Raw genomic sequence first — 220,976 nt, 5'->3', positions numbered from 1 at the left:
CCTCCAAGCACCTCTAGGAGACATATACTTTTTTGAAATCCCCATTTCACAGAGGAGGAAACAGACACAGAGAGGCTAACTTGCACAGTCTGCAGATGTTGGTCACTAGACTAGAATTCCTTTCAATCTCGATGACAGTCAAGATAATTAGGGGACAACAGACCCCAGGAAGCCCACCATACAGCCGTTCTCTAAGATCTCAAGTCCTTGCCTTGTGCAGAGGACTTGCTGAGGCTGGGATGCAGGGGCCATATCTGCTGGCCGACCTCAGCCCTGAAGCCCCTGTTGTGTTCGCCAGCCCCAGGGGAGCCGGGAGGGCGGCCCAGGAAATCTGACTCCGTAGCCCATCCTGCTCACCACAAACCTAAATTGTCTCCAAAGGAGCAGAAACCGGTAAAGGGTTTTCAGAACCAAATGTTGAAGCAGGATGTGGGTATTCGTGGAGACTGCACTCCGAATCAGTTTCCACACCATGCTTCCAGCAATGGGTGAATACAGCTGCAAACACTTCCATGTTTTGCAGTAGAAACAAACGGCAAGAGAACCCCTGTTCCAGGAAGAAGGCCCAGCCCTCCCTGCTGGGGAGCAGCTGCGATCCTGTGATGCCAGGTGATGCCTGTGGCTCTGACAGCCCCCGGGAGCCTCTCCGCCAGGGTTTTGGACAGCACACGCTCTGAAAGTGGCCTTTCCTCTCCCCGAACATGATGTAACCCCCCGATCCTCAGCCTCAAATGGTTTGCAGATTGTCTGGGGTGACTGTTTCCTGTGTTCTGAGATCCCAGGTGGTGAGCCCGCTCTGCCTGCGACCCCCGGACGGCGTTTACTTAGAAAGCTGCTTTTATCAGTCAGGATGTGCTTGGTGGCAAGTAACACAAAACACAGTCCAAACTGGCATAAACAATAAAGCGGAGTTTATTGGCTCATGTAACTGAACAGTCTCTGGATAGATTTCAGGTGAGGATGGATATACGTAGTGACTCAACCATCTCACAAAAGGCCCCGCTTGCTTTTTATCTCTTTTCTCTGCTTTCCATGTCAAGTTCATCCTAAGGCTGCTTCCCCTCAAAGCAGCATAAGGACTTCTAGATGCCTCAGAGAGCATGCTTCCTTGTTCATTTGTAGGAAAAAAAAAAAAAAAAAAAAAAGAGTAGTTGTCTCAAATCCCATATAATAAAAGCATAATATGTTAAGTGTCCAACCGATCAGTCGACTGTTTGGTCAACGGCTCGACCAGTGGCTCTGATGTGCACTGACCAACATGGGGCAGATGCTCCGAATGGTAGGTTAGCTTGCTGCTGGGGTCCGGCCGATGGGGACTGGGTGAGAGGGCTGGACACACCCTGGAACCCTCCCTCGGTCCCTCCCCAGCCCGCTGGTCCCCATGAGCCCAGATCAGGACTGAGTGAGACTGCCTGATCGGCCTGATTGCCAGGCAGGCCGAGGGACCCCATCCATTCACGAATTTGTGCAACGGCCTCTAGTTATTAAATAAAAGTCCTGGACCTCTGACTGGATCATCTAAGGTCATATGACCATCTCTGAACCAATCACTGTGGCCCTGAGCAATAAGCCGACCATGATTGGTTGTTTTATTTAAATTGGGTTTTTTTAATGGAAGATCCCTTGCTGATTTGCTTTCCCCTGCAACCTGGGAGAAAAGGAGAGGAGGACCAGTCAGACGGGGAGGAGTCCATTCCCCAATACTCCATTCCTACATAAATCTAAACCAGTGGTTCCCAACCATTTTTTGGCCATGCCCCACCTAAGCATCTCTAAAATCCTGATGCCCTGCCCCTTGTGACATATAATTCTTATTATTCAAAAAATGAACTCCTATTCACATAGAGGAAGCCTAAAAGGCCATTAACTTGGTCTAAACAAGCTTCCAAAGAACATGGCATCCATGAAAGAGAAAAATAAAAGAACGAAAGAACAGTTGAAGTACGGAGGAAGAAATCACTATGAAATTGTTAAAAATAATAATAATAATATGAATATGAAAAAATAGCAAGTAAAGTTTCAAAACATGTAATAGAGAATTGAAATGCATGAACATGTCACAATATATATTTATATACTGTATATGAGGCCCCTAGGACCATAAGAAATGCAAAAAAAAAAAAAATCACTGTTAATAACTCATTCTCAAATTGCCCCCTGTGGGGCATGTGCCCAAGGTTGGGAACCACTGATCTAAACAGATGAGCCAGGGTCACTATAGTAGTTAGAAGTTGTCAACAGAGGGAGAGGGAGAAGAAAGTGGGGGGCTGGGGTGTCAATGAAAAAAGTCCAGACCCTCCTAACCTGCACTGCCCAGGGGGCCCTTGGTCTGCTTCAATTCAAGAGGGATCAGAAGATCAAAAGTGGCTTAGAAAGGCCTGAATCATCAGGGATGGAGGGAGGAGGAATGTCTGTGAAGTGTGGGGTCTGTTTGCCAATTGAGGGGAAGGGATCACCCTCCCCCTGCAGGAATCCCTCCAACCCCTCAGGTCTGGCAAGTCTGGGGCCACCAGATACCCCAGGCAGGGGGCTGGAGGGGTTCACAAAGGCTTGCACTACAGGGAGAAAGAACACTGCACCCCCGCTGCTCCGTCAGGGTCCAGTGGTCCTTGACCTCCTCCTAGCAGTTTGCTTGTGATTCATACTTGATCCCCTCAGCTTCTTCTTGATGGCGCCCTGGGAGCTGGCACAGATCATTCTGATGGTAAGGTGCTCAGACTCAGGGTCTCAGCACCAGATCTCCTTCATGCTCTCCTTTGTCTCCTAGGTTGTGTCATGGAGGGTATAGCAGCATCCCTGTTTGGCAGCATCTTAACAAAGGTGGCGTGGGGTCATCGCCAGCCTGGGCCTCTTCCCAGAGCATCTTACCCTCGAGTAGAAGAGCACTACCTTCTTGTGCTTATTTACTCCTCTGGCTTCCACAGCTTGCACACCCGCATGCCATTGAATACCCTGATGATGCCAACAGAGATAGTCATGACAGAGGGCATGTTTCCGGAAGTGAAAGACGGATGGAAGGAGACCAGAGAAGACACCGAGGACTACTGCACTGTGCTGGGACCCCACTCAAATCATGGCTGATCTCGGCAATCACTCCGCCTCTGTATCTGGAGAGAAGCATTATGTCCACCCCAATACATTGTTCCTTTGATTTCTGCCATGGCTTTTTCCATAGCCATTAAAAATACCAAATTCAATAAAGCAATAAAGTAAATGGCAACTACACTCTTCTGGTTGCTCAAGTCAAAAACCTTGGACACAATCTTGATCCTTCATTTCTCTCACCCACCCCCACATCCAATTTATCATTAAACCCTATTAGTTTTACAACAAAATATAGCTAGAATCTGATCCCTTCTCACTTTATTCACGGTGTCATCCTCCTCTAAAGGATCATCACCTTCCATCAAAACACTGCAATAGCCTCCTACTTGGTCTGCTCCTACTTGCTCCCCCATCCTCTCATCTTCAGAAAAGCCAGAGCAATTCATTTAAATAGTAAGCCATATTATGTCACTCCTCAGCTCAAAAGTCCCTAGTGGCTCCCATATCAATCTCCAAAGAAAAGTCAAGAGGCATAACAATGGACAAGGAGATCCTACATATTTTAGCCCTTAACATCTTCCCTTAATAGCTCCTACACCTCTCCCCTCACTCACTCTGCTTCAGCCAGACTGGCTTCTTGTTGTATCCCCAAAATATCAAGTATGCCCCTGCCTTAAGGCCTTTGTATGTGCTAGTCCTCAGCCTTCAGCACTTTTCTCCCCAATTGCCTTCTAGGCTCATCCCCTTTGCTCAAAAGTGATGTTGTCAGAAAGATGCTGTGTGATCACCCTATGTGAAAACATATCCAGTCTATCTTTAAGACACTGACCTTGCTTTATTTTTCATAGCACTTCCCATTACCTAAAATATTTAAGCATTTTCACATGCAATTTTTCTCCCCTCCTAGAATAAAAGTTCCATAATAGCAAGGTTATTTACCACTACAGCCCTAATATCTAGAACAGTGAAGGCAGTCAATAAATAGTTATTGAGAACGAATGAATGATTTTGAACAAATAATACACAAAAAAGAAACAGCTAATGACAGATGGAAAAAATGTTTAACCTTATCAATAAGCAAAGAAATTGGCCAATTTCTTGTTGGCCAAGACAATATTTTTGCCCATTAAATTGGCAAGATCAAATAATAAATCCATCACTGTTAATACAGCAATGAAATTTGTATTTTCATGTATTCTTGGCAACCATTCTCATTAATTCATTTACTAGATATTTATTAGGTATCTACTATATATCAGCCATTGTGCAATTCTCCAATATATACTTTAATTAATAATAACGTTCAAAGTCTACGTTTTAGTTGAGATAGATTAGATTAGCTGTGGTAACAAATTAATCCCAGTAGTTTACCATAATAAAGGTTCACTTCATGTCCACTCAACATGCCTACCTCAGGTTGGTAGAGAGGTAGGGTTTACATGTCACTTCCCCTCACATTGTATTGAACAGAACTAGTCACATGGTCCTACCCAATGTCAAGGAGACTAAGACATGAAAGTTTTCTGCATGCCTCAAAGGAGTAGAGAGACAGACATTGGTAAATATTAATAACTAGAGGCCCGGTGCACAATATTCATGCACTTGGGGGGGCATACCTCAGCCCAGCCTGTGCCCTCTCCCAGTCCAGGAGCCTTTTGGGAATGTCCTACTGATGGCTTAGTGCTGCTGTGGAGGTGGGAGAGGCTCCCGCCACCATGGCTGCGCTCACTAGCCATGAGCCCAGCTCAGGGCTTCTGGCTGAGCAGCACTCCCCCTGTGGGAGCGCACTGACCACCAGAGGGCAGCTCCTGCATGGAGCGTCTGCCCCCTGGTGGTCAGTGCACATCATAGCGACCAGTCGTTCTGCCATTCAGTCTATTTGCATATTACCCTTTTATTATATAGGATGTTTACCACAATCCTTGATCAAGAAATATTACCATCTTATTGGAATAACCTAAACTACATAAAAAACTACATTAAGGAAAATGTTCATTGATGTCTTATTTATTATTTTGATAAATTGAAAGAGTCTTAAATGTTAAATAATGAGGAAATAGATCATGGGATCATAGTTTATCCATATACAATACATTACTACACAGACATAAAAAATGATAGTTAATGAAAAATATATGTATAATAATTAATCCTATCTAATAAAAGAGTAATATGCAAATTAACCATCACCCTGCTACACCCACAAGCCATGCCCACCAGCCAATCAGGAGAGAGTATGAAAATTAACACAACAAAGATGGCTGTGGCCACAGAGTGAGCAGGAGGCTTGGGTTTCCCCAGCAATGGAGGAAGCCAAGCTTTCTGCACACCCTGGTGGGCCCAGGCCTCCACTCAAGGCTACAAAGTTTCAATTATAGAAGATAAATAAATCCCAACAAAAATGGTGGCAGCCACAGAGCAAGCAGTAGGCTTGAGTTGCCCCCGGTGATGGAGGAAGCCAAGCTTTCCGCAGCCCTGGCCTGCCTTGGCCTCTGCTTAAGGCTACAAAGTTTCAATCATAGAAGATAAATAAATCCCAGATACCAGAGACTCCTCTAGGGTTACCGGGGGGCATGGCTGGCCTGCAAACCACCACAGGCCCCTCGCCCAGGCCACCCCACGCCCCAAAGGAACCCCCACCCTGATCCGGGACACCCTTCAGGGCAAACCAGCTGGCCCCCACCCGTGCACCAGGCCTCTATCCTATCTAATAAAAGAGTGATATGCAAATTGACCATCACTCCAACACACAAGATGGCTGCCCCTATGTGATCAAAGATCTTGCCCCCATGTTGACACAAGATGGCCACCACAAGATGGCCAGCAGGGGAGGGCAGTTGGGAGGAACCAGGCCTGCAAGGGAGGGCAGTTGGGGGCAATCAAGCCTGCAGGGGAGGGCAGTTAGGGGTGACCAGGCCTGCAGGGGAGGGCAGTTAGAGGCAATCAGGCTGGCAGGGGAGCAGTTAGGCATCAATCAGGCTGTCAGGGGAGTGGTTAGGGGGTGATCAGGCTGGCAGGCAGAAGTAGTTAGGGGCAATCAGGAAGGCAGGCAGGCGAGCAGTTGGGAGCCAGCAGTCCTGGATTGTGAGAGGGATGTCCGACTGCCCGTTTAGGCCCAGTAGAATCGGGCCTAAACGGGCAGTCAGACATCCCTCGAGGGGTCCCATATTGGAGAGGGTGCAGGCTGAGCTAAGGGACACACACCCCCGTGCACGAATTTCATGCACCGGGCCTCTAGTATATTATAAAATAGTAAGTATAAATTAGGAAACATGAAATGGATACTGTGATTATACCACCACAAAAATATACCTAATAAAAATTCTTTTAAAATACACAAAAATATATTCATTCAACCATTATTTTCTAGATGCTAGGCTCTATGGATTCAGAGATAAAACACACTGTGTTTGGCCCTGATCGGTTTGGCTCAGTGGATAGAGCATCGGCCTGCAGACTGAAAGGTACCGAGTTCGATTCTGGTCAAGGGCATATACCTTGGTTGTGGGAACATCCCCAGTAGGGGGTGTGCAGGAGGCAGCTGATCGATGTTTCTCTCTCATTGATGTTTCTAACTCTCTATCCCTCTCCCTTCCTCTCTGTAAAAAATCAATAAAATATATTTAAAAAAAACACACACTGTGTTTGGACTGGAGATGCCATCATCTTATAAATATATTTAGAATGAACTAAAAAAAAACCCTGTCTAAAATCAGAACAGTTATTCTAGTACTTTTATTGTTGCACATAAGGGTGGACTTTTTATTCCATTTTAATTTGAATCACCAGGGAATTAGAGTGAATCATTTATTCAACAGGTATTTACCAAACATGCACTAAGTGGGTGACAAAGATGAGCCAGATGCCAGACCATGATCCCTGACCTCAGAGGGCTTACACTCTAGCTGGAATCCTACATGTCAAGCAATGGCCCCGGCTGGCCTCAGCTTCTGTGGATGTGCTTTATAGAAGGCTCAATATCAGACCTGTGCAAGTTCCTGGTGCCTAAAACAGTGCCTGGCACATAGTTGGTGTCCTCTAACTTCTGGTGTTTTCCCCAAACCTACTCTACACATAGGCTTCCCTTCTCAGTTGATAACATCTATGTCTTTCATTGCTCAGGTGAAAAATGTGAGGTCATTCTTGATTCTTCTTCTTTCTCACGCTCCACATCAAATCTGTCAGAAAATCTTACAGGTCCCAGCTTCAAAATATATTCCCAAATCAGACCCCTTCTCACTCCTTCCACTGCTGCCATACTAATCCAAGCCACCATCATCTTTTGCCCTAATTCCTGCACACTGTGATCTGAATGTTTGTGGACAAAGAGATGGAGTATTTGGTAAGGTGGAGGGGTGGGAGACAGAGTAGAGGGCAAGAAGGAGGACAAGATGCGCATTTCCAGGGAGCTGTCACAATATGATCACTACCCAGTAGTGAGACAAATCCGCAATCCAGATGTGACGCCAAAGTTGGAGAAAGCCCGAACAAGCATTAAACTCGGGGATGAAGAATGTATCCAGTGGGAAGCACCAAGCATGTGGGAGAGAAGACGTTTTGGAGAGGAGCGAGGTACAGGGGGATGGAGGCAAGTGATTCAGAAGTAACGCCATGATTGCCGAATGTACTCCTCATTCATTGTTTTCACACATTCAACAAATATTTATTAAAGATTATATTCCAGGCACCCACTTATACAATGGAGACAAGTACAGTAAAAATCTGTGGCCTCATGGAGATAAAATACCCAGTATGTCGAATGATAAGTGGCACAAAAAGAACTAAGGGAGGTGGGGTACGGGAAGTGCTATCTGTGGAGAGAGGTTGGTATTTTAAAGAGGGTGGTCAGGGATGGCCTTGCTAAGAGAGAGACATATGAGCAAAAGAGCAGAAGGAGTGAGGGGGTGGCTCCCTGAAGGAAGAGTGCAATTGCAGAGACCCTGGCAGGAAGGTGTTTGTGTGGTCCAGAAACCATAGGGAGGTCAGGAGAAGCTGGAGCAGAGTGAGTGAAGTGCGTGATGGTTGGTACTGAGGTCAGAGAGGGGAAGGCAGACAATGACCTGCAGTTCAGTGGTTTTCTATGGGGTGGCATCCTCTGATAGTGGAATTCATGGAGATGTTTTTGCCTGAATGTTTACATATTAAAATACCTATTTTATTATGTTTAAAAACAAAGGCCTTCCTTTCCTCTCAGATGTGATCAAGCACTTAGACTTCCATCAGGAAACATCCCTACCTTATAGAGACCATCGTGCTGTGAAGACACAGAGGACTCACTTGTTTGTGGCACAGGTCCATGGTGCTGTGTCCGTTCATCACTGAGGCTGTCTCGTGTTCACCAGAGCTGAGTGCCTCTTCTCACTAGACACATGGCTAGACTATAGTCCTTAGCCTCTTTTGCACGAGGTCTGGACATCACTGAGCTCTGGTCAGGGGGATGTGGATAGAACTGAGGTACGCCACTTCCAGGCCTGGCCATTAAGACCCTCCCATAGATCATCCTCTGTGGGTTTGCTAATCCACTGCCTAGATGGCATGGGCAGAACTCAAGGTGGCAGTAGCCTGAGGCCCTGAATCACCAGGTAGAAGGTGCCTACCCTGACTTGACTGAGAAGAAATAACTTTTATCGGATTAAGCAACTGAAATTTTGGAGTTTGTTACAGTATCTAGTGTTATACCAACCAATGCAAAAAATTAGTACCTAGAAGTGTAATGCTGCCATAATAAAAACCTAGACTAGTGGGGCACTGGCTTAGCAGCAGTTGAGTGGTACTTGGAGATGAAAGTGATGTAAGAAGCTAGAAAGAAGGAAATCTGTTTTATAAAGTGGCAAAACATCTGTCTTCTTCAATGGCAGTAAGCATGCCCACTGAGCCTGTAGTTCAGGGGAGGTGGTGAAGAGTCAGAGCAATAGGATACATCGCCTTTTCCCAGGGCAGGGGCTCCGTGAGGTGAGTGAGGCACCTAGGGTACACAATTAAGGAGTCAGTCACTGGCATGTTTCTGTTCTTAGTGAGGCCAAGATGAGTTTAGGAAAGATGGGCTGGTTTACAAACAGAAATGAGAGACTAGGGAGAGTCCAGACACACAGGGTCTCAAAGATTATAAAAGCCTATTCCTTCTGGGTCCCGAATAGTAAAACAGTATTATTTGAGAGACAAAGGCCCTTGACTCACAAAGTTCTGATTAAGGATGTGACCTTCTCATCCATGCCTATTATTTTAGAGTCTCGAGACAGCTGCTATTAATGAGAGGAGAGAGAGAGAGAGAGAGAGAGGTAAGTGAGGAAGCAAATAAACAAATGAATCTTGAAAAGTTATTGGAACAACCTTTGGGTATGAACTTTTGCTCCTAAATTGTTGGGAAGCAAAGATGAGAGCTTTCTAGGTTTTTGGGGAATCGTATCGCCAAATTAAAAATGATCCCAGATTTAAAGGGACTTTGACAGTGAGAACCTTGAACCTCAAGTCTCTGAACTTCACAAGTGGGAAGTGAGCCTCAAGAGCTGTGCAGTCCTCCAGGCAATGGGCTCCCCACGCCCACCTCATAGGCTCCCAGGTGGCTGTGGAGGATAACAATTAGAGGAACCTTCCAGACAGCAGAGGCGGACAGAGAGCAAAGGACAGGAAACTCCTCCCAGAGAGAAAAATTGGGGTACAATAAAAAGGGTGCAGCCTAGGAGCTTACTCCTGCTCCCAGGACAGGGTCACTGCACGATATACCTTCCCATTGGGACCTCGCCATCACCAGGGATGTTGGCTGTGTGTCTCCCACTCTTCCCTTTCCCACTGGGCATGTTTATCACTTTCTCCTATCCTTGCACCACTTTATATTGGATGTGAATGGGGCAGGAAGGCAGCTGGTCCTCTCAGTTCAGAGGTCAGCGGACAATCAAGCAAACACTCCATCCTGATGGCAAAGACCCAAAAGTCCTAGCTGGATGCAGTAACTGTAAGGGACACTGGGTTGTCTCTGTTGGGTGGGAGGGGGGGGGAGGGGGGGAAGAGAATAAGTGTGTTGTCTGGGTGGGAAGCAGGGTTAGGTGAGGGAGGTTATTTGGTAACTAAAGGGTAGACTCTGGCCGAATCCGTGTGTTCACCAAAATCATTTCCTCGTTTATCTGTAAATATAGCTAGGCTACATCTCTTAGCAACATCTGTAGTTAGATGAGGCCATGAATCTGAGTCCTGGCAAATGGCACGGGCAGAAGGTGTTCACTGCTCTCAGCCTCACTCATTAAAAACCCCCAGTGAGTAATCCTCCCTGTTGTTCTCCATTGGCTGGCTGGGCAAGAAGGACTTTGGGGCTCTAGGGTATAGGAGACCCACAGACGAAAGGAGTTTGGGACCCTGAACCTCCTACCCGACACCAGCAAAAGAGTTATACGTAATGAGAAATAACAATCTATTGGGCTAAAACAATACAATTTTATGGGTTCTTTGCTACAGTGACTATTATTACTATTATTATTATTACCCTCATACAGCCTGCCTAATAGCTCTGTTGTCATGATTCAATGAGTTAATATGAAAAATGGTGCCTGGTGCCTAATATAGGAAAAATGGTGCTATATAAACATTGACTACTCTTATTTGCTTGAGAACAGACAAAAATCTGTCATAAACTTCAGCTTGGCAGAAAGCAGTAGCAGCAATGGAAAGCAACTTACACTCAGGATAGTGTTCCTAGCTTTAATTAGAATGTCTTGGGAGTCTGTAAGAGCCAGACCTAATCCTAAAGTACACTCAGGTATTAATAAATACCTAGTCTGATCCGTCTCCTGGCCAACCCTAAATTCCATTCCTTTAGTGCCATGTATGTTTGAAAGCCAAAAAACTTATTTGCTTTAGAATCCCTCAAACAAACCCAGGACAATGTGTGGTATGCAAATATCCAGGTAACTTTAAGCGTGTAGCTTCATAGAACAAAAAGAAAGGTGGAGACTTTTGACACAATTGCCTGCTACTGGAGCAGAAAATGGAGATCCTTTTTTTCTGTGTTTTTTGTTGTTGCTGTTGTTGTTTTGTTATTGTTGTTAATCCTCACCTGAGGATATTTTTTTCCATTGATTTTTAGAGAGTGAAAGGGAGGGAGGGAGGGACAGAGAGAGAAACATCGATGTGAGAGAGACACATCAATTGATTACCTCCTGCACATGCCCCAACCAAGGCCGGGGATCAAACCTACAACTAGGTATGTGCCCTTGACCGGGAATCGAACCTGCGACCCTTCTGTGTGGGGGCTGGTGCTCTAACTACTGAGCAATACCAGCCAGGGCTGGAGACCCATTTTTAACCCAACCCAGAGCTTAGTTGCAAAATTAGCTGAGTCTGGTGTCTTATCATCCTAAGAAGAAGAAAAGAGGGAAGGAAGGGAAGGGGAGGCAGGGGAGAGAAGGGAAGGATGAAGAAAGGAAGGAGGAGGCATGCCATAATTTCTTTGACCACATTCTAAAAGGAAAGTCACTTATTGGCACATTTTACTTACATTCTGAAACAGGATTGCAAAACCAAAGCTTACTATTTTATATCAGAATTTGTAGCTTTGTGATATTCTGAGAAGTTTCATTTCATTCGGTTTGACAAATACTTATTAAGGGCCTAGTATGTGGGTGGCTGTTTTTAGCATATTTGGTTCTGCAAAATAGCATGATAATTACAGAATGTATTGTTTTTCATATGCGGCATGCTTCCTAGCATCACGAGAAATGCTGTACCATGTGAATAAGAAGAAAGGAAACAATCATAGAAGGGAGAAAACTTTATTGGCATGAAAACAAGAAACCCACCCTAGTCCAGTATGACGTCATCTTAGCTAATTACATCAGCAACTACTACATTTCCAAGTAAGGCCACACTTTGAGGTACTGGGGTTAGAATGTCAACATTTCTTTTTTGGGGAGTGGCAGGGGGACAGGCAATTTAATCCATAGCGCTGCTCTGATGGAGCTTACAGCTTAGAAAGGAGCTATCCAGTAAATACATCATCACACAATTAGATGTGAACATGTCACTTGTGAATACCCTGGAGGAAGACATTGTACCAGGACAAGCTAAGCTAAGGTTGCTGGGGGTGGTCAGGACCAGAGTCTCTGAGGAAGGGACGCTCACACTGAGGCCTGAGGGACCGTCAGGCCTGGGATATTCCTGAGCAGGGGGATGACAAACAGGGATCCCCAGGCCAAGGAGAAATTTGATAAGTGGCACATAAAAACGCCTCCACAAATGGGGGGGTGGGGCTAGAGAAAACCTGAGAGAAACCGTCTCTCGTGTGTCACCTGAATAACTGAATGGCCCCGAACAGTGTGTGTGAGCAGGAAATGCAGCTGCTCCGCCGGGTCTATGAAAGAAGGAAGGCCTGTCTTATCATCAGGTTCTCCTACTATGTAAGTGTTTGTTTTGCTTGGACTTTTCAAGGACCACGCTGCGTGAGCCAGATTTCATGTGCAGTCTCTCCCCTCTGGGAGCTGGCTGAGGCCGAAGGTGCTGTGTCTGACCAGGCAAATGTGAGAGAGTCACTTCCAGTGCGGACTGTTGGAGAGAAACACGGCGTGTTGACGAGATTTCTGGATTAGTGGAAACCAACTCGAGGGTACGGTTTCAGCCTGTGCTGCTGGAATCAGGGTGAGTTTTCGGCACGGTGCTGTTGAGTGAGCAAACCTCTGAAAGTATGCTTTTATACTTCCCACCCCCACCCCCACCCCCAAAGTCTCCAAAACCCAGCTATTCTAAAGGGAGTTAAGACTTCCTGAAGCAGTAGACAAAGAACTGAGTGTTAGCTCCTCGGCCAGGTTCGGATTACCTCTGACGGCAACTGGGCCACAGTAGGAGGCATACATTTTCAGGGCTACATGGGGAGAAGGGGAGGCCCGTGGTCCCTGGGAAGGCTGTGTGGTGGCTGGGTGTGGTGGGAAGTCACCCTCCCTCTCTGGGGACCTTGGGGACAAAGGGTCCCACCCTAGGCCGGATAGTGGCATATCGCAGCTCAACCTCCCAATTTCACCCACTGGCCTCCGTTTCCCATATCATCTGAGGTCAGAGAGACCCAAGCCAACAGAGGTGACTGCACAGCCTCACAGGAAGCTAAAGCTGTGAGAATAAGGATGTGCTGCCCGCGCACGTCCCGGAGGGGCTGTCTGTGCACGGAGCCAGGGCCGCTTTCCAGCCAGCGGCCAGGTCTGCAGCAGAGGGCCAGGTGGTGTTGTAATTGGCCCATTCCCTCTCCTCCATCACATTTTCCAGGAAGGGGTGGGTAGGGACGGGTGGTATGTGGGGACATTGTCAGCAATGAGTGTTGGTGTTTTTGAGAGGCAGCCAAAGCATTGTGCGTTTCAGGGGGTCTGGCAGACTGCCTCCACCAGGGAGACATCCACGACAAGACTGTCGCCCCAGCCCATAGCTGAGCTGTTTGAACGTTGCAGGGTAGGATGGGCATGGGGGAGTCCCACCATGAGGGTCAAGTCTTCTTCCTCTTTTTACTTCCTTCAGTCTTCAAGCAAATGAAGCAAAGGTGCTGAATGGTGGGCCTGATGAAGTGGAAGAGTGCTTTTTATTGCCAGTCTTGCCAGTCATTTCCTGGGGTTAGAGTCAACAGAGAGTTCTTTGCTCTCTATTGGTCAGTGCTTGAGTCTAGGGTTTAGGTGAGGCAAATGGGCATTAGTAATGGTTGTCCATGAGCCCCCCAAAAATAATCAAATTTAGAAATAAATTTAATCAAGGAGATAAAGACTTGAACACTGAAAGCTATGACTTTAATGAAAGACATAGAAGAAAACACAAATAAATAAGTGGAAAGATATTCTGTGCTCATGGATTGAAAGAATTAATATTGTTAAGATGCCCATATTACCCAAAGCAACCTACAGATTCAATTCAATCCCTATCAAAATTCCTACAGCAGTTTTTACAGAAATAGAACAGTCCTAAACTTTGTATGAAACCACAAAAGACCCCAAACAGCCAAAGCAATCTTGACAAAAAGAACAAAGCTGAAGGCATAATGCTCCCTGATTTCAAAATATATTACAAAGCTGCAGTAATCAAAACAGCATGGTATTTGGCATAAAAACAAACACAGATCACTGGAACAGAAAAGAGAGCCCAGAAATAAGCCCACACATATATAGTCAGTTAATTTACGACAAAGGAGCTAAGAATATTCAATGGGGTAAAAGACAGTCTCTTAGATAATTGGTGTTGAAAAAACTGGACCACTTTCTTACAACATACACAAACATTAACTCAAAGTAGATTAAAGACTTGAATATTAAGACCTAAAACCATAAAATGCCTAGAAGAGAACATAGGCAGTAAGCTTTTAGACATCTAAAAGCTTGGTGATAATTTTCTTGATTTGACACCAAAAGTAAATGCAACAGAAGAAAAAATAAGCAAGTTGGACTACATCAATCTAAAAAGGAAACCATCAACAAACTGAAAAGGCAACCTACTAAATGGGAGATGATACTTGCAAATCATATAGCTGATAAGGGATTAATAGGCCAAATAGTTTATTAAAAAACTCATAGAACTCAATAGCAAAAACAAACAATCTGATTTTTAAAATGGGCAGAGGATCTGAATAGACATTTTTCCAAAGACATAGAGATGGCCAACATGTACATGAAAAGATGTTCAACATCACTAATCATCAGAGAAATGCAAATCAAGACCACAATATGATATCATCTCACACCTGTTAGAATTGCTATTATCAAAGAGATAAGAAATAGGCAGTGCCCTCGGCGGTCCTGGATCTGTCTCTTGCTTCAACAGTGTTTAAACTGTTTGGACGGAACAGACCCAGGGACGCCCCTTCTGGCCACCCTCCTGCGTCTTATCCAATCACCACCTTCAGAACCACCTGCGGGACCAGCCAACACACACGTTTGTTTTTTTTCTACCATAACTCCTTATTGCCAAACAACCGTGAGCTCCCAAATTCATTAGAATTATTCCACCGAAGTGGAGGCTGCGGTCAACCGCCTGGCCAGCCTGCCTCTGCGGGGCTCCTACACCTACCTCTCTCTGGGCTTCCAGTTCCACCATGATGATGTAGCTCTGGGAGCGTGGGCCACTCCCTTCCTCGAGTCGGCAGAGAAGAAGCACAAGGGCGCTGAGCATCTCTTAATGATGCAAAACAAACGTGGTGGCCGCGTTCTCTTCCAGGATGTGCTGAAGCCTCCCAAGATGAGTGGGCAAAACTCAGGGCCATGGAAGCCGCCCTGGCCTTGGAGAAGAACCTGAACCAGGCTCTTTTGGAGCTGCAGGCCCTGGGTTCTACCCGCGCAGACCCTCATCTCTGTGGCTTCCGGGAGAACCACTTCCTGGATGAGGAGGTGAAACTCATCAAGGAGATGGGCGACCACCTGACTAACATCCGAGGGTGGCTGGCCCCAGGCTGGGCTGGGTGAGTATCTCTTCGAAAGGCTCACCCTCAAGCATGACCAGGAGCCATTGGAGCCCAGAGGCCATTGAGAGGCCCCTCTGCATTCCCCTGGGTCTGGCTTTTACCTGAGCCTCTTCCCAAAACTATTAGCCATTCTTTTTCTTTTTTTAACATATTTTTATTGATTTCAGAGAGGAATGGAGAGGGAGAGAGATAGAAACATCAATGATGAGAGAGAATCATTGATGGGCTGCCTCCTGAACACCCTCCCGCTGGGGATCGAGCCTACAACCCAGGCATGTGCCTTTGACTGGAATTGAACCCAGGACCCTTCAGTCCACAGGCCAACGCTCTATCCACTGAGCCAAACAAGGCCTAGCCATTCTTTTAACCACCCTGAGCCTTCTCCCATGCATTGGACCAAATGAAACAATAAAGCTTTTTGCAGGAAGAAAAAAAAAGATGAGAAATACCAAGTGTTTGTGAGGATGGGGAGAAAATCAAATCCTTGTGCACTGTTGGTGAAAATGTAAATTGGAATAGCCACTATGGAAAACAGAATGGAGGTCTCTCAAAAAATTAAAAATAGAACTACCATATGATCCAGCAATCCTACTTTTAGGTATATACCCAAAGAAAATGAAAACTCTAGCTCAAAAAGATTATATATATGTATATATATAATTATATACATATATACACCCATGTTCATTGAAGCATTATTTACAATAGCCAAGATATGGAAACAACCTAAGTGTCCATCAATGGATGAATGGATAAAGAAAATGTGGTATATATACATGAAATAGTATCCAGCTATAAAAAATAATAGAATCTTGCCATTTGTGACAACATGGATAGATTTTGAGGGCATTATGCTAAGTGAAATAAGCCAATAGAAAAAGACAAATACTGTATGATCTCACTTATATGTGGAATCTAAAAAACAAACAAACCCACAAACCAAGAAACTGATCTCATAAATACAGAAAACAGATGGTAGTTGCTGGGGTGGGGGTGGGGATACAAAATTGGTTCAAGGGGATCAAAAGGTATAAACTTTTAGTTATAAAGTAAGTCATGGGGTATAATATACATGATGACTATCTATATATATAAAAAGCCAGTGTCCGTGACAACCATGATGACCAAACGAGTGGTCCCCTCCCCCCCACACCCATGATCGGGGTGGGGCAGGACTGGGGACTGGCGAGCAGGCTGAACAGCTGACCTCTTGGTCCCTGCCCCCCGCCCCCCCGCCCGCAGGCTCTGATGGATCAGTGATGGTGAAAGGGGGAATCGGGGTAGGTGGTGGGAGGACCAAGCTGGCTGTCAGGCTGTTGGGATCACCAGCTTATCCCTGGCTGCTTGGGGGCTCAGGCCTGAGGGAAAGCAGGTGCCGGCGACTTCACCTCCATGCGTGTGTGCCGGCCTGGCCGCTGATGGAACACGCTGCCTGTTTGGGGCCGCTCACACAGGCACCACAGCCACCGCCACTGCTGCTGGGGCTTGAGGTGCTGACAGAAGCTGTGGGGCACGCCCGCAACCTACCTCCCCAGCGGCGTGAGCGGCCCGAGTGGGCAGCGTCTTCCATCAGTGGCCAGCCCAGCGCACGCACATGGAGGTGAAGTCGCAGGCGTCTGCTTTCCCATAGGCCTGAGCCCCCGAGCAGCCGGGGATGAGCTGGTGATCCCAACGGCCTGATATCCCGGCAGTGGAGGCGGTGTTCGGTTTGGGGACTGGCAAACGGGCAGAAGATGGCCCTGATCACAGGAGGTTAGGCCCTAGGGACCCTACCTGCACGGTTTCATGCACTGGGCCTCTAGTAGTTAATAATACTGTATTGCATATTTGAAAGTTGCTAAGAGAGTAAATCATAAAAGTTCTCATCAGAAGAAAACAATGATTGTAACTATGTGTGGTGATGAATGTTAACTAGCCTTATGGTGATATCATTTCACAATATATACAACTATTGAATCATTATGTTGTACACCTGAAACTAACATAATAATGTATGTCCATTGTACTTCAATTTAAAAAAAGAAATTAAAGAAAAATCATGGTTGTCCAGCCTGCAGCCAGGGGAACATAATCAGGTGTGTGAGTTAGCTATTTATAAAAGTCCTTTCCACTGTGGTTAGACTTCCTCACATAACTCTCCGTGCCCTAAAATAACCCAGTAGGACAAAAGCAGTTAGAAAAACGGCCATCTTCTAGCTACTCTCTGGGATGTGTGTTTTTTTCCTAAGAAATGGGTTCTGTGGCACAGAGCTCTCCTTAGGGCGAGGGTGGCTAAGTGGGTTGAGCTTGACCCCATTCTACTGCGTCTGATCGCCCTTGTTTCCACTTGGAAGGTACGATGCTGTTTCCCACCTGGTATAAATCATAGGGGCTACTTTTGCCACCAGGAGGGTATCAACAAACAAAACCAGGCCCAGAGCCATCTGTTACACTTTTGAGGCTTGCGATATTGGAAGCTGCACAATCGTTTGGGAGACTGAGTATTGGCAGGGACAAGGCCGATGGAGTAAAGTGTGCCCCAGAGGAGACCATCTACTTGTTATCCGACTTGCAACCTGGCTGTCGTCTGTAATCCTATTGGTCAGAATTTCAGAGATCTCTTCATAGGATTGCCAGACTTAGCAAATAAAGAGAGAGCGTGTCCATTACATTTCAAATAAACAATGAACACGTTTTAGTATAATGATGTCCCAAACATTGCATCAGATATACATATGTTTAAAAAGTACTTTTCCTTTATCTGAAATGCAAATTAAACGAGGCACCCTGCATTTTCTCTGACCCGGGTGCAAGATGCCTCTAGAAGCTTCTACAGAAGGCAGAAGTGAAAGGAAACCAACCCTCCTTGAATGCTGGCTTCTCTATTTGGTAATTAGCCTTTCAACCCCTCAAGGGCTGGTTGTCCCACTGAGCAGTGTTTGCTTATGGGATGGACAATTTAAAGCAGAGAACCTGAATGGCTAGTTGTCACCAACCCAGCCAAAGAGACTCTTCACCAAAAAAAGAAATGTGTCCTGCAATAAAAATTAAACCTTCAGGGAGCTTGAGCTCCATGGCAAGTGGTGCCTTAGTGATGAACCAGGCCTGCCCTTTTGCACCATCGGAACATGTCTGCCAGGTGTGCAGCTGGGCACATTCTCTGTGGTTCCACTGCCCTCTTGGCCCCTGAGCTGCAGGTCTGAGGAGGGCCAGCCCCACTGGCTCCCTGGCTGGCTCCCCTTTCCTACATTTTCACCATTTACCCAGACCTATTTACCTGAGAAGCTGGGCCAATATTTCATGATTTGATTGAGGTGAAATTCACGTAACACAAAGTTAACCATTTTGAAGTGTACGATTCAGTAGCATTTAGTGCATTCACAATGTTGTGCAACCGCCACCTCCATTGAATTCCAAAACGTTTTCTTTCATTACCCCCGAAGAGAACCCCTGTACCCACTAAGTGGTCAGTCAGTCCCCAGCAACTTACTTTTGTCTCTTCAAAAATGGAGGGTTTCTAACACTATGCTGTACACCTGAAACTAATACAAAATAATATTGAATGTAAACTGTAATTGAAAACCAGAAGAAAAAATGGAGCCCCTGGACAAGACTGGTTTACAAGCCTGATTGCATGGCTTTAATTGAGTTTCAGAAGAAAGGTTTCACAATTACAGGGCCCTAGGAAGACAGGTGTGGAAATGCAATGATCCTTTGGTCAACAGAACAGGTTGCATGTTAGGGCAGGGCTTACCAGGGGGAATTGGCCGAAGCTGCCAGGCTGTGAAACAATGGGGAAGGAGGTCATCGGGCATGAAGGAGTATCTTGTGAAATTACTGGGGAGGAAAGTAAGGAAGGGCACACCAAAAAGGTGCCCAATTGGGCTTGAGCTTCCGGGTTCCGGGTTCTGAGGAAGCAAAAGAATCACTGTGGGGAGGGGCTGGGCTTCCCCTGGGCCACTGAGCGCGCTGAGGTTTCCTGACTTATAGAAGGAGTTAGTTCCTTCTCAGAGGAACCCTTGCCTCTCTCCTCTCCACGGGACCAACCTCCTTATTGTACGTAAAATCTGGTGCAATTGCATTTTTGGAGACAACTGCTTCCTCCATGCAGTGAACTGTACCACTTTTATTATCCAGCTGCTTCCAGCCTCATTAATTCTTTTTGCAGCTCACCACAAAACCAGAAGCTTCCCCACTTTAAACAGAGTCACAAGGGTTGTCCCTTTTGTTCCAGATCGAGGGGTCAGGTGTTGAGCGAGTACCTCCTTTTTATAAAGAATGAACCAAGACAAAGACAAAGAACGAACCAAGAGGAAGGTCCTTCCTGAGACAGTGTGAGCTGCTGCCAAGGTGGCACAGAGTTTTAAATCTTCTTACCAGACGTGTATGGAGGGTGTGTTTGTGCAAGACACTGAAGATGCAAATGATAGCCTCTGGCCTGTAGGTATTGCATTCCACACATGAGGCGCCGGTCTAAGTGCCTCGCTTGTATTAACTCCCTGAAGTACACCAGTCCTATGATTATTTAGGTGAAAATGAGCTTGCCTCTGGGTGGAGGTTGTCCCCAGTGAGGTGTGTCCTGTGTCCAGGCCTGACCTGCCACCCCAACCATCAAGAGGAGTTCCGCCTTTCCCTTCCACTCGCCCATGTGCACGGGACTCAGAGAAGTTGTGGTGACAACAGCAGAGAAGTTGTGGTGACAATAGCAGAGAAGTGGGGGAACACAAATGTGTCTGTCCCTCCATGCACACAGCCTGACCCGCAAGTGCCTTTACCCTCCGGACATCTCTCCATTGTTCCCATGGTCCATGGAGTTGAAACAGCCGACCACTCTGTCCAGCTTATGGACACTTCACTCAGGAATCAGAGAAGTAAACCTATTCAAATGGGTGCTCTGAATAAATATGTGTGCTTTGGGCATTAGGCAAAAATGTTTAAAGGTGAAGAACCCTAGTACAAGTTACAAAGCTGATGTTTCCATGAATGGAACTGGGAGAATCTCCTTGGCCTCACCTGGAAGGTCACCGTTCATCCTGGGTTTGGGGGCACAAAGGATCCTGCCAAATGTAATTATAATCTTTCCTAAAAAGATAATGTGTGAAATGTCTAACTTAATATAATTTTATTTTACACCCTTATATGATTTCTTTCAAATCTTAACAAATTCATAAATTAGGAAAAAGTCTTTATTATGTCCTGCAATGAGGATCAGAAAATATAGTCCCTGTGTTTTCCTTCCATATTGTATTTAAATAGTGATCTCTTGCCCTGCCGGCATGGCTCAGTGGTTCAGCATCGACCTATGAACCAGGAAGTCAGGGTTTGATTCCCAGTCAGGGCACATGCCCAGGTTTTGGCCTCGATTCTCAGTGGGGGACGTGCAAGAAGCAGCTGATCAATGGTTTTCTCTCATCACTGATGTTTCTATCTCTCTCTCTCCCTCTTCCTTCCTCTCTGAAATCAATCTAAGTATATTTTTTTAAAAAAATAAATAGTCATCTCTTTAAACTACAGTCCATCTGAAACTATATCTCACTATTAAATTATTCTTGAATGCCACATATGATCACCTTGTTTCCTATCTTGGGTTAGATTGTTGATGGTGTGTGTGTGTGTGTGTATGTGTGTGACTGAAGTCTTTCAAAGAAGGGTTAAAGAGTCATGTGCAAATTAGCTTCTCTCCAACTGAGGGCACTTAGAATCACAGTGCTCAGAAGAAGTGGCATAATGAAGGGGTTGCCTGTTGTGATATTGCTTCCTGGGAAGCTTCAGGAAGGGTGAGGGGACTAATTGGCTGGTCTGGCAAATAATTCAAGAGGAGCCCAAAAGAAGGAGCCAGATGCCAGCAGGAAGTGAATGGAAATTCACCTTTACACTGGCCCCTCAGTGTGGGTGCACAGATGGTGAAAAGCAGAACCCTCCGAGGGAGAGCAAGGCCCTTTTTATATCATCTGTCACGAAGGGAACTAAGAGGATTTACCAATGCCTCCAGGGAACAGCCTTGCTCTAATTTTAAGATCATCTAAAGAGTTTGTCCACATTGAAAACCTGTTAGTAGAGCCGAGTGGCTTCAGGGAGTGTCTGGGCAGTGTAACTAGGAAAGGGGTATGAGTGAGGCTTTAGTGGCAGCAAAGTAGATGGAAATAATTGGTTTACCATACTGAACATGGTCCCCCTCTAATCTGGGTTGACCAGATTAGAGGTTATACTCTCAGGAACACTAGGGGGCACCACTGACATGTGAATGGCATTCCCTAGACCAGTGGTCTGCAAACTCATTAGTCAACAGAGCCAAATATCAACAGTACAATGATTGAAATTTCTTTTGAGAGCCGAAAACCGACTTCTGCGCATGGGCCACGAAGTGTCAATCGTACTGTACGTGCACGCCCGCACGTGGTATTTTGTGGAAGAGCCACACTCAAGGGGCCAAAGAGCCGCAGGTGGCTCGCGAGCCGCAGTTTGCCGACCACTGCCCTAGATCCCTGCAGATCACAGGCTACATAATGCGGCTGTCCTAGGACTTACTTCTTGGAAGCTAAGCCTCCCATTCAACTTCATTCTACCTGTTCCAAAGGGCTCTTCTAGTTTCTAAGCAGAAAGCATTACAGGGACCTGTAGCTGCTGCCCTGCACCCTCATTTCCACAAGTGATTGATAGCATACATTTTCCTAACGTGCTAATTTCAGGTATAGAAACCCCACAGATTCAGATGAACTTGGTGGAAGGAAGCAGGAAGTAAGAAGAAAGGCAATATAAATTAGTAGAGAAATAAAAAAAGTTTAACAAAAAAAAAAAAAAAGAGTCTGAGCATACTTATAATAATATGTAGTATCTTTATGCTTGAGTACATAAAGGAAATCCGAATAGGGCTATAATTTAAAAACACACACCTCTAAATGGCTTAAATGAAATGGAAAATTTACTAGTTGTTTTGCTTAAAAAGAAGTCCTGAAGTAGGGAGGAAGCAAAGTTAGTTACTTCAGTGGTTCAACCATGTCAGGAAAGATTTGGGTGTTTTACAACCATCCCACGCCGCTCTCACTCAGTAGGTCAACTTTGACCTTCTGGCTACCTCATCTCTTGGTTACACGGTGGCAGGCGTGGTTCCAGACATTCCACACAACCTCCACAACACCCTTTGGACAAACGGTCCTTTCCTATGTGTATGCATTTTATCGGAGAGGAAAATCTTAGCCAGAAGCACTCTATATTAGAGTACAAGTTAAGCTGCTAAAACAAAGGACTTGAAAAAATAATGGTTCAAACAAGAAATGTTGGTTTTCCTCTCCTGTACCAGTCCCAATGTAAATCTTTCTATCTTGTTTCTCTGCCATCTCCTGGAGTCCTGCTCTTGCTTCGACTTGGATCACCAATACCACCTCCCATTCTACAGAAAGAGGAAAAGAGGGAAAGTAAAGAACAGCGATCTCCTTATTAGACTCATTTCTTTTTACATCTCATTGGCCAAAACTTAGTCACATGGCCACACCTTGCAGCAAGTGAGGCTGGGAAGTGTAGTCTATAGTTGGGCATGTGCCTAGCCAACAGTGGGGGAATACTACTATATAAAAAAGATGGGGGAAATGAGTAAGCAGAAGTAATTAACATTTCCTGCCACACTCCCCTAGTAGATTTCTGCTCTAGTCTCATTGGCCAGAATTACTTCACATGACCAGGCCTGGACCACTCACTGCATGAGAAATGGGACCAGCATGATTGGCTTAAACCAGGGTTTCTCATCCTCGGCATCACTGACATTTTGGACTGGAGAATTCTTTGTTGGGGGCAGGGGATAGTCCCGTGCATTGTAGAATGTTTAGCAGCATCTCTGAGCTCTACCCACTAGATGTCAGTAGCATAACCCTCTTCCTTGTTGTGACAACCAAAAATGTCTCCAGACTTTGCCAAACTACGTTTAGTTGGGATTCCCTGGTTTAGATCAACCAAGATTTTACCCTGGAGCAGGAACAGGATGCCTGTTCCTTGAGTCATATTTGAAAAACAGGAGTGATGGAGGCAATAGCCTCACAGTGTCTTCTATGAGCAATCATGGAATAAACGTCAAACAACATGTTACCAAATGGAGGTCCTGTCAAAACATCTTTAATTAAATAATTTGTTTATCTATTCAACATGTATGTCTTCAGAGTATCCCTGATACCAAAGTGTTCCAAGTCCCAGTCTCTGGAAATACAGTAACAAAGCAAAGTGCAATGTCTCTGCCTTTACAGACCTTGCATTTTAGCACATGGCTAACAGTCAAGAGTCAGCTATGGAGGTGGTATAGGGTAGTAGTGAAGCACAGGGTCAGAATGAAACACTCCTGGACCCAAATTTTGATTCTGCCACTTATTAGGTATAAGACCCTGGACAAGTTACTTTTAACCCTCTGAGTTTAGTTTTTCTAACTATTAAATGAAGATAATAATACTATGCATTTCTTAGGTGTTGTTTTTTTTTTCCTGAGGATTAAATGATATATACTCCTTAGCTCAGCAATTGTCTCTAAAAGTGTTAGCAGTGTTGTAACAAAAGAGCACTGGACTGGGAGTCAGCAGATTTTCATTCAACAAATATTTGCTGAGCATAAGAGTCCTCCAAGTTCAATATCTAGTGGGGTGGTACCGGGGTGGGGTAAGGGTGAGAAAGTGAATGTAACCTGGGTAGGGTCTTGGTTTAAACCTAGAGTTTTCTTTTCATCATTTGAATTAGCCTTACTCATAATAGGTGCCCAATAAAACACTTGTTGAATGAAATGTCTCTATACAGTGAGAACAAAAATTCTGACACGTAAAAGTTTTTGTAAAGTACAAAATCCTATATAAATGTCAATGAAGTCAGGAACATCGATAATCACTTGTCACAATAATTGAATTATATGCAAATTAAAAATATCAAAGCTTTTTCAAATGCTCCAAAGTTATTTGACTTCTTAAATACACTGACATCTTGCTTACGTTATTTTCCTAATAAACCTTTTCCCCTATGGACTGGAAAAATAAACTTTAAACCAACTCATATCCAAATCATGGTAAATATGGGTAGGATCCAAATTAATGTGATTTCACTATGTAACTTATCTGGGTTTAATTTTTTTTAAATTAAAAAAAATTGATTGATTGATTTTAGAGAGGAAGGAAAAGAGAGAGAAAAACATCTTGTATGTGCCCTGACTGGGGATTGAACTCACAATCAACTGAACTACCTGGCCAGAGTAAGATTTTTAAAATTTTTTTAAGTTATCATGTTAAATTCATCGACTTCATCTATAAAATAGATTCAAATTTTCTTAGAACTCCTTTTGGCTGAAGGAATGGAAACAGAGTAATAACAAATGACAATCTAACAAATTCTCAAAATTATTGGTGACAAAATTGAGTTTGTCTTCTAATTTGCTTGTAATTATTTGATTCTGACTTTTATTATTTTTTCTAGTGAATCAAGCTGTTTTCACTTACATTACTTCTAAATCATCAAATGTAGCTGTATTTAATATAAATCAGGAGGCAATGGAAGAGTTTGAGAGAAAACAGAGGCCAAATGAATGTCATACTGCAGGGAAGGCTGCAGAGACTGTTATCACATGCCTCATTTCTCGAAAATGTTTAATTTAAATTGGAAAAGTAAAAAGGTAAAGTGTTTGTTGAATGCCTGAGGGCAGAGAAGGCAAAGGCAAAGGTAGGCATTACAGAGAACTACATTTGGCAGGAAATTGCAAAATGAGATTTGGCCTGAAAATATAAGTTTATTTACCAAGAGGGAAACTATGAAAAGATCAAAGTACCCATTCCCCTCCCCCGCCTTGCACATTCTCCCAACTGATTCTGGGTATGACTTGCGAGATTAAGGTAGCCACTTCTATATTAACACTAAAGGGACTTTTCAGTTTCCCCTTGCTACTTTGCCTGAAATATGGGTCACTGCCCCGCGGTGTGTGGTGGCGCTCAGCTTATAGCTGTGGCCCGTTCGATGCGCTTAACACACTTGGATGGCTGCCTCGCTTTTCATACCCTATGATCCATTTATATATGTTTTTCCATGAACGATGTCTGTTGAAATAAGCATAAGTCATAACCACCAAAAGCATTTTTACATGTCCAAAATGAAGCAAAAGCTAGGCCAAGAGTTAAAGACACACAAACAACTAGATCGAATGGAGCTGCTTCCTCGTTAAGTCAGTGTTAATAATGAGCTGGTTTAACCTCAGAAGCTGAGTAAAGAATTCATCACGAATCTTAGGACCAAAAGTCTTTCATAAAGAATCCTTCACCATCAGAGCGTATGGTACATAAGACAGCTGTAGGGAATCTGCCCCACCCACAGTCCATTCTTTATGGCCACAGCTGCTGTTGGGCGGCCTCTTCATGACTCCAGCTCACACTGGTCCCAGTGACACCATTCTTTTCTCCCGTGCCCTCAGACCTCAGGAAGATACCGGCTTCCTGCCACTGTTGTCTTTTCGGTGTTTCCTCATACTTAACCCTTACCCGTACCTCCATGAAACACAGTCTTTCTATTAAACTTTTTGTCACTTAAAGCCGATACGTGAGCCACTTGTTTCCTGCAGGGACCTTGACAACCACATTGCCTGTAGTATTTCCTGTTGTTACTCCAACAAATTATCACAGAGTTAGTGGTTTTAAGAAAAACAACCCACAAATTCATTTTCTCACAGTTCCGGAGGTCAGAAGTCCAAAATGGGTCTGATTTGCCCTAGCTGGTTTGGCTCAGTAGTTAGAGCATCGGCCTGTGGACTGAAGGGTATTGGGTTTGATTCCAGTCGAGGGCATGTACCTCAGTTGTAGACTCAAACCCCACCCCTGGTCAGGGTGTCTGTGGGAGGCAACCAATCAATGTGTCTCTCTCATATTGATGTTTCTCTCTCTGTGTCTCTCCCCCTCCCTTCCACTCTTTCTAAAAATCAATGGATGAGGATTAACAAAAATTTAAAAAAAACAAAACACCAGAAACAAAATGGGTCTGACTTGACCAAAATCAAGGTGTCAGCAGAGGTCCATTCCTCTTGGGGCTCTAGGAGAGAATCCATTTCCTTGCCTTTTCTGGCTTCTAGATACTACCCATATTCCTTGGCTCCTGGCCCCTTCCTCTGTCTTCAAAGCCAGTGGCATAGCATCTTCAAATCTGTCTTCCCCTTTCTCTCTCTGACCTCTGCTTCCCTCATCATCCTGCCTTCTCTGACTCTCACTCTCCTGCCTCCCTATAAGGGCCCCTTATGTAAGGCACCCAAATAATCCAGGACAATCACCCCATCTCCGTGGTCGGCAAACTGCACCTCGCAAGCCACATGCGGCTCTTTGGCCCCTTAAGTGTGGCTCTTCCACAAAATACCACGGCCTGGGCGAGTCTATTTTGAAGAAGTGGCGTTAGAAGAAGTTTAAGTTTAAAAAATTTGGCTCTCAAAATAAATTTCAGTTGTTGTACTGTTGATATTTGGCTGTTGACTAATGAGTTTGCCGACCACTGCCCCATCTCAAGGTCCTTAATGCACAAGTCTCTTTTGTCATGTAAAGTAATCTATTCCCAGTTCTATGAGGCTAGAGCAGGGGTCCTCAAACTTTTTAAACAGGGGGCCAGTTCACTGTCCCTCAGACCGTTGGAGGGCCGGACTATAGTTTAAAAAAAAAACACTATGAACAAATTCCTATGCGCACTGCGGGCCCGGGACAAGTCGGCTGCTAAGCAGGACAGGCGGTGGCACCCGGCAGGCCGGATAAATGTCCTCGGCGGGCCGCATGTGGCCCGCGGGCCGTAGTTTGAGGACGCCTGGGCTAGAGATTAAAAATAAAAGTGATGTTTGGACAGAATTGTGTAGTCCAACACCCAAAATTCATATGTTGATACCTTAACCCCCAATGTGACTGCATTTGAAGATAGGATCTTTAGGGAGTTAGTTAAGGTTAAATGAGGTCATGGGATGGGGGGCACTAATCTAATGACTGGTGACTTTATAAGAAGAGGATGAGATACCAAGTTCTCTCTCTCCCTATGCATACACAGAGAACACAGTGAAAACACTGCCATCTACAAGCCGAGAGGGGCTGCACTAGAATCCAATCCTGCAGGCACCTTGATCTTGAACTTCTAGCCTTTAGAACTGTGAGAAAATAGATGTCTGTTGTTTAAGCCACCCAGACTGCTGTTTTGGTAGCCTGAGCAGACAAATACAGTAGGAAAAGAGAAATGGTTCATTACAGTACAGAGAAGGCAGAAATTAGAGCAAAAGGAGGGGCAGGAGAGAGAAAATGTTCAGTTCTTTTCTTCATACTGTGCCTCTGGGACTTCAAAAGCGAGTTTCAATGAATCTGCTAGTCTGGTAGTTTAGTTCAGTCCTCATAAATGAGGAACTACTGCCACCTGGTGGCCACATACTTAACCCACAAACCTACTGAGTGCCTTCTGTATGCAAGGAAGGATACTAAGCTAGTATTAGTGAACAATTGATTACTGCCTACTATGTGCCCAGCTTTATCCTATGTGCTTTACACAGAAAAATGAGTTAAGCTTCATCACCCTCTGGGTATTATTATCTCTTTTTACAAAGGAGGAACGGAGATACTAAGAAAGTTAGTAACTTTCCCAAGAGCCTATAGCCAATAAGAGCGAGAGTCAGATCTTGAACCAGGGAGCCTGGATCCTCGACTCTTCACAGATGCTTTGCCTGCCCTTACACTTTCTTCCAAATAAGAGGTAAGTAACCATTTTAAAGGAATTGTGTAAAATATTAATAATTTGAAATGACAGCATACGAGGTGATGGATGAGGGTGTTTTGGAAGCGACTAAGCCTAGAGCAGGGGCACTGTTGGGGAGCCTAATGAACTTGGTGCATGATCTGATTAAGGGACTCAACCAGGTTGAAGAGTGAAAGGGAAGGGACAGATACAAAGAATGAACAATTAACAAGGCAGTGACAGAAGTGGGGTCAACAGCACTTAGCTTGGGTGCCATCCCATTCTGTGTGCTGGTGTCTGTGGGTTATTGTGGATTCTGCTTCTGATTTAGCACCTTTCTCTTCAGCTAAGAGGCCACTTTCACCTGACTAATGGTGCATCCACTGGATTCAGGCACTGGCCCAGTCTGGAAGGGTTTTTAAAAATAGGAAGTCCACATGTCACGGGAGCTATTTCAGCAAGAGGGAGAAGGGTGGGTGGGGAAATGAGGAAAAGGCAGAGCAAGATGAGGGGAGAGAGAGAGAGAAGAAAACTGCAGAGCTGTGCTATCCAATATGGCAGCCACTAGTCACTGTTTAAATTTTAATTTCAATTAATTAAATGAAATTAAAAATTTAGTTCCTCATTTACACTAGGCACATCTCAAGTGCTCAGGAGCCACCTGTGGCTGATGCTACCATATGGACTGCTTAAAGGTAGAACATTATCACGGAAAGTTCCATTGGACACTATCCTATAGATCTCTTATCCTGGACAATGGGGTCTTCCCCAAGTCTGATCAGGGCACTGGTCACCCAGAGACCATCTTACAGGTCAGTGACAGAGAGCAGAAGTGAAATAATCCCAGAGCAAAACAGATGGTGCCCTTCCTTCCAGGTGCCCTGGCCTGTCCCCGGGGCAGGCTCCGATGTTAAGTCGCAATCGGATTGGCTCCTTTTTGAGTGAGGTGATGAAAACAAAAGGGCGCCTTGTTCCTCCCTCCCACTGGGTCCTGCAGCTGGTTGTAAAGTGCTATCACTTATACCTTCCAAGGGTCTCCTTCTTGGTGTCCATATGGCTGGTGGTTAGAGAAGGCAAGAACCACTTCACCCACCAATCTCCATTTTTCTCGGGGCCTTTGCTCACAACCGATGCTCCATTTAATTAACCTGCCCTGGACAGTGTGGTTCAGTTGGTTGGAGCGTCGACTGGTACACCTGAAGGTGGCAGGTTTGATTCTGGGTCAGGGTACATACCCAGGCTGTGGGTTTGAACCTCAGTTGGAGTGTGTATGGGAGGCAACTGATCAATGTTTCTTTCTCACATCAATGTGTGTGTTTTTCTCTCTCTCTATCCTTCCTCCTCCCTCTCTCTAAAACTCAATAACATTTTAAAAATTGTCCAGAAGCTGCCTGTCACTGCAAACTGGTGTGTGGGGACCAGTTTGTGCTCCTGGCCTTATCTCTATGGAGATCTGAAGGTGTTGAATAAAAGTTCTATTTTTTTGTGTGGCAATTGTGCTCACTTGCTCATATGTGAGCCTCTGATTCTTTAACATTCATTTTTCCACTTGTGATAAACTGGAGATGGGTTAGACAAGCAGTAACCAGCTAGTAAAATTAAGTTTTAACTTAGTGCTGGCTGCTAAAGAGAAGCCTACTAAAACCCACAGACACAAACACACAGAACGGGGTGTACCCACGCTAAATACTGTTGACCCCACTCATATCACTGCCTTGTTGATTCTGTGTCTCTATTGCTTCCCTTTCAATCCCACTTTTCAACCTGGTTGAGTCCCTCGGTCACATCTTGCACCAAGTTCATTAGCCCCCCTAAAAGTGTCTGCTCTAGGCTTGGTCCCTTTCAAAACACTTTTCAGCTAAATTCAGTCAACAAGTATGTATTGAGCATCTACTGCCCTCAAGTAATGATGGACAAGTACGGAGACACGGTGGCATAAAGAAATAGATACAACCATGTAGACATGGAGTGGAATATATCTGTTGGTTAATGTTCTTTTGGTTGCAAATAATAGAAAACTCCAACTGGTGTAAGCTGACAACGGGAGTTTGTTAGTCATCAAGTCCAAGAGTCTCTTCTAAATTTAGGGGGAGCGTGATCCAGAAGCTCAAACAATGACATCAGCAGTGACATTCCCTACCCTCTCATTGCTTTCTGGCTTTCTTCATTTTGGCTTCATTCTCAGGTACCACATGAAAGTAAAAAGGCTGCTGGCAGCTTCAAGCTTCCAATGGAAGCGTGTATGTTTCTCTCCAGGAGTTCCTGTCATGTTCCAGAGTTCTCTGATTAGACAGACCTGGCTCACGGGATGGTCTCTGAACTGGGCTCCTTGGTGCTCTGATTGGCCAGACTTGGGCTACATGAGGTGTAGCCCATGAGATGAAAAACTAGAACTAAGTAGACAAAAGACAGCAAATGCCTCAATAGTATGAGCAAGACATGTTGAGAACATGGAGAAACAGATGCCCAATTCTGTTTGCAAGTCATGGAAGGTTCCACAGCAGAGGGTAAGCCTGAGCTGACTCTTGAAAAAAAGAGCAGGAGTTTGCTGGGCAGATGGGGAGGGGGTGAGACTGGCCTGCGCAGTCACAGGAGAGAATGAACTATGTATCCGTACTTTTGGTACCAGGCAAAAGCCTGATGCAAAGTCAGGCTCGGGGGCCATACTGCCTGATGTTGATCCCAATTCTGAAACTGACTAGCTGTATAATCTTGGCTGGTTACGTAACTTTAGGTGACTCAGCAACTTAACTAAGTTGGTTACACTAGCATCATGGCTCAGTGATGCTAGTGTAAACCAGGGTAGGGTTCGTGCCTCAGTTTTCCCATCTGCAAAATGGGAAAAGTAATAGAACCTACATCACAGGGTTGTTATCTAGATTAATTGAAAGGTATTAATATGTCTAGAGCACTTAAAATAGGGCCTGAACCAAGAAAGTGTTAAAAAATCCTATATAATAAAAGCCCAATATGCAAATCGACTGAACAGCAGAATGACTAGCCAAATGACCGGTTGCTATGATGCACAATGACCACCAGGGGAAGATGCTCAACACAGGAGCTGCCCCTAGCCTACAGGCCCCAGGCCAGCCAAGGCAGGTGCCAGCAGAGGCCCCCCGATCACCCCACCAGTTGCCCCACAGATCAGCTCTGATCACTGGCCAAGCCTAGGGACCCTACCTGTGCACAAATTTCATGCACCAAGCCTCTAGTTGTTAAATTAAGTAAAATGTCTTTATTGATTAATGTTTGCTTTAACCTAGTTTAAAATAATGGCTTACAGCCCAGACGGTGTGGCTCAGTGGTTGAGCATTGATTTATGAACCAGAAGGTCACGGTTTGATTCCTAGTCAGGGCATATGCCCGTGTTGCAGGCTTGATCCCCAGTGTGGGGTGTGTAGGAGGCAGCCAATCAATGATTCTCTCTCATCATTGATGTTTCTATCTCTCTCCCTTTCCCTTCCTCTCTGAAATCAATAAATATACATATATATATTAAATGGCTGACAATTCATGCAATGCAGTACTAATTTGATTTTTATTTTTTATTATTATTATCTTTTGTTAATCCTCACCTGAGGATATTTTTCCATTGAATTTTTAGAGAAAGTAGAAGAGAGAGGGAAAGACAGAAATATCAATGTGAGAGAAACACATCGATTGATTGCCTCCTGCACATGCCCTGATCAGGGCCCGTGTCAGGGAGGAGCTTGCAACTGAGGTACATGCCCTTGACCAAAATCGAACCTGAGACCCTTCGATCTGTGGGCTGACGCTCTATCCACTGAGCCAAACCAGCTAAGGCGCTAATTTGATTTTTTAAAAGCACAACAAAAGGACAACAGAACTTTACCTTTCATGTGATCATTTATAGAGGTGACATTATATATGTTCTTTCTCATATACAAATTGCCCTCTAGCCAGTCACATTGTCATAAGCTGTTATCCTACAGTTGCACATTTTATAGGAAATGTTGTTTCTCTTTCCGGCTTTTGTTTCCTAAGGCCTAATCTTACAGGCTCATTTTTGCAAAATGTTGCTTAATTTAGCCTGCTCAGCCAACAGCCTGACCCAACCAACCACAAAAGAAAGGGATTTGATAGAATGTATACTTTGCCTTGTGTTCATTTTGTAAAGGTCGGGCTCTGAATTGGGTCAATGGTCTTGTTATTCATAGTCTGCGAGTTACATTTTGTTAATCGATTAATTAGTTAATGTGTACACATTTGGGGGCTTTGGACAGATGTTCTCATTATATTTCATTCTTTGGAAACCCTCCAGTCTCCACCCTTAAGAAACAATGACTTTTGAAATGGTCTAAGCAAAAGGAAATATATCTTATTCGCAATGTTTTGTGCAGTAGGGGGAAGAAAGGAAGTTAACAAAAGACCTGTGGGGAGGCCAGGATAAGGGCAATGCCCCAAAAGGATGTGCTCTGGGGTCACACTGTCTGGGTCTGATCAACAGCTCTGCCTCTTCCAAACTGAGCGACTTGAGCTAATGACTTCTCAGCTAATGACTCCTCGTTGTCCTCCTCTACACAATGGGGACGACAATGATGCCTACCTCATGGAGTAACTGGTCCCCAAGAAGGCCCCCAATGATCCCCACGTCCTGGTAGTCATAGATTGGTATCATCCTTCCTACTGTCTCAGGGTTGGTGTGTTTGACCACCTGAAAAGGACAGGAGTGGTGGTGAGTCACGTTCACGGCTCAGCGATGCTAGTGTAAAGACAGCTTCCAGTGGCTGCTAGTTCCTCCACTTCTAGGGAACAGGGGACTGTGAGTCCTGCCCCAATGACCAGGCCAGGGTGCAGACAGGCCCTATGCACACCATACCTTGTATAAAACGTGATGGGGTCATTTTTTGGAAATGCATCTGAGGGTTCAAGAGTGTAAGTTATTTTTTCCAAATTTGCCTTTGGTATCTGACTTTGCTCTTAACCATCAACTTCACTGGAAGTACTTTCCTCTTCAGTTATCCATCCAAACATGACACTTTCATTTAGGAGGGGTTTCCAGAGAGGGATGGACATGTGCACACAGCAATCACTGGGGTGCAGGCAGAAAACACTGATGTGCAGTGATGGTGTCCTATAAAGTCGTTGCGAACACTGAATGAGCAAATCCGGAACTACTGCTCCCAGGAAAAATACGGTAGGGTCCCGAAAACCTGACCACAATATTTTCATCAACCAGCCAATGCATAACCTCGTTTTGTGTGTGTTTCTGTCTACAGACACATTATTCAGCATATTGTTGACTTATTAAAGTTAAAGACACAGCCCACAGCACTGTGACTCATGCCTGAATGAAACTTACCCAACACACATAATTTCTCCGCAAGGCGCGCCACAGCCTTCTTGTGCTTAGGAACACCAGACAGCACGTCAGCATTTGTTTCATTTTAAACAGCAAAATCACCAACAAAAAGCACAAAAATGTGAAAGACAAAGACACTAAATAGACCGCAAAAAAGACACATTTACGTTATAAGAAGCAGAAACAAGAGAACTGAGCAGCTGGGACTGTGAGCCTCAGGCAAGTCAAATTTGTCACAGCTCTGCCTATGTCCACAAGTGACCACCAAGGGCTGTGAGTATTGATTTGGGGGTAACAAGTAAATTTTAGCAAGTAGGAAAAGTCACGAGTATGAAATCTGTAAGTAATGAGGGTTGACTGTGTGTGTGTATATATACTAGTATATATATATGTGTGTGTGTGTGTGTGTGTGTGTGTGTGTGTGTGTGTGTGTGTGTATACACACACACACACATACATACATACTAGAGGCATGGTGCATGAAATTCATGCACTGGGGGGAGGGGGGAGAGGTGTTCCTTAGCCCAGCCCAGCCTGCACCCTCTCCAATCTGGGACCCCTCGGGGGATGTCCACAGGGATCGGGCCTAAACCAGCAGTCGGACATCCCTCTCACAATCCAGGACTGCTGGCTCCCAACTGCTCGCCTGCCTGCCAGCCTGATCACCCCCTAACCACTCCCCTGCCATCTTGATCGATGCCTAACTGCTCCCCTGCTGGCCCAATTGCCCCCATCTGCCCTCCCCTGCCAGCTGGGTTGCCCCCAACTGCCCTCCCCTAACTGCCCTCCCCTGCCAGCCCAATTGCCCCCAACTGCCCACCCCTAGCTGCCCTCCCCTGCAGGCCTGGTCACCCCCAACTGCCCTCCCCTGCAGGCCTGGTTGCCCCCAACTGCCCTCCCCTGCAGGCCTGGTCGCCCCCAACTGCCCTCCCCTGCTGGTCTGATCACCCACAATTACCCTCCCCTGCTGGCCATCTTGTGGCGGCCATCTTTGACCACATGGGGGTGGCCATCTTGTGTGAGGGCGTGGGGGTCAATTTGCATATTACCTCTTTATTATATAGGAGATATATATATATATATATATAGTGTGTGTGTGTGTGTGTATGTGTGTGTGTGTGTAAAGTTCCTATTAAGAAAAATTAAGGACCAAAGAAGGAGGAATATAGATTGGGAAACTTTATCTGGAGAATGGGTCAGTGAACAGAGGTGAGAGCAGTGAGTGGGGAGGGCCTCCCAGTGTGTCTGTGAGAGAGGAAGAAGAGGCTGGCTGGAGAAGGGGCTATGCAGGGAGCCCAGAGGAAGCAGCTTGGAGGAAGGCAGAAGCCAGGTGAGTGGGTACCTGGAAGTGTGCGACTCCGCTTGAGAAATGCTGAGATACCAACTGCAGAAGAAGGGAAGAGAGAGTCAACTCTGTGAATCTCTTACACGAGTTTGCTCACCTCCAAACACCAAGTAAGAGAGGCCTTTTATAAAAAACAACAAAATAGTAGATAGTTCCTCAAACATGGATTTGTAGATGAGAAGAACATTTAGGAGGAAAGCCTTTTAGTTTGGTCTTTGCTGAAAACATATTTTACAGGCAAGTAGCAATAACGTGCTCTGTTGGCCAAACCGGAAAAATCGGGCTCAAAACCAATCAACATGAGACAGAAATATTGCTGTTGAAAATGAAATCCTGCCGACACTTGTTAAATCCCACTCATGCTTTAGACGATCAGAACAAAAGGTGGAAGTACCTGCGCTGGCAAAATACTTACCAGGAAAAATATGAGTAGAGCTGGAATCTCTGAGTCAGAAAATAACAACCGGTATGGCTGAATCTTGCAATCAGGTGCACCTAGAAAAGAAAAAGAAGTGACTAAAAGAAAGATAAAGTATGATCTAGAGTCTAGACCAGCATTTGTGAAGAAATGTTTTCTGGTAACATGAAAACAGCTCCCCTCCCTGCTTATTCACCTTTCCCCAACTCAAGCTGGGGGTTTGCTGGGTTTATGTCCTTGACTACAGAACTTGGGTTGTTGCAATCCATGAATTTTGGCTTGTGCAACAGACCCAAAACAATGTGTTTGGCATGGCTTAAGCCAGTGGTCAGCAAACTGCGGCTCGTGAGCCGCGGTTTGCCCCTCTGTTGACTAATGAGTTTGCCAACCACTGACCTAGACTCTCGATTCCAATAATTACAGGCTGTTGTTGTTCCTTGTGATTAAGCCCCTATCCCAGTGGTCGGCAAACTCATTAGTCAAGAGAGCAGCAAACCGTGGCTCATGAGCCGCATGTGGCTCGCAAGCCGCAGTTTGCCAACCACTGGCTTAAGCTGTCCAAACTTCAAAGCAGCATGTGTTCTACGATGTGTTCACCAAAAGACATGTTCCAGAATGCCCATAGCAGTGCCATTCACAATAAGTCAGAACTAAAAGTTACCCCATGTCCACCCACAGTAGACTGGCTAAGTAAAGTGTGGTATATCCACACCTCTGACACTACTCAGCAGTGAGACTGTACAACCTAGAACTACACATAACAATATGGAGGAATCTCACAGTCAGTGAGCCAAAGAAGTTGGGCATGAGAGTGCCTACTGTGTGTTTCCATTTGTGGAAAGAATATATAAATGGCAAAATAGATAGAAGTAATATGTTATTGGAAGTCAGGCTGTGGTTACCCCTGGGGAGTGAGATATCTAGAGACTGGGAGGAAATTTGAGGGGGCCCTCATGGGGTGGTGGTAATGCTCTGTATCTAATCCGGGTGCTGGTTGTGTTACCCGTCCAAAGTCTGTGTGCCCAAATCGTCAAAACTCAAAACATCAGAGTCTGGAGTAAGGGAAGGTTGAGAGATCGAGAAGGCACCAACCAAGAAGATGGGAGGCCTAGTAAGTTCCTCAAATCCATCTTCCAAAAGGACAGAGTTCAGGCTTCTTTTAAGACAAAAAAAGGGGAAATGGGAAGAGCAGATTTTGGAAAACTGGAGCTCAGGAAGAATTCCTCTGATGATTAGCATGTCTATATGACAAACAAGGCAGGAGTTACTAGCCTCAAGGCCATGGGAACAACACGGGCTTGAACAAGATGGAGTCAGAGAGACGGAGCGTTTCACTCCGTGACAATTGCACTGTGTTTAATATTTACAGTTCAGTGAGTTATACACTTTTGATACGTGTATTTTTATGACTAGATAGAATTCTTCAATAAAAATATTTTGAGCTTGACCAGTGTGGCTCAGTGATTGAGCATCAACCCATGAACAAGGAGGTCACGGTTCAATTCAGGTCAGGACACATGCCCAGGTTACAGGCTCGATCCCCAGTAGGGGGCGTGCAGGAGGCAGCTGATCAATGATTCTCTCTCATCACTGATGTTTCTATCTCTCTCCCTCTCCCTTCCTCTCTGAAATCAATAATAACAAAACTAACATATTTAAAAATGTTTTGAAATTGTTTACCGTTATCAAGAAGGCAGTAGGGCATTCTGTCACAAGCAAGCATGTTGTCTGGTGACACTGGAGGACAAGGAAGGGCTTCGGAGGTAGCTTTCTCTTTGCCCCAAAGTCAACACAGAGTAAAGCACTGAATAAAAGGATGCCTGGAACCTCAAATAAAATCTCATTCATTCATTTACACATATGCTCATTCAAACAACATGCTCAGAGAGGGACAACAGACCTACCGTCTGGGAATTAAGAACACTCCTACTGGTAGGGAAGACTGACCAGGAAGCTGACCATTACACAGTGTGGTAGGTGCTGCCTTGGGGACGACATTGGGGCATTAAGGGAGAAGTGATCTGAAGTTCCAGAGCTGTGGACTCCGGCAGAAGTTGCCTGACATGCTTGATTAACTCTTGCCCTGTATCCCCTACAACCCCGTAAGTATTCTTTGAGCACACAGATCACCTGGGGATCTGTGTTCCAATCCAGTTTCAGGGTGGGGCATAAGATCTGCATTTCTGGTGGGGCTTTTAGGAGACACTGAAGGGGCTGGTCTCTTAACCACATTCTGTGGGTAAGAGAAGGCCATGTGACCAGCAGTGATTTCTTGGGCTGGATCCAACCCAGCACAGCTTGACAATCGATCTTGTTCAGGCTAGTCCCTCCCAAGGGTATAAACAGAGAAACAAAAGACAGGCCTGTGTGGAAGGAGATGCAGGGCCTGGCAAGGCTCTCCACCAGATCCTGCCTGCTGTCAACCATGATAGGAGGGAGAGAGACAGGAAGTGGAAGGAGTGGGGGCAGGCGAGGTGGGATGTCACTGATGCTATTTTACAACATTGGACAAACTCTGACTTGTGCTCCTTGCATTTCTGGCCTGCCCAGCTGTCCAAACCTTTTCTTGACATGAAGAATAGACTAAAAATGTAAATATAAACATACAATTCTTACACAAGCAAAAATAGACAAGAGAAAATTGGAGAAATAGGTCAGGGTTGCCTCAACCATTTTTGTGAGCTACATGAAAAAAAAAGGTGGCTAGAATCATTTCTCCTTCATTGGAAGGAAGACATGAAGGGCGTCATAGACATCGCGTTCCATTAGGGAAAGAGTCTATTAGTCTCTAGCCCAGAGTGCAGGGAAGAGAGGCAGAGTCCTCAGGAGGAAGAGAACCCTGCCAAGGAGCAAGGGTGGGGAGGGGGTGGGAGAAAGTAGAGGCTTCCAGCTTAAGGGAGAGCAGCAGGAGGTAGACAAGTTGCACTTCCTTGGGCAAATTTCGTTCACCATGGCCTGTGGAGGCGAGACTGCAGGGCTAGAAGGATGTACATGGGAAGTCACGGGAGGCTGTTTCTGTTTTTATTTGCAGATTTTGGTTCTGGTGACCTTTATTTTTAAAAACATTGATCAATCAAATTTTTTGAATAGGTAATATATTCACACACATCAAAATTCAAAAGGCTGTAACAGGTTACTCAGTTGAAATATCTATTCTCACTTCTGTCACTTCTATTTCTTAGCCACCCTACTTTTGTTACCAGAAAGGGGACCTGGCCCTGAGTGGGTCTGCCTAGGGCCAGCCGGTGGTGTGTGAGTTCTTGACTTCATGCAGGAAAGATTTCACAACAGGAGTCCAGGTGAATTTTAGAGGCTGTGTATTAAAGTTGGGGACAGTGAAACAAGAAAGGGCTGGGGAAATGAGCCTAGGTTGGTCTGCTTTGGCTCACTACGAAGGCAGAGAAAAGGGGGCCTTGAGGACAGGTTCAGGGGTTAGCCAGGTGAACTACTGCTGCCCGTTGCTGCCTTGGTTGCAAGCCTCATGGGGTCCCTTGGAGTTTAGGAAATGCTTGCCTGTGGGGGAAGATGAGGAGGAGGGGGAGGGGATGGGTGCAGGCATGCTCCTGGGAGGGAGAACAGGTGATGGGACCTTCGTTTTGAGGTGTTTTAAAGAATGGGAGTTTAGGGGAGGTCATAGGGGAGGATCTCAATAGAATATGCATCAGTTTTATGCTGATGTGCTAAAATGAGATTTACCCCCTTAACTTCATCTGTCCTTGGGTGTGGTTGGCAAATGGCATTAGTTGGATTTCTGCTATCTGTCTCCCTAAGTGGGATGATTTAAGCTATTTACTCTCTGGTTGGGAAGGAGAAGTACAAACTTTTTACTCTTAGGTGTCCTTGGTTTAGGGAAGATAAGATTTATTAGATGGCTGCAAACTGCTTGTTTAACTGTCTGCCTCAGTTTCCCTATCCCGCTTGTCAGCCTTACTAGCCTGTCTCACTTTTCCTCCCCATAGATAAACCATGCCATGATTTTCTTGAGAATCCAGAAGTACTTTACATAGATATGAACAAATTTTATATATAGTCTCCTCCCCCTTTTACACAAAAATAGAAAGTCATCCATAATCTTATTCTGTCAAACACTCTGCCCCTACTGCCCCTTATCTTTTCAGATGTGCACCCTGATTTCCATCATCTTCTGAACCCACCGGAGCTCCAATATGCTGACTCCACCTCTTCACAATTTATCTCCTTGCCCAGGTTGTACAGGTTCTTGGTTAAACCACCCCCAGGCCACCACATCCTATCTAATAAAAGAGTAATATGCAAATTGACCATACCTCCACTACACCCACAAGCCACGCCCACCCGCCAATCAGGAGCGAGTATGCAAATTAACCCAACCAAGATGGCTGTGGCCACAGAGTGAACAGGAGGCTTGGGTTTTCCTGGCAATGGAGGAAGCCAAGCTTCCTGCACACCCTGGCCAGCCGTGGACTCCACTCAAGGCTACAAAGTTTCAATTATAGAAGATAAATAAATTCCACAAAAATGGCTGTGGCCACAGAGTGAACAGGAGGCTTGGGTTTCTCTGGCAATGGAGGAAGCCAAGCTTTCTGCACACCCTGGCCAGCCCAGGCCTCCGCTCAAGGCTACAAAGTTTCAATTATAGAAGATAAATAAATCCCAGATACCAGGGCCTCTGCTTGGGTCGCCAGTGGGCATGGTCGGACCGCAAACCACCACAGGCACCTCGCCCAGGCCGCCCCATGCCCCAAGGGAACCCCCACCCTGATCCAAGACACCCTTCAGGGCAAACCAGCTGGCCCCCACCCGTGCAGCAGACCTCTATCCTATCTAATAACAGAGTAATATGCAAATTGACTGTCACTCCAACACACAAGGTGGCTGCCCCCATGTGGTCAAAGATGACTGCCCCAATGTGGACACAAGATGGCTGCCACAAGATGGCCAGCAGGGGAGGGCAGTTGGGAGGGACCAGGCCTGCAAGGGAGGGAAGTTGTGGGTGATCAGGCCAGGAGGGGAGAGCAGTTGGGGGTGACCAGGTCTCCAAGGGAGGGCAGTTAGGGGTGATCAGGCCAGGAGGGGAGAGCAGTTGGGGGGGGACCAGGCCTGCAGGGGAGAGCAGTTGGGGAGGGACCAGGCCTGCAGGGGAGGGCAGTTAGGGGCAAACAGGCTGGCAGGGGAGTGGTTAAGGGGTGATCAGGCTGGCAGGCAGAAGTGGTTAGGGGCAATCAGGAAGGCAGGCAGGTGAGCAGTTGGGAGCCAGCAGTCCTGGATTGTGAGAGGGATGTCCGACTGCCCTCGAGGGGTCCCAGATTGGAGAGGGTGCAGGCTGGGCTGAGGGACATCGCGCCCCCCACCCCCCGGTGCACAAATTTTGTGCACCAGGCCTCTAGTCTTCCAATAAAAATGGAGACTATCTGCTGGAGATATTGGTGAGATCTTGAAAGATTTTAGGCAGGGTAGAGGTCTGATTAGATTAGAAAGAATGCTGTAGCAGAAAACATAAGATACAGGGTAGAATGACCTAGCTGGTAAATAACATTTTTCAAACTTATATAATAGTCCACAGTAAAGTGGTGCCAAATCACTAGACAAGGGTAAGTCCCTGGGTCCAAACTGACAGAACCATCCAACTGAGACCAGGTGTCTTAGTAAAGACTGAGTTCTCTGTGAATGAGAAACCCCACAATAACTCTGTCTTAAAGAGGAAGTTTATTTCTGTCTGAAGGAAAAGAAACCCGGGTTAGGCAGTCCACAGGGGAGTTGCGTGATCACCAGAGCCCTGGCTACTTCCAGCTCATAGGTCCTATGTTGCTGCTCCACTAACCTCAGCACATGGTTCCAACCTCATGACACAGCATGGCAGTTAGAGCTCTAGCCATTACCTCTGCATTCCAGATAACAGAAGAGAGGAGAGGTTAAAAAAAAGTCCTGCTTGGCTCAGTGGTTGTGCATCGACCTATGAAGCAGGAGGTCACGGGTCACTCCAGGTCAGGGCACATGCCCAGGTTGCAGGCTCGTTCCCCAGTAGGGAGTGTGCAGGAGGCAGCCGATCAATGATTCTCTCATCATTGATGTTTCTATCTCTCTCTCACCCTTCCTCTTTGAAATCAATCAATATACGTTAAAAGTCCCTGTTAAGGACACTTCTTACAAGTCAAAAAGTCCCTGTTAAGAACCCTTCCTACAAGTCATAATTAATTCCTCTTACCTTGGCCAGAACTGCAAAAAGGCTGAGAAATGTAGTCTTTTGGGTGGCCATGTGTCCTGCTAAACATGGTGAGTTTTACTACTAAGGATAAAGAAATACAGATTGTTGTGGAGACAGCTAGTGGTCTTTGCCACACCAGATGTATAACCTGGAGAGGAAAGAAGAAGGCTGATTATTAAGGAGTATGTGAAGCATTGGATTAATTTATAGGGTTCTGTACCCCCAAAATTGATCTTTCCCAAACACATCTCTGCTTCTGGCCTCATGCCTGGACTCTACTATGTCTACCTGGAAAGCTGCCTACCTCACATTTCCATGTTCAATTCATAGCCCCTACCATTTTTCCTATTAAAATCCTGCTCATTCTCCAAGCCCCATTTCAAACGCTCTATTGTTATTCCTGACATTCCCTAGACTCTAGGGCCTAGAGGACAGACCTTGTCTCTCTAAACTTCATTTATAGTTCTTCTTGGGCCTTGGCCTTCATCTTAACATCATGCCGTCTTAGGTCTTTGTATAGCTGTGTGCTAGGGAGTAAATTATCCAACAGGGAGGAGAGAGCCTTCCCCAACTCTATGCTAGGTAGCTGCAGTGTCCTAGAATGCCCTTGGTATCTGCAAATTGCATTGACTACTTAAAGAAAGGCAAGGTCTGCGTGAAGTAAGGGAAAAGAAGGGAAGTGTTAATGCACCAATGGCAACTTCCTGAATTTCCTAAATGTTAATGTATTTCAAAAACATGATCATTGCTAATGTTGTAAACGCTCCTTAGAGGCCTAATTTAGCGTGATCTGCACCTCATTTCCCATGTTTGGTTGCTTCTCATTTCCCAGGTCTTCCTAAAAACTCTTGCTAATGAACAAGAAAAAATAAGTATTAAAATGATCAAAATAAACAAAATAAAAGCCAACCAAAATAATAATACTAGCTAACATGTGACAAATGCTGACTCTATGCCAAGCTTAGTGCTAAGCACTTCCCCTACATTATCTCATTTCATCTTTTCAACAACCCCATGAGGCAGAGGTATCTCATTTATCTTGAGGGGACTGAGGCCTAGAGTGATTAAGTAACTTTTCCAGCTGAGCAGTAGAACTGGAATACTTCCTGTTCACATAGCCCTCTGAATATATGTACTATTTCCTTTCATAAAACTTTATATAAATCATCCTTTTCATGCTTGATAAAGTCTCCTTTCATATATACACCCTGATATCATGCTTATTTTATAGAAGCAATGGGAAGCTTCGTTTTTTAAAACTATTCTCAATCCACCACTGCATATGAATAACACTCCTATTGTTTGTGAACTGCATATGAATAACACTCCTATTGTTTGTGTTATCGAATTTTGTACACTACATTTGGGAGTCAGTGGCATCAATTCTATTGCATCATATTTGTCACCCTATATTTGGTAATACCCAGAACACTTTTGGGCCTCAAAAAATGTTTACAACTATCAATCATACCATGATTTTAGGCCCTATGAAATGAAGGTGTATACAGATGTAAGGTATTGGATTTCACAGTTTGAAATGTTTTTGTTTTATTTCCTTTGTCTATACATTTAGGTATAAGAGTATCCTCCTTATACTCCTTATACCCAAATGTATAGCATCTTTTTCTGGTGCTGGAGCCAAATTTGATTATTAGACCACTTTGTACAGAATGGAGCTATCAGCACTCTCCAATTCTCAGTTCCTCAACTATTCCCATGCTTTATAAATCTTTCCTTTTCTCTAGAAACCCTTTCATTTCTACATTCAAACATGTTGCTTCCTCTCCCTAAAAAAAAATTAAAAAATACTTTCTCAACATTCACCTCAATTCTTCTTTTATATTTCCTTCCCACATTGGCCAAGCATCTTGACAGAGCAACCTATGTTCTATTTCCCCTCTTCTCTTTTATTGCTCAACCCACTGCTTGCTGGCATATACCTTCAACTAAACCATTTTGATTAAGTCAACAAAATCACCATTCTCCCCATCTCCAACCCTTTGACAAATCAAATGAGACTTTTTACCCTTTACTTTAATGGCTCTCCGGGCTGTATATGTCATTCTGGTTGGCCTCTCTAGTTTATTTCATGAGTTCTTCTTACTCTAGTCCCCAGCCCTTTAAAAATTTTTCAGCTTTATCGAGGTATAATTGACAAACAAAATTGAAGGTGATTTTATTGTGAAAGTATTCCCCCAAACTTCTAGCCCTGTTTTATTAAATGCTGGTGTTCTCCCAGCTTCCAACCTCTTTTCACCGCTCTTCACACACTCCCTGGGCAGAGCTTACCTCTGGTCATAGTATCAGCCATCACGTTATGTGATGTTTTCATGTCTACGCCAAACATCCCCAGAGCTATGGACTCATAGACACACCAAGTGGCTCATAAACATCTCCACTTTGATCCCTTTATATTCTCAAACTCCATATTAAACTTAGATCTTTCCTACTTAAATTTGACCTAAATTTGTCCTCCTTGTATAGACTCTGTCTATCCTTAATGATCAACCAGCCATTGGTGCCAAAAAACCTGAGAATCACTTTAGGCTCCTTCTCAATCTGAGAATCCATTTATCTAAGTATACCTTCTAACCCTTCCTTCCTCTCTATCCTTACTACCTTTCTATGGCAGGCCCCCAGCATGTTCTCCCTGGACTATTTTAACAGTTTCTTAACTCTCCTGCCTTTGATTTTTATATCCACTCTCTGAATACTACCAGTGTTCTCTTGATAACATAAATCTGACCATGTCATTCCTCTGCTTAAAATTCTTCAAGGGGCTCCCTATTCATACATTCAGGATTAAAGGGCCAGCTGCTGAAAGTCCTTTGAGACTCCTACTCTTCGAGTTTTCCAGTTTCAACTCTGAGGTCCCATCCTAAAGGCAAGCCATCCATCAATCCTTCCTCACCTTTTTCTGAAGCTGAGCTACATGTCCCAGCTCTGCATTCCCCTTGTGGCCAAAGCACACGCATATGACAGGACTCTCTCATTACAGCATATTGAACTAATCTTCCTAAATTTCTAGGATGGAAATGTTGGCTTATTTTGTTTTAGATCTCCGGGGCCTGGAAATGTACATAATAAATACTAACACACACACACACACACACACACACACACACACACACAGAACTGACAGAACTGAGCTCACTTTTTTGGCAAACCAGAAACAAAACAGATCTTAGCGGGTTATTTCCTACACACTGGCTTGTACAGCGTTCGTACAAATATTTTCATTTTCAAGCGTACATAACAGGAAAAAAAAGTATCTTGCGCCTCCCCGTCGGGGAATCGAACCCCGGTCTCCCGCGTGACAGGCGGGGATACTCACCACTATACTAACGAGGAACTGCACATGGTAGGCAGCCTTCTGGTATGCCACTTATTCTGGTACACCCCGCCCGGCTCTCACCATTAACAACCCAAAACAAACTTTACTTTTTTTTATTGCCATTTCAGCTTCCACCGAAATTAAACGGAACTAAAAAGAAAGCTGCACTTATTTCCATCTGCTCCCACTCTCCCACATCGTTCTCTTCCCTCCCACCCAGGAGCAATCTGGAACCTCCTCTGCTCTACTGGACAGACACACTCCCAGAGTGCAAAGCGCACGCCTTGTCGCGCTGCATCACCGAACTTGTAGTTTCATCCCCGCCGTCCTCCACGCTCCTCTGACGTTAAGAAACTTCCTTTCCCGGCAGGCGCCGCGAAGCCCTCCTCCAGTTCTTAGCCTCGCTCCTTTCGCCTCTCGCTCTCAGTCAAGTTGTCTAGCCATCCGAGTGTCGGGGTGCCGATTGGGGTGCTGCGGGACTCCCCAGAACCATGCCAGAGGTGGTGGATACGTGCTCCTTGGCCACTCCGGCGTCCGTCTGCCGGACCAAGCATCTGCATCTGCGCTGCAGCGTCGACTTCACTCGCCGGGCGCTGACTGGGACCGCCGCGCTCACGGTCCAGTCTCAGGAGGACAATCTGCGCAGCCTGGTACAGTGGACCGCGCGCCCGGCGCCGGGCGCCCGCCTCTCCCGGCCGCCCGCCTCTGCCCCGAACCCCGCTGCGGCCCCTTCCCAGCCCCACGCCCCCGTCTGCCCCGCGCGTCCCTCCGGGATCCTCCGCAGCCCTTGCCCCTTATTCTGCACCTCCTCCTTAGCTCCCACTCCTTTCTCAACGCCCTCTTCTTCAGCCCCCCTCATCTTATTGCGCCCCCTTCCAAAGCCACCTCCATGTCTGCATCCCTTCCCTCACCCCGTACTTGTGTCTCCTCCTCCCTCCAGCCCCCGGTCACATCCTAGCGCCATATCCACACCGCGCTCCTCACCCAGCGCTCAGGTTTCAGTTTGGCACGAATCCCCTCACCCCCATAGTCCTAGTTGCAGCGATAATGACCCCTGTAGCCTCCCCATTTCCTCGGCCTGGAGCCCAGAACTCCCTTCTCGGGCCCCAGAGTTCTTCCAGTCCCCAGTGCACCTTCCTCAATCCACACTCTGATCTTAGTGCCCGACCGCATCCTGCCGACGCCTGATCCCACTCTCCCCTCCCAGGCACCTTGATTTTTCAACCCGTGCGTCCGCAGGATCCTTCCCTCGGTCTCACTGCCAGTCGTTCTCAAACCCCTTGGGGTGCCCAGCACCAGACCCCTCTCTCCGCCCAGCTTTGATACTTACGGTCTCTGCCGACTCTAGAAGCAGCTCTTTTTCTCCAGGGTCATGGTCCTTCCTACCTTTGATTCTTGCCCCCCTTCTCTTCTAATAATTTAAGGATGGGTGGGCCATTCAAGCTTTCTAAGGATGTCTCTCCCTTTAATATATGAGTTGTGGGTTCCAAAGAGCAACTATTGACTGTGCTTTTTAGAAAAGATGTACTTCTACAAGCTCTCCAGCTACGTGAAGGATGAAAAACTTGTTTAGATTTATAGAATTTTTTCTGTACAACATAACCCGCCTTCAGTATTCTCACTCAAATTATCTGATCGTGTTCGGATTGTACCTCTCCGCCTGGAGAATTTCATAGACATTTTAGAAATAAGAGGGACCAGAAAAGGCCAGCCACAGTGTATTTTGCATTAAGTAGTGTGGTGATATCTACTATAGTTTAGGTCAGAATTTGTGGTTTTCATGCCTTTTTCCTGCTTGTGTTAATAGGCCTATATTTTGAGTTCATTGATATGAACTAATATAGCACATGACTTTACTTTTGTCCGTTGACATTTTGTTAGACTAATTCTGATTTGAAAAAATAGTTGACTCCTCTATGTATTGCTATGTAGTTACCAAAAGTACTATAAGGAAGAAAATAAAAGTATTATAAGCAAGAAAGTAACCTTTTCCTTATAGGTTGTACTTTGTTCTTCTGGAAGTACCATGTTATCTTTTATTGCAGGCAACTTTCCCCAGGCAGGATTGGCTGAACTAAAGTCCTGTTTCAATGCAATCTCTTCTTTTATTAAAAGAAACACATTTTTTAATATATTTTCATTGATTTCAGAGAGGAGGAGAGAGAGAGAAACATCAATGATGAGAGAGAATCATTGATCAGCTGTCTCCCTCCTGCAAGTCGCACCCTGGGGATTGAGACCGCAGCTGGGGCGTGTACCCTGATGGGGAATCAAATTGTGACCTCCTGGTTCATAGGTCGACGCTCAACCTCTGAGCCACACCAGCTGGGCTAAAAGAAGTGAATTTTGATAGCTTATCACTGCTTAATAAGACCTTGCACTCTATCTGTTTTGGAAAAAATAAAATTTTACCTCTACTCCATCAGTAAGCAAGAATCGGGAGGCCTACATTCTTTTAAAAGAATGTCCCAATCAAAAAATCTGCTCATTGTTTTTACACCCCCCAAATCTAGAGAAAAGATGTTTAGATTATGATTTCTCCTTGGCATTCCTATTTAGTAAATTAGAGCCTGGAATGAAATTATGTTATACAAGGAAGGCTAGTTATAGTACAGTGGCATCTGTTTATAATTTTTTTATAACAATAACTTGAGACCAAGAGTTTAGTTTTGTTTATTTGAAGTTAACTCGTTTCTTCCACTAGATTATGGACTCTTAAAAGTGGGGAAGGTGTTTCTTGTCTCTGTGTATCTCAGCTTTTAACTAGTACCTGGCATGTAAAGAACACTCAAAAGTGAGATGAATTAGTGGATGGATTCAGTTAGAAAGCAGTACCTAAGCTTAATATGGCTTCAGTGATAGTCGTGTTATGTGTATCTCAAGGTGAGGTGGCATCACATCTCACCATCACCATCACCAATAGAGGGACCCAGTGCCAGGACTGGGGGAGGACATCGTGTGTTCTTTTCATCTTCCATTCTTGGAGTCCATGCTGCTGAGGAATGCGGAAGGAGTTCTAATAGGACTAATTCCCAGCTTTTCTAAAAACCCTTTTGAAGTTTTTTGTTACTAGCACTGAAGTGTAGTACTCCTTTGTGATTACTTTCAAGCATTTGTTTCTCTTATTGAAATTTTCAATTTGTAGGTGTTCTTTCCATGCTCAAAAGAGTTTTTTAATGTCTTAGCCACCATCACATACTAGTAAGAGGCAGAAGGCAGGCATTAAACATAGCTCTTTCTGACTGCAAACCCTCCAGGCTGAGCTGGGAATCAAATCAATTTTGGTTTTAATGCATAACCCCCTAGATTTTTGTGTATGTTTTTTTAATTACAGCACCCTGCAAATGAAAAGTAGAAAATGTAAATAGAGACATAATAATGAGGCATAACACTTTTTTATTTAAGCCCTGCTTTGTTGCAGAAAGAGTTTGAGGCTGCTTCAAACAATGGATACAGTATAATAAGACTAAAAATAAAGAAGTTAGAGGAAGAGAGAATTAGGAGAAGCAAACACATGCTGTGAAGCCCAGACACAAGAACAGAAGTGGGCCCCAAGATCGACATGGAACAACTTCCCAGCAGCCTGTGCAAAGTGGGGGTCAGTTATACAGTCCTCAGCAACTGGCCAGCTGCTTAGGGTGTTATTCAAGGAAGATTCTCTGAGATATGGTAAATTATATCCTCAGTAACTTCCTACCTTTAGTACTGCTATTTCTTATAACTACCTCTGGGTATCTTGGCCTTACAGTAGTTGGTGCTCAATAAACATTTGTTGAAAAAGATACTAATTCCAACTTGTCAACTATCCAGTTTCCTTTGTGGTTTTTTTTGTTGTTGTTTTGTGGGTGTGTATTTTTTTTTTCTCAGTATTGCTATTTTTGGCCAACTGTTTAATAACATTTATCAGTGAAATTTAGAGGGGAATTTCTTAAGTAATTTGGGAATGATAGCTGAGGCTTAGGACTTGATTTATACCGCTTAAACAAAGCATTTTCTATTTTCTCTTGGTTTGGGATGTGCTTCATGTATTGACATCTACTATTTTTCAGGCACCGTACTAAACCCTGGGAATGCAAACCTAAGTAACATTCACTTTTTAAAAAAAAAAAATTTTTTATTATTCAGAGAGGAAGGGAGAGAGATAGATAGATAGAAACATCAGTGATGAGAGAGAATCACTGATCAGCTGCCTCCTGCACATCCCACACTGGGGATTGAGCTGCAATTCATACCTTGACCAGGAATCAAACCGTGACCTGGTTTATGGGTCAGTGCTCAACCACTGAGTCACACCAGCTGGGCAAGACAGCTAGCCTCTAACTCTCCGTGTTTCTTGGCCTAGCTCCCCATACTATGCCAGGCCAGATTTTAAGGAGAAGATGCCAAAGATGGTGAAATCAGACCATAGGTAATTCTAAGGCAGGGCTAGACCTAGGGTAGTGGTAGAAGGAAAGAAAAGTAAGTGTGAGCACACTGTGAAAGAATATCTTGTTAATGGGCTATGTGGGATTGGGAAGAGGGATAGATTGTAGATTATTTGAATGTTTCAAAAGTTAGGTACCTTGAGGAGCTCCATTAACAGAATAGAGAAATCAGGGAAGAAAGCTGAGTTGGGGGACATAATGGTAGCTTCATTTTTAGAATTTTTAGAAGCCTATTGAAAATGAGGCAATATTTCCCATGAAAATGTTAAGCAAATAATTAGAAACATCCAGCTGAGGTCCTGGGGAGGGGGTACAACTGTAGACACAGACTGGTGTTCATCAGCACAGTGGTATTAGTTGATGATGTGGGCATGACTGAGCGGTAGGGAGTGAAGAATATGGACCAAGGCTGGAACACTGGGACATATCCATATCTGGGAGTTAGAAGGGAGGGGGAGGGAAAAGCACTAGACAAGTAGGAGAACCATTTATGGGTAAAATCTGTGAAGCCAAGGAAAAGACTTTAAATGGATTGTGTGGTCCATAGGGCTCTGAGTAGACAGAGGTCAGTGTTACTTATTGAACAGAAAAGACTTGTGGTTCAGAAAGACTGTCCTTTCACTAGTGGAGGAGCTAGAAGCCAGACTGAAGTGGGGAAGGGTGGAGAGACTGATGAAGTGGTTATAGCAGTAATAGATGGCCCTTTGAGTTTAAGAAAGGAAAGACAAAAATGAGTAGTTATCAGAGTGAGCAGGAGGATCAAGTGAAGTTTTAAAAATATGAAATAGTCTTGTGACATAGAAAGTTTAAAGATTCTAGAAGGAGAAATAGTTGGAAGACAAAGGGTATGTATGGTGTTCAGGGCTCAGATAGGGGATTATTGGGATGGAAAAGATTCATATTTGCTGCCACTTCCTTCCTGGCCAGAGCAGTTGTCCTTCATCAGCCATGGCAAGTAGCTGTGCTCCCCTAATCCTGTAGGTCATTGGGTCAGAGTTGCCACCAAGTTGGGCTTCCAGTAGATACACAACAGCAGCAATTACAGTGTTTATTTGCCCAACTAGTGCCAAGGTTTGTTTTAATTTTTTAAGTGCATAGGAGTTGGAGTATATTAATTCTAGGAAGAAACATGGTAAGTTATATTGAGTCATGATGACAGAAACCTAAGTTGTAGATGAATTTTTTCATAGCAGAGAAGTTTTAGGAGACAGAAGCACAGACATTTGCATTTATTTGACTTTTACTAAAAGCCCCAAATTTGTGTGACTATCCCAGACTTATCACTATGTAAAAAGCTTTTAGAACCCAAAAATTTTCAGGAAGTCTGGGTCCCTAGGGATGGGGCTTATGTTAACTTTTGACTCTTTTAATTCCTAAATTTCACTCTCTGTGTCTTACGCTCCATAAGCAGTTAGTTCTACTCTGTAATCATTGCACTTGACCTATTTCTGATATTTCTAATATGCAGTTTTCTCTGGTGTATAAAGCTATCTATATATATAAAAAGCCAACCACCTGAACGCTGGAACAACTGAACGACCAGTCGCTATGACGCCCACTGCAGCTAGCTAACCAGCCAGATTGGAGGGTGGGGCCGGCTGGCCAACCTCCCTCTGCCCCTCCCCCCAGCCAGCCGGGGCGGTGGCCAACCCCCCCCCAGGGCCCTCCCCCCTGCCCTGGCCGGTCCCGCCCCTGATCGCACCCCCAACCCCATAGGGGGAGGGGCCAGCCAGCCAACCTCCTGCAGCCCCTCCTCCTGGTTGGCCCCACTCTCCATGGGCCCCCCATTACCCCAACTGGCCCACAGCCCCTGCCCCCGCCCGGCCCCATCCCCAATGGGCCCCCCCCCACCCTAATTGGCCCACGGCCCCTCCCCCCAGCCAGCTCCGCCCCCAATCAGCCCCCCCACTCTGATCAGGGGCAGGGCCATCCGGCCAACCACCCATGGCCCCTCCCACAGGTCATTGGCCCCCGATTGCCCCCCCCCAATTCTGGGGCGGAGCCAGCCAGCCCACAGCCCCTCCCCACGGCTGGCCCCACCCCCGATCAGCCCCCACCACCCCCGATCGGGCCCCAATCGGGGCTGGCTGGCTGGCCAACCTCCCACTGTCTCCTCCTCCCGACAGGCCTGGCCCCAATCTGCCCCGATTGGGGCCAGGCCGGCCGGACCCTACCCATGCACGAATTCGTGCACTGGGCCTCAAGTTTTCTTATAATTTAAAAGGAGTAATTTAATTCTAGATTTTGGATACAAAGGACCTTACAATAGAAAAAGTGGTCATCAATGGACAAGAAGTCAAATACGTTCTTGGAGAAAGACAAAGTTACAAAGGATCACCAATGGAAATCTCTCTTCCCATTGCTCTGAGCAAGTATGAATGTTACCCTCTTTCATAGCTAAATAATGGAGGAATATATTTTCTATTAATTTAAACCTTTTTTCTTTTCTATTTTTAGTTTGTGTGTATGAAGTAATTGGTACACTATGCCCACTGATCTGTTATTCAGATTGAAGCTTATATAAGTGAAAATTATATGTTCTTAAGATACTAAAGAAATTCATTGTATGAAGTACTCAAGAATAGGACTTTTGATAACTGTTACTTCTTTACTCATCATGTTACCAACATCTAGTAAAATGTGATAGTGGGAGCATGCTCTCTTAAGGAGGTATTTCAAGATCACCCGGGAAGCTTTTTCAAGCTGCACATTTTTCACCTTTACCAAGCGGCCAACCACTTTTATGAATGGAATAGTAACAATGACAAACAGAGAACCATTTCTGTATCATAATCTTGACATAAGTGCTTTAGATGCAATCTTTTACCTAATCCTTACAGTCACCCTCTGGGTATGATCTGCATTTTACAGATGAGGAAAGGAAAACTCGAAGTAAGTAACTTATTCAAGAAATAACAGCCAGAATTGTCATATTAGGAGTATATTCCACTCCTTGAATATTGGGGAAGAGAAAAGGGCAGAAAACCATTGGCCTAGGACAAGGGTGATCTTCCCTCCCTTTCAGTGGCCAAGTTTTCATGCCTTCTCTTTCCAGTTAAGAAAAAGAAAGGAAAAACCCACATATCCTTTGTGAGGTGAATGTCATTAACCCCATTTTACAGATGAAGCAACTATGGCATAGGAAGGTCAAATAATTTGCCCAACTTCACAGCACCAATAAGTGGCAGTCAGGATTCAAACACAACCATGGCTGCTGGTCCCCGCGCTGTCTTGCTGTTTCCTCATTATCTGCTGCTCAAACTATTGGGGCGAAGAATTAGTTTTTGTTATTTCCAATCCACCACACACTGATACTTTTGTCACATGCGATAAAAATGAAATACAAGGAAGAAGAGATTAATCCAAGCACAGTTTTTGTTACTAGGTTCCACAAACAATCTGAACCCACTGCTGTTCTGTCCAAGTTTCAAAATTATTTCTTCCATTTTCCCACTATCCTAAAAGATTACATTGTATCACACACACACACACACAAAGCTGGGGTATTCTAATATTAGTTCCTGTTACATCTTCATAAGCAGTTAGTTTGGTAGAATGAAAAGGATACAGGCTGGCATTCAGGTAGTAATGTGAGAGGCAGGCAAACTTACCCACTTAGGACATGACATTTCTAGAACTTACTCTTAATTAGTAACAAGACCACGTAAAATATTATTTCTGTTATTTGGTGTTGATATTATGAATTCAGGTTTTAGTTAGATTGAATTATACTGTACTAATATATTGGTTTGTTTCATTTAGAAATCAAGAAGTCGTTATAGAAATTTCTTTTGAAACATCGCCAAAATCTTCTGCCCTGCAGTGGCTCACTCCTGAACAAACTTCCGGGAAGGAGCACCCATATCTCTTTAGCCAGTGCCAGGTAAAAAGAACTCAGAATGAGTTATTATTCCCAGCTCATGAAGTTGAATGAAGCAAAGTAGACAGTGGTCTTATGGATACATGGGTTTTACCTAAGATAGCAATTTAATTAATCTTGTACTATAAAAATAACATATTCTCATTTATATCTCTCACTATTAATGGATTCACATGTTACTTTAAAAAAAGAAACATTCTTTAATTTGAAAACATGTCTACCTAGATTGGACTATCTGGGTCATATTTATACTGATAGACAGCACCTAGCCTAGAACGTGGCATACAGTTTGCACTTAATAAATGGTCATAAAATGAAAGGAAAACATTAATAAAACAAAATCTGTACTGATTACGAACATTGCTAACAATAGAGAAGTAGAAAGTGAAAGATCAGATTCCCTAATTCTCTCCAGACATCATTACCTGGAGTACCCACCATTGAGGTTGGTGCATAGTCCCTCCAGTTTCCTTATACATGCACAAAGTATATACTAAATGTACCTTTAAAACAATATGATTTAAACATCTGTTTAAAACCCGAGAGTAGAAACAATCTATCATAAAAATAATAAGTACCAAACTCTATTCTGAAAGGAAAAAAACCACCTAATTCTGTCAGTAATCAAAGAGTTGACATTAAAGGAACTCACTTCATTAACTGTTTATTATATTTCCAAGCATTGTTTTAGGTACTTTGCATATTTTGATCCTAATATTCCTGCGTGATTCAAATTTGAATGCAAGTCTATAAAAAAGGAAGCAATGTTGGCACGTGAATTAGACATGTTTACTTTCTATTGCCAATTGAAATACCTTTTTAATCTAAGAAACCCTTAGATTTAATCTGAAAGATAGAATGCTCTAGGCAAGAACGTACAAGCTGTGCACTGTCTTAGTAACACCTGATTCTAAGTAATTCTTATAGAATGTCCATAAATTAAAGTTGGCAGGAAATGCGAGATTCATGAACCATAAGAATGTAAATTTTGAATATTATTCCATTTCTTATTGGCAACGGTTTTTGAAATAGAAGAGATTTCAGTTAAATTCAGAAATTATTGCAGTTGATAGGAAGAATGTAAATATGATTTTGTTTGAGAAATTTGTTTACAATTGTCCTCTTTGCATATTTGCCTGGGTTTGGTCTTATCTAGTGAAATGCATATAAAAACCCCTTGGCACTGCTGAGTCACCTAACCAGAGACCATGAAAGAACTCTAAAAGCATGGTCTTGGAGCCTCATTTTGGGAGAGAGAACCAGGGGATTCTTCTGGTTCTACTCAATCCATCTAGCAGTCAGTTGGGAATCTCATATCTTTGGAGAATCTACTAGATTTGAAGTAAAAAGGGCAGGAGTTTGGGGTTTTAAGGAAGTTTGTGGTGGCATGAAGTCTGTCTATGAATTATAACAATCGCAGAGAGAGAACGTTAGTATCAGCATTCCTTTAGGCTCAGTAGACTCTCAATAAGGCTGGGTTGCTTTGCTCACCAGCAACAGATACAGACTTAGTTGTAAGCAGGCCAAGATCTAAAACCATAGGTGCTCTGCCATCCTTCTCCACGGAACCCATGTTGATGACAGACTGATGTGGAAGCAAAGGAACACTTCACATATTTTATGAATGAACTTGCCTGCATGGTATTGAGAGAGACTGTTCTTCCTCCTTTTCTGCCTAGTTTTTACCTTCAGGATTGGAAGATTGGAAACGTCAAGACTCGAGCAGCGTTTTCCAAGCTGTGTTTCTCAGAACACTGGCATCCCGTTAGCTGTTACTCACCAGAGAAAAATGGGTTTCATGTTAAAATAAGTGTGAGAACAGGCTTCTTTATTGTAGGTCTCTTCAGAGCCTTTGGGACACAATGTTCCTAGGGACTCTCCAAGATCCCATGTGTATTTTTTCACCAAATAGCCCTTTTTTCCTAACAGCTTCTTGCTGGGCACTACTGTTACTCAGAGCACAGAGTAGGAAACACTGCGTAGCACCGCTTCATCTTCCAGCCTGAAATGCGGTCACTGAGCATGCATTAAAATGGAAACTCAGATTTTTTAAATTGGCAAGTACATTTTTGCTACTTTAAAAGATCCCAAGAATTGTGAGATGTGTTTTTATCTTTAAAAAGAATGTGTCTAAGGACAATGCTGCAATTCTAATGATTTTTTTTTTTTTTTTTTTTGTAATGATTTGGTTTATAAGAAAGGGAAACAGCTGTTTCTTTTTCTCTCTCTCCCTCCCAGGCCATCCACTGCCGAGCAATTCTTCCTTGCCAGGACACGCCTTCTGTGAAATTAACCTACAGTGCAGAGGTAAGTACCACAAATCATTCACTGAATTAAGTGATTCATATAAGTAAATGTAATATAAATGATAAGCAGAGATAAGCATTGAATTTTTGTTTAATTAAATTCTACCTAAAATATGTACAAAAGAGGCTGTGGACCTCATTTTGAATTTCTCTTTTAAAGGCAATTTTGAACATAACTGTAAAAAAAAAAGGAAATGAGTAGCATTCTGAATTTAAAAAGAATTCAGAATTCTGCACCTAAAAGTAAGATTATGGGAACAATTTTTCTTAATTTAAAAAAATAGACATTTGCAGAATTAAAAGTTCTATGAATGTACTCTATACCCATATAAACATCTAACAGGCATATATTACAAATTTGTCTATACATTTCCAACTTATTCTTGTCGTGGGTACTGCTAATCCTTTTAGGAAAAGATCGATTATAATTAGTAAATAAATACTATCCCAGAGGCCAGACCTACTTAGACAAAGCCAATAGAATTGAGGAATAACCTGTGTGTATGGGGCCTTCTTGATTTCCAGATCATCCTACAACCAAACTACACCTAGTGGAGTGCTATAGAAAACACTTGAAGGCAAAGAATCTTAGGTTCTGGACTCTTCTCCACCACTTATAACTGTGTGACCTTGGGCATGTCTTATGACCTCACAACCTCAATTGTCTCATCTGTATAACATCTCACCGTGTAAATGAAGGGAGGAAACAGAACCACATTATTTTCTGAATGCTTTTAGTTCTAGGATCCATGGTGATTATAGCACTTGGTTCTGGAGCTTCTGATTCTGTGCCTGCCTCAGTGATAGCTTTGAGTACTAGACCATGCAAGAAAAATAGAGTGTAGCTCTTACTAGAATGGGGGCTTGCTGGATCATTGATATTCAGAGGATAGTCCTGATTCTGGCACTCATTAGAAATAAAACTTTCAGAAGCATGGAGCTGGGGTGCACATTTAAGTGACCGTACGGTTTGCGCCAGAAGGATCTTTTCCCTACAAATTCCCAGAGAAAATTATTTTATAGTTCTTGGCAATAACTTTCAGTTTCTCATATGATGTCCCTCAAAAAGTCCTTCTATTTGTTAACTCCACGTGTAAGTTTTAAATGTAAAATTGTTCAAAACTGTATTCTCTGTCCCAAAGTGAATGTAGGAGCCTTTGAACCTGTAGAGGGGATCAGGGGTGGTGGCTGTCATTGCCTGGCATGGTACCGGCTCTTCAGTATGTTATTTATCCCTTGCAGCAGTCCTATAAAGTATTAGCCTCATTTGATGGAGAAACTGAGGCTCAGGGAGGTTATTTGCCCAAGTCCAGGCAGTTAGTAAGTAGCAGAGCTGGAATTTTAATTTAGTTTCTACCAAGTGTTCTTAATATGGATGGATGAATGGATAGATAGTTCACATTTGCTTTTAAAGAAGCCAGTTTTTGTGGTACATCTACACAATGGAATACTATGCTGCTGTAAAAAAGAAGGAATTCTTACCATTTGCAACAGCATGGATGGATCTGGAGAGCATTATGCTAAGTGAAATAAGCCAGTCAGTGAAAGATAAATACCACGTGTTCTCACTCATTTGTGGATAATAAAGAACATTATAAACTGTTGAACAAAAATAGACAGAGGCAAAGAAGCATTGAACAGACTGTCAAACTACAGCAGGAAGGTAGGGGAGGGTTGGCGAGGGGAGTAAGAGATCAACCGAAGGACTTGTATGCATGCATATAAGCACAACCAACAGACGCAAGACACTGGGGGTGGGGGTTTGAGGGCAAGTGGGGGCGGGGTAGGGAAGGCTGGGGTGGGAGGAGGGAGGTCAGTAGGGGAGGAAAAAAAAGGAGACATGTACTACTATTTGTAATACCTTAAACAACAAAATTAAATTAAGCCAGTTTTACATATTGCTAATTCTATTTACAAAGCTGATACGTATGAACTTATTGGGTTCAGGGTCTATTTATTATATAAATAGTCACAAAGTGGGGGAAGAAAAGGTTATGTTACATAAGTGGTTCAAGAAACATAGAACCTTTTACTTAAAACTGGAAATGATTTTTCTTGTCCGTGAGGTGTCTGTCCCTAAAGAACTGGTAGCACTAATGAGTGCCATTCGGGATGGAGAAGCACCTGACCCAGAAGATCCGAGCAGGAAAATATACAGATTCAGCCAAAAAGTAAGTTCTTAGGGTCTAGATTTTCCTATTAGTTGGTGGTTGAACTATAAATAGCTCTTACCTATCCCAGGAGCAAAATTGCTTTTGAAATATTTCAGAATTTAGAAAGCGGCTTCTTTTTCCTTTTTTGGTCATTTCTTTTTCTTTTGTGCTTTTAAAATATTTTGTTCTACTTAGAGTGTCATGTTGAAGAAAGCGGTTGCTAGATAGGCATAGTAGAGGGCATGCCAGATCCTATTTTTTCTCATCCCAGTTAGTAGCAGGTTTCCTATTCCTTTAAGTTATTTTATTTCTCCTGCCCTGGTACCAGAGTGTGGTCCTTTAGTGTTTACAAATGGAAGAGCTGTTTTAGGTCAAAATAAAAAAAAAAAAAAAGCATTCTGTTACAGTTGTTTAAGTTAAAATTTCTATGTAGCTGGTAATTTGTCTTGTATCTTTGACCTTGAACGAATAGTGTATGTGTGTGCATGCTTTTTTAGTCACCTCCTTAACATAACACATATTTGAAACACAGTGGACAATTTTGCTCCCATCCCAGCTTCTGAGATTCCAAGCTCCCAAACCTTCAGCACCTTCTTACTGCTGGATTATTTTGTTTTTCTCTTAAATTACACCAGGAGTGGTTTAGAAAAATGAGTTGTGTTGTTTTTTTTAAATTAAATCAAGAAAAATAAAACTTAAAAGATGGGTACAGTTGTCTTAGAGGTTAATTTTTGAGAAATGCTTAAAATATACCTTGTAATACTATGTGCAATCATGTTTTTCACATTTCAGAAGCTTTCCTTCCTAATGGAATAAAAGAGAAATAGATGTTTTGAATGTTGTACATCACAATTTTGATCTCTTAAAAATAAGAACTATTTGAGAAGTACAAAGGGAAAGTAATCCATACTACTGTTTGGATATTCAAAAGGAAATTCACTTACTTTTAAATACAAATTGTCTTACTTTGTAACATTTTCAAACACTAATTCAAGCATGTGGTGTGTTTTATTTGCCCCCTTTAGGTCCCGATTCCCTGCTACTTGATTGCTTTAGTTGTTGGAGCTTTAGAAAGCAGGTGAGCTTTTAGACAAATTTTGAGGTTTATAGAAAGATTGAACCTTAGGCATCTTGAACATTTGTCTGGGATAACCTAGTAGGCCATTTGTGTGTTTTTCAAGATATCAAGCTGACAGTTCTAGAAACATTGAAATCTAATTATAAAATACTAGAGGCCCAGTGCACGGATTCCTTAGGCCTGGCCTGCGCCCTCTCGCAATCTGGGACCCCTCAGGGGATGTCGGAGAGCCGGTTTCAGTCCAGTCCCCGCAGGCCAGGCCACGGGACCCCACTGGTGCACAAATCTGTGCACTGGGCCTCTAGTATGCATAAAAATCTTTGGTTAATCTCTTCCTGCCCTCCCTCCTTCCCCCTTCCCTCTGAGATTCATCAGTCTGTTCCATGTTTCTATGCCTGTGTGTTGAGCATCTGCCCCCTGGTGGTCAGTGCATCATAGCTACCAGTTGAACGGTCGCTTAGGCTTTTATATATATCAATAACAAATTAATTTTAAATTAAAAAACCTTTACCGGTCACTGACTGCTTAGATTCTCCAAGTATGATAGACTGAGCATGCACTTACCTTTAGTTAGAGGTCTGGATTCTAATGGAAGCTTGGACCAGTCACTTCTCATAGCCTCCTTGTAGTCATTGTAATGATACCTCCCTTCCCTGCCTCATAGGGTGTTTATGTGAAACAAATGAGATAAAAGATATGAAAGCACTTGGAAGTCTATAAATATTCAAGACATATAAGATATTTTATTAAAATTTTACCAATATACAGAGTATCCTTCCTTAATTTTTTTGTTATTTCTGAATAACTAAAAAATAAGAGTATCTTTAGTAACTACATTCCCTAAATTGCCAGAAATAAGGACGTGATAGAGAAGTCAGGCAAACACAGATTCTGATCCTAGCTCCAGTAGTTACTAGCTATGTCCGTGGGTTTCATATTTTTCATCTAAAAGCTAGAAATAATATGGATTTCAAAGGCTTTTTGTGAGGATTAACAGTCCTAATCAATGGGAAGCCATTCACTAAATGATAATTATAATGGCTGTCACAGTAGTTGACAATTTAAAAGATCTTATTATGAACCATCTCCAATGCATTATCCCATTGAATCCTCCCATGTCTGTAAAGTAGATACGGTTATTTTCCCCCCATTTACCAGTGCCTGGTGAGTTTTAGTAATTGGCTTAGAGTCATATAGCAAGGAAATGGCAGAGCCAGGACCCAAACAGATACAGGTTTCTGTGAGCTCACAACACAGACCTGCACTCTGTAGTGTGGCAGCTGCTGACCACATGAGGTTTGAGATGTGCTGTAAATGTAAAACACACACTGGATTTCTAAGGGCTTAGTATGAAAAGAAATGTAAAATACTTCACTACTCATTTTTTATGTTGATCACAGGTTGAAATAATATTTTGGATATATTGGATTAAACAAAATATATTAAAATAATTTTTATCTATTTAATTTTGCTTTTTTTAAAAAATGTGGCCACTGGACAATTTGAAATTTCATATGTAGCTCACATTTGTGGTTTTCATTCAATTTACGTTGAATCACATTGGTTACCGTTGCTACTCAGTGTGGTCTACAGTCTAATAGCTTTGGCATCACCTGGGTGTTGGTTTAGAGAAGCAAATTCTTGGCCCCTATCCCAGACTTACTATATCAGAATCTGTATTTTTACAAGCTCCCAGGTTATTTGTATGCATATGAAAGTTTGAGAAGCACTGTCGTAGAGTTCACTTCCTCTCTGGACCAATACCAAGGCAAGTCTTGTTGCTTGGAGTTTTATGTTACATAACACTTTTTAGATGAAATCAATATTTTTGGGTTTAAGCTCTATATACATGATACGTAGTTCTATTTGTTTCTTCCTTCTTTATTGTGGTTTACAAAGGACATGGAATTTAACATCTTAACCATTTTTAAGTGTACAGTTCAGGAGTAATAACTACATTCACATTGTTGTTAAACAAATCTCCAGCATATTTTCGTCTTGCAAAACTGAAACTCTATACCCTTTAAACAACAATTCCTCGCGTCGCCCTCTCCCTGCCTCCTAGTAACCACCATTCTACTTTCTGTTTCTATAAATTTGACTGCTTTAAATATCTCATAAGTGGAATCATAGAGTATTTGTCCTTTTGTAACTTGTTTATTCCACTTAGCATAACATCCTCAAGATTCATCCATGTTGTAGTATGTCACAGGATTTCCTTCCTTTTCTATTTGTTTCTTTTATAGAAGAGTGTTCAGCCTTTAAGTGCATAACAAAGTTTACATCCACCCCTGTTCTGGAATAATCTCTTCGTGAGCTGCAAGTGGGTTTCTACAGTTGTGAGACTGAGGGAGGAAACTAGATCCCACATGCCTTACCAGAAGCCAGTAAACTAACCTTTGGGGGTACCTTGTCTCAGTTTTCATTTGGCCCAGACTGTCTCCTTAGAGAGCTGCATATCCATTGCTGCACACACAACAGCAGGCTTGTGTCTCTGAGAGGACATTTAACCTCAGCCCTGACCTGAGCACATGGTAAATCACACTCCTACTGTAGGATTTGTATACAGTGCTTTAAATCTCTTCTAGAGCCAGGTGCATAATTTGCCTTGCATTCCTTTTTAATAGGCTTTTTAATTTTGCAGGCAGATTGGCCCGAGAACATTGGTATGGTCTGAGAAAGAGCAGGTGGAAAAGTCAGCTTATGAATTTTCTGAGGTTAGTCACCCTTTTTAACAATTGTGATAGACAGTCATTTTAAGATTTTGAGTATGAAAGTGTTAGGTGATGTGTTAAAAGAATCAAATACATCTCATTTTATGTGAATTTGCATCTGCTACATTTTTTGTATTGTTTTAATTTAAAGTAAGTATCATTAACTTATAAGATTCATAGAATATATACTTTTAAGAACTTATTATGCTAATGAAGACATACAAATATATATGCATTAATTTTCCAGACTGAAACTATGCTTAAAATTGCAGAAGATCTGGGAGGCCCATACGTATGGGGACAGTATGACCTATTGGTCCTGCCACCATCCTTCCCTTATGGCGGCATGGAAAATCCTTGCCTCACTTTTGTAACTCCTACTCTGCTGGTAAGTGTACATATTTTTCATTTGAAATTGAGTTCTCCTCAAATATAAACCTAGGAATGGAGAAACTTAGATTCCCAATAATTTTTTGAAAATTTTTATTTATATTCTAATTTTATTTTATTTTTTTGTGTGGTTATCATCATCTCATTTTTCAAAAGAAAATAATTGGCCATTTGGGAGAAAAAAATATTTTTTGTAAGCTGTTTGGGATTTTAAGGGGTGGGTGCTGTGTAACAGCAATCCATTGATGAATTATGTATCCAAACAAGGAAACTATACCATTTACACTTGGCATATAGGTACTGGTATAAAACAAACAAAGAAAAACACCCCTCACTTTACCTTCCTGTAACCCAGTGAGTAGGATTAGCAACTAAATAAGGAAAATAAAATACATCATAGGAGACACTATAAATTTTTTAAAAACATACTGTGGATAATAGAGAGGAAGAAGGTAAATAAGAGCACATATAAAAAATGGAAGTAGGAGAAATGTCTCCCAGAAGTTAGAGACAAGAATACTGATCCTGCTGGTATTGGAAAATTGCTCTGGAATTAGGAAAGAATTATGCTGTTTTTTAGTTCTGCATTTTCTGTTTTATTTTCTAAATACATGTCTGTTTTGAACTCTTCGGCATGCCATGCAGAAATACAGTGCCAGGGAGTTAATGCCAGAATAGTGCATCTTGATATAGGCTGTGATTTGATTACTGAACTACTAAGGTCATTTTCCTCTTTTTTAGGCTGGTGACAAGTCACTCTCCAATGTAAGTTAAACATTTGTTACCATTGTCTTACCCTCATGAAGTATTAAGTCAACTGAATTTAAAACTATCCATTGCATTGTTATGTTAAAGATATAGTTATAAAAGAAAACTTGAGAATTCTTATTGTAAAACATTAACCATTATTAATAGTTAAATACATTAACCATTCTTTTTTTTTTTAATTTAATGAATCTTTATTGTTCAGATTATTACAATTGTTCCTCTTTTTTTCCCCATAGCTCCCCTCCACCCGGTTCCCACCCCACCCTCTGCCCTTACCTCCCCACGACTGTCCTCATCCATAGGTGTATGCTTTTTGTCCAGTCTCTTCCCGCACCACCCACACGCCTTTCCCCCGAGAATTGTCAGTCCACTCCCTTTCTATACCCCTGATTCTATTATATTCACCAGTTTATTCTGTTCATCAAATTTTTTATTCACTTGATTTTTAGATTCACTTGTTGATAGATATGTATTTGTTGTTCATAATTTTTATCTTTACCTTTTTCTTCTTCCTCTTCTTAAATAATACCTTTCAGCATTTCATATAATACTGGTGGTGATGAACTCCTTTAGCTTTTTCTTATCTGTGAAGCTTTTTATCTGACCTTCCATTCTGAATCATAGCTTTGCTGCGTAGAGTAATCTTGGTTGTAGGTTCTTGCTATTCATCACTTTGAATATTTCTTGCCACTCCCGTCTGGCCTGCATAGTTTCTGTTGAGAAATCAGCTGACAATCGTATAAGGTGCTCCCTTGTAGGTAATTAACTGTTTTTCTTTCTTGCTGCTTTTAATATTCTCTCTTTGTCTTTTGCTCTTGGCATTTTAATTATGATGTGTCTTGGTGTGGTCCTCTTTGGATTCATTTTGTTTGGGGTTCTGTGCGCTTCCTGGACTTGTAAGTCTATTTCTTTCACCAGGTGGGGCAAGTTTTCGGTCATTATTTCTTCAAATAGGTTTTCAGTATCTTGCTCTCTCTCTTCTTCTGGCACCCCCATAATTCGGATGTTGGTACACTTGAGGTTGTCCCAGAGGCTCCTTACACTATCTTCAGATTTTTGGATTCTTTTTTCTTTTTGCTTTTCCGGATGAGTGTTTTTTGCTTCTTTGTATTTCAAATCTTTGACTTGATTTTTGTGGTCCTCTATTCTGCTGTTAGGTCTCTGTATAATATTTTGTATTTCAGTCAGTGTATGTTTAATTTCTAGTTGGTCCTTTTTCATATCCTCAAGGTTCTCGCTAAATTTATCGGCCTTTTCTAGGAAATTCTTGAAAAACCTTATAACCGTGGTTTTGAACTCTATATCCAGTCATTTTCTTTCCTCCATTTCTTTCATTTGTGATCTGTTTCTTTGTCTCTGCATTTTCGTTGCTTCCCTGACTTGGTAGAGTAACTTTGTGTGCTAGGTGTCCTATAGGGTCCAGTGGCTCAGCCTCCCCAGTTACCTGAGGTGGACACTCCTGGTGTACCCCTTTGTGGACTGTGTGCACAGCCTTGTTGTAGTTAAGTCTTTATTGTTGTTGGTATCACTGGGAGGAATTGACCTCCAGGCCATTTGGCTGTGAGGATCAGCTGTGTCTACACTGGGAGAACTTCTGTGCTGGAGACACCCTTATGAGATAAGACTTGCAAAATTGCAAAATCCCCTGTGCTCAGTGTGGATGGGGCGGAGTCTCAGGGCGGAGCAGACAGCCTTGGTTTCCTGTCAGCCCTGCCCTATGAGGCCCCTGGGTCTCAGTGTCCCGTGGTAATCACTGCAAGCACCTCTGAGAGAAAGCTGCCCTCGAGTTTCGCCCACTGCCAGACAGTCCAGTTTCTCCCCTAATGAGTCTCGTTCCCAGAGTCTCGCCCAGAACTGGAGTTCAGTGCAGTCGGGAGCTTCCGTCTCCCTCCCACTTGAGAAAGCCAGCCACACACTCAGCAGTCCTCTCCGCGCGCGCACACCTCCAGACCTCTGTCTTCCGCAGCTCCCCTGAGTCTCAGTGTGCTTTTCTCTTTTCCTGACAATCCAGATTCCCCCTAAATGAGTCTGGGTTCTCAGAGTCTTGCCCGGAACTGGAGTTCAGCGCAGTCGGGGGCTTCCGTCTCCCTCCCGCTTGGGAAAGCCAGCTGCACACTCAGCCGCCAGTCCTCTCCGCGCTCACGTCTTCCTACCTCAGCCTTTTGCAGGTCCTCTGAGTCTCAGTGTGCTTTTCTCTTTCCTTCTAGTTGTAGAATTTCCACTCGGCTAGCTTTCCTGTGGTTCTGGATGATGTCCGTTTTGTCTTTTAGTTGTAGTTTTGAAATTGTTGTGCGAGGCAGCAGTTTAGGTGTTTATGCCGCCTCATTAAGCATTCTTAAATCCTTAACAGATTTAAGAACATTTTATGGTTTTATCTCTTCATATGTTCATTAAATATTTTTTAATGAAGTGATGTATCCATTTAATTTAGTATTTTCTAAATGAGTTTTTGTTCCTAATTTTGCTAAATTATATTTTTTATGAACTGAGTAATAATGTGAACCTCAGCTAAATCTTAAAAAAAAATGAACTTAGAATTGTAAGAACTAGAATGTTTACATTTACATAATGAGTTATTTTAGAATAAGGTAATCAATTTTACTACTAATTGCATCCATTGTTTCCTTTAGGTTATTGCACATGAAATATCTCATAGTTGGACAGGAAATCTAGTGACCAACAAAACTTGGGATCACTTTTGGTAAGATTTATTTTTTATTGGTTCTTAATTTTTTTTCCTGCCTCCCACCACTCTGAATTGTTTTGTGTGTATATCTTGTTTGTCTTTGATATCACCTCTTTGGTACACAGATTTTTTTTAAAATTCTGTAACACTTGTCACAGTGTTAGGTAGAGGTATTCAGTTTATGCTTATTATTTAGTTCCTGGGATAGTCCCAGTTTAGGACACATAAAACCAGAACCATGGCCTAATTTTCCCTGCTGCCCTCTGCTTGGCCAGGCTTCCCATTGTTCTTGATTGGATGCAGGGAAGCACCCCAGGCAGCCGCCTAGACACGAGTGGTCATGCTTTACAATTGCTTTACTTTGTAGAAAAGCCAAAAAGAAAATACCTTGTTGATTGTAATGCCTTTTCCTCTCAGATGTGTCAGTATTTTTTTCTTTAAAAAAATTTTTTTTCAGGTTAAATGAAGGACACACGGTGTACTTGGAACGCCACATTTGCGGACGGTTGTTTGGTGAAAAGTTCAGACATTTTCATGCTCTGGGAGGATGGGGAGAGCTACAGAATTCGGTAAATGAGTCATACTTTTAAAAGCAGTCATGCAAAATTGTATAGGTGTTCAAAATTTAGGTTTGAAAAACACCTTTCCTAAGTAGCAACAAAAAAATCATTTTCACAGGGTGGAAAATCTAGCGGATGCTGGTATAATATTCTGTTGGATTCTGCCCTAAAAATGTTCATGACCAGTAGAATCTCCTTGGGTCTTTGCAAGTAAAATAGTCAGTTACTGTGTTTGAATTTTATTTGGTATATTTTTCATCTTAAAGTGCTATCTGCTGAAACCTGAATTTGCTGGCCAGGCATTGAAACTTTTCTAGTCTTTTACATAGAATAAATCTTATTACGGGGCAAGAATACCATGGAACATTACATAAGTAGCCATTCCATTAATAGACTTCCAGAAATTTATGCTAACATATCCTACAGTTTCTAATCTCTGAGTTGTGTATGTTCTAGACTCCCCTAAAATGTGCCGCTGAGGGAAGTAATACTTCCTCATTAGTTTGCATGGTGGTAACTAGTCTTCATATTTGAACATTCATCCAACTTTGTGTCTTGCAGATAAAGACTTTTGGAGATACACATCCTTTCACCAAACTTGTGGTTGATCTGGCGAATGTAGACCCTGATATCGCATATTCTTCAGTTCCCTATGAGAAGGGCTTTGCTTTACTCTTTTACCTTGAGCAACTTCTTGGAGGACCAGGCAAGTCATTGGCATTTTCTGAAATTATTTTTTGGGGGGTAACATGAAGAACAAGGAAGAATTTTGAACTGTTATTCTTGCTCCATTTTATTCTTCCAGTTCCTTCAGTATGTAGTTGCTGAAGAAATCTGTATCATTTTCTAATGTTACTTCTTTATTTAAAACCTTGAATCACCAAGTTCAAAATTGTGCTGCTTGACTTAAAAAAGCACACACACCAACTCATCAGTATTTTACAAATTAGGAAAATAATACATATTCATTGAAAAAAATGTGTGTGGTATAGAAGTTTATAAGAGTAAAAAGTGAGAGTTGCTCAGTGACCCTTTCCACTCCCCAGGGATAACCACTGTTAGTGGTTTGGTGTGGATGGCTGCAGATGTTTTTCGAAGTGTAAATGAACAAATAGGCAGATAAATATATATATAATTGTTTTGATTACAGAAAAGGAATCATACTACGTACTTATTCTAATTTCTTCAATTCATTATTTCACACATATCCTCCCATGTCAGAACATACAAATCTATCTTACACTTTTTAATGCCGTCCTAGTATTACATAGTGTGGATGTGCTGAGTTTATGTAACTTCCCCATGGCTGGGCGTGTAGGTATTCTCCTTTGTTGAAGGACTTTGACAGCCCTTCCTCCTGTAGGCCCATTCTGCCCGTCCGATATTTCTCTCCTAATTGAGTCATTGCCTTTAGAACTTGTGCTGTGTATTTCACTTTTCAGTGTCTTCATTGTGTGATCCCTTTACCTATAATTAGGATTTCTCTTCTCCCTTCAGTCAAGTTACATATATTTTTCAAGTCCCAACTTAAGTCCTACCACCTTTTTTGAGCATTCATTCTTCTCTGAATGTTCTCTGTGATTAACAGTACAATGCCAAGCACCAGAAAAAAATGTTAAATAATTACCTTTCCATTAATAGACCTTTTTTTTTTTTTAACTCTTAGAGGTTTTCCTAGGATTCCTGAAGGCTTATGTTGAGAAATATTCCTACCAGAGCATAACCACTGATGACTGGAAGGACTTCCTGTATTGTCACTTTAAAGATAAGGTTAGTTTTTAAGAGCACTCTTACTTTTTATGCCCAATATGTCTTTAACAGCTGTTTGCTAGGCTGACTTGAATTACTTAATAGTAGTATTGGTCTAAGATTTAAAGCTCAATATTTTATGGTATTTTTTTCCTATTTAAAATGTGATCTGAACAGCATGAACTAATGTGAAGAATTATCCTATTTCAGAGACATCTGTGACAGTGTTTTAGAATTTTTTTGTATGTACTTTTCATATTTATATAGCAGAGCATGATTAACATGAATTTATTTTAGAAAAGAGACTTAGAAATTGTCTTGACATGTCAGTATAAATCACAGATTTCAGTACCTAAAATTCTATTTTAGATTTAGATTTAGAAAAAGTTGTTCTGTAGAAAACTGGGTGTTCTTACTGTTCACAGGTTGATATTCTCAATCAAGTGGACTGGAACACCTGGCTCTACTCTCCCGGACTGCCTCCTGTGAAACCCACGTCAGTGCTTACCCTGCTCCTGGTTCCCTTCTCATTCTCCCAAATCCTGAAGCTCCTCAAACTATCTGGAAGGGTTTCGTACCTCCCTTAAGCTGTTACTAGTTAGTGATGAGAGCAGAGCTCTTAGGTGTTTGAACCTTAACCCTGAGGTCAAAAGAACAATCTCCGTGATATTTAAATATAAATCAGTTCAATTCATTGCAAGTAATTATTTAGTGCCTCCTTTTTGCACAAGGATGATGATAGATAAAGATATTGCCCTTTCCTTAAAAACATCTGCAATAAGAAAAATGACTTAAGTATTATGTTAATCATGATAACAGTGCTATAAGTTACCATTTCCAGAGGAGGCAAATGAAGTTTTGCTAGGTAAAGTGTCTTGCCCAGGGTTACACAACAAATAAGAAATGGGAGTTGAGATTCGAACCCTGGTTGTCTCATCTCCAATACAGAGACTTTTAAACTAAGTACCTTCCTCAATCAGGGACCCGAATCCTGGTCTTCCACGAGGATGCAAACTCGCGCATGTTCTAGCCGGGAATGCTGTTCCTGTTACCTGGAATACTCCTTACCCAGTTAATTCCAATCTCAGTGCGAGGATTTCTTGTGTTGCATCTTCATAGCTGTTGCCACAGGAGTAATTCCACATTTACTTGTGTGATTATTAACATCTTTCTCCTTTACTACATTGAAGCACCGTGAGAGCAGGCTCATACATACCTGGTTTTGCTCACTACTTTTCATAGGACCTTGCCATGAATAAGGGCTGCTTCCCTCCTTGAGCTAATCCCTACCTAGTTCTTTTCATTACAATGAGAAGGAAATTTCAGGGGCACCAAGAAACAGACCAGCCAAAGGTTTTTACTGTCCTCTCTATTGGTGTGTTTTTTCTTAAATCAGTGCTAAGTAATATTCTAGTTGAAGGTGATTTACTGCCTGAGCAGTCCAGGGTCTCTGATCCCTTTTGGTCTTGAGGACAGAGCAAAGGGTTTGCCTAAAGTCCACAGCCTGATTGCTTCGTGAAGATAAACTGGCAGCTGACTCAAAGGTCACTGCCTTCACCCTAGAACACAAACTCTCCTGAAGCAGGTTCAGCGGTAACTTCTAATCAAAACTTACTTCGTGTGGGTCCTAAGGCAGGTACCCCTCTGTTCTCTAATAGAAACATTTCACAGCAAGCAAGCATGACTTACAGACGAAGAGGGCAATGTTTTGCAAGAATTTTGCACACATTACACGGTCTCTTCCATTGTTGTAAAACATATTTGTTTTCTAAGGTGAGAACACACAAATCTTAGTGGAACATGCTTGGTTTAATGGTCAGAGTTTGCTATTTCCACCTCTTTCTGAAAAGAGAGAAATGAAATTATCATCACATGATTTCAGAGTCTCCCAAGGGTCTCTTGCGACAAGCAGTATTTCCCCACTGATTAGAACAGTGTCTGTCATGTAAGTGCTTGCAGTTTTATTGGATGGTTCGGTGGTTGGAACAAGAGAATGTGAGATCCATGAGAGCAAGGACTCTGTTGTCTGCTGTCCGAGTGCCCAGAACTGCTCCTGCCGTACAGCAAACACTCAGTATGCTCAGCTGAGCCCCAGCTCCTTCAGCATTTACTTCCCAAGCTTGTGACAGTCTTGGCTGAGATGTGCTGGCACTCTCTCCAAAGAGTAATCGGGAGCTTCATTAATTTGGTGTCCACTTGGATTTCCAAGTTCCTGGATGACGCCAGTCATATTTAAGTCAGGCAGACGATTTCCTATTCCTGGCACCCTGGAGATCTTTGTCTTTATTTAAAAATAACTTTGAAATTTAAGTATTTCTATAACCTCAAAATTGCATTTATGCAAAAGCATGTGCATTTTTCTCAATTTAATCTCTAATATGTTTTTATCTTTGCAGTTATGATATGACCCTGACAAATGCTTGTATTGCCTTAAGTCAGAGATGGATTACTGTGAGTAATACTGTGTGGCTTTAGACTCCTAATTGCGTTGTACAAATATGTCTCTACACATGAAGGTGGTGGGTCAGGGGTTCTGATTTTTCTTGCTTCTTTTCAGCTCTTAAAATAAGTACGCAAAAATACCTGCATTTTCTCATTTCCTCATAAATCATTTGTAAGCTACTACTTCAAATATAGCCATTACACATACCAACGAAATCTAAAATGATCTCGGGTACTGTTTAATGCTGTTAGGGAAGAGTGGAGGCACTTATGGTCTGTTGATACCACTGTTCACATCTTCGAAACTCCATAAAGAGAAGCTTCTTCATGTATATACTGAAACTAACCCTTAGAGAAACCAGTGTGAATACAAATCTTAGATAATTCTTACAGAGGAGGAAAAATAATTTTTTCTCTTCCCTCTGAGTTCCCTGTAATAAAAGACAGATCAGCCGGGCCGGCGTGGCTCATAGGTTGAGCATCGACCTATGAACCAGGAGGTCACGTTTCGATTTCTAGTCAGGGCACATGCCCGGGTTGTGGGCTTGATCCCCAGTGGGGGGCATGCAGTAGGCAGCCAAACAATGATTCTCTCTCATTGATGTTTCTATCTATCTCTCCCTCTCCCTTCCTCTCTGAAATCAATAAAAATATATATTTTTTTAAAAAGACAGAGTAACATGAATGGTACAAAGGATGTCAAAAGTTTCCTCCACTCTTACTACTAACAGTCTAATTTTTAAAAATAATATAGACTTTAGAAGTCATAGTGATATAATCTCAGAAATATTAAAGTAGCTAAGGCTTTATTTTTTAGTTTTATATATTCTTATATTTCTGTCTTCTTCTTAATTTTACCTCTATGTCAGATAAACCAATAAATACTAAATTTTACGGAAATGGAAATAACCAAGTAACATTTATTATAGGCCAAAGAAGATGATTTAAGTTCATTCAACTCAGCAGACCTGAAAGATCTCTCTTCTCATCAGTTGAATGAATTTTTAGCACAGATGCTTCAGAAAGTAAGTACCAGCTCAAAGCATTAGGAATTAGAATGGGCATAAGGCATGTGGAAACCAATAGAAAAAAAAATTTATAAAATTCATTCACTCAAAAATATTTGTTGAATGCCTAGTATGTTTAGTATTGTGCTGAATATAAAAACATACATAAGAAATACACCATGTCCTCAAAAAGTTTATAATCTAGTAAGAAAGGTCACACATGCAAAATTTAGCAATAAAAGGTGTATATTTTATGTATCATTTGAGAAAAAGTTGATTAGGAAGAAGGAACTCCCCACTGGCATAATCAAGGAAAGATCTGGAGTAGTGGGGCTTGTTTTGAGCAGAGCAGTGTTAGCAGGGAGGGAAGAAGTCAAGTGCAAGGGAGCAGCAAGTGATAGAGCATGCCCCATGCTGCAGGAGTAAATCGTAGCTCTGGTTAAGGAGTTAATGAAGGCAACACTAGACAGGCTGGTAGGGTCTGATGGGGTAAGTCTTGAATGCTGACAATTTTAGATTTTATGCTAGTCAGTAGGAAAGGATTTAACATGTTCAAGAGGAGAGTCGTTTGATGCAATGGCGGTTATGGAAATTACTCTGCTGGTGATGGGAAGGCTGGGTTGACATGAGGAACACTGGTGGTGGCGTTAGGTGGGAGGCTCGAAGGAGGACCAGGCGTGAGGGAGGGGCAGGTGGGAAGGGAAGGAACAGGACAGATGAAAGGGGCATCACACAGGATGAAAGCATAGGGTTTTGTGACTGACCAGATTTGGAGATTATCAGGGAAGAATCCATGCAGATTTGAAGGTTTCAAACCCAAGTAATTAAAGCAATATTTCACTGAGAGGAGATGCTACATTTTGAGAGGGAGGTAATAACTGGGTTTTTACTATTACATAAAGGGAGCTCTCAGGTCTAAGGACCTTGAGAGGGATGGAGGAGACTTTGAACGGAATTTCCTATGAAATGAGCAAAATGAGCAATGGGATTTCAAGGCAACAGGGACCTTAGAGAATCAGTTTTTAGTACATCAAGCCATCATGATTTCACAAATGTCTGTAAGTACCGCTATGTGGCCTAGGACCAGGAAGAAGGAAAACGTGACGGGATGACTGGGAAATAGGAACAGCAAACGTGGGGGAGAGTAGGGAGCCTAGGGGTGATCTTCACTGGCTGACCTTCCAGAGCGGCCCAGGAATTTAGTTGAGACTAAACAATTTGGAAGGATCTAGCAGTCAGTAAGAGCAGAGATGGTTAGTGAGTGTGGAGTGAGTTTTGTAAGATGAGGTCATGGCTGGAGAAGAGAATTACCATCTACCTAGTGGCACCTCACACTCCACTTGTCCAAACTGAACTCTTCCTTTTCGTCACACAAACCCTCTCTGTTAAGATGGGTTAAGATGGGCACAGGAAGTTTATGAACCCCTGAAATTGTATATAGAAGTTTATGTTTATATGGTAAATGTGGTGGGTTTTTTTGTTTGTTTGTTTGTTTGTTTGGTGTTTTATTTTCCCACAAAGAAAGGGTCCAGTCCATATGATTCATCAGATTCTGAAAGGAGTCTGTAATATGAAAGTTTAAACACCGCTGTTTTTGTAGGGCTGTAGATAATTTAAAAGAGATTTCAGAGGAAATATGCAAAGATAAAGCTGGGGGGAATTCATGAGGAAAAAATTAAAGAAACTGTGATTTAATCTGGAGAATGGAATAAATTTAAAATATATCAGGAAGAACTTGAAAGACTCTGGAAAGAATCTGAAAGTTAATATTTATATATACTAAAAAGTCTGAGGGCCATAATCCTCATTTAATTCTCTGTGAACCTCACAAATTAAATTACCCCTTTGCTCCTGGTAGAATATCCTTATCCAGAATAAGTTTGCACAAAATTTATTTTTGTGTGCATTTGTTTCTTTTATTTTTATCTAACTTACTTTTATATTATAAAATATTTAGGATTTTAATCTGGCTAAGAATTTCTCTCCAGCTCCTTTCTTCCAAGGAATCCTGTTGAAATGATACGTTACACTTTTTCATTTTGCTCTTAGGCACCTCTTCCATTGGGGCACATAAAGCGAATGCAAGAGGTGTACAACTTCAATGCCATTAACAATTCTGAAATACGATTCAGGTACATCATTTTAACTTGTCTCTGTGGAAGAAAGTAGAAAACTAGTTTTAAATGTGGAGAAAGGGAAAGCAGAGTCTTGAGACATCCTTGTCAATTTTATTGCTTCTATATAAATAATTACAGTGTTTTTTAAGGAATAGTTGCAATCTCTATAAGATGATAGTATTAATCTTTTTATTAGGCTCTGTTCGAAGCTTTTCTTGCCTTTAAAAAAGATTAGGATTGAGGACTCAATGGTAAATAGGCGTTCTCCCACAACTAGCCAAAGTAACTCTGAAATGAGAATAGTTAGAAATCTCTGGTTCTGTTATGTGGTTAAACTTTCTTAATTTAAATTTGTAGTGTGAGGCTTAAACCAAAGTTTAATTCCTTCAGAAATTGCATATATAAAGTACATGAGCACCTACTTACTCCAGACCTGTTAAAACGTATGATCTTTTAAAAAAAAACAAATTCCTCTTCTCTTCTTCAATTATTAAATTGTATATGTAAGTATTTGAGCTTCTCAGAATAAAGACATAATATAAAGTGGTGTACAGTGTAACCATAATAGGATTATTTATCATTACAAAAGTTATTTTCATATATACCTGTCATATCCTGCCTCTTTCTCCTCCTTTCCTACCCCATATCCACTAAAATCCCACTTTCAGATGGTTGCGACTCTGCATTCAATCGAAATGGGAGGAAGCAATTCCTTTGGCTCTAAAAATGGTGACTGAACAAGGAAGAATGAAGTTTACACGACCCTTATTCAAGTAAGAACAAAATCAAATTATGTTTTGAATTTATATAAGTTTGGGGAAGAAAAAAATATTAAATCAATGTTTTTGTTGTTGCTAAAATACTTTGTAAAATGCAATCTAAAAATAATACATATTTATATTTGTTAAAGGATATAGAATTTTTGTATAGGAACTGATACTTCTAAATATTTAAAATTTGAGATAATTTCATTAACTTTTTAAGAAGCATTATATATGATTTATCTCTTATGGGCCAAATGGGGTTAGACAGTGATGAAAAGTAAGTAAATCAAAGGTAATCTTATAGACACAGAAAGATCTTTAAAAGCAAGTGGAAGATAACTAGTGAGTAGGCATGGTCAAGAAAAATGTCTGAAGATGCATTGAGCAAGTAAAGTCAAATTTTTTTTAATTCACATGTTACAGTGAGGTAAAAGAGTAGTTGGTTGACATAAAGGAATGCTTGACTACAAGATACATTGATAAATATCTCAGTAAAGTTATTTTGACTATGGATTTGGCAGGAATTCTGAAAAAAAGATACCATGACAAATATTTATGATTATTTAAAATTTGCCAAAACAACAAAATAAGTAATTAGCTATCTTTCTTCTTCTTCTCTCTTTTTTTTTTTTTTTTTTTTTTTTGCAGGGACCTGGCTGCCTTTGACAAGTCCCGTGATCAAGCCATCCGTACCTACCAAGAGCACAAAGCAAGTATGCACCCTGTGACTGCCATGCTGGTGGGCAAGGATTTAAAAGTGGATTAAGGACCTGTCTGATGCTCATGTCAAATGCTTCTCTTTTTTAAATTGAATTCATAAAGAAATATAAAACTCCAGCTCATATTGTAACTAAAAATGTTTTTATGTTTGGCTTTTTATTGTTTTGTCAGTGATTTTCATAAATAAAGCTGAGCTACCTTCCCCTCTATCCCCAAATCCCCAATGGCATGTTCTTTATAAAGTGAATTTTCTATAAGTTTAATCTTTTGATTTATAAATGTAAAAATTTCAGTTTCATATTTCTTTTCTCTTTTTTTTTTTACTATTGTTATATAATTTTTATTTGTAACATAAAAAAATACCTATTGTTCTCACAATATAAATTACAGAAAGAAAAGCTGGACAAAAGATTTCTTCAAGTAGAGAGTAGGGATGATATCAAACACTTTTAGTCTGTGAGATGCTTATGTCTATCAGAAAGAGGTCATGGGTTGGAATAGGTCATAAAATACAGGATTAGATTCCACCCAAGGTCCCTTTCCTCTTTGACCTCCCAGTATGGTCACAAAATGTGTCAACATATTTACCTGTTAAATTTTAAGTTCTGTAATTTGAATCTGCTGCATACCAAGAATTCAGCAGGATTAGGGTTTTGCCTTTTAAGTAACTATAGCGTGAACACTCTGTGGGATTAGCTCATCACCCAGCTGGTGGATATAAGATGAACTCCTTTATCAAAGTGTGTCAACTCTAGGGGACCCCTCTGCTCCTCACGCCTGGGTCCCCTGCTGATCCACTGGACTCACCCTGCTCTCCTGTCCATTAGGGTCTGGTAACCACCCGAACACCAGTATTTCCCATCAGAATCTTGATGGTCTGTTCAACTTGCCTCAACTCTTTAGCAGTCAGCAAACATTCTTCACCCACATAGAGCATAGAGCACACGTAAAGAAATATTGAAAACAGTACAACAACTTGATCCAAGTAAGAGAGTAACAAAGTATGCCTGTGTATGCCATATAGTGCCCCAGGGTGCCTCAGCACACAGTTTGGGAATCATTTCGTTAGGATTCTTTGATTGTAACTGACAGCAACCGAAATGACTACAGGTCAGAAAGGAATAGGATGATTATTTTCAGGATACAGGTAGAGGGAGGTTATCGGAACCTGTGGACAGACAGAAGGATCCTGGCACCCAGGACTGCAGAGCCATCAATACTCCGGCCTCATTTCTGTTTCTCTAGTCCACATTGTATAGTCTGGCTGCCCCAGCTTTACTGTTGTAAATCTTACCTTACCATGTGGAGAAACTGTCTTGATTCCAAATTTCCAGAAGTGAGACTGACACAGGTTGGGTCCACTCCTGGCCAAATAAACTCTAGCAAAGAGGAATGGTGTTTTTGAGTATAAATGGGGGTGGGGGTATATTATTGTTAAGTACCCCCAAAAGTGCTGATGGAGTGACACAAGTCTCAAAATAGATAGGAGCAAACACCCCAAAGGTGGGGCAGATATCAGAGAGAACTTCCTGTCCATGCCTGTAATCCTGAGTCTGCTGATTTCACTCTCCCTGGACATGGATGTACACTGCAGTGTGATTCTGTTTCTCAAACTCCGTGCCAGGAATAGCAGGGCAGAGAGTTCAGCTCAGACCCCTGTCTATAATCATGTTCTAAGTGATTAGACGTTGGTAAATCCACATGATCCTTTTGAAGGCATCGCTGACCCTCTAAGCTCACCACATATTCTAAGCTAATGTCACTTTTCAATATCACTGATGAGTGATACTAAAAGTGAATTGTGACAAGGGAACCTTGAAGGGTGGTGTGGAAGGGTGCTATGAGGAAGGTAGAGGGCGCTAAAAACAAACATACAAACATTTACCTGGGGCCAGCTCAGTGGAGTCTATATTCACCTCAGCTAATAAGCATCTATCTGCTCAGTGTCTTTGTGCCAGGATGTGTATACACATAATTTCCGGATGAACAAAGGTAAGTAATTTCTATAAAATGCTAAAGAAGAGGTATGCTAAAGCAGCCCAGAGAAAGGGGTTAGGGAATGCTTTCTGAAGAAGAGAAAGCATGAATGAGTCTTAAGGAATAAGAAAGGTCTTATTGGAGGTGTGTTCCGGGTGGAGCGAGTAACACAAGTAAGGGTATAGATTTATGGGTGTTTGGGTCATGAATTTGGACAGAACCAGTGGAAATAGCTTATCTCTGCTCTACTGTGTCTAGGGCCTGAGCCTGGGAGCCTCAGATCTCTGGGTGTGATGCAATTTGCTGATAGCTGGTATCATCTGGAGCCTTCTTCCCTCACATGTCCTGTGTATGGCCTGGGGTTACTCAAAAGCTGGGCTCAGTTTGGGTTTTCTCTCAGCACAGGGAATAGTTGGACTTACCAGCCTTCCCTATATGTCTGCATCCATCCCCAGAGAGTAAGCACCACAAAGGCAGAGAATGCATTGTACTTATTTCATCCCCAGCACCTAGCACAGTGCTTGGGACATAACAGGTGCTCAAGAAATACTTATTGGATGAGTGAATGGAAGGGAGCAGAAAGTTAAGCTACTTCATGTCAAAGGGCCTCTGTTTTCTGAGAGGTAGGAGGTAAGGTGTTCCTCTGAGAATGAGGGGAGGTGGATATTGAAAAGGTCCTTGAGGCGTTGGTGAATGTTTTGGAAAATGGGCGGGCAAGTAGGAGGGCAGTGCCACCATCTGCACCATCACAGGACTTTCTGTAGCAGAGCCTTTACCTGGGTGAACACAGTTTGTGTGGTGACCCAGAGGTTGGGTTTTACTCAGAGGGTAGGCACAGGTTTAATGTTATAAAGAAATTTCAAAGTGTTGAAGAAAGTGGTCCAGGTGGGCGACTAAGGGACTGGCTTCCTAGGAAAGTAAGTGAAGAAGCAGGTAGGAGGTGGAGGGCAGAAGGAACCAACTACAGGTCACGTCCTAAGGGTGGAGATGACCGAAGTAAATTGGGGGGGGGGGGGCTGCAAGGCTGTAAGGCTGTGGTCAGAAGGTGGGTATTGGAATGGAAGATTATGTGTATCAAATTCATGAGATGACAAATTCCAGAGTGCGGTTAGAACTTGGGTGGCTCAAGTGCAAGTTTCAATAAGGCTCAAGGCATGGTAGCTCTTTATTTGTACGCATTCCAGGAAGCTGCCAGAGAAAGAGATGCTGGTATGGTTGATTTCTGTGAGCAACTGTGTCTCTAGTCCCAGCAGAAGTCTGTTTTAATGGGAACAGACCTTTTAGGATTTTTTTTTTCTATTGTGTTAATCAAATCTCTGGCTTACCACTAAAATGCTGCTCAACTAGTGCCCACTACTAAACTAGCCCACATTTCTTTGATCTTTTTCATACTCTTCAGACTTTCTTAATACAAGTGGCAATGAATTGGGTGCAGGGAGCAGTTATCTGTGTTGAAGAAGCTTAACTGGATTAGGGATGTTCATGTACAAAGATGAAAAGAACATCTATAAAACAAAATAGGTACAGCGTGTACTGAAGTCCAAATAATAGTCACAAACACGTCGGTAGCATTTTCAGTGTACCAGGTGCAGCTCTAAGGGCTTCCCATATATGAACTCACTCAATCCTCTCATCAAACAGGCCTTTGCAATTGATCCTATCAATACCTCCATTTTATAGATGAAGAAACTGAGGCCCGGAGAGGTTAAATGACTTGCCGAAGGTCACAGATAGTAAAAGCCAGGCCCGGGGTTGGATCCCAGGCAGATATGGCAAATACTGCGGTGAGGCATTTATTCCCTTTCCCTTCTGAGGAGGAAACAGGCTAATTAAGAACTTTCTTGCTGGAGGCTAACCAGCCTCGGAGCAGGCGTTCCACCCATGTCTGGCTGAGCCCTGGCTCTTGGTCCAGACAGTGACCTTTGAAAAGTTGTGAAAATGATCTCTGGCCTTTGCAGTCTCCCTCTGTGGAGGAGCAGCTTGGGAAAACCGGAGCAGTGAGAGTCCTTGCTCAACACCTGTTTGTGGAATAAACAAATGAGTGAGGATTGCCACACTTCCTGGTGTCACACTTGGCCGGCAGGTTATTTCACAGTTAGGTAATCCCCAATAAAGACAGGAACATGGTGTTTATAAGTTGCTCTTAATGGGAGAGAATGCAGACAGGCACCCGCGAGGGAGAGACCGGGCAGCCTGAAGAAAAGGGCGCTAAGGCCCCCAGGCCTTCCTGCCGTGGGGCTGCATCGCTGGTGTGCAGGCGGCTGGTCCGCTGGTCGGACTGCATCCCCCTCTCCCGCCTCTAGCTCAGCTGCAAAATACCCAAAGGGACACTGGGGCCCCGGATAAATATTTGCCCAACACGTGAATGAGTAAAGGCGAGGGAGGTGGCATATTTTGAAAGTCCATCCTCGCCCTCACCACCCACCACACCTAGGTGGCCGCTGCTCGATAAAACTGCCCGCTCCTGGTGACTGTCCCCTGCGGAGGAGCAGGACGGCCTGGTTGCTGTAGCCTCAGTGTGCTGCAGGAGCGGCGGGAGCCATGCCCAGGTACACGGTGCACGTGCGCGGAGAATGGCTGGCCGTGCCCTGCAAGGACCCGCAGCAAACGGTGGGCTGGCTGGGTCGCGAGGCCGTGCGGAGGTATATCAAGAACAAGCCAGACAATGGTGGCTTCGCCTCGCTGGACGATGTGCACTTTCTGATGCGCCGCTGCAAGGGCCTGGGCCTGCTGGACAATGATGACCCGCTCGAGGTGGCCCTGGAGGACAATGAGTTCGTGGAAGTGGGTGAGTGGCCGGAGGGGAGAGGCGCGAATGGATGCAGCACGCGGCGTGGCTTAGTGCTCCCCTCCAGGGAGGTTGGGCAGCCATCCTCGCCGCGAAAATGCATGCTGGCTGTGCGGGTGCTGCTAGGCCTCTGGGGGCCTTCGATCCTCACCCACCCTGCTGAGAATGGGGGGGTTCTATCCACCTTTTACAACAAGGCAACGGGATCCCAGAGGAGGCCACTTACCTAGAGTCAGTCAGGCTGCTAGTAAGAAGCCAAGAGCAGATATGAACTCAGGACTGCAGGTCTGAATCCCTTCACAGTAATTGAATTACTTTGTCATATATAACTTTTTTTTTTTTGAAAAATATACTTTTATTGATTTCAGAGAAGAAGGGAGATGGAGAGAGAGATGGAAACATCAATGATGAGAGAGAATCATTGATTGGCTGCCTGCAGCACTTCCCTCCTCCCCCCACGCCCCACTGGGGATGGAGCCCCAACCCCCTGGCATATGCCCTGATAGGAAATTGCACTGTGGCCTCCTGATTCATATGCTCAACCACTGAGCCACCAGGTGGTGTATATAGCTACTTTTATAAAGTTAATGGTGAAGATCCTTTAACCCTTCAATAGACCTTCACCAGATGAGATTCTGTGGCACAGAGGAGTTCAGATTTCAAGCAAAATAAAGTCGGAATGGGACAAAGGTAGGGGTTAGATCTTGAACTTTCATTTAAAGTGGGGTCCACACCCAGCACCTACATCTCTGCCCTTTGCTCTCCTTCATGGAAAGATACTAAGAGCACTTGAAAGTATCTGAAGTCATTTTAAAACAGCCATTTCGATAGCATTCAAAGGCAATTGAAGGGCTGGCCCTTCCTTGCTTTTTCACCAAGGCCAAAAGTGGCTCTCCATTGTGATCTGGAAGGGGTCCTTCTTGTCTTCTTGTTTCAGTTATAGAAGGGGATGCCATGTCTCCTGACTTCATTCCATCGCAACCAGAGGGAGTTTACCTGTATCCTTTCCTGCAGGCTCCGGGGCCTGCTCCTGGGGGGTCCTCCCGCCAGGGACGGGGCTGGGGCTGTGCCACACTTCCCAGTATTCTCCTTTACCTGGATTCAGGTACAGCAAGTACCGAGAGCCTGAAAAGGTAAGCAGCAAACCACTCTTTTTGTTAAGAAAATGAAGCCCCCCTCATTTAAGGAAGGGGAGGGCCAGCAAGATTTATGAGCAAACACTACCAATTAGGACAGGACTTTGTCCAGTTCTGTGTCGTAGGAAAAAGCATTAGAAAAACAGTCCTTACGCAGCTTCCTCTTAAGTAAGGTGTCTTTTATCTTAGCTCATTAATTGCAGTGATAAAATCTCTGAAGTGGCCAGGTTTGGTTCTACTTGAGGCTTTCCTGTCTTTTGTTGGAGCAGCTAAGCTGTTCAGACTCACGGAGACCCCTTCCTTTGTGCAGTACATCGAATTAGATGGGGACAGCCTGACCACGGAGGACCTGGTCAACTTGGGCAAGGGGCACTACAAAATAAAGGTAAGGGGGAGGGACGGACGTCCTCTGACCCTTTTTGCCACACGCGGACATCTTCCACGTGCTCCTCTCTGACCAATGTTTTCCTAGCTCACCCCAACTGCGGAAAAGAAGGTGCAAAAATCCAGGGAAGTCATAGACAGCATCATAAAAGAAAAAACGGGTATCTTTTCCCCTTTGTGTTATACAGTTACTTTTATGGACTTAAAAAAATATGTCCTGCATCTAATTGGATGGTGTCTGTCTTTTTTTCCAGTTGTGTACGGCATTACTACAGGTTTTGGGAAATTTGCCAGAACTGTAATTCCTATCAATAAGCTAGAGTAAGTTTGGTTCCTGTTCACACACATCCACGTGCCACCTACCCCCATTTTTCCTTTCAACAAGGGAAGTGACATTTGGCCCAATTTACAGATGAGGAGGATGAGGCTCAGGTTAATTTACACATGACTTGGTATTGAAAATATAGGCTCGCTGGTTTCTTCCACTGCCTCATGCCGCCTCACTGTCCCTCCAAAGGTGTACCTGTCCCTCGCTTCACTTCCCCAGATGAGGGGCCATTTTCATGACTATGACTTTACCTCCCAGAAAACCCCATCAACACTTCGGTGAACCTTCTCCTTCTGGAACATTTTATATAACTTTTCTAAAGTCAATATTTACATGTTTCCAAACGTTCTCCAGTAGGTTTGAATGGCCACACACAACTTTTGGTCATAGGAAAATCTCTTAATTCCATATTTAGATCATTTCTAACTTTTTGTTCTTAGGAACAAGGCTATAATGAACCAGCTAGCGCCTGGTCACGACTTTAAGATACATTGCTAGACTTTTAGAAATTTCTAGGTCAGATTAGAACATGCACAGTAACAATAAGGGGATTTTTTCCCTTTCTCTTTCAGGGAGCTCCAGCTCAACCTAGTACGTTCACATTCTTCAGGTAAATCATTCAAAATGTTGGGTGCCTCCTAGATCTTATTTGGTTAGCTGAATAAAGTACGTGTGATGCATCCTGTAACACCCGTGAAGAGTCAATATATTCCAGAAACTGGGTGCTTCGGGGGAGGGAGGGAAGCAGAAAGCAGCAGACAAGACCACCTTCCAGCAGAATCTCAGAAAAAGGAATGGGCCACGTAGAGGGACAGGATTGGGACACGAGCATCTGTACAGGTACAGTGATGCCAAGAGAATGGTGCACTCAGGACACAAAATTAGGGCTGAAAGTCAGGGAATGAGTTGATCAGGATGAGGTGAGATTGCAAGGCAACTTGTGCTGAGGAGTCTGGACACTATTCTAAGGATGTTGGGTGGGGAATGGGGGCTTGCTGAAGTGTTCCAAGAAGGGAAACCGAGAAGGCAGAAGTGGGGTTCCACCTTTTTCTGGAAGATGAGACTTTAAGAAGCAAGAAAGTGAGGAGGGAGAGCAGTCCAACTCTGAGTTAAGAAGTGAAGAAAGATTTGAGAGATGGAGGCAGTCAGGAGGTGGAAGAGATTTTGTTTTCCAATTGTTTTGTAGGTGTTGGGAAACCACTAATCCCTGAGAGATGTCGGATGCTCTTGGCTTTAAGGATCAATGTCTTAGCCAAAGGATACAGTGGCATTTCCCTGGAGACCCTCAAACAAGTTATCGAAGCATTTAATGGTAATGCAATGGATCCCTGACTGACCCTCCATTACCCTCCATTGAGGCTGGGCATCTCCTATAAGGTAGATCTGATGGCACTTCTGGGGCCCCAGAGTTCTGAGAATCTCCCAGGGTAAACTCTGATCTGGAAGCTGGCCTGTGGGTGGCACTGCGTTATCTTATTGTCAGTATTTAACAATTAGCAAAAACACTGCTATTAGGTGTCTGAGTTTACTTAGAAACCTATTGGGGACTTCCTACAAAACAATATATGTCCTTTTATAAGTGGTGGTGAAATGGCAGACTCGGAATCTGGTACAAATAGAGATTATGTTGCCTATGACTTTACCTCCCAGAAAACTCCGTCAACACTTTGGTGAACTTTCTCCTTCTGGCACATTTTATATCACTTTTCTAAAGTCAATATTGACGTGTTTCCAAACATTCTCCAACAGGTTTGAATGGCCACACGCAACTTTTGGTCATAGGAAAATCTCTTAATTCCATATTTAGATCATGTCTAACTTTTTGTTCTTAGCAACAAGGCTATAATGAGCCAGCTAGTACCTGATCACGTCTTTAAGATACATTGCTAGAATTCTAGAAATTTCTAGGTCCGGTTAGAACATGCACAGTAACAATAAGTGAAGGAGCAGAGGACCACAGAGGAAGAAGTGAATCCTCATGAGGATACGGGTTCCATATCACCTTTCCCTCACGGAGCCTGATCTTGATTGTTTCTCTATGTACAGTGTTCCCCACCCACCTTCACACAGCAAATCTGACCATGTCTTGGCTAAAACCTATAATGCTGTCTGTTGTCCTTGAGTAATTGTCTTTCTCCAGGCATTTGCACTAGATCCTACTGGGGGAGGTGGGTCTCGCTGGCAAAGTGAGCTTGACCAGAAGGAAGTTCTCCTGGAGTAACTGCTGTCTGCTTCCCTCCCAGCCTCCTGCCTGCCCTATGTTCCAGAGAAAGGAACCGTTGGTGCCAGTGGAGACCTTGCTCCACTCTCTCACCTTGCTCTTGGCCTAACTGGAGAAGGGAAGATGTGGTCTCCAAAGAGTGGCTGGGCTGACGCTAAATACGTAAGACTTTCACAACGTTCATTGGAAGGATTTTCCCTGGGCTGGACACCAGATGCCCAGCATGCTTTATATCACTTAATCTTTACAGCATCTTAGTGAGGGGGACACTGTTATCCCCATTTTATAGATGAGAAAACTGCAGCTTATAAGTCAAAGTAGACAAGGCTTTAGCTTCCATACCCAGCTGTCAGCCTCTGGACTTGGTGATCACCTTGGTGAAAAGGTACAGCTGCCAGTGTTGATCCCAGGAATTTCTTCTGCACCTAAAACACTTCAGGTGCCTATCTGGAGGTCACACGTTGTCGCAGGTTTACTTAGTTGCCAGTTTCACAGGTACTAAGTTGTGCATCGTAGCACTCACTCTGTGGCCTCAGGAAAGAAGGTTCCATTTCCCTGAAAGCTCCCACCTCGTGGCTAACTAGAAAGGCTTGCTTTTGATAAAGCTTTTTTTTTCTTCATTCATCTCCAAATTCCACCAGAGCAGTGCAAATAATTACTTAAAGTGCCATCTCAGACCTACTGTTGGGAGGTCCCCTAACAGTAAGCAAAGGGTCGAGGCCCCAAGGAGGAGGGAGGAATTAAGGAAACAGATAATCCTTATGGGGATACAGGTTCCAGATCACCTTCCTTCCATGCAGACTCTTCTTGATTGTTTCTCTATGTACAGTGTTCCCCTGGCCACCTTCACACAGCAAATCTGAGCATGTCCTGGCTAACAACTACAGTGCTCCGCACTGTCCTCAGGAGAAAGTCTGAACTTAAAGTGGCTACAAGAGCCTTGTTTGTCATGTTCTCACCCTCCTCCCTCCCTGCCAGGGTTCTCCGTCACAGAAGCTGGAGGCTCCTTGCAGCTGGAATGTGCAGTGTCTTAGGCAGAGTGACCAGCATAGGTCCATGCTTTTCTTCCCCACTCACTCTGGTTCCTCCTTCGGCTAAGTCCTCTGGGAAACTTCCCTCTCTGCTCTTCCAGTTCTTTTCCCTACCCCCCAAGTCTCCTTTGTTCCTCCTCTGTGCTCTCCTAGCATCTTACCTGATTACTTCTCACTGACCGGTACCCACTTCCTACCTCCTGTAGCACTTAACATTCTATTACTATAATTGCCCTTGAGCTTGTCAGTCTCCATTTTTCCCAACTCCAGCCCCTGCCCAACACTCAGAACAATAGGCACTCTACCTGAGAAATTGACATAGCAAATGGTGTAGGCGCTCTCTTCCTTCTTTTCTAGAGGGACCTTAACTTATTGACTGTTTTTACTTCTTTTATTTCAGAGGAAGGTCATTTGGCCCATTTTCCCTCAGGATTCTGTTCCTATCTATTAGGCCAACCATCTCGCCTTCATTGGTGCCCACAAACTTGCCACACAAGTGAGAAGCCCTGCTCTGACAACCAATGTATCTGCCGGGTTTAGATATGTAGGAGGACTTTCTGGGTTAAGCTCCAGAGGCAGGGATTATGGACAGACAGTCAGAAGCCCAGCCTTAGTGCAGCACAGGTGTGCATATGTGCTCAGGAAGCCACAGGAGAAAGGTGAGTCACTAACATGGACACTTAACACAAAGGACCTAGACACTGGACCCCCTGATTTAAGTATGAATATCATTTGAAAGCAAAATCTGCTTTCAGACTAAAGAACAGAACTAGAGAATAGACCAGAGATGATAAACAGAGCTAATGCACATAGGTCTAATTCATATATATGAAAGCTCCTAAGCAACCGAATGACCAAATGACCAGTCGACCAGTTGCTATGATGTGCACTGACTACCAGGGGACAGACACTCAACGCATGGAATCGGGCTCCCTCCTGTCTGTGGGCCTGTGGAGATCAGGCCTGTGGGGATCGGGCTCCCTCCTGTCTGTGGGCCTGTGGGATCGGGCCTGCGGGGATCGGGCCGAAACCTGCTATCAGACACATACCCCCACGTGTCCCGGATTGCAAGAGGGTGCAGGCCAGGCCGAGGAACCCCACCAGTGCACAAATCCATGCACCCGGCCTCTAGTCTTTTATAAGACAGACCTTTGGGTTGAAAGATCTTTTATTCGGTTCCTCATAAAATTAGTAATTGTTAACCCATTTTAATTTCTTAAATCATTCTTTAGGTCCTGGAAGCCCATGGATTGAAACCAATAGTTTTAAAGCCAAAAGAGGTAAGGGTGTTCAAGGGAAATTTGCCCATGTCAACAAGTCTTTATTTATACACTACTTTCAGTCTTAATGCCAGTCTCACTGACTTATTAAAATAAACATGGCTCACCTGTTTGTAGAAAGTTGATCACTGAAAAAACAGCTCCTCCATCAGTATTTAAAAAATTCTTCATGGCATAAATGCTTAAGGGTTCTCTTACCTAAGAACTTAAACTTTAAATCAGGATCCCTAGGGATCCTTAAGAGACATTTTAATTCAGCATCCATTAGGATTCTCTAAGCCAGGAGTCTTAGACCAGAAATGTTTGTGTATCTTGTCTACAATGATGATAAGTTAAAGAAGAAATATAGCATAATTAAGATTTTATATGCCTTCCACACTGGAGCTACTCTGCTGCCTTGAGAATGGGGATACTTAATAGCTATTCTATTTGCCAGATTTATAGTAGTGATTTCATGTAGGATGGCACTTAGTCCTCAAGTGCTTAAATAATCATTACTGACCTGCACTTCAGAAAACATGAATAAACATCGTTTAACTGACTGACGGGCTAAGTTTCCTCTCATGAGAGCAAAAGACACTAAATTAACTTGTACATAGGCTTGTTACAGAAATACAGTAGGAAACCTCTCTCCTCTGCCCCCAAAGGGTCTGGCGCTCATCAACGGGACGCAGATGATCACCTCCCTGGGCAGTGAAGCTGTGGAGAGAGCCAGTGCTATTGCACGGCAGGCTGACATAGTGGCGGCCTTGACCCTGGAAGTGCTGAAGGGCACCACCAGAGCCTTCGATACCGGTCAGCATGGTCCCTCTGTTTGATTGTTATTCAGTCAACCAGAGCTGGTGGGGTGGGCTGGTTGAGGTCTTTAGACATGTGAGTGGTGGGGGTGAGTGGTAGGGAAGAAAGAGAAAACTCAAGAGCCTATGGTGTGCCCAATACTGCTACAGTTTCTTCTAAATTCTGCCACACTCGACACTTGAAATGACTGCCGTTTATAAATAGACGCTGACCCTGAGAGTTCAGTAACCTGCCCAAGATCACCTAGGTCTGACTCTCATCAAACTAAGTACTGTTTAGGAATCTGTTTGCAGAGTTTTAGAACTACAGTAGGATTCAGTTTGGTCCCCTTTAGAAAATTGGGGGAGGGGAAACTATAGAAGTGGTAGCTTACTTTGAAAGACTCTTTATTATTATATATAGTAGGACATAAAAACTGTTTCAAAATCACTTAGTTAAGTTAGACCACTATAGAGCTCCCTTCCATTATGAGCCTAAATCTTTTTAGGGTAGCCCAGTGTCTTGAGTTGAATTTCCAGTAGTTGAATTCTCAACACATAATCTGCACTTGGAGATTCCAAAGAATAAAGACAATAAGGAGCCCTAGCTGGTTTGGCTCAATGGATAGAGCATCAGCCTGTGGACTGAAGGGTTCCAGGTTTGATTCCAGTCAAGGGCACATGCCTGGGTTGCGGGCTCGATCCCCAGTGGGGGGGCGTGCAAGAGGCAGCTAATCAATGATTCTCTCTCATCATTGATATTTCTATCTCTCTCTCCCTCTCCCTTCCTCTCTGAAATCAATGAAAATATATTTTAAAAAAAGACAATAAGGAATATCTTGCTTTTGGAGATAAGTTTCTACTGCTTGGTGGTGGTTAGGTCCCCTGGGCCTTTTGAGGGCTGTGTCAGCACCGTGGATGGTTCTGAGCATCCATGGTAGTTCGTTCTAATGTAAGAGTTGCTCAAGCTTTTTCTCCTTCATCAATTCTAGACATTCATGCTGTTCGCCCTCATCCTGGGCAAATTGAAGTTGCTTTTCGGTTTCGGTCACTCTTGGACTCGGATCACCACCCATCAGAAATAGCAGGTCTGGGCATGTTTGTGTGAGTGAGCTTATTTGGTTTTGTGTTTTGTGGGGGAAAAAACTGATAACATGTTCCCTGCTTTTCCCTCCACCTTTCCACAGAGAGTCACAGGTTCTGTGACCGCGTGCAGGACGCGTACACCTTGCGCTGCTGTCCACAGGTAAACCAGCAAACAAAGTTTCCCTTCTCTCTCTCAATGCAGGTGGGAAGCAGAAAAAGAGGGAGGTGTTAGAAAACCATGTAATGGTCAATTAGAATCCAAATTTCTTTACAGCTTCTATTAAAAATTTTGTAGATCATGCTTCCATTTGTCCCATAATTGTCGTTTCTATTCCACGTGATAAGCTTTTGCATTGCTTTGCTCAGCCTTGAAGAGAAGTCCAACGGACATCTTGCTGTGTCGGTTTAGTGCCCTCCTTTTTCAATTTCTTAGTGACAACATTATCTGAACCAGTTAGTGGAGTTGTACTTGCTCTCTCTGTTAGACAGAACTAGGACCAGCCAGCCAGAGATGTTCACAGAGAAGCCTAATAAAAATTCAGGTGCCCATCATGGTATACCTTAGCTGCATTTAATGGGCAGACCTAAATCATGGTAAATAAATCTGGGAGGCTTAACTTTCAATAAAAAATGCAGATGACTTGGGTTAGCATGAGGCATCCTGTATCGATTTTACAACTCATTTGCATATGGCAATTAGTTCAATGAGAGATTAACTCAAGAATGCTTCTCAAGAATAAAACAATACAGGGTGGGGCCAAAGTAGGTTTATGGTTGTTCAATAACACAGGAATAGATGCCGCGTTTCTTGTAGTCACAACTATACACTTACTTTTGCCCCACCCTGTATTTCAGCTTGTGTCAAATTCCAGTCTACAGTGTAATAAAGAGTCCTCCCTAGAGAACTCACGTCCTTGTATTCAGCATGTTCTATTCTAGCTAGTAGATCAAAAACGTCTACGGGGAAGAATTGCCAAATTAGGTCTGCTATAGGAATACATCCCACTTCCAAACATCCTGCTATTCTAACAGGAATATCAGACTCTATGTGACAGGCAGTCTTCCATGTAGTAACTCATTTACTCTTCTATTTTAGGTCCATGGTGTGGCGAATGACACAATAGCGTTTGTGAAGAAACTAATTACCACAGAACTAAACAGCGCAACAGATAATCCTGTATCTTTTGACGTGTAGTGAACTATAGTCATAGAATTTCCGCTGGTAACTTTAAGATCTGAAGTGATCACTGTGCAGCAGCTCTGTCCTGTCTCCTGTCACTTCATTTCATAAACTGAGTACCTGAGGCCTGGAAGTTAAGGAACTTTGTCCAGATCAGAGCTGGGCGGTGGCAGAGGTAGTTCTCCGAACCTAATCTCAGGTTCAGAGTGGAACATACCAAAGCTTCACAATTGACCCATTAAAGATGAAACGGGGGTGGGTTTCCAGCATTGGCTGAGAGGTTTTATGAAGACATTTTCCCTAAAACCCACTGCTGGGGTTGTTGGTAGAAGGATGAAGACCTACGTGCCAGGTGTGATTGTGGAGACTGTAGTAGGTGGCCTGTATGTACACCTTCCTGGTTCCAATAATGCCATGATGCTTTAGATAGAAGCAACCTTTAACATTTACCAAAGTATCGATCAAAGAGGCATGGTTTTCCATATCGCGAGGTTTTATTTCTGACATGGACTTGACTCAAATCAGTGTTTTCTGTGTTTGTACAAAGAAGAGTAAGAACACTTCCATTTCTCAAGGACAGGGCCCAACACTCTTTCCTGGTGTGGGTATCTCAGAGCCATCTTGTTTCTGCCATGGAATGCGATCACTCAGGGGTCACACTGGCAAAGTCTCCACAGAGACAATACTGCCTGTGAAGACCACCAAACCCTGCAGAAATCTGTTTTTCCTATCCCACATCTGCCTCAAGTCTCAGCCCTGGAGAGAGTGCTGGGTCAGCATTTCTGAAAGCAGCTCGAAGCCTGGGCTAGCAGACGGGTCCACAGTAGCTGTGTGAGGTTTCTCTGGAGAGCTTATTTCAGGATGTGGGTTTTGTGTCCTTTCGGATAGTTTCACAGTTAAGTCAAACCCACACAAAATAATCCTCAACTCACTAACCCACCTGTACACCATCCCACCTCCCAAAGGGAGTAGTTTTCCTGAACTCCAGGTAGTCTTATCTCATCTATCTGTCCTGGAGAGCAGAAGTACCCATTAGACACTTACATTATGTATATTGAAAGGGTATCTTAGAGAGTAAAAGAACACAAACCATTAAATTATTGGAAATGGGAGAGGAAATAATTCTGTACTAAATTCTCCCCCCACCACTTGCCTCAGCAAAAATTTCAGCGAAAAAATCTTTTACTTAATTGAAGAGTTTTACTCCCTGATGAATTTCCAATTGCCTAATCTTTGGGAGTTCTCCTGCAATACTGGTGTTACCTGAAAGAATGTTTTCCTAAGGTTTCTATTGCAGATGAAGAGCACCTATTACCTAGTTGCTAGATATGATGGGAATTAACTTCTAATTGCTATAATCGAATAGTCAACCCACAAATTTGGAGCTAAAGAACAATAGAACATGTTTATGTTCTAAATTGGTACAGAGGTCACTCGCTATAAGGATTCAGAGAATGGAGAGAAGGCCAAGGCCTGTGGTTAGGGTGGGTTCATGGAGAAGAACAGGCATGCGGCCTAATATGCACATGGTTATAATACATGGAAAAGGACAACTCCAGACTTGAGGAAGATCATGTAACACATGCATCTCCAGCTCTTTGGAAGTCAGAACGCTTCTCACACAGAGTGAATCCCTAGTTGATATGATAGGTAGCGAATATTCTTTAGCCCAGTAGGTGAAAGTTAGCTCTTTGGAACCTGGAAGAAGGGTCTGTTACTGCCTCTGTCTGTTGGTTTAAGTAAAGTGCATGATGGAATGCAATGATCCCTGAGAATATGAATATTCGGTGAGTCCAAAGTTGCCTCAGACCTAAATGAGTTTACAATGACCTCTTGGCTGCCCTTTGCAGTGAATGCTGACACAGATCACTGAGTTAGAGAGTTTGCTTGGAAGTTTTCCCCAAATTGATTATTCCAGAGAATTTGGTGATTGGGCATCAGCAATGTCTTCCATTCAGCAGGTTCTTCTATGGAGCACAAGCTCCCCGTGCCCATTGAAGAAATAGAATTTGCTTTTACACAGGTGTCTGGTCTCTGCTCTTAGTTTCAGGTTATAAATTTTTCAAGAGCAACTACTACCCACCAGATTAGCACAGTTATGATGCTTGAGAATCTCTAACCTCAAGAGAAAACAGCATTTTATGCCTTGTGTTTCTTTGGCCCTGACTTGGGTATATAGACAATTCTTCTTCAAGATTGTGTGTGTGTGTGTGTGTGTGTGTGTGTGTGTGTGTGTCCTTATGTCAACAACTGCTTGGGGACTCTCTCTCCACCCTGCATTTTACAAGGGTGTTCAAACCTTAACCTGTTTTGAAAGATGGTCTTTGCCAGCCGGGGAGAGACTATTTCTGGAGGAAACTTCCATGGTGAATACCCAGCCAAAGTAAGCTTTTTTTTTTTAGAATTGCTGCTGCCCCTGAAAGCATATTACAATATAGGTCAACTGAATTGAGACACTCTTTCAGGCCCTGGACTATTTGGCCATTGGTGTCCATGAACTTGCTGCGATTAGCGAAAGAAGAATTGAAAGGCTCTGTAACCCCTCCCTCAGCGAGCTGCCTGCCTTCCTGGTGGCTGAAGGCGGTCTGAACTCTGGATTCATGATAGCCCACTGCACAGCCGCAGCCCTGGGTAAGGACACTGCCCTTTGCCCAAGCCTGTCCATTGAAGGGCCCCTCCCTTTTACCTGAAAATATCAAATTTTATCTTCGAACGAGATCTAACTTTCTCAACACCTCCATCTGCATCCTACCTCTCTTCATACAAACGCAGTAGGTTGCCTCTTTAATATTTTTTAGAAAAAAATAAAAACAAAACCTAAACAATATTATACTGACACAATAATACACGAGTGAGATTGTAAACAATGATGTTTCCACAACTTCTCTGCAGTAAACAGTTTGATATCACATGAACTTTATTTTTGTAACTTTCCCCCCAATCTCAATTTGAAGACCATCAGAAAGAAAAAGAAAAAGACGTTCATAGCTAATGGTGAAATGTGAATTGATCTAAATAAAATTTGGATGCATTTTATTAGGTATACCAACCACTACACATGTGATTACAACATGCAACAAGGAAGTGCTAAGGGCTTCACTTATAGTCACTCACTTAATCGTCACAACAATATCATGGGGCAGGTACTATTGTCACCTCCATTTTACAGATGAATACCTGAAAATCCGAGAAGTTAAGTGTCTTACCCCCACTTGCACAGTAAGAAGCAGAGAATTCAAACTCAGGCATTTTGGCTCTCAAATCTGTGCTCTCATTTCAATTAATGAGGTTCCCATTATAATCAATACTTAATCCTAAAATGTGGCTGCCAAATTTAACAAATAGGAATGCAGGATATCCAGTTAAATTTGAATTCTTTGGGACATACTTACATTTTTTTATCTGAAATTTGATTGAACTGAACATCCTGTATTTCTATCTGGCAAACCTGCCCAAGAGGCAGGAGAGCATGGTGGTTCATTAAGAGCATGGAGTCTGGGTTCGAATCCTAGCTCTGCCATTTACAGTGTGACATGGAACAAGGCTCAGTCTTGTTGACCTCAGTGTACTCCTGTGTAAAATGGGCATGATGAATTTACCTAGTGGGCCTGTTTTGAGGATTACATGAATTAATGCGGGTAAAACCTTAGAACTCTCTATGCCTGGTGCTAAATAAATATAGCTGCTATTCCTCCTAATCTCTTCCTCACCTAAGCCTCACACTAAAACTCAACACAAAAAAACAACAAAGGGCCATTAAATTCATCTTCTCCTCTGTCCGGTATCTTCTACTTGCTCACTTACCTATCTATTAAAATATCCTTTCAAAGGGCAACAGTTTCTCATATTAACGTGGTGGGGGGAGAGGTAGTTGATTTCTAGAGAATATTATGGACTTTTGGAAGTCCCGTATGAATGTTCAGCTTCCCAAGCTGCCTAATGATGTTGCTCAGCTTGCTTTCGTGATAATGAACCTTTTTCTCTTTTTGGCCCCTTGTACGTTATGTTTCTGAACAAGCCTCACCACAGCCTGCTGATCCATTTAGCTGGTTTAGGGGTCTTGGGGTGCAGTGTTGGGACCTGAAAGTCCTGGGCAAACCCGTTTATAGCTAGATTATCTCAGGTAGGGTCCTTATAGCATGCAGAACAGTGACACTTCACTCAGAGCCACTCTCAGCATCATAGAAATGTTATATCGTAAATCAGCGAACTTAACAGAAGACGCCTTAGTGAGCCAATTAATTTGGAGTCTTTTATTACCCTAGTGGGCTCAAAGGAATATTGCCTCTCAAATTCTGAGCAAGATCATGGAGGAAGCTTTCCCCTTTTATATTCTTCCAGTCCTTTGTCTCCCAAATATGGGATTATACTTCCGGACCTTTCCCGGACTTTGCTTGTAACCTGAGCTTGTAACTTGAGCATAGTACATTTCAGATAACTGGACTGTGGGCGTAGCCAGGGACTGCAGCAGAGTGGCTTGCAAGGTCAGACAGTTGAGCTTATTTTCCCTATTATTAGAGCAAGCGTATTTTACAGAAGCCAATAATAGCAGAATTAATTCATAGAACAAAGGACTGTCTAGTGGAAATTTCAAACAGCAGTTTTTACAAAATAGAGGTTACTATGCTTCAGAAAGGGGGGTGGGGAGGGAAAGACTCTGAATTTGACCTCTCTTGCTGAAGAGAAGGAATTCTGTAATCTAGGTCCTTGCTACTTAAAGTATCATCCTCAAACCAAAAGCAGAGCCATCCCCTGGGAGTTTGTGAGAACAATAGCATCTCAAGCCCCACCTGAAATGCAACATTTGCATTTTAATGAGATCTAGTGATTCATATGCACAATAAAGCTGGAGAGAAATCAATCTAGGTCATCTCTAGGATCCTCTTGTCTCCCTAAGATATCTCTGGCAGACATCAAGCCTCTGGTGACACAACCAGTCAAATTGTCCTCAGGTACCTGAAGTGAGCACACATCTCCCTGGCATGCTAAATGCTTCCAATGTTTTCAACTTGGCTTTATAATATTAGGGTTTCCATCTGGTGTCAGAACTCCTGATAGCTTTAGAGGCTTTCTCATGTCAGGGAAAACACAACACGTTTCCTTCCCCAAAGTAACTTCGGACCATGTGGTGCTTGGGTAACCACCAAGAGCTCCTAGAGTGGATGCCATAGAGCACTTTGGGAAAACGTGTCCTTTGGGCAGTTTTTCCCGTTCGAACATAATTAACGAGTGCTGACCTCTTGCAGTTTCTGAGAGCAAGTCTCTGTGCCACCCCTCGTCTGTGGACTCCCTCTCCACCAGCGCTGCCACGGAGGACCATGTCTCCATGGGAGGATGGGCAGCGAGGAAGGCCCTCAGGGTCATCGAGCATGTGGAGCAAGGTAATACCAGCCAAACTGGGATCCCGGGCCTCACTGATAAATGAATGACTCACCAGTGGTCCTCAAAGTGGGGTGCCCACCGGCAGCATCAGCATGACCTGGATCTTGTTAGAAAGGCAGATCCCCAAAGCCCCTCCCAGCCCTGCAGAATGAGAAACTCTAGCAGGCGTCCTCAAACTACGGCCCGCGGGCCACATGCGGCCCGCCGAGGACATTTATCCGGCCCGCCAGGTGCCGCTGCCTGTCCTGCTTAGCAGCCGACTCGTCCCGGGCCCACAGTGCGCATAGGAATTTGTTCATAGTTTTTTTTTTAAAACTATAGTCCGGCCCTCCAACGGTCTGAGGGACAGTGAACTGGCCCCCTGTTTAAAAAGTTTGAGGACCCCTGCTAGGGAGCAGGGCAGAGGAATCTGGAGGTAACCAGCCCTCCAGGTGATTCTCATGCTCGCTGGAGATTAAGAACCACTCTTACTGCCTAAACTGGTTCATCTGCTGGCTTTTCTTTTCTTTTCTTTTTTAACAAGACTTTCAAAACATATTCAAAGTGGGGAGATTAGTACCATGAACCTCATACACACCTCACTGATTCAACAGCATATTTGCTTTATTTTTTCTTTTCTCAAATTATTTTCAAACAAATCCATTATATAATTTTCTTCCTGCATACTTTAACTCTTAACTATCAGTGCTTGCTTATCCACCAGAATGCCATCATCACAGCCCGTCTTGGTATCACCATTGATTACACATTCAAATTCTCCCAGTTATCTCAGTGTCTGTACAGTGGGTTTGTTCAAATCAGGACTCAAGGGCCACATTTTAGATTTGGTGGTCAAGGTTTCAAGCTTCTTTTCATCCAGAACTGTCCCATCTCTCCCCCCACGCCCACGTCATTCCACTGACCAGCTAAAAAAAACAGGTCAGCGTTCTGATAGAGACCGGGATTCTGGACTCACCTGTTAACTTCCTTGTGGTGTTACTTTTAACTTGCTCTCTGTCCCATGCGTTTCTTGTACGTGGCAGTTGGCCCTAAAGGCTTGACAAGCCTGAGATCCCACCTTTTTGGCAAAGATACTTCACAGGATGTTAGGCCCTCTGCTCCCTGACCTCTTAATTACTGCTTGTTTTTGTTTTTTTAAAGAGAAATTGCCTTCCTTCAGGACTTATGTTCTAAGTTCCTGTTTTTGCAACTGTATTCAAAGCAGTTGGCTGATAAAAGAATATTGCTATTTTAAGATAAATGTGAGAGTTAAATATTCTTTTTTTTTTTTGGTAACAGCTGTATTGAGGTATAATTTACAAATTCTCCCAATTATCTCAGTGTCTGTACAGTGGATTTGTTCAAATCAGGCCTCAATCATATCCCCAGATGGATCTAGAATACCTAGAAGTGTGTTTGGCACAGACATGGTGCTCGGATGTTTACATGACAATAAAGTTGGCTGTAGAGGTCCAAATTACACATCTAGCTCATCTGATACAGATCTATACATTTATATCAGGTGCAGTTCAGAAAAAGAATTGGCAGTTTGTACTTTCAAGCATGTTCACTGTCAGTTAAGTTTGCTTTGATTAAGATATTGAATACCTACAAATCTTGGAACCCAGTGGTGCTGGATATAACCTTGCAAGATAAGGATCTGCTTTATCACAGCGCCTAGTGATTCCTCATTGCAGAAGGGGCACAGAAAGAGGAGGATTCTGCCTGGATTAAACCGTGAATGAGAGCTTCTTCCTCTCTGTCCGCTTGGAAATTAGGGTCTAACCAGAGAGGCGAACATTGGACAATAACTTGGCAACTCTGTGTAGCACTTAACAAAATTCTGACCAAATACTAGAGTCTGAAGGCATGAGAGAAGGCATCGCCAAAGGAGTGTTTAAGATGAGGACCTGAACAGCAACTAGGGCTGGCAAAGTGGGAGGAGAAGCGCAATGGTAGTTTTGTAAGGGAAGGGGTGTGCACAAAATAAACGGATCTGAGATGCATGGAGATGAGAGTGCAAGACATCCAAGTCCCAATTTCTAGAATTTCAGTTGTAGTGGACTTGGGAGCTTTTGAGTTTGAAAGCTCGAAAGGGACATTATATAGGGTGGGGCCAAGTAGGTTTACAGTTGGGAGTACACAAAACATGAAGTTTATTCTTGTATTATTATTGATTAATAATTGTATTAGTTTCCATACAAACAACTGTACACTCAGTCCCAGGGCAACCAAAGACTCATTTGCTCCTTCACCGGCTCCTTTAATCCTTTGATGAAGTTCTGTGTGCCAGGTATTTCAGGCCAAAGGGATCAGCAAGACTAACAACAAAAGGAAACTGACACAAAGGTGGAAATAGCACACAGATTTTCCCATCGCGATTAGAAGAGGTGAGAAGGGGAAAACTGAGAATTTACCTGGACTCGTTCCCCCTTCTCACCATTAAAGATGCATCCAAGATGGCCATCCATTTCTGTCATTCATAGCCCTCAAGCAGGAGGTCAGCCTTTCACCAGTCACCTCTCCCCCTTTATCGTTTCAGTGCTGGCCATCGAGCTGCTGGCAGCCTGCCAGGGCATCGAGTTCCTCCGCCCCCTGAGGACAACCACTCCCCTGGAGAAGGTCTATGACCTGGTGCGCTCGGTTGTCAGGTAAAGTCTGTCGTCATGGAAGTGACACGGTCTCAGAACCATGAGCCCTGGCAGTGCTCATGTTTGGCTGATGACTTGGTTTGCTTTCTCTGCAGGCCCTGGATAAAAGATCGCTTCATGGCTCCAGACATCGAGGCAGCGCACAGACTGCTTGTCGACCAAAAGGCAAGCTGACTATTTGGATTCTTTCTTGGTTTGGGGTCATTACGGCAAAGTAAAGTGGAGCGGGTCCTGGAGAAACATTGTCTTATTCATTCATTTTCTGGCTATTCTCTGGGAACGAACAAAAGGGTACTTATGCAATTTGCAAGGCCACCAGGAAGCTATTAGATAAACTCTTAGGTGTCCCATGTGGCACCCAAACATTGAGTGTCTAAGGACTGGAAGCAGAAATAAATTTTAAACGAAGCTTTGGAACAAGTCTTCATGGGGAGAAAATGAGATGAAAGGTTCATTGATCCCCTTCACCAAGAATGTACTCTTACATTCAAAAGTACTTTCTTTCTTTTTTAAAATATATTTTTATTGATTTCAGAGAGGAAGGGGGATGGGGAGAGAGAGAGAGTAAGATCGAGAGAAACATCAATGATGAGAAAGAATCATTGATCAGCTGCCTCCTGCACGCCCCCCACTGGGGACCAAGCCCGAAACCCAGGCACGTGCACTTGACCAGAATCGAACCTGGGACCCTTCAGTCCCCAGGCTGATGCTCTATCCACTGAACCAAACCAGATAGGGCATTTTCTCTTTTTATAATGTCCTCACCACCACCACCTGGTCCAATGCCTGCATGGATCTGGAGAGAAAACAAAGTCCCAGGTGTTTGCTTCAAAGGTCTGTGAGTCTGTCTGGTGCCCTAGTGTGTCCCACCCATCACCCTGGTGACATACAATTCCCTCTGGCTGCATTGACTATAGACTCAACTGATAAAGACAGTTGCCTAGCACGCTGACTCGTTTTTTTAAAATATATTTTTTTAAGTTCTTTAAACCTTTTGTAGTAATTTGTGGGTATCCTGTTTCCTAGAATTGCTTGATTTCCCTTGAAATCGTTGCTCTGCTCTGGGGGAAGGATTTTTCCCTTGATCTTCATACGTTTTCTAAGGTGATACAAAAGAAGGGGGGGGGGTGGGAGGAAAGGCCCCTTGGCTGTCAGCAGCAATCAGATAAAAAACAATAGCTATAAACCAAGAACAGGGCCTTCATTTGAGAAGGTGTTATGCTTGAAAGAGAACAGATTGCTGGGCCTGAGGCAGTGCTTCTCAAACTGCGGTGTGGATCTCCTGGAAATGTGGTGAAAATGCAGATTTGGACACAGTGTGGCGTGGGGCTGACATTCCGACTTGTCCCCAGTGATGCTGATGCTGCTGGTCCAGGGACCACTTTGAGGGTCTCAGAGACAGAGCACACGAGGCAGGGAAACAGCAGAAGAGGAAATCCACTGCTTTTTATCATTCGAGGTTTGCTTGAGAAAACACACAGTCAGACCCTGAGCAGCTTTCCTCAATTCTGTCCACACCGAATTCTCTAGGTTTTGTTTGGTTTTTGGCTTGTTTGGCTTTAAAAGGGCAAGCAGCTGAAAGCCTTCCGGGTAACTTCAGAGAAGTTTTGGACTTTGCGTTTTAAAAGCTTTGAATGCAACCAGAGACCAATCGACACGGATCGTGTGTTAAATGCCTTATAATAAAAGCAAGCAAAGCAGCTGCTGCAACTGTCTTTATCAGATAATGTCTTGTCTTCAGGTGAAGTTGACGTTTCATGGCTTATGAAAACAATGTTGTCAACATTTCGGTTTCATCCTTGTTTCTCAGGTGTGGGAAGTAGCTTCACCATACATCGAAAAATACAGAATGGAGCATATTCCTGAATCCAGACCTGTTTCTCCGACGGCCTTTTCCCTGGAGTCTCTGCGCAGGAAATCCAGCAGTATCCCAGAGTCGGGGGAGCTTTAACGGGCTTTGCCCTGGGATGGAGATCAGATGGTGCTTAGTTTGACAGCAGGCAGCACTGTGCCGAAGGAGAGGCCTGAGAACTTTGTTTAGGTGGATCAATTCCTTATATAATTCAGTTCTTCTAAAACCTGCTTTAGCTAGGCTGGTGGCAGCTATCTGGTTGCTAACTCTAGCACTGCGTTCTTGTTGGTCTGGTCTGAGGTGCAGCAGGGATTATAGGTTTTTTTCTCTAATGCTATCTCACTCTTAAGGGTGAGAAGAGCACCCACACTGCATGGGTCTTTTACTCTTAACATTAGAGCAACTCACATCTGGAAACAGATTGATGGCATTTTTCCAAAAACATTAGACTTTGGTAAATCTTGTTTGTTTGTTTGTTTGCTTTGACAAGTTCTCCACTAGTTAACTCTGGCTGATTGTACTATGTTATGACTAGTGTTTCTTAATACCTCTTCATAAACAACCCTTTTTAAATCATAATTTGTCTTTAAGTTGCTCTTTCTTCTACTAATGGAATCGTAGTAAAGAATAGTCGATAGGCCAACAAGAGGTCTGTGTAAAGGAATTAAGGGATGAATATAAAGATTGCTATTGGAGTGTCTCTTACTGAACTGCGTATTTCATATTTATCAATTATCACTACACATATCCAAAAAAGGACTCGATGCTTAAACTAGAGTTGGAGGTTAGTATGGTCACTTTTTTACTGTATGTTAGCACTTAAGTCACATTCTTTATTTTATTTTATTTTTTTGAATTTATTGGCATGACATTTATACAATTATATAGGTTTCAGGTGTACAATTCTATAACACATCATCTGTATATTGTATTGTGTGTTCACCACCCTAAGACAAGTCTCCTTCTCGATTCATGTTCTTATAATAACCCTGTGGTAAGCCTCCTCATTTCACAGACAAGGAATCTGTTGTTCAGAAGTTAACCAACCCCTCGCTGTAATGGTAACCGTTAACGTGAGGCCCCATTGACAAAAATCAGATGGGGCCCTAGGATGTATTACTCAATATGTTTCTTCCCAACAAAGGATGTTCTAAAAGGGCTTTCTGGGAAGGCAAAAATGTAATTTCCCAGATAAAGGATGGGTTGAATGACCTCTTGGCTTCTAAGATCTGTGACTTTGCACCCCTCCATGCAAATGGGTGCAAAGAACTCCTAGTGCAGGAATCTGAAGCTATAGCTCTAAAAACTGCAGCTGGTTAAGCAAGGACAGACACACTTGCCAGATTGCCAACCCGATTACAGACTAAAATGGGACCAACAACATATTTCACAATAGTTTTCACTCTAGATTGCAGCCTGTCCAGAGGGAAGGTGGAGACAGAAGTCAGAACTACTGCCTACAGCAATTCAGAGAACAGAAAAGGCTGAGGAACCTGTTCTTGATGCTGTTCTTTGCTAAAATGTGAACACACACACACACACACACACACACACATGAAGTTCATTGATTCTTACCCAGGAGCAGCAGCTGAGCCAGCTGTCTGATGGCTGTTTTTCACACCTGTTTGGGGAGTGTTAGATCCCACAGGCTCCCAGGGTCCTTAGGGGCCCTTTTTCTTAGAGTTTTTTAAAAAATATATTTAATTGATTTTTTTAGAGGGAGAAAGAAACATCCATGTGAGAGGGGAAGATCTATGGGCTGCCTCCTGCACGCCCCCTACTAGAGATCAGGCCCATAACCCAGGTATGTGCCCAGGATTCAAACTGGCAGCCTTTCTGTGTACAGGACAATGCCCAACCAACGGAGCACACGGCCAGGGCTGTCATTAAGCTCTTTACACAGCTCTTTTATTTTTTTTTTAATTGTTTGAAGTATTACAAATAGTAGTACATATGTCTCCTTTTTTTTCCCATTGACCTCCCCCCAGCCTCACCTTCCCCCCAGTACATGCCTTTACCTGCCCTCCCCCCCCCCCCGTGTCTTTTATCCATTGGTTATGCTTACACAGCTCTTTTAGTAACTGACATCACATGGCTTCCAGAGAATGTCAAGGTAAATATGGAATAAACTCATTGTCTCATGTTATCACGGCATTCTTAGATTTTTTAAATAGTTTACCACCTCTTTGGGGAAAGGCTGTTCTAACTGCGGTTAATCAAGTTTCTGAGAGATGTAGTTGATGAATGTTTGCCCATGAAAAAGTGTCTTTAGAAAATATGATTGACTCAGTCTTTCTCTTTCCCATTGAGTAGCAGCAAAATAGAGGCACTGAGATGTCCTCCCCCGCAGGCTCACCTGGCTTCTTCACCTGCTGACAGAGGGGAAACCTCAAAGTGCAAGGACCTTTCCAGCTTCTGCCGTTTCTGTTGGTCAGAGCAAGTCAAGGTCAACTTGGGAGAGAAGTACTCAAGGGCATGGGCATATGATTTGTGGGTCATTACTCTATCGAGCTACCACATACATAAAATCCTGTACATGACCTGAAATTTTGGGAAGGGGGGGGGAGGGAAAAAAAGATAATTTTCATACTACTTTAAACTTGTACCTCATTTCTGGATCTAATCATTGAATTATTATATTTTTATTAAGCCTTCTAATTACCTCATAAATCACATGATCACTGCATTTGGGGGGTTACTTCTGTTGAAGGTACTTATTAAACATAAACATTGACAACACACACACACACACACACACACACACACACACACACACACACCTGCCTGACAAGTGTTGTTCAGTGGTTGAGCATCGACCTATGAACCAGGAGGTCACAGTTTGATTTTGATTCCTGGTCAGAGCACATGCCCAGTTTGTGGGCTCGATCCCCAGTGTGGGGCATGCAGAAGGCAGCCGATCAATGATTCTCTCTTATCATTGATGTTTCTGTCTCTCCCTGAAACCAATAAAAATATATTTAAAAAACAACAACACACAAACCAACAACAAAAAAAAAGAGTTGGTGGAAATTCATTTCAGCTCAGGGCATAGGCCTGGTTTGTCTCGAGGTATTCCCATTCTCTTCGCTTAGTGATTAGTTCAAGAAAGGGCTGAGGTTGCAATTTGGGCCAATGAGACAGAGAAGAGTTTTACCGGAGGCTTTGAGAATTTGTTTCTCCCCTGAGAACCACCACAGCCATTCTTTCTCACCCTCCTGCTGGATCTGAATGAGGAGGCATAGAGCACCCATGCTGTGGGTAGCCATCCTGCCTCAAGGGAGAAGATAGCCATAGGGTGACACCAACACCAGATGCAGAGCAGAGGGAAGGAAGGAATCTGGGTCTTCAGCATGACTGAGCTTCCAGATAAAGCAGTCCTCGGCCTGTTCTTCCTGTGAAGCTTCCAAGGGTGAACCAATGAACTTTCTCATTCCTTAAGCCAGTTTGGGTCAGATTTTGGTACTTGTAGCTGTTAGCATTCCACCTCCCATGGCCACTGTTTGCGAGGTACTGTACCAGAGCCGTGGTGCATCCATATAGCATGTGGCCCAATGTGGAACACAGAGGAGAGTGTTCACATCTCACTTTCCGCCTGGACATCTAGCCCGGAAGGTCTCCTGCTCTCTCCTCTACGGGGCTTGTTCAAAGCATCTTGCCAGAGTCCACTTGCACAACAAATATTTGAGTGCCTGCTACGCACTCTGAAGCCAGATTACTCTTTCTACAACACCCTCGGCCTGGTCCTGACCTACTCAAAAACGTCCAGTGCCTTCCCCTGACTTTACAATAAAGTTCTGGCCAGTGAGCCTGACACTCAAAGCCCTGTGAAAGCTGATCTCACCTTGTAGTCTCAGCTCCCCCCTGAGCTCTCTCCTGTAGGAGGACTCACCACCTGTCTTCTGAACATTTCATGATGTTCCATCTTGGACCTTTCCCTCTCATCACAATCCTCCCAACCTCCAAAGCTTAGGATGGCAATCCCACCCCCATCCAACCTTGAAATTGTCTCTTTGCTTGGTTTTACTTTAACACTCGGCTCCCCCATGAGCATCATCCTTTGACATTATATTCAAGGAACTCATATGTTCTTTCCTATCGATAGAATAACTGCACCCCTAGGTTGGCCTGCTTAGTGTATTTTGACAAGTAATTTTTACTATGATGATCTGTATGCTTGTGCAGCCGTTCATTAGTTCATTTATTGATCACCTGCTATGAACCAGTCCCCAATACTAGCTCCTGGGGACACAACGAGGTCCCTGCCCTCTACTAACTCACAATGTAAAGAGAAAGACAGTTATTACAATGATATAAAGACTGTATTCGAGGGAAGGGAGCATGGTGGGGTGGGGGGTTACTAGTTCTGATTTCCCACCCAGAGAAGAGAGGAACAGCATTCCAGGCAGAGGGAACAGTGCTGCAAGGCAGATGGTGTTTGTGAGGAACAGGGTGGAAGTTTATTGGCTGGGGTCTTAGGCTGAAGCACTTCTCAGACTTCAATGGGCACACGAATCACCAGGGGGCTTCTGCAGGCCTGGGTTGGGGCTGATGTTCGCATTTGTAGAGAGTTCTCTTGAGTTGCAAGGCCTGGGAGGACTAAGGCAGTTCCTGGTGGGTACCCTCTTCTGCTTTCCTTCAAAAAAGACATGAATACTATTTGTTTTGAGTGAGTGTCTCCTACAGGGAAATAGGATGTGTGTCTTGGGTTCCAGGGCAGACCTAATATTTAATATTGGCCTTTACATCTCTCTCGTACATCCCAAATTCCCACCATTGACTAGGTGATCCCACACCCCCTCAAGACCCTTCTCCAAGCATAGGAGGGATAGTGCCAGAGACTGCAGGCTACTAGGTGGTGACAGTGATGTATCCTGTTACCCTCTGTTACCCTTAACATTCCAACAAGGGGTAGTTTGATTTGATTTATACTGAATACAGTAAAATCCTCACTCATTCAGCCTCTATTAACCTGAAATGGGCGGTAATTTGGATAGTCATTGTTTATTCCTCAAATCATTTCTTCATAAATAGGATGAAGTTTTATAACACAGTTATGATCATAAAGATGATTAAAACATTTTAAAAATATTTCAACTAAATTTACATAAAGCAACTACAGGGTGTCCAAAAACAATGCATACATACTTTAACAGCTCAATTTTGAAAATAAACTGTATTTTAATAAACACTGCCTTTATAATTATTCAAAGTGTTTGTGTACATTTTGGGGGGACACCCTACATTTATATATGTAAATAATCATCTACTCTTTATAAGTAATTCTGCAATTTGTTTATTTCCTAAAAAGCTCTATTAGACAATGCACTGATCTACCTCTGGGACTGTAAGGAAACAACAACAATAATCATGACAACACATATTTATTAAAGTTATGACATGTTTTTTATACAATTATAATGTGAAGAATCAAAAACTTAAAAGCAATTTTTAAAAATTACATTATTGGATTTTTGGTAAAAAAACAAAAAACATCCATTACAAGAAGGCCCCAGTACCTGTATGTAAAATGATGAGCCTTGAACTGTGCTGTGAAGTCTATTTTGAGCTAAGGTTGAAGGGAAACTAGAAATGGAAGGACACTCTCCCTCAGGGGACACTGATGCATTCATTTGATGAACATCTAGAAAGAACTAACTGGGTGGGGAAAGGAAAAACTATTTGCTATTCTAGAAGGCTGCATTTTAGCTTAATCTGGAGCATCTCACTTGGATTTCCTTCCATCCCCCAATTTTCACTAAATATTGTTGAAAAACTGAAATTTGAAAAGCGGAAACAAAATGGGAATTTCAAGCCACGTCTACCTGATTGCCAATCTGCCTTTACCCACAAATGCGTTCTTGTGATCATTCATCATATTAATCTTCAGAATATTTATGACAAATATTTGTGAAATAATGTAATGTTTTGAGATTATTATCACAAATGGTTTACCTGTTTCTATGTCCAGGTGCATATTAAATGGAAATAAGTTAATCCCTTGGGTTTTATGAGTGGATTAACAAAACAATGAAATACATTTAGGTTTAGGTGACATCATTTTGAAAACTACTAAGATATTTTAACTTCTAACATACTGTATTGATGCATTTTATACAATTAAAGTCTTCTCTTTCCTTTAAGATCTATCATTTTTTATAGATGACTTTTCCTTTAGCTATAACATACTCGATTAATTCGTTATGGCCTCCAAACTGGTAAATCAAATGCTCCCACCTAGAAAGAAATCAAACATTACTTCAATACATACAAGTCAAAATTATCAGTATCCTTAAATGCTAATTTAAAAATACATTCTCTAAAAATTTCTTTATACCTAATCGTTGATATTTGGGCTTTAAAAAAATGGCATATTACTAACTAGCCTATGATAAATCAAATAATGTTTAATAATACCATTTACATATTTGAACTTAAAATATTTGATTCAATTAAATAATGCACAAATGGTAACAACATTGGCCACGGCTGGTGTGGCTCAACTGGTTGGAGTGTCGTCCTGTACACCAAAAGGTGGCTGGTTCAATTCCTGGTCAGGACACATACCCAGTTTGCAAGTTACATCCGCATTCAGGGTATGTACAAGAGGTGGCCAATCAATGCTCCTCTCTCTGTCTCTGTCTCTTTCTTTCTCTCATTCTCTTTAAAAAATAATAATAATAATAGTAAATTTTTTTAAGAAAAGAAAATGAGGGAGAGGGTAAGGGAGGGGGAGGAAAAAAAAAGAAAAGAAAAGAAAATGAGGGTGGTTTATGACCACAGAGACTAGAATACAGAGCCACTCTCTTCTGTTGAAGGTGAGGTCCAAGAGCTGGGATAGGCTCACTAGAGTGAGGGACCGAAGATTTAGAACAAGAAGACTCAAACTGTCACATGGGAGACTCAGATGGCAGCAGACTGTGGGTGAGTAATAAGAAACCAGGACAGGAACACTGATGTGAGGGTTTGGGGATCCAGTAGGAATAAGAAGTTAGGGCAGTAACAATCAGAATCAGGGTGACAAGCTGAAGTTGGGACCTGTGTGGCCCAGCGAAAGCAGGAGGTCAGAAGTCAAACAGAAAAACAAAAACACATGCCAGCGGGCACAACAAGTCCAAAGTCCAGGTAGAAGAGGAGGAGCCTAGGGATCTATGACGGATATAAGGTGGATGAAGAGACCGGAAAATGGAGTCTACCCTGTGGTTTAGGACTTGTAGAGAGACTTGGTTGTAAAAGGATGAAGATAGACTGGACTGAGTAGCTTCTGAGCCTACACAGAGCCTGACACTAATAATTAGTGGAAAGGGGTTTTAAACCAGGTCTATATCCCACAAGAGGCTTAAAACAGTTTAGTTGGGGACTCCCTCACCTGGATGAATTGATGATAATGAGATCTCCCTGTTTGCCAACTTCCAAAGATCCATGTGTGTGAGATTTTCCCAGTGCATAAGCGGCATTGATGGTGGCTGCGGCCAAGGCCTCCGGCATGGACATTCTCATGTTTACACAGGCCAGATGCATGACCGTTGGCTGAGATGGAAGAGAAAAGTGTCAGAGGAAAGTAGCAAGATGGCAACTGCTACCTGGGACATTTCTCAGCACAGCAAAACAAAGAATGGTGATTAAATGTGTAGGTGGAAACGGCTTGATTGATATGGGAACATTTAAACTTATACATAAAAGTTCTTATGCTTTAAAAAAAATTCCTTTATTATCAAGATTACCTCCATGTGTATTTAATATTTATTTACAACTTTTCCAGACCACTTAGTGTGTAAAATAAAGCTCCCCTCCAGGCTTACTCACTAAAACTCCTTTGAGCTTATCCTATTCTCCAAGAGAAAAATGGGTTATTATAAAGCCACAATGCCCAAGGCTATCAGAAAACTATGCAAACAGGACCTTTTCTCCTTTCTCTGTGCAGAAAAATCCAATTACACTACTAACTATATCTTTTTTTTCTTGTTACACAGGAAAATATTTTTTATGTTTGATACATTTTAAAAGAAATATTTTTAAATTATTTATATGCTTGGTAGAAGTTTGATATTCTGCTCTGAAAGGCATATTAAAAATAATTACCATTGAAAAGCAATAGGCATTAGGGTTGAAGTCACTGCCCAAAGCAACTATTACTCCTTCATCTAACATCTTCCTGGCACGAGGTTGCTTCAGCCTAAGGGAGGGAGACAAAGATGTCAGTATCCAGAATGGGAGCTTTTGCAGAATAGATGTTCCAAATGGAAGGAGACTTAAGATATCCAACCTTCATTTCTTCTGGGAAAAGAAACAGAAACTCAAGGTTAAGTGATTATTGATTGCTATTTCCTGATTGTAATCTACATTAATGTATGTGTATAAGATCATAATAAGTTTCAGGAAAGCACTGAAATAGTTTTTTCTTCTCCCTTATGACAGTTACTCAAAGCCTTGTTTTTTGATCCCTAAGGCAGACATTTTCAACCTTAGTTCATTTCTTGGGCTGGATAATTCTTTGTTGTGGGGGTTGTTCTATGCATTGTAGGATGTGTAGCAGAATCGCTGGCCTCTATTCATCAGATGTCAGTAGCACCACTTAGTTGTAACAAACAAAAAATGTCTCCAGACATTGACAAATGTCCCTTGAGGGGCAAACATCACCCAGGTTGATAACCACTGTGCAAAGCCATACCTGCTGAATCACCACCTTGAAAACCAGGTATCCTAACCTCACCTGGATGTAAGAGGATAAAACGTCTCTTGAATGGCCGGCCTCCTTGACCACAAACTTGGTGGTCATTATGCAGGTGGCACAATGGAAAAGGTCAGAAGGGTCTCAGATTTGGTATAGTTAGAGCAATGGCAGTTACACAAAATGGACTAAATGTATTCAACCCATAGAGGGCATACAGCAAAATTCCTGGAGAGATTTTTACAGAACAGACATCTCCTCTTTCCTCTCACCCCCAGGATTTATGAGGATTCTGGTACACAATTGTGCACCTACACTCAACTTCTCAGAAAACAGCTCATGCAGATTCTGAATACCGTTAAATATCCCTAATATCTTAGGCATGTTTTTTGTTTGTTTTGTTAGAGGAGAGAGAGAGAGGAGAGAAAAACATCAATTAGTTGCCTCCTTGTAAGCGCCCTGACCAGGGATCGAATCTGCAACCTTTTGGTGTGTGGGAGAACACTTCAAGCAACTGAGCCACCCAGCCAAGGCTTATGCATATATTTTAAAGTATAAAGCTTACTTCATTTTTTTCTAATTATAAAGGTAATGCATACTGATTTTTCTTTAAATTAGAAACTCCAAAACTAGTTAAAAGAAAAGAAAAAGAAAGAGTCACCGTCCCCAAAAAGCCCACCACTGAAAGTCAATTTAGTTCTGAGCTCCTTCCTCAGGGTAATTCATTTCTGAACATAATTCCAGAATTGGCACCTTCCATGAGCTAAGTTTTCTTGATTGCATTATTAAGGGATTTGGAAGGGCAATGAGATAATAGGCATCTTGCAAGTCTGTGTCTTCACAACGTGTACTTGCAGCTCTTGTGTGGCCGTGAGGATGACCTCACCTGAGCATGTAGGCCGTGGTGGGCAGAAGAACCGCGGAGCACCCAGCCTTTGCCATGGCAGCAATGCCTTCATCACTCACTTCTTCCAGGTGACTGATTGCCCGTGCTCCCAGTTCAGCCCCGAGCTAAGCAGAATGAACAGAGAGAAAAAGATTTAACCAACAGCAACAACAAATTAATAAAGTGCCATAAAACTGCTTTTCCTGCCAAGATAAACAGCACTCCCTTATGAAGATTTCCTGTTAACTACCTCTCACAAGCACACGCCCCAAAATGGATAAAAGGTTTGTGATGGACATTCATTTGCAAATTAGCTAGTGTGCTGCTTTAACAACTATTTGTCTACACAAATGCTTACTGACATTCTTCAGACATTTGCTAAAAAAGAAAACGTATGGATCTTATGAATCAGAATAAAACACTGAGTAATATTGAGAACAACATCTATTATAGCATCATAAAATCACAATAAAAATGTATCTTGGAATGCCATTGCTCTCAGTGAAAACAGAAAATCAGTTAAGAAAACAAACTTTAAAAATGCGGATCGTGTGTGTAATTCGAGAATACTCCTTGAGCTTGAGTTCTCTCCAGAAAAAAAGTTTGGCTAGATTGTTAGAAAGAAAAAAAAAAAAACAAAAAAAACAAGAAGAGGCAATGCTATGAGGATCACGGAACCATTAACCTGGATTTTTTCTCATTTTTACAATTTTATACATATAAACACACACACACACACACACACACACACACACACACACACACACACACACACAATGCCCAGGATGAAAGGTGGTATGTTAAGACATATTCCAAGGAGAGGAGAGGAGACAATATTTGACATTATACTGTGGCCCAGAGCGGCTGCAGTCCCCACACACCAGGGCAGGGAAGGCCCCTCATCAGCAGCTGGTTCAGGTCTAAGAGCGTCCGGACCACAGGACAGACTATGCTCTCCCAGAAGAGTTCCTTTCTGACCTTGGAATCACCCTCACTTTCCCAAACTTGATTTGCTCATCCTGGGTATTGACCTCTATTGATTTAATTCACCTGTCATTCTCTACGGCCAAAAGTATCTTGTTGACCACCCCGTTCAGGTGTCATTTAACAAATATTCAACAACTGTTTACTTAGTAAAGGCCATGGGTATGCCAGGCACTGTGCTAAGCTCCAGGGACAGGGCTGTGTAAGACATGGGTGCAGTCCTCAGTGTTTGCAGTCCAGCAGGGATCGCAGAGGCAATTTTAACACAGTGGGGTAAGTGCAGGAGGAGCTGTAACCCACTGCTGGAGAGCTTTGGAAAGGACCCCAGAGAAGCTCTGGCTAAGATGAAACATGGAAGGAAGTTAGAATTAATGAGACAAAGGGGAGTTCGGATTAGAGAAACTGTATGTGCAAAGGCTGGTAGTTTAATGTGGCTGGTCCACGGTATTCAGGATGAAGGTGGTGAAAAGTGAGAGGAGAGAGAAAGGAAGATAGAGAGATAAACTAGGGCTGGATCCTGGTAAGCCTACATATAGGGAGTTTGGAATTCACCCTATGAGCAATGGTAAGCCTTTAGGTGGTTTTAAGCAATAGAGAGGAAGGACAGATACACTACGAGAATGGATTACAGAAACAGATTAAAGTGGAGGCAAGCTTAGAGGCAAGCGCAGTTGTTACAGGAATCCAGGTGAGAGCTGATGGCGGCTGGACCTAGGCAGTGGGGTGAAGAGAGGTGAACCTAGAGATATGCAGGAGGAAATTGGCAGGACTTGTTGGTTGGCTGAAATGTGGTAGATGAAGGGGAGGGAGGAGTCAAATGAGATTGGGTTTTTTTGATTTAGGCAATAGATAATGGTGTCATCACTGGGGCAGGAAACACAGGGCACAATTTGGAAGTGATTTTAAAAGCTCAAGCAGGACATGTGGTTAAGACACATGTGGGGTATCTACATCTGTATTTATACCCAAGGGCAGTTGTCCATTTAGCTCCTCACCCCACTCGAGAGCTGTCTTACTCACTGATGAGTTCTCTGTGCCTTCAACAGTGCCTGGCACACACTAGACACTCAAATATTTGTTGAAAGCATAAATAAATGAATCTGGGCAAGACCTATAGATTTGAAAATCATGTCCTGGCTATTAACGGTGTGCTTCATTCATGTTCATCTGAATGATGCCATGGAAAACCCTAGGAGCTGCATGTGAAATTAATAGACTCTGCTAGTATGGCTTTCTGTACCAACCAAAATAGGTTGTGGATTTAGTCAGTGAGATCACAAAGGTACTTCTTTCCTACTAACATCACCAGCAGGTGATAATAAAAGTAAATTACCAGCCTGGCCGGAGTGGCGTCGACCTGTGAACCAGGAGGTCACGGTTCAATTCCCATTCAGAGCACATGCCTGAGTTGCAGACTTGATCCCCAGTAAGGGGCATGTAGGAGGCAGCCGATCAATGGTTCTCTCCCTCCCCCTTCCCTTCCTCTCTGAAATTAAAGAACAAAAAACAAAAACAAAAAAACAGTAAAAAAGTAAATTTCTAATAGAGGTAAGGGATTCCAAGGCTCAGCCTGAGCAATCTGCGCATTGTTCAAACAGATTTCCGCACTCTCTATCTTTTCAGAAGGCCGCTTCTGTCTTTGAACAAACTAGGTAAGTTTTCCGTAACGTGAGTGTTGACAAAGGAAAAGCCAAAAGTCAACTGTACCTCTGCAGCCTTCATCGGGTGGAGTTCATCCCCATGGAAGTTAATCTGTAACCCTATGTCTTTTCCACCTTGAAGAATCCTTCTGGTAGAATCCAGATCAAAGACACCCTTCTCACAGAACACATCTATATTGTCAACGTGAATCTGCCCATTTCTGCCAAGTTCCTTCAGCTTTGGGAGGTGGTTATTGATGATGTCATCAGCAGCTTCAGTAGCAGTTTTTCCTCTGAGGGAAGAAAAGAACATTTCCATGGGCAAATATATTTTTTAACTGGAAGAAGGGTTTTTTGGTGCTTGGAGAATCTGAGAAACTATAGGTAAATGACCTCAAGCCTCAGAAAAGTACAGAAATAATCAAAGCTATTAACAATTGTGACATGCCTATGCAGCAGAGGTATTGATAAGACTTCTATATGCTCTGACCCTATTCAGAGACTCAAATGGCTCATCCATTCTGTCACACCAGTGTTGCCTTTGGGAATGCTGGCAAGATCATCTGGCTGAAAAAAAACAGAATCTACTTGTCAAGGGCACCTAGAGGGCATCCTGGACACTTCCCTGACAACCCAACCGCAGGCCTCTTACCTGGGCCCCAGCTATCACCCCTCTTTTTTTCCCTCTACACTATTTCTAGAAGCATCTGCCTAAGGCTTCCTGTCTCACCATTTGGGGACATGGGAGAAGAGGCTAGTAGAAGGCCCCAACATTCTCACTAAGATTCTGGGGTAGTTATATATTAGGAAGGGCTGGGCTTTTGAAGTCAAATTCACACAGAGCTCTACCACTTGCTGGCTACCTAGCTCTTTGGACATGTGATTTAGCTGTCCTTTGGCATATTCTGAGCCTCAGGCTTTATCACTGGGCATCGAGATGCAGACCTCAGAGGCTCATTGGCAGATGGAGAATCCTCTAAAACTTTAGTCCTATAATTGGGAATAAACTGAATAGAAGCCTCTCATTCAGTGAAAACCATTCAGGTGGATAGCTAGAGGAGACAGGCATTTACATATAATTCTCAAGATAATCGTATAAAATAGGGTGTTATGAAGCTATTTTATACATAAATAATTCATGTTCAAAAAGTTAGAAGATGCCTCAAAATCACCCAACTGGAAGTAGTTAAGCTGGATTCAGACCCAGGTCTGTTACCACTCCCAAGTTTGAGTCTTTTCTACCATGTCACACTATCCTTTTACTAAAAAAACCCAGGCCATCACCCACCTTACCCAGTATATTCCATTCGAAAAAAAAATCTGTTTCTAAAGACAGGCTCTTCCCAGAAGTCTTAGGGAAGTTTCAAGCTTTAATAATTTCAGAAGTATGAATGCTAAAGACAACCAATAAACGTAACTGGAAATACGAAGTATGTGTTTCTTTTCTACGTAATTCGTTTTCACTTTTTAATAATAAATTTCAATGTTAATTTCTTTAGTTCCTCTGAGGATGGCACACACAAAATTACCATTAAACTGTTATGTTTTAGAGTTCCCGAAACAAAATATATTTATAAAATACATAAATTCTCTTTTCAAATAATTTTTTTGCAAGCCTGTAGCATTTATATATCTAAGTTGTCAAAACCTAAACCTGCACTGAGACTGTGTGAATTTCCAAGTCCTGGATTTCTTTGGGATCATTTAGTTCTGGGACTGCCTTCCTGTCTAGAAATTCCAGGGCACAGAAAATGCAGATGCAGCAGTATACAGCCATCCTCATCTCTCTTTGTTAACCAAAAGAGTTGTGAGCATCTCCTCTTCCTTCACCATCAGGGGACTAGCAAAGTGCTGGGTCTGGTGGGGGTCACCTTCCTAGAACCATGTGTGAGATGACTGGCCATCAGAATCAGAACACCTTTCCTAGGACTTCTACAGATCTCTCTGCAAGAGCTAAAGCTGTGAGCCGCCGTTGGGGAAGGCGGCCCCCTCAATGCCCAAGCAAGTTAAACGCCGGTCCCGTCGGCTGCGGTTACTTTGGCACCGAGTGAGCCCCGCAGTATGTGGCCGAGATGCCGATGGCCATCTGCCGCCGGGCGCGCTCGATCACGCGGAGCATCTTGAGCTCAGCCTCCAGGTTGAGGCCGTAGCCGCTCTTGCACTCCACCAGCGTGGTCCCCGCCCTCATCATGCACTGCAGCCGCTGCTGGAAGGAGCCGTACAGCTCCTCCTCCGAGGCCTGGCGCGTGCGCTCCACGGTGAAGTTGATCCCGCCTCCGGCCTGGTGGATTTCCATGTACGTGGCTCCTGCCAACTGAACACAACGCTCACCGTTAGGCAGAGCAAATGCAGGGAGGTTGCAGGCAGGGCTGCAGAACCTACCTGCGGGGGGTGGTGGGGATGATATTCAAAATAATTCACAATCTATATGCCAGGGCTCTAGCCGATCAGAAAGGGGGGGGGGGGGGGGGGGCAGGGAATTCCCAGGGAAATACTGGGGTGGCAGAGATGCGAGATGTGGTGGAGACTTCTGGTCTCAGGGCAGCGGCAATTTACCACCGGATACAAAAATATTTCAGTATTTTAACAACCCAGTCTACCCCAGTGTATACCAGTTAACTCTCCGCCTATCCCTCAGCACCTTTAAAAAAACAAAGCTAAGCTATTCCAGGGAGGGCCCCACTGCAGTCATTCAAATCTCCACCAAAGAGACCTCAGTATTTTGCCACAGAGTTTGGGACCTGGCCTCTGTGGCTCAAGCAAATGAAGAGGCTCTTTGTGGGAACCCACTGGGCTCCTGTTACTCTGGCAGCAGGAGTGTGGTGCAAACACAGTATGCCTTCCCCGGGTCTCCGCCATTTTCATCTGGGTTCTGCCATGGCGAGCTTGTGAACTCAATGGACACCCTTCCCTCTGTGGACCTCACCTTCCACATCTATACAATGAGAGAAGTGGATTGCAAATCTCAAAGGTTGCATTTTAGAAACCTGGCTCTGAAAAGTTGGCTCTGAAATTCTGTGATTTAATAAAGAAGTCTTAAAAACAGCTCTAGTTTGTTGAGGAAGGTACACAAAATCTGAGAATGTTTTCTTTTCCTAAATAATGCAATTTAGCTGTTAGCATATAGACTTTCTTAGAAACAATGTGAAGAAAAGGTATGGAGAAAACTCAAGTGCCTATTACCAAAAGGAAAAAGCCAACCTGGAAAGGCTACATACTGTATGATTCCAACTATATGACATTCTGGGGAAAGCCAGAGGATGGAGACAGTATAAGGATCAGTGGTTGCCAGGGGTTGGGGGGAGAAAGGATTGAATAGGCAGAGTCCAGAGGATTTTGAGGGCCGTGTTAACTACTCTGTATGATCCTACAATGGTGGGTACATGTCCTTATACATTTGTCCAAACCCAAGATAATGAAAACTATGGACTCTGAGTGATAATGGTGTGTTAATGTAGGTTCACCCATTGTAACAAATGTGCCACTCTGCTGGAGGATGTTGAAAATGGGCAAGACTGGGGCGGTGAATGAATGGTATGTGGGAAATTTCTGTAGCTTCCGCTCAGTCTTGCTGTGAACCTAAAACTGCTCTAAAAACTAAATTCTGCTAAAAACAAACAACGTAAATCTGGCTCCAACTAGCAATTTGAGGGTCTACATCTAATTAATGACTGATATTTTATGTTTCTTAATAAATCTCATTTTTCTTCTGGAAAAAAAATGAGAACAACATAAGACTTATTTTATTTTTGTTGTGAGCAATATATTTTTCCTGGTTTGACCCTAATGAATGGTGATTTTCAAATTGTTTCCTGGAGCCTTTTCAAAGGCTTCCAGAGCTGGTGGGATGGATTGGGGGAAGAGAAAGAGAGGAGAAATTAGTGAGCAAGGCAGCTCAGCGCTGTTAGAATGAAGATTCTGCAGTTAAACATGTTTGAAAACCATTATACCTAAGCAATTGTTAGTCCTGTGCATAGTATAAAGATTTGGACAGTTATAAACTAGTTAGTTTTGTTCTAATTTATTTTCCATAGTACAGGGCAGTAAAAATATCCTTTAAAAGACATGTAAGCAAAGACACAATGTCAAATCTATATGGCAAAACCTGACAGCCCACAGACTCTTTAGAAAAAGACTAGTCTGTGTTTGTTTATGCTTCATTTTGATTTGCAATCATTCATTGCACTTACCTTCATTGCAAACTCGTGAACTCTCTCACCAGCCCATACTGGATGTGTGTGTGCATCCACCAAACCTGTAATCAAGAAATCAAATCATTTTTAAAGTTAAGAACTAGAAAGCCCTTAGACAGCAGGCCCAATACACATCCTGCTCTTTGGAAAGCATGAGGGTGGTCAGCCATCTTGCAGGGGGTGGAAGAGGAAGAATTTGTCTATTAGAGGCCAGCTGTAATAGAGGAGGGTGACTCAACATGGTGAAAATATTCCTTAAAAAAAAAAAATACAGTTCCTTTTGCCCAGTAAGCCCATGCTCACCAAGCGAGCTTTTTGAAATAGGATGTCAACTCTGAGTTGAGCAAAACCAATGATCCCTAGCGGGTTTGGCTCAGTGGATAGAGCGTTGACCTGCAGACTGAAGGGTCCCAGGTTCGATTCCGGCCAAGGGCACATGCCCAGGTTGCGGGCTCAATCCCCAGTGGGGAGCATGCAGGGGGCAGCCAATCAATGATTCTCTCTCATCATGGATGTTTCTATCTCTCTCTCCATCTTCCTTCCTCTCTGAAATGAATAAAAATATGTTTTAAAAAAACACCAATGATCATATCACCAAGGTGATAATCTGGGTGTGAAAACAGAATCATACAATCCCTACTGTTAACCTTGAGAAAGAAAAATATGAAATCAGAAAGATGAATCTTTCTTCAAGAAAGAAATATATTTTAATTAAAGGGAAACTATAAAGCAATAACTTGAAACTTTTGTTTACCATGGTAAAATTCAGAAAAGTGTGTCTTCCCAGGTTATTTAAAATACCTAATGGACCAAATGGCTGATGAGTGGGTTCTGATTTGGAGTAAAATCAAAAGTCCCTATTCAGATCACTTCCTACTGTATTCTGTGCTTTCTCTTAATAAGGTTTCACCCTGACTTTATCTTCTATCTCCCAAGAGCCAGAAGGTAGAAGCGCTGTCAGATATACACAATACACACTTTAAGTGGATAAATATTAGCCTCTATGTTTGCACAGAAATCAGAGTTTGTGAAACTTGTTTCAGATCATTACACAAAGCCATAAAACATAGATCATATAGGAGGGAATGGTAAATAAGCTGTTTCTGTTGTCAATCACCAAAGATATGTCGTCGGTGAAACCTCTAGGGATTTTTCTTCTCTTTTGCCATCTAGAGATGGGTCCTTTGTTTCATACTCTATACTTATTTAAAATATATTCTGGTAGAGGAGGTAGCAATTTCCCGTTTGCCCTCCCTACAAAATGCATTAATAAAATTCTTCTCACTGTTTTTCAATCTAAACACAACACACCTGGTCTCTCTTCATTATCAGAGTGGGAAGAAGTGGAATGAATGGATGGGTCTGAGTCCCAGCTTGCCCTTTACCTGTTTAGCAATCAAGGGTAAAACTTCAGTATTCTAATCTGTAACATCCCGATAATGATCTTACCTTACAGGGCAGTTAAAGGATTCAATGGGAAAATATGTTTGTAAAGCAGCTAGCCATTTAATAGTAGAAATTAGATAAATTGTAATTATTATATTTTAATATCATTGTAAGACCCTCTTTAAAACAAGCTACTACTCTTCCTCTTTACTAAAACTGCATTCTTGGTTTTACTGAAAAGAGGTTGATACCCGGCAAGATGCATTTCCCAGAACAATCAATTCTTTCTTCAAACGTGTCTTCAGAAAACTGTTCTCGGATAACATCAGCAGGACCGATGGCTTTTATCAACCCATCCCTGAAGAAAAATCAAGTAATAATTACTAATGTTTGGGGAAATATTGTGAGAAACCTGACTTATGATTTAAAATACGTTATTGAAGTCTCTTGGTGTCAGTCAACATTTACTGTATTTCTTTTTTGAAGTTCTGTCTTTGGAAAAGTGGCTCTAGCCACCTGTAAGGCAAAAGGTCAACTCATGTGTAGCAGAGAATGCTAGTTGTTCTCTGAGACCAGTGTTCCCTTTTCTCAAGGTGCTAGATTCCTAAAATTTAGCTGGACACATGATCATCCAGAATAAAGATACATTTCCCGTCTCCCGGCAACCTGGTGTGGCCATGTGACTAAGTTTAGCCAATAGGATTGCTTTCTCTTCCTCTTTCCTAATGGAAATAATAGACACCATGAGAGATGGAGCAGCCCTGTGGGATGATGGAGTGACTGGAGCAAAGGGGTCCTGCACAACAGAGCAAGATAGTGGGGGCCTGAATCCTCAGGACTCCAGATGGTGGCCATCAGCTAGCCCTGGATTCTTACTTTCGTGCAATTCCGTTAACTGATTTTAACAGATTTTGACAGTAACACTGGAAATGGTTGGATCCCTTTGTTAATTAAAAACACACAGTCCTTAAAAGTTGGACTCTTACACAATCCTAAGCAGCTCAGCTAAGAGTTGGGACTGATTGCTCTTGCACAAGTCCTGCCACGTAGCTCTCCAATTCAAATTGGCATCCAACCCCCATTCCCACCCCAGGCCCGCCCTCCCAAACTGGCTGTTCTGTTATTCACTTCTAGCAGGAAGTGCAGAGGGTTTAAGGAAAATAATTGAAAATGCCCTCGATTTCTGGTGGCTGAACCTTCATTTCCTATTACCCCAAACCATCACCATCTAAACGTTTGCTGAGTTCCCAAGCTTTAGTGCACAGAAGAAGGGGGTGGGAGGGGAGGTGGCGGGTCTGAAATCTCTCTCTTTTTTTTTTTAATCTCAGGCCATGTGACGCAGGTGGTCCCTTGACCACACTTCAAGAAGCACTGGAAAGAACCCCAACCCCTTCTGATTGTTGAACAATGTTTTATCAGCAGAGGCGTTCCAGTGCCATGTGCAGCTTGAGTGCGTTTTTTCCCACCGAATGACAACCCGAGACCGTCAAACATGTTAGCAACAGGCTCCTAAAAAGCAGTCCAGTCAATGTCTCCGCGGGTTCAGGAAAGCTTTTACCCGGTTTCCCTCCACAGCGCACATGTTCTAGGAAAAGCGTCCAGCTAGGACCTGTCCGACGGGTCCCTCCAACCCGCAGTCACTTACGTGCCCACCACCAGGCTGGCGCCCTCCAGCACCGCCAGGCTGCGCAGCGCGTCCCGCGCCAGGAAGCGCTCCCCGCGGGCGCACACCAGCACCACCTGCCGCGCGTTCTCCAGCAGGAGGCGGTGGTCGCCGGCCATGTCGCCGCGCGCCACGGGTCGCGAGACGGTCACCAGGCAGTGGCCGCGGGAGGGACAGCGGAGGAGGGTGCAGGCCCGCAGGCGGCGCCGCCCGCCGGGGCCGGAGGGTGGAGCAGGGGCGGGAGCTCGCAGCCCTTCCAAACCCAGGACGAATGCGCGCTTCCCCCACTTCTCCAAACCTTGGCAATGGCAATAATAGTACCAATGATCAGAATGTTGATTAATAATCAATGTTACAGCCCCAGCCGGTTTCGTTCAGTGGATAGAGGCTCGGCCTGCGGACTGAAGGATCCCATGTTCCGTTCGGGTCAATGGCACATGTCCAGGCTGCGGGCTGGATCCCCAGTAGGGGGCGTGCCACAGGCAGCCGCTGCATGATTCTCTCATTATTGATGTTTCTCTCTCTCTCTCCCTCTCCCTTCCTCTCTGAAATCAATAAAAACATATTTTTAAAAATAATCAATGTTATAATGAACCTTCTCTTTTTATGGTCGCCTTGCCATGTTCCGGGTACATGTGGTACAGATTATTTTCCCTACTTAACGATAAAGAAGCCGAAGTTCGGTCGCCTGGAGAGAGAACGGTGGGCTGCGACAATCGCGTGGCCAGGTGGAAGGGGGTCGCCGTGGGCGAGGGCACCGGAGTGGGTAAAGTGGGCATAGACCTGGCCACGCGATTGTCGCAGCCCACCGTTCTCTCTCCAGGCGACCGAAGGCAGGTGCGGGAACCTGGGACAGGGCCCCGGGATGGGATGGGATGCGGGGAACCGCTGCCCAGGGCGGTGGGGGCAGTCCGAGACGCGGAGAACCGCCCGCAGAGGAACCCGGGGGCGGAGAGGAGGGGGTGCAGTGGGGGGTCGCTCCCGCTCCTGGGTCCGCGCGGCCGCAAAGCGCGAAGCGGGGTGGCGGGTGCCAGGCACCTTTCGGTTGGCCAGCTCCAGTCCGGGATCCCTTCGTACGGTCCCCAGATGAAGGGGGACCGGGATGAGGGACGATAGAGACTAGAGAATCGATTGGCACCTCCGCCCACCTTCCCCGAAATCCTATCTAGAAGGATTGAAAAGGCTACTGGGTCCAAACCCCTTGAGGTGAGACGGGTTTCAGCTCTGTGTTCCCCGCACTCCTAACTGTATCTGGTCGGGCTACCCCTCGATTTGCACCCAAAGCTGTTGACAGAATCAAGTTTCTTTAAGGAAGATGGTCTGTAATTCTCATCTGTGTCTCAGACTTCCCGCCTGTCAGTTGCTGTGAAAAAACAGTCAGGCGGGATTTTGGTTTGGAGTTTCTTAATTACTTTACTTATGTATATTCTTTTAGTAGGAGCTTGTCTTAGGTCTGCCAGGGCACTTTCCCGGCCCAGCACAGACCACAATCAAAAGGAAGACACTTCAAGGATACAGTAACATACCCTAAAAGCAGGCAGAGAGCTGTAAAAACATAAACTATAAAAGTTAGTCAATTTAGTGTCACTTGCAGGGGTCCTCAAACTACGGCCTGCGGGCCACATGCGGCCCGCCAAGGACATTTATCCGGCCCGCCAGGTGCCGCTGCCTGTCCTGCTTAGCTGCCGACTCGTCCTGGGCCCACAGTGCGCATAGGAATTTGTTCATAGTTTTTTTTTTTAAACTATAGTCCGGCCCTCCAACCATCTGAGGGACAGTGAACTGGCCCCCTGTTTAAAAAGTTTGAGGACCCCTGCAGCCATTTATAAACAAAGTACATAGGCAAAAATTCTTTTAGATGAACACAATAAATAAGATTATACTTTAGTTTCATATTGTGTTTATAAAAGAGAGAGACCAGTCCAGTAGAAAAGAGAGAACAAAGAAAGAAAACAACAACAAAAAAGGAAAATAACTCAGTAGACAATGTAACAGAGACCCAAAAGGGAAAAAAATCCATAGATCATTCATAATAGCTCAGACACAAACAGATGTGTCTATACACATCTTTAAAAGAAAGGTAGAATATATAGAGAGAAATAGAGAAAAGTAGGAATAGTAGAAAATAGAAACACAGAGACACTAATTCATAGAAAAATATTAAAATTTTATATTATAAAATTTCTGCTAAAGACTCAAATGTAACATTTTGCAATTATAAGTAATATTTGCAGATTTATGCAATTATAAAGTATGGAATGAAATCGTAGAAGAATAGAAGACTTTGGGGTTCAATAAACTTGTCTTAATCCCATTTCTGTTTCTTATGAGCTATTTGACTTTGGAAAATTAATTTCGCTGAGCCTCAGTTTTCTCATCCATATCATGGGATCATTGTCTCTACTTTATGGACTTGTCTGAGCTTTAAATACGATGGAATGTAAGTCACTTAGCCCAGTGCCTATCTCTAAATAAGTCATAGCTATTATTATTATTACTATTAGTTTATTTTAATCCTGCCCTTTGTCTTCTGGCTAATTAAGTTAAAGATTAGATTTCAATAGTACTAGGACCTCTCCTGACTTCACAGAATGCACCGGGTACTTAAAGCTTACAAGTTCTTGGCAAGTCTAAGAACTTTTTTTTTTTTAAGGGGATTTATATCTGTGGGTGAACTGTGGGCACCCGATTACAATCAAGATAAACAGTATGGCCTGAAAAGACCTTGCAAATAAGAGGTTTGCAGAAGCAAAAAGGAAGAGAGTGCACTGTCGTTCTCCCTGGTCGCCGTTAAGTAATTATAGAGGTAGGGATAAGGGCCCTCCTTAGTAATAATCAATATCCCTATAGCACCTCTTAGTTTACAGAGTACTTTTTTTAAAAAAATATATTTTATTGATATTTTACAGAGAGGAAGGGAGAGGGATAGAGAGCTAGAAACATCGATGAGAGAGAAACATCGATCAGCTGCCTCCTGCACACCTCCCACTGGGGATGTGCCCGCAACCAAGGTACATGCCCTTGACCAGAATCGAACCCGGGACCCTCCAGTCCGCAGGCCGACGCTCTATCCACTGAGCCAAACCGGTTTCGGCCAGAGTACTTTTCACATCATCTACTCACATGGGCTGATTTCTTTTCCCCAATCTTCCTTCCACTTGACCTCCAGTTATTTTTTTTCAGTTTGCAAAAGGGGCAGTCAGAAATGTCAATAGAAAAAGTCCACACTAAATAGCTAGCTTGACGTCAGCGGGCCCTTCAAGGTCAAGCTGAAGGTAATTGCCTCATCACTGTGTCCAGCTTCTGACCTAATCACAAAGGACGGCCATCGGGCAGGCCAAGGACCTGTGGCTCCTGGCTCTCGGGTAAACAAATAAGTGCTAGGTCTGGTCTAGAGAGAGGACACAGTTCACAGCTCTTTCTCCTAGTATTTGTCCAAGTGGGTGGGAAGCAGGTGGAATAAAATGGAAAGGTCTGACAGAATCTGTCTAAATCTTTATTTGCATCTGGGAGATAAAATGCTTTAGCTCATATTGAGGGGATCTGAAAATCTTTTTTTTTTTTTTTGAGTTTGTAGAATTGTTGAGAAATTCAAACTTGGTCGAATAATATCTGGTAGATATTGTTCAATTTATGTAGCGTTGGTCTAGGACTTGGGTTCAGGCATTATAAAACCCCACTCCTCTTTCTTTACTCCCCAGACGCTTGAAATGATAAAGATCTGCACTAAGTTGTGTCAGATTCCCCAAATTGGCATCGACATTGCAATGACTCTGGTTTCAAGAACTTTAATGCAGGGTTTCTCACAAAAGCTAGTTGTCAGTTATCCCTCCTATTCTTTTCAAATGCTGTCAGTTATTCACAAGACAAGAAAGAGGACACACCCAGATACCTACCTTGAAGACAGTATGAGCAATTATTTCCCTATCAGCCTGCTGTGACTAAGCACTTTGCATACATTATCTGTGTTTGAAAATTGCAACAAGCCTGTAGGAAAGGTGGTAGAATCCATACTTGACAGAAGAACCTCAGGTGCGCTGAGTTCACTGGACAGGCCTGAAAAAACAAAGCCCTGATAAGAATCAAAGGCAGGATTCAACGCTGACCCCAAAGGTCAGGGTCTTCCACAGTGCCTTCATGCTGCTCCTGTTAGGATACCTATCAAAGGACCTGACTCAGTGACCACATATAATTGCATAATGTTAGAGGAATACAAAAGTTTTAAAAAATCAACCAGCACGAAAGAACAGTGTATTTTACATTTAGGTCCCTTAGATGTCTAATAAACATCTCAGATTTAGCAAGTTCCAAACTGAAGCTTTGATTGTGCCAACTGTTCCTTTCCCCACAGCCTTCTCTGTCTCAGCCAATTCTGTAGGTCTAATTTCCAAATTTACCTAGAATCTGACCACCTCTCACCACTTCCACTACTATCCTGAGACCCCATTATCTCTTGCCTTCCCTACTGGACTCCCATCTCCTTCTATATAGTCTTTTCTCAGCTCAGCAGTCAGAGTGGTTCATTTTACGATTCTCATTTCCCTGAGTAAATGATCCTCAGGGCCCTTGTTATCTCTCCACCTCATCTGTCACTCCCCTTCATTCACTGTGCTTACATGACACTAGTGTCCTTGCTATTTCTCAGACACACCAGGTACTCCCCTCCTTAGCATGCTTTCTCCTTGGGCTACACTGACATGGCACCTGATGCTGTCTGCGGGGCGGGACATATGTTAACTCACCTAACAGTCCCAGCAGGTCGGTGCTATTGGTACCCTCCCTTTTGAAAGATGGGGAACTGAAGTGTGAGAATGAAGGAGCAGAATGAGCGTCCATGCTCTTATCCACGAGCCTATGCCATGTCTAAAAGTGATGGTTTGCAACCACACAGCAGCACTTTAAATCCCTGATTGTTCTATCTAAGCGCTTTACCTTCTTCAGCTGACGGAAGGTGGGCTTGAATATGTATTTTAGATGTGAATTTTCAGTCATGTGCTGTGGAGTTCAACATTTTCCCTCTCTTTCAGTACTGAGCCATTGTGTAGTCACCATGCTATTTTTATTTTGCACAATAAAGACATTCACCAGCTTGGACTTTTTTTTTCCTGGTTGGTGCATCATATTGGTTTAGTTCAGAGCACTTTATAATCCCTTCCTAGGAATAGCTGATTCTCTTCTTCTCTCATATATTCTTCACCAATCAGTTCATTAATCAGTAGGGGTGTTAACACATATAGAAGTACAGAAATATAACAACTTTTAGAGACTATTCATCCTATTTACATGTTCTATGAATTACTGGAGAGGTGGAATTAGAACAGATACCTGCTATTAACAGTTGGCGAAGAGAAACGGGAATGTCCACTTTTTCTATGAGTGAAAAATTGTCAGAACCCATGATAAGGTGTTTATAGACTTAATGAATAAATGGAACGGAAGTGGGGATGGGGAGGAGAGTGAATTCAGATGGATGGAAGGATTGAAGGAGCAGAAGTAGGACAAGAAAGAGGGGAGCAGAATCTAAGTGCAAAGTGGAAATTTAAGAAAATCTCCTACAAGACTCAACCCAACAGATAATCAATCAATTTTTCACCAACTCTTTTTTCTCACATCGATATTTCCCTCTCTCTTCCACTCTCTCTAAAAATCAATGAAAAAATATCCTTGGGTGAGGGTTAAAAAGAATAAATAAATAACATTGCAACAAACATTATTGTACATACTTTTTTGCCCAGTGATCTGATTATTTTCTTGCGGTAAGTTCCTAGAAGTAGAACTGCTGGGTCAATGCACTACTTTTAAAAGCCATAAAGCCTATGCCTTGGCCAATGTTGCTCAATGGGTAGAGCATTGGCCCACACACTGAAGCGTCTCAAGTTTGATTCCTGGTCAAGGGCACATTCCTGGGTTGTAGGTTCAGTGTGTGTGCGGGAGGCAACCAATCCATGTGTCTCTCTCACAATGATGTTTCTCTTCCTCTCCCCTGCCCTCTCTTCCACTCTCTGAAAATCAATGGGAAAAAATATCCTCAGGGGAGGATTAAGCAGAAAATAAATAAATAAATAAATAAATAAATAAATAAATAAATAAATAAATAAAATGAAAGTGATAAAGCCTATTTGGGAGTTACTGGCAGCTGAATTTAGAGACTTTATGCAAAGTTTATAGAATTTTTAAAACGCATTTTCTTTTCTTGGACAGAGCCAGGAGACAAAATGTCATCATACTTTTGGCCGATATCACTGACTTCTGAAGGTGAGGAAGAAATCAGTCCATGAGTTCTTGCTTTGTGCCTAGCATGGTTAGTCTCCATAGCGGGCTGGGAGAGTAAGAAAAGGAGCATGCTACCCAGTAATCATCAGACATGGTCTCTACGCAAATAACTTATAAACTACCTGCTAAGAAAGTTCTCTTCTACTTCTCAATTCTCAAAAGAAAACTCTTTAAATCCAAGGGGCATTAAACTGTTGCAGTTAGCAAGATCGCCAGTCTTTCATGACATAAAACCATTAATTCAATTATTTGTTACTAGAGGCCCGGTGCATGAATTCGGGGTGGCCTATGGGGATTGGGCCCCAGCTCGAGCCCCCAGCCTCGCAGCCCCACAGCCCCCTAGACCCCTGGCACCCCGCCTTGGCCTGGCGCTGCCCGCTCACCTGCTCCACCATCCCACTGTGGCCCATTCTTGTTGGGGCCCATTGGGGCTGGCAGTGCCTCCACTGCTGCTAGCTGCCAGCGCCATGTCACCAATGCTGCCCATGTTCTGCACCACCCCCTGGTGGTCAGCGCATGTCATAGCGAGCGGTTGAACACCACCTGAGGAGACAATTTGCATATTAGGCTTTTATTATATAGGATCATAAATGAAACGCATAACTACGCTTTATGAAAATCTGTCCTCTTCTCTCCTTCCCCAACCTTTCCCTTCTTACTCTTCCACTTCTTTACAAGTATTCAAGGAATTAGTATTTATCAGTATATAATAATAACTTTTTTTCACTTACAAATTTGTCAAAGATTTAAAAATTGGGGAACACCAAGTTTGTTACGGGTAATGGGCCCTCTATAGAAATTCTCTTTGAAGGAAATTTGGCCTGATCTGTATTTAGAATGCAAAGATTTGGCTGCAAATGCAGAAAATATGAAAAACAACAGAGTTTAAACATGATGGAAGTTTATTTCTCTCTTAGGTAGCAAAGTCTGTACCTAAGCATCCCAGGGTCCATATGGAAGCTCGCATCAGGGCCTGGCATCTTCAAGCTGTCACTGGCCTATATCCTTGGTCCTGGGTGGCTGCTTCTGTGCCAGTGATCACACCCACCCATATTCCTGCCAGCCAGGAGGAGAAAAGGGGCGGGGAGGAGCATGTCCCTCCCTTTTAGGACACTTCCTAGAGGTTGCACTCACCACTTCTCCTGGCATCCCCTTGCCCAGAACTTGGTCTGATATGGCTATATCCAGCCCCAAGGGAGATTGAAAAATATAGTCTCTAGCCTGGGGGACCATGTGCCAAGTTAGAATTATGGGTTCTATTCCTATAGAATAGACCACCAAATTATTATTATTTTTTAAATATATTTTTATTGATTTCAGAGAAGAAGGGAGAGGAAGAGAGAGATAGAAACATTAACGATGAGAGAGAATCTGCATGCCCCCTATAGGAAAAGGAGCCCACAACCTGGGCATGTGCCCTGACTGGGAATTGAACCGTGACCTTCTGGTTCATAGGTCAACACTCAACCACTGAGCCCCGCTGGTCAGGCCCACCAAATTATTTGAAAAGAATTTCAATGGAGTGTTGGAAAATTTCCTGAGGTATATTGGTATCGATCTCCCAAGGAGGATAGGCTGAGATTAAGAAAAGAGGCTGACAACTCCAGAATTAAACAGTTTATTAAGGGAACTTATGGATAGAAAAGAGTCTTGGGCATCAGCAAAAAGATGGATCTCTGCACCAAGAAGGGGATGGGGGCTTGATGAATGCAGCCTCCAGGAACACAGGTGGTTTGTAGCTAAGTGACTTGTGCTTGTTACAAGGTGTATTTTCCAAAGCATTAAACAACTTAATGGACCTACTTAGTGGATCTTCCAGATGATGTGGGCGAACCCCTTCCAGGGGTTTCTGAGAGCAACTTGCTTCTTACTATGGCCTTGGTCATGGCAAGCACCAGAAACCACTTTGCCTAACATAGGGCCCTGTCAGCAATTTAGTCTGCAGATATGTTTGCATAAATACTTAAAGGTGTGTACAAGAATAGTCATCACAGCATCCTATCTAATAAAAGAGTAATATGCAAATTAACCATCACTCTGCTACACCCACAAGCCACGCCCACAAGCCAAGCCCACCAGCCAATCAGGAGCAAATATTCAAATAAACCCAACCAAGATGGCTACGGCCACAGAGAGCAGGAGGGAGGCTTGGGTTTCCCCGGCAATAGAGGAAGCCAAGCTTTCCGCCTGCCCTTGCCGGCCTAGGCCTCCACTCAAGGCTACAAAGTTTCAATGATAGGAGATACATAAACCCAAACAGAAATGGGGGCAGCCACGGAGCTGGAAAGAGCAGGAGGCTAGGGTTGCCTGCGGCGATGGAGGAAGCCAAGCTTTCTGCACACCCTGGCGGCCCAGGCCTCGCTTAAGGCTACAAAGTTTCAATTACAGAAGATACATAAATCCCCCAAAAAATGGCTGCCGCCATGGAGCAAGCAGGAGGCTTGGCTCTGCTCCAGGCTACAAAGTTTCAATTGTAGAAGATAAATAAACCCCAGATACCAGGGCCTCTGCTTGGGTCGCCAGGGGGCATGGCCGGCCTGCAAACCACCACAGGCCCCTCGCCCAGGCCGCCCCACGCCCCAAGGGAACCCCCACCCTGATCCGGGACACCCTTCAGAGCAAACCAGCTGGCCCCCACCCATGCACCAGGCCTCTATCCTATCTAATAAAAGAGTAATATGCAGATTGACCATCACTCTAACACACAAGATGGCTGCCCCCATGTGGTCAAAGATCCTGCCCCCATGTGGACACAAGATGGCCACCACAGATGGCCAGCAGGAGAGGGCAGTTGGGAGGGACCAGGCTTGCAAGGGAGGGCAGTTGGGGGCGATCAAGCCTGCAGAGGAGCGAAGTTGGGGGCAACCAGGCCTGCAGGGAAAGGCAGTTGGAAGGGACCCAGGCCTGCAGGGGAGAGCAGTTGGGGGGACCAGGCCTGCAGGGCAGGGCAGTTAGGGGTGACCAGGCCTGCAGCGGAGGGCAGTTGGGGGGGACCCAGGCCTGCAGGGGAGAGCAGTTGCGGGGGACAAGGCCTGCAGGGGAGGGCAGTTGGGTGACCAGGCCTGCAGGGGAGGGTAGTTAGGGGAAAACAGGCTGGCAGGGGAGCAGTTAGGCATCAATCAGGCTGGCAGGGGAGTGGTTAGGGGGTGATCAGGCTGGCAGGCAGAAGCGGTAAGGGGCAATCAGGAAGGCAGGCAGGTGAGCAGTTGGGAGCCAGCAGTCCTGGATTGTGAGAGGGATGTCCGACTGCCCTGGTCCCCCCAAATGCTCTCCCCTGCAGGCCTGGGTCCCTTCCAACTGCCTTTCCCTGCAGGCCTGGTTGCCCCCAACTTCGCTCCTCTGCAGGCTTGATCGCCCCCAACTGCCCTCCCTTGCAAGCCTGGTCCCTCCCAACTGCCCTCCCTTGCTGGCCATCTGTGGTGGCCATCTTGTGTCCACATGGGGGCAGGATCTTTGACCACATGGGGGCAGCCATCTTGTGTGTTAGAGTGATGGTCAATCTGCATATTACTCTTTTATTAGATAGGATAGAGGCCTGGTGCATGGGTGGGGGCCAGCTGGTTTGCTCTGAAGGGTGTCCCGGATCAGGGTGGGGGTTCCCTTGGGGCGTGGGGCGGCCTGGGCGAGGGGCCTGTGGTGGTTTGCAGGCCGGCCACGCCCCCTGGTGACCCAAGCAGAGGCCCTGGTATCTGGGATCGGGCCTAAACGGGCAGTCGGACATCCCTTGAGGAGTCCCAGATTGGAGAGGGTGCAGGCTGGGCTGAGGGACACACACCCCCGTGCATGAGTTTCGTGCACCGGGCCTCTAGTTGTTTATAATAGCAAAAGGCCAGGATCAACCATATTGGTATGGGATTGGTTATATAAAGTATGATACATCCAAGAAGTGGGGTACTAGATAGCTATTCTTTTTAAAATATATATATATTTTTATTGATTTCAGAAAGAAAGAGAGAGGGAGAGAGAGATAGAAACATCAAGGGAGAGAGAGATAGAAACATCAATGATGAGAGAGAATTATTGATCAGCTGCCTCCTGCAAACCCCACACTGAGGACCAAGCCCGCAACCCGGACGTGTGTCCTTGACAGGAATTGAACCTGGGACCATTCAGTCTGCAGGCCAATGCTCTATCCAGTGAGCCAAACCGACCAGGGCACTACTCCTTTTTAATGAGAAAAATATATAAATGCTGATGTAAGAAGAACTCCTAAACATATCACTAACTAAAACAAACACAAGATTCAGAACAGTAGAATAGCATGTATTGAACAATCTCTGTCTTACTAAAGAATTTATATTTCTTTGCCAAGAACTGTGAAGGATTTAGCAAAGTTAACTGTTATAAACCTTCATGTACACATTTTTGGGTAGACAAATGTTTTCACTTCTCTTGGGTCTATAGCTAGGAGGGGAATGGTTAGAGCATATGGCAGCTCTGTGTTCAACTTTTTGGGGAACTGCCAGACTGTTTTCCAAAGTGGCTGCACGATTTTGCACTCCCACCAAGAGTGTACGAGGGCCCAAGTCCTCCACATCCTCGCCAGCACTCGTTATCTCTGACTCTTTTTCAGACTCTGGTCTAGCCTGAGGATCTCCCTAAGGGTATTGGATGTGTCTGTTGTGGTGGAAATAGTGGTGTAAGGGTAATGGTGGGTGTATTTGTAGGGATGGGAAGAATCAACATGATAATATCTCAAAATATGATCCCACTATCCTGTAATAGGCCCCCTTGTCTACTTACACAACAGATATAGTCTCATGCCCCGTGAATCTCTAAGCACTGTGCTCACTGCCCTGGAAAACAGACAGATGGGCTATGGCTCCTGCTCCCCACACCCAGGCCCCACATCCAGCTGAGAGGCGACTGGCTGATTGGACCCTCCTCCCATGGATCCCACTTTCCATCCCTGGTTGGTGGGAGCCAGATGGTTAGCAGAGCAGAGGTGACAGAAATTTTTCCTTCTTTTTTTCTTAATAGATAAAATAAACAATGAGGCAGTCAAAAAGGGAAGGCCATATAAGATCTTTTTCAGAGATCTCTTTCTTTACAAAGAAAATGAAATCGAGGCAAGGAGGAAGGTAAGGTTTCATTAAAATCCCAACTGGGATTTAAAAAGGTAATGTTAGAAACATATCCTCTTATCCATCCCTTTTATGAACTTTGCTGGGGGAAGGCACTGTGTCAGATGTTGACGCATGGGCCACACAGTGCTGGGGGTTGGTGTGTGTACACACATACACGACAGAACAGCATCCAGCCCATGGTGGGGACCTAATGATCACCCCCTATGGTGGAAGACAGACATACCACACCACTACAACCCACTATGACAGGTATGGGTATACCCTTACTTCCTTGATTTTTTAAATTTATTTTTATTTTTTATAGAAAATCATTGATCTGCCAATAATAACAGTTTGGTGCAATCCTTTTCCTTTTTTTTTTTTTTTTTTTTTCTTAATCCTCACCTGAGGATACTTTTTTATTGATTTTTTAGAGAGAGTGAAAGAGAGAGAGAAAGACAGAGAGAAATATTGATGTGAGAGAAACACACTGATTAATTGCCACCAGGTGATGCTACGTGTTTTCACTGTAGTAATGGTCTGAACATCAGATTTACGCCAAAGGCATAGCCCACAATTAAGCATGTTTTTTTACTTTTTTATTTTTTAAATCTTCACCGAGGGTATTTTTAGAGAGAGTGGAAGAGAGAGGGAAAGACAGACAGAACTATCGATGTGAGAGAAAGACATCAGTTGGTTGCCTCTTGCACATGGCCTGACCAGGCCCCGGGCCAGGGAGGAGCCTGCAACGGAGTTCTGTGCCCTTGATCAGAATCAAACTCAGGACCCTTGGGCCTGTAGGCGAATGCTCTATTCCCTGAGCCAACCCGGCTGGGGCACATCCTTGATTGTAATGGCCACATTTTTTCACATTTTCTCATTCCTGAAACTGGGCTCCAGCTTACATAGATGGGATGTCATGCATGATTGGCAGTGCCTAAAAGAATAGTGCATCTTACCATAAGTGGCATCTTAGAGTTGATGAAATACAGTAATAGAGGCATACAAAGGAAATCTAAAGAAAATGGTTGTTGAAGAGAAGAGGGAGAGGTGGTGATGGTGGTGTGTGGTGGTGGTGTGTGTGTGTGTGCGCGTGCAAAGACTCCACTGAGGAGATAAACAGAAGCAGCATTGTTAAGAATAAGTCAAAATCTGCCAGGCGGATACATATAAGAGCCTGTATATGTGTGAACTGGGGAGCAGGGAAGAAAGACGAAATAAGAGTGGAGAAGAGGGTGTCACTTTGGAATTACGTGGTATGCAGCTACATCAGCGATGAGGCTCACTTTGCCGTGTGCCTTGCAGTTACTATCACTACTTACATCGCATGGTCCAGATTTCACAAGGTTTGCTTTGCTTATTCTTAGAAATAAAGGGTGAGAAAAATACCCAGGAATACTCAATAATCGATCATCTGTAGGATGATGGTTTTGTGCATGTGTCCTATAGTTTGATTGAAAGTATCCAAAATTAAAATAAAAAAGATTCAAGAAATCAGGAGGCTATTTTTTTTAATGTTTATATTATAGTAAAGGTTGAATGTTTTTACATTTGTGCTCCGCTTCATGCGAGAAGGAACTGAAAACTAAACACAGTTTTTCAGAGGTAAGAACTTGAGATGGCTTGTTCAATGTACGAGTAGTGAGAAAGGGACTTGTTGCAAATGATATTTTTATATATGATCACTATTTTAAGACAATGTTATTTTCATATGTTAGAAACCTTTTTAAATTTTCCCACTTGGGCAGGAAAAAGCCCTGAACCGTGGCAGGAAATTGCACCAAAAGTCGACGTTTTCATCTCGAATGAAGAGTCGTTCACACCTGAGCGAAATAGAATTCGCTGATGCAGCTGCTTCCTCGTTTGAAAAGTTTGGGCTGGATCCCACTCTTGTTCTCAGAATAACAGAAGGTAAGTCTAAATGATTGTTGGTTTAAAAACATTGTTCTGAATATTTCCCACTCATATCAGACTTGGTGGCTTTTCTGGAGGTGAGAAACACAAAGGGTGCTGTCTCCTAATACGGTGGTGGGGGTTGTACATGAGGGTTGAATCCGGAGAAAAAAAATCTATTTTAAATAAGAAAACATACTTTCCCAAGACATAGACTGTTACTCATTTTCATGGCTCTAAGGAAGGAAGTCACTGCCAAAATCACATAGTATTAAAGGTAATGGCTCTGGCTATTTAAATTCAGGTCTACATCTACATCTAGAACCGAATTTAGGAGAAGTCTTTCTAAAGAGAAGTTTTGATGGTCTGGGCCATACCACTCACATATCCCGAATCAGTAAGTTAATAGAATTAAACTAGAGGCCTGGTGCACGAAATTCGTGCACGGGGTGGGGGGGTGTCCCTCAGCCCAGTTTGCACCCTCTCCAATCTGAGACAACATCAAAATTTATGGTAGGCAACTAAATAAGCACAGAGAAGAAAAAAAACTCAATCATCTATGGTTCCATCTTAAGAAACTAGTAAAAGAAAATTAAACCCAAAGTAAACAGAAGAAAGTAACTAATAAAAATAAAAGCAAAAATGAAATAGAAAAACAAGAAAGCCATTGAAATCAAAAGCTGATTTTGTTTGTTTCTGTGTGTTGTTTTTTTGTTTGTTTTTTTTGAGAACATGAAGATGTCTAGGATTTCAAAAACCACTAAAGAACAATTGCACTTATGATCCTGAAGCTTCCATTTTTGGTATATTAAAAAAACTAGACCAGAAACCATAGAAAAGATCTAATATTTATATGTGTTTGGGTGCTTGCTCTTCCCTGCCTGACCTGTTTTCTTAAGAATATGAAAAATCTTGTGTGCTACCAAAGAAAAAGAATCCATAAAGCCATTTGAAATTATATCTTTTACATAGGTATTTATACATATGTGTACGTGTTCACATGCTTCTCATCAAGAGTATGGTAAAACATCTTGCTCTCTTTATTTTTCTAAACCCTATTCCATATTTGGCTTCTCCTTTTTTAAAATGCTATTTAGAGAGATAGTTCATTCATTTATTCATTCAATGTAATTATGCAATGCTACAATATGCCACAAATTGTGGGACATGCTGGGGGACACAGCTGTTAACCAGGCAAACCAGATCCCTGCCTACTGAGCAGAGTCTAATGTGAGTAGAACATAGGCCATAACAACGTGCTCTTGTAAAAGTACCATCATGGAAAGAACAGGTGCCATGGGAGTCCACAGGATGGATAATCAACTTGGACCTGAAATAGTCCTCAAGTTAGCATCTAAAGAGACGTTTCTAAAAATGTGATAAGTTTTTTGAATTATTATGATTCAACATAGGCAATAAAATTTCAGGTCTGGAATAATATGTAAGGTATGAGTTTGATACTAAACGAATTCCTTGACTATTATGTAGCTAATATTTACTCTACTTAAATCTGTTCACACTATTAATACTCTGTTGAAATTTTCATCTCATAGTATAAACAAGACATATAGAATGCTGTTTTTACTAATTTTCAGTATTATTGAGAGTTTTTGTAGGTGTACTAGAAAGGACCCATTAACATACAAGTGATTCCAATATGCTCAGAACTTTTTAAGGATCTCTTTGTTATACTAGGGCATAAGAAATGGCAGATAAGCCAAGAATCTAAATCTTTAGGCAAAGTTTGAAGGAAGTCAAGGTTTAGAGCACTGAGGCAATTCCAGAGAAATGTGAAGATTGCACAGATTAGTTAGGAAAGGACCCATGATTCCTTCAGAAGCTCAGATGTTTTAAAATTACCCATTTCCTTTAACCATTGATTTCACGTTTGGAAATGTATCTTCAAGATAAAAGCTTCCACTTTTTAGCCCCAAGATTGTCATTGGTTATACTGAGAAGTTGGAAACAGCCTAGATGCCTAACACAGCAGCCTGGCTAAATAAATTATGTCATAGCCACACAGTGGAATTCTAACCAGGTTTTTAAATAATGTAGCAGTGTTTCTCAAACTTTATTGGGCGTCAGAATCACCAGGAAGGCTTGTGGAAAACACAGGTTGCTGGGCCCTACTTCCAGAGTCTCTGCTTCAGTCAGCTTGCTATAGGGCCCAAGAATCTGCATTTCTAACAAGTTGCCAGGTTGATATTGATGCCATTGGTGGGGATGGGGAGCTGGGGGTGAAGGGCTCACTTGAGAACCACCAATATAGAGTTAGAGTTATTTTTATTGACTAGGATTGTTAAGTTGAAAGAAAGCTGTTTCTTTTTACATTTTTTTTTTTAATCCTCACCCGAGGATATATTTTCCATTGGTTTTTAGAGAGAGTGGAAGGAGAGATCAGTATTCAGGATTTGCTCTAATAACTTAAACATTTCTCTAGCTCACAAAGTCCAGGCACTTTCTCAAATTGTGAAAAAAATTTTTTTTCAGAGAACTAGAAGATCATTTAGGAAGGAACGTCGGGTTCAATAATTAGTGTAGGAAAGGAAGTATGTTAACTTATTTAGAGGCTCTCGGAGGTGCAGTTCTGCACTATTGTGTGAAATAGCAGCTAACGATAGGTGACAGGGTGAGGTCAGTGACTGCACCGCTGATGGCGCAGGTCTAGGTTCAGTCTGTGTCTCATGTCTTCAGGTCCCCTCTTGTCGCATGGTGAACCCTAAGTCATCAAGAACATTTTAAATGACACATGACATGTTTTAGAAAGAGTTCTGCACAAAATGGCTCCCTTAAAAAATCCCCGCCATTCTCACAGCTCTGAGATAGCAGCTGGGAGGTGTGACGTTGCAGATGACTCACGGAGCGACTGGTCACTTAAGGGTAAATGAGGTAGGGTAGGCTCTTAGAAAGGCAATAGTAAAATTGTTTGGTGTTATCCAAGGCAATCTGGGCTCTGTCGGCAATGGAAATCAGGTTGTCAGTTTCTGCTGATTTTACAGATAAGGTACTTGGGCATTTTCATTTAAAATATAGTCCTCCTCACCTGTGTATTCTTGGACAAGCATCTTTACATCTCTGAGCTTCAGGACCTCCCATTCAGGATGCAGATATGACCTTACTGGGGTTATTATTAGGATTAAATAAAACAATGACTTAAAGTGTCTAAGAAAATTCCTGGAATAATATGGACCCAAAATAAATGGTAGTTACTCTTATTAAATTAGTTTTTAAGTCCAGATACAGTACATAATGTATGCAATAATTTAATTACATAGTTTTTGTTTGATACATCTTTGAGGGATAATGAACTAAACCTAAGTCAATTTCAATTTTCTTTAAAGGTGCAGATGCAAAAAGGTCTCTCCATGAATTTATTGATGACCAGAGAGGCAGGTTTCTGCTCCAGGTAGTACAAGTGATTTTTCTCACCATAGTCAAATAGAAGACTTCTTGCATAACATTGTCAAATTTTCACCTCGCCCTTTTATTTTTCCATCACATGCCCAGATCTATTGCCCTTCCTCTCCCCTCCTAAGCCCACTTCAATCAGGCTTTGCCATCATCATTCCACCAAAACCTACTGCCACATTTGAATTGTGGCCCATTGGATCACTTCCTCTTTCTTGAAACACTTTCTTCAGCTGGTTTCCAGGACCCACTGTCTCTTGGTTCTTCCAGGTCACTGGCTGCTCACTCCTTCACAGTATTCTTTCCTTGTTCTTCTCCGTCTTGATCTCCAAATGTTGAGATGGTCCAGGGCTCACTTCTCACCCTAAGCTCCATCTACCCTCCTCCAGGCCCAAGTTTAAATTCCACTTCCATGTTAGCAACTTCCAATGTATTTCTCCAGCCTGACCCTCTTCCCTGAATTTCAGACTCACAAATGCAACTGTAGTTCTATTTTTTTTTTAAATATATTTTATTGATTTTTTACAGAGAGGAAGGGAGAGGGATAGATAGTCAGAAACATCGATGAGAGAGAAACATAGATCAGCTGCCTCCTGCACACCTCCCACTGGGGATGTGCCCGCAACCAAGTTACATGCCCTTGACCGGAATCGAACCTGGGACCTTTCAGTCCGCAGGCTGATGCTCTATCCACTGAGCCAAACCGGTTTTGGCCTAACTGTAGTTCTTAATGTCTCCACTTAGATGCTTGCCAGGCAGCTCAGACTTTGTTTCTAAAATGTGGCCCCTGCTATACCCTTCGCTTTCCTTGAAAATCTGCATCTCATGTGATGCTCCCTGTCTTGGTAAACAGCAATTCCACCGCCGCAGCTGCTTAGGCCCAATATAGTGGCATTATCCTCAACTCCACCTCCTTACAGCCCATACCCAAATATACTTTTAAATATTTGCTTCTGAATATATCCATGATCACACACCAATGCTGCCACTGTCGTCCATATCACCAATATCTCTTGCATGAATTCTTATAACTTCAAAACACTGGTCTCCTGCTTCCACGTTTCCCACTCTATGGTCAGTCTGTTCTCCACACAGCATTAGAAGTCTATTCTCACCCACGCCCCTCTCTGCTGAAGACCATGAATGACTTATCTGCTGTCAGCTCTCTCTCTCTCTCTCTCTCTCTCTCTCTCTCTCTCTCTCTCTCTCTCTGATCTCATTTCTCATCTCTCTTTTGCTCCCTCTGCTCCAGACACACAGGCCTCCCTGCTGTTCCTGGGACACATCAACCATGCTGTGGCCTCAGAGCCTTAGCACAGAGGCTTTCCTTCTGGGAGAACATTCCTTCCTCCGATGTCCGCGTGATTTGCTCCTCCTTCCTTCCAGTGTCGGTTTAATTTTCACCAGATCCGGGAGGCTTTCCCGAGCTACACATAATGGCAACCCCTGCCCTTACCCACTGGACTCCTTTTCCCCTTTAATAGACTCCCCCCATCTACTGCAATGTACACCCTGCAAAAGCAGTTTTGTCCATTTTGTTCATTGCTCTATTAACACCACTGAAAAAAAGTCCTGGCACACAGTAGTCACTCAATACTTGGTGAATAAAGTAATAAATGAAATAAGTTTTTTTTTATAAACATGTAGTATCTAATTATTGGTTGTGTTACTTTAAAATGATTTTATTTATATGGTTTTAGTTAATTTATATTATAATGTATGTGGCTTTGTTTATTTATAGTTTATTTTCCATGCATGGCATTAAAAGACCAACTGGATCCTTCTATTCTGTACTTAAAAATATAGGAGCGTGATGTCAAAGTTAGATCCCGGGATCTGAACGGGGCTCTTTGAGGTTGAGCACCGCCCCTCTTGCTTGGAGGAACCTGATTCTCCCTTGGTACTGCCTGTGGGAGGAGCCTTTGAGGCTGCAGACAGCCCGGTTTCCAATGCTCAGAGAGAATAGGAGGGACACTGTGGGTAACACCAGGTGGGCCTGCTCTTTGGGGCAATATGTAGCTATTTTTGATTTGTGGGGACCAGCCATTTTGGAGCAATATTGAGCCTCTTCATAAAAGTGAAAGAGAGGAATTAGTCTCCCTTCTGTGATCTCCCAAATAAAGGCCATCGCCCCACCATGTGGGCATCCCATTCTTTCTAACGCAAATGCCCACTTAGACTGCAAGTTATTTCCCCCTTTATTAAGAGACTGTTGACGTGTGCCAGAAATATGAATACTGTTCCCGATGCGCTTCTGTTTCCAATATTCCCAGTATGCTGTGTCAACCAAAAAGAATACAATCACCAGGTATGATAAGCACATACTGACGAAGGAACGGCAAATCCACAGAGCAGAAACAAAGCTCCAAGAAGACGCAATTGCCTTTGAAGAGTTCCTTCGAGAAAATGACCAGAGATCCGTAGACGCCCTTAAAATGTTCGTGTTTTCACTCTAGCCCCATCGCTTTTTGCCTCACTCTTTCTTCTTTTCCATTTCTCAGAACACAACACAAAACAAACTAACAAATGTGTCCCTTTTCAGCGCAGCACAAGAAACTATAAACAAGCTCCAAATGACGGCTGAGCTCAAGAAAGCGACCATAGAGGTGCAGGCGGTGAAAAGGTGAGACCAACTTTTTCTGATCGAGTGTGCACACCCCATTCAATCCTGTTTGTCCTTAGCAAGACCTGAGTGGGAATAACTCTTATCCGTGATGATTTCATACACTTGACCACATTTTTAAAATGAGCAATCTGTTGATTGAGGATCATCTCTGACTGTGAATCAGGAGAGTACAGTGATCTCTGGTGGAAACCTTTCTCTAACTTGTCAATAGAGAGGCCAAGAAATTCTTTGAAAAGAAGAAAACCAAAGTTAGGAGTAAACAAATTATTTTCTAAGTGTCCTTTCTCTTTCATTCTAAGGCGCATTTCTTCACACATTTTAACATCTCTACAAAGGGGATTCATTTTACAATTATCTTACAATTACAATTGGCAGTATTTTGTATATTTATCCTCACATTTAGATGAACCTAGCATTGATATTAAAAACCCAGATCATAATGACCAAAAAAACAAAAAACAAACACAAAAACACACAAAAGTAATTGAGATAAAATTATGATACCACCTGCCACACTCTCAGTATTTAGTTTTTTCAAACCTGGCTGCGTTCTTCCAAGGTCACATGGATCTCATTTTAAATATCTAAAGACGCTTCCTTCTGTATGATTTGCTCCTCCTTCCTTCCAGTGTCGGTTTAATTTTCACCAGATCAGGGAGGCTTTCCCTGGCTACACATAATGGCATCCTTGGGCAGTAATTTCAATGATGCAGGAGACTCTGTCGTCTTGGAATCTAAGTATGCTAGAAATTTTTTCTTTTGAGAATGGTTAGCACTGCTCTAAAACCAAGTCGTAGACTTAAACTTACCACATGTCCCGGCTTTTTTGGGACAAGGACAACGGCTTGTCTAAAACGCAGCAAATGACCTGGAGGACAGCTTCTTTGAAACCAGTTGTTTCTAACAAAATGTATGTTTCAAACACATTCTGGCCACAGTAGCCCCGTCTATGTTAGGAGCTAGTTGATGGCGCTCCCAAGAGGGAGAATTCCCTTCTCTCCTTCGCTCTATCTATTTATAGAACTAGAGTAGCTGCCTGTGGTTGAATGAAGTACTGTATTTATGCACAATGGCCTTTCTGAAGCGAACTTGCTGATTGTTTTCGAGTCTCATCATCTCAGCAAGGTGCAGAAGCTAGCTGGTAATAGAGCCAGGGATGCAAGTGCCTGCTGTCTATTTCATTCTCTCTCCATGGGCTACGGCCCCTCTTCCGCAGGGAGGGCTGGAAATCTGTTTACAAAGGGAAAGGGGGCTGGCTCTTAAGCTTTTGCTTGGAAGCTGGGCAATTCTAGCCAAAATTAGCTCTGTTCTTTTTTCAAAAATATATAATGTATTTTTATTGATTTCAGAGAGGAAGGGAGAAGGGAGAGCGAGGAAGAGAGAGGGAGAGAGAGTTAGAAACATGGCTGCCGCTGCACACCTCCTATTGGGATCGAGCCCGCAACCCAGACATGTGCCCCGACTGAGAATCAAACCTTGACCTCCTGGTTCATAGGTAGATGCTCAACCACTGAGCCACACCTGGGAGGCTAAGTGGTGGTCTAATGAGGGGCTCCCACCATCTTGTGACTGGTGATCCATGAGCTTCTTTAGATATTTAACATAAATCAAGTAAGATAGACTTAATTATAGAAGAAAACATCCAGGGCTTTTTTTGTTTGTTTGTTTTTAAGATTTTTTTAGAGAGAGAGGAAGGAAGAGGGAGAAAGAGAAACATCTATGTGAAAGTAAATCATCGATTGGCTGCCTCTTACATGCCCCTACTAGGACTGAGCCTGCAACCCAAGTTATGTGCCCTGACTGGGAATTGAACCAGCAACCTTTCGGTGCATGGATTGATGCTCAACCAACTGAGCTACACCGGCCAGGGTGAAAACATCCAGGTTTGACTCTTGAATATCACTCACACACCAGGGCTTTAGGATGCTTCTGACCCAAAGAAGTACTAGAGCTGAAGATACTAATATAGGAGTAATATTGATAAGGGTATTGAATATTGAAGAGTGTGTGTGTGAATAAGGAAGGCTCAGAAGGATAAGGGTGGAGCTCACTTTCCTGAGGGCCTTCATTGTTATTTTAAACACTAGAGGCCCAGTGCACAGAATTCATGCACTGGAGGAGGTCCCTCTCACAGTGCGGGACTCCTCGGGGGATGTCCACCTGTCAGCGGGGATCGGGCCTAAGCTGGCAGTTAGACATCCCTCTCGCAGTCCAGAGCTCTCGCAGTCCAGGACCCCTCACTCCTTACCGTCCGCCTGCAGCAGAGGCGGGAGAGGCTCCCGCCACTGCTGTTTTGATCACCAGCCATGAGCCCGGCTTCTGGCTGAGCAGTGCTCCCCCTGTGGGAGCTCACTGACCACAAGGGGGCAGCTCCTGTCTGCCTCCTGGTGGTCAGTGCATATTATAGCAATCAGTCGTTCCACCGTTCAGTCGATTTGCATATTAGGGTTTCATTATATAGGATTCCTTTTGTGTCCGTTTTGAAATCTGATTATGGGAAAGCCATGTGAGGCTGAGAAAAGGCTTTCAGTCCAGGTTTGAATGCTGGGCTCTACCATTTACCAGACAGATGACTTTGCAAGTCAATCATTTCTTCTTCCAAAAGATAGGAATGATAATAACTATTTTAAAGTGCTGTACTGAGGATGAAATTGTATCTGTAGCATGTCATAAGTATTGCCCAGTACATAGTAGGTGCTCATTGAGTGTCAGTGTCCTTTCTTCTCCTCACACAAGTACCATCTTTTGCTACCTTCTAATGTCTCCCTATGTCTAACATGTAATACAACATTTCCCTCAGAAAAAAAGTAAGTAGAGTCAAACGATCATCAGTCTATCCTACCTGTGCATATCCTAGGGCATGTGTTATTCAAATAAATTTCCTACTGGTTATTTCTTCTTATCTCATATTTTATTGATGCTCCTATTTTCATGGCCATACTTAGAATTTTTGTTAAGTAAATACATAATCAAGAAAATGAATTTTGTAAAACCTTTTTATAAAAAGTGAACATGCTTTCACACAGATATATCTAATTATATTTTTGTTTCCTTTGAGTAGTGAAATATCAAAAACAGAATTCCTCCTTAGAGAGTACATTAAATATGGACTTTTTCTGCTGAAATTGTCTCCAAAACATTGGCAAATCAGGCAAGCGCTGAGAAGGGTGAAGATGTCAAAAAACAAAGAAAATATAGAGGAGAGTCTTTCCAAAATATTAACAAGTGAGTCACATTCTTCGTTTCAATTTAAGTAAATGTCCCTAATTCTAAAATGTCCAGTTTCAATGTTTATTTGCTGATTATTAATAGTCAGAATTTCTATTTCAAGCACAACCTGAACAAGGATTCTCACTGTCTCTGTTATTATATATTATTAATTTGGAAACTCAGGTTAATTTCAGATATAAAGCAGTAAAAATATATACATGGAGCCATAGAAAATATATTATTTACAGATGATATGATAGCATACCTAGAACCTCCCATCCATAAAAACCTTAAAAAACTATTTGAGCCCTGGCTGGCTTAGCTCAGTGGATACAGCGTCAGCCTGCAGACTGAAGGGTCCCAGGTTCGATTCCGGCCAAGGGCACATGCCTGGGTTGCGGGCTCGATCCCCAGTAGGGGGCATGCAGGAGGCAGCCGGTCAATGATTCTCATCATTGATGTTTCTATCTCTCTTTCCTCCCTTCCTCTCTGAAATCAATAAAGAAATATATATATTTTTAAAAAACTATTTGAGTAAATGGACACAAAGTCAATTATATTTATTAACCTAACATATTAACCTAAATAAGCTAACTTTATTAATTAGAAAACATACAAGGAAATTAAAGCCAAGAAAGCAAATAACCTTAATTTGTGTGACCTGGAGATTTGACAAATAGAGAAATATGTCATGTTTCTAGAGAGAAAGATTTACATTGTAAAGCTGCCAAATTTTCTGCAATGAATGTGTAAGTTTTATGGAATTACTAGAGGCCCGGTGCACGAAATTTGTGCATGGGGGGCAGGGGGTGTCCCTCAGCCCAGCCTGCACTTTCTCCAATCTGGGACCCCTTGAGGGATGTCCAACTGCCCGTTTAAACGGGCAGTCGGGCATCCCTCTCACAATGCAGGACTGCTGGCTCCCAACTGCTCACCTGCCTGCCTTCCTGATTGCCCCTAACCGCTTCTGCCTGCCAGCCTGAGCACCTCCTAACCACTCCCCTGCCAGCCTGATTGATGCCTAACTGCTCCCCTGCCAACCTGTTTGCTCCTAACTGCCCTCCCCTGCAGACCTGGTCACCCCTAACTGCCCTCCCCTGCAGGCCTGGTCCCCCCCAACTGCTCTCCCCTGAAGGCCTGGGTCCTCCCCAACTGCCCTCCCCTGCAGGCCTGGTCCCTCCCAAATGCCCTCCCCTGCTGGCCATCTTGTGGTGGCCATCTTGTGTCCACATTGGGGCAGTCATCTTTGACCACATGGGTGCAGCCATCTTGTGTGTTGAAGTGACATCAATTTGCATATTATTCTTTTATTAGATAGGATTAGATAGGATAGAGGCCTGGTGCATGGGTGGGGGCCAGCTGGTTTGCCCTGAAGGGTGTCCCGGATCAGGGTGGGGGTTTCCTTGGGGCGTGGGGTGGCCTGGGTGAGGGGCCTGTGGTGGTTTGCAGGCCAGCCATGCCCCCCGGTGACCCAAGCCGAGGCCCTGGTATCTGGGATTTATTTATCTTCTATAATTGAAACTTTGTAGCCTTGAGTGGAGCCAAGCCTTCTGCTCACTCCGCGGCCACAGCCATTTCTGTTGGGATTTATTTATCATCTATAATTGAAACTTTGTAGCCTTAAGCGAGGCCTAGGCCAGTCAGGGTGTGCGAAAAGCTTGGCTTCCTCCATTACAGGGGAAACCCAAGCCTCCTGCTCTCTCCAGCTCTGTGTCTGCCATCATTTTTGTTGGGATTTATTTATCTCCTATCATTGAAACTTTGTGGCATTGAGAGGAGGCCTGGGCCGGCAAGGGCAGGCAGGAGCTTGGCTTCCTCCATTGCCGGGGAGACTCAAGCCTCCCTCCTGCTCTCTGTGGCTGCAGCCATCTTGGTTGGGTTTATTTGCATATTTGCTCCTGATTGGCTGGTGGGCATGGCTTGTGGGTGTAGCAGAGTGATGGTCAATTTGCATATTACTCTTTTACTAGATAGGATAATAAAACTGTGACCAAAAATTTGTCAGGGACTTGAGTGTTGGGTTGGGGAGAACTTTATACAGTGATTCTGAGGTTCATCTTGAGAAATAAATACTTTTGAAGGACGGAGGTAATGGGGGCAGGGGTGGTTACTAATCCTTTAAGATATATAATATATTATGACAGAGTCTTAGGAATTAACACAGTATGGTACTAATGTTTGGAAGTCAGCTTAATGGACCAGAAATAGGTGCTATTATGTATAAGAATTTTAAAATATATATATATGTTTTTATTGATTTTAGAGAGAGGAAGGGAAAGGGAGAGAGAAAAACATCGATTGGCTGCTTTCTGCATGCCCCTGACTGGGGATTGAGCCTGAAACCTGAGCATGTGCCCTGACTGGGAATTGAACCGGCAACTTTTTGGTGCATGGAATGATGCTCAGCCAACTGAGCCACACCAGCCATGGCTATAGATCATAATTTAATAAGTGATCAAAGTGGGGTCACAAGAAAAACTCCCATTTCTAGTAACTTTGGGGTAATAAGAACCAGACACCCTCCTGCCTGAAAAACATATGAAGCAACAGTTTTCAGACATTGGACGTCAGGAAAGCTGCAAAGGAATCCTTCAGAGAGAGGAAAAAAGTGAGATGAGCCCCGTGATGGCCTCCAGGTCCTGCTGGGCACAGGATGCAGCTCTGGAAAGGGGAGCCCAGGTAGGCCCAGCAGTCCCCATGAGATGAAAAGACAGAGCTGGGGTCCAGGGAGGGCACAGAGCAGAGCACTGGAGAGGAGGGGCTACTCAGAGAGTTCTGAAGATCTGCAGTCTTCAGCTGAGAGCTGATTCTGAGACTCTGGAGTAAGAACATTGACATCCAGAAATCGGTCAATGACCAATCAGGGAGGATTTTTCCCACAGAGCTGGTTGCTAAGCATTTACCAGCATACCACAGATGGCCTCCCTGCTCAGTTCCCCTGTGTCTTTCACTGCTAAGTTGAAGTTAGACACATGTATATGAAATATCAAGTGAGCACAGTGATAACACTTGGTTAAACTCAATACATGGTGTTTGACAAGAGGAAAAACAAATGGAAAGAAAAAGTGAGAAGCATTTGCATCTCACAGCTTAAGATTCAGTGCTCCTAGACTTGCCATCTAACTAGAGAATGCTCAGAAAGCAATGAGTCCAGAGCAGTGAATGGCTCACACTGCGATTTTAGAGGTTATAACCGACTGATGCAGGAGATAGAGACCTCCTCGTGCCCTGGAGGAGGTCTGCCTGCTCTAGAGACCAGCCCTTGCTGTCTACATCATAAGTTTATTCGTTACGATGTCCCCTTCTTATATCTCTGTCCCTGGAAGCTTTTACAATAATGCTACTTTCACTCGAAGACAAAGTTCTGATTTTCAGAAGTGGATTCTCCCTCTTTCTTTTCCATTTCTAGAATTCAGGAAAATAGACAGCAGTGAGAGCTCCAGGAGGATATCAGTTTCAGGAGAACATTCCCGGGGAAGAAGTAGCTCAGGTAACGCAAGAGATCTGAGACTTCACTCTCAAAAGTAAAACCAGAGAAGGTTCCCATCTCACAGTGGAGATCAAGGACCTGTAAGCTAACCTGGAAAAGAGAGGGCGGGAGAGTGAGGCCTGCCGTGGTTTCAAGACAGAATAGCAGAAAGAGTGGCTGGAAGTCCTAAGAGTGCTGGTGTAAGGAAAAATGATCTGGGGAGACCTGGGAGGCACTGGATAAAAAGACCTGAGACCACTTTTGCCCACTGCTCAGTTCCAAATCAGGATCAGGTGTGGACATGATGTGAGGGGACCAAGTGCATGTAGACATGGAGGGACCAAGTGCATGTAGACGTGGGGGGAAAAGTGCATGTAGACGTGGGGGGAACAAGTGCATGTAGACGTGGGGGGAAAAGTGCATGTAGACGTGGGGGGAACAAGTGCATGTAGATATGGAGGGATCAAGTGCATGTAGACGTGGGGGGAAAAGTGCATGTAGACGTGGGGGGAACAAGTGCATGTAGACGTGGGGGGGACAAGTGCATGTAGACATGGGGGGAAAAGTGCATGTAGACGTGGGGGGAACAAGTGCATGTAGATATGGAGGGATCAAGTGCATGTAGATGTGGGGGGAACAAGTGCATGTAGACGTGGGGGGGACAAGTGCATGTAGACATGGGGGGAACAAGTGCATGTAGACGTGGGGGGACAAGTGCATGTAGATGTGGGGGGGGGGAAGTGCATGTAGACGTGGGGAACAAGTGCATGGGTGACTTATATGTGTCAATGGTAGGTTTCCCCACCACATGTAACAATTGAAGTGTCCATCATTTTTTCCCTTCAATTAAAAAAAAACCCTGTGATTAGAAACATATATGATTAGGTAAAAATAGAACTGTGGCTCTTATTTCACAATTTATGTCCCTGATTTGTGACACATATTGTTTTGGGCAAATGCCCCCCCGCCCCCCACCAGTGTGCCTTTGATTTTATTCTTATGCTTGGAATACAATTTCCATAGAATAAAAGAGCTTCATTTTCTATTATTATAATTCTAATATTTTTTTTAAGTAATGGGCATATCAATGCAGAATAATGAGTATCTTGCACCAAATAACAAAAATTAATTTCTAATTACATGTTATTTCTTTTCACCTCCACCATCACCAATGACATGGACTTCATCTGGACATTTCGAGCAGGAAAACAACGCAGAAAGCGCTCTCCCACCCTAGAGAATGGCGAATCGCCCTTATCAGAGTACAGTACTTACGTGATGAACTCTCTTGGAAACAATGTTTTTCACCAAATATCTCTCTTAGCCTTTCTTTATCATACTACCACGTAGCCACACCCATCGTAACAGATATTGGAGTTAGTGGTTGCCATTTCTGTGTGCTCCTGCGGTGACTGAGCTCTTACAGGCTTCCCTGCTTTCTCTGAGAAGTGCCTGCAGCTGCTGTTTGCAGAAACTGCCTGTCCCCTGCATCTTGGGTCTTTGTCTCTCAGAGTCTACTGCCCAACTGTTTATTAAGTTACTCTGCTGGCCTATGTGTTTGCAATTCACCACGTCATTGAGAACTGAGGTAGTAGGACCATACAGCATTGTTGTTTGCTTCAACCCTGGCTACCCAAGATAGCTTTAAGAAAATATATTGATGCCCAGGTTGGGTACCCCAGCCCCAGGAAAGGATCTGGGCCAGTACCACAGAATCCATGACAGTCATACATGACAGAAGTCAACACAGGCACTGTGCTCTGAATTCCAGGGGCACTATGGCATTTAGCAGTCACTTTTGTTTTTAATTAAATGTTTATTTTGAGGCAATTGTAGATTTACATGTGGTTATAAGAAACTAGAGGTCTGGTGCACAAAATTCATGCACGGGGGCGGGGGGCGGGGGGTCCCCTCAGCCCAGCCTGCACTTTCTCCAATTTGGGACCCCTTGACAGATGTCAGACTCACAATCCAGGACTGCTGGCTCCCAACTGCTTGCCTGCCTGCCTGCCTGATTGCCCCTAACTGCTTCTGCCTGCCAGCCTGATCACCCCTTAACCACTCCCCTGCCATCTTGATTGACACCTAACTGTCCTCCCCTGCAAGCCTGGTCACCCCCAACTGCCCTCCCCTGCTGGCCCGGTCACCCCTAACTTCCCTCCCTTGCCAGCCTGGTAGCCCCCAACGGCCCTCCCCTCCTGGCCTGCTCACCCCTAACTTCCCTCCCTTGCCAGCCTGGTCACCCCCAACTGCTCTCCCCTGCTGGCCCGATTGCCCCTAACTGCCCTCCCTTGCAATCCTGGTCACCCCTAACTCCCTCCCCTGCAGGCCTGGGTCCCCCCCAACTGCCCTCCCCTGCTGGCCATCTTATGGTGGCCATCTTGTGTGTTGGAGTGATGGTCAATTTGCATATTACCTCTTTATTATATAGGATAATGTAGAAAAACCGTATGTCCCCTTTACCCACATTCCCTCAATGGTGACATCTTGCAAAAGTGTAGTACAATATCACAACCAGGATATTGCCATTAATATAGTCGAGAGACAATCAAATACAGAACATACCCAAAAAGATTCTTCATGTTGCCTCTTTATAATCGCATTCACTTCCCCCTCTCCACCTCCCCTAACCCCTGGCAACCACTAAAGTGTTCTCTATTTCTATGATTTTTATCATTTTAAGAATGTTATATAAATGGAATCACACAGTATGTAACCTTTTGGGATTGGATGTCTTACTAAGCATAATTCTCTGAGGATTGATCCAAGCTGTTGGGTATATATCAATAATTGGTTCCCTTTTTTTTTTTTTTTTTTTTTTTTTTGCTGAGTAGTATGGACACACTACAATTTAATTATTCACTCACTGGAGAACATGTAGATTGGTTCCAATTTGGGGCTATAATGAATAAAATTACTGTAAATGTATTTATACAACTTTTTGTGTAACATAGTTCATTTCTCTAGGATAAATGCCTATAATACAATTGCTGAGATGGATAGTTGATGCAAGTTTTGTTTTTAAAGAAACTGCCAAATTGTTTCCCAGAGTGGCTGTCCCATTTTACATCCCCACCAGCAATGTATGAGGGATCCAGTTTCTTTACATCTTCACCAGTATTTGGTATTTTCACTGTTTTCTTGCTTTAACTATTTTGATAGATGTGTATAACTTACCGTGCTCATCTTTTCATGAGCTTGTTTGCATCTTTATATCCTCTTAGGTGAAATGTCCGTTCATATCTTTCGCTCGTTTTCCAACTGGATTAACTGCTGGGTTTTGAGAATTCTTTACATATTTAGATACTAGTACTTTGTGACTTTGTGGTTTGCAAATATTTTCTCTCCGTCTGTAGACTGTCCTTTCATCCTTTCTATTCTTGGTTTCCATGATTTCATTCTTTCATGTATCTCCCTCCCCCACCCCATTTACTCACTTTCTCCATCATCACTGCCCTCTACTTGAAAGTTCCTACTTTTTTAATATTTCAATCATTTTCAATACATCCTTCTTAAAGAATTTTTCCAGAGCCACATAATTATTCTTTAATGATGTAAATTATCACCCGGAGCCAACATTTTCTCATTGGAAGATATTTTTAAAAATAAAATCTGCCCTTTAAAAAGCAAATATGGTATCACTCAGGGTTACAAGCTTGGTTTTGAACACTAAGGCATGTTCCATTTTTCAAGAAGACTGAGTTAAAGTGGACAAGATGGATGTAGCAATGTAGGTTGTCATGTGTTTCTCTAAGAAAATTACCTGACTCTATAGATGCACCTCAAATAATTGGTGCTGCCTGGTATAGCTCTTCCTGGTGGTCTCATTGTTTGCATACGTCACCCTTGTCTGGGTGAATCTAGTTTTCTTTGACATACTCAAGGAATCCATTGCTTCCTGAGATATGCAGTTCCCTAAAAGGCTAAGTAGGGTATTGAAAAAAATTAGGTTTCAGGTTCCAAAGAAAATTTAGAAGTGAAGGCAAACCTGTTGACAGAAAATGACTCAGAAATCAGGCATCTTTTTTTTTTTTTTTTCTTTTACAGCCAATCTGAAAGTTCAGAAGACAGTTTGGAATGCTTGATAGATGATGAAATGGAATATGAACTGGTAACCAGATTATATTTCTTGATTTAAATATTATGTTTGATAAAATATTCATTTCTTCTTTTGAAATTAAAGTTTCCTATTCCAAATATTCCATAACTTCCCAGAAGAAAAATATGATTTTGTACTGTTCCTCAGTTGTATATATACTTCATCTTTGTCATGAGACATTTTATGAAAAATAAATGCTAAAGTAGGTAATAATTTGGGAGACATATTATCTACAGTTTTCCTGTAAAAAAAATAGCCACTTCCTGGCTGCTTATCATTTCATTGGGGCTTGAAATATATTGAGGAGCTGAACTGTAAGATAAATTGACCTTCAACAAAATAACCCTTCATGGCTACAAGATTGACTCTGAGCTAACCCCACCCTAAATATGACTATAGAAACACAAAAGGAACACAAAACACTTGATTTTTAAAATATATTTTTATTGATTTCAGAGAGGAAGGGAGAGGGAGAGAAACATCAATGATGAGAGAGAATTACTGATTGGCTGCCTCCTGTGTGCCCCCCACTGGAGATCGAGCCCGCATCCCGGGCATTTGCCCTTGACTGGAATCAAACCCAGGACCCTTCAGTCCATAGGCCAACACTCTATCCACTGAGCCAAACCAGCCAGGGCCAAAAAACACTTTAAAACACCATCCATTATTATATAAAACACACCTTACCTAAGGCATCTTTTTTTTTTTTTATGGTGGTAAAAAAAATAACACAAAATTTACCATCTTAACTATTTTTAAGTGTATGGTAGTGTTAACTATATGCACACTATTGTGCAATAGATCCCTATAACTTTTCATATTACAAAACTGAAACTCTACACCCATTGAACAACTCCTCTAACCCTCTCCCTCTAGCTCCTGGCTACCACTGTTCTAAGAGTTTTATTACTTTAGATAACTCATAAAAGTGGAATCATGCAGTATTTGTCCTTTTGTGACTGGTTTCACTTAGCCTATCTTCTATGTTCATCCATGTTGTAGCATGTGACAGGATTTCCTTCTTTTTATGGTTAACATTCCATTGTATGGATATACCACATTTTCTTTATCCATTCATTCATTGATAGCCATTTAGGTTGTTTTCACCCCCTGGCTATAAAAAATATGGTTAATATGGGTGTATAAAAATTAAATTTACTTAAAATAATGCATACTTATATGTAAAATTTTGGAAAATCATGCTGGTGGGTCTTGATCTGGCATCTAGAAGGGCTCAGGAATCTGGAGAAGGGGCTGTGCATAATTTAAATAAGAGTCCAGAGATGAAACATAACTTTGAAAGGCATATTGGGGGAGGCAGAGGAGCTTGGCTGAAGAAACCAAGTTCTCCTTGTCTCAGGACCCCTTGCTTTTTATTAACACAATTTGTCCTAAGGCAAGATGGAGATATACACTTCAAAGGGTAGGGTTAGGTACAGAAGCATTGTCAGATTGGGGAATTGCCTTCAGCTGTTCAGGTGTTTGGCCAACAGGAGGCAATAACATGTAGATTAAGATACCCTGAGCTGTCTGGCAGCAATCAATTTAATGCATCCTTTTCAGGTTTGGGGAAATGCCTTTAGCCATTCCCAACAGGCGATAACATATGTGACTCAGCCCTTGTTGAGTCCCTACTTCCTTTCACATGTCAAAATATTTTCCTAACTAGCAATAATAAAAGATTCCATCAACCTTTTGATGAAACTCTTGCAATTATGACATGCTGGAATTGGCTTCTGGCAGGAAAATGTAAAATATTTCAAATTAGGGGAGAAAGTGACCTTCACGTAGCCCCCTATCTTTATCTTCCTTCTATTTCTTCTCCCTTGCCTTTCCCTAGACCCCTTTCCTTTTTTCCTGCCCTGCTTCTTCTGCTTCATCCTTGCTTCTTTCTCTTTTCCTCACCCACTTCTTCCACTTTCCCAATACCTTTCATCTCCGCTACCACCTCCAATGCCCCTTCCTGAGGCCAGCTCTCCCGTGGAAAGAGGCTCCTTTGCCATCTCCACCCATGTCTCCCTCACAGTCAGCCTGTATTCCAGAATGCATTTTTCTAGATAAGTCACGTGTACCTAAGCAGCATGGTGTTAAGTGAATTATATTCTTCATTAATGATTCATTAGGAGCCAGAGCTTTATTTCAAAGAACCAGAAGAGCTACTTCAAGTCCTCACGGAGCTGGAGGAGCAGAATCTGACCTTGGTACAGTATTCTCAAGATGTAGATGAAAATCTCGAAGAAGTGAATAAAAGAGAAAAACTTATACAGGATAAAATGTAAGTCATTGAAAACAAGTAGATGTATCCTATTACGCAAATTCTAACCAGAGATAGAGTCCAACTTACTCACGAGTGGTCCTTCCTGATGGTCTCTCTGGATTTAAGGTGAAATGTTTATGAACAATATTTACATTGTAGTGTATGAAGAGTTGAAGTTATATTTACACAGAATAGACTGGCTTTAGTTTCATTTTAGTCCCTACTTCCTTTCACATGTCAAAATATTTTCCTAACTAACAATAATAAAAGTTTCAAAAGAACGGAAGGGTCACTTACTGCCTTAATTTTTGTTCACACACATTTTCCCCTATCATCTGGCTGATCAAACCATGCTTTGGAAGATAGTGCTAATAAATGCATTTGCCTTGGCTGTGACTCTCCTTGGCAAAACAGCTTTTTTGGTGACTTAAATATTGTATCATTTTGTAATGTGCATATCAACATATCAGGGCTATGATAAAAGGGACTTCTGTCAGGGGAAGGAGGCTGATTTGATGACTCACAACACTCCTTCCTATTGTAAAATTTTATATTATTACCATTTTGGTAAACAGCTCCGAGTTGTAGAGAACAGATCTTTATATCTACCTATTACAAAACTGTGTAGAAGCTTTTTCAGAACAGCCGTCTGGGCCAGAAGGTGGCAATCTTCTTAAACATCCAACTACATTGAACTTTGGAACAGATTAACTTGTTCAGAAGTTATGAACCTAAAAATCATGCTCTCACAGCCACCTGTTACCACTAATGTATCCTTTTAATCCATGTCTCCTCTCTCTCAGTCCTCACAGCTATGGTGCCCCATCTCCAACAGTATCATTTGGGGGGACGGTGGGTATGGTTGGGCAGGAAAAGGAGATCCATATCCTAATCCATCTCGAGATCTCTATCAGAATGTCTAGGTGAGGGAGTCAGGAGTCTCTATTTTGAACCCTGGTTTGGGAACACAGACAACAAGATCTCACCACAACCTGAGTTCCCGACACCTTGGCTTTGCTGCTCTCTAACGGGGGAGTCAGGGAAGTAGTAGAGGGGAAGAAAATGCTTCCTGATGGGGGTTCAAAGCAGCCCCTGTGCATTTTTCTCATTTTAACCTGAGAAGTTGCATGTATGTTGGCAATGTCTTCAGATATAAACTCGGATTTGGCTTGCTAGACATAGGCTGCTAATACATGATCTGGAAGAGTGTCGAAGCTCCTGAGTGATGTTTTATTGCACCAAACCACACATTACAGACAAGCCTCTTTCTTTTGTCATAGAAATTCAAACATCGAGTTCCTTTTGGAGCAGAAGGAAGTGCTTCAAGAGAACTGCGTGAGAGAAGAGGAAAAGGCAGCAGAACTGGAGTTAAGGTCCAGGCTATTTAGTTTTGGTGAATTTAATTCAGATGCCCAGGTAAGCATTCTTTGCCTATAGTAATCTTATTTTGGCGCATGATAAGAATTTGCATTTACCTCAGTACTAAGCACTGGAATGGGAGAATGAAAAGTAAACCACAAGCCTCAGGTTGATGACAAAGGCAGAAAACCAGCTTGAAATAATCTTGCCAGTACGTAACAGTCCACTTACATAGTAGACACAAAGCATTCAAACTGGCATTGGTGTTGTCATAAAATGTTGCTCTAATTATGACCAAGTATGATGTTGAGATTTTCCCCCATAAAGACATTGCTTTTAGGCAGAGTGTATACTAGTACATATGAAGTAGCTCACTGCCTGTGATCATTTTGGTAGAAATTTGAGTAAATAATTGATAAAGAAAGGACTGAATCAACACAATGGAATATCTGACCAACACTGAGCTTATAATAAATTTTGCCCCCAATGGGGCTTGTGTAGATAGTCTTTATGGGAGGACCTGTAACACACGCTAATGTACTCACTTATTTACATGTTAGTCCCTCCCAGCTGGATGCAAACCCCTCGAGGGCAGGGATTTCTTACCCTTCGTCGCTAAGTTTAGTGTCCCTAAAGGAGGTGCTCAATAAATGTTTGTTGAATGAATGATTAGGTTAGTTTCTAGACCCACAACTCCAACTTGCATTGGTTTTCTTGTAAAAATCGTAAATAAGATAAAAATTCATGCTAATATGTGAGGGGAATATCACAGTTATGTTTCAAGCAGAAGGAGATTTAGGGGAACTGTATCAGTAGATGACTGTCCTTCCCTATCTATTGGTAGGCAGAGTTACCAAAAGCACCCCTTCCCCCTCCTCCCCCAACACTTCCTAGGGTGGTACAGCACCCTGAATTAGGAGGGGCTATGGTCAGGTTACACACTGTTAGAACAAGAAATGTGGTGCTAGCTACCTTTTAGTTCTTCAATGCTGGTTTTTAAACCATTTTTTAAATTGTGATAAAATATACATAACATAAAAATTTACCATTTATCCATTTTAAGTGTTATGATTCAGTGGCATTGAATATATTCACAATATTGTATAACCTTCACCACTATTGAGAGAATTTTTCATCATCCCAAATAGAAACTCTGTATCCACTAAACAATGCTAGTATTTCCCCATTCCTACCTTCCCAGTCTACTTTCTTCCTCTATAAATTCGCCTACTTTAGGTACAGCATATAAATGAAATCACACAATAGTTGTCCTTTTATGTCACTTACCATGTTTTCAAGGTTCATCCATGTTGTAGTGTGATGTATCAGAATTCCTTTGATAGCTGAAAAAGATTCTATTGTATTTATTTACCACGTTATTTATCCATTCATCTGTTGATGGATACTTGGGTTGTTTCCACCTTTCAATTTTGTTTAAATAATTCTGAAGCTGATTGACATGAAAAATGTCAGATAAATGTGATAGTTCCCCTCATCCCACCAAGCCCCTTTCATCCAAGTTTAGGGCAACTATAAAAAAAAATGTAGCATTTTCAGTACTCTTAAACTTTGAGGCAACCTTGTACAGTTTATCTGCAAATTATTTTTAAAAGACTGAGATTTTGGTCACAGGTGTAATTTTGGCATTCATGTATTACCCCCTCTGGGAAAAAGCACACTCTCCTAGGGATATAAAATACTAGGGTGAAAAGGGGGAAGAGAGCAAACAAATCGGCAGGGGAAAAGTATTATTTTCTTAGAATTTTCTTGCTTTCCTACTCCCATTCTTTCAGTCTCAACATGTGCAAAACATAATCCGTTATGAGTAAACTAGAGGCCCATTGCACGAAGAGATTCGTGCAATAGGCCTTCCTTCCCTTGACTTCCAGCACCGGTTTTCCTCCGGCACCGGGGACCCAGGCCTTCACTCCGGCCGGAGTCTGCCGTCTTCGCTGTGGCCAGAGTGCCGCTCCTCTAGATCCCTTCGCCCCCCCACCCTCCCTCTCATAACAGGTGTCCTGCCCCGCCCAGCCACTCCACTCCTGGAGCAGCTGGGCGGCTGCCATTTTTTGGCCTTCTGATTTGCATATTCCCTCCTGATTGGCTGGTGGGCGTAGCGGAGTGATGGTCAATTTGCATGTTTCTCTTTTATTAGTGTAGATAAACAGTTGCACCTAATTTTGATATTCACAAAATTATCAGTTACTTTGGCGCTATGGTCAATTATGATCTATAAAATCAATTTTATTCTTTCCAAAACTTCCACACTTCTAACTGTACTTAATCCCCTAAAAATACTTTTCATTAATTCAATATATTACTTTGATAATAAAATTTTAAATTCAGGCATAGATTTAATGTAATATTCAAACATGCACAAATCATAAGTGTACCTCTCAAAGAATTTCCTCAAAGTAAGCACAACCCTGCACCACTCCCTAGATCAGGGAAGACACCATGGTCAGCACTCTCAGAAGCTGCTTTCCATCCCTTGAAGGTGACCACTATCCTCCTTCTCCCACCATCAATTAGACTTTATGCTTTTGAACTTGAGATAGATGGAATCATGTAATATGTCTGGCTTCTTTCTTTCAACAATATGTTTGAGATTCATCCATTTTGTGTAGCAGCTGTTTGCTCACTTTCATTGGACATGAAATGGAATGTAAGCTATTCCATCGTTTAATTTGCAGAATGTAGTCACCTCTGGTTTATTTTCCTTTCAACAGGGCGCTGATCCAGTTCAATTGGGAGAGTTGTTTATATTAAGTACACAGTAGAATGGGACATGGATAAGAATTACAGAATCCTTGAGTTGGAAAGAAACTTTAAATGACATCTTGACATTTCCCCATTCCTATCCAATTTTGATAACAATGATTCCTTCTATCTATTGCTCTGGGCGGATCACTTCCCATTCCTTTGGAAGGCATCCAAAGTTCTTATCCTGGTAGTCTTCCACCACCCTGCCCCACTGAACCTCAGGAAGCAGGCACACGAGCTCTGGGGTGGGCCTGCCACCTCGTGGCAGCTCCAGGGATTGGACTGACATTTGGCTTCTCTGTCAAGAGTAGGCCTGCATCTCGAACTTCCTTTTTCTTTGCCCTGTGCTCGTTAGAGCCAGGCCCTCAATCTCTTTTTCATGAGAATTTTCTTTATCCTCATCCCCTGATTCTATTTCTCACGCTGTTCTTACCTTAAGACAACATCTCTCCTTGTCTTTTCCTTTTATTTGACAGGAGGAACTTAAAAAACAAACACACACACAAAATAAGGCTACTGCCCATCCATCTCTAAAACGCTTAAGTGTTCAACAAGACTCCTTCAGAAATTTCCGTCAATTAACCATTCTCACATTAAAGTTGATTTTTCTCAGAACTAGTGTTCAATGTATTTTTGAAATGACTCACATTGCAGCAATATTGTTTTTTCACATCCAATGTACACTTCAGTCCCTTGATGGGTTTTTACCTTTCATTTTTCTGTATTTCTAAAGTTTTCTAAAGAAATGTGCTGTTACTATAAATGGGAAATACAATTAGGTGTTATTTAGAAAGGGAGAGAAAAAAATAAGCTGAATGGCAAATAGGACTTTTGCTTTTTCCTTTCACTTTTTCCTTTCACTTTTTCGTAATTCCCTGTTTTCTTTAAAAAGCATATTTTAATATAAATAGGAAATAGAAAAAAATTGAAAAAATGGGGGCTTTATGGTAAATAGAACCATTGGAAAGGTGCTTAAAGCAGGAGGGGGAGAAACAAGCTGTTGGAAGTCACCTCCTGGTAATAGATCTTGACTTGTAATTGTTGGTGGCTCTGTAAGGAGTCCCACGACTCCAGGAGCCACATCTGTCTTGAGTGTATTTTTCCTCCTTGGCTTCATGGTGATTCTCATCTTCTTGAGCAGAAGCAGGCATTGGGGCAGAATGCTATCTGGAGACAGCTTAACCTTGCCCAGCAGTTTATTGAGACCCTCTTAGCTGCGAATGCCGAGCCCCCAGACGAGAAAGAGGATGAGAGTTATCTTTCGGTCCCGAAACACATCCCGAAACACGTTACCTACAAGCTCGAGCATATCAACTACGTGTTAAAACGGAGGAATAGCCAGGTACAGGGATCAGCAAGGTTTGGCCTAAGCCTCTGTTTAGACTAGAATACTGCAATGACTTCCCAATGGAGAGAGTGAAATTTAAAGTTCCCCAAAGGCTTTTGTAGGCCAGCCAGGGAATCTGTTTTCTTGTAACTGTTCTTTTCCTCTGAGAGAATGCATTCATTTATTCAGCAAACATTTAGTAAGTGCATAGTTATGTGTAAGGTGCTATTTTAGGTATAAGTGTCAACCTAAGAAATAGCTCCTGCCCTCCAGGTGCTTACAGTCCAGAAAAAGAGATAAGGCATGCATGCAAATAACTATTAGACAGGATGATTACAGTTTTAGCAATTAGACTAATAAATGCAAAAAAGGGGGCTCACCTGCAGTGCTGCAAGGAAATGCATTGCAGTGGCAAAATAGGATTTTAAATGTGTATGTCACCTCTACTTGAATGCCCCGAGAATCAGATACACAAAAACATTTTTAAAAAAATCACAATTATAATTACTTTTATGCCTAGAATAAAATAATTTTAAAGAAAATAATCCAAGGTGTTACTGTAGCAATGATCTGACTATAAATTGTTATAAATATCATTGCTGCATTTTCTCACTCTTCTAAGTCACACTGAAGTTTTTCTTTTAAACAAGGAAACAGTATTATATAAAAGCCTTTTCATTATACTATAGTAAAACAGAACTTTACATTTATTGAACAAGCAAATAGTGATGAGATGTTGTTTTCTACTTTCCTTTTCTTCTCAATCCCAGGAAAAACTGATAGACTCTCTTAGTAAAAAAATTAATCAAGTATACAAATTCTGCATCGGAGATGGTGAGGTTGGCAGCCTCAACCCAATCCAAAAGCTGGTAAAAGTAGAGTCTCGCCTGGTGGAACTGAGTGATCTCATTGATTCCATTCCCAAAGAAAATGTGGAGGCAATTGAGAGGATAAAACAAAAAGAACGACGGCAAAAGTACGTCTTATATAAGTGTAGTGAATGACTTAATGAGTAGTAGTTTTTGCTTGGATTCCACATTTAGCAAGTCTCTATTATATGGCAAAGATAACCACATAGAGACACAGTGGGAGGAACCAAACCTAGCCCTGCCCTCCTCATAGAGCTATTTTTTAGTGGGAAGACACATTCACCAACTATTATCCTACATAATAAAAGGGTAATATGCAAATTGACCGAATGGCAGAACGACCGGTCGCTATGGCGCACACTGACCACCAGGGGGCAGACGCTCAATGCAGGAGCTGCCCCCTGGTGGTCAGTGCGCTCCCACAGGGACGTGCTGCTCAGCCACAAGCTGGGCTGATGGCTGGTGAGTGCAGCGGCAGTGGCGGGAGCCTCTCCTGCTTCCGCGGGCCTAAGCCATCAGTCGGACATCCTGCAAGGGCTCCCGGATTGCTAAAGGGCGCAGGCCGGGCTGAGGGGACCTCCCCCCTGAGTGCACAAATGTCATGCACTGGGCCTCTAGTTATGAAATAAATGTGCCATTACCAATGGAAAATGAGCACTGAGAAGGAACCAGATGACCAGAAAGTTCATCAGATGCAACTTTCAGTTTATCTGTTAAAATAGCAGTAATGACTTGTAGGGTTGTTGTGAGGATTAAATTAAATGATCTATGTAAAAGCAATAAAGCATGTTTGGCACATAGTAAGTACTCAAAGATTAGCCATTAATATTAGGTATTTTGTTACTGCTTACTATATTACTGGTGGATGTGGGATACTGCTTCCCACATATAAAAATGAAGTCCAGAATTGTAATATTAAGAAATTTCATCAAATATAAAGCAAATGTTTAAAAAGCCTATCTAATAAAAGAGTGATATGCAAATTAACCATCACTCCACTACAACCACAAGCCATGCCCACCAGCCAATCAGGAGCAAGTATGCAAATTAATCCAACCAAGATGGCTGCGACCACAGAGCAAGCAGGAGGCTTAGGTTTCCCCAGCAATGGAGGAAGCCAAGCTTTCTGCACACCCTGGCCTGCCGTGGACTCCACTCGAGGCTACAAGTTTCAATTATAGAAGATAAATAAATCCCAACAAAAATGGCAGCAGCCACGGAGCTGGAGAGAGCAGGAGGCTTGAGTTGCCCCAGAGATGGAGAAAGCCAAGCTTCCTGGCCTGCCTTGGCCTCCGCTCAAGGCTACAAAGTTTCAATTATAGAAGATAAATAAATCCCAGATACCAGGGCCTCTGCTTGGGTCGCCAGGAGGCGTGGCCAGCCTGCAAACCACCACAGGCCCCTCACCCAGGCCACCCCATGCCCCAAGGGAACCCCCACCCTGATCCGGGACACCTTTCAGGGCAAACCAGCTGGCCCCCACCTGTGCACCAGGCCTCTATCCTATCTAATAATAGAGTAATATGCAAATTGACCATATTAACACACAAGATGGCTGCCCCCATGTGGACACAAGATGGCCGCCACAAGATGGCCAGCAGGGGAGGGACCAGGCCTGCAAGGGAGGGCAGTTAGGGGCGATCAAGCCTGCAGGTGAGGGCAGTTAGGGGTGACCAGGCTGGCAGAGGAGGGAAGTTGGGGGCAACCGGGCCTACAGGGACAGGCAGTTGGGGGGGATCCAGGCCTGCAGGGGAGAGCAGTTGGGGGGAGACCAGGCCTGCAGGGGAGGGCAGTTATGGGTGACCAGGCCTGCAGGGGAGGGCAGTTAGGGGTGACCAGGCCTGCAGGGGAGGGCAGTTAGGGGTGACCAGGTTGACAGGGGAAGGCAGTTAGGGGCAAACAGGCTGGCAGGGGAGCAGTTAGGCATCAATCAGGCTGTCAGGGGAGTGGTTAGGGGATGATCAGGCTGGGAGGCAGAAGCGGTTAGGGGCAATCAGGAAGGCAGGCAGGCAAGCAGTTGGGAACCAGCAGTCCTGGATTGTGAGAGGGATGTCAGATTGGAGAGGGTGCAGGCTGGGCTGAGGGACACCGCCCTCCCCACCCCCGTGCACGAATTTCGTGCACTGGGCCTCTAGTTATAAGATAAAGATTACTCCGTCCATTACATGACCTATAATTAATTACACTGATAACACTTGTATCTTTTTTTTAAAACATATATTTTTATTTCAGAGAGGAATGGAGAGGGAGATAGAAACATCAATCATGAGAATCATTAATTGGGTACCTCCTGCACGCCCCCTACTGGGGATCTAGCCCACAACCCGGGCATGTGCCCTTGACTAGAATCAAACCTGGAACCCTTCAGTCTGCAGGCCAATGCTCTATCCACTGAGCCAAAACAGCTAAGGCCACTTATATCTTTTCTTTTTTTCAGCAGAAAACAGTCATCCAAGGATAATTACAACTTATTTTCAGTAGTGATACATGAATCTAATTCCAATTGTTTATTGTTCTTATCAAGAGAATTTTAGTTGATTTTCCCCATGGTTTGGAGGCACCTAACATAATATCTGGTCTGGCATGAAATATTTAATAAATGTTAACTCTTAAAATTAAATGTGTCCATAAAATAGCTATCACTTACTGAGTGCCTATTCTGCATCGGGCATTGGGAGTAGAAAGATTGTCTAGGTCATCTAATTTTATCATCACAGCCCTAAAGAAAACAAGACAAATTGCATTTGTTGGTCTTAATTTGAGAATACAATTCAAAAAGATTAACTGGAAAATGCACTTTTGTGGTAATTCACTGAACTACACACTTGTGACTGGTGTACTTTTTAAAGATTTAAGGGAGGGGTGGATAACTGGAAGTTAATTTAAGTGACCATTGTATAGATTAACTGTGACGTGCTGAATTTGAGTGATGAGAAGGCTTTACTGAGGTGCTTATTTAGACCCAAGAAGGGATAGATTTTTTCTTCCAAAATGGTGGCATGAAATTTCTTCCCATTTCAACACAAATCGGATGTGTTGTTGAGATTTCACCTGAATATTCAAAAGCCATAGTTATGGGTGAAGATGAATTATTACTTTCATTTAATCTTAATGGAAATAATATTTAGATGGGTCATTTACTTTCTGAGACTTATAGTTAGAAGAACATTTTCCCCTCTTGACAGGTTTCGTGACGAGAAAATGAGAGAAAAACAAAAACACCAAGAAGAAAGGCTAAGAGCTGCTCTGGAAAGAGCAGTAGCACAACCAAAGAAAAAGGTTTGTGTTTTGCTATTAATAGGTCCAGCTACATCAAAGGGTGAGTGCTTCTGGGTATAAAAAAAAAATTATCTAATTCACCGAATTTATCCAGGTTAAACTTCAGTAGTCTTTCATGCTCAGCTTCAATTGATCTCTCTCTGGTTCCTTGTTACTTTTAGAATAATTCAAATTACTGGGTAACAGTTCTCCATTAGGCCTACTTTTTAGTAAAAGAAACTTGTCCCTTCCTCTTTTTCTTTCCTTCCAGGTTCACGAAACCAGAAAATTTTAAAAACTAATTTTTTGAAAAGGTAGTACAGGCATATGGTTCAAAGTTCAAAAGATACAAGAGTATTCAGTGAAAGTTGTCCTTCTTAGTTCCCCCTGCCCCAGAGATAATCATTGCTAACAGTTTCATCTGCATCCTTCTGGAAATATCCTATGTATTTGGGTCCATTCTTCTTAATGGTAGCTGAGAACCTTGCTTCTTCCACTTAACAATGGAAATAGTGAACCCAGAGAATTACAATAGTGAACTGGAAGGGTCTTCTAACCCTCATATTGTAAAAATAATGACAATAATAGTTGGGAGTTAAAATTATATCTCCAGTATTACTTCAGATGTAGAAGATGAATCAGGACTGGAAGCCAAGGTTCTTTATATTGCAAGATCATCTGATATGAAGTTTGGGATTGGGCAGTCAGAGAGCTTATGGTCCATGCCGTGTGGAGGGTCTTTTGTTTCCATATGCCACTCGCCTTCCTCTAGCTCTGGGTCTGAAATATATTCTAGGAACCCAGTTTCATGGCTATCTACAAAGCTAATGTGGAAATTGATTGTTAACAGTGATAGCTAACCCTAGTGAATGCTTATTGTGCACCTCACAACCAGCCTTTTCAGGTAAGGACTTGAAAAAAGTTCCAAAGTATGGTAATTACAAATATGTATATCAAAAGGTTATGATTATGTTATTTTAAATAAGCATTTCATCTTAAAAAGTCTGTACCTCTCTAGTTCAGGTGTTCTATGAACACTTGACTTGTCCTCTTCCTCCCAATAGAGAACCACTCATTATTCTCCCACATGTATACACTCCACTAAACCCACAAAATTGAAATGATTATTTAAAAATATATCCTTCCTTCTAGACCACTGGTTCTCAACCTTTCTAATGCCGGGACCCTTTAATATAGTTCCTCATGTGACCCCCAACCATAAAATTATTTTCGTTGCTACTTCATAACTGTAATTCTGTTACTGTTATGAATCGTAATGTAAATATCTGTGTGTTCCGATGGTCTTAGGCGACCCTGCTAGCGGTTCTTAACCTGTGGGTCACGACCCACAGGTTGAGAACCGCTGCTGTAGAGCCTAAGACCATCGGAACACACAGATATTTACATTACGATTCATAACAGTAACAGAATTACAGTTATGAAGTAGCAACGAAAATAATTTTATGGTTGGGGGTCACATGAGGAACTATATTAAAGGGTCCCGGCATTAGAAAGGTTGAGAACCACTGGTCTAGACCATGAATGAGTTTTATGACCTCTGTATCTCCACTGCCTAGCACACAGTGGATACTCAACAAATGTTTATTAAATAGACTAAAAATGAGAATGAAAACTAAAACTGGAAAATAGAAAATAAAAATGGTGATCTGATAAATTGACAATATATGAAAACCTGTGATAGAAGTTCTTACCCAGTTGGGATACTTCATCACTGGAAATTTTCTGATAGTATTAATAACAAAAGTAACCAAAGGAGATCACCAACAGTCTAAAAAAATCCCGACTTTAGGAAAGCAATTGTATCATAGTTTTGTCATCTATTTAATTGATACAAATTCAGCTGTCAAAGCAAAACAAAAAAGGTTACAGAGGAAAGATAAAAGATGATACAATTGAGTATATGCCCCAGAGAAAATGAATAGGAGTGAAACTAAGGATTTCCCTAAGCCTATCCTGGTGGGAACACCTCCAAGAGCCAACAGGATTACTAATGTTTAAAATCAATCCCTATGTAATTGACTATTTACTACTTTAAGCCATATTATTCCTTGGAAAACCAAGTTAATATTAGTATTTTACTTATACTTCAACAGAAAAAGATTAAAGAATATTATTTCTTTTGTTTCAGCTGGGAAGAAGACTTATCTATCGTTCAAAACCTACATCTGGTAACAAACATGAACTACGGTTAGTCAGGGATACAAGAGCAAAATCAATAGAGGAAGAATATTTTTTCACTTGAATAGAAGCAGTAAGGCCAAAATGTTTTAAGCATATTTTAAAGATTCTGGTTTACAGAAATCAAAATATTCTCCCCCATATGCTTGCCTAATCAATGTGATGAAGACATGCCCTTGTTCCCAAGGTTATAGGATTGGAAATGGGGAGTTATTTTCTTTTGTTGAAGGCTTTTTATTATCCATTGCCTACGTATTATTCTAAATATTATACACCTATACTTTGATTTGTCTGAGTTGGGGATACACATCCAAAGTTATTTTATTGATGTAACCATACAGTTAATGACCATTAAACTGCAACAGAGGCATCCTCTGATGACATGAGACTTTGAAGTTATGTCTCAGAACATAATTGTGAGACTGGTTTTTAATTCGTATTAAGTACTTTTCAGAAACTTAATCCTCTTAAATGAACAAACCTAACTGTCTTCAACCTAAATGTCAGTTCACAATTTCTGTTGTGCTGTATATCCACAATCATTTTCATTTTAGTTGATGTTTCATTTTAGTTGATGTTTCATTTTAGCTATATGTGTATACTATTTAAGTGTACACTGTAATTTGTCTATTATATATATTAATGCTAAGAAAATAGTTCACTGATACAGTAAAAAATGGCTCAAAAAAACTTTAAAAGAAGCAGTTGCTTTTAAAAGGTCTCAGTTAATATATAATTACAAGAAAAGGGCTGAAATTCACCTTCATAAACATTTATAAAGCATATAAATAATTCTCCTTTATAGAAAAAATAAGAACACTGGGCTTACGAAAGAAAACCAACTTGAATGAAACTGGATAGATTTTAAAGCCTTTCTTCTGTATATAATTTTTCAGTTTTTTCAACATTGAGTTCTGCATGTAAATGTCTGAATATGAATAGTTCACAAGTCAAGTTGAAAAAACCAATTTTTATTGTCTAGAAATATATATAAAAAAATTTTCCCACAAAAGATGCTATTCTCTCATTTCTCCATCTTCTTCCTCTTCTTCAACACCCCTGATATAGAGGACATTATTACACCTGTAAATAGAAAAACAGTACATTTTGTTGTTCCAACTGGAAACCATGTAATATCTGATTTACAATTACCAGATTTTTTTCATTACAAAAATGCTGAATGCTAAATTTATAATGTAGCCTATTTTCCTTTCTCTTTTTAAAGTTTTACCACTGATTTTTTACAAAGCACATGGCACTTATTTTCTCACCATGTGATTGTTATAAAATGGTATCTTTATGATCTTCCAAAGGGAATGACTAGAATTTGAAGGTATAAAGTTAGTTCTAGAAAATGAGTATAACTAAAAATCCTAGCAGCAGCCAGACCCAAATAAAATTAAAAAAACCAAGCTCTTTTTAATTAAAACCACTAAAAAAGGTTACAGCTAAAAATAGAAAGTTTAATATCAATACTAGAAAAATCTTAAGGATGAATAGCTCCAAAATACTTAAATTTTTGATGAGTTTAACAATTTCATACTCTTGAAGTCTAGTTATAGAATAATATGGTAAATTAATAGCGATTTTAAAAAGTAATTCTGAAACCGAGGCACTAAATTAGTTTTTTTAAACGGGTTATTTCTAATGTTCACCAGTAATTCCTTACATATACTACTACTGTTTTGTTACCTTATTAAAACTTCACCCAGGTGTCCAGACAAGGCTCCATCTATGTATTCTTCTGTGTTAGCAAGCTTAAAAAAAAGAAGATATATTAATAGTACAGAAGGAAAATAGTTAAGACACACCTAATACTGGTGAGAGAACTTGTTAACTGAGACCTTTTTATATCAACTCATATTTATCTATAATTAATATTAGTTTTCTATTACTACTGTAGTACTTATGGTTTCATATAAATATTTGGTAAAGTTAACATTAAAGTATGTAGAATATATAGTAAAAATTGTTTCAACATAGTTTTTTTAAAATCTCGCTGTTGTGCAATATTTCTTTCTAGTAGACATTAGAATAACATGTCGAGGAAGGAAATCTCCCAAATTATGAATAAGTTGACTAAAGTTTTCCAAAGCAGAAATTAACTTCTCTTGGAATAATACCTTTATAGTGTAGTATCATATTGAGGGATCCAATGTACAAAAGTTATGGCTAAAATACTTTCATATTAGTCATCAACCAAACCAGAGACTTGAAGAATTTTTTAAAATTACATGCTAATAAACAGGAAAACATGTTCTTAAAAGGAGGTTAACCAATAGAGTAACCTTACAAGCTTCCAGTTATAAAGTAAAGAAATCACTAGGATATAATCTATAGCACAGGGAATAGTCAGTAATATCACAATAACTTTGTACACTGACAGATGTTTACTAGATTCATCATGATCACTCTGTAAGGCGTATATACATACATATCCTATATAATAAAGAGGTAATATGCAAACTGACCATCACTCCAACACACAAGATGGCCGCCCCCATGTGGACACAAGATGGCTGCCACAAGATGGCCGGCAAGGGAGAGCACTTGTGGGTGATTAGGCCTGCAGGGGAGGGCAGTTAGGGGGGAACCAGGCCAGCAGGGGAGGACAGTTGGGGGGGACCAGGCCAGCAGGGGAGGGAAGTTGGGGGCAACCAGACCAGTAGGGGAGGGCAGTTAGGGGGTACCAGGCCTGCAGGGGAGGGCAGTTAGGGGTGACCAGGACTGCAGGGGAGGGCAGTTAGGAGTGACCAGGCTGGCAAGGGAGGGCAGTTAGGGGTTACCAGGCGAGCAGGGGAGGGCAGTTTGTGGCAACCAGGCCTGCAGGGGAAGGCAGTTAGGGGCAATCGGGCTGGCAGGGGAGCAGTTAGGCATTGATCAGGCTGGCAGGCAGAAGCAGTTAGGGGCATCAGGCAGGCAGGCAGGCAGGCAGGCGAGCTGTTGGGAGCCAGCAGTCCTGGATTGTGACATGGATGTCCGACTGCCTGAGAGACAGTCGGACATCCCTCGAGGGGTTCCAGATTGGAGAGGGTGCAGGCTGGGCTGAGGGACACACACACACACACACACACACACACACACACACACACACCCCCTCCCCCGGTGGGATTGGGCCTAAACGGGCACTCGGACATCCCTTGAGGGGTCCCAGATTGGAAGAGGGTGCAGGCCGGGCTGAGGGACACCCGCCTCCCCACCCCATGCACGAATTTCATGCACCGGGGCCCAGTGCATGAAATTCGTGCATGGGAGGAGGGGGGTGTCCCTCAGCCCAGCCTGCACCCTCTCCAATCTGGGACCCCTCAAGGGATGTCCCGGTGGGATCGGGCCTAAACAGGCAGTCAGACATCCCTCTCACAATCCAGGACTGCTGACTCCCAACTGCTTGCCTGCCTGCCTTCCTGATTACCCCTAACTGCTTCTGCCTGCCAGCCTGATCACCCCCTAACCCAGCCTTGGGCAAACTATGGCCCGCGGGCCGGATCCGGCTGTTCTATCCGGTTCTCTTGCTCTCCCCTCCGCTCCTTTACTGTGAATTTATATTAGTTCACACAAACACTCCATCCATGCTTTTGTCCCAGCCCTCCGGTCCAGTTTAAGAACCCATTGTGGCCCTCGAGTCAAAGTTTGCCCACCCCTGCCCTAACCACTCCCCTGCCAGCCTGTTTGCCCCCCAAATTCCCTCCTCTGCCGGCCTGGTCACCCCTAACTGCCCTCCCTTACAGGCTTGATTGGCCCAACTGCCCTCCCTTGCAGGCCTGGTCCCTCCCAACTGCCCTCCCCTGCTGGCCATCTTGTGGTGGCCATCTTGTGTGCACATGGGGGCAGCCATCTTGTGTGTTGGAGTGATGGTCAATCTGCATATTACTCTTTTGATAGATAGGATAGAGGCCTGGTGCACGGGTGGGGGCCAGCTGGTTTGCCCTAAAGGGTGTCCCGGATCAGGGTGGGGGTTCCCTTGGGGCGTGGGGCGGCCTGAGCAAGGGGCCTGTGGTGGTTTGCAGGCTGGCCACTCCCCCCGGCGACGCAAGCGGAGGCCCTGGTATCTGGGATTTATTTATCTTCTACAATTGAAACTTTGTAGCCTGGAGCGGAGCCAAGCCTTCTGCTTGCTCCGTGGCAGCAGCCATTTCTGTTGGGATTTATTTAACTTCTATAATTGAAACTTTGTAGCCTTAAGTGGAGGCCTAGGCTAGCCAGGGTGTGCGGAAAGCTTGGCTTCCTCCATCGCCGGGGAAACCCAAGCCTCCCTCCTGCTCTCTCTGTGACCGCAGCCATCTTGGTTGGGTTAATTTGCATACTCACTCCTGATTGGCTAGTGGGCGTGGCTTTGTGGGTGTAGCAGTGATGGTTAATTTGCATATTACTCTTTTATTAGATAGGATGGTGTCCTAAAAAATGTATACACACTTATAATGCGAAGGAATGGAATAGCAAACACCAAGAATCATTTTGTTGGGTATTTGTGCACCCTCAATTCGCCGACTGTTGCCAGTTTAGTATCATAAACTTTATCTTTTATGTATCCCCATAAAAAAGTCTAGTGGATAAATTTTCTTTGTTCAAAGCTTAATTTGGGCCCTAGCCGGTTTGGCTCAGTGGATAGAGCATAGGCCTGTGAACTGAAAGGTCCCAGGTTTGATTCCAGTCAAGGGCACATGCCCAGGTTGTGGGCTTGATCCCCAGTGGGGGACTTGCAGGAGGCAGCCAATCCATGATTCTCACTCATCATGGATGTTTCTATCTCTCTCTCCCTCTTCCTTTCTCTCTGAAATCAATAAAAATATATTTAAAAAAAAAAAAAAAAGCGTAATTTGGCTTCGCTCATTATTTCAAATCAGTTAAATTTGAAAAGGAGTGAAAATTAAGTGAGTTATCAGCTGTTAAAGTGTGTATACATTTTTGGGAGACACTTTGAAGAATTATAAAGGCGGTGTTTGTACTTCAACTACATTTTCAAACTTCCAGTACCATTTTAGGATGAATTTCCTTTGTTCAAAGCTTAGTCTGGTGGAAAAAAAAACACATCAATTGAGCTATCAGCTGTTAAGGTGTGTATTACATGTTTTTTGGGACACCCTAGGTAGATATATATAAAATCACTATGTTATATGCCTAAAACTAAGTATTATATCAACTATATTTTGATCCAAAACTCCTTAGGAACTGGGATTTGATATTCATAAATATTTAAATTCAACATTTTCTTTACTATTCTGGCTTGTGGATTACATACCTACTATGTGATAAAACATTTTATACAGGGATTTGTAGAGACTTGAAGTTTGATATAGCCTTCATGTTTCAACTGTTAAATGTTAAACATTTAAAAGTTTTTAAAAAGTAACCTTTATAGTTAGGGAACTATATTACTCTAATTTTAAATCAAAATGTTTAGCTTTCTTCTACATACAGGTAATAAACTTTACTTTTAATTTTTAAAAATCACAATCCATATAATGGGCACTCAATAAATATGTGCTAAGAGGACAAACTCAAAGGCTCCATCAATATAGTTACGTTACTTCAAAACTGGCAAGTTCACTAGGAAGTTATATTACTTTAAAAAAATTATTCTTTATTGTTGAAGAAAGTTACATTACTTTTAAAACCAAATATTTGGCAGGTATTCTTTATTCCTTTCTTTTATTGAGATATGGATTCATGCACCGGTGGGGTCCCTCAGCCTGGCCTGTGGGGAATGGGCCAAAACTGGCTCTCTGACATCCCCTGAGGGGTCCTGGATTGCAAGAGGGCGGAGGCCAGGCCAGGGCCAGGGAGGGATCACAGGAGGGGTGTGTGTCCGGCCCATCTTGCCCAGTCCCAGATTGGCTGGACCCCAGCAGCAAGCTAACCTACCCATCGGAGCATCTGCCCCCAGTGGTCAGTGTGTGTCATAGCGACTGGTCAAACGGTGGAACAGTTGGGACAATTAGCATATTAGGCTTTTATATATATAGGTAATTCCCATAACATCAAATTCACTCTTAAAGTATACAAGTCAGTGGTTTTACCTATATTCATAAAGTTGTATGTATAACCATCACCATTAAGTGTGGAACATTTTCAGCACAAGAGATATGCTCTTCAGATTTTTTATGGCCTTGGTAAATGATTACTGCTTAGGGAATTTTCCAGGCCAAACCATGTTCTATATAAATTATGGGGACATGTGCCAAAACCGGTTTGGCTCAGTGGATAGAGCGTCAGCCTGCGGACTGAAAGGTCCCGGGTTCGATTCCGGTCAAGGGCATGTAACTTGGTTGCGGGCACATCCCCAGTAGGAGGTGTGCAGGAGGCAGCTGATCGATGTTTCTCTCTCATCGATGTTTCTGACTATCTATCCCTCTTTCTTCCTCTCTGTAAAAAATCAATAAAATATATTAAAAACAATAAAAATAAAAATAAATAAAAAGTGACTTTCTTCTTAAATTATGGGGACATGAGCATCATCTGTTCAGGTAGAAAATAGTATGGCTGTTCCTTAAGAAATTAAACAAAGAATTACTCTATGATCCAGCAATTACATTTCTGATATATAACTAAAAACAGAGACTCGAGCAGATTATTTGTATAGCCATGTTCACTGCATTAGTCACACTAGTCATAATGGGGAAATAATCCAAATGTCCAATAGAAGAATGAATTAAAATGCAGAGTATACTTCCATAAAAAGAAATTCTGAAATATGCTACACCATGAATGAGCTTTGAAAATATTATGCTATAAGCCAAAAGGACAAATATTGTAGGATTCCATTTATATGAGGTAACTTTAATAGAGACAGAAAGAATAGTATTTACCAAGGGACTGGAGACAGCAGAAATGGGGAATTACTGTATTTTTTAATGGGTATGGAATTTCACTTTGGGATTGAGTTATACACTTGAAAATGGTGAAAGTGGCACATTTTGTTATCACAATTTTTAAAAAGTTCACAGAAATATTCACAGAAGCTAGTGTAAAAGACATGCAGTCAATTGATCAATTCATTTGGCTGATGTCTTTTCCCTCAAGAAATCCTTTTATGGAATTACTCTGATGTTGTGCTTTCAGCATTCAGAATTTGCCCTAACTGGTTTAGCTCAGTGGATAGAGCATCAGCCTGTGGACTGAAGGGTCCCAGTTCGATTAGTCAAGGGCACATGCCAGGGTTGTGGGCTTGATCCCCAGTAGGGGACATTAAGGAGACAGCCAATCAATGATTCTCTCTCATCATTGATATTTCCATCTCCCACTCCCTTCCTCTCTGAAATCAATAAAAAAAATATATTTTTAAAAAGTAAGAATTTTACTTGAAAAAGTTTTTTCAGAGTCAAGTGCTGAGAGAGGGTTTTCTTTTTCCGCAAATTTGTATTTTCCCCTTCTGGTAATAGGAATCAAATGTCCGAGCTCTTCTTACTTTTAACAACTAGGGGTCAAATCTGTGGCTGTATTTTGGTTTAACATGTCTCATACGCAGCTCATCACATCCTCCCTGATCATGGCTTTTTCCCCTGAATTTTTGCTTTATCCATTTAATTAACTGCATTCTCATAAGTCACACTAAACCTTAGAGGAGTAAGGTGAAGAAAAAGAAATGCAATTTAATGATTTTTATAATTCTTTAGCTTACCTGCATGTTCATATAGCCATCTACAGATACCAGGTAGCCTTTGTACTCCATTCCCCACTTAAGTTTCACCATTACTGGCTTTCCTGTTAATCCATTGAGGAAAGGTTTGGGATTGAGGGGCAAACTCTGCACAAAGAACAAAAAAAGAACTCAATTTATTTTCCAGAGCTCAGTGCCCACCACCTACTCTGTTACCAAATCACCAATTTTTATGGTATCACTTTTATTTGTTAAAGAGCATCAAAAATATTTAAATACCCAGGTAGCCAATTTCCTCTTCAACCATCAAAATGTATACAAATATTCATTATTTCCTTAGGAAACACTGAATAGCTATTAAACATCACTCACTGTTCCAGGTTACAGAGAAACAAAGACAGTTAAAAAAAAAATGCAGGTGACAGTCCCTGTCCTCAAGAAGCTCACAGTGGGAGGAGGAAGGGCAAAACACATACAAATAAACTATTGCAAGGTTGTAAGAGGAGATATGCTATGTACAAGGGCACCAACCCAATCCAGTGTTAAAAGGAAAGGTTGCCTGAAATAAGCAATGCTTCCATTTTAAAGGATGAGATAAATTCCCAGGGGGAAAACAGCTGTTCTAGGCAGAGGAGACTACCTATGTAACAGGAGGAAAGAATGAAGCAACAAAGAATTCAGTGCTGTCAGCCTCCCAATATGCGACTACAGAACGAAGCAGGGGCACCTGACAGTCTTTTGCTTGAATTCTAGAAACTAGGACTGGGTCTTACTTGACTTCAGTGCCTCTTACATGTGAGCTATCACTTAATGTTTGTTTATTCAGCAAAGCAGTGGTATCCCTAGTAATCACACACTTTTCTTTCATCTGCTCACCCATCAGCCCAAAGAACCAAGAAGCTTAGCTACTAAACCCCTTTTAAAAAAAGAATATTCAGTTATCTAAAGACAAGGGGACTGCTGCAAAAACTTCCCAATGAGTCTCCAGTTTTCACTCTTGTCTTTCTCCAACTTATTATCCACACAGCAACTGTTATTTTTTTTTTTATCATATATTTCTGCTTAAAATGCTTCAATGGCTGCCCATTGCAGTTGGAGTAGAATCCAGACCTTCTAATGTGGCTGAGAGGTCTTGCCTGACGCTAACTCATAACCACTATTCATGCAAGAAACTGTGGTTTCTGTTAATTCCTCCAAGTGGTCGAGCCTTATTTCGGGCCTCAAGGGCAATCAATGCTCATGTTTCCTGAGCTTGGTACACTCTCCCTCCAGCTCTTTAAGGGGCTGAATTTCCTATCATTTAGGTTTCAGGTTAAATCCCTCCCCTTCCAGGGATGCTATCCCTGGCCACTCTTCTAGGGTACCATCGCGCCCCCTCACAGCAACCCGTTTGCTTCCTTCTTATCTTTGATTATTTGTAATTATATATTTCTGTTGTTATTTGATTAATGTCTGTCTCCCACTCCCGACAGAAATTAACCCAGACCAAGGTCGGCATCAGTACTTTTCACCTCAGAGTCCTACCGCCTAGTACAGTATCTGGCAGGTAGCATGCACTCAGTAATATTTGTTAAATGAACAAATGAATGCTCCAAAGCCTGGGCTCTGTGTTCAGAGCGCTGCGGGGCTGCGAGTCCCATCATGGAATGGAAGCGGACTTTCATTTCAAAGTGGGCCGTGAGAAACCTCTTCGTCCTTACCCTGACCCTGCGGCCCCAGCCAGTAAGGATATCTCAGGCTCAGATTCAAAACTAAGCGAGAGGAAAGGAGCAGGGGCACTCCTGGGCGGCGGAGGGCGGCGGAAGGGGCGCGCGCCACGGACCCAGGAGCAGCCAAGAAAGGGCTGCCGACCGCCTGCGCAGCGCCTCACGCGGATGAATGGGAAAGGCGCGAACCAACCACCAGGCCCAGCGACGCTGAGCACCCGCGCTCTCTCTCTCTCTCTCTGGAGACTCCATCCCTTCTCTTCCTCCTTACCATCGCGACAACGAGCAAATGCTGCAGGCTACTCGCCGCCGACCCAGCTCTTGTCCGTCCCTGTGCCTGGAGCGCCTACCCCAGCTCGGACCGCGAGAAATGGCCGCCCAAAAGCAGCGTGACCTTTTACCTCCGACTACTGCTCTTCCGCTCCTATGATTGGACGCAGAGAGATATGTGCTGATTGGAGGAGATGGTGAGCAGTGTATCCTAGCAACCAGTGATGCTGCGCGCATTGGATCCTTCCGCGCCAGCCTTTGGGATGCCTCCGCCCCTCGACTCGCGAGGGCCCCATGCGAGACTGCGACGATAGTGAGGCCGGCGGGGTTTCTGGTCCGCTCACCAGCCTCGAGGCGCCGTGCACCCTAGAGGTGCGCACGAAACTTCTCGCCAACTTGGCTGACGGAGGTTTCCTTTGTCCTTTTACGCCCGAAGAACGAGTTCGGGGCTCTCGAGTTTCTTCCTCGCTTTCCCTCAGGTTCTGTGATTTGGGAGCTCCTCTGCCATCGTCCCCTTCTACCTGACTGTTCACCATTCTGTAATGCTCATTTCGACCCACTTAAAAAAATGTGGGAGAAGCAAGACCAAGGGAGGTGAAACGCACCCAGGAAAGTCAAGTACAGAATATATTTCAGATGAGGTCTTATCGAGCCTAGAATATGGTGCGGTGGGCTCCCTGTCCATCTGTTTCTTTTGCATCGCCAGCAGAGACCTGATGCGGCCTTTTTTCGTGTAGAGTATTTATAAATTAAGGACGTGGGGGATCTTTACACTATGCCTGACTATCCTTGAGAGCGTAATGGTGTTTTTGGTCAGAATTTCACTTGTTTTTCCTCAGTTCAGACTTTCATCTCGCTCAGATCTGAAATGCCTAACGCAGTTCTTGGAGAATACACACTTTTAGTAGTACTGTTTTTTGGTTTTGTTCTTGCAGCGCTCAGGAGATGAATTTGGGCTTTAGGTTTGAATGTTGTGTGCTGAGGCCTGGTGGAGGCAGCCTGAACTCAGAACCTCGGTCCATCGCGTGAGGATCGTGAGGGCAGTTTCTTAACTTCCTAAGGCTTTGTGTCCTCCGCTGTGCGTGGCTTGGTAAACTAGCCACAGCTCCTGGGGATTTAATAATTAACGAGGAGCGGTTAGGCCTGTGGTTGGCCAGTAAGGGCTCTGTAGGTGGTAACTATAATTTCAATGTCCCTGCAAATGTTGGAGAATGCTGACAAAATACAGCAATTTTTGGTATAGTTTATGCCAACGAATTGGAATTATTTACCCCAAAGTTCAGTGGGTTGTTTCCTTAGTTCCAGAATCATTTAAGTGGATATTTAGCTTTTGTACAGCCTTGGCGCCCCTCCCACGTGCCAGGCTCCTTCACAGCTGTTATAACGGGAATCCTACTACACAGACCCATTTAGTAGTTACAGCCCCGTTTCCGGAGTGAGAAACAAGCTGAGCAGGTAACTTGTGCAGGGCCAAGCTGGGTTTCAACCTGAACACTTTACTTTTTCTACTTTATGAAGCTAACTTTCAAAAGCTCAATATATACTTTAGAAGTCTTATTTAGAACTTATTTTTTTAATTTTTTCATTGAATTTATTGGGGTGACTTTGGTTAATAAAATTATATAGGTTTCAATTGTACAGTTCTATAATACATCATCTGTGTATTCACCACCCCAAGTCAAGTCTCCTTATGTCACCATTTATCCCCCCTTTACTCCCTTCTACCTCCCCCACCCCTTTTGCTCTGGTAATCACCATACTGTTGTTTGTGTCTATAAGGGGTTTTTTGGGTGATTGTTTGTTTGCTTAATCCCTTTACCTTTTATACCCAGTCCTCCAATCCCTCTCTCCAACAGCTGTCAGCTGTTCTCTGTATCTATGAGTCTGTTTCTGTTTTGTTAATTTTGTTCATTAGATTTCACATATAAGTGAAATCACATGGTACTTGTAGAAGACTTATTTTTTAGATATACTTTAGAAGACTTATTTTTTAGTTGTTATTTCAGTGAAGGGAAACAAAACATTACTGTAATCTGTGTTAAAATGGTTATGTTTGAAGTTGGTTTTTCTCCTGTTAAATATTAATCTCATGTGGATCCTAAAGCAAATTAAATCTGAAACATTACTGGAGGCAAAAAATAACAAAACTGAAGATGTCCTACTTCAGGCACATAGTGAAAGGCAGGGTTCTTCAGAAAAGACAATAATGCTGGAAAAAATAGAAGGCAGCAGGAAAAGAAGAAGACCAAATATGAGATGGGTTGACTCCATAAAAGATGCCAGAGCTGAGTGGTTGTTGAGGAGAGGACATCATGGAATGGCCAAAAGTCACAGGTTTATTCACACTAAGTTCTAGCAATTATCAGGCTATGCTAATTGTAGCTGCTGGAATTCTGAAAACAAAACATTTTAAACATTACACTTGGCACATATATTTGGTCAAGTCCCTGGACCTCTCCAGGCCTTAGTTTTGCACTAGTCAAATTAAGGGATTGAAACAGATTATTTTAAGGGCCTTTCTAGCTTCAAAATACTATTACTAGAGGCCCGATGCATGAAATTTGTGCAAGGGACTCGGCCCCCACTGCCACCACGGCTGGGGGCCTCTCCCTCCTCTGCCTTAGCCCCCGCCACTGTGGCTTCATCCGGAAGGATGTCCGGAAGGATGTCTGGTCTAATTAGCATATTATGCTTTTATTATTATAGATTCTCTGATATTTTAAATTAATAACTGGAAAAAGTTAAGATTAAAATAAAGAATATCACTTCCATTGTAATTATGCTTTCAATTATAGATTAGTTATAATTTATTATCAATTATTAATAATACATATTAATTACTTTTCAGTTTGGGCAACAGTAAGTTTCTTGTAGATTAAACCTTTCAGTTTTCCATGTATGTTGAGAATACTAGGCAGTAAAATATAATTATTTTAAAAGCATACAGTATAAAGTGAGATTTTGCAGTGATGTTAACACTTGTATCTTGATTCTCAGAGTACAGAAGAGCAATTAAAAATATGTTAAATTAAGGAAAACTAAAACTGGTTCTGTTTCTGTCTGATTATAGATAACAGGTTAGATTATATTATGACTGAAAAGATAATTTATCAGCAGAAATACTTTCATTCATACTATAATTCATTTATTAATAATTATTTGGACTCAATAAAAATTTTTCTTCTCCCTATATGTGCATATTCTGTTTGAAGAAATGTCTAGACTGTTCTTGGAACTATATAATAAAATAATAATAATAATAAGAAGAAGAAGAAGAAGAAGAAGAAGAAGAAAGCTAACAGCAGCAGTAGCACTGTAATGGCTGCCATTTATTGAGCACTTATGTGCTAGTGCTTTACATAAATTATCTCATTTAATCCTTACAGCAATGTTGTGAAGTAGGTATTATTAGCTACAGTTGCTCAGTAACTTGCTCACAGTCCCACAAGGAATATACCTTTAAGTCAGGACCATTCTTTCTCCAAACTTTGCTCCTTTAGCTCTTCCAATCCAAACTGTAAGAACCTCAGGGAAAACAAACAAAACATCTTAATTCCACACATAGTTCATAGCCTCAGTAAGATAGTGAAATTCCTATACTGCAGACTGAGTGTGAATTATTTTGAGAGATGTGACTGTCAACTTAATTACCCATACACATGAACTTCTGTATAGTATCAGATTCATCTGTCAGTCTCTGAATCAGGCTTTGGTGAGTGGGAATGTTTGCTATGCTCTATTTCAGGCGTCCTCAAACTACGGCCCGCGGGCCACATGCGGCCTGCCGACGACATTTATCCGGCCCGCCGGGTGCCGCTGCCTGTCCTGCTTAGCAGCCGACTCATCCCGAGCCCGCAGTGCACATAGGAATTTGTTTATAGTTTTTTTTTTTAAACTATAGTCCAGCCCTCCAACGGTCTGAGGGACAGTGAAGTGGCCCCCTGTTTAAAAAGTTTGAGGACCCCTGCTCTATTTCATTCTCTGTTTATAAGCAGAGGACACATAAACAGCTCCTGGGAGTTTAGAGGAAGACTTAGCTTCATACAAACCTACCACCTCTTTTATTTTTATTTAAATACTAGAGGCCTGATGCATGAAAGTTCATGCACTGTTGGTATGTGTGTGGGGGGGTCCCTCAGCCTGGCCTTACCCCTCTCAGAGTCTGGGAGCCCTCAGAGGCGGGAGGTGACCCGACGATCAGGGGAAGGCGACGCCCCCACCACACCTCTGCTGCTGCCACTGCTGGTAGCGCAAGTCGCAGCTGGCCCTGGTTACCTGAGCCTCGGGCAGTCCTGGGCAGCTGGGGGGCTGAGAGGACTGGGGGACTCTGGAGGCAGGTGCATATTAGCATATTCCCTCCTTATTGACTGGGTGCCGCCATCTTTGAGGGCGGGACAGTCAATTAGCATATTCCCTCCTTATTGGCTGTGGGCGCTTCCATCTTTGAGGGTGGGTCAGTCATTTAGCATATTCCCTCCTTATTGACTGTGGGCGCTGCCATCTTTGCGACAGCATGAGGGTCAATTAGCATATTCCCTCTTTATTAGATAGGATGTTTTTATTGAGTTTTAGAGAGAGGAAGGGAGAGTGATAAAAACACCAATGATAGAGAAACATCCTCCTGTATGACCCCCTACTGGGGATTGAGCCTGCAACCCAAGCATATGTCTTAACCTGTTGAGCTGGGTCAACTGCTGAACCACACAGGCCTGGCACTACCTCCTCTTTTGAATAGTAGTCCTTCATAGGCTTGCTTAAATAGACCTTTTCTTATGACCCTCCTCCCTGCTGATTCTGAATGAACAGGTTCTCAGCCTCCTGCTGACTGGTGAATATATTGCTTATCCTCATCTTTACTGATAGTCTTTTTTAAAAATTTCTTTATTGATTACGGTGTTACATATGTGTCCTTATTCCCCCATTACCCTTTCTATAGCCCCCCTTATGCCCTCACCCCCTGTTGTCTGTGTCCATTGGTTAGGCTTATATGCATGCATACAAGTCCTTTGCTTGATCTCTCTCCCTTACCCCCACCCTCCCCTACCTTCCCTCTGAGGTTTAATGGTCTGATCGATGTTTCTCTGTCTCTGGATCTATTTTTGTTCATCAGTTTATGTTGTTCATTATATTCCATAAATAAGCGAGATCATGTGATATTTATCTTTCTCTGCCTGGCTTATTTACTGATAGTCTTCATAATAACTTGCTTAGAAGACAAATGGCATTGCAGAATCTCTGACAACTGATTAAGGAAGAAGCAATCTTGGTAGATTCCTGCCAGATACTCCTACCATTTTATTTTTATTTTTTTTAAAATATATTTTATTGATATTTTACAGAGAGGAAGGGAGAGGGATAGAGAGCTAGAAACATCAATGAGAGAGAAACATCGATCAGCTGCCTCCTGCACACCTCCCACCAGGGATGTGCCTGCAACCAATGTACATGCCCTTGACCAGAATCGAACCCGGGACCCTTGAGTCCGCAGGCCGACGCTCTATCCACTGAGCCAAACCGGTTTTGGCTACTCCTACCATTTTAATGTTAACTATCATCAGTTTTTGTCATGATGGAAGAAGGAAAGGATGATACTAAGAACTATTGCCTTCTGTCAAAAGCGGCATACTATCTATTTGCATTGTTTTTAGAGAGTATTTAATGAAGTCAACATGTAGATCATGCATAGCATATTGCCTTTGCACATGCTGTTCCCTCTGCATGGAATGCCTTTCTCTTCCTTCTCTGCCAGTCCAAATAATACATTCAGTATGAGCCCTTCACAGACTCCCATGGCACCACTCTTTCCTCAGGTTCTCACAACACTTTTTTCCTATCTCTGGTATAGCAATTAACAAGTTACAGAACAGTCTGTATAATTATTCGTGTGTCTTGAGTCAACTGGAAGCTTCTTGAACACAGTGTGCTTTTTCATTTTTGCATCCCCTGCACACAGAACAGTGCCTAGCACAGAGTAGGTGCTGGGTTACTGATTGTTAAATAACTTCCCTTCTATAGTGTGAGATTTTTCTTGCTGGGGTCCAGACCCAATATTCATATCTTGTTTTAATTATTTTCATAAAGTAATAATAAGTATTCTCCTATTTATTGATTTCCTCTATACATCTGGTTATATCACATTCCTAATTTGTGTGTATATATATATATATATATATATATATATATATATGCTCTCCTGTCTTTCTATTTTTTTTTTCTGGAGATAAATATGTTAAAATGTTAACAATAGCTTTCTCTGGTGATAAGATTATGGGTTATTTTATTTTTTAATATATTTTATTTTTTACAGAGAGGAAGAGAGAGGGACAGAGAGTTAGAAACATCGATGAGAGAGAAACATCAATCAGCTGCTTCCTGCACGACCCCCACTGGGGATGTGCCCGCAACCAAGGTACATGCCCTTGACCGGAATCGAATCTGGGACCCCTCAGTCTGCATGCTGACGCTCTATCCACTGAGCCAAACCAGTTAGGGCTTATGGGTTATTTTTATTCTATTTTTTCCAAATATTCAGAAATAGTTTATTTTTATATTTTTCTGTTTTCTCCAAATGTCTATATATTCACAAAAAATACTTAAAGAAAAATATATTTTTTTATTTCCAAATAAGGAAACCAAGGCCAGGAACATTACATAGGTAGATCATGGCTTAGGTTGGAGCCAGGAAACCTGCACTGGCTCAGCCACTTTTTGCTGTAAGGTAAGAACCATGAAAACCACCATGATTCCTCCAGTTCTCACCTGACATGAAGAAACTGAACCACTAAACCACCGCACTTCCTCTTGTTCTTACGTAAAGATTGTTAGAGTTGGGTAAAAGATCACTAAGAATTAATCTTTGGGGCCTAACTCACCTTATGTGGTAAATGGAACTTACTTTGGTAACTTAGCATATAGTTGATAATGAAAGATACTGTACAGAATAGTGATAATGGACAACTTAGGTAATACGTATGTGAGGATAATGTATTTGGCAATGAGTGGAACATCTGAACGTGTAATTGGAAGGTGGATGGTATATACTTGATGTTTCAACATTTCCTGTGATTCTATAGTAGAATTATTAAAGGAAACTATTTTTTAAAAATGTCTGGGAAAAGGCTCCTGTGGTTTTCCAACTCACAGCAAATTAGGAAAAAGAGCTATGCAGCCCAATTTGCTTCAACAGATATTTTTGGATTACTTACTTTGAATCTTTTACTAGACCACAAATAGAAATGCTTTAATTATCTCGGAAAGGACATTAACTACTTTCACAGAAACTTTGTACAATTACATTTTAACTCTTAGGTAACTAGTTTACTACACTATAAATCACTCAAAGGCAGGCAAGGCATCTTAACTCATCTTAAACTCTAAGCCTGGTGCTGACCACATAGTAAATGTAATAATTGTGTCATTCTCTACTAGTTTATAAGCTTATGAAAGGAAAATGTTTTCCTTATTTAATTGTTCTAAGATCGTCATTACCAAACCTTAGAACACTATGACTCAATGGAGGTGTTTAATAGATTTAAAAATTGATAATGATAATAGTAGATGACATTTATCAGTGTGCCCAACTTTGTGCTATCCCTTAAATAAAATATACATTTAAGCCCTGTGGATAGAGCATCAGCCTGCAGACTGAAGAGTCCCAGGTTTGGCTCAGTGGATAGAGCGTCAGCCTGCAGACTGAAGGGTCCCAGGTTCCATTCCAGTAAAGGGCATGTACCTTGGTTGCGGGCACATCCCTAGTAGGAGGTGTGCAGGAGGCAGCTGATGTTTCTCTCTCATTGATGTTTCTAACTCTATCCTTCTCCCTTCCTCTCTGTAAAAAATCAATAAAATATATTTAAATATATATATATATATATATATATATATATATATATATATATACATTTAATCCTCACAATAATTCTATGAGATACTATTACTATCTCCATTTTACTGAAGTTGGAAAGATTATATATCTTATTCAAGGTCACATAGCTTAAATATGTTTTGGCTAAAATTTGATCTAGGTCTGTCTGATTCCAGAGTTGGATTTCCTTACTATTTTGATCACCAAACTCAATAAATGTTTGGTGGTTAAATAAATGACAGAAGTTCCATTTGCAGAAATTTTTATTTATTTCATCATTTTTCTTAAAAAAGAAAAGGTCTAGCCAGCATGGCTCAGTAGTTGAGCGTCCTCCTATGAACTAGAAAGTCACGGTTTGATTCTTGGCCAGGGCACATGTTCGGGTTGCGGGCTCGAGTCCCAATGTGAGGTGTGCAGGAGGCAGCCAATCAGTGATTCTTTCTCATCATTGATGTTTCTCTCTCTCTCTCTTTGAAACCAATAAAAATATATATTTTAAAAAAGAAAAGAAAAAATGATTTCTGCCCTGGCCAGTGTGGCTCAGAGGATAGAGTATCAGTCCGCACACCAAAAGGTCAAGGATTCAATTCCTGGTCAAGGGTAAGTACCTGTGTTGCAGGTTCAATCGCCGGCCCTGGTTGGGGTATGTGCAGGAAGCAACCAATTGATGTGTCTCTCTCACATCAATGTTTCTCTCTTTCCCCGTCCCTCCCTCTCTCCCTTCCACTCTCTCTAAAAATCAATGAAGAAGAAAAAAAGCCTCAGGTGAGGATTAACACACACAAAAAAAAGGAAAGGATTTCTGATTTTACAAACACCTTCCTATGAGAAGGAATAACTATAAGTGCCTATGAGATTTATTGTACTATGTTTCAAAGATGTACCATTGTACTAATTTTGTCAATAAGAATTACAGATGTCATTTATGTATCAGTTTATATACCAATTATAATTGTAGACCCCATTAATTCTTGGTAATATCCCAATTTTAAAGTCATTGAAATTTAGAATACGTAATATATGCAATGTGTTCATACACCCATTTTCTGTATTGCATCATGAATTTTTTCCCCTGTAAGTTCTAAGGAAATACACTTGTAGTAGTTAAATACTGCAGACTTTTATGCCAGTCAGCCTAGATTCAAATCTCAGTCTGCCTCTTATTTGCTTGTAGCCCTGGGGAAATTACCTAAATTCTCTGATTTTAGATACTTTATCTATAAAATGGGGATAATAATAATATTTTCCCTTGGATCACTCAAAAACACTTCATTAGAACTAACTAGGCATTTTTTGTTTGATTTTTAAAGCCTTTGAAAGATCGGATTCTTTGCCTAAAATATCTATCAGAAAATTTATAGGAACTGAGCCTGTATTATATTTTCAAAGACTTTTGTCTTCAGGATATCTCCAGTCCTAAAAACAGCTGTCCTATCAAGTTATTGACTCTAACAACTCATGTAAGAACATGATCTTAATGAGACCTGTTTCCATGCATTCACTACCCACTATAAGCCAGTTAATTTCACTTAAAGAAAACCTCCAATCCATAATTATAGCCTTTACTTCTCATTCCAACCTGCTTTTTCTATATCTCTTTGCAATGGAAATATATATTCATTAGTATTTTCTCAGTCTCTTGCTCTTTCCTCCTCTACCTTGTCAGTTAGTCTTTGCACAAATAAACCTGCTAGCTATATTCAGGTAGCAAATGAACAGAATTCATTTTTTCCAAATGAGACCCATGAGTCCGGTGGATCTATTTGGAATGCATTAGGCTCTTTATTTTTATTTTTTTTTAATTTTTTTATTAAGGTATTATATGTGTACATATCTTACCATTGCCCTCCCCCACCCCACTCCCATACATGCCCTCACCCCCCAATGTTTTGCATCCGTTGGTTACTCTTATATGCATGCATATAAGTCCTTCGGTTGATCTCTTATTTCCCCCACCTCTCCCTAACCTTCCCGCTGTAATTTGACAGTCTGTTTGATGCTTTACTGCCTCTGTATCTATCTTTTTGTTCATCAGTTTATAATGTTTTTTATTATCCACAAATGAGTGAGATCATGTGGTATTTTTCTTTCATTGACTGGCTTATTTCACTTAGCATAATGTTCTCTAATTCCATCCAAGTGCCTACAAATGGTAGTAATTCCTTCTTTTTTACGGCAGCATAGTATTCCATTGTGTAGATGTACCATAGTTTTCTGATCCAGTCATCTGCTGATGGGCACCTAGGCTGTTTCCAAATCTTAGCTATTGTAAATTGTGCTGCTATGAACATAGGGGTGCATATATCCTTTCTGATTGGTGTTTCTGGTTTCTTAGGATATATTCCTAGGAGTGGGATTACTGGGTCAAATGGGAGTTCCATTTTCAGTTTTTTGAGGAAACTCCATACTGTTCTCCACAGTGGCTGCACCAGTCTGCATTCCCACCAGCAGTGCACGAGGTTCCTTTTTCTCCGCATCCTCGCCAACACTTGTCGTTTGTTGATTTGTTGATGATAGCCATTCTGACAGGTGTGAGATGGTATCGCATTGTTGTTTTGATTTGCATCTCTCGGATGATTAGTGACTTTGAGCATGTTTTCATGTGTCTCTTGGCCTTCCTTCTGTCTTCTTTCGAAAAGCTTCTATTTAGGTCCGTTGCCCATTTTTTTATTGGATCATTTATCTTCCTTTTATTAAGTTGTATAAGCTGCCTGTAGATGTTGGAAATTAAACCTTTATCAGTGATACCATTTGCAAATATGTTCTCCCATACAGTGGGGTTTCTTGTTGTTTTGTTGATGGTTTCTTTTGCTGTGCAAAAGCTTTTTATTTTGATGTAGTCCCATTTGTTTATTTTCTGTTTGGCTTCCATTGCCCTAGGGGCAGTATCACTGAAAAAGTTCTTTTGGCATATGTCTGAGATTTTGCTGCCTGTGGATTCCTCTAGTATTTTTATGGTTTCCCGTCTTATATTTAAGTCCTGTACCCATTTTGAGTTTGTTTTTGTGTATGGTGTAAGTTGGTGATCTAGTTTCATTTTTTTGCATGTATCTGTCCAATTTTCCCAACACCATTTATTAAAGAGACTGTCTTGACTCCATTGTATGCTCATGCCTCCTTTGTCAAATATTAAATGCGCATATTGGTTTGGGTCGATATCTGGATTCTCTATTCTGTTCCATTGATCTATATGTCTGTTCTTGTGCCAGTACCAGGCTGTTTTGAGGACAGTGGCTTTGTAATACAGCTTGAAATCTGGTATTGAGATCCCTCCTACTTTATTCTTCTTTCTCAGGATTGCTGTGGCTATTCGGGGTCTTTTTTTATTCCAGATGAATTTTTGGAGAGTTCTTTCTAGGTCTGTGAAATACACCGTTGGTATTTTAATGGGGAGTGCATTGAATCTATAGATTGCTTTGGGTAGTATGGACATTTTAATGATGTTGATTCTACCAATCCATGAACATGGTATGTTCTTCCATCTGTTTACATCTTCCTCTATCTCTTTTTTCAGTGTCCTGTAGTTTTCCGCATATAGGTCTTTTACCTCCTTGGTTAGGTTTATTCCTAAGTATCTTAATTTTTTTGGTGCGATGGAAAATGGGATTGCTTTTTTAGTCTCTCTTTCTGTAAGTTCATTGTTGGTGTATAGAAATGCCATAGATTTCTTGGTGTTAATTTTGTATCCTGCTACATTGCCGAATTCATTTATTAAGTCTGTTAGTTTTTTGATGGAGTCTTTCGGGTTTTTTATGTACAATATCATGTCATCTGCAAATAAGGACAGCTTTACTTCTTCTTTTCCAATTTGGATGCCTTTTATTTCTTCTTCTTGTCTAATTGCAGTGGCTAATACTTCCAGTACTATGTCAAACAGGAGTGGTGAGAGTGGGCATCCCTGTCTTGTTCCTGTTCTTAGGGGAAATGGTTTTAGTTTTTGCCCATTGAGTATGATGTTAGCTGTGGGTTTATCATATATAGCTTTTATGATGTTGAGGTATGATCCTTCTATTCCCACCTTGTTGAGAGTTTTTATCAAGAAAGGGTGTTGGATTTTGTCAAATGCTTTTTCTGCATCAATTGATATGACTATGTGATTTTTATCTCTCAATTTGTTTATGTGATGTATCACATTTATTGATTTGCGGATATTGTACCATCCTTGCATTCCTGGGATAAACCCTACTTGGTCATGGTGTATGATCTTTCCGATGTAGTGCTGGATCCGATTTGCTAGAATTTTGTTGAGGATTTTGGCATCTACGTTCATGAGGGATATTGGTCTGTAATTCTCCTTCATTGTGTTGTCTTTATCTGGTTTTGGTATTAGGGTGATGCTGGCTTCATAGAAGGAGCTTGGAAGTGTTCCTTCCTCTTGAATTTTTTGGAATAGTCTGAGGAGGATAGGTTTTAATTCTTCCTTGAATGTTTGGTAAAACTCTCCTGTGAAGCCGTCTGGCCCCGGGCTTTTGTTTGCCAGAAGCTTTTTGATGACTGCTTCAATTTCTTCCATAGTTACTGGCATATTGAGCTGTTTAGATTCTTCCTGATTGAGTTTTGGAAGGTTATATTTTTCTAGGAATATGTCCATTCCCTCCAGGTTGTCCAGTTTGTTGGAATAGAGTTGTTCATAGTATTTTTTAACAATCCTTTGTATTTCGGTGGGATCTGTTGTTATTTCACCTCTTTCATTTCTGATTTTGTTTATTTGGGTCCTCTCTCTTTGCTTCTTGGTGAGCCTAGCTAGAGGTTCATCAATCTTGTTTATCCTTTCAAAGAACCAGCTCTTGGTTTTGTTGATCTTTTGTATTGTTTCTTTGGTCTCTATGTCGTTTATCTCCTCTCTGATCTTTATTATTTCCTTCCTTCTGCTTACACTGGGCTTTTCTTGTTGCTCTTTTTCTAACTCTTTGAGTTGTAGGGTTAGGTAATTTATTACCATTGTTTCTTGTTTTTTGCAGTAGGCTTGTAGAGCTATGAACTTCCCTCTCAAGACTGCTTTCGCTGTGTCCCATAGATTTTGGATTGTTGTGTTTTCATTATCATTTGTTGCCATGATGTTTTTTATTTCTTCCTTGATCTCTCTGGTAACCCATTCATTGTTTAATAGCATGCTGTTCAGTCTCCATGTGTGATTTCTTTGGGTTGTTTTTATTGTAGTTGATTTCCAGTTTTATGCCACTGTGGTCTGAGAAGATGCTTGATATGATTTCTATCTTCTTGAATTTGAAGAGACTTTGCCTATGTCCCAACATATGGTCTATCTTTGAAAAAGACCCATGTGCACTTGAGAAGAATGTATATTCTGTGGCTTTGGGGTGAAATGTTCTGAAGGTGTCAATTAATTCTATCTGGTCTAGTGAGTCATTTAGGATTGATGTTTCTTTGCTGATTTTTTGTTTAGAGGATTTGTCCAATGGTGATAGTGGGGTATTAAAGTCTCCTACTATGATTGTATTGCTGTCAATCTCTCCCTTGATATCCTCCACGAGTTTTTTTATGTATTTGGGTGCTCCTGTATTGGGTGCAAATATGTTTACCAGAGTTATTTCTTCTTGTTGAATTGCTCCCTTTAGTATTATGAAGTGGCCTTCCTTATCTCTTGTATGTCCTTCACTTTGAGATCTAATTTGTCAGATATAAGTATTGCTACCCCAGCTTTTTTTCCAGTTCCTTTCGCGTGGAAAACCTTTTTCCATCCCTTCACCCTCAGTCTGTGTGCGTCTTTTTTTTCTGAGGAGGGTTTCTTGTAGACAGCAGATATGTGGGTCTTATTTTCTTATCCAATTCATTACCCTATGTCTTTTGATTGGGGCATTTAATCCATTTACATTTAAAGTTATTATTGATAGGTACTTATTTGTCGCCATTTTTATTCTTTACCCCTGTGTTCCTTCTTTGCTACCTATTTCTTTTCTTTCTTTTTTTTTTTTTTACAGCAGACCCTTTAGCATTTCTTGCATTGCTGGTTTGGTGGTAATAAATTCCCTTAGTCCTTTTTTGTCTGTGAAGCTCCTGATTTCACCTTCAATTTTGATTGATAGCCTTGCTGGGTACAGTATTCTTGGATTCAGACCCTTCCTTTGCATGACTTTGTATATTTCATTCCATTCCCTTCTGGCCTGATGAGTTTCTGTTGAGAAATCAGTTGCTAGTCTGATGGGGGTTCCTTTGTATGTAACTTTCTGTCTCTCTCTGGCCGCTTTTAAAATTCTTGCTTTGTCGTTGGTGTTTGCCAATTTAATTATAATGTGCCTTGGCCTTGGTCTTTTGGGGTTCATTTTGCTTGGGACTCTGTGAGCTTCTTGGATTTGTGTGGGGTTTTTCTTCCCTATATCAGGGAAGTTTTCTGTCATTATTTCTTCAAACAGGTTTTCTATTCCTTGCTTAGCTTCCTTTCCTTCTGGGACCCCTATTATGCGGATGTTGTTTTGTTTTGTGTTGTCCCAAAGTTCCCTTAGGCTCTCCTCCTGCTTTTTAATTTTTTTTTTTTCTAGAAGCTGCTCTACTTGGGTATTTTTTCCCATCTTGTCTTCTAGCTCACTGATGCGGTACTCTGCTTCTTCTAGTCTACTCTTGATGCTTTCTATTGAGTTCTTTACAGCAGCGATGTCATTTTTCATTTCTTCTTGGTTCTTCTTCATTTCCTCTCGGTTCTTGCTCATATTGTCGAATTTGTCTTCCATTCTTTTCAGCCACCTTATGACCATTTCTCTGAATTCTTTCTCTGGAAGGTTGCTTGCCTCCATTTCGTTTACTTTCTTTTCTGGTGATGCCTGCTTTTCTTTCATATGTGGGCTGTTTCTTTGTCTCCCCATGGTCTCTCTTCTCTGGATGTCTGGTTATGTAGTTCTCTCTCTCCTTATCCCAGGCGAAATCTGACCTTTCCGTGGTGGAGTGTAGAGCTCCTCTGAATCCACGTGTTTGCGCCAATTGGGGACCGGTGTTCTGGGGCTCGCAGCTGTTCTGTGGGTGCCACAGTTGTGGATTCTCAGGCTTCCGATAAGCTCCACTTTCCCTTTCAAGATGGCACAGACTCCTTGTCCGAGCCCGCAGCTCTGGGAGGGGACCCAGCCACAGTGGGGGCTGCCCAGTCAGGGGAACCCCATCTAGTAGTCCCCCACCTTCTTCTGGAGTTTAGCTGTCCCTTAACTTACCAACAAACACTCCTCGTGCGACCCTCAGCTGTTCTTTCTTTCTGCTCCGGGACAAGGCTCGGAACACATCTGTCTATTCTGCCGCCATTTTTCTCTCCAAAAAAATTCTAGGCTCTTTATTAATGAAGATGAATTTTTGGAGGCAAAAAAAGATGTAAGATTTGCTCTAAGACTAGGAAATGTTTTCTGAAGTTAAGTTTAGGAACTGTAAGATTGGGGATTTGTATTTGATTTTGTTGTAGGCAATTCTGATGGCTAAAAAAGAATACAGATGTTAAATTAACAAAGGCTAATTTTGGATAGAGGATGTAAGAATGATTATTTTATTTTTGTATTCTTATACACTTAAAACATTTCCCCCTGGGAAAGAAACCCAAAAGTCTCCTCTTTGAAACTGTCAGAAACCATTTACCTAAAATATGATTTTATCACCTTAGTACAGTGGTTCTCAACCCTGGCTGCTCATTAAATCATCTGAGAACATTCTTTTTAATGCCATGACTGAAACCAAATACAGAGATTAAAATTTAATTGTTTTGAGGTGGGACTTCAGCATTGTTATTGTTTAAAAGTGTCCCACGTATTTCTAATTTGTAGCCAGGTGTGAAAATCAGTGAGCAATGTGCTGCTTATCTAAATATCTACCCAATCTCTTAGTAGGTTCCTTGGGAAAGAAACTGATTTCAATACTTCATTTTATTCCTTATGGAACATTTGATTTATATTTGTTGTTTTATTGAAGGTAAAAAGGAAGATAAGAAGGAAAGACTGGGACTTGTGATCTGAATTTTGTAATTCAATGATATAATTGTGATTAATCAGAGATGCAATTCGTTTATTTTTTAGTCTCAGTGCTACACATTTACTTTACTATCAGCCTTAAGCTAAATCTCAATGCCTGTCTCTGCGAGAGTAATTAGAAATTTTACATCCATGACCAGAAAAATAACAGAATGTGTTCCAAGACCCTTGTCAGTCTGTTTAATGAATGTCTGATTGTCCATATGCCAAGGGGATCTGCTGCCCTCTGGAGGGTATAGTGCTATTACAGATGAAAACAGCATTTCCTTATGTATATACCAGAGGCCTGGTGCACAACATTTGTGCACTGGGGGGAGGGTCCCTCAGCCTGGCCTGCACCCTCTCACAGTCTGGGAACCCCTCGGGGGATGTCCAACTGCCAGCTTAGGCCTGCTCCCCTACGCTAGCAGTCAGACATCCCCTGAGGGGTCCTTAGTGCTGCCTTCGAGGCGGGAGAGGCTCCTGCCACGACTGATGCACTCGCCAGCCATCAGCCCGGCTTCTGGCTGAGCGGCGCTCCCCCTGTGGGAGTGCACTGACCACCAGGAGGCAGCTCCTGCATTGAGCATCTGCCCCCTGGTGGTCAGTGCAAGTCATAGTGACCGCTCATTCCACCATTTGGTCGATTTGCTTATTAGGGTTTTATTATATAGGAGGATTCCAAAGCAGGTGAGAAGTTATGAAACAAAAAGATTTCATGGTCAGATTTTTTGGAAAATGCAACACTATCTCTGTGTAAAGAAGTCACAATGCAAATTAGCAAAATAAAAATTGATCCTGGCCAGCATGGCTCAGTGGTTGAGTGTTGACCTATGAATCAGGAGGTCACAGTTTGATTCCACATGCCTGGGTTGTGGGCTTAATCCCCAGTGTGGGGAGTGCAGGAGGCAACCAATCAATGATATTTCTATCTTTCCCTCCCTTCCCTTCCTCTCTGAAATCAATAAAGATATATATTAAAATATATATTTTTAAAAAACCTGAGAAGTTCTATAATAAAGAAATTTGTTTCTCAAACAAATTGCACCATTTTCTCCACCACCTAGGTCCTGTAACTATTTGGGAAATTAATATTATACAAATAATATTTTGTATTAATAATATAAAGTAACATTTTGGATTTGAAGAAAATAAAGGAGAAAAACTTAAAATGAAAAATTTCAGTAAGCTAGAAAGGAACAGTTTATAAAGTAGATGCATTAAAATGAAAAGGTCCCACATCTGTGGAGTGACATTTTGACTGGAGATGTATAATCAGATCTGGCAGGGTGATGTACCATGCAATAATATTCATGTTTATCCTTCTCCTTAGTTTTTATCCTAATGAAGCATTTGAAGTGTTTGTGCTGTTTGGGTAACAAATGGAATTGTGACTTGTGCTTTATAACATATGAAGTTGATTTCATTTACTGTCAAATGTACTAGGAAGCACATTAGACCAACAATGTATGGATAGCAAGAGGCCAGGCATAATGGGGTTCCACCAAGAAGTTCAGTTAGTGCAGGTGTGGACCCCTTGTATGCAGTTTACAGCTGTATTTTCCTCAGGCTCAGAAGATAACAAATTTATTAGGAATAAAATATTTTCAGTGAAAAGGCTTTGTGTCATCAGAGAGGGAAAAAATAGCAGCCGAATAGCTGCTGTCATGCACCTTGTTCATCCCAGGGACAGACTGGAAATACAACTAAATTGGAGAACATTCACCTGGAATTACCAACTGAGGTCCAGCTAAGGTGGAGACTTATATCAAGGAAGGACAGAAAACACCTGGAGACCGATACACACTGGGGATAACAACTTTAGTAAAATCAGTAAAATAAAATAAATAAAAAAGAGGCTTTGTATCATTCTGTTGTGTCATTTATTCTATGATCCTTGCCAATTAAATACAGTTATGTGTAAAAGAAAGACATACAGAGCTTTTCAATGAGCTACTGTATGTGAAAATGCTTCACACAGCCTATGACACATAGTAGGTGCTCAACAAATAGAAATTCAATGTAATGATGATTGCTGAGCACAGAGATAACACCAAACTAAAGAGACATGGGATCAACATGGGAAGAAGCTGACACTGAAGAACTAAAGAGACCAACCATCCCATCCCAATTTGCCAGGGACTGTCTCAGTTTTAACACTTAAGAGTCCTACACTGGGCAAACTGGGATGGTTGGTCACCCTAACTCAGAGCCCAGAATACCCCAAGAGAAAACTAGTGGTCAGAACACAAGACAGTCTGGGAACAATAGGAAGAATGGCCCTGAGATTGACCAATATTTCTCAGGCAGATGGCAAACCAGTCTCAGTGTGAGTTAGGGTAGGCCCACAGGTGGAGGTACTAGACGCACTTGACTCAACTGAGGGAAACTCAAGGTGCTATGCAAGTAGTGTTGTTACGAGAGAAACTTTACAACCAATTTCTTGAGTGACGTGGTGATAAGACTAACGTAAACAATGAGGAAGGGATAGTCTCTTCCATGAATAATGCCAGGACCATTATTAGCCATAGGAAAAAATAAAACATTCCCTATCTCATACAATATACAAAAGTTAGCAACATAGAAGCCTAAATATGGAAATCAAAATTTTAAACATTTTAGAAGAAAGTAAAGATGAAAATCTTAATGAAGAATTTCTTAAACTATAAAAAGGGCAAGATTGATGCAGTTGATTGCATTTAAGTGAAAAGACCCCATAAACAGTAAAGAGTCAAGTTATAAACTGGGGAGCAATATTCACAATGCATTGAACCTACAAGGTACTTGTATCAAGAACATGTTATAAAAAACAATTCAATAAGGAAAATGCCAGCAATCCAATAGACATTTGAGAGGAGCAGGCAAGTCACAGAAGAAACTTGGGTGGTAAAAAAAATTTGTAAAGAAGCTCAGTTTTACTACTAATTAGAGAAATGTGAATTGAATAACAAGATAACATTTGCACCAAGCAGATTGTCAGAAATCAAAAGCCTGACAATACCAATAGTGAGAATGGGAAGCAACGTAAGTGCTCTTATACTGCTGCTGAGGGTGTAAATTGATACAATCACTTTGGAGAGCAAATTCTCAATATTATAAATGTTTAAAAAGTATATACCCGAGCACTACTTTCTAGGTGTACAGCCTAGAGCAGTGGTCGGCAAACTCATTAGTCAACAGAGCCAAATATCAAGAGTACAATGACTGAAATTTCTTTTGAGAGCCAAATTTTTTAAACTTAAACTGTATAGGTAGGTACATGTTATTAACTTAATTAGGGTACTCCTAAATTGGCCTTTGCTAAAAACGTCCTCAATCTGATTGAGGTATGTTCGCTGAGGTCGACCCCTTCCAACTCTCCCATCCACACTCGTCTTGTATACTTGTTTCATCTATCTCCTTTCGTTCATCCTCTCTATATGTCCAAACCATCTCAACATACCTTTCTCAATCCTCGACACTACATCTTCTTTCACTCCACAACGTTCCCTAAAATTAACTTAATAAACTTCACTTAAAGTTTTAAGTCTTAGTTAAACTATAGGTACGTTGAATAAAACTTGATACCATACTTAATAATGATATTATTTATTGATAAAATTAAATTCCTTACAATTTACAATATCCATAAAATTAAATCATGACAATGACTGACAAACACTAATGTGAACAATGGCCTTGCATCTCCTTGGAAAGTTTGGGTAAGTCAGGTTTGTATGCTGTTTTTAATTTTAGGCACGATTCCAGGTTCTCATCACTAAGACGACTTCTCAATTTACTCTTGATAAGGTTCATGCTTGAAAATGATTGTTTGCATAAATATGTAGACCTGAATAAGGAAAGAACAGCAAATACTAGTTTTTTTAGTTGTTTATATGAGTCAGGAATACTATTCCAGGTGTTAAAAATCAACATATCTTCCTTCTCCAGGTCTTTCAAAGCAGACCACTTATGCTGTGAACTAAATTCACATTTGTTTTTCTCCAATATTTCTATATCAGCACAAAGACATTCGAATTTCGAGCTCCACAATTCTTTGTTTTTTAAATCCAGCAATTGCATTTCAAGTTGCCAATGTCAATATTAAAGGGAGAAAAATTTAATTCTCTTACAGTAGCATTAAGAGGTTTTTTAACAAAGGCTAACGTCGCTTTGCTGTTTCTGAATTCCTGAAACCTGTTGAGAAAAGCTTCCCTCATATTTAAAAGTGTTGTTTTGAAATAGCAAATGTCAATATCAGAATTATTTTCTTGGCGATGTTTCAACAGGCTTGTAAAGTGAATCAAAGTTTCTCTTTCAAGATCGTGAGCAAAAAGAGATCATTTGTTTTCGAATGAAATAACTTCTTCTAACATTGAAAAAATTGTGTTTCCTTTCCCCTGTAGTTTACCATTAAGCTGATTTGGATGAGACGTAACGTCTACCATGAAATAAAAGTTTTGGATCCACTGATCGTTCATTAGTTCTAGATAGTGAACACCCTTCTCAAGGAGAAATGCTTTAATTTCTGTTAATAAGGACGCGAAATGTTTCAAAACGTTTCCTCTTGATAACCAACGTACCTTGTTATGCAGCAGAAGATCTGCATACTCACTCTCCATTTCAACTAAAACTTTAAATTGGCGATGATTAAGAGCTTTAGCTATAATGGAGTTGATAATGTTAATCACCAATTCCATAACTTTGCAAATTTCTTCTGGAAATGTCTGCGCACAAAATGCTTCTTGATGAATGATGCAATGGTAAGTAAGTATCTCGTGATTAATTTTTTCTTTCAAAATAGCAACAAACCCGTTTCTTAGCTGGTCATACTTTTCGCCCCGTCTGTTGAAATTGAGACAATTTTATTGAGTGGAATATGATGTTTTTCAATGCACTCAATTACAGCATTTGCTATATCCTCTCCACGTGTTTGACCTTTGAGTGGCAATAATCCTAAAAGTTCTTTAGGACCTGTAGATGAAATAAATCGTACAAAAAGTGAAACTTGCGCTGTATCATTTATGTCACAAGACTCGTCAACTGCTATTGATAAAGCTGAAACCAATTTAAGATCTTCGACTTGCTGGTCGAAGACATTTTGACTGTTCTATCTTTCACTGTTTTAGCAGACAATGGTAACTCTTTAATTTTTTTTTTTTAAGAATATCTGCTTTGTTCTTAAAATCCCGAAATAGCTCTTTGGATGCATTTTTAAAACAACTTTTTATGTATTTGCCATCTGCATATGGTTTTCCTCTCTTAGCAATCTCTTGACTAACCACAAAACTTGAAATATCAACATTGTTGGAAGATTGCATCCAGTAATTAAATACAGAACTTGATTTTTTTCTTGACTCTTCTGAAGTTCAACTGCTTTCTTCCTTGCATCAGGATATTTAGTACTAAATGACACGTGTTTGGTTGTAAAGTGTCTCTCCAAATTTGATTTCTTGTTATGCGCCAATTTTTCCTGACAAATAAGACAGGTCGGAAGGCCATTTAAGTTTTGAATGAACGTGAAAGTCTCGGTCCATTCAACTTTAAATTCACGGTTTTCGTTTTCCGTTTTTCTTTGCTTCTTCTTTGTAGCCATGTCAAACAGGGCACCTAAAAATAAGTTTCATTTTATAATAATAAAGTCACCAACACAAAATAATCACAATTCTTAAATTGATGACAAAAATACCTGTAGGATTTGCAGCTGGTTGGAAAAATACAGGTAACTTTATGCTTCAAGTAGGTGCTTTTGTCACCCGCGCGCAATTTGCTGACGCGACTAGCACTAACCACTGCACAATGAGACTGCTGACTGACCGGCTCACTCAACTGGTGCATGAATCGCGCGTGCCTCCCCCGCACTGTGTATCCTGCGGCCCGCCTGCGCCACGTCTCCCATCACCCGTCGCCCTACCGACCGACACCCCCACTTCTTCTAACACCACTTCTTCAAAATAGACTCGCACAGGCCAGTGTGCGACTTCTGTGCACGGGCCACGAAGTTTCAATCGCACTGTACGTGCGCGCCCGCACATGGTATTTTGTGGAAAAGCCACACTCAAGGGGCCAAAGAGCCGCATGTGGCTCGCGAGCTGCGGTTTGCCGACCACTGGCCTAGAGAAATTCCCAAACGTGTGCACAGGGGTCATGCACAAGAGTGTTCACTACACCAGGTTTACAAGAGCAAGAGACTGGGAAAAAAAAACAAATGTCCATCAGCTGTAAAATAAATAAATTGTGGATAATTCCAGTCAATAGATTATTGTCACACCACAGTTAAAAGAAATGATGAGAGCTAATGACCAATATGAATAAATCTGACAACCATAATATTGAGTTAGAAAAAGCAATTAGCAAAGGGATTTATACAGTATGGAATCTATATATAAAAAAAAGCAATGTTTTAAATTTTATAGGTACACATATCTATATATATATAAAACCCTAATATGCAAATAGACCAAACGGCAGAACCGAAAAACCGGTCGCTATGATGTGCACTGACCACCAGGGGACGCACGCGGAACATGGCAGGCGGCAGCAGGTGGCAAAGTACAAAACATGGTGGGCATCAGCCATGGTGGGATCGTGGAGCAGGTGAGCGGGGACACCAGACCAAGGCGGGGCACCAGTTGCTGTCATCGGAGCGAGCCTCTGGTGGTTACTGAAAAGTCTTTGCTCTGCACACTGTGGTCCCACCCAGCACTCCCACCTGCTGCCAGTGCTGGCCCCGCTCCCAATCACTCGGCACTGTAAGCCCCGACAGCCCCTCAGGGCTTCTCCACCTCCCCCTACTCCTGAGGGGCGATTGGGGCAGCAGCCACAGCTCGCACCCACTGACGATGCCAGCCCTGCTCACACCCGCTGCTGCGCTGTCCCCAATCGCTCCGCACTGTCAGTGGTGCGAGTGGGGCTGGCGCCATCAGCATGTGGGAGTGGCGGTGGCGGGAATGGGGCTGCTGGCAGACAGGGGCCATGGCAGGAGAGGTTGGGTGGGGGCATGGAGGATGGGTCGAGACCCACCCCTTTGCTCACCACAGCCTTGCAGCCCACAATTCCTTTCAAGGTGCACAAATTCATGCACTGGGCCCCTAGCAGGAAATAAAAATATAAAAACAGTCACAGAAATAATAAACCAGATGGTTACTTCTGAGGAGAAAAAGATGGAAAAGAAATCAGGAAAGAGTCCACAGGGCAGCAAATGTGCCTATTAGGTTTAATTTTAAACTACCTGAAGCAAATATAGCAAAACATTAAGATTTTCCCAAACTGGGTGATAGATGCATGAGTGTCACTTTGTTCTCTATACTTCTATATTTTATTTTTTTAAAAAAGAACAAAGTTATTTACAATTAAATTCAGGTTATTTCAAAATTACTTTAAAATATTAAAAAATAACAAAGCAAAACTATGCTTCTAAGAGGAGGTCAAACCAAGTTTAACATTATATCCAAAGAAGTTAGAGCTACCCAGTATCCTGACACATGTTTCACTTCCACTTAACCAACACTAGATGTCACTTTACTACATCTAGTTGAAATTAGATGAACTTGAGTATGTTTTATACTTTTTTCCTTCAGATGATATAGAGAATGAGGAAAAAGGATAGAGCTCTCTGCTATATATCCATCCTGAAAGGTGAAGGGCATGACTGTTTTGGTTCATTGTTTTATCCACATCTACTGTACATAATAGGATTGCAAAAATATTGTTAGCTGAACAAAGAACACAAGAGACTAACTAAAGAAATGTTTAATATCACCAAAATGTGTAAAATTACATTTGGAACATTTTTTCTTTCGATGACAGCTAGGTATTTGAAGGGTTTGCCAGGGAAAGGCTGTGATTCTAATCTCAAAACTCAATTTGTGGTCAACAGGGAGGGGGCAACATTTCAGTTTCTTTAATCTAAAATTGTATCATGGGTTATTGGCACACTGGGTCTTTCATAAACAAGGACTTGAATCAATAGCACCTTTGATAATCATGAAAACCATGGACTTTTCTGGACACTTTTATTTACTAGTAAACACATAAGAATCATTTCATGCAGTTTCTGCAAATTTGTAGACCTCCTTAAAGCTCATGCATGGACTCCAGGTTGGGATCCCCGCCTGAGATAGGTGCTTTCCCCAAGCTTCTTAAACTCTGCTTTCAATCTGGCAATAACCGGGATGTGCAGCTGAGGCCTGCACATGATTCCAACCAAGCAATTTAACATGTGAATGAATGGTATGGAAACTAACCCTGAAAATTCAGGTATTAACCAAATGTGGGAAATATCTACTATATATGGCTTAGAGATACCAATCAAAGTATTTATGTATTTTTTTTCTATCAGGATATTTGAGAAAGGAAAAAGTGTAATAACCCCCCCCCTTTTTTTTTCTAAAATATTTATTTGGAAGCTTGTTTTTCCCTAGGGAGCAAACTAAACCCCAGAAATAGCTCTACAAATTAAAAATATTTTCTTCTCCCTATTTGTCTTCATTTTATACATCCTAACTGAAAAGAACTTTTTAAATTTTATTATTGGTTTTATTGTATCATAAATATTTAAAAAGTAATCTTTAGCCCAAACTAGATGATAGTGGTTGATTTTATGAATACAAGTTAATGAAATTTTACCACATAGTGTAAAGATACTTAAATAATCAAAATCAAATAAGCTTGCCCAGCTGGCATGGCTCAGTGGTTGAGCATCGACCTATGAACCAGGAGGTCACAGTTCAATACCCGGTCAAGGCACATGCCTGGGTTGCGCCCCAGTATGGGGTGTGCAGGAGGCATCCAATCAATGATTCTCTCTTATCATTGATGTTTCTCTTTCTCCCTCTCCCTTCCTCTCTGAAATCAATAAACACATATATTTTTAAAAATCAAATAAGCTTGTAACCTCTTTATCTTCTTTGTTCCAGAGTCTTTCATTACTCAAAAGACATCCTTTTTTCAGGGACTCTCAGTTCTTTATAGTCACATTATTAATCTACTGAAATCAGATGGTAAATGACAAGCAGAATTCTTATCATGACAACCCTTTTATTTAAGCTACTTAGGCCATAGTTACAATAGGTGGGTCAATTTTTAAAAATTGTGTATAGTTTTGCTCTATAGAGATTATGTTAATGCCATGAGAATGGTACCAAATGGTGCCTGAGTTTATTTTTCTCCTACTGTGCAACTGTACTATTCATAATAGGCCATGGTAAAGTAAACCAAGAGTATTTGAGAGTCCTGATCTGGTGCAGTGACCATGTATAGACCTAGCTGGTCATAGAACCGACTGTGAAATTATTTGTGAAAAAATGGAACTTGCTGTAAGAGGACAGAATCTGTCTTGGGTTCTAATTATTTGACCACCAAAAACTTCCACAATCCTTTCTAATAAATATAGAAGAACATATGGACTTTATCACAGATTTTAAGGGCTCCATGTAGCTGTTTTATTGGAGCAATTAAAGAAAAACTCAGAGTTCTGTTTCCCTAAAGCAAAGAGCCTGAGTACTGATCCTTCTTTGTAACTGACAATGTCCCTAGGATGTTTTCTTAAACAAAATGATCAGTGTAAACATTTTAACTGTATAGAGACAATTTCATATTTCACAACAAAATATGTAACCATTTATCAAACAAAATCTTTAAATTTTCAGTTATTGATTTAACTATTTCTCTTTGGCCTTGTGAGAATTCAGAAACATCTGACTTCTCTTTATAAAAAACTATTTTGTTCAGTGCTTAATTGATGACCAGATTTTTCCTTAGAGAAAAGTCATCCTATATGAGTCATGGCAGGCTTAATCAATAGACACCTATTTCCAGTTCTATAGCCAAGATCTTACAATAACATTTGATCATCAGGCCAACTTATGATTCTGTAATAAAATATTTTGTTTTTATATGTTAATATCACATGCTGAATTTAAGTGTTTATTTTACTTTAACTCTTGACACTTTAAAAATTATTAGTCTTTTTATTTCTAAGTGTAGAATTTCTCATCTTGGGGAGAAGTTTAGTGAGGACTGCTGGGAGTTAGCATTAGTCCCACGGGTTCCTGAAAGCTGGATCCACTTCCTTATGCTTCTCCTGGAAAAACAGACTTTATAGCTCAAATTATTATTATCTTCTTTTTATTAAGTTGCAAGCATATTTCAAGGTCTTGCGGTCTTTTCTCCTTCTTTGTAACAAAATAGAAGTAATTGGTTCAGATAGAAATCCAATATAGTATTTTTTGGCAAAACAGAAACTATGTTAAAATCCTTCTGATTAAATCCCACTTATACTCCTCAACCCACAAAGAATATTAAGTGTCATTAGAGCAGGAACCTGTCTATTGTTTTCTTTAAAATATATTTTTATTGATTTTAGAGAGGAATGGAGAAGGAGAGAGAAATAGAGAAACATCAATGATGAGAGAACATCATTGATTGGCTACCTCCTGCAAGGCCCCCTACTGGAGATTGAGCCCCCAACTTGGGCATGTGCCAGGAACCGAACGGTGACCTCCTGGTTCATAGGGTGACAATCACTGAGCCACACCTGTCTGTTTAATAATGCACGGAATCCTCAGTGCCTGAAACAATGCCTGGCACATAGAGGGAACTCAGTCAATGTTGACTGAATGAATGAGTGAGCAAATCCAATACTTAGCATTATGTGAATCTGGCTTTGGGATTAGAAGCCTATCTCAGTCCTTGCAGTCTCCATTCCTCAAGTAGCATTGTGATTTTTAAAGATTACCAAGAAGAATTCTTAGTTATAAACATTCTCCAAATTCACAAAGAAAATTCTACCTCTGAAGTGATCCCATGGCCTTTAGTACCTAGTGTAGTTTAATATTTTATAGTATCCTGAGTCACTAGATTGTTTAAAGACTTTTACAAGTGAATAGATCAACTACATAATTTTTACCTACAGTATCACTAAATTTGTTGAATTAGGTTCACTTTATATATTTTAAGATATTTTTTTAAAAACTCATAGACACCACTGGTTTTAATATTAAACAAGTACTAGATAACTATACTTTGTGACTTTTAACTCACTATACTCAAATCCTTAGAGTTCCACAGTGTTCTCTGCTTGAAACCTGAATCTTTATGAGGCAAATTTACACCACAAATAATGCTGAAATGTAAGAAAAATTTTAGAAGGTTTTTTGACCTCATGTCTAATCATTTGAGCTGGCCAACAGTGGAGAGGCCATCTATCCTGGGAAAGGGTGAACACCAGGTCAGAGCGTGGACGTGGCGGCCATTGTGTGAGTATCTTGGATCAGCTACTCACCAGCTCTGTGACCTGAGGCAAAGTACTTATCCTCTCCTTACCTCATTCCGTCATCTGTGAAGTGGGGATGATGAGCATACGTCTGTCATAGGGTTGTTGTGAGACCCCCCAGTTAATATATGTGAAGTCTTTTGAATGGTATCTGGAGCATAATATGTGTTTTGCTAAACAAACAAGAAACAATAGTAGATGTTAAATGCTACCATCCACAGATGTTATAAAAGAGATTTTTACATGTTCAGGAAGATGACCGCTAAGCTCCCTTCCAGTGTTAAATTCTAGTATTCTACTTACCTATGTGTATCCTGCTCCCATAAGACATGCCTGCCTGCTGTATCCAACACTCCTTATTCACTTTAAACCTTACTCAAGGCTTTGGACAGTGTCTTCCCTGCCCCTCTTTAGTATCCAAATCTTATCATCTTTAGCTTTTTCCTCCCCCACCTCCACCTCTCTCACCTTCTCCTCATCTTCCTTCTTCTTCTTGGCATCTTAGTCTCTAGTGTGTTCTATTGCTTTATATTATTCTTTCATTGCTTTATGTGCAATTATTGTATTCCCAATAAGATTGTAAGCCTCTTGAAAACAGCTTTATGCTTAAGTTTTCCAGAACGTAAGTTAATACTTATTGAATGAATAAATGGAATGGGGGGGAGAGTAAATTTGGAATGAACTCCTTAGTTATAATTAAATGCAAATAAAATGGATTATATATTCAATGTTAGACCATTGATGAGCAGTCCTTATTCCTAAAGAAGTTTTGGTTCATAACCCACTCCCTCCACCCTCACTTTCTTTTTTTGGTCTGATCCACTGTTGGTGAAATATTTGTAGATTAGCTGGTTCCCCTTCATTCCTTCTCTTCTGAAATGTGTGGTAAAGTAAAAAGGCCTAGAGCAATAATTTGTGGATAAAAAAAAAACAGCTGCACATGAAAAATAATTGATGTGGTTTTAAAATTACTTTGAGATAGAAATTAAAATGCCTTTTCAACCTATGTTCTAAAAAGAGAGCTAAAGCTAATTCCTTGTAAATCATGAAATGGAAGCAGAGGAGGAACTAATTTTTGGATAGTCAATTGATTTTAAATACGTAGAGTTTTTAAAAGTTGTATGTATTATTAAAAATATTCAGTTTGCTGAGAGGACTTAGCTGTAATTAAATAAAAGTCTTATCTATACCCTTAGTAATGTGAGTGTAATGTTTTCCATAATTATAAATAAGAAAGCTGATCCCTTTGACTTCTTTATAAGTTAATTTTTAATGACTTTGTAGTTTAGCTCTTTTTTTCTATTATGCTTCTGACATTTTCTAAGGAGTGACCCAAATGGCAAACATTGTTTATTCACATTATTTTCCGAGAAGAGATTATCACAGTTATGCTACCCTAATGCCACTTATACTTACCTGGTGTGCAGGTATGTAAATGATATCAGACATTGGGACAAGATTCAAAAACTGACAAAATAATATTATATCAACATGACACAGACAATATTTTATTGAATTTTAAAATCTAGATCTACATAGACCCATTGTTTCTAAACTTATATGTTATTCACTTGTTCTTTTATCTAAAAAAATTCTTAGCTCTAGAAGATATGTTTGTAAAAGAATTTGAATTCCCTGGTTTTCTTTATATAGACAATGTCTGAATAATGTTAAAAACCCAATATTTTCCTTTAGAAGAAAATTAACCAGGAAATTTTTTTTAAAAAAGGCTTAGTCATTGTTCTTTAAATTGCAGTATCTCTTAGCTATTCATGCAGGAAGTGGAAAAATTAAGCAGCATTTAAATGTCTGCTTGATTTGAGCTTGTTGTTAATTTCAATACTTTGTAAACAGAAGTTAAGCATAAAGATAAAAGGTATGTACATGTGTTTTATTTAATCTTTGAGCCCTATGACATTTAGCATGTCTGTATAAAAAGATAAAATATTCTAAGTATTTATTACATTTACTATTTTCAAACAGTTTGCTTTGTCAAGGAATTTGCTATAAAATTATATAAACACTAGTGTCCTGGTTCACGGATTCATGTACATTGAAAGAAAATGAATTAGAAGTAATATTTTAATATTGCTATTCGCTCTTTCTCTATAATAGAAGTGTCAACCAAATTCATGATTGACAATGACATATCAAAACACACGCATGCGATTGGCACCAGCGAGAGCTTTATATGTAGCACATATGTGCAAGTCAACTTAGCCTTTTATAGATATAGAATAAATTTGCTTAATTAGACCTGCTTTCTGATTTAGCTAAACTTTTTCCAGCCCAGTGAAGCACCCCAACTTCTCTTTCAGGTAATTGTCAGCAACACAGCAGTAAATACCAACATGAAGCAGATTCTTATTGTAGATCACGCAGGGAGAATAAAGGGTAAAATTTTTAACTGTAGCAGTGTTTTACTATAGTCTGTGCAGTGAAAAACCTGAAGTCATTTTCAAGTTCCACCATTTCTTACTTTTCAGTCAGGTCAAGTTTCTAAACTTTCTAAATCTTCGCATTCCGGCTAATGAAAAGAAAATAGGATTCTACCAAGTCTCCTATCTACCTACTCTAGGACTTCTGTGAGGACCAAATGAGATGCAGCATGTGAAAATGCAGAGTGTTGGTTTTTCAGTGCCAGGTCCATGGTGCCAATCCTTTTTAAGTGGCCAGTGTGCGTCATTGCTACCCATCAGATGGTCAGATGGACACTTAGCCTTTTATACATATATATAGATTGTAATTTAAACCTATGCATGGGTTTTGGAAAAAATAACAGGCTGAGACAAAAAATGGCAACTAAGTATCTGAGGATTAAAATAGAATTAAACCAATAATTTGAATGTACTAAAAATAAGCAGGTAGTTTAAAGGCCTAAATTTGAACCACATATATATATTTTAGGTATTTAGAGTGGTAAATTTGAATGTTTCCTTGTGAATGCTTTACTAATAAATTTTTAAAAAATCAATGGCAAAATATATCTTTTCAACTATATGGGAAAAGTATAAAAGAAACAATGCACATAGATGCATACTGTGTGCGAGACATTATTTCTAGAGCTTTATATGCAATGACTAATTTAATCCTCATAACAAATCTATGAAACAGCTACTATTACTACCTCAATTTACAGATGAGGAAACTGAGGCAGGCAAAGGGTAGATAATTTGTCCAAAGTCACTCTAAGTGAGTAAGAGATCTAGGATTCTAAACTAGAGTTAGAATGCCAGAATCTGAACTTTAATTATTTCACCATCTGCCTTTGCAGCATGATCAACAATCTTTTAATTCACTTTTGTTAAAATGGGAATGTCTGGTTATATGTCATATTTAATTAAACAGGAAATATCCAAACAACTTGTACAGAGTTTTCAAAAATATGAGTACATGCCATTGAGGGAGGGAACCCAAATCACATTCTTGGGCTACAGAAACTGAAGACACATCATGATACTGAAATTTTCTTTAAGCTAATTAACAAAAGAAAAAAATTCCACTGCATCTGATAGAAAAAAGATAAATAATACTTCAGTTTTATTAAGTGCTCATATGCCAAGCATTATTCTAAGTGCTTTCACTTATTTAATTCTATTAAAACTTAAGATGCATGTTATTATTACTGTCATTTTATGAATGAGGTTAATTGTGAGGTAATGCTCACTGTTTTCTCTCACTTCTCTTCTTTATCCTTGGAGATTTATGGATCTCTGATGTTTTCTTGTTTTATATGGGTGGGTAACTTAGAAACTTTTAGGTGCCTTTTTATGGTAAGGAAGGTTAGATCTTTGGTAGAGTTGGAAGATAATTGCTAATTAATGACAGAATGGGGTAGGAGAGGGGGGCGGACTTTAAGACATTTTGCTTTCTACCTGCCATGTAACTACTGCATAATCTAGTTTAGTAGAATGCTAATGGCCAGGAGCCCTGCAGTCCAATTTTTCAAATCCTGGCTCTGGCTCTTAAGTGATTTGGGGCAAGATACTGAACCTCCGAAGACAGTGCTCTTGAATGGATTATAGGGAAACACCTCTGCCCTACAGCGTAGGGGTGGAAGGGGGTGAGGGCAAAGGGAGGAGAGAGAGCTATGTGAAAGGGAATGAAAGAGGAAGGATGTTATAATAAAGTATCTAAAAATGTTTCCTCCTATTCTCATTCAACATTTTCCATTACATATTTGATATTTTCTATTTGTTTAAAGATGAAATCTGATTTCTGTCAGCTTCCTCTTAGTCATATGAGAACTTTTTAGAGAAAATGTGCTTGGAGGAGAACTGGCCTACCAGGCCCACCCAAACTGTTACAGTGAGATCGCTTTGCAGCGCTTATTCTCAGTCTGTTTGCCAAATTTCATGATGTGTCACCAATGCTGCCTGTGGACCACACCCACAAAAACAACTCAGAAACAGATTTTCCTTAACCACATGTGACATTGGTGTATTGGGGTATTTTTTAACTAGGTCACATAGCTATTTAACCGATCATTCTTCCTCCACTTTTCCCCCCAGAAAAATTTAACAGGTTTATTTATAAATGTTATAAAGTTGAACTGCTGAAACTTGTTCACTGAAACATTTTGACTTGCATGATGCTTTATGTCCCTGCATGATATTAAAAACTCACACATAACTGAAAAGGAAAACACTGCCAACACCTGATTTCTGGCCCCCGTTTTCCACTTGCAATCACATACTTAGGTATCTTTTGACCCCATTGAGGGAGGGAATCCAATGTTTAGAACTACTGATAATAGGAAGAAGAGACATTTCTTTTAAAAGAATGAAATGTTTCCCATTATAAGCATGGTCTCCACACATGTGGCATACTATCTGGATGTCTTTTGGCATAATTATTACACCTTTGGCATGGATAGTACACAAGTTTGTGTCTTCAAAATGGCCAACCAGACAGGCCTCACTGGCCTTCTGAAAAGTAGTGGCCCTCTGGAAGCACAGATCTGATGTAAAGTCCTGAGCAATTTCTCACACCAGACGCTGGAAGAGAAGTTTGTGAATCAGAAGTTCAGTGGACTTCTGGTAACTTCTAATTTCACAAAGTGCCATGGTACCAATGATGATGTTTCCTCACCCCTCCAGTAGAGGGCACACTCTTCTGAGCAGCTTTGGTAGTCAGTTGCTTCCTTGGTGGTCTATTTGCAGGCAGTCAGCTTTGTATGTGACATGGTATAATGAGACCTTGTTTACCTTCCTTCTCCTTCAACTGGAGCTCAGCGAGCTAGAGGAGGTATGGTGGTGGCTGCAAACACCTCCTCCATTTTCAATAAATAGTTTTTGAGAACTTATTCTGTGCTGGGCACTGGTGATATATAGATAAATTCACCACAGTTGCAGTCCCTGGCCACCTCATAGTAGCAGCAAACCTAATATGCCTTATACATTGTCCGTGCTCTAGATGTGCTGCTACAAGGATGAATTGCTATAGTCTTTGCCCTATCTCTATATATAAAAGCCTGAGTGACCAAACGACTGGTCGACCAATCGCTATGATGCGCACTGACCACCAGGAGACAGACTCTCAATGCACAGGATCAGGCTCCCTCCTGCCTGGATCAGGCCTGCAAGGATTGGGCCAAAACCGACTATCTGACATCCCCTGAGGGGTCCTGGATTGGGAGAGGGCACAGGCCAGGCCGAGGGAGCCCACTGGTGCACAATCAGTGCTGGGGAGGGACCACGAGAGGGCTCCAGTGCGTGTCCAGCCCATCTCACCCAGTCCCAATTGGGCTCGATCAGGGCTTACTGGCCTGGGAGGGACTGCGGGAGGGCTCCAGGGTGAGTCCAGCCCGTCTTGCCCTGTCTTGATAGGCCGGACCCCAGCAGCAAGCTAACCTACTGGTTAGAGCATATGCCCCCTGGTGGTCAGTGCGCATCTTAGCGACTGGTCGAACGGTCAAATGGTTGGACATTTAGCATATTAGGCTTTTATTACATAGGACTAGAGGCCCAGTGCACAGATTCGTGCACCAGTGGGGGTCCCTCAGCCTGGCCTGCACCCTCTCGCAATCCAGAACCCCTCGGGGGATGTCAGACTGCTGGTTTCGGCCCAATCCCTGCAGGCCAGGCCTAGGGACCTGACTGGTGCAAGAATCCATGCACTGGGCCTTTATTATGCATGTAAGATCTTTGGTTAATCTCTTCCCGCTCCCTCCCGCTCCCTCTGAGATTCATCAGTCTGTTTCATGTTTCCATGCCTGTGCATTGAGCATCTGCCCCCTGGTGGTCAGCGTGCATCATAGCTACTGGTCGAACAGTCGAACAGTTGGTCACTTAGGCTTTTATATATATATATACAGGCAGTCCTCGGGTTACGTTGGACTCCACGTGCATCGTTTCGTGGTTACGTCGCCATCTCCCATTTATTTATATAAAAAAAAAGTTCTGTCATTTCAATGTATGTACATATGTGCTTTATGTTTTTTATTATTTATTTACCACAAGCAAAGGTCAGGAATTGTTATCTTTCTTTTAAATTTTTTTTACTGTGTATGCGCTCCATGTGAGTGACGTAGGTGCTTAGGTAGGTGGGTTCTGACTTACGGTGAAAATTGCGTTACGTTGCGCCATAGGAACAGATCTCTGACATAACCCAAGGACCTACTATAGATAGATTTCTCCACATAATATTTTCTGCTTGAAGCCAAAGAGTCTTTTGGAAACACTCTTAGGGCTATTTTTGGAGTCAGATACTTGGAGATTATCACTACTTGCTTGAGAGAGACCCCAGAGTCCTAATCACACAGAAAAGTAAAATACATAGACAAGCAAATTATGTACCACACAATTCTAATACCTGGTACGGTACTCACAAAAACAGTGAGTGATGTTGTGCACAAAAAAAGCAACCTGTGTGTTTGGGAATACTGGAAACATTGTAGGAAGAAATAAAGAACACTTCGTTGAAGTGTTAGGTAGTCCCATAGTGATCTCATGGCTTTTGAAAGTAATTTATTTTTAACTTTTTTTCTGGAAACCATGAGTATTAAGAAATAATCTGAATGAAAAGAGAAACACAATTTCTCAGTAGGGAATTGATTTCATAACCAATAGTCAATTTCACAAAAATAGACCATGGGAGATGAAAAAAATGAACTTAAAACATAGACTTGGTGTATAAAGAGCAATTCAACTAGTGGAAAAGATAAAGCAATGGGAAATGATTAAAGATAGAATGAATCTAGCAGTAGTTCAGATTTCTCAAGTAATACAAAATACTTAGTGCTGGGTAAAAAAAAATCTTTTTAAACACTTTGTTTACATCACAAAATAAATCACCAATCTTCCAATATTGTGACTATTCAAACAGTACTAAATGCTCTAGCTAGTGTAATTGGCAGAGAAAAACAAATAAAAGTTATAAGAATTAGAAAAGAAGAAACAAACTGTATGTATATGAATATGATGTGATTGTTTATGCAGAAAAAAATCAAGACTACAAATTATTAAAATAAGAATTTAGTAAGGTTGTTAGACATAACATCACTATACAAAAAAATCAATTGTATTCCAGTATATCAACAAAGTGTTAGAAATATTTTTTAAAAGATAACATTTATAAAAACAACCAAAAAACAGTGTCTAGGAATCCTATCTAATAAGAGTAATATGCAGATTGACCATCACTCCAACACACAAGATGGCTGCCCCCATGTGGTCAAAGATCCTGCCCTCATGTGGACACAGATGGCCACCACAAGATGGCCAGCGGGAGAGGGCAGTTGGGAGGGACCAGGCCTGCAAGGGAGGGCAGTTGGGGGCAATCAAGCCTGCAGGGGAGGGCAGTTAGGGGTGACCAGGCCAGCAGAGGAGGGAAGTTGGGAGGAACCCAGGCCTGCAGGGGAGAGCAGTTGGCAGGTATCAGGCCTGCAGGGGAGGGCAGTTAGGGGTGACCAGGCCTGCAGGGGAGGGCAGTTAGGGGCAAACAGGCTGGCAGGGGAGTGGTTAGGGGGTGATCAGGCTGGCAGGCAGAAGCGGTTAGGGGCAATCAGGAAGGCAGGCAGGTGAGCAGTTGGGAGCCAGCAGTCCTGGATTGTAAGAGGGATGTCCGACTGCCCATTTAGGCCTGATCCCGGGAATGGGCCTAAATGGGCAGTCGGACATCCCTCTAGGGGGTCCCAGATTGGAGAGGGTGCAGACTGGGCTGAGGAACAACCCCCCCATGCATGAATTTCGTGCACCGGGCCTCTAGTAAGCCTAAAAAAATATTGGCAAGGTTTTTATGAAGAAAATAAAACTATTAAAATACTTTAGCCCTAACAGGTTTGGCTCAGTGGATAGAGCGTCAGCCTGCAGATTGAAAGGTCCCAGGTTCGATTCCGGTCAAGGGCATGTACCTTGGTTGCAGGCACATCCCCAGTGAGGGGTGTGCAGGAGGCAGCTGATCGATGTTTCTCTCTCATCGATGTTTCTAACTCTCTATCCCTCTCCCTTCCTCTCTGTAAAAAAATGAATAAAATATATTTTTAAAAAAATAAAAAATAAAATAAAATACTTTAAAAAGTACCTAAATAAATGAAGAGTTATGCCATGTTCATAAAAATGTAAACTTAATTCCCTAATGATGTAAATACTCATAAAATCAATGATAAATGTAATACAGCTCCAACTCAACCCAGCGTAGTAGATGTGAGTGGTGGAATAGAATGGAGTTGCTGGTATTTAAAGTGAATCTGAAATTCTTTAGGAAGTCTAGTATAATGAATGATACCTGTAATAGAAAAAATAATCCCTGTAAATTCTGTTATCAAAGGATGAATACTCAGATATATACTGTAATTAGAAAAGCTATCTTATTTACCAAGAACTGGAATATTTATGTCAATATTAGGAAATTAAGAATGTGATTTCTTGGCAAAGGAATTGCTGTCTCAGTTGCAAAATGACATTTTTCATCTATGACTCAGAAGGGAGGTCTGGAGATAGACTCTAGGTTTCCAGATCTAGAGAGGAGAATGTTTTAGCAAGTGCACCCTGCCACACATGAGAGCATCCAAAGCATCCAGAGTTATCGGAATAACTATACCTCACCCAAAGGCCTCTTGTTAAACTGTAACAGACATGCCACCTGTTCCTTCAGAGGCCAATAAGTGATCTTTGAACAGGGCTGGAGTTAAAAAGTAAACCTATGCTTCACGTTTTTGCATTGTTATAACTAAAATACAACAGCTGACTTGATGTAAGTATGCAGTCAATGTTTGCTTGTAAGATTAACTCAGTATTTGCATTTTAAAGGAAGAACACAAAAAATAAATAAAGCAAGAACAAATTTGTTATGGAAAAGATTTTTCAAATAGTCTGATTGCTTTGAAGCAGCTCTTGAAACTACAACTCTATTAATCAGCTAAACTTGCTGTAGTACAGTTACCTTTCCTATGTACGTTTGTGGTGCTTTACAATGGAAAAAGGGTCAGTTCAAAACACAAGAATATAGATGCTCTTTTTAAGAGTTATATTATTGCCTGGCCAGCCTGGCTCAGTGGTTGAGCACTGACCTATAACTGGGAGGTCACCATTCGATTCCCAGTCAGGGCACATGCCCGGGTTGTGGGCTTGATCCCCAGTGTGGGGCGTGCAGGAGACAGCCAATCAATGATGCTCTCTGATCATTGATGTTTCTATCTCTTTCTCCCTCTCCCTCTCTGAAATCAATAAAAATATATATATTTTTAAAGAAGTTATTTTTTCATTAAAAATTATGATTTTCAAGACAGATAAAAATTAAATCCATACTCAATAAGCTTGTCTTCTTTTTTTCCTCAATAGGCATGAGAGCATCATTTAGAATATGGAAACACCTCAGACTAGTGACGTGATTAGTGTTTCCTTTCAACATTTTCTTCTGTGTTTCTGGCTCACCTTCTCACCCAGCTTTTCCTTTCATACATCCTCCTCATAGTTAGAAAGAGGTACTAGACAAAAACTAAAAACTTACTGGAAAGCATGCATGGAAGTCTGTTTCCTACAATATAAGCTTTAAGCATTATTTAGTTTTTATATGCTTTTCTGTTCATTGTTTTTTCACTAGTTGCTAAAAGTGAATATAGTTTGAAAAGAATGAAAACAGTAAGGATATAGGTGACTTGAACAGATCATTCAATTTGATCAAGTGGATATTTATAGAATACTCCATCCAACAATAGAGGAATACATATTCTTCTCAAACTCACATGAAATATACACCAAGACAGACCATATTCTGGGCCATAAAACATATCTTAATATGTTTAAAAGAGTAGGAATTATAAGAGGTATGCTCTCAGACCACAATGAATAAAACTAAAAATAAATAACAGAAATAGCTGTTATTTCCCCAAATATCTGGAAATAAACAACATACATCTGAATAACGCATGTACCAAAGAGAAAATCTCAAGAGAAATTTGAAAATATTTTGAATTAAAGAAAAATAAAAGCACAACTTAACAAAATTTGTGGGATAGATACAACAAAATTAATTTGCTTAGAGAGAAATTTATAGCATTAAATGAGTATGTCAGAAAAGAAGAATCTTATCAAAAGTAAGCACATTAGGATAATTCATTCAGTTTTGTATAGGGGAGTTTTTATTTCTATTTAGGACTCTATTTACTTACCCTTTGGATTATATACATATTCAAGATATTTGTTTACTGATTACAGAATATTTTTAGTCTGTAAAGGGTCAATTAAACATCCTTTTATATAGCGCCAAAAAGAGGAGGGGGGGTGGGGACTAGGAAACCCTAAGTGTGTTTGACCCTCTTTGTGTATTTAAAGGTGCCGTATCCAACACCACGCCAGTGAGACTGAGAAAAGAATTCAAAGCTATTGCTTTTAGCTACTTATTTATCTCAAGTCTGTAGGTTTTTGTTTTTGTTTTCAGAGTAAGAAACAGTAATCTGTACCTCCTCTTTGCCCCTATTGGCTAGGTGGGAAGTCAGAGAATATGATAATTCCACAGAGTAAACTTCCTATAGGGTCATTAGTAGGTTGAAAAATCTCTTGCTGCTTCAGAATTCTTTTAAATACACATTTTAATATTGCTTTAAAAGTGTTAATATAGTTCTATATGTTTTCATAACCAAAAAGAGTTTTGTCTATAAGGAGTATCATTTATTCTAACAATAATTCATCGTTTTTAAAGGAGATTCCTTCTTCTCAGTTTACAATACAGCTTAGACTTCACCAAAAAGTGCTTAGACTTCTTTGTATTCACTTTTGTATTAATTTTGGCTTTAAGGTTTTTATGCCTCAAGTTTAGTAGGAAATACTTCTGTGAGTAAATAGCATTTATAAGTATAGAAGGTTTAAGGTAGAACATTGGAGGTATTATTTTGAATTTTGCAGGAACATAAATGAACTTATTTTTATTGTAACCTTGCATGGCTATGGTCTTCCAATTTCTTTTATCATTCATTTATAGTTTTCAAAATGTATTAATACTCTGAGACTGTAACCTCGAGCTCTGATAATGGTGTTATGGTTGGACATTGCTTACTGAGGTTCTTTTGATGTTCCTGGTAACTGAATCTCTCTTCTACAACGAGCTCCATCATACTGAATTTAGGGTTAAAGCAAATTGTGCCAGAGATTTGCTCTCTAAATTGCATTGTAATCTTGTGAGATTTGAAATTAAGATGTTCAGAAAAGTGCTTGTGTTTGAAATTGTAGCACAAATTTAAGATTAGATAACATCCAGTGAATTAAGACCTATAGGTAACATCAAACTAGAAGCATATCTAGCTTAATTAGCAGCTCAAATATTGTCCTATATTATTTATCTTGAAATCCAACTTATAGCAAAAGTGGTTTTTTAAATCAAATTGCTGCTTTATAAGAATATGGGCTTGCCCTAACAGGTTTGGCTCAGTGGATAGAGCGTCGGCCTGCAGACTGAAGGGTCCCAGGTTCGATTCCAGTCAAGGGCATGTACCTTGGTTGCGGGCACATCCCTGGTAGGGGGTGTGCAGGAGGCAGCTGATCAATATTTCTCTCTCATCGATGTTACTAACTCTCTATCCCTCTCCCTTTCTCTCTGTAAAAAATCAATAATATATATATATATATATATATATATATATATATATATATATTTAAAAAGAATATGGGCTTTTAAAAATTGGTTTTATAATTTTTGGACAATAGTTTCTTTGATTTTAAGCTAAAGAGCTAAACAATTAAGTAGAACCTCCATGCTCTCGATTGCTGACCTGAGAGTCTTACTAGGGACAGAGGAGGTTCAATCCCAACTCAGTCACTAAACTAACTAGCTATAGAATCTTGAACAGACCGGGGCCTATGGGATAATAGGTTTCAAACGTATAATCTCAGTGAACCTCAGTTTTCTTATGTCAGAAAAGGAGGTTGGTTTAAATAACTTCCAAAGTCTTTTCCTCTGCTTTTCCTCTGCATAATAAAAATGTTTTATCATGATAATTACAAATTAGGTAAAGTTATAATATTGATGGTAAATGTTATTAAAATCATTCACTTCTCTTGGAGATTTCATTTCTGCTTATTGTTTCAGCTGTACTTTATGTAAGTGATTCCTAAATCTGTATCTGGAGACCTGACTGCTCTGCTAAGCTCTAAACCCAGGTCAACTGTCTGCTGGACAGAACTGGCCTTCCATTTCCTCTGACCAACCTGTTCAAAATGGAATCGGCCACCTCCTATCAACCCACCTCCCAAACCAAATAAATTTCCTGATTTTGCTATTCATTAAAAAAGAAACTATTTCTTTCAACTAACCAGATTCAGAGCTGCCAAGTAATTCCTAACTTCTTCCTATTTTCTGTCAATTCCCATGATCAAGTACAAAGTTCTGTCATTCCTTCTTTGTTTTTTTCTTCAATCCCTCTCTCTGTTTCCATTTTCCTATTGTCACCTTGGTTTAGACCCAGATCTTATAGAGTAACTCTTAACTCTCCTTCTAAATCCTCTCTTTTTAATCTATCTTATGCTATTTCTAGATAATGATGGATGTAATCATGTAATTGTCCAACACAAATCAGGTATACTCACCAGAGTCTTTACCTTTTTGATCCTAATCTACTTTTTACTCTCCATTTTCCATTGATGCCACAACTTCACTCTTCCAGAAGCACTGTGTGTACTCACAGCTGAGTACTTATGTGACCATTACCAGCAAGGTTCACCCACACTGGTCACCATATCCATTCACACCAATCCAATTGTTAGGGCCCAGCTAAGTCCACATCCTCCATGTAGCATTTTTTGAAATATATACTTTTATTGATTTCAGAGAGGAAGGGAGAAGGAGAGAGATAGAAACATCAATGATGAGAGAGAACCATTGATTGGCTGCCTCCTGCACGCCCCACAATGAGGATCAAGCCCGCAACCAGAGCATGTGCCCTGACCGGGAATCAAACTGTGACCTCCTGGTTCATAGGTTGATGCTCAACCTTTGAGCCATGATGGCTGGACCCATGTAGCATTTTTAACCTCCTGAACCACAGCGTTCTACCTGTCGCTAATCACTTACTTTGGGTACTGCTTTATCATATTCTACCATAAGTTATTTTATTTTAAAAATAAAAATGTAAAATAAATAAATAAATAAAAATGTAATCATAATAATTAATATTGCTGAATGTTTAGAAGGCAGAAAAACAATCACCTTTAATATTTCATATAGTCCATATATTTTTTTCAAATGTATGTTTCCCATAGTTATAATTAAAGCATAAACATAATTTTGCTTACTGTTTCCCCCCCTCACTCAATAAATAGGAAAAAAAAAACTATAATTGAAGACAATGAAGTAATCCATGGGAGGAAAGAGAAGAACTAACCCTGTTGATAGAAGAGTGAGTAGGAAAGAAAGGTGTCATAGCAGAGATTGTCTGAACTAAATTTCCAAGGACCTGCCAGTTAGCTGGAAGGAGGAGAGAAGAGGAGGCAAAGGGAGAGCGTGTGCAGAAGCAAGAGGCATGAAGCGCTGTTTTGTATCTCAGAGACTGCAGGTCTCAGAGACTGTGGGTGGAGCTAGAGAGCCTGTGGAGGGAACTAGTCCATCATAGTAGGTTTGGGTGCCAAGCCAAGCAGAATGACTTCTATCCGTCATGACGGGAAACAGCAGAATATGTTAACAGAATGCGCTTGGGCCAGATACATTGGTGAAATTGCTAACTTTTGATTACATATACAGTTAGTTTCTACTCAACATTAACCTCCTTTTTCTTTCTAATAGAATCTTGATTATTAAAAGGTAGCAATGTGCCCAATTAAAATAATCACCTCCTTAAGGCTTCCTCATGGTCTGGAGTGGCTACATAACCAGTTCTGGACCATTAAATATAAGCATGTGGGTGAGGCAGCTGGAAAAGCTTTTTAAGACTTAGCTGTCATTTATCCTCTTCCTGTCTCTCTTTTTCCATTTCTCTTGCCTAGAATGGGGACACAAATCCTGGAGGTGGAGCAGGCATCTTGTGACCATGAGGAAGAAAACCACAGAAGTCATAATGCCATCACTGAGAGGCTGCAGATGTACTGGACTGCACCTCCCGACTTCCTATCATGTGAAGAAATCAATCTCATTTGGTTAAATAGGGTTGCTGCAATTGAATGCAACCCTATTTAATATAAAGTTATGTTCATTTCTTAGAGATTTGTAATTAACTTAGCATAGTTAAGATCTGAGAAATCCTATTTAACCTAATGTTAAGGCTATTTGAATACAGAACTCTTTTCCCTCAGAAGACAGTGTATCTCACTGAACAGGGGTGTTTTTGCAGAAGTTTGGAAAACGCTACTCTCTTTGTGTTGATCCAGTAGATGGATAGTAGTCACATTCTGCAGGATAGAAGCTAGAGGAGGAGTAATGTGTTAGGAGAGAAAGATAATGTGTTGAATTTGAAGCTTTCAAATTGAATATACAGTTGGCAATTGGATAAACAGTCCTGAAGCTCCTGAGTGAGATTTGAGGTAAGCAAGGTGGGTGATGGTTAAACCTATGGCTCCATGGGTTACACTGTGATTGTGAAGCTAGACAACATTCTAGGAGTATTTTTACCCATGAGAAAATTGGCAGTGGAGTTTTGAATGCTTCCTTTAACTGCCTTGCTATGCCACCTCTCTGTAAAGAGGAAATGGGAAAATATTCCACTTAAAGTACACTAGAGTTCAAATCATGTCTCATCCATTTACTTAGCTGTGTGACCTTGGCTCAGATATCTAACTGTTCAAGGGGTTGACAACCTAACCTTAAAGAGTTGTGAAAATTACAAAGTACTCAATATTGTGCCTATTGGATGATAGCTAATCCATCAGTGCCAATTCCCCTCTCCCTCTAACTAGAGAAGATTTGTTGTGCTGCTTCATATTTCCATCTCCTGTGTAATGCCTGTTATAGATGTACAGCAGCACTTAAAATTAAGCTAGGACAACGATTTAGCGTCTATCTATTAAATATCTACACTAATAGAAGAGAAATATGCAAATTGACCATCACTTTGTGACGCCCACCAACCAATCAGGAGTGAGTATGCAAATTAGTATGACAAATATGGAGGCCGCCCCATCCCCCAGCCGCTCCAGGCCACTGGGCAGCACGCATGCAGGCGTGGAGCAGCCGGGTGGGGTGGGACGCCTGCTATGAGGGGGAGGGTGCAGGGCAGAGGGAGCTATAGGAGCGGCGCTCCGGCCAGAGTGAAGACTGAAGGTGATGGCCAGAGTGAAGGCCTGGGTCCCGGGTGCCGGCAGCCAGGGGAAGGAAGGCCTATTGCATGAATCTCGTGCAATGGGCCTCTAGTCTACATATAACTGGAGATGAAATTCCAGGGCAGACAAATATGATTTTACTTACATGTGGAATATAAAATCAAAACAAATAAACAAAACAAAACAAAACAGAAATAGATTCATAGATACAGAGAACAAACTGCTGATGCCAAAGGGGAGGAGGATGGGGGAATTGCAAAAAAGGTGAAGAGGATTAAGAGGTATAAAAATCCAGTTATAAAATAAATTATGGGGATATAGTCAATAATATCATGATATTTTTTTACAGTGGCAGATGATTACTAGACTTATCATAGTATATATAAACATATCCTATCTAATAAAAGAGTAATATGCAAATTAACCATCACTCCGCTACACCCACAAGCCATGCTCACCAGCCAATCAGGAGCGAGTATGCAAATTAACCCAACCAAGATGGCTGTGGCCACAGAGAGAGCAGGAGGGAGCCTTGGGTTTCCTGGCGATAAAGGAAGCCAAGCTTTCTGCACACTCTGGCTGGCCCAGGCCTCCGCTTAAGGCTACAAACTTTCAATTATAGAAGATAAATTAATCCCAACAAAACTGGCGGCAGCCATGGAGCTGGAGAGAGCAGGAGGCTAGGGTTGCCCCTGGCAATGGAGGAAACCAAGTTTCTGCAGCCCTGGCCTGCTTTGGCCTCTGCTTAAGGCTACAAAGTTCCAATTATAGAAGATAAATAAATCCCAACAGAAATGGCTGCTGCCACTGAGCGAGCAGAAAGCTTGGCTCCGCTCCAGGCTACAAAGTTTCGTAGAAGATAAATAAATCCCAGATACCAGGGCCTCCGCTTGGGTCACCAGGGCGCGTGGCTGGCCTGCAAACCACCACAGGCCCCTCGCCCAGGCTGCCCCATGCCCCAAGGGAACCCCCACCCTGATCCGGGACACCCTACAGGGCAAACCAGCTGGCCCCCACCCATGCACCAGGCCTCTATCCTATCTAATAAAAGAGTAATATGCAGATTGACCATCACTCAAACACACAAGATGGCTGCCCTCATGTGGTCAAAGATCCTGCCCCCATGTGGACACAAGATGGCCAGCAGGAGAGGACAGTTGGGAAGGACCAGGCCTGCAAGGGAGGGCAGTTGTGAGTGACAAGGCCAGCAGGGGAGGGCAGTTGGGAGGGACCAGGCCTGCAAGGGAGGGCAGTTGGGGGCAATCAAGCCTTCAGGGGAGGGCAGTTAGGGGTGACCAGGCCAGCAGAGGAGGGAAGTTGGGGGCAAACACGCTGGCAGGGGAGTAGTTAGACATGAATCAGGCTGGCAGGGGAGTGGTTAGGGGGTGATCAGGCTGGCAGGCAGAAGTGGTTAGGGGCAATCAGGAAGGCAGGCAGGTGAGCAGTTGGGAGCCAGCAGTACTGGATTGTGAGAGGGATGTCCGACTGCCTGTTTAGGCCCAATCGGGCCTAAACGGGCAGTCGGACATCCCTCGAGGGGTTCCCAGATTGGAGAGGGTGCAGGCTGGGCTGAGGGACACCCCCCCCCCACGCACGAATTTCGTGCACCAGGCCTCTTGTATACTTATAATATACATAAACATATATATACACTTACCATAGTATTACCATGTTAGACTCCATAAGGTATATAAGTGTTGAATCAGTATGTTTTATACCTGAAACTAATATAATATTATATGTCAACTATAATTTAAAAAGACACACACCCCCATGCACGAATTTCGTGCACCAGGCCTCTAGTAAGTAAATAAAAGGAATCACCCATATTGCTTACTGTTCTTTCATCCTCATGAGGCCTCTGGTAATTGTTTATCTATGGCCCTACATTTTAAAGAAGTGGTAATTTGACTCTAAGCATCTTTTCTTACATGTCAAAAATAGCAATATATATAGAAAGTTTTAGCTAAGAGCTATTTAGAGGTGTTTAAAATTTGTGTCAATACAGTGCTGTCCAGAGTAGCTATCACTGTAATAACCACAGAACTGATCTTGTTGTTTTTTTTTAACTTCCTAGTCTCCATATAATTAATCTAAACATGAGAGAGCATGCGTGCAATTTTTTTTTTTAAAGAATGTACTGCTTACCTTTCTGAAAGAGCACACGTATTTTCAAAAGCTCTCACTCCCTAGGAACGAGCAGCTGTAGCCAGGAAGCACATGAAATAAGAAACAGTGCCAGTGGCAGAAGACTGAGCTTAAGGAAATTCCCAAGATGCTTCTAAAGGGCATTTGAAGGACATAAACCAGATAGAAAAAAAAATAGGATTATTTCAATAGTAACAACTCTCTGTTTCATTTTCTCCCAATAGTCTTCTAGTTCAAAGAGAGATAAGGTTGTATTCATGGGAAATTGATGGATAAGCAATGATTGTTTTTGTTGTTGTTGTTGTTTTTAAATCTGGAAGCCCATGTCCCGTCTCCAGTGTATACTTATTGGATGATATAAGTTTGGCACTTACATCTTTCACATCATTTTCTTCCTCTTTAAATGAGCACAACTATTTCTGTCCCTTCCCATACATTGATGCTGTGAAGATAAATGAGATAGTTTATAGTTCCATGGAAGAGAGATACTATGCTTATTAAAAAACACTATTTCAAAGTCCTTCCTTTCCTTGGAAATGTATAGTAATACTTTGTGTATACAGTATTGTTGAAGAGTCAAATTTTCTATAGAAGTGATTTTTTTTGTTGTTGTTGTTCTCCAGAAAATTGATACTTATCCCATTCAGGACTAACAATTTCTTTTTTAAATTTAACCATTTTTCTTCAAATTTTACAATTTGATGTTGTTGATTTGTCTTCTTTAAATTTATATTTATTGAATGCTTACTATCTGAAATGTATTTTATAGAACTCTTTCCTTCTGGTTAAACAATGTATATTTTGTCTTTTATTAATGATCTTTAAGACATCGATTATGTGAAAAGGGGATTTTTGTTTGCTTCATCACAAAGCTGCTAATGCATTTTAAGGCTACAGCAATAGAAGTCCTAGACTTAAGGGAACTACTATTTCTGTTTTATTCTACATGGAGCCAGACAAATATGAAGTTGAGTGTTCCAGATGCACAGTCTAAAAGCAACATTGACAAACTGTAGTATATCTGAAGGAGATGATTAAGATGGTGAAAGGTTTGGAAATCATGCTATATGGATGATTTAACAAACACTTGGAAAAGAGACTAATTAAGAGGATTAATAAAAGTTGACTTCAGCCCTGTCTGGGTGGCACTGTTGGTTGGAGCATTTTCCCATAAGCCAAAAGGCTGTGGGTTTGATTCCTAGTCAGGGCACATTCCTAGGTTGCAGGTTTGATCCCCAGTTGGAGCCCATATAGGAGGCAACTGATTAATGCTTCTCTCTCATATTGATGTCTCTCTCTCTCTCTCTCTCTCTCTCTCTCTCTCTCTCTCTCTCTCTCTCTCTTTCTCTCTCTCTCTCTAAAATCAATAAAAATATATCCTTGGTGAGAATTAAAAAACTAACAACAACAAAACTTGACTTCAAATCTTTAAAAACATGCAGCATTATACATGGTAACCAAGACATGGAAACAACTTCAGTGTTTTTCAATGGATAATTGGATAAAGAAGATATACGTAGCCCTAGCTGGTTTGGCTCAGTGGATAGAGCCTTGGCCTTCGGACTAATCCCTGGCTTAATTCCAGTCAAGGGCACATGCCCAGGTTGCGGGCTTGATCCTCCAAAGGGGGCATGCAGGAGGCAGCCAATCAATGATTCTCTCTCATCATTGTTTCTATCTCTCTCTCCCTCTCCCTTCCTCTCTGAAATTAATAAAAATATATTTAAAAGTAGAAGGTATATACATACAATGAAATATTACGTATCCATAAAAAAGGGTAAAAAGCTGCCATTTGTGACAACTTTTTCTGAGACTCTCCAGCTAAGTGAAATGTCAAATGGAAAAGTACAGGGACCATAGGATTTCACCCATATGTGGGATATAAAACAGAAAGCAACAAATGAATAAACAAAACAAACTAAAAAACACAGACAACAGAAGGGTGGTTACCAGAAGGGCAAGGGTTAGGGAGAGGATGAAGAGGGTAAAGGAAGTCAAATATATTGGTGATGAAGGGAGACTAGACTTTGGATGACAATCACACAATACAATATACAGATGATGTATTATAGAACTGTACACATGAAACTTACACAATGTTATTAACCAATGCTATCCCAATAAATTTAATTTTTAAAACAATTTGAATACCTATTAAGAAATTGTACCTATTCTGTATAGTTGCAAACAACTAAACTGTAAACAAAGGTAGAATTTTAAGAAGAGAGATGTCACAGTTAAATAAGAACAGTACCAAAATGAAAAGGGCTGCTTTGAGGCTTTCATTTACTGAAATTTCTAGAACAGAAACAGCATGACCACTGGACAGAGATTTTGTGCAGAGAGTTCCTGACAGGGGAAGAAGTTGGACTCAAGGATCCCTAACATCCGTTCTGATGCTGAATATCCTATGATCCATTAGGAACCTCACACAGTGCACCAAGTTACTGTATAATAGAGTGATATCTTTACAGCCTTTTGTGCTTTGCCTCTGCACTAAAAGGCTTCAGACTGCTGTGGGTTTTGTTTGTTTTTGTGTGTGTGTTTTTGTCCTTATGGCTACTTTTTATAGTTCTCCCATTCTCCTTATTACCAGGTTATTTCAACTCATTCCTTGTTTTAATGACATCCCACTCCATTCTAATTTGTTATTTCTAACTAGAGGCCCAGTGCACGAATTCATGCACAGGTGAGGTCCCTCGGCCTGGCCGGCGATCTGGCTGATTGGGGCCGCGGGAGGTTGACCAGCTGGGGGGAGGGGCCAGGGGAGGGTCTGCAGGAGGTTGACCAGCTGCAGGAGGTTGGCTGTGGGAGCGCACTGACCACCAGGGGTCAGCTCCTGCATTGAGCATCTGCCTTCTGGTGGTCAGTGTGTGTTACCGGTTGTTCCAGTCATTCTGGTCATTTGGTCGTAACAGTCGCTTAGGCTTTTATATATATAGATATGCTGTGGCCTAGGAAAACAGCATAACCAAACTTATTAACATTGTAAGAATAATTTAAGTGAAGTCCTAAAAAGCTCTCCCATGAAAAAGATTTTTGCTACATCAACATCTTACCATCTATTTTAGTTCTTAAAGGCCCTTTTAGCTTTCTTCCAAGTTCTCAGGAATATTCTAGGTTCATTTGATAATTATGCAACATTATGGAAACTTGATATTGAACTTCCATAGGTTTGCTAAGCTTCCTACTAATTCATAAATTACTGAAATTTCCAAAAACGCAATCATAGGCATTGATATACTTATTACTGTGTAAGATTTTCCTTATGTAGGTAAAATTTTCCTAGATAGCTTCTTTAAAATTACTAGTAAAAGAAAATTTATCTAAGTTAGAATTAAATTAAATTTGAATTTAGAACTAAATTAGACTACCTAACCAAATAAAATTGGTTAGAAATTGGTTAGAATGCTAATCACTTTTCTCTCCTGAGCTGTTTTATATATAAAGTATTGTTGTAAAGGTACAGATTAGTTTAGAATATGGAGCATCATTCTGATTTCACTGGGTTTTTTCTTAATCCCCGTTCTTAGTAGTCAGCAATAATTTTAACATAACACAGTCAAAAACATTTAATGAAAACTTACTATATACCCAGCAGGTGTTCTCCATTAATAACAATAAAGAAGATAAGAAAAACAATGCTTTGTTTAGACTAAGTATAAAAGACTGGCTTACCATTAAGGAACTTACTGTCTTGTTAAAGGAAACAAGAACCAGTTATAGTGTGATCAGGAGACATACACAGGGGTGGGCAAAAGTAGGTTTACAGTTCTGATTACATGAAACAGATAATTATTATTATCGTATTATTTGTCTTCTTATTATTTGATACACTTAATCATAGCCTGCATGTCTTTTTCCATATGAATAACTGTAAACCTACTTTTGCCCAGCCTTGTATTATCAAGGCAGGATTGATGCAGATAGTAAATGGTTTTGAAACTTGCAGTGAGAGGTAGAGTTTTGCTTTAATATACTACTATATGTCATTAATTCACAAATTAATAAGTATGCATTTTCTTTTTAAAAAATTTGCTTTGGATATTAGGTAATATTGGTGCTAAGAGCTTTTGACTTTTATAATTTCCTATCATTTATTTGGTAAAAAGAATAATTTGGAGAGGTGTTTTAGTAGTTTCATTCGGAGCATATTTATAAAAAATGAAGAAAGCCCCAATATTGTCAATATTTGAAAACTCAGAGTTTTTGTTTTCTGAAGTGTTATACGAATTGCTGTCTCATACTATTTGACACTTTCCAGTGTTGTCCATAAGATTAATTTAAAATCTCCCAAATAGGTGATGCTGATCTCACCCCGGATCCTCCTGGGAGATATTTTCTCATATAGTCCCAGCTGAGTCATAAATAATATCTTCATGTGCCCCAAAGCTCTGAATTGTCCTCATCAGTAACAGAGAACTGAATGGTATCTGTAAAGTAGTTAATTTTCTGGAAAATGTTCAAAGGCACAAAATG

At 41.9% G+C, this 220,976-nt stretch overlaps 5 protein-coding genes across 7 annotated transcripts; 3 read left to right on the top strand and 2 right to left on the bottom strand.

The window, feature by feature from the left end:
• The first annotated feature begins 45,108 nt into the window (after nucleotides 1–45,108).
• Nucleotides 45,109–74,700, top strand: LTA4H (leukotriene A4 hydrolase). 2 transcript variants are annotated; one of them, XM_080659924.1, is made up of 19 exons: nucleotides 45,109–45,383; nucleotides 51,399–51,529; nucleotides 52,920–53,040; nucleotides 55,276–55,344; nucleotides 57,410–57,514; nucleotides 58,522–58,574; nucleotides 61,219–61,291; nucleotides 61,536–61,676; nucleotides 62,420–62,443; nucleotides 65,077–65,147; nucleotides 65,590–65,701; nucleotides 66,254–66,398; nucleotides 67,359–67,462; nucleotides 67,867–67,937; nucleotides 69,838–69,892; nucleotides 70,813–70,908; nucleotides 72,940–73,022; nucleotides 73,676–73,780; nucleotides 74,420–74,700. In XM_080659924.1, the coding sequence occupies exons 1-19, from the start codon at nucleotides 45,225–45,227 to the stop codon at nucleotides 74,535–74,537; spliced, it is 1,836 nt and encodes a 611-aa protein (XP_080516050.1). In that variant the 5' UTR covers nucleotides 45,109–45,224; the 3' UTR covers nucleotides 74,538–74,700. The 2 variants fall into 2 exon arrangements, with proteins under 2 accessions (XP_080516050.1, XP_080516051.1); XM_080659925.1 differs by lacking the exon at nucleotides 72,940–73,022 and having other exon boundaries at nucleotides 45,115–45,383.
• Nucleotides 74,701–78,585: 3,885 nt separating this feature from the next.
• On the top strand, nucleotides 78,586–100,687 carry HAL (histidine ammonia-lyase). Its single transcript, XM_080658511.1, has 20 exons — nucleotides 78,586–79,256; nucleotides 80,194–80,254; nucleotides 80,362–80,389; nucleotides 80,703–80,777; nucleotides 80,865–80,937; nucleotides 81,031–81,097; nucleotides 81,677–81,714; nucleotides 82,291–82,416; nucleotides 83,348–83,487; nucleotides 85,589–85,636; nucleotides 86,284–86,431; nucleotides 87,405–87,500; nucleotides 87,600–87,658; nucleotides 88,595–88,675; nucleotides 90,996–91,061; nucleotides 91,144–91,309; nucleotides 93,925–94,059; nucleotides 96,582–96,690; nucleotides 96,786–96,855; nucleotides 98,501–100,687. The coding sequence occupies exons 1-20, from the start codon at nucleotides 79,010–79,012 to the stop codon at nucleotides 98,639–98,641; spliced, it is 1,974 nt and encodes a 657-aa protein (XP_080514637.1). The 5' UTR covers nucleotides 78,586–79,009; the 3' UTR covers nucleotides 98,642–100,687.
• A 2,157-nt stretch (nucleotides 100,688–102,844) lies between these two features.
• Nucleotides 102,845–118,410, bottom strand: AMDHD1 (amidohydrolase domain containing 1). 2 transcript variants are annotated; one of them, XM_080658510.1, is made up of 10 exons: nucleotides 117,945–118,161; nucleotides 116,551–116,657; nucleotides 114,911–114,975; nucleotides 112,757–113,034; nucleotides 110,788–111,013; nucleotides 108,097–108,221; nucleotides 106,622–106,715; nucleotides 105,909–106,069; nucleotides 104,729–104,776; nucleotides 102,845–103,175 (listed from the first exon to the last, which is right to left on the bottom strand). In XM_080658510.1, the coding sequence occupies exons 1-10, from the start codon at nucleotides 118,079–118,081 to the stop codon at nucleotides 103,139–103,141; spliced, it is 1,278 nt and encodes a 425-aa protein (XP_080514636.1). In that variant the 5' UTR covers nucleotides 118,082–118,161; the 3' UTR covers nucleotides 102,845–103,138. The 2 variants fall into 2 exon arrangements, with proteins under 2 accessions (XP_080514636.1, XP_080514635.1); XM_080658509.1 differs by lacking the exon at nucleotides 102,845–103,175 and having other exon boundaries at nucleotides 103,525–104,776; nucleotides 117,945–118,410.
• A 1,985-nt stretch (nucleotides 118,411–120,395) lies between these two features.
• CCDC38 (coiled-coil domain containing 38) lies at nucleotides 120,396–162,864 on the top strand (the record flags this gene model as incomplete). The annotated part of the gene is made up of 15 exons (XM_080660256.1): nucleotides 120,396–120,402; nucleotides 129,216–129,316; nucleotides 131,050–131,212; nucleotides 134,536–134,600; nucleotides 136,876–137,039; nucleotides 137,145–137,225; nucleotides 140,290–140,453; nucleotides 143,848–143,962; nucleotides 147,955–148,018; nucleotides 150,130–150,281; nucleotides 151,544–151,679; nucleotides 155,527–155,727; nucleotides 156,483–156,688; nucleotides 159,767–159,860; nucleotides 161,989–162,864. 15 exons carry the CDS (start codon nucleotides 120,396–120,398, stop codon nucleotides 162,100–162,102), a joined length of 1,827 nt encoding a protein of 608 aa, XP_080516382.1. The 3' UTR covers nucleotides 162,103–162,864.
• A 129-nt stretch (nucleotides 162,865–162,993) lies between these two features.
• On the bottom strand, nucleotides 162,994–171,746 carry SNRPF (small nuclear ribonucleoprotein polypeptide F). The gene is made up of 4 exons (XM_080660814.1): nucleotides 171,613–171,746; nucleotides 169,657–169,782; nucleotides 163,731–163,795; nucleotides 162,994–163,121 (listed from the first exon to the last, which is right to left on the bottom strand). Exons 1-4 carry the CDS (start codon nucleotides 171,613–171,615, stop codon nucleotides 163,055–163,057), a joined length of 261 nt encoding a protein of 86 aa, XP_080516940.1. The 5' UTR covers nucleotides 171,616–171,746; the 3' UTR covers nucleotides 162,994–163,054.
• Between the last annotated feature and the right edge of the window lie 49,230 nt (nucleotides 171,747–220,976).

The sequence above is a fragment of the Plecotus auritus genome (genome assembly GCF_963455305.1).
Source record: "Plecotus auritus genome assembly, chromosome: 3".
In the NCBI taxonomy this organism is placed as follows: Eukaryota; Metazoa; Chordata; class Mammalia; order Chiroptera; family Vespertilionidae; genus Plecotus; species Plecotus auritus.
This window is presented reverse-complemented; position numbering and strand designations above follow the sequence as displayed.

What these genes read in the sequence shown, in the direction of transcription:
- LTA4H (XM_080659924.1), top strand. Translation starts at nt 45,225, where the DNA reads ATGCCAGAGGTGGTGGATACGTGCTCCTTGGCCACTCCGGCGTCCGTC. An exon ending in ATCTCTTTAGCCAGTGCCAG is followed by an intron (nt 53,041 to 55,275) that starts GTAAAAAGAACT and finishes TCTCCCTCCCAG; the next exon opens with GCCATCCACTGCCGAGCAAT. An exon ending in GGGGAGAGCTACAGAATTCG is followed by an intron (nt 65,702 to 66,253) that starts GTAAATGAGTCA and finishes TGTGTCTTGCAG; the next exon opens with ATAAAGACTTTTGGAGATAC.
- HAL (XM_080658511.1), top strand. Translation starts at nt 79,010, where the DNA reads ATGCCCAGGTACACGGTGCACGTGCGCGGAGAATGGCTGGCCGTGCCC. An exon ending in CAATGAGTTCGTGGAAGTGG is followed by an intron (nt 79,257 to 80,193) that starts GTGAGTGGCCGG and finishes TTCTTGTTTCAG; the next exon opens with TTATAGAAGGGGATGCCATG. An exon ending in GCTGGGCTGACGCTAAATAC is followed by an intron (nt 83,488 to 85,588) that starts GTAAGACTTTCA and finishes ATCATTCTTTAG; the next exon opens with GTCCTGGAAGCCCATGGATT.
- AMDHD1 (XM_080658509.1), bottom strand. Translation starts at nt 118,081, where the DNA reads ATGGCCGGCGACCACCGCCTCCTGCTGGAGAACGCGCGGCAGGTGGTG. An exon ending in ACCCGATGAAGGCTGCAGAG is followed by an intron (nt 108,222 to 110,787) that starts GTACAGTTGACT and finishes CATTCTGCTTAG; the next exon opens with CTCGGGGCTGAACTGGGAGC. An exon ending in ATGCCTATTGCTTTTCAATG is followed by an intron (nt 106,070 to 106,621) that starts GTAATTATTTTT and finishes CTTCCATCTCAG; the next exon opens with CCAACGGTCATGCATCTGGC.
- SNRPF (XM_080660814.1), bottom strand. An exon ending in ATGGCTATATGAACATGCAG is followed by an intron (nt 163,796 to 169,656) that starts GTAAGCTAAAGA and finishes CTTTTTTTTAAG; the next exon opens with CTTGCTAACACAGAAGAATA. An exon ending in CTGGGTGAAGTTTTAATAAG is followed by an intron (nt 163,122 to 163,730) that starts GTAACAAAACAG and finishes TTCTATTTACAG; the next exon opens with GTGTAATAATGTCCTCTATA.